This window comes from Manis javanica, chromosome 9 (assembly GCF_040802235.1).
Source record: "Manis javanica isolate MJ-LG chromosome 9, MJ_LKY, whole genome shotgun sequence".
Taxonomy (NCBI): Eukaryota; Metazoa; Chordata; class Mammalia; order Pholidota; family Manidae; genus Manis; species Manis javanica.
The window spans coordinates 7,770,001-7,983,700 of NC_133164.1; the positions used below are offsets into that span (position 1 = coordinate 7,770,001).

The 213,700-nt window shown below is 41.4% G+C and overlaps 6 protein-coding genes and 1 long non-coding RNA gene across 15 annotated transcripts; 4 read left to right on the forward strand and 3 right to left on the reverse strand.

The window, feature by feature from the left end:
* Nucleotides 1-47,560: 47,560 nt before the first annotated feature.
* LOC108404024 (putative methyltransferase-like protein 21E) lies at nt 47,561-80,464 on the reverse strand. Of its 2 annotated transcripts, XM_073212378.1 has the most exons (6): nt 77,881-80,464; nt 76,843-76,922; nt 61,419-61,585; nt 60,618-60,735; nt 58,119-58,395; nt 47,561-51,225 (listed from the first exon to the last, which is right to left on the reverse strand). In XM_073212378.1, the coding sequence occupies exons 2-6, from the start codon at nt 76,862-76,864 to the stop codon at nt 51,015-51,017; spliced, it is 795 nt and encodes a 264-aa protein (XP_073068479.1). In that variant the 5' UTR covers nt 76,865-76,922; nt 77,881-80,464; the 3' UTR covers nt 47,561-51,014. The 2 variants fall into 2 exon arrangements, with proteins under 2 accessions (XP_073068479.1, XP_073068480.1); XM_073212379.1 differs by lacking the exon at nt 47,561-51,225 and having other exon boundaries at nt 52,400-58,395.
* A 122-nt stretch (nt 80,465-80,586) lies between these two features.
* BIVM (basic, immunoglobulin-like variable motif containing) lies at nt 80,587-150,415 on the reverse strand. Of its 4 annotated transcripts, XM_017667661.3 has the most exons (24): nt 150,277-150,415; nt 144,567-145,163; nt 139,601-139,727; nt 135,175-135,270; nt 134,782-134,886; nt 134,507-134,601; nt 126,616-126,748; nt 125,196-125,282; nt 122,873-122,969; nt 121,840-122,071; nt 111,525-111,700; nt 109,810-109,925; nt 109,257-109,343; nt 107,893-107,953; nt 105,160-105,303; nt 103,072-103,279; nt 101,654-102,772; nt 97,912-98,159; nt 95,987-96,106; nt 95,606-95,819; nt 93,777-93,921; nt 84,099-84,301; nt 82,900-82,982; nt 80,587-81,255 (listed from the first exon to the last, which is right to left on the reverse strand). In XM_017667661.3, the coding sequence occupies exons 2-24, from the start codon at nt 145,042-145,044 to the stop codon at nt 80,683-80,685; spliced, it is 4,947 nt and encodes a 1,648-aa protein (XP_017523150.3). In that variant the 5' UTR covers nt 145,045-145,163; nt 150,277-150,415; the 3' UTR covers nt 80,587-80,682. The 4 variants fall into 4 exon arrangements, with proteins under 4 accessions (XP_017523150.3, XP_073068478.1, XP_036880820.2 ...); XM_073212377.1 differs by lacking the exons at nt 121,840-122,071; nt 122,873-122,969; nt 125,196-125,282; ... (5 more) ...; nt 144,567-145,163; nt 150,277-150,415 and adding an exon at nt 117,093-121,779; XM_037024925.2 differs by lacking the exons at nt 80,587-81,255; nt 82,900-82,982; nt 84,099-84,301; ... (10 more) ...; nt 111,525-111,700; nt 150,277-150,415 and adding an exon at nt 149,481-149,602 and having other exon boundaries at nt 112,877-122,071.
* A 442-nt stretch (nt 150,416-150,857) lies between these two features.
* On the forward strand, nt 150,858-162,436 carry POGLUT2 (protein O-glucosyltransferase 2). Of its 2 annotated transcripts, XM_017667664.3 has the most exons (10): nt 150,858-151,305; nt 152,544-152,749; nt 154,076-154,278; nt 154,459-154,536; nt 156,620-156,792; nt 156,914-157,151; nt 158,442-158,651; nt 159,256-159,345; nt 160,464-160,571; nt 162,212-162,436. In XM_017667664.3, the coding sequence occupies exons 1-10, from the start codon at nt 151,124-151,126 to the stop codon at nt 162,227-162,229; spliced, it is 1,506 nt and encodes a 501-aa protein (XP_017523153.3). In that variant the 5' UTR covers nt 150,858-151,123; the 3' UTR covers nt 162,230-162,436. The 2 variants fall into 2 exon arrangements, with proteins under 2 accessions (XP_017523153.3, XP_017523154.3); XM_017667665.3 differs by lacking the exon at nt 152,544-152,749 and having other exon boundaries at nt 151,166-151,305.
* A 3,459-nt stretch (nt 162,437-165,895) lies between these two features.
* Nucleotides 165,896-168,147, reverse strand: LOC140843343 (uncharacterized). Its single transcript, XR_012120984.1, has 2 exons — nt 168,013-168,147; nt 165,896-167,820 (listed from the first exon to the last, which is right to left on the reverse strand). It is a non-coding gene; the product is annotated as an uncharacterized lncRNA (long non-coding RNA).
* Nucleotides 168,043-174,784, forward strand: TEX30 (testis expressed 30). 4 transcript variants are annotated; one of them, XM_017667667.3, is made up of 6 exons: nt 168,043-168,294; nt 171,902-172,132; nt 172,874-172,925; nt 173,447-173,652; nt 173,791-173,854; nt 174,307-174,784. In XM_017667667.3, exons 1-6 carry the CDS (start codon nt 168,043-168,045, stop codon nt 174,345-174,347), a joined length of 846 nt encoding a protein of 281 aa, XP_017523156.2. In that variant the 3' UTR covers nt 174,348-174,784. The 4 variants fall into 4 exon arrangements, with proteins under 4 accessions (XP_017523156.2, XP_017523155.2, XP_017523157.1 ...); XM_017667668.3 differs by lacking the exon at nt 173,791-173,854 and adding an exon at nt 171,357-171,431 and having other exon boundaries at nt 168,164-168,294; nt 174,307-174,780; XM_037024928.2 differs by lacking the exons at nt 168,043-168,294; nt 173,791-173,854 and adding exons at nt 168,974-169,110; nt 171,357-171,431 and having other exon boundaries at nt 174,307-174,780.
* A 6,618-nt stretch (nt 174,785-181,402) lies between these two features.
* On the forward strand, nt 181,403-187,960 carry LOC140843566 (leucine-rich repeat transmembrane protein CCDC168-like). Its single transcript, XM_073213317.1, has 3 exons — nt 181,403-181,479; nt 182,960-187,667; nt 187,922-187,960. Exons 1-3 carry the CDS (start codon nt 181,403-181,405, stop codon nt 187,958-187,960), a joined length of 4,824 nt encoding a protein of 1,607 aa, XP_073069418.1.
* Nucleotides 187,961-188,438: 478 nt separating this feature from the next.
* On the forward strand, nt 188,439-200,209 carry CCDC168 (coiled-coil domain containing 168). Its single transcript, XM_073213318.1, has 4 exons — nt 188,439-189,222; nt 190,240-192,171; nt 192,283-197,736; nt 199,863-200,209. Exons 1-4 carry the CDS (start codon nt 188,439-188,441, stop codon nt 200,207-200,209), a joined length of 8,517 nt encoding a protein of 2,838 aa, XP_073069419.1.
* Nucleotides 200,210-213,700: the final 13,491 nt, after the last annotated feature.

Consider the following 213,700-nt stretch of genomic DNA (forward strand, 5'->3'; position numbering starts at 1 on the left):
TGATGGTCAGAAAGGAAAGGCTATAGCATCACAGAGGAGAAGAATATGTAATCATCCAAAGCAGCAGCTCGCCATGCAGCATAAAGGAGAAAGAATTGGCAAACATTTTCAGCTCAGAGATGAGATGGACACATGAAAGAAAATACACTTGAAATTTTTAAAATTAATGAGCATTAGAGCACTCCAACAATCTAGCAAATTAGAATTTGTTCATTACATTAAGAAAATATAGAATATAAATGTGGTTTAGCTGTTGTCCCACTGCAAAGACTGCATGATGTAAAGAACTGACTTACACCCTTGCTATGATTAAAAAGTCACATTTAAAACCAAATGTTCTGTATCCAGATTTGAATAGTGCTAAATTTTTCCTAAAAACAAGGGAAGCGTACTCATTGTTCTCTTTCTGAAGAGTAGCAATTAAGCCAAGCAGGGCAGTTCTTATAAATTAAACCTTCATCTCCTTCCTCTGATTCTGTTTTTACCTCCCAGCTCATATTTACACTACAACAATCAAGGTCAAGTTCCAAGCCCAAAGCCTCAAAAAGCTGACATCAGAATCAACAATACTGTTTGCATTTAGTGTGTCCATGAAAAGAAATGGAAGGAAGGAAAGAAGGTAACATTTGAGGACCTACTATAATAAGCACTGTTAAATATTCTACCAGAAATTCTGATCAAAGTTCTCACATCATCCCTTTGTTTAATTAACCTCATTTTACAAGTGAGAAAACTAAATATTAGGGATACAGGAAGACTGGTCAATGCTGCAACAGAAAACAAATGGCAGAACCCCGTTTCTGCTGGGTTCCATGCATGCTCCAAAATATGATCTTTCTGCAGTGTCCACCAGAACGCTCTGCAGAGCTGGTTAAAACAGACGGTGGAGCTCTGTGCTCAGACTTCCTGATTCAGCCAATACGTTTGCTTCCTACTGGAGCTATAACAAACTACCAGAAACTTTGTGGCTTTGAAACACAATCTTATTAGTTCACAGTTCTGTGGATCAGAAGTCTGGACACAGCACAGTTCAAGTGGATCCTCTGCTTAGAGTCTTAAGGGGCTGAAATCAGGGACCTGGCAGGGCAGGTTCAAAGGTCATTCAGGCGGTTAGCCAAATTCAGTTCCTTGTGGTTATAGGACTGAGGCTCCCATTTCCTTGCTGGCTGTCAGTCAAGGGCCCAGCGTTGCCCCAGAGGGTGCCTGCATCCCTTCCATCCTCTCTTCAAGGCGCCTCCAGCAGGGCCAGTCCCTCTCACACTTAGAATCTCTCTGACTTTCTCTTCTACTGCAACTCACTCGTGCCAACCAGAGAAAGTTCTCTGCTTTTAAGGATTCACTGTGATTAGATTGGGCCTGCTGGATAACCCAGCATGACCTCCCTATTTTAAAGTCCAGAAACCTCAGTTACATCTGCAAAATCCCTCTTGTGTGTAAGATATTCACAGGATTCATGGATTAGGAGGTGGACATTCTTGGGGGCCATTCCACTGACTGTAGTCAGTCTGGGCCAGGGCCCGAGAAGTTCCACTTCTAACAGGTGTCCAGGTAATGCTGTGACTGCGGGCCCAGGGACCACACTCTGAGAACCTATGTGTGGCCCATGGCATCAGCATCAACTAAGGCTCATTAGAAACTCAGAATCTCAGGCTTCATCCCAGACTTTGTGGGTAAGAGTTGCTGTTTAACAAGGTCCCCAGGTCATTTGCATGCACATTTAAGTTTGAGAAGCACTGCTCTAGGGCAGTGAAAAGCAGAAAAGCAAGGTAGTAAAGCATGTGTTTTATTTATCCTTAAAACCTTTTGAAAGATACATCCCTTCCTCTGCCCAGTTATTGCCCTTATCTTTTCCTTGGCAGGAACAGATCTTACTTATGAAGTTGTACATGTTAAGAGTCCTATACTTTCTTTCTGAGTGGCTTTCATTTGCCTACCCTACTCCCAATTTTAATTTTTCAAAAGGGGATAACGTCTCCCTGGGAACTCCACCCTGGAAAGTCTTGGCAGGTTGGAACAAGGTTGGATTCGATTAGTCACTGGGCATCCCGACGGGATATCCCTCCTTTGATCACCTGCAGGGGGTTCTGGGAATAGGTTTCAAATGACACTTGGGTGGCTTCTAGGAGGAACTGTGGTGCTGGCCCTCCCCATGACTACAGATACGGCGAACACCAACAAGTGTAGCCCACTCTACTTTTACTCAGCCATTAATAGGATTTCCTCATTCCTGGAAAGAGATTCAACAGAACCTAAAGCCCCCAGAGGAGAAGGAAATATCATCAACCCTTTTATTGAGGATGTTGTTGGTTTTCTGAGTTACCATTAGGGGAAGTGACCGCAGTAAGAATGTATCAAAGAAGACTACAGAGTGATGCAGCCAGCCTGTAACGAAGTGCACAGCCCACTTCCATCTCTGGCTCAAAAATGCCTCAACGTAATTACCAAAATCTAATCAAGAGATATCCAGAGAATGGTGGAATATGTTTCTAGATATAGACATTAATTGAAAATTAATTGTTTCAAACTCTCCTGCTTTTTCTTAATTTAAGGTGAGATAAAAGGAACAAAACAGAAATGGAAGGATGTTTGGCAGTGAAAATAAGAACATATGAATAAAATGAGTGCTATTATGTGTACTCCATTGTAAAAGACAAACTGAAAAACTATTTCTCTCTCTCTCTCTCACACACACACATACACACACACTCAAACTCACTATGTTGTTTCTCTTTTCGTGCACTAAGCTATAGGCCCATGTTGTCTGCTTAAATCAGCCGATTGTTCCAGAATGTGCACAAAGAATCGTATAAACCATCTCTCTTTCCCAGCACACTCTCTCCATCCTCCCTCACATTATGCTTTGATTGGATAAGGAGATTTCAGGAGCATTTCTAATACTAAATCCAATCCTCTAAAACATTACCGAGTTCTCTGAGGGTGCTCAATAATAAAAGTGCTGTGTATTGACAAAGGATGTCAGCAGCACAGAAATGTTTAATGAGGCACCTGAAAATGTACACGAATTATACCAGCAAAGCATCAATAAGTCATCAGCCGTTCAGGCAAGATATGGGACAAAAGCCAGGGAGCTGATCACCACCACAGAAAGTCTCGAAAAGAAAAGCAGTCCCTACCTCCATGATCAACGCCAGCCCCCACATCCATTTCTGGAAACTATTTACCTCAAGGAGCATTTACCAAAAAAAGAAAAAGTCAGTTTCCTAAAATCCGAAGAGTATTTACCTTTGAAAACCATCTGGCAAATAACTTAGCTTTCCACCCATTGCGGAGGTGCCAGTGTTCTCTCGGACCTGTGTTTATTGGGGGTAGGGAGAGAAATGGGAGAGAGTCCAGATCAAAGACAGGCTCTCTCAGCAGTCACAGGGGGACACAGGATAACCCTCCACTGCATCCTTGACCCAACGAGCAGGACTCAGGGGCTGGAGTGCAGCCAGTAAACCTCCGATCATTTCTGCCCTGTGTTTGAGGTTTGAGCCCTAGGCTGTATTCTATCCCTTTAATGATGGTTGGTCTGTGCTGTACGCTGTATCTCCTTTAGAGCCTAGAATGTAGCACCGGCATTCGTCTGGGATGTGGCTATTCAAAACACTGCTGCTCATCAGTGATTCTCCTCTGGATCTTCCTAGGTGGGCTTCGCTGCAGCCGGGCTCAGCACTGCTCCACCCATTGAGCGCCAACCCTGTTATGACCGTTCTTTTTTTCAGCTTCCCATCAATGTAGATGCTCTTCTCCTTCCCCTTCTCCTCCCATCCATTTCCGCCCTAAAGTCATTAGCTGGGGCAGAGCAAGGTGAGGATCTGTGATGATGGGGGCGGAAGGGAGCCTAAAGTAGCCCAAAGTGGGCTGCCAGGACCCCAGCAGGGTCGGCACAGATATTGCAGTGGAGAGCGGGGAAGAGGACCTGCACCCCAGGGAGAAAACTGCAGTGGTGATAAGAGAGTGTTACATATGGAGGGATCGATTAAATATGCTAATGTACTGAGGGTAAGGGGAGCCTGTTTTCTCACTGTTTGAGAAGGGAATTATAAATACACAAAGCAAGAAAGCTAAAATGAACCCCACAGCGATGGCTTGGAGTGGAAGCATTGGGAAGTATTGGAGCGGAAGTATTGTTTTCCTTATATAAAGATGTATTTTAAAAATAGATGCAAATGCATGGATCCTGGGGCGTGTGCATGTGTGTGTGCACAGTCCCCAGCTTATCCACTGATAGAGCAATAAGGAGTGACACTCCAGCGACAGCAGCGTGCTCAGCACCCAGACTGTGGCTCCTAAGTACCACTCTCCACCAGAGGGAATAGCAGATTCTAGGCCAGCAGCCAGGAAAGTACAACAAAAGCCAGCAACACTCATTGAACTAGAGAGCAATAAAGTGCTCAGAGACTGCTGAGGCCATAGCGAAAGAACACAAGCCAGCTTGAATGAGTTGTTACCAGCCAAATCGAGACAAAGCTGAGCATGAAAATAAATAACAACAACATATTATAACCCATGGAATAACAAGAGGAAAACCATGAGTTCATACTGATATAAAATAATAAATAATCAACTGCTCAGTGAGGAATGGGTTATTTGCGTGATTTCAAAGTATCTGCCCAGAAAATATCACTCTTTACAAAGGGCAAAATAATACCATTACAGTGGGGAAGGCTGGCAAACACAACATGAATCAACTGATCAATGTGAACGTTATCAGTAATGGAACAAAAATGAATCATTGACAACCTGATAAGATACAATGAGAAGAAGACAGCATCGCTTCCATGCTATTCTTTCCAACAGTGTATAGCCTGGATCTCATTATAAGAAAGCATGAGACATGCCCACGAAAAGGACAAAATAATTGGCCTCTAATCTTCAAAAGAGTCAAGTTTATCAAGACATTGTGTAAATGGGATAGTTGCAGATTTCACAGACCTTGAGTTATCAAGGTCAAAGGAAAGATGAAAAACAGTTCCAGAATATGGAAAACAGGCAAGACAACTATGATTCTAAACTGGGTAGTTTTTTCTAACAGGCATTATGGGGACAACTGGAAAACCTGAATGAGTTCTAAAGATTTGGTGGTAGTAATGTACACACATTAATTTCCTGACTTTGATGGTTAAATTTAGGAAAGATGGGCATCAAATGATTCAAGGGAAGAAAGAGGAAGAAGTTCTTTGTACTGTCTTTGCAACTTTTCTGTGCATTTGAGGTTGTTGATGAGTAAATAATATCCTATGAATGAAACTTAATAAAATAAATTATTGAATCTTAATACTTCTCTCCTCTGTTGATTTCCTTCACTCGCGAGTCTGCAAAGTCTTCAACTGTCCCATTTACACAATGACTTTCTGTGTCAGTGATCTGGTGCTGCATGACAAGTCACCCCAAAACATGGTGGCTTAGAACAACCACCATCATCTTAGTGCAGGATTCTCTGGGCTAAATTTCAGGTGGGGTCAGCTGGGCGATTCTTCTGGGAGACTGGGCTAGACTTACTCATGTGTTTGCAGTCAGCTTCCAGTCCTCTGAGTGTTTCTGCTTCTTGGAGTTAAGCAGGTGTCAGCTGAAACCACAAAGACAAGCAGACCCGTGGCTGCAGGGTCCTGAGAGAAACAAGACAACTAGGCTGCGTCCACCTATTTGAAAAAATAAATACATAAATAGTTGAGAGCAATAACCATATTGTTTTTGTTGTGAAGCCTTCATAAGAGTGTATATCAATAATGCCTTAACAAAATAATAAAAATAATAAAAATAAATAAATATCTGGTAGGATTTTTTATGAGGATTAAACAAGATAATGTACTGTTAAATCTTAACCCACAGTAGGCATTCAATAAATTTTATACCTCTATCCTTTCATTAAGCAAAACATACTCCCCTTACAGAATCTCTCTCTTTACATGCTCCCAGTAGTCCAGGTTTGTGCAAAGATTTTGGTCATTTTGAAACTTTCCTTCTTGGCCCACTCATATCCAACCCACCTGCCTAATGGGTTCTGGTAAAGAATCACACTGAAGCACTTAGCAGAGTGCTTATTTATATCACAGTTCTCTATAATTGTTCTAATTTGTAAAAGGTTTTTTAATACCAAATTCAGTTAATTCCATTTTGGCAGTTTTGTTCAACACCCCGTGGATGAACACCTCACCTTCCTGGCGTCTTGCCAGAGCTGTGCATCTTCCTCTATCCCCAGCATTGGGCCTGTCAGTACCAGCACCCAGGTGGGTCTGAGATCTAACCCCAAACTCTTCTTAGCAGTCGCCTTGCCCTCTTTGCTCAGATACACACCAGCAAGTCTCACTGATTTGGCTGGTGGCATAACACAGTGCTCAAGAGCCGGGCTTCAGGTTCAAGTTTCATCTCTACCACTCACTAGCTGCATGACCATAGACAGGTTCCTTCATCTGTCTCGGTTTTCTCGTCCATCAAAAAAGAGTGACGATTCGGCTGCCCGAGGAGCTGCCGGAGGACAGCACTCGTCTGTGCCCACACCTAACAAGGGCTTTGATAAGAGCCCCCAGCAGCTGTCCTCTTCCCACCGCTCCTGCTGCTCCCTCAGTTCGGGCTCTCACTACCCCCACCCCGGGCCTGAACGCCATCAGCGTCTAACGTCCGGCAGCCTCTGGCATCACCTCCGCGAATCCACCCTCCCCCTCGTGCCAGAGCAATCAGCACAAGTGGAAAAGGCCCAGATACCATTTACCTACTTGAAGCATCCTCTCTAGCTCTCTTCCCAAGATATTTGGGCTTAAGATCCAGTGGGTTTCTCACCCAAATATCACTAAAAGAACAAACTTTTGCAAAGCACAATAAAAACTAATACTTGGAAAATTTTTAATGTAAGAAACAAACATGAAATGCAAGCCCAAAATGTCTATGGTTAAATTTAACAGGCAAAAATACTCTGTCAAATTGCTTCGGCAGTTCCTAAACACTTACTCCCAGTTACACTTGTCTCTTTATGGTCCCTGGACAAACAGCTGCTGACCCGAGAACTATCCTGGAGAGGTGCTGAGAGGTCCCAGGGCTCTCATCTGGCTGCCGGCACCCCAGTTGCTGGGGTCCCTCTGGGTCTCAATAGCCACTGATTGCTGAGCCCTGCCGCCCCGCCTACTGCTGCTGCTCCAGGGCTTATGCATTAAGGGAAAACTCCCTGAATGACTAAAGCCATTTGATGCTTTTAGTGAAAGCCCACTTATTCCCTCTGTCTCTCCCTTCTCCTAGAGTAGTTGAGGCAATAACTTTGAAGACTGATCCAGAAACTCTTGGAGCTCAAAAAATTTGACAGAAGCCTATTCTATACACAGCACCCCCCGGATTCGGTAAGCATGGAAGACACAGCACCTCTAGAAAAGCAATGCTTAGAGCAGTTCAAGAAGTGCTGTCATCACGGAAGGCGCATGTGGCCACAGTAATTCAAGGGGCAGCATACAACTTGCGGCATAGGTCTGGGTGCAGGAGAGAGTTCTTGTCTTGTCTTGTTTTGGGGGTTTCAGCCCCAGGCAAGTTCACTGTGAATTCAGTGTGACCAAAGAAATGATAGTAAATCATTTTTGGGGTGAAAGGGTTATACCCAATTTTATTTCCACGGTGGCAGGTCAATCACTAAAATCCCATCCACTCAAAGCGAGTCTGCATGCAGCAAGCTGGTCTTTGCCTCTGGGCCCCTCTGCCCACACAGCTGTCACACACAGCTGTCCTCTGAGCCTCTGTCCTCAGCGCTGCCACCACTCCAGCCTCTGCTCTGCTCTCCTGAAGCCTTGCAGCCATGCCACCGCGTCGTCCAGACTCACCAGGTGGAGCCCTTTATATAGAGTCAATAGCAACATATTGCCCACACGTGTGTAGTGAGCTAGCCAACCAGGGCCAGGTGAGAATCCTGGCCACAGGAACTTTCATTTTGTCCACAGTTCTGCACAGGTCTTTTTCATTTCTGCACATCTTCTGCACAGAGGCACTGACAAGCTCTGCTCTCTTTTAAGTATGTTTGTACAAAGAACAGCTTTGAAGGATAAAAATATCCAAAGAGGATATTTAGAAGCAGAAGGAAGAAACGTTTGTAGTGCAGTATAACAAAAACACTATCTCCTTTCTAGGCACAAAAAAAAAAAAATGGGCAGGATTCCTTGCACCTGATTTATTATAAAAGATTGGGGTTCTTCAGCTGTGCAGCAAGCCCCACACAAGTGAGCATCTGGGCCCCTGTGTGTTGCCCCAGTGGTACTCACTCAGAGGACAAAAATAACTGACATGAGCCTACAGCACATGCTGCTTGCTGTACAAGGTGTAAAGGGGTCCTTTGTTGTTTACCAGGAGTCATTGTCTTCCAGCAACATCAGTGAAAGAGTGACAGGCTCAAGTAGTGGCTTGAAAATAGAGTAAAATCTAAGGACCTTCACAGTTCTGGACATTTGGGGTCATTCGATGTGGGGTCAGCAAAGTATTTCATGGTTTCTGACACTCAAGTGTCATGCAAGTCACAAGATAAAGCAAAGAACACATGGGAGGACGAGGAGGTACACTCACAACACTCAGGAAAATTCAAGCAGAACAAACTGGCTGGATGACCATCAAGAGTTTTGCACACAGTCATGAAACTAGATCAACGTAACCAGTTTGGCCTTAAGATCCAGTTTGAGATAAAACTTTTTACAACATTAACTATAGTCTGAATAAACTAGTGCAGAACTAGTGCAGAACTGATGCTAAAAAAACAACACTGTTGCGTATAGTGTTATCTGTTGTGCCAAGAAAAATAGGCTTTCTTTGCATAATCAAGTTAGTTTGTTAACTGCAAGCAAAGTTCAATCAGTTTTGTTCTGATTTTTTTTTTCACTGAGGACTTTCTCAATACTTTAACATGGCAATAAATATTTTGAGACATCAAAGGGGAAATTTAACATACAGCCTAGCGCAAGATAATCTAATCAGATACCCTTTGTTTAGAGAACCCTGATTAACATTTCCCAGAATCATTATTCTGCTCCTCCAGATATGAGTAGTGTTTGATGAATCCATTTAAAAATCACTATAGCATTATAAGTGAATAAATGAGATTATAATTGAATAAAATTAGTCTTTGCCTAGGTTTGCTTTTAAAATGTATTCATGGGATTAGGATTCTGTGGTCCTAAACCTTCATTACCCAAAAAAAAGTGAAATTCCATATGGCTTATGTGCATCTGTCCTGTACTTCAATGTCCTACACATTAATAAATCATTCTATTGATTGCACACGAAAAGCTAAGCATTTAAGTTAAATTCTCATCTCTAGTTGGCTAAACTGTTCCAACATCAATTCACATTACATATATAGTATCACATTATTTATATATCTCAAAATAGAGCACAGGAGGTTTGATATTTACCTTATACAATTCAAACATTATTTACTTTGTCAAAGAATTCACTTAGAGTTTTATTACATTCTAGGACATTGAAAATATTCCTACAATATAGGCAGAGCATGCTTATACTATTTAATGTAGAAATATATATCATATATATTGTATACATATACACACACACACACACACACACACACATATTTTGGAAATACCTATGTGAGCTCTTTCAACCCTTAAACTAAAAGAGTTAGGATGCCAGGTAAAATTAAGACGATAGCCTTTGATTGTTGGCCACCTTGTAGCTAAAATGATGGTTTAATCAGTTACAAGCACATGCTACAATATAGACGTAAATATCATTTACTTCACGTTGTAGGAAAAATTAGTATTTCCCACACTGAAACCTCTCATGGGCAAAAGTATTTGAAAGATTTTGCCATTATCTGCTTTAACCAATTGAAGAGCAAAGATTCAATGTGGTGGCTCTCAATGGTCTGTAAGTTCACCACTGATTCCCACCCCTAGCATAGTGTTATCACATGGAAGACATTAACCAATATTCATTGAATCAATTAATAACTTTTCATCTTGTAAGTGACATAACCATATCATATAATTTTTTTTGTTATCATTAATCTACAATTACATGAAGAACATTATGTTTACTAGGGTCCCCCCTTCACCAAGTGCCCCCCACAAACCCCACTGTAGTCATTGTCCATCAGCGTAGTAAGATGTAGAATCACTACTTGTCTTCTCTGTGTTGCACAGCCCTCCCCATACCCCCCCCACACTATACATGCTGATTGTAATGCCCTCTTTCTTTTTCCCCGCCCTTATCCCTCCCTTCCCACCCATCCTCCCCAGTCCCTTTCCCTTTGGTAACTGTTAGTCCATTCTTGGGTTCTGTGATTCTGCTGCTGTTTTGTTCTTCAGTTTTTCTTTGTTCTTATACTCCACATATGAGTGAAATCATTTGGTCTTTCTCCACCTGGCTTATTTCACTGAGCATAATACCCTCTAGCTCCATCCATGTTGTTGCAAATGGTAGGATTTGTTTTCTTCTTATGGCTGAATAATATTCCATTGTGTATATGTACCACATCTTCTTTATCCATTCACCTACTGATGGACACTTAGGTTGCTTTCATTTCTTGGCTATTATAAATAGTGCTGCGAAAAATATAGGGGTGCATCTGTCTTTTTCAAACTGGGCTGCTGCATTCTTAGGGTAAATTCCTAAAAGTGGAATTCCTGGGTCAAATGGTATTTCTATTTTGAGCTTTTGAAGAACCTCCATACTGCTTTCCACAATGGTTGAACTAATTTACATTCCCACCAGCAGTGTAGGAGGGTTCCCCTTTCTCCACAACCTCGCCAACATTTGTTTTTTGTTTGTCTTTGGGATGATTGCCATCCTTACCATATCAGATAATTTTCAGTACATTTGCTGATTTCTATGGAATTCTCTACCACCACTCCCTTTTATTCAGATAAAAATGTTCATTAGAAAAACAGAGAAATACAAAAGAAATGTTTAAATGGTTTACCAGCGACAATTACTAAATTACTGAAATCCTGAGGATTATATAAAAAAATTAATTAAACCAAACACAATAGTAAACATAGACAATATTCTGTTTATTTAGATTTTGTATTTAAATTGAAAAGCAAACATTTTTGTCATAGTCTTCCTTAGTAAAAATCATGAATGGAGTTTTACAATATTCAATTCTTGGAGCTTCTTGTAGTAAGTAGTGTTTAGTTCATATAATCTCTGGACTTTAAAAAGTAATAGTTTGTTATTTAAAATGTCATGCCAAGAAGTTTGAAATTTATGCTCAAGTCAATAAAATATTTTAAACCTCATAGGCAACTTTGCTGTCCCCACCTTTGAAAGATTCCTATGTCTCCCCGGATTGTGGGTTTTGTTCCTTCATTTGTGCACATGCCAGTCTTGGTGCAGCCAGGAGAGTCCTCAGCTTCAAGCTCCTTGTCACCAATCTGCATGTAGAAGGACACACTGGCATGCACAGCCCTGCACTATTTGTGCTTCTTAGGCTCGCATTACGACCTTTCCTACAGAAAGACGCAAACAAACAATTCTCAGCCTCAATGAATTTATGACCAATGTGAGAAGACAATCATATATAAAATTAGCTGTTCTACAGAGTGTAATTCACTCACTCATCTGTTCACCAAGTCATTGCTGATTCATTCAGCGATATTTATTTAATACAGATTATACTACTAGCTCTGCGGAAGACACCACTGATACAAAGACTAATAAAAGATCGTAATCCACTGAAATGCTGCTTCCCTGATATTACCTCAACTCCAGCCCTAGTCCAGGCTCTACAGCTGCTCAGAACCAAAAGACGATTGTCTAGTTTTCCCCAGGATCACCAGCCTACAGGGAGTTGTTCAATCCTAATACACAAATGTGTTTAGATAACTCCCCTCTTCAAAAGCTTTTAGTTGCACCCCATAACCTGTGAAGTAAATTATAAATTCCTTAATTTATATAGATACTGCTAACTTGGCCGCAATATATCTTTCTAGACTGAAAAACTAACATGTTGAGGAGTGATTTGTATTAGCCCAGCCCTATCACATCTGTTATTCATTTTCCTCCCAGGCACACCAAAGATTTAACTTCTACAACCCCTGACATCTAGATAGAGCCATGCAACTCAACTAGTTCCTGCCAATGAAATGTAAACACATGTAGTTTATTTCCAGGCCTGGTCCCTACAGGATCTCCCACACCTTTTCTTTCTCTTCCTTTCTGTGGTGAAATGAACTTGGGGCACATGTGTTAAAGATAATGGCCTCCCAAGATGGGGTATCTCAAAACTATCCTGCAGCAGAGCCCTCACTCGCTTCACTGCCACCCCACAGAACCAACCTGGACTGGATGTTAGGAAATGGTAATTCTTATTTTTTTAATCACTTTTATTATTTATTGTTGCAGCATAAACTATTCTGTGTAAATTATTTTGACAATGCAGCCAGAAATTAATTTGATATCCTTTTAGAAATGAGAAAGCTAAGATTCTGAATGGTAAATGACATCCATATGAATTTGGATGTTAATAAATAGGACTATAAACTCAGGTCTTCACTTTCTTTGATGGTTAATTTTATGTGTCAACTTCCCTAGGCTAAGAGATGCCCGGATAGCTGAGGAAACAGCATTTATGGGTGTATCTGTGAGGGTATTTCTGGAAGAGATTAGAATCCGTAGACTGAGTCACCTTCGGTAATGCAGGTGGGAAGCCTTGTGCAATCCATGGAGGGCCTGACTGGAAGGAAAAAGCAGAAGGGTGAACTTGGCTTCTGTTTGAGCTAAAGCGTCTACTCTCTCTCGCCATCAGACATCAGTGTTCCTGTTTCCAAGGCCTTTGGAATCTGACAGGAACCACGCTTTGCTGGTTCTCCAACTTGCAGATGGCAAAACATGGGATTTCTCAGCCTCCAAAATCATGTGAGCCAACTGCCATGGTGACCCACTTGAAGACCATCACATCCTGCCGTTTCATCTTTCCACCTTCCCCCCCATGCACTCTGATGCCCCTCGCGCATCAGTTAGCCCCAGCTGGCCGACCTGGTTGCTGCCCCCATCCTCACTCCAGGTTCGCCCACAGTGCTGCCCATGGAGGATGCTCTTCCTCCGTCCACACGCTTCAAACCTGCCCATCAAGGCCTCACTCAGCTGCCTCCATGTGAACTACTTCCTGAGGTCCCTGAACAGAGGAACTTCTCGCATCTCTGTCTTCATGGAGCAGCTTGTCTCTCATTTTCTTACAGCTCTTAGAGCATCATCGCTCTGCATATATTATCCCTCCTATTGGACCAAGGGCTTTTCAAGGACACAATAGTGTCTTACTCTTCGTGGAAGAACTCCCTCTGTGGGGCCCTGTACCTTATGTATAAGGTACTCATAAAAGTTTGAATTTAGTTAAATTCACATTATAAAACCTTTATGCATTTAATACATTTTCTATTTTTAATATTACATTTTTATAATATATAAATATATTTATAATATATAATTATATTGTAGTCCATCCCCAAGACAACAGATAAGGTATCACGATTCTTGCTTGAAATTACTGCCTTAGTAGTTGCATTTTAAAGACAAATGTATTGATAAAAGACACTATATGAAGTATTGGGTTGATGTTACCTTTCACATAAGTCATCAAATAATCATATTGAATGAATTAATTCATTCAACATGAATGAATGTGGTGGTTTAACTGTTTAATCTATCACTAGTAGATACATGAATGTCAATGAAAGTCACTTCTGATACAGAAGGATAATACATACAAAGGATCTTCTGGACGTGATGTCCACTTTGATCTCCTTTTCAAATACAGGACATTAGTTCTGATTTTTAAAGCGTACTTTATCTTCTCTAAAAGAAGTGTCCTGATCTTTTCTAATGAGCCACTTGATCACATAAGGCTTTGCCTCATGTTTCAGAAATGAACTGGCCGAGTCCGTGTCAGCCAGGGCTGGGCTGGGGAAATCTGCACAGCAGAGCAGGCTGGTAACAAGCAGCTCCTCTTGGTGTACTCTCGCTACCACAGACCGATTTACTTCAGCAATTTTTACCTACTAAAAAGAAATTACACAAATTAGAGCATGTCTTTAAAAATGAATTGCTTCTAAGTAAACCTTAGATACAATTAGAATTATGATACTTATAATGGAGAGCTGTGTCTCCTTCCATTTGGAGCTAATGACCAAAGTTAAAAACGCCTTCCTGTAAAATGCTTCATAATTAAACAAAGCAACTTTGTAATCACCCACTACTCATTGGATACATTCCAAGTTTCGTAATTATTTTAACCTACAGATGATCTACTTGTACCAAAGAATAAGTCCAAAGGATAAAAGAAAGGAATTTCTCTTCTGCATGAGTAAGTCTTATGCCATTTCTCTCGATTTGGTAAGCTACTCTTTTTTCAAATAATAAAAGTGACAAAGAGCAGTTTTCTGCTCCTTGTGTCTCCCTCTTCAAGTAACTACGCATAGACATGGGTATACCTGGCAGGCGTTCTGCTTGGGAATGGCTTAAACCTGGCCCTGAAAATGAGACGTGGAGTGATACCCGGCATATCGAAAACTCAACTCTCCCCACCCCCATCACAGGTGCAAGATTCATGCCTAAGGAGAAGCAGAAGGAATCCATTCTAATGCTCTGATAGAGACAACACTTGGTAAAAGGCAAATCCCCATTTCCCAATAGAATCAAATTATACCAGTAAGTAGGCAAATTTCCACCATGCCAGTGTCCTGTGTTGAGCTTTAAAAGTTTCCATCTAAACTGTGCACCATCTCCTCATCTTGGGGCAGGTTCTCGCCCCAAGCTGCAGGTAAATGCCTGGTCACCTCAGCGTCCACCCCTCCCTCCCCTGTCACCCTAAGATGAAGGACATCTCCTGTGGGCGATTGTACAGAAGGAATCCATTCTGCACAATCCAGCACACTCTGAGATGACAAAGGGAAAAAAGCTCTTTTCTAAAACCTTCCTTCAGAATTTCCAGGTCACTGGATGACTTTAAAATCACAGGGCTGACCGACCACTTTCATCAAATATCCATGATACACCTTAGGCATCGCTCAGAGTGCTAATCCCAATGCCTTAGACAAATTTCACCTCAGAGTAGGTACCCTTGTTAATTATTTAGTCATTTTACTTTGAAAGTAGTATTCTTGCTTCAGGTGCAGACCAGTTCCCCACATTTGAGTAAATGTCCAGGAGGTTGGGTGGAATTTCTATAAATGAGAAAACTAAGAAATGGTGGCATCTATTGAAGTTGCATTCACATCTCACTATTAGAGCTTGAGAATAACTTTTCCAGAAGGTCGCTTGTACCTTCTAGAAAAGCACAAAACAGAACAGGTTAACCAATGAGTCATGGAGTCCAAGTTAAACGTCCTTTGGGGACTCACCCCCCGTCTGAGCCCTCAGACCAACGGAGAACAAGGGTCACTGCGTGACTACAGTGCCTCAGGCGAAACAGCTTGGATTTGCCCCCCAGCCTCCCCTCTTTCTGAGATTTGACATAAAAAAGGACTAGATTATTTGATCTCCACACATATTGAACACCCAGTCTAAGTTTCAACTAGAAAACAACTTGGAGCAATATAAGGACAGCATGCATTTATTCATCACTTATTATGCCAGAAGACTTCCTATGTTTTATCAAGTTTATCACTTTAAATCTATATGAAAAGACTTCCTTTCCCTTTTTTTTTCCTGTATGAGAAGTCTGAAGTTCTAAACATTTAATGACTTTGTCAAGGTCATGTAATAAGGCAATAATATAACTGAGCATCTGTCCCCACAGCACATTGTCTTTCTACTATGGCATGTTACCTCCCTGGATTTTTAAGTTCCAAATGCTGAGTTTATGTTTCTTAACCTCTAAGCCTTACTTTCTTTGTCTGTAAAATTATCACATTCCCAAGGCCACGTAATAATTGGCAATGACAGGGTCTGAATGCTGGTTTCATGTCTCTTTCTGATGCACCACATTCAAAAGAAACTGAACACTCGGTCTTCCTCGGCCAATTCTCCTCTTGCTTGTCTTCCTCTCAAAGCTTGAGGATCGTCTTTAAGGCGCCCTTGCTCTGTGACACCCGTCCTCTGCATCAAAGAGGCCCATAAGTCCGCCTTCAAAACAGGATGCAAAGCCACCTCCACCTCCAGCACTGGCTGCCGTGACGTCCAGCTGGGGCTCAGTGGTCTCCGTCATCAACCCAGTCCTTCCGGAAGAGTCACAGGACCTTCTGGAAACAGAAATCAGGCCATATGACCTCAGCACTGAAAGCCCTTCAAAAACGTCCTATTTTCCTTAGGTTACCCCCTATCTTTCCTCCCCTACCTCCTCCCACACTCCTTACTTTCTGTCCTTCAAATCTATTTAGCCCTTCTCTCTGTTTTCACCACTAAAATGTTTTATTTCACTAATCAAACATGATTTGCTAGCTATCTACCATTTGCAAGGTAACACTGTATATCCTATGACCTTAGTGGGTAGACATCCCCCTGGGAAGTCTTCTGTAAAGCATGTTGCTTCCTTTAGGATGTTTTTGTTTTTATTTTTATTTTTCTGAGGCTTTATTAACATATAACATTATATTCGTTTCAGGTGCGCAACATGATGTTTCAGTATTTATATACACCAGGAAATGATCACTACAACAAGTCTAGTTACCATCTACTACATACACAGTTAGAAATTTCTTCTTGTGATAAGAACCTTCTAGATTTACTCTCTTGGCAACTTTCAAATATGCACTAAAATATTATTGACTACAGTCAGCGCGCTGTACATTACATCCCCATGACTTACATATCTTAATTTTATTTATTTATTATGTATGTATGTATTTATTTATTTAATAGCTGGAAGTTTGTACCACTTGACCCCATCGCTCATTCTGCCCAATCCCCAAGCCACCTTCCCTTCGGCAGCCACCATTCTGTTCTCTATATCTATGAGTTTGATTTTCAAATTTATCAAGGCCTTTTTCTCAGGAGGGGCTTCATATATGCTGCTTTTTCTACCCAGAATGCTCACTCTTTGATCATTCCAGCTGGTGGATGCCTCCTCATTAGAGATTTGCTTCCCCCTCCATTCCATTTAAACTGGGCTCCCTCTTAGCCTGTTTCTTAGTTTCTTGGTTCAGCTGGGGCACGCGCTGAGCTGCAATAATAAAGAGATCCAAAGAAACACAAACTGAACTAAAGGGTCATTAACCTCTAAACCACTTTCTTTGTGAAACTGTAACATTCCCAAGGCCACATAATAATTGGCAATGGCAGGATCTGATTACTGTTGCATTTGTGTGTTCCATTACAATCTGCAAGTCCAAGGTTATAAGGGAGACTCAGCCGTCTTTAAAATGCAGCTTCCATCTTGGGATCCGAGGCTCTCATTTCAGTCCCCATCATCTTCCAGCCAGCGGGAAGGGGAAAGGACCAAGGGAATATGTAAGATGCCTCTTTTAGGATATACCCCAAAAGTGGTAAAAATTGATCATGTCCCATTGGCCCAGTTGTAAGAGATGATAGGTGTTTGGTGCGCCCATTTCTGTCTTAGACACCTGATCTGGTATTCACCAAGACTCCACTGCAACTTTTTTATGACCTAGCATTGCATTTGTCACAACTAACCGATTCTCTCTTGTTCTTATAACCCTTTGTGCCTGGGTTTCCCAGGTTAACCAAAGTCTGACCTCCTACCCAAATAGGCTGGTTACCCTTCTTTCATTCCTCCACCACAATGAGGCTTTACAACTCATTGATAGCAATTCCTTCCTTCATTCAGCAACACTTTGAATCACTACTCTGCTGACTATGTTAGTCACCAAGAATATAAAAGTATATGATATACTCTCATTTCCCCAAGGAATCTCATAGTCTATTTGGGAGAAAGATTAGAAAATATACAATTCAAGTGCAATGTAACAGTGCTATAAAAGAGAGGTGATTAAAAAGCTGTGAGAACACATTTATTGAGTACCCGCTACTACCCAGTGCATCTGTTATTATTGTCATCAAATCATCTGAACTTTAAAGATAAGGAAGCTCCGGCTTGGAGAGTTAAAGTAATTTGCTCAGTAAGACATCTAGGAAGTGAGAAGGTAGAGTTGCCTATTCAGGACTGCCTGTCTTGTCCTCTCCCCCCCACCCCCTTGGCAACCTCTCATGCAATCCTACCCTCCTCCACTCTAAGGAAAGTTCTTAAGATGACCCCCAGTTCTGTCTCTTCTTCTTGTCCACAACCACCCAGATCCAGACAGGCCCTCACAGTGTTCTCAGTACATTAATGTGATGGTCTGTCATGTTCTTTGCCTCAGTCTAGGCTCTGTCAGAGCCACAGGCCTACTGAAGACCAGGCAGTACAGAGAAAGGACATCTGTTTGGTGGTGTGCCAGCATGTCTTGCTGTCTGCTACCCCATAACTCTGTGGCTTAACACAACAATGCATTGTTATCTTTCATGGTTCTGAAGGTAGTTTCGGCTCAACTGGGTGGTTCTTTCTCAGGATCTCTCATGCAATTGCAGTCAGATGCTGGCTGGACTGGAATCATCAGAAGGCCTCCTCACTCACATTTCAGGTCCCTGGACTAAGACTGTTGGAACAGCTGGGAACTGGGCAGAGCTCTCCACATGATTAGCTTGGGCTCCCCCACAGCATGGCAGTCTCAGAGCATATGGCTCCCCCCAACACATGCATCCTAAGAGGCCTGAGAGGAAACTTTAGTCTTCCTTTGATCTAGCCTTTGTAAGTTCCAGAACATCTCTTCTACTGAATTCAGGTAAGTCTAATTAAGTCAACAAAATCAGTCCAGATCCCAGGGAGGCAAATTAGACTCTACTTCTCAATGAAAGTAGCAGCAAAAAAAAAATTCTTACCCAACCTCATGTGGAATAAGATAAGTCTAGGTTCCAACCCCAGCTTTGCCCGTTTCTAGCAGCATAGCCTTCCGACAGTTACTGATCCTCTCCAAAACTCAGTGTCCTTCTCTGTAAAATGTTGAAAGCAATATTTATCTCATTGGGTTGCTGTGATCATTAAATGAAAGCAATGTGTAACACACCACACACCACAGGTGCTCAGTAAAAGTTAGTTTTCTTTGCCATCATGTTCCACCCTCACTCCCAAGCAGATGGCGGACTAGGGTTTCCATAAGGGTTTGTTGAATGAATGAATGAGTAAAACTATGCAATTCGTTGAGTTTCCAAAGTGATCTTCCAACACACTGTTCATCATGTCTCTCCTATGCTAAAGATTGCAGAGGACCTTTCAATTACTACACAGAGTGACCCAAAATTCCCTGCTGAGCATTCAGATCTCTGGGGCCTCCTAACTTCTGCCTCCCTGCAAGAGACCTCAGGGCTTGTTATGGCGGCCTCCCAGCCCTCCTGCCAGCACTGAGCACAGCACCAACATGCAAGACGTGCTTACAAGTTCTCCTTTACTAGAAGAGGACCAACTCCAAGAGCTCCCCATGGCAGAGCTAAAGCAATCTGAACAAGAAAATGAATTAAGTAGAATTGGAGTATAGCCCACATTATAAAATAAAAATTCCTGAGTCCATACAGATAGAAATACATTACTGAATAAATTAACAAGTGGGAGAGAATAGACAGTTATCCTATGAAGAAGTCCAAACACCTCATGTAAATACTCCCCCCTCAAGAGACGGGGCCTGCCTCCCCACTCCCCCACTGTGAGCTGCACACCGGCCTTCACCAGGAGCATGGAGAGGGGGAAGCCTGACGGACACCGCCTTAGCCGGGTGACCAGAGTGGGCGCCAGGAGTTGTGCCCCCTGTGGATAGCGTGCACCCTTGATATGATGTCATGAGAAGAGCACTTCCCTCTGCAGTCCTTCTGCCCCAAATCCACAATCCTAACCGCACACGCCACACAGGTCCTGAGGGCTGAGTCCTCGGGCAGTCCTCCTCGGGACCGACCAGGTCACCAAAAACCAGGAAAATCTGAGAAAGTGTCACAACCGCGAAGAGCCTGGAGAGACATGATGACCGACTATGATGTGGTGTTCTGGGTGAGGTCCGGGCACAGAATGAGCACTTTAGGTTGAAACTGAGCAAGTCTGAATAAACTATGGAACCTGGTGATAATGAATCACTGTTGGTTCATTAATTGTAATAAATGTATCCTAGCAATTTAAGCTGCTAAAAGAGGAGAAATGTGGTAGGGCACATACGGAAAATTAAGGTATTGTCTTCCCAAATTTCTGTGAAACTATAATTGCTCTAAACCCTAAGTTTCTGTTGGAAAAACATAGCCCTTGCTGAACACCGTCCTTCTCTCCACTATACAGAAAAGACCGACGCCTCCTAGGCTCTGTCGGGCGTGGAGCTCACGCTCAGGGAGGCTCAGATCCGGGAAGCTGCTGTGTTTCTGTCGTCTGGGTTGAGTCCAGGCTCCCAATTTGGAATCATATCTCGTCACTAAGCCAACCCACTTCCTCCCTGCCTTCCCTTTGTTCACAGCACAGCCGTCTCCAGGCTCTCTAAATTCAAAACTTCAGTCAGCCTCTCACTTCCCTGCCCCATTTCCTAAGCCCACTCGCTTCTAATTCATAATTTCATCTCAAACCCAGTACCTTGACTTGACACCCCCGTTTTAGTTCCAGTCATCAACATTGATCATCCATGCCCCTGTATGATTCTCCCCGTCGATCATCCATGCACCTGTGCGATTCTCCCCGTTGATCATCCACGCACCTGTGTGATTCTCCCCTTGGATCATCCACGCACCTGTGATTCTCCCCGTTGATCATCCACGCACCTGTGATTCTCCCCGTTGATCATCCACGCACCTGTGATTCTCCCCGTTGATCATCCACGCACCTGTGTGATTCTCCCCATTGATCATCCACGCACCTGTGTGATTCTCCCCATTGATCATCCACACACCTGTGTGATTCCCCCCTTGGATCATCCACGCACCTGTGTGATTCTCCCCGTTGATCATCCACGCACCTGTGTGATTCTCCCCTTGGATCATCCACGCACCTGTGATTCTCCCCGTTGATCATCCACGCACCTGTGTGATTCTCCCCGTTGATCATCCACGCACCTGTGTGATTCTCCCCTTGGATCATCCACGCACCTGTGATTCTCCCCTTGGATCATCCACGCACCTGTGATTCTCCCCGTTGATCATCCACGCACCTGTGTGATTCTCCCCGTTGATCATCCACGCACCTGTGTGATTCTCCCCGTTGATCATCCACGCACCTGTGTGATTCTCCCCGTTGATCATCCACGCACCTGTGTGATTCTCCCCGTTGATAATCCATGCACCTGTGTGATTCTCCCTGCCCCCAGCCACTCTCCAGTTTCAATCCATTCTCCAATATCACCAGAGGCAGCTTCTCCAAAGGGGTACTGACCACACCAGCCTCTCCTTTTAGACAGAGTGCACACCTTCCAGCGGCCACAGAGGGCTTTTGGCGTCTGGCCCCTCCCTCTGAGACTCCCCGTGCTGCAGCTGTACCAGGCCGCCTCTGCACAACCACAGCCACATCCTGGCTTCCCAGGACTTCGTGCCTCTGCAGGTCCTTGGAGCTCCGTCAGGAATGCCCCTGCCACCCCCTCCCTGTGTTTCCTCACTTGGAGCCGTCATTCCGCAGACCTCATCTCAGAGATGGCCTCTCCTCACAGCTCTCTCTGACGTCCCCAGGCAGAGGCCCCGCTGCAGGGCCACCCATGTGCGACCACTCTGATCTCCACAAGAACAGGCCGTCATGGGAGGGCTGCCTGACACCCACCCGCGTCCCCGGCACCCACACCAATGCCTTCCACACTATGGGCGCCCAGTGAATGTTTACTGGGCGCTTCTATTCCACAGCTCAGCATACCAGCACCTCCCACCCCCTTAGAACCCTCTTTCTCAGAGGACCGCCTCCCCGTTTGCTTGGCTGGGCTCAGCCAGGACTCTGCAGCAGGAGTTGGCAGGATTGGAAAAGAATGGCACCCTGAGCTCAGCCACAGGCAGAGGCGTAGGACGCAGCTCAACTAGCTGTCTGTCTCCTCACGTAAAATAAATTCCTTGTGTGTTCTTAGACCCTGCTGACTGGGGATGAACCAGCCGCCAAGGGGCGAGGGAAACTGCTTTTCCCAGCAGCTCCAGGGACCCTCTGCTCCTTCCTGACCAATCAGAGTTAGAGATTCCAATGGAGGGCATGAGCGTGCCCCCTGCCCAGGGTCAATCTGGTGGGCCGGTGCCCCGCTGGCCTGGCTGACAGGTTAACATCTCCCTGCAGCCCTCAGGGTCTACATAACACTGCCCCAAGGTCGACAGAGACCATCAGCACACAGGTCCAAAAAATGAATAATTAATCACTTAGAAACCATATTAATAAGAGAGAGGAAATTATAAATCAAATTTCCTCAAATACGTCGTACAGAAACTCAAACATGTTTAAAATTTGATACAAAAGAGTAAGCTTAAAATCACACCCCTGAACAAGGAACACCAAATGAACAGAGAGGGCTGTGCTCTGAAGTGCTTTTTAAAGAACTTTATTTTTTCACAATTGAGTCATTTCTTTATTTTTGTACAATTTGTCTAATTTGAATTTGAAAGCATAGGAGTTTTGTCCTCTTGTTTTTGTTTGTTTTTTATATGTATTACCTCATCTCCTAAATGGAAATTCTTCAAAATACAAAAGGCCGATGGTGAGGGATGAGGGGTGGTGGGGATTAGCACCGAGTTATGAGAGACCTGCGCTCACAGCTGGGGCCCAACTATGCTGAGCAGAGCAGTAAAATTCCTCCCAGTTAGACACTGAATCTTTCTCACTGGGACCTGAACCTGTTCTCTGTGAGCCTAACACCTAGTGTGGTTCTATACCCAAAGTAGAAATTCGGTGAAAGTGAAAGGTTTGCTTTATCATATGCTACAGTTTTCTTAACAAATCCTTACCTGATTTTGTAAATAAGTATGCCCATGTCAAGAGTAACTAACATATTAATAAGAATCAAAATTGGAAACACCACAATTTTTTATTGGAATAAGTTCTACATTTGATCATTAGGTAGCAGTGATGTAAAAAGCATTTGGGGTGGGGGGGGTTGTTCCCCAAACTGATATTTGCATCGGAGTTAGCAGCTGATAACAGACAGATTATGAAAATTCTGGCTAAAATTAAAAATGCCAAAACTGGATCTTCTGGATAATGAGAAACTGATTGCCTCTATTACCGAAGAGGAAATGAAAACAGCAATAGAGAAATTTGCAAGTAGCAAGCCTCCTGCGGTGATGAGTACCAATTGGAATGGGATAAAGCTTTTGAGGCAGAATCAAAGGGTCTGTTATGCAGGATTTACGAGAACTGTCTACTTTGGAGACCCACGAAAGCCCCAGTGCAAGAGCCTTTATTCTTGTCATCTGTCAGAAGCACCAACGTTGGTGCTGTTTGCTTAATTAATTGCACTAGAAGAAGAAAAAAAGCCTTCTAGGTAGGAACTGGATGAAATAATTCAGGTTGAGATCAGGGTGGTTCCTTGCTTGGCTGCATTTATTATATGTGCAAAACTTCTAATTTACAAGTGCCAGCAAATAGATTTAGGCCACCCTTCTAGAGCAAGCTATGAGGTTGCACAGAAAGCCTTTATCATGTAGAAGAAGAGTATTCACAAAGGCTTTTCAACAAATTTGACTTTCAAGAACTTTAGTAAACGACATGTAAGGCATGAACCCCTTTGTGACCATGTCAGTTACCAGTAAGAGTGCCTCTTTCTCCCTAGGAAGAAACATACGTTATATAGGTACCTTTTCGATTCACTTCATCTGTTGGCAAAAGAAATTTATGTTCAATTCAATAGGGAAGCTATTCAAGGTAAACGTTATAAGTCAACCATCCTTGGTAACTGTGTACTTCATTTTACAGTAATGTGTTTATTCCACTTTTCAAATTACTTTAAAAACCTCACCTCATCAAACCACCAACATCTACAAGTAAACACTTAACAACAAGACAAAGACAAAGACATAAGGTAACTTTTCTCAACAACACTTAGCAAATGGTAAAGAATAAAATCCAAATCTCTTCAACTAATGCTAAATTTTTTGAGAGACAATATCCAAACAGTCCTTTAAAACTTTGTAGTTGATCATCTATTTATTCTCTTTGTTTTTCCTCAACCTATGGCCCCACAGCATCTGCAGGGGAAAGAAAAGAGAGAGCTTTGTGTTTTTTCAGTTGCTTCTGAAAGCATCCTACGCGACGCCACGTACACTTCACAGCACATAATAGAAGGACTTGGTCACGGCGACCGCCTCGCCCCCCCCAGTTCTCCGGGCCTTTTGTCTCTGCTGGACCTGCCAGGTGCTCGATGTGGATGAACCAGTCACACTGAATGTTCCACGTGAGGCAAGCTTTTCTGGGCTGGTGGCTTATTTGACCCCATATATTTATCTCCTTTCCTTTTCTTTACAATGATTAAGAAATTTTACTTCCCAAGTAAGTGAAAAGTAACTATAACACATTAAAGAGTCAGGAATTAGTTAGCACCTCCATGTCCACTGCAGCATTATTTATAATTGCCAAGACACAGAAGCAATACTAAGTAGTTATCAATAGTTGAACGGGTAAAGAAAATGTGGTATGTAGTGTGTATACATATATATACACACATACATATCACAAGGGAATATTATTCACCCACAAAAAAGAAAACTTGCAAGAACATGGATGAACCCTGAGGACATCATGCTAAGTGAAATAAGTCAAACAGAGAAAGACAAATGTGGTATGACCTCACTTACATGTGGAATCTTAACCAACAAACAAACAAAATATGAACTCATGGACAGAGAACAGATTGGTAGTTGCCAGAGGTGAGAGGGAGGGAGTGGACAAAGGTGAAGGTGGTCTAAAAGTACAAACTTTCAATCATAAAAAAATAACTCCTAGGGGTGTTGTGTACAGCAGGGTGAATATAGTCAATCATACTGTACTGTGTATTTGCAACTTGCTAAGAGAGTTAGGCCTTAAAAGTTCTCATAAGAAGAAAAAGAAATGTATAACTGTGTGTGGTGATGACGGTGACTAAACTTACTGTGGTGATCATTGTGTGAATTATACAAATCGGCATGTTGCACACCTGAAACTAATATAATATGTCAATTATACCTCAATTTTTAAAAATTAGAAGAACATTAGTAACACTAGGCACACTTAAGGGCACCTACTGAAAGAACGTTGTAGAACATTAAAAACTTCGTTATAATACATATTTGACTTACAAACTTTTTTTTTGGCATTTTCTCAGCCTCTGTTTGAATGTGAAATTAATCTCTCTACTTCTCAAATATTAAAACCAGGCTAACCAAAGAGCTATTGTAGATTTTTATGATTATAGGAATAGATTGTTATTTCACTTTGCCAAAACCGTTACAGGTTACCAGAGAGGTCGTAACAAGAAACAAATTGCTAAGGAAGCTATTAACTATTTAGTATTTCTAGTCCATATGGAATACTAGCATTACATATTCATGAAGATATGCTAGGTATATTTAGTATGAAATTAAATTCTCTTGGAGGAATGTTTTGGGTGTTTTTGTTTTTGCTTTTCTTTTTAGCATTTTGGTCAGATTCCCATAAATAAAAATGTCTTTCAAAGTTAGCATAGTTAGGTCTTTCTCATAATATATCTGTAGTTGGAAGGTTGCATTTCCGAACAATTTATTATAGTTATGAGAGCTATTTCAGCAGATGAGCCGGTCCATCTAAGAAGGAGCAGGCCAGTCATAGAATAGTAACAAGCCAGTGCTCAAGGGGTGGCCAGTCTTTTAGAAATCCTCTAGGGTTTCATTCAGAAAGGGGGTGGGACCTGGGCCTCACACCTACTACCCAGAATTATCAAGCTCCAGGGCCTACTGAGCAGGACCCCAAACCTAGATTCAGCCTAAAAGGACTTAAAGCAGGCTGCACGCTGACACAAGAGGGCCTTTAAATGGGAAGTGTTGGTGTGCGCAGACTCAGCGTCTGTGCCTAAGTCTGCCAGAGGAGGAGAGGGTCAGAAGGGGTAGCAAGTCAGCTACACCTGGAAAAGTGGCTTGGCAGACGTCTCATGAACAAGGGGGAAAAGCGCCCCACAGAGGGGAGCGGGAAGTGTAAAGGCACAGAGGTCTGAGAAAGCCCGCTGAGTTACAGGACAGCAAGATGTCCACTGTGGCTGGATGCAAAGGTGCAAGAGGGGAAGGTGGTGGTGATAAAAGCTGGTAGCATTTCTCGTGGGAGCGCACAGCGATTCTGGAGAAGCACCCTCCAGGACTGGCTTAGAGATACTAGCTGGGGCGCCCAACCACTTAGGGTCCCGAAGGGTGATTCTGATGGACAGAGAGCATCACGCCAGCAGACAGTGGCTCAGCTGCCGGCACAGACTGCCAAAGTTCCAGCCTGGGGCCGTACCTCTCCCGCTTTGTGACCTGAGGAGTGTTACTTACTCACCTGTAAAACGGGAATAGTCACAGTGGCTGGCTTGGGTCACTGCGAAGATTAAATGAGTTAATTACGTGGAAGGTGTTTTGCACACATCTGGCAGAGAGTAAGCATCCCTCAAATGCTTGGCAAATGAATAGAGGTTGCAGCCATTATAGCTTCAGCTCTCTATCAAGGAAATCTGCTCTGGATTCCAGGCTTAAAGGGAACCATTTATTATAAAAGCACAGTTGAAGGATCACTAATGTCTCTGCCTCTAGAATCTTAGCCCAAGAACTTCCTCCAAGGAAGAATTTCAGTCTTGACCAGAGTATTGTTGAACTGAGCCTTATGTAAGAAGTTACAGGATTCATCTTAAAGGTGGCAAGTGTGGGGCTCCCCATCAGAAATCGAGTATGAGCTCCAGTTTGCTGTGGCAGATAGGTGAGGAGAGATGAGGCAGATGCATGGGCCCCAAGGAAAGCCAAAAGAAGAGACTTTCCCCCCAGGGCTCTCTGATTACCCTTTGCCTCTCTGAAAAGCGATCATTCCTTTTTATAGTTCTTCAGAAAGAAATACAAGGTTATTAAGGACATGTTTTAATTCGCATAGCCCAGATATTTTTGGGTAACTGTGTCATAATTACTGAGTTATGTGTCCAGATTGTATATAAAATAAATTGCTGTGTATATATGAGCAAATGAAAAATGAACTACAATATTCCTTATAATTGCAGCTACAATCACCTAAATGGATCATTAAAAATTTTACGGGAACACTCTGGGTTGCATTTTGTCTCCAGCTTAAGCCTGTGTGGCATTAGGGTTCAGCAAACCTTATTCGTGCAAATAGAAACACAGGATCATGTGGGAAATTTTGCCTGCTATGTCCTTTTAGATTTATATTGCATACTCCTGACCTCGACTTAAAATGATAAAAAGGAGAATATGCTTATTTTAGCACAATAAAATAAATGTATATATACACGTATGTAACACAAAATGCTGACTTTTAGATTCATACTATTTAATGATACATCAGGACCAGAACTTATTAAAAATTAATTCTTATAGAATAAAAATCTCTTTCAAATGTATAGAACTTAGATACTTAGAACATTTCTTTAACATACAAAATAATTTGAATGTCTCAGCATATGTCTCTCCTACCACACCATTACCTCTGCCTAAATGTAACTTTATCTAAAAAAAAACAGTGAGTAAGAATATAACTTGTATGTCACTTGGGCTGGATAGAAACCAGGAAAGTCTATTAACTCTATATGGGATTTCTGGAAAAAAAATTAATGTATCCATTAAAAAATGGGCAGTGGATATGAAGAGACACTTCTCCAAAGAAGAAGTTCAGATGGCCAACAGGCACATGAAAAGATGCTCCACATCACTAATTATCAGGGAAATGCAAATTAAAGCCACCATGACATATCACCTCACACCCATTAGGATGGCCAACATCGAAAAGACTAGGAACAACAAATGCTAGAAAGGATGCAGAGAAAGGGGAACCCTCCTACACTGCTGGTGGGGATGTAAACTAGTTCAGCCACTGTGGAAAGCAGTATGGAGGTTCCTCAAAAAACTAAAAATAGAAACAGCATTTGACCCAAGAATTCCACTCTTAGGAATTTACCCATAGAAAACAAGTTCTCAGATTCAAAAAGACATATGCACCCCTATGTTTATCGCAGCACTATTTACAATAGCCAAGATATGGAAGCAACCTAAGTGTCCATCAGTAGATGAATGGAGAAAGAAGAGGTGCTACATATACACAATGGAATATTATTCAGCCATAAGAAAGAAACAAATTCTACCATTTATAACAACATGGATGGAGCTAGAGGGTATCATGCTTAGTGAAATAAGTCAGGCAGAGAAAGACAAGTACCAAATGATTTCCCTCATTTGTGGAGTATAACAATGAAGCAAAACTGAAGGAACAAATAGCAGCAGACTCACAGACTCCAAGAGGGGAGTAGCAGTTACCAAAGGGGAGGGGTGGGGGAGGACAGATGGGGAGGGAGGGGTAGTATGATTAGTACACATGCTGTGGGGGGTCACGGGGAAGACAGTGTAGCTCAGAGAAGACAAGTAGTGACTCTGTGGCATCTGACTACACTGATGGGCAGTGCCTGCAATGGGGTATGGGGGGACTCGATAATATGGGTGAATGTAGTAACCACATTGTTTTTCTTGTAAAACCTTCATAAGAGTGTATATCCATGATACCTGAATTAAAAAAATTAATGCATCCAAAAATGTTTCATTTAATTAAATAATAAATTTTCTGTTGAACAAAAGAAAATGAAGTCAGGAAAATAAAAAGAATACTTTCTTAAAGGGACTAACAGAAGGCTCTTCACATCACAAATCATATCACCTTCCAATACATCTGCGCTCCCTAGTGAGACCTCCTAAAAGGTTTAGTTTAAATTTTTCAGAAGTTTGTTTCATGTAAGCATCACTGCATATGCCAAATGGTCCATTAAGGACACTCCATTACAGCTTAAAGAGTCTGGAATTAAACATACAGAGTATCATGGTCTAAAATGCTTGAAAAATACACAGCTCAATTTCCATGGGATGTGACTCTGCAGGCAGATATCATCCGCAGAACACTTGCTGCATTAAGGAAAGCATTAATACCATGCCTTCAAAACTATTTGGATGCTTCTGACCCCACCAGACTAAAGTCCATCTGTCTTAAGATTTTGGAAAGTTAGTCAATTCCCATTATTCATACATGGGATCTGCATATAGAGAGTGTGTATTGTGACCATGCCAAGAGATCTAAATTATACCTGTGTTTTCATGAGGACTTTCTACCACCAAGCCAGTCCACTTTCGTGGCCCACACCCCGAGACCCTCTGTCTTGGACCTTTTTCAAGCTAGCAGTTTCAGATTGTAAAGTACAGACTGCTGGAACTTTTCTCTAGGTATCCTGCTCTCCTATGAACCATCCCACTAAGAGCTGAGTGTCCTGCAAATACCTTTGAGACCAGAATTATATAAATAGCGTCTGCATCCTTGGAAAGAAACCTGATAGCAACAAGTCACTGGGAATGTCCCGGACTCCAATGCTGAGTATGTCCTGAAAATACTCAACCACGTGAGCTCCTGAAGTCTATCCAAAGTCAGCGGTGCAAAAACAGCCCCAGTGGGTCTTGAGCGAGTGCTACGCTGAGAGGAGACATTTCATACTCAAGAGGGCAAAGCCAAAGATGCAGATCTTAAAGGTACTGATTTCTCAGAGGAAGATGAGACAGCTTACTCGGGAATGGACTGCTCTTCCACACTGTTGTGTTTTGCTTTCTTTCCACTCATGCAGTCTCACCAGAAACCACCAACCCTATTAGGCATTATGGAAAAAAGCCAAGAACCAACTGGTTTGAAAGAGAACAGGAGCAGCCAGAGAAGGCTGTACGGAGCAGGTAGGGTGTGAGCAGTTGTCTTCAGGATTTTGCAAAATCCTGATCTGCGTGGGGATGAGGTGGGGAGGGGAGGCAGGAAGTGAAGGTTCTCAAGGATCAGCCTAAGGGGTTGGGACTTAGCACACAGAAATAAGAAGTCTGTTCAGGAAGGCTTATCTGATGATGAGGTGCAGAACAGGTACGGAAGAACAGAGGACTTGTGGGAAACTGGGGAGTCAGAACATGCCAAGGCCACGCCCCTCCCATTAGCTGCGTAGGGTGACCTGGTCTTACAGGGAGAAAGCCAAGCAGGGAAAATGAACAACTTCACCCAGGCTCACCCTGTTCGCACTCCCCAGGGCTAATCCACATGCCCTCAAGCGCCCCAGGAGAAGCCCAAGTCCAGCTCTGTGCTCTCATTCACATAATGAAGACAGCTGGCTAGATAAGGAGAAGCTCTTCCTTTTAAAGAAATTGAATTCTCCTTAGCTGATAAGGATGCTTTAAGATCAATAAGTCTCCACCTGGGATGGGACCAACTAATATATCTGAACTGCCCAGGATAAAAGGCTTCATTTACAAAGGCTCCTTATCAGTTACTCATCTTTCTGAGTATTCTTCATGCTTTTACCCAGCCCTTCTCAAGTTTTCTCCCACCTGCCTGTCAAGTTTTAGGTCCAGAATCTGCCTCATGCCAGGCCAGACCTGCCAGTCCCATTCCCAGCGCGGCTCACCTCACCCTCTTTTCCAGCGAGACCAGTGCTGACCTCAGCTTGCTTGACCTGAGCTCGTCTCCAGCACTGCTGGCTCCCAGGGGCCCCGATGGCCCTGACCCACTTCCCACGGGAACGCTGTCACCTAAGGAGGTTGGAGAGGGACTGCAGCCATACAAGGTGCAGAGGGTCTCAAGAGCAGTGGAAGGAAAAAGGAGGTACCAAATAAAGCAAATTTCCTCTACCAAGAAGAAAGCACATGCAAACATCACATCCATGGCTCCTTGTGATGGTCAGAAACATCTCAATGGAATTAAATCTCAAAAGTTCTTTATGACACTGGTATGAGGGTCTAAGGCCAAGAAACTCTTCGGAATTATGTGCATAGACAAACTGAAAAAGAGACAGAATGAAAAAGAGACTTCTTTCCCTCTCTTCCTTTAAAGTGATTTAAATTGGGTCACTGAAGCAAAACTCAGAATGCTGGCTCTCAAGAATGCCTCATGATTAAATCCAGGTCAATTTCATTTCTTTCCCATAATACAAATTTGGAAATTTTTTTTATCATCATCTGTTTCATAAAATATTTACATTCTAAATGAAAATGAGAAAAGACAAACAACAGAAAAATGGAATTGTAAATGGACTGAAATAAAAGATAACATAGATACTAAGGAACTTTGTTCTCTTCAGCCACCTATATAAAATACTACCACATAAAAATCAGATTTCTACAAATAAATTCTAAAAATATAGAGTGTCTGACAGTGGTACACAGGGATATGCAATGAAAGGTCTGAGTCTGTCCTTTTATTAAACAGTTACTAAGCATGTTTTATATACCAGAGACTTACTAACGCTTAAAAATATTGAGAGAGCTATTTAGAATTTTTTTCAACAATAGTAACAAAACAATTTCTTGTGGTAAGTGAAATAAATGCAAAGTGCTATAGAAACACTCAAAAGTAGCACTTAATTCAGAAAACAGGGTCAGGGCAGACTTCCTGGAGAAGGTGACTTCAAGGTCATGATGCTGAGGAAGTGACAGGGTGTGTCAGTGGACACCTCAAGGGACAGCAGCGGCAGGCATGAAGCCACAGGGCCACAGAGGACCAGGAAATCACTCCGTGCGACCAGAGGGTGGAGGTCAGGCAGAAAGTGGTATGAGGGGAGGGAGCACAAGGTAGGCAAGGGCCAGACCATAGGAGGCCACACACCATGGTAAGGATGTTGGATTTTATCAGGAAGACAACAGGAAGTCACTAAGGGATTCTAGGGAGTAGACACTGGATTTGTGTTGCATGCCCTCAGGCTGGCTTCAGAACTGAGGAGACATGGGGGTGGCACTGGAATGGAGACAGAGAAATTAGGCAGGAGAGGATGGGATACTCAAAAGCCTTCTACTAAGGTGGTAAGAGCTGGAATTCAAAAAATGGACCGAGAAGGGATGGAAAACAGTAGTGTCAGCAGAGCTGGGCGTCTGCCCAGGTACAGGGTCCGCCAAAGTGTCCTGGCTGTGACACCTGACAACAGGGGAAGGAGAAGCAGCTCTCCGAGATAAGGAGCATGTCAGGCAGGAAACATGAGCTCGAGACTTTGAAGTTTCTGATTATCCAAGTAGAAACTTCTTGGTCTTTCCTAATGTTCAACCTCAAAGGCTTACATCCAAACATCTTTCTCTGTGTCAAACTATGAAGTTATTGACCACAAAAACCATTTATCTCTAATTTAAGATATCCTAGTATTTTCCATCGATAACAACTTGTGGGTCAATGAGTTCCTTAGGCATAGGACTTATCCGAAAAGTACTTCTCATTTTTCTGCAAAGTATCTCTTGCTGGAATTTACTAAGACTATTCCTGTTTAGTTTTCACAACCCAGAACAAAATTCATTTGTCCTACTCTTTTTCTATTTTTTGAAGTGTCCTGCCCAAGATACTTACATGTTTAATAGCCTGGAAAGGTCCAGAACTTTTCCAAAGTCCAACTATTGTCCCCAAACTCCCTCAAAATCCTTTAATAAATCACTTTTATTAGATAGGATGCTTCCTGATCAAATCCAGGAAGGAATCCCTCCACAGAGCTTATGAAATACAGCCAAAATGACTTCAAATCTCTAGTATGTGTGGTGAGTCAGTAGTAGTTCTGTTATAGGAAGAAAGCTCATATAATACAAAGCAATACAAATGGAGCTTACACATAGTCACTATCCAAAAACCTTTCATGTTACTACCCACATTAACACTCTTAGAGAAGCTCTCTCTGAACATTCCTGAGTCTTGAGTTTGAGGTCACATCTGACCAGGTTCAGCAGAACACCGTGCACACCACGTCTCTGCGCCAAGTGGCATCACGTCTGCCAAACCTCTCCGTCTGCACTTCTCAACCCTCATGGCTTACGGTGGCATCTTCTCCCCTCATCCACCCGCCAGCCCCCCTCCACGCTCAACGCAGCAGCCAGAGGAGCCTTCGCACTCACTGAGCCGCGTTACACGCCTCCTCCGCTCAAAACCCCCCGTGGCTCCTATTCAGGCAGAGAAAAAGCCGAAGCCTTCACAACAGGCCAGGGGCCCAGCAGGTCCTCTCCCTGCCTCCGCCTCCGCCTCCACCCTCAGGGCTCTCCCTAGATGCCCTCTCAGCTCCTCCCGCTGGCTTCTGGGCCCTCAATGCCCCCAGAGCAGGCATTCTCCAGGGCCTTTGCCCTGGCTGCCCCCTCTGCCAGGAATGCTCTTCCCCCAGGGACCCTCGCGGCTCACTCACCCACCTTCCCTCGAATGCCCCCTTCTCAGAAGGGTTCCCCTGACCTCTCCATTTAAAAATGAGGTACAAACTCTGCCCAGGATTCCCGAGGATGCTAATGCTGCTTTCTGTTTTTTTATAACAGAAAGGAAAACAATCCTTTTTTGGGAACACCGTGAAGTGATTACATCTGACGAGGAGGGGTTAAGGGACATCTCAGAGAAGGGACATTGAAGGTCAGTCTTGAGAATTCATCACTTTGAACAGATATCATCTCCTTATTTATTGTATTCACTGTTAATTATTGGTCTCCTCCTACTAGAATATAAAGTCAGTGAGAAGAGGGGCTTTTCTTCCCCGTTCTGTACTTTAGTTCTGGGGCCTTGAACCATGCCTGGCACCTAACGGGCACTCCGGACATATGTGCGGCATGAATGTGAGTGAACAGTGAGTGAATTCTTTATTGCCAGCAAGAGTCTTCTGTGACTGGTCGTATCCAGGAAAAAAAACTGAAGGCCAGAGGCAGAACTGCTAGGCAGCCCGCTGGGACTGTTTTCCAAAACTGAATCAAGAAAGCATGTTGAGACGCCCCATTCAGCCACGACACAACCAGATATCCAGGATACTGAATCTTTCTAATTCTTCCTTTCAACCATTCATTCTTTCCATGTATGCATTTTCAGAAATCTTTACCTGAAAATATCTTTAAGTATTAAACACTTCACTGTTGATATTTACTCACATACAACTTGAAAAAATAAAATACATTGTTAATTTCCCTTTGTGCTAGATGCGATGCTAGGCGTTACCGAAGATTTTTTTAAGATGAAAAGGCATGGTTCTTGGGTCAAGGAAAACAGTCCAGGTGGGAAGATAAGGAAGTGACTGCATCTGACTGGGGGGGTTAAGGGACATCTCGGAGAAGGGACACTGAAGCTCAGTCTTGAGAATGAGAATGAGTTTGACAAGAGGGATACAGAGGGGAAAATTTCAAATAGAGGGAAGAGAAAGAACAAGGCCCAGAGACATAAAAGGGCAGGAAGCCACTTCAAGGTCTTCTTTGCCACCTGTCTCTGTGTTAATTCCAATGGAGATAAATGACTTTTGAAAAATATAAAGAAATAAACAAATGTAAGGAATAGCATACTTTTATCCTTTGGAAGCTAAATGTGTACAGTCTGAACTCCATTCCAAAGTTATCAGAAATAACACTGGTATTAGGCGCATGTTCCCTTTGGTCAACCACAGGGAAGCTTCATGCCTACGTATCGCCTGTTTCTGAAGGAACAGCCTGGCGCATTGGAAATGTCTCCTCCCTGCTTCTGCTATTTTTCCACGTCATATATAAAAACCCCTTAACTGACCACATGGTCTCTACAAGGAAAAATGAGCAAAGGAAGAAAGGAAATGCAGAAGAGAGATCTAACAATTGTTTGGAATACTTCTACTATTCCCTTCTGTCCCTACAGGGGTTCTTCATTTGGGTAAATTTTAGACTTTCTAGAGAATCAACAAAAGCTGTGGACCCTCTCTCCAGAAAATTGCATACATACACTGGTGGTCACAGTTCAATCCAAAGAACAGAATCTACTCCGGAATTATAGTTTTCATCTTTCCACCCATGACAGAAGAGGAAGGCACACTGGAAGGAGGGTAGGAGGTTAAAAAAAGCATAGAAAAGGGTGGACAGAAAGCAAGTGCAAACCTGTCTGCATGTAGGTAAACCTCTCTGTGGCTCCAAGCTCAAAATTTCCCCATAAAAATAGGGACCTTAAAACCCCAGGCCCAGGATGGGAGTTAAGGTGGGGTACATTGCGCTCTGCACTGAGCACCAAAGGAAACCAGATGTGGCTATTTATTCATGTCAGCCTTTCCAGTTTACACACCACCCTGCAAAGGCTGAATTAAAACCGACAGAAGACTCCAAGGTCAGAGGCCACAGTCATGTGAGTTGATCTCAACTTCCTCATTTGCAAAATGGGTATAATAATAAAATCCCATCCTATCTTCCTCCTGGCATTGCTGCAAAAGTCACAATAGATAGCATATGTGGAAAACTGCTTAGCTCCCAAGTGCCTACAAATCATGGCCATTATTATTATTATGTCTGATTCAAGACATAAATCACCTTTAGAGAATCAACTGATACTTCTACAACCCACTTACTTACTGAAGAAGTACTCTAATAAATTACTAGTGAACAGTGCCTAATAAAAATCAGCTTCTTAAGCATGAGTTCCCTAAATATTAGCTCATTGATCAAATAGCATTTCCACTAACAAATATGTATTAAACACAAGTGAATCAGCAATGTTGTTATTGAACAAGTATATGGGGATGTCAGATGTGCCAGCATATTACTCACAGGAAACAAGCCCAGCAGCTGAAGTTCAGCTTTCTATTGGAAATGAACTTTAAACTCAAGAGACCCCCCCCCCAAGGGACTCACCATCCTCCCCTCTGCCCAAACTCCCTGCTCACCGTTTTTTCTTCCCACCATCATAACATCACCCCGGCTGGCTCTCATCACTTCAATTCCACTCACTCCAATCCTCCTCTAGCTTCCCATACACAGTAAGTAGAAAATCCTATTGCTTTACCCATTTCTGTTCTTTCCATCTATCAATACTGTTTTTGTCCACATCAATACCATCTTTATCTTTTGAAGAAATGATGGCAGAATCTTCCTAAATGGAAATTCTTTATATTGGGAGCAAGGTAGATTAGATCAAGCTCTTTACCTGCATTGCTCAAGTCCACTATAACCTTATCAATTTTATTTTGCATGATCTACCAATTATATTTAATGTGCTTATTTCTACCATCTTACCATATGTTTTCATCTTTTGTGTTTTTTTCCCCTCCTTTCTATTGGTTTCATCAAGTTTTACTTCTTTTCTCTATTTATTTGGAAATCATAAATTCAATTTCTATTCTTTCAGTGTTCAGTGTTCTAGTATTTTGATGAGCTATGTCCATTTCTGGGTATACAAAAATAGGGCAGTTAAGAGGGGATGATGCCCCTGATTCAAAAAGACATATGCACCCCTATGTTTATCGCAGCATTATTTACAATAGCCAAGATATGGAAGCAACCTAAGTGTCCATCAGTAGATGAATGGATAAAGAAGATGTGGTACATATACACTGTGGAATACTATTCAGCCATAAGAAGAAAACAAATCCTACCATTTGCAACAACATGGATGGAGCTAGAGGGTATTATGTTCAGTGAAATAAGCCAGGTGGAGAAAGACAAGTGCCAAATGATTTCCCTCATTTGTGGAGTATACCAATGAAGCAAAACTGAAGGAACAAAACAGCAGCAGACTCACAGATTCCAAGAAGGAACTAGACTAGTGGTTACCAAAGGGGAGGGGTGGGGGAGGGCAGTGGGGGAGGGAGGGAGAAGGGAATTAAGAGACATAATTTGCAATCACAATATAGGTAGTTCACAAGAGCAGTACAGCACGGAGAAGACAAGTAGTGACTCTATAGCGTCTCACTACTTTGACGGACAGTGACTGCAATGGGCTGGGGCCAGGGACTTGATAATAGGGGTGAATGTTGAAACCACAGTGTTGCTCATATGAAACCTTCATAAGATTGCATATCAATGATGCCTTAATTTAAAAAAAAGAGAGGAGATTATAGGAATGGTATCTAGGCGAAGGATGAGGGCAGAAGTGACATTTTCCACTTCCAAGCCTGGCCACATGGGGTGAATATGCTCCACACCCTTCCCTTCTCTGGGGTGTTTACAAGCCATGTGGTGTTCCAAAAATGGGAGAAGCCCAGATTTCTGAGTCATCAGTTCCAAAACAGTCACCCTGAAATTTCAGGCTTATTTGTTACCTCAGTATAGTCAAAAACATATTAAGGTCCAAAAATAACCAATAACTCTAAGCTTAAATGACCTTAGAATGACTCAAATCCAGATACCCTCTTCCTGTCTTACATATTAGGATTGGGCAGTAATTTCATTCCATCCTGATTTTACCATCTTCAGATTCATTGCCACCATTGTGATTTTAGTCAGCTAATGCTTATTCATATTTACCCACATGCTTACCATTCTTTCTTACATCTCACTCCTTCCTTCTAGGTTCAATTTCCTTCTTCCTGAAGTAAATTATTACTGTTTTGAATCAAGAGTGTTTTTGGTTGGTAAGTTACTCAGTCTTTCTCTATCTATAAATGTCTTCATTTTGTCTTGCCTCTTGAGATAAAGTTTAACTGAGTATGGAGTTTTTGTTAACCATTGTTTTCCCTCAACACTTTAAAAATATCATTTTATTACATTCTAGCATTTACTTGTGCTAATAAGTCTTCTGCAGGTTTAAAGCTATTCTTCCACTGCTGAGCTATACTTTTCTCTGATTGATTTTAAGATCTTTTTGCCTTTTTTTTGAAGTTTCATCAGGATGGGTTTAGGGGTGGATTTATTTTATTTATTCAGTTCAGGACACACTGAATTTTCTAGTTGGAAGATATATATCTTCAACTTACTCAGTTTCAGTCATTAAGTCTTCAGACGTTTTCCTCCCCCTTCTTTCTCTCCTTTCACTCTAAAGCTTCTACTAGACATGTTTTGGACTGTCCTCTACATCTCTAAACTTCTCTTTAATATATTTCCATTTCTTAATCTTTCTGTGTTGTTTTCTTGATAATTTTCTTAGATTGATCTTATAGCTCACTAATTCTCTCTTCATCTAATCATTAATGCTCTTCAGCTCTATCCAGACTTTAACTTACTTGATGGAATTTTTATTTCAATGACTATACATTTTTTTTCTAGAAATTCCATTCGGTCCTTTGTCAAATGGAACCAGACCATTTTGATAGTTTTGTTCCCATTTTAATAACTTATTTTTGCCTTTAATCTTGTAGTCATTGTATTACCTGATGTGCTGAGTCTAAGCCCACTGCTGGTATTCTTTGCTTATTCCTTCAGGATGTACTGTTTTCTAACAGGCTTAAATCTCAGTTCCATAATTGAATAGGCATGTTATCTTGGGGGAATTACTTAACTCAGTTCAGTTTCCCAGTCTGTAAAATGGAATTATGGATTAAAGTACCTGTCGCAGAGTATTGCTGCAAGTATTAAATGAGATAATATGTGTAAAGCTTTTAGCATAGAGATTCAGCTCCAAAAACATGTCTTTTGTTACTAGTGTTCACCTCTGGATTCTCTGTAGCATCTGTTGCAATGCCTGTCACTTAGTTACTGCTCAGTAAATGCTGATGAAAAATAAATATATAAATGAAAAAACTTAAAAACACTAAAAAAATGTAGATTAAAAACACAAAGCAAAATCAGTTATGGCAAATTTTACTGTAAGGAATTATCCAAATACTAGTACTCCTTGGGCTATAAATGCCTACCTTATAAATATCTCAAACATTCAGTCATCCACTCATTCTCTATACAAGAACAGTTACTGTTCTAATCATGAGATAAATGGCAAGGAATGATACAAAGTCCCTGCTCTCAAGGGGTTTGCATTCCAATGGGGAGGAAATGACAACAGATCGTCTACTAGATAGATGACAGATAGATAGATGATAGATAGATAGATAGATAGATAGATAGATAGATAGATAGATAGATAGATAGATATAGATAGATAGATAGATAGATAGATAGATAGATAGATAGATAGATAGATAGATAGATAGATATAGGAGAGAAGAAGGGAGGCAGGAAACAGACTGATTAAGGCTTAGAGAAAAAAACCAAAGTGATGCATTGGAAAATATTTGGATTGAATATTATATACTCTAGATTGAATGGACTTACTCTAGAGTGACACTGAACTAACATCTGAAGGATAAGAGGGAATCAACCATTCAAAGACATGAATAAGAGAACCCAGGTAAATGGAATAATGAATGCAAAGGCTCTCAGGAAGAGGGTTTGCTCTTCCGAAAAGCACAGAGGCCAGTGTTTCTAGAATGGTCAGATTAGGGGACAGTGGTGTGAAATAAGGTCAGGGAAGTAGACGCAGGCCATACCACTAGAGTTTTGTAAAGCGAGTGGTGAGGGGTATGGAGGGTATTCTACAGGTATTGGGAAGCCATTGGAGCTTTTTAAGAAGATGTTATAACCTGCGTTCCATTTCTAAAACATCGCCCCGGCTGATCGGTCTTTAAGACTGAGAACTGTTTGAGCAGGTGAAGCAGAAACAAAAGCACGGCTCCTGTGTACTTCCGCCTGACCCCCAGTCTGTCCTGGAACTGCTGACCCACTTCCCCCACCACTACCAGCCACGTGTCTGCACAAAGCTCTGGTCTCTGTGGCCATCTGGTGGCCAGCACAGCAACTGCCTCTTGAAAGTCCCCAGGTCTCAGAAAATCCCCCCGTCTTCTAACTTCTCAATCGCTAATCAAATTCTTCTCATTCCCACTTTTAAAAACATCTGTTATTCAATTTGGTTATTTTCTTTTTGTCTTTACAAATAAAAGAGTAATAGGATCTGCTACTATTTTGCATTGGCTGGGCTAGACTCCAATGGACTAGATGAAAATCTTCTTAGTAAATTTACTATTAATCGTAATAGGTTTTGTGGAAAATGAGTACCAAGTTATCCCTCCCTTTACAAACCACTTGCAAACACTCCTAGAATATAACTACAGGGTAAATGAGATAATTTAAGATGTTACTTTATTAAAGAGGTTGGAAGTCAATCTCCTGTATATATTTTTAGTTCTGAATATGGTCCTAGATATATAATCATAACATTGGAACAGCTGGTATGTGCTGAAAGAAGTTCACAATTATTTTTCTTTGTCAAAAAAGTAGCAATTTAAAGGATGGGGCTTTGTTTCCAATGGGAAAGCTATTTATAACTGGCAGTTGGCAATTGTTGAAACTAGCTCAGGATAATATATATATAAAATGAAACAAACTGCGTTTTTCAGCAGTAAGATGGTCAAATCAGAAAACCCTCAACTTTCTCTTGCCTAATACAAAGCAGCTCTTTTCCTATTAATTTAAAAATATGACACCAGGGCCACCAATCCCCTTTGAGAGGATTTCCCACTTGCAGCAATGTGGCCGACTGCAGCGACATAAGGAGACCCACATCGCTACTCTGATATTTTCTTGTCCGTCAGATTGACAAATCTTAAAAGTAATGCTCACTCACTCAAACTTAATTCAGAAAACTTTGATGCACTTTAGCATGTCTGTTAAAAATTTATCTCCCTGGGAGCAAAGACCTCCTGCTGCTTTGCCAGACGGAGTATAAGCAGTGAATTTTTACCCCAGACATAATTAGATTGACTCTTACTTTGGGGATACGTTAGGGTCCTTCTGCATCAAAGTAAGATCTGTGTGAGAAGTAGCAAAATTCCCCTTTCTGGAAAAATTAATTAAAGCGTGATTTGCAGTAGCTGTTAGGGACTGTAATGAGACAGGTCTGTTGAAAACCACTGCGCTCTTGGTAATGATCTTCTTTTTCCCAGCCCAGCCTTATTGCTGTATTATCCCAAAGCACCTCCTCTCATGGGCACACTCCACACGAAATAAGTTAGGGGTCTTAGCCCTCTTCTTAGCAGAGACTTCTCACGGAAACTTCCACCACCATCGGCAGCAATTAGCACTAATTGGTACCCTGGGCAGCAGTCGAACCGAAAGGTCAGTGATGGAGTGAGCAGGCAGAACAAATTACCCTTTCGCCTCTGGAAGTGAACTTATTGGTTCTGCGTGGAGCTGCTCTCTTCCTGCGGCCTCTGCTGAGCCTAGGAGGTGGATTAAGGAGGAATTTATCCTCTGTGGCTGTCAAACAGGAGTCGTGAGGAAGGCCAGTTCACTGAGTGGGCAAAACAAAGCTGCTGAGTTATGGCCACCCAACAGCCATAAAAGGTCTCTCCTCCTTCACCCCATATTACCTCACCCCTTCCTATCTCCCCCTCTGGCCTTCAGTTTCTTCCTATAATATTATAAGTCCAATCAAAGCAAATGCTTCGCCAGCATTTCTCCCTTGCCACAGAGCCCACACTGTTTGGACTCTTTAGTGCCCACCCGGCTCACTCGGTGGCTGGAAGGGATGTCGTCATCCCTCGTAGCTCCCCTCCTCTGTGTATTCACCCCACCTGCTTCACCAGAGATGTGGGGATGAGGTCGAAAAAAGTCAAACAAGACCTGGGCAGAACATTGTCTTTGCAGAGTATTAATTCTACTGAGTGCCCTTGTGTTTGTCATTCTAGTATCTTTACCACAGCTCCTTTTCAGTCAGCAGTTTGAGAAATCCTTGAGAGGACTGTCAGGGAACAATTGACAATCCTTTCCTCTGCTGCAAGTAGCCACCAGATGACTTGGCATCACTCACAAGGCAGCAGAAGGCAAAGGAATGTTGGCTTCCTGCCACCTTATAAAACTTGCTCCTCCCTTTCACTTAACTCAGATGCCAGCACTTTTCTGAAGGCTGAGCTGAGAGGAATAGAAAAGGGGTGGGCATTGGATTAAGCAAAATCACAAGAAATAAACTAAAGTATCAGCACATAAGTCAATGCCCTTCTGCCTTCCTGAGAAGAACAGTAAGTTAGAAACTCTACAACAACTATTCAACTTTCTACCTTGCATTGCTTAGAAAATACTTCTTGTATCTTGGTTTTCAAGCACTCACTTGGAGAAGAGAACTGACAAATGGTTGACCCAGAAATAACTCAGCCTTGCAGACGTGCCTGAGCTCAGATGTTAGCTGAAGCCAAGAGGGACCTATCAAAACCATTTGGAACTAGATCAATAGGTCAACTGGCCCTGCCCTCAACTCACTCAAGTTTTTGTTGGAACTGAAGGATTCAAGAACAGAAACAAGCACAGAAACAAAACTGCCAGAAGAAGCATTTAAGGAGAGATTTCTTCTGCTTAGTCTTCATTTCCCTTCCTAAAAGGAATCCAAGATGAAGTTAAAAGGGTATCTGGCCTGGCCATCTTTTTATTCTCAAGGACTGGCAAAACACCTGCCAACAGGAAATGTTCAGTACTGTGATACGAAGGAATGGATAAATAACTGGAGGGTCACATGAAGGTGTAAACTTTATAACAACTAATTCAGTTCATTCCATTCAAACTGATGCTCTTGGCTGAAGTCCAGAATTAAAGTGCCCAGAGCAAAATGAAAAATATGTAATGCTAGCTAGAGAGGTGACATTCTTTCATTTACGCAATCAACAAACATGTATTAATACTTCTGACATGTCAGACCCTGTGCCAGGCACTTGGGCACAAAGGTAAAAAGCATAGATTCTGCCTACATTTAGTTTAGTGGAGAAGGTAGAGATGGAAACAAATCATGACAAAGCGGTGTGAAAGAGCCAGCCGAGGCTACCTCGGGAGAGGATACGAGGGGAGCGACTGGCTCGGGGGACTCTACAAGGGAGGGACATGGGAGCTGGCTCTTTCTGGAGTGAGCAGGAAGCCAAGAAGGGAAAGGAAACCATGTTCCAGGCTGAGTGAGCAGAAGAAGAGCATAGACTGGACTGTGGGAGATTGCGGTGACCCCGGGGAAGAGTCCCAAGTGTCAGGTCCGTAAGGGACACAGACCAGGTAGGGACAAAGAAGGCAGAACAGGTGGAAAGAGAGGGAGTGGATGCCAGAGACTGAGAAGGCTTGCATAAGAAGTTCCACAAGGGCCTGTGTGCTGCCTAGAAACATCTGGACTTGAGCCTGTAGGGAACAAGGTACCACGGAAGAGTTAAGTACAGGGGGTCCTGCTCAGATCAGCTGGACAGCTATTCACCCAATCTGGTCAGCAAAGTAAGGTTCCTTCTGCTCCCTGGTCACTCCCTGAATGCCCTGGATGCGGTGAACGAATGAATATTTGCAGAAAGATTCTATTTTTTTAAAAAAAAAACAACAGTGTGGGAAATAGATTGAAATAGAAGAAAAACAACGTCAGGGAGACTATTTGATGACTATTTTAAAGACAATATTTAGGATGTAAAACTGACAAGCCTTGATTATTAAACGACCTCCAAGTCGAGAGACACACTTGAAGGTAACAGGCTGCTAGCATGACAATGGAAGGGTTGACATGCTTACCAGAAGACTAGAACCTCTCTCTGTTTTAACTCCAAAAAAGAGGCACTCGGCCCTCACATTGTTTCAAAATTTCCATCGCTATGTTCAACTGTTGTATGTTTGAAGGCATGAGCAAATGGCATGTTTCCTATCTGTGCCAGAAAGCAGCAAAAAAAACCTTTAATCCAGATGAGCCTCACAGAGTTCAAAGAAAGTATTTTCTTAAAATATTATAGCTTAGCAAAGCTATAGTTTGTGTCTTCTGTGCCTATGGTGTGTGAGAAATCAAATGCAACATTTGGAGTTAGGATGAAAGTGCATTCCAACGATAAAGCTCCTTGTTCATTCACCCCTAACTTTGTGATTTTAAATGCAACCTCAATTTTATCTCACCTGTGAAGAGTGTGTGCATTAGTTTTTTTCTTTAAATTAGAGCTCAAAACCTGTGCCATCCCTCAAGGTCCAGAAACAATGAACAATGATAAGGTGAACCACATTTCAGATGAACAGGAGACAGACAAGGGTGGCAGCCTGTCTGGACCAGCGCCTCTCCTGCCGCCTTGCAAGCATGGCCTCCTCTGCCCCTGGCCTTGGGGGATCCAGCCTATGCATTATTCATTTTGCCTTTGGCACCCCGAGCACACAGTTTCAAATATGTGGACAGATGGATGGACATAGCTATGCAAATAGTCTCTTCCCCATGCAAAATGTACCTGAAAAACACATTTTCCCAAACTACCCCTCAGGCATTTTAAATACTCAAAACTAGGTAAATTTTTCAGCTTACACTGAAGTTAGGAAGTACTCCACTATGCAGGAGTTTTACTCAATTCCAAAAGGAAAAGGTATTTTTAAAAGTTTACAAGCTCCTTAAGTGTGGTTTTGCACAATAAGCTATTTCATTCAGTTTTTAACCTGTATCAAAACCTCACAGTAAAATTATTACTACTTCCTCGCTGGCTCTAGCAAAAGGTTTATTTTATGTTCTTAATCTTCCTTGTCTTTCGCAGTCCCAGGAAATTAAGGACAAAATGAGTTTTAACAATGTTTCTATTACAAATGTAACCACAGGGAAGTCAGAACACATTTTAATAAGGCACTCAAAGTCATTGCAATTCAACCTTGCTGTTCTCATGCAAAATCATATATTCTTGTCCTGTTTTCCAAATACATATTTACTGAGGAATGTATACGTGAGGGTAAATCTCATGGCAAAGAGGATCTTCATTTTTACTTTTGTTGACTTAAATTTGTAACCCAAGTAAATAATTACTAAACTTTTACTTATATTCACAGTGAAGAGCTTAATTTTTCTTATTGTATTTCTTGGTAACATCTATGGGACAGCTAATCAAATCACCTATTCATAATCCTCTCTGCCTCTGCAAAGCCATACTCTTTCTCTTTAATGCGCTATCTAAAACACAGCAGATTGAAGTCCCAGGAGAATTGTGCCTGGCATTTATATTTTGCTTTTACATTACAAAGGAGCTTTTTCCAAAGCACTTTCTTATACAGACTGAAGAAAACAGAAATAAGATGTGCCAAAGTGAGCGGCCTGCAGAGCAACCCTCTAAGCAGAAGAACAAGACGCCATCTTCCTGCTCGCTTCTGCCCGGACAGGACTTGTTAGTGGCACACAGTTTCCTCTCCCTGGGCTCTGCACGGAACACTTTAAGGATCTAACACCAGTGCAACAGAAATCTTATTTATGTTTGCAGAAATCTCATTATGAGGCTGATTTCTGTTGCCTGGTTGTATTGCTGATACCCTATTAAACTTCCAAATCAGCCTCATAATGTATTTCTTCAGCGAATAAAAACAAAGATTCTAACAGAACTCTTTATAAGTCAGTAACAAAGCTAGAAACCACCAAAATGATTCTTCATGAAAATCTGAAGAATTTATCTTTAAATTGCTACCAAAGGGAAGGAAAACAAAAAATGTGGAGGTCATTTGATGTAACAATAATCTCTATCCTAATAAAAAAAAAATGCCATGCATGCAGATACTGACCAAGACAAAGGAGAGAAGTTATGTCTATTAAAGTGTTTTCATCTAAGTGGTCATTTTCATTTGGTGATTCTTAGTGTTGTGAGAAAACTAAGTAAATTTAAGATTACATGTATGGACTTAATTCCACAGAAGACTTGAAATAGTTTAAAACAAGGTAGCATGGTGAGATGAACTATCGAGAGAAATATCTATAGAAGGAATAAAAGTTAAAAAATAAAAATGTATCCCCAATAACATTGTAAGAGCTTATGTGCTGCTTCACAGCTACATTACCAATAGAAGTATGGTTGCCAGAAGGATCTGCAAAGAATGAGACCTCGAGCAACTGCCCAGGGCTTCTATTACTCTGCGGGAGAGGCAGTCACTTCTGCAGCCCAGCAGGAGAATCAGAGCCCTACACATGGGGACGGAGCACTGCCTGATTCATAGCAACAGTATCAAGGGCCCTGGACTAACCCTCTCCAGTTTTTCAAGATCACCCAAGCCTCTAGAATTCTTGAACAATCTAAAAAGTAGAGCCATAATAAGACTCATATTCTTCTGCCAACCTCAGAGACTAGAGAATATCAATTTGTTCTTAATTTTTCTTTCTAAGTGAGAAGTATATTTTTTACACCAATATTGTGCTTCATGTCCATTTCAATAGTACAATACAGACCTAGGGAACTCAATTCAAATAAGAAGCGGACATAAATCTGCTAACCCTAGTGGTCAATTTGGCTGTCTTTGGCTCTGTGCTAGTTTGAAATGTTGAATAAGTATGATTCCTTTTAAAATTTCTTTTAAAAAGGACAGTTCCAAAGCAGGTTTATTATTACTATGACTTAACTTAAGCTTTCTGAAAAAATAAATAAAATTTGAATGTGGCTTTCAAATTTCCTAAATCAATCTACACATATAGGATGTCAGAAATAAAGCTCATCTTCCTGCTTGACCTTCAGCTAGGAGCCAAGTCCAGGTGGGCACTTACAACTTCCCAGCCCCTCCCTCTTACCTATCACTCAACCCTTGAATGGGTTTGAGTAATTTCATCAGTTACCAAAAGGGAAACATTGGACTCTGATCTTGCAAAGCAAATCATTCTCTGAATTTATAGAGGGTAGGAATTTCCACAGGAAATCCCAAGTATCATACTCTCCCTGGGTGGACCCAGACGTTACACCAAAGCATTCCAGCACCGCATTGCCTATGATCCAACTTAAGTCAGAAGCCTAGAAGTTCCTGGTTCCTACCATAGCGCTGAAGTGCAGCCGCTGCCTGTATTCCATTGCTAAAGCATGAAGTATACTTTATAAAGTATATAAAGGTCAATCTTAGACCACCTCTCCAGCATTGCCTCAAGTTCTGGACACCAAAATTGAAGAGGGGGTATGAGTGACTGGAGTTTGTCCGAGGAATATAATCAGGATTCTCAAAGTAGTGGAAAAGAACTGGAGATATTTAGCCTGAAAAGGACAGGCTATCTTGTACTCCTCTCACGGCAATTTTGTAGAAAAATTTGTTTTGTGTAGGAAGGGCTTATTTTTTTGCTGGGTATAAGAGGCAAGCAGATTTCAGCTCCATATAAGGAAGTACTTTCTCATTAATTAGAATATACAACCCTGTCAGAGATTGGAATCCCCACCCTGAAAATTCCCATTCATCATCTGCTAGCAATACTTTGAAGATGATTTTCCACTAAATAAGAGGTTAGACTCCTAACCTCCAGCTTGAAATTTCAGGTTCCTAACAGTCTATATATTTGGTTAGTTCGTAACTTATTTTACTTTAAAAAAATTTCTGCATGAGAATTCTGAATCATTTCTGAGGCTGATAGTTTCTTCTAAAGCAGCTCCACAAGCCAAAAACACTTGATTTGATGGCAGTGCCCATTGCCTTACAGAGGGGGTGGTAGATAAAACCGTGACAGCATGGACTTCAGTGTGTGACTTAAGGTCAAATCCCTATTCCATTTACTGCCTATTGTGACCTGGTCAAATATCTTAACCTTACTAAGCTTTAATTTCCTCATCTGTAAAATGGGACAATACTATTTAGTTACAAGGTTGTCATAAGGATTAAATGGGATAATCAATATAAAGAGCTTAGCAAAGTCCTGGGCTCAAAGAAATCCCTCTGGTATTATCAGACAACTCATATGCCCTTCAGTGACCCTGTAACCTGGGCACTGCACCTCTGGAGGCTCCCCACATGCATCCCAGATGTCCACATATAGTGGAGGGGCATGCGGAAGGCAAAGGACAACAAGGTTTTATGTGCATCGCCCCCATATAAATAAATACATCTGAACACACACACACTCTTAACTTTTTATTTTAAGATAATTGTGGATTTACATGCAGTTGTAAGAAATAATACACAGACATGCCGTATACTCTTTACACATTACATATCTTTTCACGGAATGTTGTTTTCCTATAATGCTAGGCTTTGCTGTTAGGTTTTTGTTCCGCCATCCAACTTACTGACACTAAGAGTGGAAATGTAAGCGCTGCTGCCGGCGTCGAGGACCGGGGAGAGCGCCTGCCCTGGGAGCCTGTGCAGTTACCCTGGGCTTTTCCCCTTAGCCTCACCCATCTCCCTGCTGCCTCTTACTTCCTGGATAGCTACTGCCCTCTGCTTGGGGAAAAGCAGAGCCACTGTTCGGGAGGCCAAAGTTCTTGGGTTCTTGGAAAATGGTGGTGCGGTGACTCACTGAGCAAAGGATGTAGTTTGTGTTTAACACGGCAATACTCCAATTCCTATTGATTAGATCAATTAATATTCCAGTGCTGAGATGAGGTAGGATGTTTTCTTTCCTCCAAAAACAATTAATTAATCTGTATGGTCTGAACTCCAGAGAAATTTATCCTAGAATATGTTGGAGGGTGTTTTCAATACAATTGGAAGCTTTCATGTGGAAAATTCTCTATTTAGCAATTACATGCAATGAGAAAACCTGGAATTCACGGTGATTCAGTAACTCACAAGCCATGAGGAGTGCAGTAAAAGCCAAAGTGGGACAACCTGGCCATGACTGGTCATATAACCAGACCAATACTTCCCTCAACACAGCTAATCAACACAATCTTGTGGGGAGCTTTAAAAAATACAGATCTGCACCAAAATGCACTCACCCAAACCCCTGAGGGCTCTAATCCAGTGGGTTGAGGCAAGGCCAGGGAAACAGCATTTGTGTAAAGCTTTACAGGGGTCCTGATTGATGGCCAAGGTCCGGAGCCAGCATTTTTCGACATGATGAGTTTGTGCTCATGTTCAGGAAGAGAAAACGAACACTTCCCTCCACCCCCACTCCCAGAATCTTCTAGTTGCTTTTACTTTTAAATTATCTTTTACAATGATGATGATGAATTTTAGTTTTTCAAATGACTTCATGGAGATCATCTAGACAGAGGTATTAGTGTGCCAATTTCATGGAAAAGTATGACTCAAATTCATCACAAATTTGAAAAGACAAAAATATTATACCCCACCATCAGAATAATTCACATGTGGTGAAAAAAAAAATCTCACCAATTTTCTAGTTTACCTGGCAGGTAGTGAAGGTAGGTGACAGACAGGGTGCTTGCCCAGACACACTTCCACAGGGAAGAAATTAAAAACTCTCCTGAGCTGACCTTCCCCACCCCCAGCCCAAGCTGACAAACTCCTTTGCACCACCACAAACCCTACCCAAAATGCTATCACAATTTGCATATATCAGAACTTTCCCTCCAAAGACAATATAAGGGTTGGGAGTCAAGTCTTTCATACTACGAGCATCAACACATTTTAATTAAGAGCCTGTCTGAAAATGGAGCTATTACATGCCATAGCAATAAAATTCAACATTGTCACTGTCTGTTCTTTAATAGCTTAGAAGCATTTTATATTCAGAGTCCCCAAGCTAGAATATCAAGACACATCCCTTTAGTCTTTGACATGAAATAATCTCCGTATGGTTTTTCTCACCCCCTCTTCACCTCATAGCCTATTTACAACCATCCTTAAACTGTTATACTCAAAATGAACACAAATGGAGCATAAACATAAAAGTATATTAAGTGCAAGCAAAAAGGTTAGTCTGTATCATGCAAAGTTGAACAAAGCTGTCTTCCCAACAACTGAAAAGGATGGAGCCTATAATAATTCACCTGGGCAGTTCACAGGCCTCCTGGGGAGAGGGTTTGCTCCAGGAAGAGACTGGTTTTTAAGATGTGAATCATCAGTTACAGAAGACAATGAATAGAGGATACAGTAGTGGAATCAGATTGAACCATCTCCCTTATATGCCAGAAGACCCTACTCTCAAATGATTAACCCTGAAGGTTGGAGTGTAATGTATGACAGCAGTGGTTCTCAAAGTGGGGTTCCCAGAGCTGAGTACATGCTAGAAATACAAGTTTTTCAGGCCTCATTTCAGATCTACTCAATCAGAAACTCCAGGTTTGGGGCACAGCTCATGTTGAACAATCTTCAGGCGATTCTGATGCATGCCCATGTTTGAGAACCACTGTATTATTATAAGAAATCAAAATCTGCTAAGTCTGGCCACATTTTCTCTCCTCAGGCCATATCTACTATTATCGTCTTAACTAGCTCTCTCTCCACTCCTTTACACGCCTCTCCTCACCCCTCCCCTGCCACACACACACACGCAGTCCAATGAACACCTGTATAGCAGTCAAGGAAATGGAAACCAGTCCTCACTTTTCCTTTTCTCAGAGAGTTTATTTCATAATATGTGCACAGGGTTGAAGCAAGGGGTGGAATTTAAACAATCCCTAATTAAGGAGAATGGCACCTCCTATTTATCACATTATACTGTTGTGTATTTACCCCTTACCGCTTTTGATGCATTTGCATATAATCTTTCATAATTCACTTGTTTAAACCATTTCTTTTATTTTTGCTTATTTATTCAGAAGAGAAAGTTCATTTAGTAGATCACTGGGGCCTCCCAGTGGCAATATTAGGCAATTTCAGACTCAGATTTTATTCCAGGAGCTTTGGAGAAATGGTGACCAATCCTTAGCTTTTACTTTGTTGGTAGAAGCATAAGATGAAATCAGAGCAAGCTTTTCATCTGAGGCAGATTATATGTATTGGCATCCGAGCTGAAATTTCCTCAGATGTTAGCTTCAACTTCTTGCATTTGCCAGACTCCATATTCAGTCACTTGCTCAGCAGAAATGTCAGTCAGCAGGCTACGGCTTCTGCTGGTCAATGGAACCATCAACCAGGAATATATACGGTAAAGAGACTATCAGAGAGACACTTATCCTCCCTTTAAAGTTGTGACTGCCTGCCCAGGGCAGCCATGTCACCAGAAGTTTTAGATACATGGTTTTCCTTCCTCTTGATTCTGGAACATTCCATGACTACTCGCTTACATAGCTCTCCAGTGGCAACGGGCAGGGAGCCCTGAGCTTCTCCCCCAGATGACAGCCTCTGACAGCCTGCCCTCCTCTGACATTATGGAAGCACACACTGAGCTGCATCGGCTTTCCCTCAAACATCCTGCCACCTGCCGAGGTCTTCCGCCAGACTTTGGGGCTTTTCTGTGATACCGACCTCCCAGAATCGAGGGGACTGTCATCCGATGAACCTCAGGCTAATGGACGCCAAGGGCCGTTTCCACTTAGGACAGATACTGGTGCAGATACTGGTGAATGTCCAGTCTGCCCCTCAGACTTTCGCCCTCTTCTCTGGCTTCAGAGGCTACGCTGCTGGGTCAGTATCCCCCTCACCTTGACAGACTACAGGAAGGTGGTTTCTGGGAAGTGGTGTGCACCAGTCACCCAGCGGCTTAACTCCGTGCTGATGCCTCCTGGTAACGGGCCTGTAAACACTAGCCTCATCAACAGATCAGATGATGTTTTAAAGTTCAACCCCAACCCCTTGCCTTTCTGCTGAAGAGTCATCTGAGGGCACGCTCCACCTCCGTCACTTCTTTCTGCCAAAGCCACCCTTCAAAAGAGAAACAGCTTTTGCTTCCACTTCAGGACCCCCTTTTTATATAAAAAGGTCCTTTTTTTACCCCCAAGCTCGCTGTTTTAAGGTCACTATATATCTTTAAAGTTACTGATCTTTGTCCAATATTCCACGCAAAGAAAGTTTTATTTAAGTATTTGCTGGGTATCTACATACATTTTAAAAAATCATACTCGTCCTCATATATTATGAAAAGTTCATCTCTTTCAGGCACATCTCAGTGGTATCCCACTAGAGCCAATTTGTGCTCTGGAGGCAGTTAAGTCACTAAATGTGATCGCTCCAGATTAGCTAGAATAAAATTCAAATTCAGGATTTTCTTGCAGGGCTCAGCATGCAAAATGGACATGAGGCAGTAATCCCAGAAATGAACACCAGCTTCGGACACCACAGGGATGGCGGCCCCCATCCCAACCACAGACATGTGTGACCTAGGAGAAGCTGCTTTCCCTCACCGAGCCTCAGTTTCTTCATATGTAAATTGGGCTAATACCACTAGGGTATTAGTGGCATTTGGTGAGAAAGACACGTGAAACATCTAAAGCAGAGTCAACAGTAGTGCGTACCCCATAAACGGAGTTATTCCTGCAGGGGTTGATAGGAGCAACAATTTTTCCTGCGAGTCGTTCAGTCGGGTCACTCTCGGACATGCTGTTCCTTCTGTCCAGAGTGGAACCCCAACTCTGCATCTCCTGTGCCCAGCCACAGGTTACTCCTCCAGGAAGCCCTCAGTGACTCCCTGGTTGTGGAACAGGCTCTGTCCTGTCAGGACACCTAACTGCTTTGGAAATGTGTCTCTTCCCCTGCTGCGCATTGACTTGCCTATTCTCCCCATTCACACTGAACTTTAAGTCCCCAGTACTGGCCCGTCTACCTTGGTCACTGTGTGTCCACAGGCCCTGCTTGGCATATGGTGGGTTTTCAATAAATAAATACTGAATGAATGAATGAATGGATGGATGGATGGATGGATGAATGAATGCCTCTAGATGGCTTCCTACTGAAGAAAAAATAAAATCTAAGGAAACTAAAATGTAGTTGTGTTAGTTATTTTAGTTAGTTAGGTTAGTGAATTTACCTCAAGTAAACATGAAATCTGTTGCTAAGAACTCTAGCACTTTGCTCCCTCCACCCCAAGAATGCTGCACAGTCTTATTAGACATTTATTATAATTGTATCATTAATAACTAATTATAATTATATAATTATTCAATTCCTCTTTTTAATACACAATTATTTAACTGTGTTTATTACCATGTTTGACACCCTTCTCATTCTTAAAATGACTACCTGCTAATCACATAGATCCCAGGGAAGAAGGAAATCCTTGGCTAGAAAAGTGTTAATAATTTACTAGTTGCAAACTGTACTTTTACCTCTGAACACCAGGTGGGCAGAAAACATTACTCATGTTTTTTAATCTCAGGATTTCTTACATTTTTATGGCCTGTTCTTTAGGCTTATTTATGATGGTTTGTGACAAAGAGACAACCTTTGCCATCGTGATTTATACTCTTCCAACAAAGGAAACACAGGAAGAGATAAGAAACCCAAATTAAATCATGACACTAAAAAAAATCAAGGGAAGGTAAGGGGCTGACTCATAATTTAAAATTAAAACAAAGAGTATAGATATACAGATTGTGGACACTGAAAACATGAAAATTTTCAAAACCTAACTGCAAAATCTAGCATTTACCAAACGAGTAATTTTCAGAAACCTTGCATCCTGCCATTTGTAACATTATGAAATAATGCCTGACTACTGAAATATTTTTAATGGCTTATTTTAATCTTATTCAGCATGGGCTTTACAATATTTTTTGTTATGGTAAAATGTTAGCAGTTGGCAGGAGATATCCAATACTTCTCAAGTATTTTTTTTTCTATTAAGGCCATTTATCACAAAATTGACCTAGACATCTGTTCTCGTTTTTAACGCTTTTAAATTCCTCAATGTGTGAGTGCCAGTTCTAAAATTTGAGTGCATTTCAAGGAAAGACAATTGCCTTAGAAACAAAGGAATTGAAGAAATGGAGAGGAAAAAACTCTTGCCTGTGAGCTTCCCCAATAAAAGAACTGTTCCTAATAGAGGCCAAAGGTGAGTTCAATAGAATGGTGTGTGCCCAGCAATCTCAACACCGCACAGCTATGCACAGCCTGGGAAAACATGAATGTCCTGCGCAGGAGCTCTTAGTACAAGGAGTTAATATGACCACAGAGCTGACGGATGCTGCCTTAGGCCACCTAAGACAGCTGTACAGCACACAGTTATACAGAACACTGTCTTTGATTTTGTATGGAACTTGGAAGCAGAGCAAATACTGAAATCAGGCTTGCGGGTAAATATTGTAGACTTAATTTTACATCACAAACTAAAAAATACCAAAACCTGGATGTGGAAATTACTTGTGAACCATTTCCAGGCTTCACAAAGAAGACATAAAGAATTAGGTCCATACGGAAATAAACTCACAAATGTCTTTGGTTTTTAGATTTTGTTTTTCCCGTATCTCCCTATAGTTTTTGAAAGTATTTACTTGCTCTGTTCCTGGTATTTCTTACTGTTTCCTTATAATTTAGTGGAAAGCTATGCACATATATGACAATTTTTTACTTCCTCCACATGCAGATATCCATGAAAACTAAGTTAAACAGAGTCAAAAGAAGAGGCATCGTATATTATTTTCTTCTGTTCTTATCAAAAAGCTTACTTCTCTGATCCACTTAAGGTTGACTTTATTTTATTTCTAGAATCTAAGGTCCCCAGCTTGGTTTCAGAATTAGTACATGGAAATCTTTTCTTGTATCAAAATCCTACCCCATGGACATGTTTTACTTCCAAAGGATATTCAGAAATTATTTATCTGCTCACATGCCAATGGTACTGCTTAAAACAAGTTGGGCCGCAGTCTCTGTCCATAAGGGTTGGGCGTTCAGACAGAACACCAAACTCCTGGAATCCAAAGATTTAGAGGGTGAAAAAAAAGGAACACTTCATTCTGTTATGTTTCCTTATCTTTTTTTCTTCCACAATAAGGAGTTCACATTATTGGCTCCAAATCTGCTAATAAGTTATCAATGCCATGATTCTTTATCCAAAAAAGAGAGCAAAATATAAATATGGAACAAAAATCAATTTTTAAAAATACCCTTAGGTAAAACTGGTACAAATGAAATAGAATATATCAGTAAATGCTAGGACAGATTTTAGTTTAGGACTTAGTTTCCTAAAGTAAGTTGATACAATCTGGGGCACAAAAACCTTCATGGTTGCATGTATATAACATGTAAGCTCTCATGATTATATTAACATAACATATAAACTCTTGTGGTTACATGTACGTAACATGCAAGTTTTAAGCTACAAGTATTACCAGCAAAGTGGTATGTCTACTGTGAAGCAATAACTATTCTGTGCTAAACTCTATTATAAAGCTTTAACAGTCAGAGTGTTTATTCGATTAGAAACCTGGAAAGTTACTGCAAGAATTGGAGTGAGGTTTACAGTAGCATAGTTTAACTTGCCCAAAAAGGAAAAAAGGGGAGTACGGGCAAAATTCACCATAAACTCAGTTGGATTAAAGTTAACAAATCAATTTCTAACCATAAAAAAAATTGTAAGATAGAAAAAGCCTATTCAAATTACATCTTTTGAAATTAAATTATTGTAAAGTTAAATCTAGACAAGTGTGGAGGAACTACAATGAAAAGATAAAAGCAGACAACTCGCCAAATGGAGTGGGAGGGAGAGCCCAGAGCTTGGGGGTGGGGGTGCTGCACACAGGGTCAGACAACGGGCACCAAACAGGGCATCCGACAGACTGACACTCAGAGAGAGAGGCTCTGTTAGGAGCCGCATGGGTGGCTTGGTCCTCACACAGTCTTTGAAAGGACACTTTACCTATTCTACCTAAAAATAGCTTGAGTGACATTCAAACATTTGTTAGCAAAGGAGCCATTTTTTTCCTCGTTACCCCAAGATTCCTGCTGCCACACCGAAGACATTCCTAGAAGCCTGAGGCAGCTTTGAGGAGACTCAGAACTCTGCTGACCAGTTCAAAAATCACTGGGGTAGCAAATTCATATCTTTAGGAGTCAACAGATCCTAATATAACTCCTGGCAGGGGACAGAACCTCTAAAAATGTCTCAGATGCACGAGCCTCTGGGCTCCGTCCCTTTCATTCCGTCTGTTCCTCCGCTCCCCGAATGAGCTTCACCAGCCACTCCTACGCCGATGACTCTAACTTTACGTCCAGTAGCTCCAATCAAACGCTAGTCAGCCTAGTCCCCTGTCCTTCCTCACTCCTTTCAACATGGCAGGGAATCGGCTGGCTCTCACTTCTGAGCACATCTAGAAACGACCCCTTCTCACCACCTCCAGGCACGTTCCCTGCCACCCACTCTTGCCTGGGTGGCTGCCCCAACTGTCTCTTTGCCTCTTCACAGCATTCTCAGGACAGCAGCCACAGTGGTCCTTACATGAGTGGTACTCCGTCTCTCCTCTACTCTGATCCATCTGGCGGTGCTCCAAGGCACCAGGGGAGAAGCCCAAGTTCTCTCGACGGCCTTGCGTCGACGTGCTGCCCACATCCCCTGCACAATGACGACCGCCCTGCTGGGGAACTGCTCCTGGCAGACGGCCTCGGCAGTCAACACCTTCAGAGATTGTCTCAGCCAAAGAGGGTCACCTCACCAAGGTCACAGAGCTTTCCTGGGTCGCCCACGTCTAGTGACTGAGTGACATGGGGCTATCAAGGCCCAGACATCTCACCCCACCCAGGATGACTCTGAAAGGCCACTCTAGCTCCAGTGCCCCACGTGGGGTCAGCTGAGGCTCTGGCTGGGCCTGCCTTGCAGCTTGACCTCTGCTTCTGGCCTATTCCTTCCCCTCCTTTCTGCAGGTCTTGACCCACACACTGAATTCCACCACAGAAGCTGCTTCCGGAGAACCCCAGTACGGCCAACGTCTGACCTGGTCTCCTGCTACGGCCTCCCTAACTCCGTGTCCTGCAGGCCCCCCGCTCACCCTGCTCCAAGAGCCTCTGACGCTCCTCCCTGAGGACCGGCGGGCTCCTGCCTGCAGGCCCTGGCCGGCTGTCCCTCCTGCCTGCACCGCACTTCCGCAGATACCTGCCTCTTCCCTCCAGCTTGGCTTAAATGCCACCTTCTCAACAAGCCTGCCCTAACCACCCAATTTAGAAAAAGATTTAAAGAGAAGCAGTTCTCATCTTTTCATAATGCATTTGCTTACCCTTCTGGGTCCTGAACTCATTTTGAAGAAAGGACTTCTCTCATTTACGAAAGCATTTGAGAACTACTGCTGTACATACATAAAGGCAGCGCGATGGTAAAGTACACGGGCTCTGGACTCAAACAGCCTGGATCGGAGTGCCCCGCGCTGCCCCCCTGCACCTAGGACCCCTCACTCTCAGCCTCAGTCCTTGTCTGGAAGTGGGGACAATGTGTTATCTAGACGTCTCCGAATGGCTGTGACGATTGAATGAGTGTCTGGAATAACAGGTAAGAACTGGGAAGAGCTGTGCCCACACTGGGAATTCCTGAGAGCCAGTCCTCTACGAACACACACACCAAAAAATCCGCCAGGTGTACGTATGTGTCCTGTCTTACAGGTCAGGGCCCTGGGAAATAACCTTTTCAGCTCTTCTCACCCTGAGTGTACCAGAACTTCCAGCAAAGCAGAAAGGGCTAGGCTTCGAGAGCAAGTGCCACCAGAGGGCGCAGTGACAGCCTGAGGAGCATTAGTGAGGACATAAAGAGTTACCAACTGATAAGGTCTCCCTGCCTGTGGCAAAATCCTAATTTTTTGCTCTCCTTGCACTGATTTTAATTATTTCAGACTTCATTCTAATCTCTAAGGTCCATGTGAAAAAAATCAAGTAGGATTTCAAATATCTAGCTCTATATGTGTTCATCAGAAGTGCTTTAAACTTTAAAACCAACTATATGTCTGGTTTGAGATTAGGGGCCTAAACCTCTCTGCATGTTTTCTCAACACAAAGATTTTATATTTATTTCTGTTTCTGTGATATAAAATAAATGTACTGGCTTAAAAATAAAACAATAACTCTTCTAAAATCTCAACTGTCTTTATGCTTGCTTCCATTCATTTTTCATTTCCTAGAGTAAAATGTCCTTGCTCATAACCTCAAATCCACAAGCTTGGTGGATGCCAGAGGCTGTGCCAGGGGGCCACCCTGCCAAGGAGAGACGACAGACCACCTCGCATTAATAAAAACCACAATAAGCTAGCATTACCATTAATTATGCATCTAGCCTTTCAGATTTCTTTGGAGATCCCACTATAGTCCATTTATTTCCAAAGAGAATAATTTAAGATTATGTTTAAAACAAGAATAATGTTCATGTTAGGGGTATCATTACTAAAAACCATAATTCTACAATAATACATTAAAATAACAATAAATGTACTACTTATTAAAATGACAGTAATAGGTGGGATAAGGAAAGCAGACATTGTCCTAACCAATGACCACACAGTATGGCTTTGCCACACCCCAGACCCATTTGCTGTATATAGGAAAATCCTGTCTAGGGTGAGGCGTGTGTGTGTGTGTGTGTGTGTGTGTGTATGTGTGTGTGTGTGTGTGTGTGTGTGTGTGTGTGTGTGTGTGTGTGTGTGTGTGTGTGTGTGTGTGTGTGTGGATTTACTAATCTAATAGAAATTGTCTTCACTTCCCAGGTTCTCCCTTGAAGGTATCATATACTCCTCTGATTTTTCTTCATAGCTTTATACAACTTAATACTCAGGCTAGGGAAACTAAAAATCTCCTCCAGGTCAAATAACTCCTTAAATCTATCTACAAATTTATTTTCTTTCTCCAACCTGAATTTCATGACCCAGAGGATGATGGTGGTTTCTTTGCACAGATGGTCAAAGGTAATGAGGAGTTCTTCTAGAAAAGGATGAGCATAGACCACATCGGCTGCCAGGATATAGTCAAAATTGGTGGAAGACCTGGGGAAGTTCTTGTCTAAAGCTATGCCCCAGGAGAGTTCTTTAACCTCAGGTAAATGTTTACATTTCATTTTGGTATTTCGTGAAATATTATATTGCAGGTTTCCAAGTAATTCAGGTAAGTCTGTGGCAGTGACATGAGCACCTATGAAACAAAGGACAGAGGAAAAGTAAACCCCATGGGATAAGATAAAGCCATCAGGTTTCAAGCCAACAAGCATTTGCAGTTTTGCACAATTGCTCACACCAGGAACAAGGCTGATTAGTACTCACAGAGGAAAATCCCTTTCAAAATGCATGCTATGACAACTGTATGCCTCCCCTTAGAAAAAAAAATTAATTACCATGGTACTTTTGCACTCTGTTGCATTTTTCTCTTTTCCTGGCTTTTAGTTGTTTTATTATTGTTGCTGTTGTTATTTTCTATTTATCTCCTACATGCTAGGGGATAAGCAAGAAAAGGGAAATTCAAAATATTTGGAACCCTAACTGGTACAACCAGAAGTCATTGTTAAAAGATGAAACAAGTTCTTTAAAAGAATTCTGACCCCCAGTCATGTGAGACAGAATGAGTATGTAACACTGGGCATCCTACCGCTGAACACATGCTCAGGTGTGAGAAGTGGAGGGGGGGAGATGACTTCTCAATGGTATTCCATTGGAAGTACCATGACATCCATGCTTATGCCCAAGTTTTCAGCTTGACCCCATTATAAGGGTGAATCTTTCCATCAAAAGTTGTTTAAAATCAACCTTAGTGCTCAAATAGCCAAAGACCACAGAGGCAGGATAGAATGCTTGGATGAATAAGATATAAACAATTTCTGAATTAAAAGTGAACAGTGGTAGACATTTTCAGGAAGAAATTGGAAGAGGCAAAATTGTAGAAACCAATAACTAATAAAACTGGCCCTTACAGTGAACTTTGAGAAGTAGCAGAGCCTGAAAATAATGTGGAAATAAATCTACTGTTGGCCAGTTCCACATCATCAGACAAGAACCAGATACGGGGAAGGAATGGGAAAGCAGAACTGGAAATCTAGTTCGGCCCAGACCAGTTTAGAACCCATTCTTCAGCCATGATGGCAAGCTTCTCTGGCCATTGACTGTATTTCAAGGAGAATATTAAAATGGGAGGGAAAAATGCCTATCATTGGTAGAATCACAGAAATATGAATCTTCACTTTGTAGTGTGGATGGGTCTATCATTTTCAACAAATTTTTTAAAATCCAACGAGAAGGACCAGCCTTCTACCCATAATAAATATATGAATAATGAATAGCAAATATAAACTGACTATTCAGATCTTTGTGTCTAGAAAGTCAAACACCACCATTTTAAAATACTGACTAAAAAAGCTTCCATCTTTTGACATTTGTGTGAAATTATACAAGCAAACTGAAAGGATCAATTCTTTTTAACTAAATTAGTGACTTCCCAAAACACAAATTCTGCTCCTAGATTAGGAAACCTTCAGATGTGAACCCAACTGTCCCTCTGGCTCTGCCCACATTAAATGGAATGGTGACTTTGGAAAGTTGTATCAGGATAGAGCAATTTAAAAATAAATATTTGGGGAAAGTCTTCAAGGCTCTACATTTCCCCCACATCTAGAAAGTTGTAAATCACTACATCTTGAATTCCTCTCAAGATTTCAGAGTGGCAGGTGTGCACTTCTGAAGATCAAGGAAATCAAGACAATTTGGGTAGTACACATCAGAGAAGGCTGCTAAATTAAGGCAATGAAATCAATAACAACAAAAAGACGGAACTGAAGCAGGCTCCGGCATACAGAGACCTTCACACATTTAGTTGGAAGAGAAGATGCTGGTGAGAGAACAAGGGATTGCAAATGAAGAACAGAAATGAACTGAGAACATAAATGCAGGGGCAAGCGCCTAAAACGAGAAGCAGACATGATTTCTAACATGCTTTTTCTATTCCAACGCGTGCTTTTTCACAAAAGCATAGGACTTCAAAAACCCAAAAGCAATATATAGCTACACGGGAAAGTTGGAATATGGATAAATTTAAATAAAGAACTTCAGAGTCAGCAGCAGTAGATTCCGCCTATGCCTAATTTTTCACACATCTCCTTGAGCAGCCAGGAGGCTCACATGCAGCCCCAGATTAGAATACACTTGTGACTTAGCCCTCCAGAAGAAGAATTAATACAACTTTGCAGACAATTCTGAAAGAAACCAGCAAGGTGATTTCAAAATTGGTAGAGTTTCTTAATGAAGCCTGTTCAAACTACAAAAGAGCTAAAAATAGGCCTAGGTCCCAGTAAATTGCATAGTAAAAGCAACCAATGATATCTGATCATTAAATACTTTGATCCCAGTTAACGAAAAGTACCTACTTACCAAGTAAACTTGCCACGATGGAAACTAGCCCTGTTCCAGCTCCAATTTCAATCACATTTTTGTCAACCATATTATACTGCTTTACACTTGTTTCCAGAAAGTAGCATAGAACAAGGGCCTATGAAAGTTTAAAAAAAGAAGAAAGCTGTGTTTGGCAAGTAATAACAGAAAGTAAACTTAAACTCTATTAGGTAACTGTCCCACTGATGCTACGATATGTATGTAAATGAGTTTTAAATTAACAACAGAGGGGCATCCTCTAACAGGTTTAACATATAGGCTAGAAGAAGTCCTTAGGGACTGTTGGGGAGAAAATAGAACTAAAAATATGGAATTCACTCGCTTATGTTTGATTATGTTTAAAGAAATCGACTTCTAATAATACTAATCATTTCAGAGAAATATGTGGACTGGGGGTGTGTGGGGCTGGGGGTCTGTACCTTTCATGGGATGATTGGTAAAGGACTGGTGGCCTATCAGAATAGTCTGTGTGTTGAGACTGATACAGATTTCATTATAATTCCTTAATTCAAATGGCCCCGGTTAAATGGGAAATGAAAATATTTACTACTCTAAACTCCTATGATCACAAAAAAACCAAAGGTGTAAATAACACTCCTTATTGACCCTACAAGTCAGAAATCGAACTAATGGGCGGAACCATTTCCCCAAATTGGTGAGTTCTAAATTTAATGTTGTCTGAGGTCACAAAATAGAACTATGAAACCATTTTCTTCTTACAAAGTAAGGAACAAAAAATGAAAATAACGGGGATGTAGCAAGTATTGTATGAAGTGGTACCGACGGCCACACCACAGCACCATAGCAGTCCACGGCTTCCGAGATCCGGATCTCGTGACCCACGAAACGAAATTCCTCCCAGGAGGTGGTCGTCACTGAAGCTGGGACGAAACGCCTCGCCGTGATCTCTGCAACCACTTTCTGGTCATCACTGTCCTGGGTGTTCTCTGAGAGGATAAGAAAAAGGCAGTGGTCATGGTTTATTAGTAAAACCATGAAAAAAGAGAAGAACCTGATGAAAACGCAGCACTTCTTCTTATGCTAAGTTACTTTAGAATATCTATTGCCTTTAGGTACAATGCAATAAATAAGGAAAAGTATTTGAAAATAACTCGCAACATAAGTTAACATTTAACACATCAGGATGGCATCATCCTTCTGACCTTCACTAAAGTTGAAATTACCACTACTCATTTTTACAATGCCATGTGAAACAATTAATAATTGACATATTTTTTTAAAAGCAGTGTGTTTTAAGGGCTACTGATCTATTCATCTACAATGAAAGATTGGTGATAGATTATAGATCTCAACTAACTAACTACACAGTGCAATTCCAAGTATTTCAATAATGTATAGGCATATATTTTTTATGACCTTTATGCCTTTATCCAGACAAAACATATTTAATAATATCCAACAATATAACCTTTTATTATTTTATTATTACTTATTTTTATTATTATTTTGGAGCAACTCATAGCATCCCAACCATCTACAACACTACATAAGGTTTACAAGCTACATCAACTACCAATTACTGGGCACATACTTAACATGCCAGACCACATCAAACACATTATATATGATACTTCATGCAATTGTTGCAATAACTTTATGAAGTAGCCATTATTATTTGTACTTTTACAGATAACTTAGACTCATAGAGCTTTATTCACCTGACCAAGCTAACACAACTTGTAAAAGAGGCAATCAAAATTCGAGCTCCTTTTTTGCTGGTCCAAACTCCCCCCAACTATTAAAAATCTATGATGTGATTTTTTTTTAAATGAATTGTCTCTAAGAATTTACAAACTAGTTACAGAGCAAGATATACATCTCTCTCTAAGCCTCCATATCCTTATTTTTTAAATGTGAAACATAGAAGAAACAACATGAAACAGTTTGGGGAAATTAAAATGAGATGATGTATATGAAGGGTTTAGCACCTTGTCAGTTACATAGAGCTCAGAAAATTATTAGTAGTAGTAGTGTAACTGTTATTATATTTTAGTCATGAAACTAAATAATAAAACAAGGTCACCATATAACAGAAAATATTGGATTGTGTGGTACTAGATTGAAAATTCTACAGTTACTCATAGAAGCAGAGAGTAGAATGGTGGTTACCAGGGGCTGGAGGTGGGGAAACTGGGGAGATGCTGGTCAAAGTTTCCGTTCTATAACAAATAAGTTCTGGAGATCTACTGTACAGCATTGTGACTATAGTTAATAATAATGTATTGTATACTTGAAATTTGCTAAAAAATAATATTTTAAATGTTTTCATCACACATACACACAAAGATGAAGAAACTATTTTAGGTGACAAATATGTTAATTAGCTTTAATGTGGTAATCATTTCTCAATATATAGATAGATCAATCAAAATATCAATTGTTCATCTTCACATGTACATGCCTACTTGTCATTACTACCTCAATAAAGTTGGAGAATAAAAGAAAAATCTAGAGTTAAAGAAATGGGAAGTCACTGTGGTGGAAGTTACTCAGGGATGGCTTCATAAAGGAAATGTGTCTTAGGTTTAACCTTTGATCTGATTTGCATTAATAGAGAAGCTGCTTATTTCTTACACAAATCCTTAGAATCCATTGATCCTTCAGGCCTTTCTGTTCTCTCAGTCTAGCTAGTGTCCTGCTGGCACACCCCTACCACAGCACTAATGAATCCTGGCTTAGTTCTCTTCAAAAGAGAAGAGAGAAAATAAAGACTTGACCAAGAAAAATAGTTAGTAATTCCCTAAAAGTGGAAGAGATGAGGCAGCAAAGATTCATTTTAAAAACTTAAGCCATCTCAATAAAATTGGAGTTTGGAGGAGAAAAATACATGAGCCCATAAGCCAGAAGAACCTTTGTTCCTCAGTTATTCTATTTATTCATTCAACAAAGCTGTTCAGAAGGCCTGCTATGGGCCAGGCACAGAGCTACAGGACAGGCAGACAGCAGTCAGCCAGACAGACATGGTCCCTGCCCTCAGGAAAACTGGAAATGCATAGACACAATCTAGCTGAAATCCAGTTATACATGTGGCATCCTGTGACACCCCCATGAATTCTGGATTGCATGCAAGCTGGATTTTCCATGGTGCCCCCAAAGCACCGGGCTTCACTGCCCACCAGCAGAGACCTTTCTAGTAAGTGATGGGCTCTCAGCTTTGCCCTGACCAACGTGTTTGTTACTGGTTTGACTGCTGATACTGTGATACGATATGAATCTAATACAAAAGTATAAGAGAGAGAGCATGATACAAAATATCTTGATGGGCTACAGGAGTGGATTGGATTTAATAATATGAAGTTTAATAAAGGCCACAATTTTTTTTGTAAAGGCCACATTTAGGCTGCACTATTTGTGGAGGGAAAGATACATAGATTTCATTGGCCACAAGTTCAATTTGAATCAAAAGCATAATACAACTATCAAAAAAGCTAGTACATCCTGGCCATATTAACAGTGTAATTTCTACAATGGGGAAGGTACAGGCTGTGTTCTATTTGTTACCTATCAGATCATATTGCAGCCTCACACTCAGTTCAGGAAGCCCCACTTTAGAAAGAAACTAGAGCAACTGGGAGGTGACAAGTCTCGACACTCAGCCATTTGCGTTTGGGGAGGTCACCGCTTTCATCACAAAGAAGGAAAGACCTGAGGGAGCACAAGGGTTTTCACAAATTTAAAGGACTAGCACATAGAAGAGAGAGGAGTGTGTGTGTCTGTCTGTCCAGAGCAGAATCTGAACCCCTGGGAAAAAGTTATGTAAGGACAATTTTTAACTTCTTTTCTAAAAATCTCCCCCTTTCCAAAGTGGCATGGCTTGTGCCTCTGAATGCTTTAAGCAATTAGTCCCCAGAAACCATCCAACAGAAATCACAAGACCACTCAGGATATTAGGGATACGTCACACTGACTGGCCTAGGACTGCTGTACAGCTGAATTTCTATGATCCAATGAAATAACTACATCCCATGGTGCGGAGAAGAGCTGTCACAGACAGGCTGCACGCTAAGGAAATGTAGGAGCAGGAATACGGGAAAGCAGACGGAAGGGAGCCAGTAGTGGAGGGAGACCAGACCTCAGAATGAGTAGGAGGACTTACCAGCAGGCAGAGATGTGCTGAGACGACAAGCAAATGAATTCATTCGTTCACTCACTCAACAGATATCCCCTGCGTACTTACTGAAATCCACATACCAGCTAGCGACTGGGAATAAAAAACTGGAGATGCAGTCCTTGTGCTGGAGAAGCTTACGGATGTGTGGGGGCAGGCAAACGAACGCTTACAGGGCTAGCTGACTATTGCTAAAACGGGTGTGCAGGGAGAGCACCGTGAAGCTCAGGAAAAGGCGCCCCAGGTCAGATGGTTTCCCAGGGGCTCACAGAGGGGGCATCTGCAATTCGAGATCTGAAAGATTACCAGGGTGCAATAGAGGAAAACAGAATCCAGAGAGAGGGGAGGCACTTACATAGGTGTGGGTCCGCAAAGGAAGGCGACGTGAGAGAATACGGGGCATATTCTGCATTATATATTCCGTCATATGTACTTTTGTTACATATAATAGTATATGACTTGTAATAGCATTAAATACAACCCAATATACCTAATACTAAGTAGTTTAAGTGCTGGAAGTGACAGCTGAGATAAACGGGCAACTCTGAAATGGGCATCACGTACATGTGATCCTGAGGATTCGGGTTCGTGGAGGTGCCAGTGAAGAATGTAAGCGGGAAAGTGACGCGGTGGCTTTGGCAGTGATGTGGAAAGCCGGCAGGAGGAAAACCAGGAGCTAAGGAAGTGGGTAAGTCGCTCACTCACTCAGCAAACACTGGCCAAGAGCCCTCTCTGCCGCCACTGGTCTGGATGCCCGGGGGACAGCAGGGGAGCACACAGACAGTCCCTCCACGGTTATGTGACTTACAGTCCAGCAAACAAAAATGATTCAGACAGTGAGCAAGGCCAGGAAGGAAGGCAACAGCGATGCCACGGAGAGGGGCGGGGAGGGCCTGGTTAGGTGAAGCGCCTCTGGGAAGGCGGCACTGACCTGCGGTCTGTGGGGTGAGGGAGACAATCATGAGAAGAGCTTCCAGGAGGAGGAGGGGCTGCAGAGGCTCGCCCTCTAAGAGATCTGGGCTCGAGTCCCGATTCCGCCCCCGGGATGAGCAAGGTGTTTAACCACTCTGAGCTTCAGTCTCCTTACCTTTACCTCAATGACAGTAACATTACTCAGGCCTCCTAGTTATGAGAAGGATTAAGCGACATTGTCATAAAAAAGCAATGATGTGATTTGTACTGTGAAACAAGGACTCAACAGCATTTAGGACAGACTGTCCTCATCATTACTGCTGTTGTCGCCATCATCATCATCATCCTTCAGATCAGATGCTAGAATTCCAGTTATAGGATTTACCGGCTACAATCCAGGGTAAAAACAAGGGTCCCTGAATTAGTGCAGCAGGGGTCGGGGAGAGAAGACAAAAAGAAAAGATATAAGCAAGTTAAACTAACAGGACTTGATGACTAGTAGAAAAAGGGGACTATTTGGATGATTGTGGAGCCCACGGACCTGCACACTGAGGCGACAAGGGGGATAAATCACAGATATTTACTGCAGAAAGGTGACATCACTGTGAACTAAGAAAGTAAGACAGTCACTCCAAAGAAGGAACTGGGAGCTTCAGGTCAAAGAAGGCATCTTTGCACAGCCCCAGTTAGGGCTGATCCAGGAAATAGATGAAATGATTTATTAGACCCTCTGGCCCCTTTTCCTGTGTGCTCCTCCTTTTCTAGTCCCCTTATTAGTTTCTCCTTGCAGGAGAGGAGAAGCTGCTCGTCTGATCGGAAGCCTGGCACACTGACTGAGCCATGGCTTTTCCTTGTGGGGGAGTAGCTGTGCCTTAGAAGGTCCACCCTCAGGCCCGTCTCTCCTTTCCACCCACCTCCATGCGTTAGGCTGAGCTGGGTAAAGTGCTCTCAGAGAGAACTTGACCAACAAGAGTGGCTAGGGACCCAGTCTGATTTCTCAGAATAGAAGGTAAGGAAGTAGAACTGACAGGACTTGATCACATATCATTGCTTACATCCAGATCACATGATATTCAACACCTGCCGTTCTGAACATGTCTTTCGAAATTCTTCCACACTCCCCAAGGCTGAAACCACATCCAGCCATCCCAAGTTCACACTCACTGGTTTGAAAGTACAAGATTTAAAAGATGATACAGAGAAATGGAGAGAGATCCTACGCACGTATTTGAGGTGACTTAATACTATGAAATTATCACATATATATTTAATACAGTATGATTCACAATTCCACTTAGGTTTTTGAGGAACCTGATGTACTCAATCCAAAACTTTAATGAAAGAGTAAACATCTGAAAAAACAGCTTTACAAAAGAAGAACAAGGGGTAGGTGGGGGCATTTGCTCTGTTTGATATTTAGAAATGCCACAAAACCATAGGAACAACAAGAGTGCGTGTTGTGCAAGAGACAAATGGACCAATGAGCAGAACGGGAATCTCAGAGACAGAGCCGCGTACACAGAGGGGACAGGTAAGCTGACACACTGTATGGAGAAAAATAAAACTGGATCTCTATGTAACACCTTTTAAAAAGGTGGATTCCAGATGGACTGAAGGCCAAAATGTGAAAGGCAATAAAATTAAATTTAACAGTGAATAGTATAGGAGAATATCTTTGTGAAATTGAGGAGACAAGCTTCTTCAAACCTGCAACACACAGAAGTGATGCATATCCTCAGATCAAAACCGACTGTTCTTCAGCGGAGGCCACCGTGGGCAAGGTCAGAGGGCAACAGTTGAGATACTCTACAATCTCTAAGATTAAAAATGAACTGATCTCTAGAATACACAAGGACCCTGGGTGATCTCCAAACTACGAGGTCAGGGAAGATAGCAACTGCACGGGGAAAATGAGTGAAGGCTGTGAACTGGCGGATTACAGGAGAGGAGACCCAAACGACAGAAGGCAATGTGGAGATGCTCAGAGTGGGACGCACACAAACTAAAACAAAAAGGTAGCCCAGCACAACCACTGAAGAGGCAAAAATCAGGAAGCTGGATGGTGCTCGGCGATGGGCTTGTGGAGACAACAGAACCTCAGGTGCCCTCGGGGGGAATATAATACAGAATGTGGCAGTCATTCTGGGGAGCAGTTTTACATTATTTTTGTTAAATTAAACATGCATATATCCCATGACCCAGAAATCCTGCTCCTGGGCACATATCCTTGAAGAAAATTTCTACGTGAGTCCTTAAGTGGATATGTGTGAAAATATTTATCACTACATTAGTGGTTGGGCCTGGGGAAAAGCGACATGATGTCCATCACGAGGGCAACGTGATAGGTACATATGTGCCGCAAGTGGAAGCTCAGACTAGATCTACGCATAGCAGCCTGGATAAGACTTAAGAACATACTACAGGATTAAAAAATGCTTTGTAATGATACCTGTAATGCAATATCAATTATTTAAATGAAAACAGTACACACAAAGCCATATGTGCTTTATGAAAGCACATCAAACACGCTAGAATGGTTGCCAGGGAGAAGTGGGAAAAGGACAAGTAGAAAATGGATAAAGAGGAATGAATGAAGGAATGAATGAAACAGACAGCCTCACATACAACAGCAGGGCCTGTGTGATGACAACATACCAGGACTTGATGGGGATGATTAGCACACACCTGTGTCCTGAGATTCCCAAAGTAAGTTGGTAAATAAACAAATGCAAGTATGTCAAAGAAATTTGGGGGAAGTACAAAAACTTCTCATTCTGTTCTTCTTAGAAGTTTCTCCTAGGAAATTTATTTCCCAAATCTTAAAAGTTAAAAATTTTAAGATTTTCCAACCTAGCAATTACTCAAACTTTTAAGACAGATGTAATGCTCAAAAAATAAAATGTCACAGAATCCTAGAAGGTCAAGAAGGAAAACACCTTAGATGCCTAACCCTGTGTTCATGTTGGGCACAAACTGCACACCTAGCTTGTCCCACCTCTTTGGTGTTCCCAGTGAGGCGAATGTGCCACTTCCTAGGATGCCCATTCTGCAATTAGCAACTTTGGTTACTGAAAATCCTTCCCAACGCTGCACCAAAATCTGGACACTAGCAATTTTTTAAATCTATTCTTCCTAAAAGTCTCAAAGATGAGTGATCTCTTATTCTTAAAACATGTTCTACAATTTTAGGGAAGGAAAAATTAAGCAAACCAAAAAAACACTATGGGTCCCATGTCAGTCTTAGAGATTCTGGGCTCAGGAGTAAGTGAACAAGTCAAGAGACTTTCAAACTTCTCTATGGCCCTGAGGCAAGCCTAGAGAGAGGGTGTCTTGGGTCCATAAGTTCTAGGAGAAGGCGCGGTTGCTGCACGCTGTCGCTCCAGCTCCAGTAACATCATTCCATCGTAGTCAGGCAGCTGGATGGCAAGATGCAGGCAGATAAGTTTGCCAGTTGTTGAAAACTTCCCTCGGAGGCCACAGTTAACAAGGCCTTTCTGCCAACGAAATTTCCTGTCCTAAATTCTGTGATCCCTCAGTAGCATCCTGCTTAGGATCCAGATGGAACCAGGTATTCCCCAGAAGAACTCCAACTTAACTGAGGACCACAGCGAGGGCCCCATCTACCACCCACTGACCCTGATGCCGAGAAAAAAAAAAAGAAATGAAAACTGGTACTCTTCAGCAAGAGCCACCTGTTCTAACACATGTCACTCCACTTCTCCTTAAACAATGGCATGCGTTCACATGCAGGAAGGGCTCTAAGAGCCAGTACTGATGGTATGTTTTATTTGAACTTTAACTTTCATTTCACCATATTCACTTGCCTTGCTAAGATGGAGGGGGAGGGTGGGACAAAGCTTGCTGTGGAGGTTCTTTAGGGAAAAACAGAGAACATTAATTGCTTCCTTGACCTTTAGCTGAATGCATCCTCTGGGCTTCCCTGCATACTCCCTGACAAGTCACCTAAGGTATCAGGGATTAATAGATGTTGGAGCACACGAAACCCCAGGAGGATCTCCTAAAGTTCCAATTTTGATAGAAAAACTTGACCAGTGAATATTTTCTGCTACAATCTGACATCTCTGACTTTGCACTTTCTTTTAAAGGTTAGTTGACCAGATCGGTGCGGCTGTCCTAACAATGACAGCGTGAGAACAAGGCAGTCCTGGTTCTTTCACAGTCTTGCTAAATAAATGAAGTTAGTCGTTTTTTGTACAAATAACCATATCTTTTCCTTTTATGAGGAAATATTTTAAAATATATATGTGAATATAGTATTATACTTGAAAATGACTTGCACCTCCCAAAATAATGGATCTTTGAAGAGATTTCACAAAACAACATTAACCACTACTAACTGCATATACACTCCAAGCAAGTACAACTCTATCATATATGATCATTTGAAATTACTTATACATCTAGGATGCCTATGTATTATATAGAAAGCATTATCAGGCTGTGTAAAATTAAAATTTAATTGATGTTTTATATTAATATTCTCTTCTGCATTCAAATACTATATGAACACCATAGGCATTTCATAAGAAGTAAATGTCATAAAATTAGCACAATTTATAACAGGAAACCAAAATATACAGAACTTGGCCACTTGAAATAATTTGTCTAGATGTATCATATGGGATTTTAAAAGCAAACACACACACAATTATTTCCATCTTAAAGCTTTGGCTGCTGTTTTTCAGCATTAACTTCTATTTAAAGATTTTTGGGGTAACAATTTTAATAGTAGCTATTTATTTAAATCTAAAGACATGTTTAATATTAAGTTTTAGCAATATTAACACCCATTTCAAGGTTGATAACAAGAACCTTCTCGATTTAATGGAAATAGCTGCACTATTATAAAGACATGCCTGCCCTAAGGTAGCCTTGTTATACTAAAAGGGAGAAATCTATGCTCCAAACATAACACATAAGAACATGTTCCTCAAAGTATATGCTTAGTTATCTGTTGAATATGGTATTGAATCTTAAGAAGATTCATGAATGAGTAGATATTCTTTGGTTTTTAGTTAAGCTTTGAAGAGCAAATTCCTCCAAAAATTACTAACATTATCATACAATGGAATTCTAATTTACATTTCTGAAGAATAATTTTTCACACATATTCCCCCCTTGCCATCTGGCACTTAGGCCCCAGGACAAACAACTAAAACAGGGGAATGTTACACAAAATGTTGACTCTTTGCTCCCTATACATAAAGCAGAAAACTTCTCATATCTATACCTTTAGATAAACGCTCCCTACTAGAATCTGAGAATATTATTTTATTAATGATTTTAGTATTGAAACAAATATTAAATCACATTGTAAATAAAACATAATCAAGACAGTATTACAATTATGTTGCTATCTTGGGCTTGTCTATTTTAATGCTTTTTGATCCAAAAATCTTCATACCATTTTCCTGCTATTAAATCTTTGCTGATAGTGAATAAAATCCACCAGTGCTCTTGTTCTGAGAATTAAAGGGGTTTCAAGTACGAGGTGAAAATTAGCAAGATTCTGCCACATTACAATGATGCCACATTACAATGATGCTTTTCTTAAGAGGAAAAAGTTTAGCAGTGAACTGGCTTCTAAGTCTGGATTGCAGCAAGCCTCCAAAAATAGAGGCTGTCTATATTCTTCTCTTTTATATTTTTAGGGTCAGCAACAACAATAATAAATGGAAGGGCCAAATCACAGAAATAACCCACCCCCCAAAAAATTCTTTAATAGCTATGACAACTGAATTTAAACTGCCATGGCTGTCGTGAAAACCTGTCAGCAAAATTTAAAGTAAAAACCTCTATGTGAAAGAGACTGTCATTCAACTGAATCTTCTGTTCAAAGATGAATGTCATGTGCTTCTTAGAAATATCTAGAGTTTTTTTTAAAGATGCTAAAGATATTTTCAGATTAGTAAATGGTCAGAGGCTAACCTGAAAGACAGAATTCTGAATGCCTCAGCGATGTCAAGGTCTCAGAGCCTTTCTGTTGAAAGGCCTAATTCCTAAGATTTCACAAATACTTTTTGTCTGGAGTTTTGTTTAGTTCTAAGAACATACAGAGGCTGTAACTTTAATCAAGTGGATCAAATGATACTACATTTACAGAAGAAAGAAAGACATGTTTGAACTGAAATAAAAAACTTAAAAAACTGCTCAGGATGGAAGTGGGAAAAAAAAATTAGTTGTACTCAAAGTGTGCTGCTGCGATCACAGTGAGGACAGACAACTGAACAAACACCAGTGGGGTGTGAGAAGCACAATAACAGAAATTGTGCTTTGGGAAGCCCCACTGGTGGGTTGAATCAGGAGAAACGTTCGCAAGGAGGGAGGAGACGTTTGCACTGAGCTGGAGGGACAAGGAGGCTGCTGGGCAGAAAAGGGAGGAAGCAAGGTCAAGGGAGATTGTTAGGGTCCGGGCTTCCGAGGCTTCTCCAGAGAACAAACTACACAGGCATAGAGATGTAAATTCAAGCAAAGTCTTTATTCAGCCAGCTAGCTGGGGTCCAAGTGTCAGCCCGACGCAGCGGGTCTCAACAAGGACCCCGAGCACTCAGAGCCAAGGGTTTATATAGCATTTTCAAAGCACTTAACTCATAGTAATTTTCCACAACCATACATTATTCTTGCAAGACATACATCCTGGGGTTAAGCAAGGGCAGGGTAAGACTACTCCTCAATGGTTAGGGAGGTTCTGCACGAGAAGCTTGGTATGTAAGATTAACTGACCAAGGTTAGCTGACCAAGGGTCACAGCTGCCCACCACCAGGTGCTCATGATTAACTTGTTTTTCAAGGCCTTACCCAGGCCCAGGTTTTTTTTTTTTTTTCTTCCTGAGTCACACCCTCAGAAAATGGTTTCTAGGTTTCTAAGATGGCTATGCTTATGCTAATTTACTAATCTTACTAATGCTTAGATTCTACATTTCCCCACTTTCCTTTGACCATTCCAATCATGGAGTGTTTGTTTCTTCCTGCTGTGTGAGTGAATGATGCTGCGTCTCAGCATTAGCACCTGAACAGCACTCACTCTTTCCCTAACAAAGGCTATTAGCCGGTTTAAGATACAGGGACCTAAAGTGAGAAGCAGTATGAAAATAAGCAAGGGCCCTGCCAGGGTGGATATCAGGGTTGTAAACCATGGGGATTTAGTAAACCAGGATTCAAATAGCCCTTGGCTGGCCTCTTGCTCTCTCTTCCTTTGATCTAGCCTTTCTCTAAGTTTAGACATTGAATCTCTTACTATTCCAGAATGGTCTGCTGTTAGGGTTTAGCTAAGTTTTATTAGTTCTTTTTCCTGACTCTTGATGCTCTCTGCACTCGTTTACAAGATGAAGCATCCACCACGCCACGGAGGCGGCTTGGGGAGCTGGCGTAAGAGCCGCAGTGCTGACGTGAAAGGTGCACGCTCAGGCGGGGTAGGAAACAGGCCCGCAGAAGCAGCTTGGCATCGGACTGGCGGGAACAAATAGAACACACGTTGAACAATTTTCTCATAGAGGAAATTTGTTCTGTAAGGTGAGGAGAGCCAGTAAAGATCATTAGGACAGGAATGGACGTGATCAAATTTGATATTTAAGAACTTCCCTCTGGAGGCAGCAGTTGAAGTCTAGGTTAGAAGCTAATTAGAAGACTTGCAATAATCTAGGTAAAAGCAGTACTGGGTCAAGGAGTCAACTATGGGTTTGTGAGCTTTTGAAGCAGTGGTAGACCTACCCTCAAGGGTAATAATTGACATTCAAACTTGACATTCAAACCTGACTTTTGAAGATATTGGAGCAGATTGTTATATTTAAGAGTGATTTTTGTTTAATATATGGAAAATGTATGAGATACTCAGATTACTTTTTAAACATGTAGAATGTGCTGATGAATGATTCTCACATTAGTAACTGTATGTGCTCTGCTACTCCAAACGCATTGCTTTGGACTGGAGTTTGGTGTTTCTTAGACAACAATGAATCACCCGAACTTTCTTCTTCATATATTAAGGCAATATGGCTTATAAAAGCCATATTGCCCATTAACCCAACTCTCTAAAGACCTATGAAGGTCCTCGTGAAAGATTTTCACGAGCTATCCTTAACTAAGACATTCAACTTGATCCTGAAAAGAATCAAGTGACTGGTGACCAGAAATACAAGGTCATCACTAATGAGCAAATTTTAAGTCCAGCCCGTAGGCCTCAGATGCAGCTGACGCATTCATTCACTCATCCGTTGAGTACTTAGGCACTATGCACACAAAGACGGGCAACATATGAGCGCTGTAATAGAGACTTAACTAGTTCACTCAAAATCAGAAACAGGAAGATCCACATCTCGGAGGTCAAGTAACAGAGGGCACGACGCCTTACCTACCAAATGACATGCGCAAAAGCCCACTGGCAAAAAGGCTTCTGACCAACTTTTCAACTGGGGAAACCTGAACGCTAGAATAGAAGTGAGGCCTGTAGGGCTGTAGCATGAGCTACAACACTGTAGGTCACACTAAGAAGTCCACATTTTACCCTTTGGGAAATAATGAAGCACAGAAGAATTTTAAGCAGAAGGCAAATGTGACAAAATTTGAATTCTTAAGAAGATCGTGCAGCTATGAAAAAAGAACTAGAGAGGATAAAGAAATGAGCCAGCCCAGAGCAGGGACAGTCAGTTAGAAGGCAGCTGCAGCAGTCAGGAGAGGAAATAATAAAGACCCGAATCAAGGTAACTGAAGCTGCAAACAGGGAGTGAGAGGTAGGGGGTCTACCAGAAGGTGAATCAGTGGGATGTAACAGTGAAGGGTGAGAACAGGGGCAAGAGGAGGATGCCTCCAGGTTTCTGGGTAGCCTGGAAAATGATGCCATACATGCAGAGGGGCAAATCTGCAAAAGAAAATTATTTTTATATTAATCTGTGCTGTGCCATGTTGGCCATGGAGGTTGTGCTGCTCAGATGAAGAGAACCTGCTGCAGGAAGCAGAGCTGCCCGACAGTGCCAGCAGCTGTCCCTCCGGCTCCTCGGAGGCCAAGGTTGCCCCTGCAGCTGTCCACTAAAGCCAGCCCCTTCCTGTTCCACAGAGGACAGGACACTCCTCTAGCGGGCAACTGCTGCTCCGTGACTGCCCATCGGCCTGGCAAGACTTCCTTGGAACTGTGCTGCAGCCGGAGGCTCTTCCTGCCCAAACAGCTCCCTCTCCTCGCTGGCGTCAGCCCTGCATCCGGATCTGAGGGCTCCCCCCGCCTGCTTCTGTTCCCTTCTCTTAATGCCCCACAAACATTTCCCCCAATAAATCAGTCTTGCATGGTCAATCCCATTTTGGCATCTACTTCTTGAAGGAGCTGAACGAACACACGGCAGCATGGAGGACATCACGTAAGCAGTTGGAGGGGCAGATTTGGGTGTCATTGTGCACAGGAATCACTGCCCCTGGCTTAGAATGAACCTGCTCCTTGCCTTCATACCCTGAGGGGCACACCGATGTTTCATAACACATTGCTACGTGCGCTAACGGCTGGAGGGTGGCTATTGGCCAGAGGTAGGCAACATAAGATATTTGGAATAGTTATGTGGATGAGGTTTTAGACCACTTCGATTAAATTTAGCATTAGAAACCACAGGCAGAGGGATTTTTAGTATCTACCATAGTCCTAACATTAATCTGTGGATAAACTAAGTGACATCCTATAATTCTTGGATCTTCAGGCCGCATTAAAATAAGAACTGGACTATGGGTTTGTTCCATCCTTTCCAAGCACAAGATACTAAGTACAAAAGCATTAGAACAGGAAAAGTCAATATCCTTCAGTACTTCAGAACTCAGCATTCCTCTGTTTAGTGGAAGTCTTCCCAGCAAAATGCCATCTGACTCTGCCCAGCAGCACATACTTAGTTGACTCACCACTGTGCCTGTGAACTTACTTTTAAAGCCTTAATTGGCTATATAAATATGATTATGGGGTGTGTTTGTTCACGTTATAAAATATTTTAATGAGTTCCATCTCAACCTTACCTTGAACTTCTTTCATTCCCTCTGTAATTTGCCAAATCATATGCACAGTTAAAACTAAGCATTGCAACAAGTAGAAATGATGATGAAATTTTATTGATAAACCACACAGGAATTGCGTCTTCATGCAAATCATCTAAATGGCTAGATTCTCTAAGTGATTACAATTTTTAATGTTTAAGTGTGCAAAAATCACTACAGTAAAGCCATTTGTGTTTAAGCCACACAGGTTGCCAACAGTGGGCATACACCCAGCTTTCTTGCCCTAATGATATACTCATCTAGGTAGAGGACACCTGGTTAAGCTAAAAAAAGGAAGTAAAACAGGACTATAGTCCTTAGAAAACATCCACAGTGTGTAGATAAAGGAAAAAGACAAAGAAAGAAGGCAAGATAATTAAATTTGTACTACAACTGTCCAGCAAAAACATGGTAATAATTCTTCTGGTCTATGTCAAGAGTGTTATGTCTGCACTTTTTAGCTCGAGACTATGCAGATAGTTATATGATACAGTCTATGCAAAGTCACACTTGATATTTAAGATGGATGTAAAAACAGTAGGTCAATCTCAAATAACTACAATAATAGTAGAATTCAAACTTAAGTTCTCCTTTCACCAAGAGGTCAAATTACATTATGTATCTGCCTCAATTTATATGTCAGAGGGACAATAAACTCAGGCTAGAAATGTTTTTGTAGTCTAAAAATCATCTTTCATGCAATCATTCATTAACACTTGTAGCTTTACACTAAATTATTTTTATCTCTCTTGCAGTCTTCCTATCTGAAAAGAAGTAACACAAAAATCACAATCATGTATTTAGTGAAGAGCATTTGGGGAAAACAATTATTCCATTTTTACAGATTAAATAAAAAAATTCTAAATACTTAGCAAGCCTATAATTTAATTTATTGTCTATCAAAATTATCTAACATATCTGAATTATAAACATAGTTATAGCAGTAGACATTAAACATTATTAGAAATATTCACAGGTAAGCAAACACAAGCCAAGATACAATATGCAATTAATGTTGCATAAAGGTCCTAGCTCTCTTTAAGACATTAGTGAACACTGCAGAGGTAAGCATTTATATTCTAATAGTTGTTTGTTTTCTTAAAATTGGTCAAATTACATAAGGAACCACAAAATAATTTACCTTTTTGAGCTTCTGGATCCATTAAGGGATGAACTAATGGATGGCTATGTATTGATGCTTTCTTGATCGTTTCTTGAAAACTAGGCAAATAATACACCAAAATATCAAATGGCAATAATTAAAATGTGCATTAAGAGCTTTTACATTTACCTAATAAAGTTTAACATAAAATAGAGCAGAGAAAATTATGTTAAAATACTTATTTTAGAAAGACCATCAAAACACAATCTATCCAGTACAAATCAAAATTCAGACAAAGGTTTTAGAGTCAGAAATTTTAGAAGCTGCTGGCAAACAAAATACATTCTTCACCAGACATGACTTCAATGATCACAAAGAACAGCATCATCTTTATATTTCTAGTCAGATAGCAATCCTAATACTTAAGAAGTGATTTAAACATTGGGAGACAACGTAGTTTATTCAGTGTAGTGAAAAATATAGTATTAATCTAAAATAAAGCTTCCTACATAGCAACAGATGCAAAGATCCCTTGTTCCTGTCAATGTGTCATTAGCATGGCTCCAGTGTCAAACAGCCCAGTCACCAAAAGGTCATTTAAGTACCTTCTCCTTTAAAGATTCCATACCATCTCAGCAAACATATTTAACATTGAAGAAATTACATTATGTCTCTCAAATAAAGCACATCATAAGCTTAAACTAGCTGTGGTTCCAACTTCAGAGAACAACGATTTGATGTTTTACATCTCTGTTTTGGCTCACAAAATAATTACTGTACAACCATGAATTTACATAGTAGTCCTTTCTTCCAAGGATCCCAAAACACTTTTCACAGCCACCACATTTTCTTTACAGTATGCCTCCGTAAGTTAGAAAACTAATTATTTTTCCTACCGTTTACAAACAAGGAAAACAAAAGGTTAAGTCATGTTCCTGAGGTCACATGGTTCAACAGTAGTCAAAGTGGCCACAGGTTTTGTTCCCAATTTAGTTTTATCTTCCATTAAAGAAAGCAGCCTTATTATACAAAGTCAGCCTGAAGGTCAAATTTATTAAATGTTAAGTCTGGACCTACCTACAAGAGTTCGCTGCGTTTCTAGGAGGTTAAGAAGTACCATCCACAGCTTTTGTTTTGCTGATGAAGCTCTCTGATAGTGCCCGGAAGAGACGAGCACCAAAGCACGCAGTTTACTACCGTGCGTGCCGGCAGCGAGTCCTCCCGGACGGGATCAGCATCCTGACAGCTGCAGCTTCAGAGCCGCTGCTCACACAGCAGGGAGGCTGGAACACCCATAAATAAGGGGGCTGAAGAGCAGTAGGAATACTCCATGTGAATGTCTCATGAACAGAGCTGGAGCCAACAGACGAAACCACTCCCACAAGAGTGAAGGCTGGGCGAGGAGATCCATTTTTTGACTTCAGTGCCAATAGTTACTTAAGGCTCCACAGCTTTTGACGTCCTATGCAGCCAAGTCACGTATTTTTCACATCACCTGTCTGGGTGCGAACATCGTTTCTGGAATGAGACAACCACACCAGAATGTTTGAGAATGTGTGCAGCAGCCCTCTGGGTGCAGGAATCAAATTATGATTTCCCACTTAGACTGAGCAGGACGCCTGAGGGTGTGTGTCCCCCACACCTGCATGTGTGCACGCAGGACTGTTACGGCTCTCTGAAAATATCCTTCCTAAAAAGTTTTTACAGGTTACAGAATCAAGCAACATTGTAAAGTCAAACAAAATTAGAAGCATGGGTATGGCTTCTAAGAAATACTTTATATACCATGATATATATATATATGTATGTATTTGTGTACGTATATGAAGCTGAGATCATGTTAACAATATTGGACAGGACTAGCAGTCTGGGAGCCTAACTTTAGTTATTCTTGTCAATAATTAGCTTGTGATTTTAGGCACTTGATGTGTTTCTTGGCTTTTTCATCTAAAAAACAGGTGTATGAACAGCACACGATATATATTTGTGGGATGAATGTTGCAGATAAAAACATTCTGAAAATGCCAAGGGCTTAAACAATAAAACAATTATTCATAGGTAATTAATTCCAAACGGAGGGCTCTCTTAAAAACAAAAATAATCACTTGGTGAATAAAAATCACCTTTTCCAAGGAGTTATTTAATAGATCATGAAATCTCAGTGGTGGATTTCTTAAGAGGAAAAAATCCCTAAATCAAGCATCTAAACAGATATGATGACAATGATTATACTGAACTGTTTAAGTTCATAGAGACTTCTGCCTCATGCTCTAAGTAGCTTATAGAAGTCTGCTTCTGAGAACTAGAAAAGCAAACACACACGCACACACACCTGTTAGAAGGCATCAGAAAGCTGCCGAGGCAGCAAAGAACTCCAAGCTCTTGCTGATTATTGGTGTAAAGAGGCTGAGAAGCCAGAGAGGATGAGGAAGGAAGCAAGCAGAGCTTTAGGCAATCTCACAGAACTGGGGAGACAAAAGAATAGGCCAGGAACTGGGAGCCCAAGATCCCAGAAAGAAGGGACAGAGAGGTAAGCCTGACACTCCGCACTAACTTCCCCATCAGGCTGTTTGCTCAGCTTAGGGCAAGAGGTTGATTTTCCAAGCATAACGTGGTTAAAGGCACAGCAGGACTCAAAAGAAGAGAAACACCCCAGCAGTCAGTTGCTACCCTGGGAAGCTACTTTTTAGGAATGGAGAGAAATCAGAAGGAGTCATACAAAGGCTGCAAACCAGCCTTGAATCTACTCTTCCAGATTCCAGTGAGGTGACCTTTCCCTCTGCTGCCCACCACCCGGGACATCTGATTAGATTTACGTTCAAGTCACATTTTCTTGGTAGGTGAAGGTGGTAAACATCTCTAAACTTGTTTCTTCCCTTGTAAAATAGTTTGTCTTGGTTGAAATGTCATGAGAAAAAAGTGTATCATGTCAAACTGCTCCATAAATACTGTACTTATGGCTAAATTACAAATGGTCCTGAATATCTGGTTTTTCCCCCTCTTCCTGGGTACATAGCCCAGATAGAGATTATATTTCTGAATATTTCCAGTATGCTTTGAAAATATGCTCAGTTCAGCTCAACAAAACGAGAGCAGCAGTGTTTTATGTGTTCACAAGACATTCTGTGCCCAGGACATCGGCTCATTCCTCTGCACAGGTTGAAGTGCAGATGTCACAGCGACCCGATGCAGACCCTTCAAGCAAGACCGCAGCCTTGGGGGCGGCTGAATCAGGGCCCCTGAATGACTGCACCACGCACAGCTGCCTTAACCACTCAGATGGGATAGAAAATTGAGTAAGAGATAAATAATGTCCCAGCTTATTTAGGCGATCAGAAAGGAAAACCTCCTTCCACCCACCGCAGTTCAGTCATCACACCAGCTACTGCAATGCAAAACAAATATCAATTGTCTATTAAAGGCAACAAAATTAAATTTTAACTACTGTTAAAAAGTCCAGGGAAGACTTTATGTAGTTGTGTGGAATGGCTGCTGTTCTGGAATGAGAAATAAGGATATCTTTCTTCTCGTCTGGGTTGCAAAGTCAGACGGGATGCATATTGACAGTGAGTACTGATCAATAGGAATCCTTCCCTCATTTTTTTTTTTATTGTTGTCAGAAAGCATCAGGCGATGTACAATAGAAGAAATGAGCAGACAAAGCCTGTGAGCACAAGGAAATACTCAATGAGATGGAAAACATCACAAAAAAAGTAACATAATGGAATATAAATAATTGTCAAGTTTGGAAGCCATACTTTAAAAACCACACAAAAAACAAACTCTGTGCAAATGCCTTTAATTTTATTATTTCCTCACATCAAATTCATTAAGAAATGTGGAGTCACATGCAGTTACAGAGACACATACTTGTCTGAACTAGGTTTTCCGCTTCCTTCTTCTTGTACTTCTCAGTTTCCCCCTTTTCCTTCCAAACACAGACCTGGCCGTCACCAGGACGGGTGCCGTCTGCTCCCTATCGTCGTCGCTAGAACTGCTCGTAGTCACCCCTTGACCCCCAACAGGAGCAGGCTTCCCGGGGGTCTGCACATCTGAAGAGCTGACTCTTGACTCTGCAGCAGCGGCCGTTCCCCTTGGCATGTTCATTAAAGATAAGCACTCGGCATTCTCACCAGGAGATGCGTCCGATGACTGTGGGAGGTGGGCCTCCCCCACAAACCCGCCCGGTGCAGGCGCTCCTTGAGAATCTGAGAGCCTTTTTCTCTTCAAGCCTGACGCCTCCTCCCGTTTATTCGCTATGCTTCCCTTCCGGGTTTCCCCTTTGACCTTATCAAGGAGCCCAACTTCCTTCTCCAGGGCGACCGACGCTGCTTCTCGTTCTTTCCTCAGCATACATGTCACAGCTCTGTTGAGTCTCTGGCTCTTAATACTCTTGGCATCTTGTTTTTCCTGTTGAGCTAATCTAAAGAAAGAATCAATTCGAAGTTGTGTCTAAAAAAATGAAATAAAATAATAATGAATCAAACAAGTAAGTAAAGTCCCTGAAAGCAAACCAGAGCTGCACATGGGTCACCGGCACTCAGTGACTCTTTCAGAGAACGCGAATTCGTTCTCTCAGAAGCTGGGCCGATGGAAACTTTTACTTTCTAGGTCAGACTTAAAGCAGTATGTGCACCACTTCTGTCCACATCTCACATGAGAAATCCCTTTCTAGGCACTCAAAGAGAGTTACATATTTTCTTAGTAGCCAAATATATTATTTTGGGGCAACCAGTTTTATGGGGTCTGTTTCTAAATTCCACTCCTTCCTTCCTTTGAAAACATCATGATCATATGATACCTTTAGGAGGCAACTTGATAGTATTATATGTGAAAGGCATAAAAAATATTCATGCCTTTTGTTTGACAAGTCCACTTTTAGAAAGACATTCTTAAAAAATAGTTACATTTGGGAAAAGTTACATGCCTAATGTTCATTGCAGCACTATTAATGAAACCTGAAAATCAAAGGTCCGCTAAGTGAACTGAACCAACAAAGTTAAATCTCTTCAGTGAAATCCAATCTGGTCATTTGAAATTACAAGAACTACACAATATATAGAAAAAAACCTTACATTCATAAACTGGGGAGGGGAAGTAGGAGTTAGATATATCAAACTGTAGGTATGTTTGACAACAAAAAATATGTGGAGAGGAGGAAGATTAACAGAAAATAAACCTAAATGTTAACATTGGTGTTAGAAGTAAATAATAAGTAATTTTAATTCATTTTTTTCACTCTCTAATTTTAGAGAAATAAACTTATATTAACATCTATAAGGGAAAGGAAGAAAAATATTATGAGAAGTTTATCTGAAATAAAGATGTGATTGGTGGTCAGGCCACCCAACTGTCCTTGTCAGCGCTGTACACTGTTTCCAGAACACAGAGTCATCAAACTAAGGAAAGGAGATTTTTTGGACAGGTTGTCTGCCTCGGTTTTATGTTTTTTCAAAGTAACCCACCCAAATAGAGACGGATTTCAATATATTTATCTTACAGGATATGGTCTCCTTCCTGCCAGGTGGTCTACCCGTTTATGTTTCGGGTTGTTTCTGTGTGGCTAGGAATTACCCACGCGCAGAGCAAGGGGCTGTGACCTGCACAAAGGAGCTGAGGGCCACGCGAAGGCCCCTCTTCCCCTCAGAAACCTCTCCTGCCAGTATTCTATAGTGACTCAACTTCTACCTTTGATGCCATTTATAGAATTAAAAAGCTTTACTACTTGAAGACACTTTAATGGTCAGGACTACTTTGGGCTCAACACTTCCTAAACTTTTTAAAAATGAGAATACCTCTGAAAGCCTAAACTTTTTAACAATAAACACGTCTGTGTGCAATCCATCTTAGAATGGGCTTTTCAATGAGTGAGTGAATATGAAAGGACACCGAAGTCCAGTCCAAGAATGAACTGGGAAGTGAAGACAAAGTCCAGTTTTCCTTTTCCTGTTGCCTCTGTTCTCTTTTCTTAAGTATAACAACTTTAACATGTTACATGCCCTAAAATAAAAGAGTAACTGGTCTTTTGTAGCTGCCACTCACAGCCTTCCTAGTTCACTATTTACCCTGAACTTAGGAAGAGAGTTCCATGATTACCTGGTGGGTGTCCAGTTGCTTTAATACTGGAAGCAGAGTCTCATCTGTCTTCGCCCTGTTCCAGCCAAAATACCGCTGACAAAATATGCCGGCAGTTAAGGCTTATGCAAGATTTTAAAGATAATTAAACAAGTGATAAATAAAAAGGCCCAAAGAACCCACCCTTGATTCCCTGTATTTCCAAAGGTTTTCATGTTTTACAGATGAAAGGGGTAAAATAAAAAGGATAACAAAACAAACTAACATAATCATTGGGTACATTTCAATATCCTCTAAGATAAATGAAAAACATCCAACTCTCATTTTAGGACCTCGAAGACTTGTGACTATGAAAAAAGGTTTATCTAGAAGAAATACAGATTTCAGTTCAAATACATATTCCTTTGAGAGAAAAAAACTGTAGTTAGATTAATACTATTGTAAACTTGAACATCAATCCACATGATTATTTAAATACACAGAAGGACATCAGTAATAAAAAGAATAAAACTAATAATATTTTCTATCTTTCAGAATGACTAATACTTAAGTATGTGGTTGTATCTACAAATGTTCATCACTACTTATGTAAAATAAAGACCCTCTTTAATACTAAAAAGATCATTCACAATAGCTAAAACATGGAAGCAACCCAACCATCTGACAGATAAATGGGTAAACAAAATGTGGTATATCTATACAATGGAATATGGATCAGCCGTAAAAAGGAAGGAAATTCTGACACATGCTATAATATGGATGAAACTTGAAGACATTATACTGAGTGAAATAATCTACACACAAAGATACAAAAAGACAAGCACTAGATTCCACTTACATGAAGTACTTTAGTCAAAAGTCACAGAGACAGAATGTAGCACGCTGGGGGCCAGGGGCTGCAGGGGGCTATTTAATGGGTCTAGAGTTTCAGTTTCACAAAATGTTTTAAAAGAATATAGAGATGAATGGTGGTGACGATTGCAGAGCAATGTGAACGTATTTAATACCACAGAACTGCATGCTTTTAAGATGGCAAATGTTATGTGTATTCTACCACCAAAAAAAAAAAAACCCTAAGGAGAGAGAAAAAAGGAACTAAAGAAGCATCTTAGATAAATGGAGTGTCATGAAAAAACTGATCCAAGGTCATGTTCCCTAAGTATTAAAAGAAAACACATTTGGCTCAATGTTCCTTTTTGCTTTAAGAAAAGTGAAAGGATATTCCCTGATTTTGTCGAGATCGGGTCTGCCCCACAGAAACGACCCCCTGGAGTCGTCCACTGCGGGTCTGAGGTAAGCGTCCGCCACGGCGGGATTCGGAAAGCCAGGCGTGAGCTGCAACTTGCGTAATTTTTTTTTCACCTTGGTGTCATAAGGATTAGGCCTTATCTTCTTATCTTTCTGAGCGTCGTGCCACCACTCTCTGTAAGGCAAAGGAGACAAGCCCTCACGAAGTGGTAAGACACTGCAGCAGAGGCACTGAAGACGAAGGCTACCTCAAAGTCAGGGCACGGGAGCGCAGGCCCGCCCTCCAAAACAAATCCTGCCACTTACAGAGTAACGCTTCTCTTTGTTTAGTGTCATTAACCACAGGACCTAATGACAGCAAACTCTGCCGGACCATTTATGTGCACCTGCCCTGGGCACACGCATCTGCACACCGATCAGCACATAAGCCTGGGCCTATCGCCTCCTGCCTCACAGACGGGGAAACTGAGCACAGGGCACCTGCCCGGGATTTAACAGCTGGGCCTGCTACAGTCAGACTCTCACAGTCTCCCTCCTGCACCCAGAAAAAAGTCACGTCTCTGCTTCTCCATCTCAGTGGTAAAATGAAGCAATATGCCTATTATTTACCTCAAATCAACTATAAGAATAAACCCAAAATTACTTAATAAAATGTAAAAATGCAAAGAACATATTCAATTTTAAAACTGTAGAACAATCCTCTTTAGAAAGTATAGTCCCAGTTTTGGAGAAAATGCATATGTGTGGAGAAAGGGAAGAAGTAAACAGGGATATATAAAATAACAATTAAAAAAACAACTTATTTTACTGTACGGTAGGCAATGCTCTAAGTGAGGATACAACTGTTCATTTTCTTCTTTATATTCTATTCAAATTTCAACTTCTCCATTATGAGCATAAATTCTACAGCAGATTAAAGAGCCACACTTTCCTTGACCCTCCTCCCATCAAGAAGTGGGGCCCATGTGCCCTCCCCTTGAGTGAGGGCAGGCCCGAGACTGAGGAAGTGGCACTGCCAGGCCTTCAGGGACTGTGGCCTCCATACCCTGCCTCTTACACTGTTTGCCTGGAAGCAGCAGGCCTGCTATAAAGAAGCCCCTGCTCGTGACGAGGTCCAGACGGGGGATGTCCAGCCACAGGCATGAGCGCCTGAAGCCCAGCCGAGCTGCCCGTCACTCGTGGAACAGGGCAGGACGTACACCTGCAGCCTGGCCAAACTGCAGATTCACGTGCAAAATCAAAGTCTGATGCTGTGCAAAGTCACGGAGCTTAAAGTAGCTGGTGATGAGGCAATGATGACCAGAAAAATTTCACAATTAGGAAAAATGAACGGCACAAAAGTTAAAAACATAAATATAACCTTCACCAGTCTATGCAGTCAATGAGACCTTGAAGAAAAAACCCTACATCTCGGGGAACGCTGCCCCACAGACTTCCTATGGAACTGACACACAGATTTGGGCTCAGCTAGTGTTTTCCTTCACCAATGCAGGAGTGCCATCTAGCGTTAGAAAAACTAACTGCAGTCTTCATTGTAGGACAAAAATGTAAAAAAGATCCTCATTTTTACAAAATTGCTTACAAGCGTGTATTGGGAGAATACCTACCATTCTCTCCTGCTCACTTTGAATTTTCATCTCTCAAATAGTGATCATGATTGCCAGCTAGGAACATCAACACAAAACACTGTACTCTAATCAAACCAAAGGCTTACCCCCCATTCTTAAAGCAAGAGGGCCCAGCACGTAACACAAAGACGAATGCTGGCATCGGCCAACCCGCTGAGCCACGAAGGGCACAGGAGGCAGTGGAAGTAACTGTGATAAAACTAAAGGTTTGTGCCTTCACCGAGTTAGTGCAGTGGAATTGCTGTTCTCTTTCCCAGCTGTTTTGGAGCTATTTGGGAATTTGAGCCCAGTACTTTCAGGTTTCATTTTCCCCCAAAAGAATTCAAAATTTTCTGTGAAATCTCCCCTAGTTTAAACATTAGTAGCCAATTCCAAATTAAAGCTCCATAGAAGAGCACACTGTGTAGGCCAAGCCAAACATAGCCAGGCCAAATTCAGCCTGCAGGCACAGGGTAGCTTCAGGTTCAAGGGGCAGTGATGAGCCAGGGCCTGGTTACAAGGAGGCGGAAGCAGAAATGAGAGCAAGGGAACATTCTAAATTCTCTCAAGTCCGCACCCATCCTAACCCTTCTGAGCCAGGGGTAGCTGAGGCTGCTCCCATCTGGTACCAGCCAGCTAGAAGCCCAGAGAAGAAATGGCTAAAACAGACTCTAAAAATGTGAACTATTCAACTGGCAACAAATGAACAAAAGCTATTGAAAGAAAAGAAAAATAGCATGAACAGCATTCACCAAATCAGAAATGCAAAATGTCAGTGAACATGAAAAAAATTTACTCTCACTAATAATTAGGACACCAAATTGAAAAGACAGATACCAGGTTCACTTATTGTAAAATAACAACCAGGTAAGAATTAGAGATATGTATGTAAAAATGCCCAAATCAATGTTTGTTTAGACTTTAAAAAATAGAAATAACAATAGGCATTTGCTTAAATTCATTAATCATGATACATCAAAAGACTACTATGAAGTCATTAAAGCCGATAATAATCTAGACATTGTTGATAATACACCTTGTTCTACAAATGAGTTACAGGTAACCTAAAAAGTATATAGTATCATCCCATTTTTATAAAAAAATAAATAAACACATTTATGAGTATAAATGTATACATGAGTGTGTATGTGTATACATATATAAAATGTATGAGTATGCTATGCACTGAAAAGTCTAAAATTATATAAACCAAAATGTTAACTGTAATCTTTTTAATTCATATTTTATAATTTTATATTTTATTTTATGTATAATAAAGTTATTTGTAGTTTTTCAAGTTATTTTCATACCATGAACTATGAGCTACCTAACAGCTCATCTCCTGTATGTCCATTTCCTAAATATTAAGAAAATTATGAAAATAAAGATAAGACATAACATAAATATGCTGTTATGTGTGCTAAGACTGCAGGACACCAAGCATTAAAACATTTTTCATATTTAAATTGTAATTCTAATCACTGATTCTTCAGACCAGAATAACTGAGAATTTTTCAAACACAGGAGCTACAACCAGACAGAAAACTAAAGAATCATTAAAATAACTATGGCCAGAGTCCAGAGTGTCTCGTGACAAATCAATGGTTAAAAGATGCCATTACAGCCTTGTAAAGAGATGAAAAACCATTGAACTACACATTTTAAAGAGTGAAATTTATGGTATATGAATTATATTTCAATTTTTTTTAAAGACGCCATCAAGGGCCAACTTAAGAACTTCTTTCAGACTTACTCATAACTACCACCATCCCAGAATCTCCACAGCTGAGAAGTCAGTGCACCCCAAGTAAAGCACAACTCTGGGTGCCGGGTGGAACGTGAGCCCACCACTGACAGTGCCCCAGTACGTGCACAGGGAGCAACGGGCCAGCAGTGCCCGACACAGGGCCCCAGTGCTATGTCTCCTTGCGCCTCTCCAGCCCACCTCCTCCAGGACACTCAACACACAGGACACAAACATGTTTGCTTCTCTGCCACTCCCAAAAATGTGGGTGCTCCTCGGGGGTATGGCCTATGGCTCCATCATCTTTCCTACCCCAGCCTAGCACTGTGTCTGACACATAGTAGCAATTCAACAAATATCTGAATGAATCCAATGGCAACTTCTACACTCCTGTGAAATCCCTCAAGACTGGTATGTACCCTTCAACTAGGATAAGCCTGGCACCTTAAAAAAACAGTCTCTGCGGGTAAGATTCCTCAAGGGAGGAACAACCTAAGACAGGCACAGTCGCAGGGGGGCCATCAGGTGAGAATTTGGGGATCAACAGAGGTAAGGCTCAGAACCTCACCCCCCCCGCTTTGAGAGAAATCTTCTGCATCCGTGGATGTCTTGCTGCCCTTGTCCAGCCTGGATTAATACTTAGTCCATAGGCGCACAACTGATCATCTGATCATCTACATTTGCCCTCTTACAGCACTAAACTATGTTTTCTACCTTTATCTTGCATCTACCTACCACTTCAGCATTTTATTAAAAATAAAAATAATAATAATAATAGGAGAAATGTGGGATCAACATATAAATCAAGTACAAAAATCAAACGAATATTCATATTTGACCTGATTGTTTATAGGTCATATTGCATGATCAAAACCGAAAGTTTCTGTGATGAATGCCCTTGTACTGTTCACCATGTAAGAATTTATTCACTATGTAAGAATTCGTTCACCATGTAAGAACTTGTTTGTTATGCTTCAGAAGATTGGAGACTGACGAGAATTAGGCTTGAGATGGATTAATGATTGTACATTGAGCGTTGACCCCCCTATACTGAATTTTATTGTTGTTAACAACCATTTGATCAATAAATATGAGAGATGCCCTCTCAAAAAAAAAAAAATATATATATATATATATATAAAAAAAACAGTCTCTGATTTCATCGAGGTCTGACAAAAAAAAAGCTAACTCTGGTAACCCCCTGCCAATTCCTCCTCCTATTTCCTCAATGAACAGTGATGTGTAATGTAAATAATAGCTCTTCATGTCAATAATAGATCTGTTTGTTACATTGGGTATTTATATAAACATCTGAATTAAAGAAATTATGGGGGAGGGATTAAAGATGGCAGCGTGAGAGGAGAGACAGAGGCTTCCTCCTAAAACTGGATACAATTAGAAAATCTAATTGGCGCAACTAATCCTGAGAGAGCAACAGGAAAGAGGACAGTCAGACTGCACACACCTGGAGAAAAGAGCAGACCTCAGCGAACGGGGTAAGGTACCGGAGCTGTGGCTCTGCTGGACCCGAGCCCCTCCCCGACCCCAGCTCACTGGCGGGAGGAAGAGAAATGGAGCAGGGAGAGAGTGGAAGGCTTGGGACTGCTGAATACCTAGCTCCGGAGATCTGCACTGGGAGCACAAACCTACATTTCATGGTGCTTTCATGAGACTCGCATGACTACTGGGTTGGAAAGTTAATACAGGCAGAGTTCCTGGGGAGACTGGGATTCTGGCTGCTTGTGGAAGGCAGGGATCCATATCTGGCAGCGCTGGGACAAAAACTTGTACCTGCGTGCCAGGCCCACTGGCTCAAGCAGTGGAGACAGGCACAGGAGCAGGGAGGCGGGGAACAGCTCTTTCCTACCCCCAGTGCCGCTCCCCTGCGACCCTTGACCTTGCTTCAGGGGCTCAGCAGCTCCAGAGATTACAGCTTCTGGACACTAGAGGGCGCCATATACAAACATGAAAAGCCAAAGGAACCTTGTCCAGAGTAAAACTGTTAATACAATTCCCGATATGGACCTCGTGACTCTTCCTGAAAGGGAGTTCAAAATAAAAATCATCAACATCCTAATGGAGGTACAGAAAGACATCCAAGAACTCAGGAATGAATTCAGGTCAGAGATCCATCATTGAAGAACACGATGGAGGGTATTAAAAGCAGGTTGGATACGGTGGAGGAGACAATAAATGAAATGGGAACTAGAGAAGAGGAATACAAAGAAGCTGAGGCACAGAGAAAAAAAAGGATCTCTAAAAATGAAAGAATATTGAGAGAACTGTGTGACCAATCCAAGCAGAACAATATTCGCATTATAGGGATACCAGAAGAAGAGAGAGAGAGAAAGGGATAGAAAGTGTCTTTGAGGAGGTAGTTGCTGAAAACTTCCCCAATCTGGGGAAGGAGATAGTCTCTCAGGCCATGGAGATCCACAGATCTCCCCTACACAAGGGACCCAAGGAAGACAAGAGCAAGACATATAGTAATTAAAATGGGAAAGATCAAGGATAAGGACAAACTGTTAAAAGCAGCCAGAGGCAGATATAAGATCACATAAGGAAAGCCCATCAGGCTAACATCAGACTTCTCAGCAGAAACCTTACAGGCCAGAAGGGAGTGGCATGATGTATTAAATGCCATGAAGTAGAAGGGCCTGGAACCAAGATTACTTTATCTGGCGAGATCATCATTTAAATTTGAAGGAGGGATTAAAAAATTTCCAGATAAGCAAAAGCTGAGAGAGTTTACCTCCCATAAACCATCTCTGCAGTCTGTTCTGCTATAGATGGAAGTGTTCCTAGGGTTGGATAGCTGTCACCAGAGATAGTAAAACCAAGGTAGGGAGGGTGGAGCAGCTGATTGTGAGGCAAATGCAAAATTAAATTGACTATCAACAAAGTCAATCAAGGGATAGACAAAAAGTACAGAATTTGATACCTAATATATAAGGAATGAAGGAGGAAGAAAAAGGAGGAGAAATAGAAAAGAACCTTTAGATCGTGTTTGTAACAGCACACTAAGTGAATTAAGTTAGATTCTTAGATAGTAAGGAAAGTAACCTGGAACCTTTGGTAACCACGAATCTAAAGCCTGAAATGGCAATAAGTACATACCTATTTATAATCACCCTAAATGTAAATGGACTGAATGCACCAATCAAAAGACACAGAGTCACTGAATGGATAAAAAAACAAGACCCATCTATATGCTGCTTACAAGAGACTCACCTCAAACTCAAAGACATGCACAGACTAAAAGTCAAGGGATGGAAAAAGATATTTCATGCCAACAATAGGGAGAAAAAAGCAGGTGGTGCAGTACTAGTATCAGACAAAATAGACTTCAAAACAAAGAAAGTAACAAGAGACAAAGAAGGACATTACATAATGATAAAGGGCTCAGTCCAACAAGAGGACATAACCATTATAAATATACATGCACCCAACACAGGAGCACCAGCATATGTGAAACAAATACTAACAGAACTAAAGGAGGAAATAGAATGCAATGCATTCATTCTAGGAGACTTCAACACACCACTCACTCCAAAGGACGGATCCGCCAGACAGAAAATAAGAAAGGACACAGAGGCACTGAACAACACACTAGAACAGATGGACCTAATAGACATCTATAGAACTCTATACCCAAAAGCAACAGGATACACATTCTTCTCAAGTGCACATGGAACATTCTCCAGAATAGACCACATACTAGGCCACAAAAAGAGCCTCAGTAAATTCAAAAAGATTCAAATTCTACCAATCAACTTTTCAGACCACAAAGGTATATAACTAGAAATAAATTGTATAAAGAAAGCAAAAAGGCTCACAAACACAATGAGGCTTAACAACACACTTCTAAATAGTCAATGGATCAATGACCAAATCAAAATGGAGATTCAGCAATATATGGAAATAAATGACAACAACAACACAAAGCCCCAACTCCTGTGGGACGCAGCAAAAGCAGTCTTAAGAGGAAAGTATATAGCAATCCAGGCATATTTAGAGAAGAAAGAACAAACCCAAATGAATAGTCTAATGTCACAATTATCAAAATTGAAAAAAGAAGAACAAATGAGGCTTAAGTCAGCAGAAGGAGGGACATAATAAAGATCAGAGAAGAAATAAACAAAATTGAGAAGAATAAAACAATAGAAAAAATCAATGAAACCAAGGGCTGGTTCTTTGAGAAAATAAACAAAATAGATAAGCCTCTAGCCAGACTTATTAAGAGAAAAAGAGAATCAACATAAATCAACAGAATCAGAAACAAGAAAGGAAACATCACGATGGACCAAATAGAGATACAAAGAATTATTAGAGACTACTATGAAAACCTATATGCTAAGAAGCTGGAAAACCTAGAAGAAATGGACAACTTCCTAGAAAAATACAACCTTCCAAGACTAACCAAGGAAGAAACACAAAATCTAAACAAACCAATTACCAACAAAGAAATTGAAGCGGTAATCAAAAGACTACCCAAGAAAAAAACCTCTGGGCCAAATGGATTTACCTCAGAATTTTATCAGACATACAGAGAAGATATAATATCCATTCTCCTTAAAGTTTTCCAAAAAACAGAAGAGGAGGGAATACTCCCAAACTCATTCTATGAAGCCAACATCACCCTAATTCCAAAACCAGACAAAGACCCCACCAAAAAAGAAAATTACAGACCAATATCCCTGATGAATGTAGATGCAAAAATACTCAATAAAATATTAGCAAACCGAATTCAAAAATATATCAAAAGAACAGAACAAATATATCCACAGAACAGTGGAACAGATTAGAGACTCCAGACATTAACCCAAACATATATGGTCAATTAATATTGGATAAAGGAGCCATGGACATACAATGGGGAAATAACAGTCTCTTCAACAGATGGTGCTGGCAAAACTGGACAGCTACATGTAAAAGAATGAAACTGGATCACTGTCTAACCCCATACACAAAAGTAAATTCAAAATGGATCAAAGACCTGAATGTAAGTCATGAAACCATAAAACTCTTAGAAAAAAACATAGGTAAAAATCTCCTGGACATAAACATTAGTGACTTCTTCATGAACATATCTCCCCGGGCAAGGAAAACAAAAGCAAAAATGAACAAGTGGGACTATATCAAGCTGAAAAGCTTCTGTACAGCAAAGGACAACATCAATAGAACAAAAAGGCATCCTACAGTATGGGAGAATATATTCATAAATGACAGATCCGATAAAGGCTTGACATCCAAAATATATGAAGAGCTCATGCACCTCAACAAACAAAAAGCAAATAATCCAATTAAAAAATGGGCAGAGGAGCTGAATAGACAGTTCTCCAAAGAAGAAATTCACATGGCCAACAGACACATGAAAAGATGCTCCACATTGCTAGTTATCAGAGAAATGCAAATTAAAACCACAATGAGATATCACCTCACACCAGTAAGGATGGCTACCATCCAAAAGACAAACAACAACAAATATTGGCGAGGTTGTGGGAGAAAGGGGAGCCCTCATACACTGCTGGTGGGAATGTAAATTAGTTCAACCATTGTGGAAAGCAATATGGAGGTTCCTCAAAATGCTCAAAATAGACTTACCATTTGACCCAGGAATTCCACTTCTAGGAATTTACCCTAAGGATGCAGCACTCCAGTTTTTAAAAGACAGATGCACCCCTATGTTTATCGCAGCACTATTTACAATAGCCAAGAATTGAAAGCAACCTAAGGGTCCATCAGTAGATGAATGGATAAAGAAGATGTGGTACATATACACAATGGAATATTATTCAGCCATAGAAGAAAACAAATCCAACCATTTGCAGCAACATGGATGGAGCTGGAGGGTATTATGCTCAGTGAAATAAGCCAAGCGGAGAAAGACAAATACCAAATGATTTCACTCATCTGTGGAGTATAAGAACAAAAGAAAAACTGAAGGAACAAAACAGCAGCAGAATCAGAGAACCCAAGAATGGACTAACAGTTACCAAAGGGAAAGAGACTGGAGAGGATGGGTGGGAAGGGAGGGATAAGGGGGGCGAAGAAGAAAGGGGGTGTTATGATTAGCATGTATAATGTCGTGGGGGCACGGGGAGGGCCGTGCAACACAGAGAAGACAAGTAGTGATTCTACAACATCTTACTATGCTGATGGACAGTGACTGTAATGGGGTTTGTGGGGGGGGACTTGGGGTAGGGGAGAGCCTAGTAAACATAATGTTCTTCATGTAATTGTAGATTAATCATGACAAAATAAAAAAAAAGGAAATAAAAAATTATGAAAGAGCTTACGAGAATTTCAGGAGAGGTTCCAGGCCATGTCCCGGGAATTCATTGAGAATTTCCATGGCTGTAACACAACCGACAGTGGGAATTCCTTCGGTATAATCACTTCCAAGCAAATAGGCCAAATTTATTAATTTGTTCCGGTCCAATCCTATATGAGTAAAAATTATTATGTGTACCTTTAAATTTATGTTTTGTTTTATAAACATTAAATAAGATTTACAGACATTTTATTATATATATTATATGTATAGATATCAACATCTGCAATCTAAAGACATTTTATTTACTATTTAAAAATAGATTTATTTTTAATAGCACATTCTGTAAGATTTTTAAAGTTTCACTCATCCTCACAGCTTTAAATACCATCTACACTCTGTCCCCAGATGTAGCTATCTGTCCTCTGAACCAAAGTCACACATATTCAACCATCCCCTTAGCACCTCCACCAGGACCTCCAATGGGCGCCTCAGAAATAACACCCCCAGACCTGGTCCTCTCTCTGCCCCGCTCCGCCTGCTCCTCGCCCCCTCCTACCTTCGCCCTCCCTCCCCTGCACCCCCATCTCATCAACAGGAGATTCTGCCAGCTGTTCAGGACAGGGAGTCATCCTTGATGCTCTCCTTCTCTCACTTGCTCACCCACCTGCCCCAACTCCTTCCCAAGGCACCCGAGACCCTACTGATGGTGGACTCCTTCCTCTGACAGCAACTCTGGCTCTTCTCTCCTCATTCACTCACAGAGCCTCTGTATTCGATTCCTTGGGCTGCATAACAAAGCACCCACACTGGACAGCTTAAACAATAGGAATTTAGTGCCTCGCGGTTCTAGCAGGTAGAAGTCTGAGATCAAGATGCAGACCAGTATCCCAAGGCCTCTCTCCTTGGACTGCAGGCAGCTCTTCTCCACGTGTCTTCACATGGTCTTCCCTCTCCCACCCGTCTTGCTCTCCTCTTTTAAGGACACCAATCCTGTTCGTCTATATAAGCAGACTGGACTAGGGCCTACCCTAATGGCCTCACTGAACCTTAGTTACCTCCTTAAAGCCCCTATCTCCAAACACAGTCACATTCTGAGGTCCTATGTTGGGGAGACACAGTTTAGCCCACAGCAACCTCTTTGCTTCCCCAGGACACCAGGCAGGCTTCTGCCTCAGGGCCTTTGCACTCACCAGTCCCTGTCTGACATGCTCATCTACAACACTAGCTTCCTCCTCTAGGCCCCAGCCTAAAAGTTATCTCTAAGCATTTCCTGACCTCAGCTCAACAAAAAACATGTCCACTTCCTGCGACTGTGGGTCACTCTCTCCTCTTTTACAGCTTTGTTTTCCTATATGTCAAATTATGATTTATGTGTTTTCATCATCTGTTTCTCCTATTAGACTGTTTTATTCTCTGCTGCTTCCTCATTGCCAGGAACAACAAGTGGCATACAGGAACCACTCACTATATATTTGCTGGATGAATAGGAGAATAAAGGCTCACTGCCAGAAACGCCACCATGGGGCCAGGAGGCGCAGGGTCCAGCAGGGGTGACTCCCACCTGCCTCCCCTGGCTACCACTGTTGGTTTACTCTGGAGATCTCAGGTACCAAAAGTCCAACCAGGTCAGATGATTAAACTGCAGAAAAACCCTAAGCATTACTACAGTTGTAATTTCTTAATTCTAATTTTAAAATCCTATTCTTCTATATAAGCAAAAGTTCACTTACATGAAAATTTGTGTAGACCTACCATCTCCATTAATGCAACGGATTAGTTCCTTAGAAAGAAAAAAATTAATACAAATTTGGAAGACAAATTGCAGAAAGTGATCATCTTCTGAAGTCTCACCTAATTGGTTGTGAAAGTCCACATATTGGTAGTACTCTACAAACTTGTTTTTATTAAAAAAGTTTTTATAGACGTGCCGGGCTCCAAACAGCCAGATGTCACTATCATCAGTGATTGTTCCAGAAGTTTGATCAGTCAGATCCAGGACGGCGCACTGAGCCTCTGCTTCCATGGGAGCCTCGATGTAGGGAATGCCGAACAGGCGAAGCAGTTCCTGGGGAGTCAGACACACAACGACCCCCGCTGACATGCGGGACACGGCCTCAACCACGAGGGGGAGCAGGGCTGGAGCCTCTCACTGAATGCAGCCCCTCAGGGAGTCTGGTTAAGCAGGAACAGTGCAGGCGTTGCTGAGGGAGGGCCGCGCACACACGCACCTACCTGGCTTTCCAGGAACATCTGTCCCGTCACCGTGGCAGCAATCCGCTCTTGCTGCTGTTTCTGAGCTTTCAACGAGTCCTGCTGGGCTGAGAGGCTGTTCTCCAGAGTTTCCAGCTCCTCCTATAAAATAATTTCATCTGGAGATAATTATATCAATAATCAAATTAAATGCATTTGTTACAAAAAGCATGCATTTAGTCTGACTGAAATTACCAATAAACTTTTTGTCTTTACGAAGCTTTCCACTTGGATTTCTGAGCGAGTCTGTAGTATCTTCAAAGTTCCCTCTAAATCACATCACAAGCGGAGGCGGCCCAGACAGCAGCCCACATACACAAGGAGCCAGCAGCACGAGCAAGAACACCGTGCTATGTGTGCGTACAACAGAACATTATTCGGCTATAAAAAAGAAGGAAATCTCGCCATTTGCCACAACACAGATGAACCTCGAAGGCATTCTGCTAAGTGAAATTAGATGAAGACAAAAATGATATGATCTCTTATATATGGAACCTAAAAAAATTTGTTTTTAATTAAGAAGCTCACAGATTCAGAGAACAGATGAGTGATGGCCAGGGACAGACAACAGTGGGTGGGAGAAATGGGTGAACTGTTTTTGGTTATTTTTAGTTTAAATAAATTGAATTTTTAAAAAACACACAGTGAGATACCACTTCACACCCACTAGGATGACCAGAATCAAAAGAACAGCTATTAGTAAGTACTGATGGGGATGTGGAAAATTTAGACCCCGTGAACTACACATGGGAATGTAAAATGGTGTAGCTGCTTTGGGAAACAGTCTGGCTGGTCCCTAAAAAGTTAACCATAGGTAGCTATGACCCAGCAATTCCATTCCTAGGTATATACACAAGAAAAATGAAGACACATGTCCACACGAAAACTTATACATGGATATTTATGGCAGCATTATTCATAACAGCAAAAAGATCAACCCAAGTGCGCATCAACTGATGAATGGATAAAACGTGGTGTAGCCATACAATGGAAAATCACTCAGCAATAAAAAGAAATGAAGTTCTGACACATGCTACAACACGGATGGACTTAGAACACATTATGCCAAGTGAAAGGAGCCAGATACAAAAGGTCACAAGTCTTGGGGTGTGAATCTTGAAATCAGGTGTTGTTAAGTCCTCCAAATTTTTCCTTTTTCAAAATTGTCTAGAATACTCTAGTTTCCTTGCTTTATCGTGTAAATTTTAGAATGAGTCTGTTAATATCCACCAAAATTCTATTTGGATTTTTATTAGAATTCCATTAAATCTATGGATCAGTTTGGAAAAAACTGACATCTTAATGATACTGAGCTTTCCCATCCAAAACCACCTTTACTTAGGTCTTCCATGCTTTGTTTCATTAGCGTTCTGCACTTTTGGAATTCCTATCTTGTACATATTCTGTAAGCTTTACACGTAAGTATTTGATGCTTTCTGGTGCTATTGTATGTGGGTAGCTATGGACTGAATTGTGTCTCCCCCAAAATTTACATGTCGAAGTCCTAACCCTAAATGGGACTGCATCTGGAAAGAGTGTTTTTGAAAGGTAAAGTCAAATGAGGTCCTAAAGAGTGGAGCCTTAATCTGATAATGACTGTGGCCTTAGGAAAAGGAGAATTCTCCCTCCCTGTCCCTCCCTCTGCCATGTGAGGACACAGCAAGAAGATGGCTGTCAGCGAGCCAGAAAGAAATTCCCACCAGGAACCAAATCAGCTTGCACCTTGATTGGACTTCCCAACCTCCATAACTATGAAAAAATTAATTTATGTCATGTAAGACAAAAAAAATAGGAGGGAGAAGATACATGCAAATAACTAATAAATAATCATCTAGTAACTTCTTAAAACTCAAAAGCTCCTTAACCTGACTTCCTTAGCAATAAGTTAAAACATGTCACATTATTACCAAATTAGTATCTTGCCATTCACTGGGTGAATCATCTGCATCTTTTTCAGCTTCTTCATGTGGCTCAGTCCCCAAGGCCTCCGTCTCAGAGTTGTCTCTTAGGAGCCCATCAGAGTCACTGGAGGCTTCTTGCTTCTTAGTTCCTATTAGTTCCTCTTCATCTTGTCCAGGAGGAGGTTGGGAAGCTTCATGCAACTCAGCTTTAAGTTCACCATCACTGATTACACTCTGCACTTCAATGAAACTTCCTGTACCAAAAATAATAAGGTTATTTCATCCACAACTGAAACATTAAAATTATCTTGAAATGATCAGGAGCTTTCCAAGGTACTCTGAAAAATGTTTTACCCTAAAAAGAAATGATTTTAATGTAACAGAAAACATGTAACATTAACATATTACTGTTATATGATATCAAAAATAAGTGCCTGTACCCCGGAAGATGACTGGTTAGCCAGAGACGGGTAAGATTCCTCAAGGGAGGAACAACCTAAGACAGGCACAGTCGCAGGGGGGCCATCAGGTGAGAAATTGGGGATCAACAGTGGTGAGGCTTAGAACCTCACCCCCCCTGTTTTGAGAGAAATCTTCTGCATCCGTGGATGTTTTATTGCCCGTGTCTAGCTTGGATTAACACTTAGTCTACAGGCACACACCTGATCATCTACATTTGCTCTCCTACAACACTAAACTATATTTTCTACTTTTATCTTGCATCTACCTACCACTTCAGCGTTTTATTAAAAATAATAATGAGAGAAATGTGGTATCCACATATAAATCAAGTATAAAAATCAAACGAATATTCATATTTGAACTGATTGTTTATAGTTCATAATGCATGATCAAAACCGAAAGTTTCTGTGATGACTGCCCTTGTACTGTTCACCATGTAACATATTCACTATGTAAGAATTTGTTCTCCATGTAAGAACTTGTTCGTTATGCTTCAGAAGATTGGAGACTGATGAGAATTAGGCTTGGGGTGGATTAATGATTGTGCATTGAGCATTGACTCCCCTATACAGAATTTTATTGTTAACAACCATTTGATCAATAAATAAGAGAGATGCCCTCTCAAAAAAAAAAAAAAAAAAGTACAGACTTCCAATTGTAAAATAAATAAGTAACCAGGATGTAATGTATAGCATAAGGAATATAGTCAAAATATTGTAACAACTTTGTATGGTGATAGCTGGTAGCTAGAATTATCATGTATATAAATGTTGAATCACTGTGTTGTACACCTGAAACTAATGTAATACTGTGTGTCAACTACCCTTCAATAAAATAAAATGAAATAAAATAAGTGCCTGTAACTTCAAAATAAGCCTTTTCAATTAGACCAACAGACACTCTCTTTGAAATTAGGAACCAGCCTTTCAAAGATTTGCATATTAGCTTTATACAAATCTGTTTCCAAGTTAGATAATACTGTTTTAAAATTTGAAAAGAATTGCCAGAGGATGCAAATAATCATATACATTGTTAAATATGTTTCAACACAGTTAAATAAATGTGAACATAGCAAAGAGTAAAGCTATGACTTACCGGAAAGTAACCTGGGATTAAGTACTCAGGACAAACAGCTCTTCTTCAACCATTTTCCTTCCCTCCTCTCCTATGTCTTTTCTTTAATAACTACGGATTCCTGTCCTTCCCTTCACATGGAGGGGGCTGGGTCTGAGGACACAATCACGACAGAGGGGACTGGGGTTCCAAGAACTAGGGGCCAGGGCTGAGGAGACAGCCAGGACCAAGGAGGAGGCCAGTACAATCAGCACATTCAAAAAAAAAAAAAAACAAGTAGAGCAAGAATTAAGCAAATAAGTCAATATACTGAAGATAATGGGAGCAAGCTTCTCACTGTTAGAAGGGGAAATTATAAAGGAGGTGGAGGCTAGAATGAAATTTGTGATGTTGCGTTGGAACTGCAGGTATCAGTATGAACTCATAGATTTTGATACATATGCAAGTATATACATATTTTGTGTATATACATAAATATACACATATATACACATATGGAGAAATAACACATAGATGTGATGTGTGTAGGTACGTGTTTGTATATACGTGAACATATTCCCTAGCTCTGTCTCATAGAGGTCCTGAAGCAATCACATCACAATGACAATGAGCACACTCAGTACCCAGATCCTGGTTTCTAAATACCAGGCTCTACTACAAGCAACTCCTTGGTAAAACAGATTCAGAAACAGGACAGAGCAGGGAAAGGATACACTAAACTTGCAAATTCTTGGCCAGAAAGTAAAGAAATGCTCAAAATATAATGGGAAACTGTCAAAAGCCATGGGAACCAGCTTGAATGGTTCCCCACTGGCCAAAAAATGGCCCTAACATCTTGACCAGAAAGTAAAGAAATGCTCAGAATATAATAGGGAATCATCAAAAGTCATGGGCGCCAGCGTGAAGGGGCCCCCACTGGCCAAAGCTGGGACAATTTGAACAAAAACGTAAAGTATGATGGCATCATAACTCACTAAATAATGCAGGAATCCCTAAGTCTACACTGATATAAAAAAATAACAGATGAGGAGAAGGGAAAGATCTTTATAGTAGGATGCCTAATAAATATATGAGGAATGATGGAGTTAGAAAAATACCACTTGGCAACCATCATGTAATAATTTATTGAGGCAGAAATCATCAATGGATGATAAAACAAGGGGGTGAAAGTTTGTTCAGGAACAGCGTATTTATATAGTCTCAAAAGTTCCTTTCCATAAAATGCTTATTAATTACAAAGGGGAAACAGTAACTTTCAAGCAGAGAAACTTGGAAGACACCAGGAAAACAAATTAGTGTCTGTGTATGTGTACAGTTGACTCTTGTTATTCACGGCAGCTATGTTCCATAAAGTCACTCAGAACACTAAATCACTGATACTCAATGATCCCTGAAGAAATATACAATCTTCCAGCCTAAAAACAACCCATCTTGGTAAAGTCTATTTTATTTGCTTTACAAAAGAGGAAGCGAGGTTCAGAAGTGCAAAGAGATTTGCCTGAGGCTGCCCCACTAATGGTGCCAGAGTTGAGATTCAAACCCTATCCAACTAGACCCAGAGCCAGCACTTCTCGATCTACACTGCACTGCTCTCTCCCATAACCACCCTCTGGTCATCTCTGGTTCAACCTCAGCTGAACAAGGTGACAAAGGTGTATGGTGACTCATATTTAGTTTTTAGCTGCTTCATACAGGTTTGTGAATGACCACAAAGATACCACCATGAGTACTGATTCTGAGGTTACAAATAAATCTTACTAAGTAGGCAGTTTTGCAAATACAGAATCTGTGAATGATGAAGACTGACCACGTATAAGTGTGTATAGACACAGATATATGATATACACGTGTACATATGCAAACACAGAAAGAGGCAGATACCCTAAAGCAAATGTGGTAAAATGCTAGCCACTAAGGTACTGGATAAAGGAACCAGAATGTTTTGTACCATTCTTTCAACTTTTTAAAACTTAAAAAAACTAGAGGAAACCCCCACTTACATCCTCTAACTAGTAATAACAACAAAAAAGAACAGAACAGGAAGGTCAAGAATCCATCTCTAGCTGCGAGCCAGTGGGAAAGCAACTTCACCTTTCTGGGTCTCTGGTCCATCATCTGAACAAAGCAGGAACCAGACCCCCCTGAAGGACCCCTCAACTGCTACAGGTGGCAAGTCCTACCATTCAGTGTCACCAAAGGCACAAACACCTACCATCAGATTCACTTTCTTCAGAGTGAATTTCCACTGGCTCCATGGACTCGGGAGTTGAAATTAAATCCTGGCCTGCAGATCCCAACATCTCATGTTCTTGGATGGTTTTTAGGCAATTCTCATGCTCTATAGCATGAAATGATACTGCATTTTCTAAGTTACTTATTGTCTCTGAAGGGACACTTGGCCTATTACTAGTTTCTTGCAAACTAACAGTGCTGACGACTTCAGAAGCAGAATTTGTTTCACGTTCTGTTTCACCATCACTTGCAATAACAGAGGAATCATATTTACTCTCGTAGGGACAAGGATCTTGTAGCTCAAGTGCTTTGGTATATGTGTCATCCCTTGACAGACAGCGTGGACTTGGAGGAGGTGCTGCAGTCAGTCCCCTCCCACTCTGGAGCCCAGGTGCCCTGCTGGGCATCACCACTGGGCCTCCCGAAGGAACCGGCTCTTTTCTGTCCTTAACCGTAGACTCCTCACTTGCCTGAGAGGCTTCACAGGCCATGTGAACAGGTGACACTTGTTCTTCTGGAACACTAGATTCACTGCCTTGACAAAAGACAGTACCTGACAAACGAGCTGAGCGTGCCAGCTCTGCGTCATTGTTAGCGCTGGTCACACGCTCCTCGACAAAGCTCCCGCTGCCCGAGTGGGGCCCCGTCATCGACTGCATTCCTTTTCCATCTGTCACTGCAAGTCTTTCATCAGTTTCCCCATCAGAACTGCTCACATGGGGCGTCTGGGCTCCTGACCCTCCCCTCTGCAGGCCCTTCCCAGCATGCACTGTCACATCGTCATCATCATCATCGAGAGCTTTCTGAATTGCTAAGAGAGTGAGTGGGGAGACCGCGCCCTCATCTTTGGTAGCAGATCTGTTCCTCACATCAGACCGCTGCGGATTCTCAGCGTCCAGCTCCACCTCCGAGCTGCTTCCCAGCAGGGCAGCTTGCACAGCCAGCAGTGTTCTTGGGGAAGGAGGCGCAGCACCAGGCTCTGCCTCCGGCTTCAGTTTTTCACATGGATAGGACTTCGTGTCCAAAGACTTGTGATGTGTTTCACTGGAAGAAGGAAGAGACTCTGCATCCACTTCTGAAACGTTCTTAGCTTGAATACCTGAAGAAAAATTAAAACATTCCTCACTACACAGTTTAACGGTGTGACAATATACTTCTAGCGAGATGAGTAATACCAGTTCTCAAAATGAAGTTATAAATTTTCATGGAATCAGCCCTAAGAGTTAATTGTTAGTTAATTTTAAAGTGGGCTGGTACAATAGTAGGTAATCCATTAACAGGATATATACCTTCATTATTCGGACTTCATTAACACTATCTTGGGGTGGTAGTTTACAGAATTCAAAGACACACATATTTGTGGTTTTCGGCTGTCAAGTAAGTGATGGTGCCTGATACCTTTTATCAAGATGTAATGTGAAGTGTCTTCAGAGACCACTCTCCTCGACTCTACCTCCTTCAGAAAGCCCCCTTCATCTTCATATTGCCTTTGGATTTGTCCTGAATGTTGCTGATTCATTTCCTTTTGGATGTTCTCTATGTGTTGGTTTAGATAGTTTTTTTTAAGCAAGCCTTTGAGCTGGTACTGAGAAAAGTCATTGGACTCCTAAAGCAAAAATAAATAGAATGATTTTCTTCTAAATACAGATAATACTCCCATATTTCCAGCCCTTTCCCCAAAAAGAGATTAAAAAGCCACTGATATTTTTCATTGGTCGTATCTTCATATTATTAAAGCAAAATTTGAATACTAGGAAAAAACTGAAAGTACCCTGTTAAAGAATAATCTTTAAAACAAAAAGAACTGGGCAAAAGAAAAGAAATTATGGATACCATTAAGGATTTAAACATTTACTCAAAAAACATTTATTGAGCATGCCATGCATGGCAGGCACTGTGACATTCTGATTATGGCTTTACAGACAGACAATCTTCTAGAATGCAAGTAAGCACGCAGGTACAGGACCTAGCACGGCCCCTGGCCCATAGAAGACACAATAAATCACAGCAATCACAGCATTAAAAGTAACAGTTAACATTTATAAAGTGGCTCCTGTACAAGGCATCTTTCTAAGGGCTTTTATATATACTATCCCAAGTTATTCACAACCACCCTAGGAGGCAGATTCCACAAATGAAGAACTGGGACAAACAGGCTAAGTAACCTCCTGAGAGTCACAGGGCTAATCACTGGTAGATCTGGGATCAAAGCAAGTCGCTAAGCCTTAAACTATTTTGCTCCTATTGCTATTATGATTGCTACTTACCACCATTACTATTAGCAATACAGCATTTGCCCAGTGTACATATGATACAAAGGTCCAACCTGGGTGACTCAGAACTCCCCTCACTATCAGAATGACAGAGCCAGTGAGCCACTGCACACTACCCCACCGTCTACTGGTCCCAAGGCTCCACGGTGGCAGAATGAGAAGGAAGCACGTCACTAGGGACCCTCCCATGCCTTCCCACTGTTGTTTACCTAACCCAAATTATGTTTTCTCAAAAACCAGCCAGAGAGTCTTCTACACTCAGAGATAAAATGCTTGATAAAGAGACTATCCCCTGAAATGAAAATAAATTTACTGCTGTCCTTTACATATCATTTCTGAGCACTTTATTATCTACCTATGTTCATATTCTTAAAAAACAGAAAGTGGTGATGGGAAAAGAAACAGCTCCTGTCTGCCTTTTTCATATTTTTTGTATCAAATTAAAAAATATTCAAAAGTCTATAGAAAAAAAAACACTACATCCATTCATTAGGGAAAATAATGCTTCAAACTTTGTATTCTGTCCTTCAGGGAGTTAAAGAAGAGAAAAGTTAGAAATCGTAGGTGGCAGCAGGGAAAAAAGCTCATCACCAGCTAAAGACAGTCACAGCAGTGGGCCTGAGTGAGAACCCCAGGCTCAACCCCAACTCCCACGCCGAGCCACTCCACAGTCCTGTGGCCGGGGGCCACCATCAGATGCTCCAAGTCGAGAAATTTTAGCACTAATTCCCCATCACTACTGTCCAGAGAGGAGGGAAGATGGAGTTCCAATTGCATTGCTAGACCTGCAGTAGAGAAGATATACCTGGAATTTCAAGTTAGAACATACTTTTCCACTGTGATTATGTTCTATATTACAACCAGTATCCTACAGACAAAGTATATTATGGGTTAAAATAATTTTTATGATCTAACCTAAGAACTGCATGGCATATTTTTGGTATTTTCAATTGGTCAAGTAAGTGATGTATGCACTGGGCACTTACTATGTGAAAACCCTGAGCTAGGCGCTAAAGATAGAGATGAGCAAGGCAGGCACCTTTAGGTGGTGCTAAGAACAAGAAAGAAACATGACAGAGTGCCGTGAGGACACAGATACTACGTACTGGCTATGGATATTGTGTAAGTAATGCTTGTCAATTTTCTCTTTTCTAAGGACAAATTTTGCTGAAGTTCTTAATTCTAAGCATTAATGTGCTGCTCTATTTTTCACCTCTGGCATTGCTTCAAATAATGTTCTTCTTCGCTTGGTAAATTCTTTCATATCCGTCAAAATTTCATGCTTTATTTCGAGGGGCAGGCTGCCAAAGTCTTCAGACTCAATATCTATCGCATGAGGATTATGAAAGAACTCTTCCTGTGAAGAGTAAAACATAACACCATGAAATCTACATTTCGCACACTTAGGTATACTCATCATGATAAATATTTATTGTGTTTTTATCATAAACATAGTTCCACATAATCTACAATAGGCTAAACATAGTTGTATGTAACCTGTATAGGCATCAAAGTTAGTAGGCAGATTAGGGAATGTATCCATTCACTCATCTTTCATTTAAAGGAAAGAAAGAATGCTTACCAGGCACCATCCATCAATGTGCCAGGCACTGCTCCAGGTGCCAGGGTACTGTGGCAATCATGCCCGATAATATCCCTACTCTTACGAGTAGAATAAGACACGTGACAAACAAATAATTAAATGAATGAACAAGATAATGATAAGAAAAATATAGCAGGTTAATCTGATAAAAGAGTGGATTAGGAAAGAAAAAACATTTATTTGATAGCTAGAGAAGACCTCATTTAAAAAATGACCTGTGAGCAGGAACTTGAAAGACACCAAAAAGACTGGTCAGTAAAGAGCAGTTGCAGAACAGCAAATGCAAAGGCCCTGAGGCAAGGATGAACCTTATGGATTTGAACAATATTTTAATTCCTTTAATTAGATTAGTTTCCTTTAGCTCTTAGCCTAAAATCAAAAATGAAATGAAAAGTGAGAAGTTTCAGACATGGAAAAGTGTAAAACTTCCCTAACTAATTCCCAGAAGTACTTTAAAACTCTTCATTTGTAAAGAAGATAAAATAATACTTTGCTTCCCCGGGATGTGTGTGCAAGTGCAAACCAGCAAGCACTTAGAACAGGCCAGTCATGCTCAGAGCATCCTGTGCTTTCTATTCAGTATTGCTCTCATTATGCCATGAGGAAGGCATCAGTATTATTTTTGTCTTACCAAAGAGAAAAAAAAAAGGGAAATAAAGCCTTGGAGAAATTAATTTGTCTAAGATCACAGAGCTAATGAACAGTAGAGCCTGGACTTAAATGCACATGTTCCTGACCACAAGGTCTGTGGCCTTTATCAAGCTTGCAATCACTTGCTGATTTAATAATTCAGAACATCCACAAGTTGAGGGATCCTGTGGTTTGGGCTCCAAAGTCGTCTTCCAGATGTACCAAATTATAGAACATAAAAGAAATGGGTAACTTGGGAATTAAAGAATGTTACCCACTATGCAAGAAACCTGAAAAAAAAATGTTTAACTTGTGTATCTATAGTACAAGTTCAATTTGTAAAAATGTTACTTATTAAAATATGTGTGGCATGGGTTTTAAAACATGCCTACAGGTTCTCTGACCCTCTTCCCATCTTACTCCCGCCCCTTAAACTGGGGCTGGTCTTAGGAACTAACTTCTACCCAACAGACTGTGGCAAAAAGAAGCTGCCCAACTTCCAAAGCTGCTAGAAAAGGCCCCACAAGTCCTTCCAGGCACATTCTCTAGGCCCTTGGGAGCCAGGGCCAGGCTGGGAACAAGCCCAAGCCACAGGGAGAGGCTACAGTCAGATGTGCCGGCTGAAGGCCAGACACGCGAGCGGGAAGCCCAGCTACAGTCTGCATCTACATGGGAGATGCCGAGGCACAACTGCCTTGCTGAGCTCATCAATGCCCAGAACAGTGAGAGATGATGTTGATAATGCCCATTTCCACATCACTAAGTTACACAGTAACAGATGACTAGAACATATGCACAGACATCCATCTATACAGATCTATGTACACGTGTACATTTGATACACACACACACACACACACACACACACACACACACACACACACAGAGGTATTCAACTATGAGGCACAGAGGGAAGAATGGACTAATATATACCAAAGTGTTACTAGAAATAATTTTTTGGTGGTATGTTTTCCATATTTTTACACAAACTTACATTACTATTTATATTTATTCATTGGTTGATTGGTTAGCTGTAAAAGAAGGGTATCTAGGTATGTACAATGGCAAATTCCATACATAGGCACAGCTTCAAGACGTGGTAGGTTTGATTCTAGATCATAGCAGTAAAGCGAATATGGCTACAAAGTGAGTAAAATGAATTCCTGGGTTTCCCAGTACATATAAAAGCTATGCTTTCACTATATGGTGGTCTCATAAGTGTGCATTAGCAGTAGGTCTAAAAAAACAATGTATGTACCTTAATTTAAAAAGTTTACTGCTAAACAATGCTAACCATCATCTGAGCTTTCAAAGTCATCGTCACTGATCACAGATCACCACAACAAATATAATAATAATTCAAAAATCTGAAATACTGTGAGAAATGTGACATAGAGACACAAAATAGGCAAAGCTGTTGGGAAAATGGCACCAACAGACTTGCTCATGCAAGGTTGCCACCAACCTTCAATTTGTTAAAAAACTCAACACCTGTGGAGTGCAATAAAGCAAAACTCAATAAAACAAGGTAGTCTGTAAATGTGTATAAACACATGCACCCCCACACACACACACACATACAAGTAAAGAAGACATCTGCATTTTTTATCAGGAACTTTCATAAATTTATACTACCACACTAAAATTATTCATTTTGATGTCATTCATTTCGATTAATAGCATATATTCTAAATTCAAAAGTCATTTAAATACCTGTAGTGCTTGCTTTTGATTCATTCTTTCTTGCCATTCTTTTTCATCTTCCTCTTCTGAACTGAAAGTCAAGCATAAATTTACAAATCTATGCTTTAATGACTACTTACAAAAATATTTCTTGAGGGCAAAGGCTGCTAGTTATAGGGGCTGCCATGGTGAGTAAGATGGCAAGGTGCATGCCATCACTGTCCCCGTTCAGTCGGAATACATGGAAGCGAGCAGTTACACTGTGATCTAAGAAGTTCCATCGTAAGCAAGCAGCAGCTAGGCCCAGCTTCAGGGGGTCCTGAAACCTTGCTGGAATTCCCAGCAACTACACTGCTTGGACTTAGCCACAAATAAGTGAGAGGTCTAGTTGTGGGCACGGGGAACCTTCCTGGAGACAGATGTTCCAGGGGGAAACACCAACTTCTATGAACATCTGAAAACAAGGAAGAGAAGCCTGCGTGTGGATGGAGTGAAGAGGGCCTGGGGTAAGGTTGGAGAAGCATGTGATCAAAGATTGAAGCTCTATCTTAAAGAAATGAGAAGCTAGGAAGTGTTTTAAGCAAGGAAAAGAATATGAGATTTAGGTTTTAATGATTCTGCACTACAAATCCAAAAGTGGGTTAGGCAGGGAGGGGTTCTGGCAAAAGGGAAAAATCAAAGACAAAGGGGAAGCATGGGAGGCCATCGCATGATCTCAAGACTAGATGATGGTGGCAGAGATGAGGATACAGAGAGCTGCCTGACTCAGAATCCAGCTGGCCTCTTTGAAGGCCCTGAGAAAGGAACTTGGGGGTGGGGGTGAGGGAGGGAGACAGAGACAAACTGCCTGGCTCCCCACATGCGCTGCAGGCACAGCCAGCCACTGGCAGCATCCGCAGAGGAGCCTGAGGCAGGGCGGCCGGACAGGCTCCAGGACAGCAGGTCGGCGGGGGCCCCATGGTAAATGGGGCCCGGGAGTCCAGTAAGCCACAAACTGCAGGCATCTACAGGATTTAGCTGGAGGACAACATGTGTGGTCTTGCAGTGTGTTGGTGTGGGTCAGAAAATGCCAGGCTAAGGAACACGGAGAAACAGCATGTGCAAGCAAAATGTAGGAAAAACTACAATTCACGTCTTCGTGAACTATATTATCAACAGTGTAGGCATGGGCTCCATGGAACAAGGAAGAAACAGATCTTCACGTACTGCCAGAACACCAGGACAAGTTAATAAATAAAAACTACAGTCTTTGAAAAATATTCTAAAAGATGTCAAAAATGAGCATTTCAGGTGCATTAATTCCCACATGCCTTGCCATGTAGATGAGACAGATAAAGGTTTAAACCTGTTGGAATACAATGATAATTAATATTTTTAAACAGTCAAACACTTACCTGTTCTTTTCTTCCTTTTGTAAAGGAGGCAAAACATAGATATCATTTTCTCTTCGAACTTGAGTAAGACTGGGTAGTGCCTCATCCCTGAAAAGCAACACTGACTTGAATCAAGATGACAGGACACCCTATATTCAGTCAACGATTCTCCCCCACTGATTACACTGTCCCATCTGAGGAGAGAAGGGGAAACACGGGGCTATAGGCTGCCCCCTGCTGGCGTGGCTGCCCGGGCCCCTGCCTGGGGAATAAGCGCAGCCTGGAGAGAAGGCGGCACCTGCGGCCGTGCCCAGCCCTCTGGCCGCAGTGCCACCAGCAGCACGCAGCTGCGCATCTTAAAAATACAAAGTGAGCAAAACGCACCCCCTATGGCTTTTCTTTCTCAGTGTCACGGATGCTTAAATTACTAGGTCAAACAGACAGCCCACTTCTCCCTCTCATTTCACCATTTTCTGCTAAGAAGTAAAATTAGAGAAAAGGAACCACAGGAATCTGATGAGAAAATAAATCATCTTTAAATTAATCTTTAAAATTAAGGTAATTTCCCTCTTGCCTTTTGCTTTTTAAGGCAGTTTTGATAGCTTGTCTTTTCAAAAATGTTTTCAAAAGCTTCTCTGTAGTTCTGTTGGAGTCACTGGTTGCCAAATCCTTTCTCTGCCTTCTCTTAGCCTGTGAAAGGAAAGATGTGGGACTTTACTTCGGGGTATTAGTATATTAAAGGCATTTCTTTGATCCTTTTCTGTGGAATTCCATGTGTCTGAGTCTCCAGACCGTGGCTGCTGCAGTGTTCCCTCCTCGTTGCTGCGTGAGTCTCTTCAGGTGTCTGCACCAGGAAGGACACCCAGAGCTTCCATCTAGTTTTTTCTTCTATGGCTCTGTAAGGCTATTACACCATACATTTGAGAAACTATTAATATACCATCAGTTTCTTTTAAGTGTCCTGTAACATCCCTAAGTCTAAAACTTCATTATATATAATTAAGTAAATTCTCCCCAAAAGGGATTATTATATTAACTAATGTGTTCTTTAAAATGTCACTGTTAGGCCAAAAACGATTTCTGATATTGGTTTTTTACAGAAATAACGTTATTTACATGCCACTCCGTCCCTCAGCATTCAAGATTATATCATAAGAAATCCTAAAACATACAGAATTATCTTTTAAGAAACGTTCAAGTAGGGAAAAATGGACTAGTATCTGTGCTTATGGTTGTATATAAGGCACAAGTAACAAAAATTCTTTTTTTTTAAAATCAAGATATAACTGACATGTAACTTTGTGTAAGTTTAAGATGTACATATGTGTTGGTCTGCTGTATTCATATATCACAAGACGATTACTACCATTACTGTTAGCTACCACCTTTATCAGGAGCTGGGGAAATTGGGAAGATATTAAGGGTACAAACTTAAAACTAGTAGGAAAAAAGTTGTGGAGCTCTCTTTTCCTTTCTAATCATTCCAGAAGAGCACCTGATACGGTAAGCCTTGGATAAGAAAATACTGCAACATTCAAGTCTGGACCTTTTACTGAGATGACAAATGTCCCATGCCTTTACAAATCCTTACTTTTATGCCACGTCTGCACTTATTTAGACAGTATCTGTCTGTTGTGATTATAAAGTGATGAGTTAGCATTTTCAACATGTAAAAGTCATATATCCAAGTGGGTGGTGTCATGTGAGGCTACACAAGTACTCCAAAGTTTCCAACATTGTTTTCAACTACTTTCATGAGAGAGAGAGAGGCTTGCTCTCATTCTTTTATATTGTGCCCATTTCCTTCCTTGATAATACACATCAGTCACACTTGGCATAATTTAACATGGTTTACCCCTAAAATCCTATTTGCCTTTAAAGGAAGGAGGCAAATCACCATGACTGAGGCTACCACCGAGGCCCCACGATTTCAGGTCAGGGAGGCATTTCCCCACCAGGTGTTCAGTGCTGCCCCTCAGCCTAGCTGGAGTACTTGTAGGTAACCTAAGAAGACACTCTAAGGGGACAACTCCCAATTTTAAGAACTTTAGTAGTTTTATTAGAGGTTAAATGTTACCATTGCACCTGTTATGTACTCTCAAAAATAAACCTTTTATAAAAGAAAAAGTGATTATGTGTTCATGTTAATTCTTTTTCTAGTTGAAATTAATTAGATATATGTCAAAAGAAGTCCTGGTTTCAAAAATTCTAAAGAGAAAATTAAGATCTCATGTGAACTTTTCTTTCTTTCTAAGAATGCAGAAAAAAAACAAAATAGAAGACTCTTACCAAAGTCTGTTTCTTCAGTAGTGGGGAATCCCCATCAAACACAAATATAGGACGAATTCGAAAAAATAAGAGTTTGCAGAGCCGATGAAACAAGGTGAGAAGATGAGCATTTTCTATTGAGTTCCCATGGCGATCCCGGACTCCTTTAAGGGCTTGGTTTAACCAAATGCTAATATCTGGGAGAATTGTTAACGGAAATCATCTTGGAATTTCTGCCCTCATGCTCACAATTTTAATTTCCTAATAACTGATACCATCCAAACACTGAAACTAAGCACTCGTATCAATTCATTTAAAATTGAAGAAGCTTTTGCCCTGATGGAATCTACCTAAAATCAATTAACTCTATTTCAGCCCTTGTTACCAATGTTCACATATTGAATTTTAAAATCTTACAGACAGCTGTGTCCTTTAAAAAGTCTACTTGCAAAGAATTGCTTCTTTAAAAGAAAAGCTAATGATCTCTACAGAATTTTAGTATATCAGTGCAACTCTTCTTTAAAAGCTTTTCAAACTTGCCTTCAATTTTACTTAAGAAAGCCACTTTCAGATATTTATCCTCAGGAAATCATCACTGATTTACAGAAAAAGTTACTTAAAGGAATGTTTATAAATGAAAATATGAAAAACCATTTAAAAGTTTCCCAATGGGTCTTTTTTTTCAACTAAATGATATATTAGAATATGATTTGCTGGAATACCAAGGAGCCCTTAAAAATGGAAGCCACAGAAGCATATACAGTAGCAAGGCAAATAGTCACAAAATAAAACTATGGAATGTACAACTCCATTTTATAATACATGTGATTTGTTACACATAAAAACAGCGCTCAGATGGCACAATACTAAGAATAGCTTTCTCTGCTGTGATAGTAATTTATGTTTTCTTCTTGGAGTTTTATTTTTAAATGTCTCTTCTAAAAAGGGCTTATTTCTATAATAGGCTGATCCAGTCATTTCCTATTTGTCCATAAGACAGTGGGACAGGGCAATGCTGGCTTTCCGGCCCCGCTAACTCACCATCACAGTGCCGACGTCAGCAGCGGTGGCGCTCAGGCCCTCTCCTCTGCTCTCGCCTGCGCTAGCTACCCACGCTAGCTACCCACGCTACCTGGGCATCCCCTACCCCACCGCGTGCCCCGCCCCAGGGCTCCCTCCTGACCCCGACTGGGTGGCTTCGTGGACCTCTCTACCTCATACCTTACAGACATCTCAAATGGAACATTATCAAAACTGAATTCCGTGTCTTTCCCAGAGTTGTTTCCGAGCAGGTCACTCTCACTCACCCAGAACTCAGCGACACCCCATGTACTCTCCTCACCCAACCATTACCAGATTTGATCAATTCTACCTTTTCATCTACCTTGAAAGTGTGTATTAGGTTTCACCAACATATTTTTAGTGAAAAGCCTCTGAAGGCTTCCCACCGCCTTCCAGAGCTTCCTCCCATGGCCTGTGATGCCCAGAATGATCTGGCCTCTGTTCATTTGTCCTCTCGATTCAAGCTACTGGTCATCTCTCAAACCCTGCCTGCCCCAGGGTCTCACATGCTCCTTCAGCCGCCTGAGTGTCTCCCTCTCCTAGCCTGGTTATCTCCTCCTCTGAGGTCTCAGTCTGTAGGTCACTTGCTCAGTCCAGAAAAAGTCCTCCAGTTATTATTCACTCCTATTCAAAAACGTATTGCTTATTATGTGGTAGAAATCCCATGGCGAATATATAGCACTGAACAAAACAAAGGGTTTGTCCTTACGGGGTTTCCAGTCTTGCAGACGGAAAAACCAGACTGAGAGCCCCGTGACTCGTCTAGAGCACATTTTTGTGCACTGCTCTCCTTTTCCCAGGGCACATAGGAGGAACAAATATCTGCAATTATATGAGCTGAAATTAAATCCTTAAATGAATTACATTACCTAACTTAGTACTATAAAAAATTAGGCCCATCAACAATTAATAAACACCATGTAAGAAAATAACTAGTGAAAAGCAAGCTGTTATTATATTCCTTCCTATATTTGAGCGCTACTCTGTGTCAGGCATATCGGAGATACCAAGATCTTGACACAGAAGAGCAAACAACAGACATGGTCCCCATCCCCAAAAAAGGCTGCATTCTAATGAAGAGGATGGCAATTTTTTTAAAAATCAGGTAATAGACATATAATCCATTAGGTTGTTGGAAAGTGCTAAGAAAAAAGTAAATAGAGCAAAGTAAAAGGACAACAGAGTGATTTCGGGTCAAGGGTTCTTTAGTTACAGAAGGCCCATCTGAAGAAGTAATGGAGAGCTGAATGAACAGCAGCAGCAAGGTGTTAACAGTGAGGCAAGGGGCACAGCAAACTCAAATGCCCCAGGACAGAAGCAGCTTCCGCCTAAGGCCACTGTGGCGGGGCACAGCAGGGGAGCAACAGTCGTGGTGTGGGTACAGTGTCTAGGACATCACTTAGGGACCACCTAAGTGGACGTGTGAGCAACACACTATACAGAAACCAGTTCTAAACCTAGTTGCAAAAGCCCGAGTGAAAGCAGGTGGTGAGGGAGACCAGAAGTGGTCGGAGAGAGGATCCATGTTGGAAGTAGGATTTGGTGTGGACTCAACTCCATATTGTATCAGGCAAATATTTGTGCTTGGCTTTCTTCTGATTGCTACATTGTTATATAGGATTCAACTTAGCTTTACTTTACATTTTAAAAGCAATCAGAAAGCTGACTTCAAATCAGTGGCTCTCAACTCTTCTATCCTTGGCAACTGATAAGCTTTTGAAATAGATTACTAAACATAGTATGCCTAATCATTCTGAATCATAGACTGAGATGGGTCTTTTCTGAAAATTAATCACAGGCAGTGCCAGTTATCAGCTAGGGCTGAGAGTCCAGCTAGAAATTCTTAAAGAATAAATATATAAAATTAGGCAATCTGAAATATTTGTATAATTTGACTTGTCCAATTTCAGTAAGTGCATAAAAGGCAGTATTAAATGTATCCCAGGGCTGTAAAAGTTAAATCTGCAGCAAAGTCAAACATCATTGTACAGCTAAGATCCAAAGGACCAATAACATTTTGAAACCAAAATAAATTACTTTAGTCCTATTGTTAGGTAACTTAAAATATAATTAATCCCAATTAACAGGCACAGCCTCAAGAGAGTATAACATTTTGCTAACACACTTAATTGCATTTTATAAATGTTAAAGTCCATAAGAGATAAAAGTTAAACTATTCTTTATTATTTGGCACACGCATTTACATTACACAAATAAATATGACACTCAGCTCCATGGTAAAAAGGCCAAAAAATTTATTTTAGGGATCCAAGAGTAAATTATGAACCTTGTATATCATGGGTGATTTCTCCACTAACAAAACAAAATATCTGAATATATTTTGGTTAGTTGAATTTGAATTCCCATCCTTTTACATATATGTATATACATATATTATGAGGTTATCATTTAAACTGCAACATCTTTGGCTGTCCTCCTTAAATTATTCCTTCTTTAAAAAATACCTAATAAATCCACTGAACTAAATTCGTATCCCAAAAGAGCTTCTGAGTCATCTAAAAACAGAGAATATAAATGAAATGCTTTACATTCCTTACTCTGGACAACTTCCTAAAAAACTAGAATGCTGAACTTCACATGACATTTCCATGACTTTGAAAATTATTAATTCTTCATAGGGGTTGCAACATAAAAATGACATCTTTGCTGAAGTTTTAAGGGTTTCTGTCACTAAAATTGGGCTTTCATTCATAGTTCTGTGGCGGTCTTTGGAAAGCAGTGATTTGAGGAACCCCTAGAGGGCAGCAATAGCACACATGTTTTAAAAAAAAAAAAAACCTTTCCCTTTCCTTCCAGAAGGTAAACCTGCGTAAAAACTTTACACTGAGCCTAAATTCATTAGATGTACTTCAAGATTATTCACATTGAAAATAATAATAATCTTTATCATCTTTATTTATAAAAATTATCAATGTTCCATTATGCATAAGCTTTCTCTATACTAAAGAATATTGGCTCCTCGGTCAGGGGCTACTTTCACTAAATTACCACATACTCTTAACACTGCATTTACCACCTGACAGCAATTATTTACAAGGCTCTTCTCCACCTAGCCCATGAGCTCGTAAGCTCATACGTTCCCATTTAGGGAACTGGTGAAAGGTAGCACCAGCTTCTGGAACAGAACAGACACTCAAAAAATAATAAGACTGTTTAATAGATTAAAAGATCAAGATTTCAGAAACAGTATTCACATGTCTTTACAATGAAGAAAAACATTTAATTACGAAGACACAAACAAAACCAGCCAAACATGCAAACACTCCTTTAAAAGTCCTTCATAACCTAGGAATTTACCCTAAGAAGGCAAGAGCCCAGTTTGTAAAAGACATACATACACACCTCTATGTTTATCACAGCACTATTTACAATAGCCAAGAAATGGAAGCAACCTAAGTGTCCATCAGTAGACGAATGGATAAAGATGTGGTACATATATGCAATGGAATATTATTCAGCCATAAGAGAAAACAAATCCTACCATTTGCAACAACATGGATGGAGCTAGAGGGTATTATGCTCAGTGAAATAAGGTGTCAAAAGATAAGTATTAAATGATTTCACTCATCTGTGGAGTATAAGAACAAAGCAAAAACTGAAGGAAGGGTCAAAATAGCAGCAGATTCACAGAACCCAATAATGGACTAACAGTTACCAAAGAGAAAGGGACTGGGGAGGATGGGTGGGAAGGGATGGATAAGGGGGAAAAGCGGCGGTGGGGGGCACGGGGCAGGCAGTATAAACAACAGAGTGATTCTATAGCATCTTCCTACGCTGATGGACAGTGACTGTAATGGGGTGTGTGGTGGGGACTTGATAATGGGGGGAGTCTAGTAACCATAATGGTACTCAAGTAATTGTTCATTAATGATACTAAAATTTAAAAAAACCTCCATCATAAGGGCTGGAAGGAAAACAATTTACTGCATACCTTTTGAAATCTTTTCAGCGGTGTACCATATAAATTTCCTACTCCAAATATCGTAAGAAAAATTAATAAAAGTCACTTTTTTTTTTAAGGTCAAACACCTGTCCACAATATCCTTCCTCTCTATCATAAATGGGGCAAGCCTCGGGACAGCAGGCAAAACTGCCGGTAGGAAACCCACTTCATTTTCTCTTCCGAGCCGGGATTCTTTCAAGCTTTAAAATAGAAACGGTGCCAGTCACTATTCTAACATTTTTTCATGGAAATAATCCCTTTATTTCATACCCCCCCTGTGGGTGGATACTATTATCACCTCCATTCTCCAAATGAGAGAATTAAAGCACAAAGACGTCAAAGCACTGCCCGTAAGTGACGAAACTGGGACTCTGACCCCGAGTGCTATGACCGCAAAGGGGGGGGAAGGACACGCTTGGCAGACGCCGCGAGGGGGGCCTCCACGGCGCCTCTGGGCGAGAGCGTCATTCTACCAACACCCTCTCCGCCCCGAGCGCGGCCGACAGTGGGTGCAATGCTGGCGCATCGCCGCCCGCCCAGCCCCGACGGCGCGGTAAGGATACCCACGGCGAGGACCTTCCCCTCCAGCGCCTCCGGGCTGACCGGCCGCCCGGAGCACTCCAGCAGCTTCCAGAGCCCCTGCACACCCATGAGGCGGGTACCCGGAGCGCGGGAAGAGCGTCCCCTGCTCCCGCACAGGAAAGACGGAAAATAACGAAGAGCTCGCGGTCGTCCAGGGAAAGCAGCAGCCAGCGAGACGGGCACTTCCAGCGGCTGCCTGCCTCCCGGAAGAAAGGACAGCGAATGGCCGGCAGCGGGGAGGACTTGCCCCTCGTCTCGCCCAGCGCTTTGGCCCGAACGTTTGCCCTCTTAACGCCAAGACCGGGATGAGGGGACAGCGCAGGGGCGACAAACAGCAAGGAGACACCCGCCCACCCAGCCAATCGGCCCGAGTAGGCGCCCAAGAGAAAAGAGGCCTCCCGGCTTCTGTCTAATACGACGCGCAAGGCGGAAGTCTCGCCTCCCCGCGTGACGTCTATTGGCTGCGCCGATGCATCGCGGAAGTGGGGGGGGCGGTTCAGCGTCGTGCTTGTGTGATAGTCTCGTGCTTCATCCACGCTGGCATTTTTGTCGCGTTAACGTTAAAGCGATACGCGGCGTGGACTTGCGGAAGAGACAATATTCCACGCGTTGATTGAATATCGTTTTCATCCCGCTGGCCGCCAGTTGTGAAAACCGTCAATATTGTTTTACACGTAAAACAACCAAAAGGCAGGCGTTGTGTTGGTGTTTTTAAATTAGTAAGTACGCTATTTGACAGCTTGTAGTAACTACAAAGGAGCAAAAGTTAAAGCCTTGAAACAGAGGTTCGCTTTTCTTAGGCATCTCAAGTTTAGGATTCCACCGCTTGTAGGTCTGAAATGACAAGAAACCAGACAGGCCAAGACCTCAGCTCCAGTCCGCGTTCCAGTGTTTAGCATTGCTCACGTAACATTTTTGCACAGAACTTAACGTTTCTTCATCTGTAAACTGGGCCTAAAACCAATCGTCAGATTATTTTAGCTAGGATCAGAGGATTTGTGCAAAGTATTAACCACTAGTAAATTTATAAATGAGTGTAACTGTACATACTGATAAAAATTTGAACTATTGAAACCAAAGTCAAACTCACTGAAAAGGTTAAGTGAGAGAGTAGCTGTGTTAAAGAAGCCCTTTATTCACATATAGCTTTATGACAAAGCTATATCAAAAACTGGTCTTTAGCAAAACCATTTCTGTGCCCAAACAGATGGTTCACAATAGCCATGTTTAGTTAGTTGACCCAGTCGCTATCCAATAGTCTTATCAGGCAGGGATAAATCTGACAAAGTGCTTTTTTGTATTTCCTCCAGACATTCTTAGTTGTATTTTATGGAGATGAGTACGATGTTCGATTTTTGTCTCCCTCATCCCCATCCCCTGTGGTAGACTGTAAACTTACTGGAGCCCAGAACTGTTTTGTTGACTATTATATCCCCCACTCCTGGCACTGGGCAAGGATTCCATAAATACTGCTTAAATGACCTCTTTGAGTCTCCAGTCTAAAGCTCTCCTGCCCCTTGCTTAACAAGGGTTTCCTGGAGAGGCAGCCAGCCAAGATCCCATCGAAGCCATACAATAAACCTGTGTTAATAGGTTGAATTGTGTGCCCCTCCAAAATTAATGTTTAATCCCCAATACCTTAGAATGTGACTGTATTTGGAGATAAAGCCTTTTAAAAGGTGATTAAGTGAAAGCCTTGAGGGTGAATCGAGACTTGTCCTAGTAAGAGGAAATTTGGACTGACACCAGGGATGCATACACAGACGACAGACCATGTGAGGAGGACACAGTGAAAAGGCAGCTGTATGTGAGAAAAGGAGAAACCAAACCTGTCACACCTTGATCTTGGACGTCTAGCTTGCAGAACTGTGAGAAAATCAACTTCCATTGTTGAAGCCCCCAGTCTGTGGTATTTTGTCACAGTAGCCCTAGCAAACTAAGATACCCTATGATTCTAAGCAAGTTCGTTCACCAGTGAGAGTCCATGAATGAAGTGGAGATGCCATCACCTCTGGGTTACTCTGAGAAGCGTGATTTGACATGAAACACCTAAATCAGGATGGTGCTCAAATTACTTTGTGACTGAGGGAGAAAACACTATGGGTAAAATTAAGGTTCAGAATGTGATGGATCCTAGAACACCGTGTCTGAGCTCCTCCAGGGTCTAGAAGGCATGTTGGGAAGTGTTAATAGCTGTTGGACCAGCCTGGCTAATGATGGAACACAGTAATGGGCAAAAGGTCAGTTTCAGGACCTGTCTTAAATGAACATTTTTTATAACCTTAGAACTGGATAAAACAAAGAGTCAGTGTGGACATTTGAGTACTATAAGTGCATTTTAAAACCAGTGCAACGTTTCTTGAATACAAAACACTGCTTTGAAGGAACAGCAACTAAGGAGTTTATCTGTGATTTACAAGGAATTGGTTCCTTTGGATGCTGTTTAAAAGGCTCTATCAAGATTCTGAACAGTAAAATACATATCTTTGGGAGTAATAAGCATTTAAGTAGTAGCTCCTATCTACAAAGCACTGTTCTAAACGCTTGACATGCATTAACTTACTCTTCAAAACAAATTATAAAATAGATACTATTATCCCCATTTGACCAATGAGGAAATTAGTGCAGAAAAATTAATGTTCACTTGCACAAAGTGATACAGCTAGTAAGTTCAGAACCAGTATTTGAACCTTCAGTGCTTCTATAGAGACTCCTAAGAAGAGCTAAGAAATTAAACATGACAGGAATGTTACTAATCTTGAAAGATAAGTGTGCAGTAATTTGTTAGTTTCTGGGAAATTAGTCTCTGTAAACTTCAGTGTGCTCTTAATAACTGCCAAACTTTAAGCCAAGTTATTAAATGGCCATCTATATCAAGGCTTATAAAAATTGTTTATGGCCAATAACTAGTCTGCATAAACTTTCTCTCCTTTCCTAGGTCTCATGTATTCTTTATTTTTAATCCTGTATTTACCTCCTTTCCTCTTGTCTCTTCCTACCTTCTTCACTGAACTATGTGGTTGAACTCAACGAAATTGCTGATACTCAAACCATGTTTGACCTACAAGGACAACTTCATTTGGTTCAAGCTAACATAAGAATTCATTTCTGCTTCTTATTATAGTCTTACAGAAATCTAAAATTATAGTCATCATAATGCATATAGTTTCACTGATTATAAAAGTCAGATGTGAGATGGTTTCTTATAACACACTACTTAGGCAGGATTGTTATGTACTTCAAACAGAATTCATGAGTACTCTCTACCTAAAACAAAGGTGCAAAACATACACATTATTAAAAGTAGAAAACAAAATTTTATTTGATGAAGACTTCTTAAAAGTTCCCGTGTGAAGTAACAAAATCAACAACCTACAAATCTCTTTCAGTCTTTTGCATTTCAAGCAAAATATCTCTACAGAAAAATGGCCATTTCATAATATATATCCCCTTCTGTAGGCCAGGCATGTCTGAGTGGAAAAATGGATATAAAATTCAAGAGAAGAAACTGAAAATATTTTAAAAATAAAAATCTGAACCCTCTCCTTGAGGTGTATTGCAATATGGTTACCAACATATTCAGCACCTTGTAATAATCAAGTTACTGATTTGAGTCCTGGAACAGTCCCTGAAATGAAAGAACAGAGATGCCAGTTGTTTGTGAGTCACAGGTTGGCAGCAGAAGAAAAACTGAAAGCAATTACAGAGGAGCTCAACAAATGAAGTCCACACTTTCTGAACTATTTAACACTCAACACAAACAGCCAATTTTCTATATGGTTTTAAAAAGGAAACAGCTCAGAGTTTGGAATATGGATAGCTGCCCTCTGAGGGACGTGGCATTCCTAACGCATCTTAACAACATATGACTCCATCCTGAGGGACCAGTCAAATATCAGATCTCATTTCACAGGTTAGTTTGGATACAGAAACTTTGGGTACCACTTGTTCTTTTACTCTGTCCCTAAGACATGACTTATTGCAGACTTACAGAAATCTTTCAAGACCTAACGGTCTTGTCAATATTGGAGAGTAGAATACCAAGCCAAGAAAGTTAGCAATATCCCGAATCAAAGCACTAAGTCAAACATTTGCACCAATAGATCAGATTCTTTAGTCTTTTCCCTTTTGCCTCCTATACTGAGAATCCTGAGACTGTCCGTCAAGCAGGCCAAGATACCGCTTACAAGAATTCCTAGACTCACTAAATAAATGAGCTTTAGCCATGAGAGAAAGAATAAATGAACATCCCCAATTATTTTTAAAGGCAAATGATGCCTTACATCTTGAGCTTAGGAATAAAACTATCTGTAAGGAACGTCTGAGGATCAAGTCATAAGGAATCATTTCATGCTTAAGTGTTTCACATTGTGATGCTATTGTTTGTATTGGTTTATATGTAACTTTATTGGATTTTGTGAAATTGTCCAAAATGTTTATATACCTTTAACTTTAAAAAGGTCAGTAATCTGTGCTTATCTTTTTCTATATCTGAAACCACCCATCATAATCATATACAAGATTATTTACTGGAGAATTGCAAGGTTGTTTTTTACCACAAGCTCTGTTCCTATTTAATGCAGACTTAATAAAATCTTCTACGTCTTAATGCAGGGCTGTGTAGGCCAGTGGTGTGTATAACACAGATTGTTCGTTACCAGCACAGTCAATCATTCCCATCATAATCACTGTAACCCTGGTAGCCACTGTTCCTTCTCTCATGGATACTGGACATCTTTTTCCATGATGAGTCTTGATGGAAACTAGCACTGAAAGACCGGCCCAGACGCCCTCGATGCTTCTGGGAGATATTGTCTTCACTCTCGGACTTGGCAATGCCCTGCACATGTGCTGGAGGTTGTGATTCTTGCCTAATGTTTCCAAATGGAAAGTTCCAAAGGCCAAATCTTTGCCAGTTAAGTCTCTGGAATGCTATGATGCAATGCAAATTTCCCCCAACCTGAGAAGAAAAAAGGGGGGTTAAGAAAATGATAAGAAATTAATTTTACTGTAATATGGATTCTATGAATTCCCTTATTTTTCTCCCTTCACCTGCCTCAAAACAGTACTTAATCCTATCAGACATCATCGGATCACATTATCCTGCATCTTTTCTGACCAGCTGTCTTTACAAAAATGTAACAATGCACCCAGAAGCCAAAACTCCTCCCCCACCACCACCACTCACACCCACTATGACCTTCCGTCTGCAAACGCCAAGATCAGCCCTCCACCTCTCTCCTATACATTGTTCACATGTTAGTAGGATTCTCTCAGGTCTACCTTTCCCTGAGAACTGCCCCCAGCAGCCTTTTGTACACACAGCTCTGCCCCATGGCCACAGTCAATTCGGCTCAGGAGTGAACACCAAGCTGGCCAAGACTATGGAACTAGACCTAAGGCAGCCAGTTTCAGTCTAGACTGTTCATCTGAAAGGAGACAAAAACTGGAAGGATGATGATCCTCAGGAAGTAAAATATTACACAAAAAGAGAGATAAGAACAACATAATTCCCAAAAGAATGAAACAGACTAGCTACATGGCCCCTGCTAACATTTTTTTAACCTGGCACTAGCCTCTTATGAGTCCAGGCTATTCCCGTTGCCCTTTCATGTTACAGATACCTGTGTCCTTAAAGTAATTTACGCTTTTCTAAGATGGTCTTAATTGGGTTTCTGTTTTTTACAACCTAAATAGTGCTGAGTAAAATACTGCATTTTGGCCAGTTGGGAAATACCTTCAAATGCAATGCTGTTCTTACCTTCTTTGTTTTTCGATACTGCAGCCCCCTCTCTAAGTGCCGGATATCTAGATACTCTGGATTTTGTGTGTTTAGATCAGTAACAATATCTGCCCATCTATAGTTAAGAAGGAAAGATAAAGAACAATCTTCTTTAAATAGAAAATATTTAGAACTCTTTTCATGAGCAATTTGCTACACTATTACCATGGCAATAATTCTCTTAGGATTGTTCCACCTACTAAACTTTAATAAATTCTTGTTTTATGAAAATTCTATTTATCCAGCTATTGCTATGTCAGTGTAAAAAATGGTTACTTTTACTATAAAATATGTATGTATCAACCTGTTAGATGACATCCTGCAGGCTAGAGAGGAAACATTCCATATTCCCTTTTTAATTAGAATCAAGGTTTCAAAAGATTTAAAGGTTGACATGTCTTTATTCACAGACATGATTCTGCAGAATATCCAAAGCAATTATAAATTGCTTTGTATTGAAAAACTATTAGTAGGATTAATAAGTAAATTTGATAAAGATGCAATATTCAAAAGCCTATATAAAAATAAACTTTTTGTTTGTGCACTGCCAGAAAATAATTGGGATATGAGATTTTTTTTAAAGGAAGTTGGTTAAAAGGTACAAACTTCTGGTTATAACATAAATAAGCAGGAGGGATGTAACTACAACATGACAACTACATCTAACACTGCTGTATGATACACAAGCAAGTTGTTGAGAGGGTAGACCCTAGAGTTCTCGTCACAAAAAGGATAATTTTTTTTCTTTTTATTGTATCTATATGACATGATGGATGTTAACCTATCACGGAAATCATTTCACAATATATGCAAATCAACTTATGCAATGATATATATACATTATTTCTCAGTAAAACTAGAAAATAAATTAAGTTTAAAAATGAAAAAAATTTAAAAATCAATTTACAATAACATCAAAAAACACACCACTCTCAGGGATTTGTACAGCTTGGTGCCCATAGTAATATAGTACTGTATACTTGAAATTTGCTAAGACAGTGTATCTTAAGTGTTCTCACCACACAAACACACACACACACATAAACATAACTATTGGAGCTGATGGGTATGTTAACACTTAATTGTGGTAATCATTTCACAATGTATATATCAAATCAGCATGTTGCACACTTTAAATATATACAATTTTATTTGTTAATTATACCTAAAGTTGGGAAAATTTTTTTAATTTAAATTTAAGATTTAATTTTAAATTTATTTTTAAAAAAGGAGTAACAATATCAAATACTGGTGAAGACGTAAAGAACAACTAGACTTTCCTACACTGCTGGTGGGAATGTAAAAAACAACCACACTGAAGAACTTTCTCCTAGTATCTTAAACACACACCTACCCTATAAATCAACAGTTCCACTCCTAGTATCTATCCAACAGAAAGAAAACATAAAATGTGTCCTCAAAAGACTTGCACAGCACAAGCTGGCATATCCACACAACAGAAAACTGTTTGGCCATATAAGGGAATGAAGTTCTGGTCCATGCACAACATGGATGAATGTTGAAAACATTATTCTAATTGAAAAAAGCCAGATACAAAAGGCCACATGGTGTCTGATTCCATTTATATGAAATGTCCCTTTTGGGCAAACCAATACAGGTAGCAATTACGCGGTTGCCAGGGGCGGGGCAAAGTGGGAAGGGGGAGTGACTGCTAATGGGTACAGGGTTTCTTCAGGAATGATGAAAACATTCTGGAATTAGTACTGATTGATCAATTCCATGAATACACTAAAATCCACTGAATAACACATTTTTAAAGGGTGAACACTATGGTATGTGAATTATAACTCAATAAAGCCGTATTTTAAAAAGTTTAAAGACATGTACATCAATGTTCTTAATGGTTTTAGTCACAACAGACCAAACTCAAAACAATCCAAACGTTCATCAATAGGACAATGGATAACAAACTGTGGAGAACTGATACAACTTAATACTACTCAGCAATAAAAAAAGACATAACTACTGATACACATGACAAAGTGGATGAATCTCACAAATGTTACTTAAACCACAGAAGCCAGGTGTGAAAGAACACTGTATAATTCCGTTTACATGTATCTCAAGAACAAGCAGAGACAGTTTATAGTGACAGAAATGAGATTTGAGGTTGTCTCCAGGGATTGACAGGCACAAGAAGGTGCTTTCCGTGATGAGAGTGCCCCATGTCTGGGTGGGGGCAGTGACTACACAGGGCATATTCATTAGACAACTGAGATCTGAGCACTTCACATTATGTAGCTCTTACTAAATTAAAGGAAAAAAAATGGGAAAAACATACTTTTTACAGTGAATAGCAGGATGTTTTCTACTTGACTCTCCAATTAGGATCCAATATTCTACTTCTTGTGGCAAGAACGGACCCCTGCTAAATATAAATTGCATTCATAGTAAGCTTAATGAAGGCCATTTGCTCCCTTGAAAACTCTGCTTCAACTATATGTTAATAAAAGATATATTAAAGTTTACTCAAAGACTGCATTCATTAATGCTAGAGTAGATACTGGAGTTTAGGCTTTAGCAAATTTCTTAAGACCACTGAAGAAACAGTATAAATTAAGCTTAGGTCTTGACCCCCATTACAATAGCTAGGGCTAAAAAAGTTGAAACATACCACCTCTGAGCATCTAGAAAGAAGTCCTGGCATGCTACCAGTACTCTTCAGCTACTCCTCTCCTTTCACCACATATTCAAAAAGTTTCAAAAGAAATCCTAAAAACCCTAAAGCAGCAAAGAAACTTTTAAACAAACGGACACCCAGAGCCCGCCCCTGGAAATCCGAACTGGAGTTGGTCCAGAGCGGGATTTGCAGGTGCACAAGAGTGTCAGGTGAGGCTCAGGCAGGCAGAAAGGCGCCCCGAAGGGTATGGCGTGGGAGCACTGCTCCGAGTCTGACATCTCATCGATGTCGGTGGTTGCTGAGGTTGTAGGGTAAAATCAGACAAGAGACACAGTAGGTCTCACCGCCGGAGAGATGAGCAAAGTGCTGCAGGATCTGGAGACACCAGGCAGTTTCCTCTTGCTCCTCACTCACAGAAATATGGTGCCCAGCTTCCTGGTCCTCTCGGTCTCAGGGTCCCATCTCAGGATCTCCTCAGCCTCCTCCCCCTTGCCTTGAGTGGGACTCAGGCCACACGGCCTCCAGCCTCAAGGAACCCATCGCATCCCCCGATGGCCAAGCCCCGCTCCCTGCCCGACTTTCGGCCCTCACTGAAGGAGCGGCACAGCCCCTTGCTCCTCAGTCACCGACATGGCCAGCCTGGGACAGAGAGAGTGGGGACACTGACAATCCCATGTTCTGCACCATGACAAAAGAAGATGCTTCTTAATGTACTCAGTTGGGACAATTTTTGACATAAGAGTCCATAATTCATTTTCCAGGTGGGACACTGGATGAGGACTGGGAGACATAACAGGTAAAATCCTTGACAACTGTTTTATAATAAACCTAAGAGTGATTTTTCAAAAATCTTCTGCTTCTCATGATGCTGAACAGCAATATCTAAGTGCATAATGTGAAAGCACAATGAATCAAACTTCTGCAAAATATAAGCTACGATGTTTAAAGAACAGTCTAGAACTTGATGTGAAGAAGGAAAATAGCCAAGTCTTCCAATTTCTAAGTGACTGAATAGTTCTTAAACACCTTCTACAACACATTTTCCTGGAGAAGGATCCACATAAAATATGGAAATGCTTACCTGAATGCTTTATTAGCTTTAACAGGGGTTGCTTCAAAGCCAATTGGGCAAAAATAATGATTTTGGCAATGATAGATATAAGCCAGTGATTCATCTTTCAATCCATGAGTTAACTTCGCCAAGGCGCCAGAAGCTACAAAAAATAAAAAACACACACACTGAGGGACCAGAATGCTTTACACAAACGACTAAGGACCACAGACAGAAAAGACATTACTTAGAGCACATTGATATTATGGGAAAAATGAAAAGCTACTGGTATAAAAAAATATTAATGGACTTATTTTCAGTTTTACCCTTTAGAATGAAATTCAGATAAACTGAATAGCAAACTAAAGAACTGAAATATGTCCTTCCTCACCAAAACCGAATAATACACATACTGATCTACAAAACTTAATTACCATATAAATCCTAATACCTAGTGTATACAACAATGGTCTCAACTTCTCTGGCTATGCACATCTATGGCTAGAAATTTCTGAATAAGCATATCCATTATAAGCATTCCTGTTGATAGACTATGTACATAGTATGACTGTGCTAATGTGCCTTTATAGAAGATAAACAAAAGTGGGAATTTTGAAATTAGATTAAAATGCTGACATGCTAACATGTTCTTCTCATACCTCGGAGATCATCTTGCACAGCTCCTTGTAGGAAAATGTAAACATTTCCCCAACACACACTTTAAGCTTTCTGGCAAAGTTACCCAGACTAGAGGGACAGTTTTCACAAGCCAAGTGATGCAGTCAGAACCTCTCTACAGACAGGCTGGTAGTACCACGTATAACCACTTAGAACAGCTGCTACTATTTCCCACAGCTATATTAGTTGTCAACTGATTTCAAAAGTATTACCAGCACTCAGTTCTTAAGGCCATTACCTCAGATTTCACTAACTTGCATCTCCAGGAAGAAACTAAATCACTCATGAACAAACAGCCCATTAAAACTGAGATCCTAAAAATAGTTGAAGCAGATGAAAGCTTGTAGTTCACGGTTTGTCTGATTGATTTTCTGGCCACTGAAAAAGGTGAAGACCACTAAGAAGACCGGGTCAGTGGCTGGAGCAGAGACAGGAGGCAGCCCCCACCCAGCGTCCACAGACACATGCAGTTTATGAGCTCCAGAGACACAGTAACATTTCTGGCTTAAATTCTTTCTCCAAGGTTTTGCCCAGAACTTCCCCAGACATTTTTACTTCATGGCTTACTACCAGCGCACATCTACACTACTACAATGTGATCTTTTCTGCTAAAATCTCTATTTATAATGACAAATGATAAATAAATCTTTCTGCAGTATTTGATTGAGTTCCCTAACAATTTCAAAACTGACACCCAAGGGCAGCTCTGAATGAAGAATTATAAGAATGAAATTCAGAAGCGGGCAATATGTCATTTCAGAGCTGAACCTGATTGTAGATAGATTCCAGGACAGTATGGATTTATACTACTAATAAATGCAATGATTATAAGAGATGTTTACACTTAATAGATTTAGGAAAAACTCTTGGAATCTTTTCAAAATTGTGAAAATGCCAAAGAAAAGGTTTACCCAAATAACTAAAAATTTTGGTGAGAATTTTTAAATAACTTTTTAACAGAAATCTTAAGGATGTCACACTTTCCTCCTTTAAGTCAAAGGTTTTTTGTTATAAAATAGCTGCCTTCTTTAATGTGACTTTGAATAGTAATTAATGTCCTGAAATATATTCAGGATTTCAGGGGCAAACGAGATAGGTAAGAAAGATTGCTCTCGTTGATATTCACATAATTCAGTCTGTGGCAAAAGTCCGTGTCCTAGTTTTCTAGAAGACATGAGGTGGTTTTGCTTGTACGGGGTAATGTTTGTGGGCTTAGGGCTACTCTGGTAATGTTTTTTCTCCTTACCTTGAGGCACATAACGTTCCGATTGATTTAGGTTAGGGCTTAGCAAACTTTTCCTTAAATGGCCAGACAGAAAATATTTGAGGCTTGAGGGCCATGGGTGCTACTCGTGCTCCTCAGGTCTAGCACTGGAGCGGAAAAGCAGCCACAGGCGACGTGTAAGCCAGGGACATGGCCGTGTTCAGTCAAACGTCATTTACAAAATAGGCTGACCACCTCTAATTTAGATCTGTAACCATCAAGCCTTTTGAGGACATGGAACCCTCCTGCAAGGGAAGTTTACATGGCAGCCTAGTAGGAAAGGATAAAAGCAGAGATGCTGGGGCCAAAGGAGGTAGGGAATTCGATGCCCACTTGTCACCCCCGCCATCCCTGAGGCACTGCCATAGAATTCCCAGGGCTCAGCTGGGCGCTATTTGAAAATCACCGACTTTTCCATCAATGAAAAACCAATGTCTTGACAAAGGCACCTCTTTGGAGAGACCACGGCAGTGGTTCTCACACTTGAACACGCAGGGTTTGTGAAACAAGAGATTGCTGGTAGCCTCCGCAGCACCTGACCCAGGAGCTGGCCTGGGGACCAGGCATCTGCACGTCTTAACAAGTTACCAGGTGATGCTCATGTTGGCCCAGCGTCCCCATTTTGAGAGTTGGTCTAGAGTTAAGAGGATAATTTCATTTTGCTCAGTTCAGTAAGCAGCTTATGAGCAACTACTAACTACATCAGGAACCAGAGGGAAATACAACACAAGGGATTCACAGAACCTTGAGCTGCCCTCGTAGAGAAGATCGAACAAGTAATTATAACAGAGAGTGGAATAAGATGGGGCCACCAAAAAGGGATATTATTCAAATGAGGAAGAGCACGTCAGGTCTGAGCAATCAAGAAAGAAGGGTGGCATTCAAGACAGAACTTAACGGAGTGGCAGGATTTCAACAATCCAGACGGAGGAAAGTGCATGAGGAGAAAACAGAATCACTGGAGGGGAGGGACGTAACCAGGGAGCGGCAGGTGGTCTGGATTAGAATATAGGGTACGACAGTTAGTATACAGAGGCCTACCGTAGGACACCCCCAGAATTTCAGGACAAGGTCAGAAAGAGATCACCCTCTGAAATGAAAGTAAATACAGCATTTAATACATTAAGGTCATCACCCAAGAAAGTAGTTCTAGCTAGGAGAAAAAAATAAATGGGTTACTGATGGAGGCTAACTTCAGAACGATGTCCAGTCTACACCAGAGTAGATCTAAAAAAGTCTGATACTTAAGTGACAAAGCAACCACTCCCAAATGCAGGGCCATGATCTGTAGGGTGCAGAGAAAGGAGAGGAAACAACTAGCGTGAGCTCGTTAGTCACCCAGACCTACTGTGAGGAGGAGTTACTGCTACGCTGCCGTGAGCAGCTGGCAGGAGAATGCTGGTGGCTTTGGTTATACTTCTCACTGCAAAGTAACAAATCAACATTTCAATATTCTTTGACTTTTTTAGTTTGAGTTTGTTCTGTAGAGCCTGATCATCTATAGAGGACTATGAGAATTCTAGACCTTACTAGAATTTGTTTACACCTTCAAAAAAACAAGAACCACATTCTGTAATCCAGAAAAACTGCAAAACTCTTATCCCTTGACATCTTTCAAACCCAACTAGTACACGTAGGACAGCATTGGCTTTGAGGTTTCCATTTTAAGCAAGCACTAGAGAGCTTCTCAAGTAGAAAGGATCTATTAGCACTGCACATTAAAAAGATTTATCTGGTCTTGTGTCTGTCATGAACTGGAGAAACCGGTGGAGGAGGAAAACAGAGTAGTAACACACAGTGCACCTGAGAGGTGCTGAGGCACCGGGGGATGCTGGTACAAGTGGCCACAGTAGCATGTATGTGAGTTATGCTGGTAAAGGGCAGAGGTAGCTATTCTCTGTTTAGCAAAAATAATGAGCTACAATATACCTACTAGAAGAATCAAAATGAACTATATGAACATTAGCATAGTTTTCCATCTATCTGATTAAAGAAAGGTGAATCTAGACTTCCTTGTCATAAATGTTGGTAGCTAAGTAAACCAACTTTGAAGTTACCTGAATAATCTGGTAATAATAATAATAGCAATGGCATTAATAAAAAATAAATAGTAAGTGAACCAACATATTGAATTAGTGTTGACAACTTGCATAAACTTCTGTGGTAATGACATCTCTGGAAAAAACACTCATAGTAACAGTTAAATCTGTGAATTTCATCAAATCCCTGTATTGATTTGTATTCCTCGAGTGAGCTCAGCTTACATTTACCGGGGCCACTGGAAATGAGATGTCAGCAAGCACGGGGGAGCTGAGGGCCAAGAAGCCCAGGCCCCCAGGGAAGCTTAAAGCATTGTGGAAAACAGGCCTAACCATCCTTAAAAACAAATTTAAACACAAAGAGACATTTCAGAGTATTTTCCAAAAGCACAGCAATAGGTGATGATGGTTTTCATGACCACACATCCCAGAGACTAGTAAGAAAGGCCAGTCTCTCAACTCCTTCAACGTGAGAGGGGACAGAAGAGCCTTTTGCTTGACTCACATCCTGCTCACCCCTCTGATTAGAATCAGAAGTTCTAGGGAGACGTGTGTAAGGTCACGAGCACCATTTACAGAATCAAAGAGCTACTGAGGGCAGACCCTACAGTCAGGGAGCTGGACAGACACATTAAAAAGATGAAACATAATAAAAGGCAGCGCGTGCCAAATGCCAAACGACAGGTGCCAACCATCAGGACTCTGGGGGTACAAGGATTAGAGCCTAGAGTAGCAAGGAAAGCCTTGGCAGCCCAGCAGGGTTTGCACAGGCCCCCGACCACTGAAGGAGGACGAGAAAATTCCAAGAGGGGAGGCAGACTGGTTACCCTTCAAGAAATACACATCAAAAAAGAAATAGGAGTCAAGAACTCTAATAGGGAAAATGAAACTGGGAATAAAACTAGGAAAATATATTATTAAAACTCATTTGAAGGAATTACAGTAACTGCCACTCCCCTCCTTCCAAAAAGGGGCTGAGGGAACGCAGGGAATAGACAGCTTATTCCATTCCTCAAATGAGAAAGACCTGATGTATGTGGAGGAAGCTTAAATGTATAGGTAAAAAAATCTGTAGGGCCATAAAATGAATGAAGCACAGATCCTCAAAGATCTGCAAATGAGAATGTCTAATAAAATTACGGCATAAAATCTTAAATTTGGATAGGACATTCGGACAAAATCTTTTAAAATTCTAGAATAGTGATTCCTAAATCAACTCTCTCCAGGGTTTATTTAGTGTTTGTTATTACATTCATTATAAGATATTTATTTAGATATTTATTTAGTTAGTTAGTTCTATCATGATGCTACTGATACTAATACAACAAAAAACCATGGACTTCTCTGATGAAATCCTCTCATGATCGGTAAGCACATGAGAGAAATGATGAATCTTGGGCTGGTGCCTCTCAGGGCCCCACCTGTAAAGCCGTCTCGGGACACAAGCCTAAGAAATGTGTCACTGTAGCTCTCCACTGTACACAATACATACGTGTGACAGACTCTCTGTGATTATTTCCCTATTTATAGAAAAGGTTTGCTGACCACTGCTCAAGATTAATGATTTTTAGTGTAGACACATCCAAGTGGTTACCTAGGACACTCGTTTGGGAATAGATACAAAATATTAGAACATTTATTACTTATGCTTATTGTCACATTCATAAAAGAAAGTAAGCTTTACTGATATTTATTCCATGATTGAGCATGGATGCCACAGAAGGTCGCACGTCACACGTGTGCTGTCCCGGAGGAGGGTGGCCGGCCCGGGACGGTGGTGCTGACTCACACCACCCACCGCAGTGCCGTGACGTGCCTCCTCATGTGCTTGCCTCCAGCAAACAGCTGTGTGTTCAGTCTACACGGCACAAAGGCCATCGGTATACATTTTATAAGACCTTTAATGAATAGAGTCATTATTATACTTTGTAATAACTGGAGAATGACCGTGAAAATCTTTTGGACCAGAAAAAGGTCGACCTTATCTTGTGAAAATACACATAAAGATCATGGAATAAAATAAAGGTCTTATAAAGGCAGCCAAATTATGTATTTTCTTTCACAAAAAGTCAAGTGCCCCCAACTCACTGACGTGATGATAATGACATTCCAAAAACACTGATGCCAAGTACAGTCATCCTGGCAGATACTTTTTTAAAAAGAAGCAATGTAACAACCTAAAAAACAAACAAACAAAAACCTTGAGCTAAGAAGAGAGAAAGCAATTTGGAAAAAAAATGTTAACTAATGTTTCTATAGATACATAATTTTTTTGAAAATGATATATGCTAATTCTTAAAGGTAATAGATATATAATAATATTATGTATATGTATATATACATACATATATATATGTAAATATAATAGCTCTAAAGTGCACTAGGACTCTTTAAAGAAGCCAACACCAGGACGGACAGAACAGCAAATGTAAGGTGTGAGATCTGAAATCATACAGACTCGGTTTGACACCTGCATCCACCAGCTGCCGGCCGTACCCCTCACACAACGGAGCAGACCGGGAGAGAGGAGGGAGCGAGCTGTCTCGTGTCTCTTCCTGTAGGGGTGGCTAAGCCCATTCATGAGGCTCCACCTTCAGGACCTAATCTCTCCCCAAAGGCCCCACCACCTCGTACCATCACATGGGCAGCTGGGATTTCAGCACGTGAATTGGAGGAGACACAGGGGCTAAGTGTATTAAAACGTATCTTCTTTTAACTTCACAGTGACCCAATGGGGTAGGTACACATATGGAAAGACAAAGGTCTACCCTGGTCCCAGTAAGTGACATGTCTGCTCATGGTCACAAAGCCGGTATGTGCAGAAACCAACATGCAAACTCCAAGCCTGCCTGGCCGGAAACCGACTTAATAGAGCTGACAGGTGTCCTACTCAAAGTTCAATCCACCATCTCATTAACCCACATGCCTTCTCTGTGGATAAAGACTCTCTCACTGACCAAAGTTTAGCTGGGCTCCTCTGAGCCTCTAGGCCTCTATCTTGGGCTGTTGTATCCACTGTTGCTGAGTCCAGCTTCGGAAAGGATCCTGCTAACTCAGTTTAGAAAAAATCCCCATCCCTTGATAACTGAGCAGGTTCCTCATCCCTCACCCTTGATGTCTAAGCCCTTGGCCTGTCTGTCAGACCAATTTAGCAAGAATTCCTTACCGTTGAGTTCTCCTGTTTACAATTTTCTATCCACTGACCCCCATTGCTTTGCTACTTAGCTATAAATGCCCAGCTGTCTCTGTTGTATTTGGGGTTGATCCAACCTCTCTTCCCTACTACAATAACCCATGACAGTAGCCTTAAATGAGGTCTTCCTCACTGTTTTAACGAGTGTCAGAATGGTTTTTTCTATAACACTGCCTTACAAGTTTCTGATTTATAAAGTCAATGATTGCAAAAATATCAAATAATGCAAATTATTTAACTAGCACATAAATAAAACAATCAAGATCAATCCCATTACTATTATAACCAAAACTGTTCTATAAGAGAACTCTGTCACTTTCAGGCCACTGTCCTACTGTCATCTATTATTATGCAGGTCTACTATCAAATAGTCTAAATTGTTGAATTGCCTTTTAGGGAGAGCAACTGCAACCTCCATGCTGCTTCCTGAAAGAGTTTTACTAGCACAATCACACACACACACAGACACACCATGGACCCAAACAACACAAACAATGTGTTAAAACCATGTTTATGACAAGCCTATAAGTGCTAAAAGTTCTAAATGCAAAGATGACAAGAGCTAAAAATATTAAACTGTATGCTGAAAAGTACCCTATAGATTACTACTAGGATTTCTCCCTTGGACAAGGAGATATAAAATTAGCAAACTGTGTTTAGGGCTTACATAATATCCCAAATTATCCAGCCTTTGAGAGGAATCCTAAAGCATGTGTGCGTGTAAAAATTTTCTATATGTTTACCTACCAGTTTCTCCAGCTGTTTTATTCTTCCCATGAGGCTTATATAGAACATATGAGCATCCTTTCACATGAAAATGGTCATTAATTTGTCTAAACCACCTGAAAAACAAGAAGATTTACTCACAGAGACAGTTTCATAACAAAGATGGCAGAGAAACTCAGGCAGTGCCCAAGTGTGGCATGTCTACTACGGGTTGGTTTACTACCAACACACATCTATGGCATCATTATTTTGCAGAACTAGATATAAGGTATTGCCCCTAAGCAAGGGCTCCGTACCTCATAAGTGTTGTATTTCCAGTGAAAGGGCCAAACCTAATATCTTCAAATGGGGGTTGAAAACCCAAAATATGTAGAGCTTCTTCTTGGGTAACAGGTGGGAGACTACGGAAGAAACACAGCCTTTCATTTTATAATTCAAACTTTATACAAATATAACCTGTTTCAACGTTAACATGTTTGATATGCAAAAAATTTTAGTCATGTTTTTAAATTTTATTTCATCAAAAATAATGCATGCATGTTTTTAGCTAAAAGGCTGATGACAAAATTCAGCAGTTTTCTCTCAATTTACAAAAAATCTATTCCTGTAAGTCTTCCATTATAAAAAGAGCAACACCAAATAACTTTTGAATGTAAAGTTTGGGGATACCAATAAATTGACATACTTACTTTCCAGCTCCCATTGTGCTATACAAGAAATTCCAACAAGAAATTAATGAGGAGATGCCACAAGAAGTCTTATATTGTGGCCGGCTTATGCAGTACCTGAGGAAAGAAAAAACCCTTTTCTTCACTTGAGTAAGTACAAAATATACATAATAGAAATGTAATCTCATGCAACTAAAAGTGTTCACATGAAAACTGATCGTTTCAACTAAGACAAGATCTTTATTCACTTAAAAATATTTTTCTGTCTATTAAACATGCCATAACAAGAAGTCATCCAAATTAATAAAGATGGCTAAGTAGGACTAATATTTAGGGTGGCTGTTATCTAAACCCAATGCAAAAAAACTAATGATATATAAATTTAGACACCAACTACTGAAATGTCAGTGTTAACTCCTAAGTAAGTTCCTTGAATACATGATTATTTACAAACTCAAAACTACTGGAGAAATAAAGCATTGTCCCTACGTATCAACTTCTCAGAGAGATTCCTAAAACTAAAAATTGCCACTATTGAATAATGGTTCTACTGCTGCAGAGAACTTTTAAGTGTGACATAAAATCCTCCGATGGCACAATTTAGTTGCAATTAGCCCAATTTTCCAAATAGTCATGTGTCGAGAGAAGTGACTGAGGCCAACATGCACAGACAAGAAGCAGGCTCTTCTTTAGTCACAAGGAAGAAAATACTTTGGCTTTCAAATTACCTTTCCCCTGCCGCTTTCTAATGAAGGTACTGATGAGCAGCTAACATGAAAGAAGAAACAAGACCTATTATCACTGAGCAGTTTTATGTCTTACCTTGAAGTTAATCACAAAAAGAAAATTGCAGGGATATGGATATGTATTTGTGTAGGTACATATAATATGCATAATGGTGCACTTAACAAATCAACAGTGATCCTTGTGTCTATAGTCTGAACCAGGATCATTAAGCTGAGATGCAAATGCTAATGGTCACTTAACCACATGGCTGTTGGAGAGCCATATAATATACTAACTGTAATGGCTTGAACTGAGCCCCCCTAAAAAGATATGTTGAAGCCCTAACCGTGGTCCCTGTGAATGTGACCTTATTTGGAAATAGAGTCATGGCAGATGTAGTCAGGCTAAGATGAGGTCGTCCTGGAGAAGGGTGGGCCCTTAGTCCATGACCACTGTCCTTATAAAAAGAGAAGAGAGACAACAGAGGACACCCTGTGCAGATGCACACATGAGACGAGAGAGCCATGTGACAGCAGACCAGCGCCGCAGCTGCAAGCCCAGGGATGCAGAGGACGGCCCCAAGAACTACGGGACCGAGGAAGGCAGGGAGGCTTCTACCCCACAGGTTTCGAAGGGAGGGTGGCCCTCCAGAACGGTGAGACCATTTCTGTTGTAATCCACCCAGTTGTTGGGACTTAGTTATGGCAGCCCTAGGGAGCTAATACACTAATTATCATCTAGGAAAGACTACAAACTGGTTTATATCTACTAATGAAAAAAACAATCAACACAGAGATGATTTTGCTTATATCTATTTGCAAGGCTGTTTAAATAAAAATGGCCACAAAAACAATCTTAGCCTGAGACAGTGTTGACGTTACAGGGCTCTCCTATTTTACACTAAGAAGCTAACTTCCACCAGTGCTCATGTATCATAGCTCTACGAACATTCACTCTGTTCTGTGACCAAACTTCCTACAATTGGACTTAGCAGTCACCATCAATTATTTCCCACAGCTTTCTCACTTTTTTCCCCAGTATCTTGTTTGTTTACATTCCTTGTCAAGTGGCTAAGAGCTCACGGGTGTTGTAATCACTGAATTCTTGCATGACTGGGAGTCTGTCGCCTCCACACTTGAATGACAATGTGAATATAAAATGCTAGGGTGACTGTTTGTCTCCTGAGAAAGAGAACTCCACTGGTGTCTGATGGAAACTGAGACCAGTGGGATATTTCCCTGAGTACATCTTGGTTTTGCTCCTGGACACCCAGGACCCTTTGTGCTTCAAGTTCAGCAACTCCACCAGAACACGCTTTGGTGTTGATCACACGTACTGATTTTCCTTTCCTGAGATACAATTTACCCTCTCAAATCTGCAGACTAGCATTTCTTATCTCAGTTGTGTCTTAAAATATATTTTTCTATTCTGATCGTTTCCTTGGAAGACTGGTTGGAGATATTTGGATCCTGTTATCCATATTTCTCTATTCTTTAATCATTTTTTATCTTGGTCCTTTTCCATTTAGGGTCTGTGTGATTTCCTCACACTGGCCCACCACAGACGTCATTATGGTTTTCCCGAGCTTGGGCTTTTTTCCTTGCTTTTAGTGTGGTTTTCACCTCCACAAAGACTTTCTTTTTGTCCTCCATTTCTTTCCAAGGTCCTGACAATTATTCCTCCTTCTGTTCTCGTATAATTTCTTCTTTTAGCTCATTTTGAGAAGTCGTGTAAATTATGACTTTTCTTATAGAACGGGCTTTGTCTGAATTTTAACTATTTCCTTGAGTAACTCCTCCAAAGATGTGTGCCTTCTGCAGATGTTCCTTTTTTGTTTTATTTGCAGTTTTCATACACATATTATCAAGTTGCCTCCTTTCTGATTTTTACTCACCTTTGAATAGAGACAATTATCACCGAAGACCTGTCCACTATCTTTAACACCTTGCTGTCAGATCTGTGGAGTCTCCCACCTATTTATTTATTTATTCATTCATTTATTCATTCGTTTGTTTGTTTGTTTGTTTGGTAAAAACAAATCACATGGAATTTACCATCTAACCATCTCTAAAGGTACAGTTCAGTAATGTTAACAATATTTGCATTATTGTGATAGAAATCTCTAGAGCTTTTTCATCTTGCAAGACTGGAACTCAATACCTACTGAGCAGCAATTCCCCCTTGCCCTCCCCCAGCTGCTGGTAACCCCCATTCTATTTTCTATTTCTATGAGCTTGACTTCTTTAAATATTTCATTTAAGTGGAACTGTGCAGTATTTATCTTTTTGTATCAGGCTAAATTCACTGAGAATAATATTCTCAAGGTTCATCCATGGTGAAGCACATGTCAAAATGTCCTTCTTCTTTAAGGCTCAGTAATAGTCCATTGTGTGGATATACCACCTTTCCTTTACTCCTTTACCTACTGACAGATACTTCACCTACCCCTTGGCTCTTGTGAATAATACTGCAATGAACACGGGTGCAAATCTCTCTCTGAGATCCCACATTCTTTTGGAAATATACCCAGAAATGGGATTGCTGCATCAACTGGTATCTCAGTTAGCTCAGGATGCTATAACAAATATGACAGTCTGGGTGGCTCAAACAACAAATATTTATTTCTTATAGTTCCAGAGTCTGAGAAATCCAAGATCAAGGCACTGGAAGATCCAGTGTCTGGTAAGGACCTGCGTTCTGTTCGGCATCTGGCTACCCCCTCACTGCGTCCTCACATGGCAGAGCAGAGAGAGAAGAGGAAGCGAGCCTTCTCCTGTCTTCTCTCTAAGGGCACTGATCCCATTCATGAGGACTCCACCCTCACGACCTAATCACCTCCCAGTGGCCCTACCTCCTGGGGGGCAGGATTTTCCATAGTGGCTGCACTACTTTATAATTCCATATTCCAACTAACAGTGCACAAGGGTTACAATTTCTCTACCTCTTTGCCAGGATTTGTTATTTTCTGTTTTTTGACAGTGGCCATGTTAATGGACATAATGGGTGTGAGGTAGTGTCTCATTTCACAGCAACATTCAGGAAAGGGCTGTGAATGGGTTCGGATAAAACCACTAGGTGAAAAGTTGATGGGAACAGGGTATTAGCCTTATGCCACTGTCACCCACTGATTATTTGATGGCTGAAGAGGGGGAAAAAATAACTTGACAATGTGAATTAAGGCTGTTACCACCTTAATCTGGTAATCACTCTTAGAATCTCTAACACTGGATAACCAGGTGTGTGTAGTTTGACATGAAGGACACTGGATCATTTAGGCAGTATTCTTGCCTAAAATGTTCAATCAAGTCTTTACATCTAACTTGCAGTTTTCAGGAAACACTGAAATTACAGTAACAGTTTGGACAACTAACAGGAAAAAAAAAAAAATCAGACAAACCCAAAAGGTAGGACTTTCTATAAGATATCTGGCCAAATCTCTTCAATAAACTAATCTCCTAGAATTAAAAAAAGGGGGAAGGAGAGTGAGGTGGGGATTATTCTCGGTTAAGAGATGTATGTATAAGCCACAAAAAGAAAACACAAGGCATAGTTCAGGGTTAGGTCCCCATATGAACAATCAGGCATGTAGATATTTTCACAACAATCTAGGAAATCTACATTTAGCCTGGGAATTAGCTATTAAGGAAATATTATTAAGTTTACTAGGTATGACAATGGTATTGTGGTTAAGGAAAAAAATAAGTCAGTTTTTAGTGATTACCATCGTCTGAGGTCTAATATTTTCCGCTGTTTAATATCTTCAAGAGGAGAATACTGAGGCCACTCCCTTTGATGTCTTCCTTTTTTATCTGAAGTTTTTTTCTTGGAACTTTGTTTCTTTACATTGCCTAGAATACAAGAGTATAAAATAAGCAAAATGCTTAAGATGAAGTAAACTGCCAGGCAATACTATTAATTACACAACAAAATTAAAAAGTAACTTCCACTAGTTCTAAAAATGGTATTTGCAAACATATTGAAGAAATGCGTGTATCTTCAAGAAAACTCCCCTACATTAAAGTGAGATAGAGAGAGAATACAAAGAAATTTAAACAACCCTGAATAGTATTTCCTGTCAGGTTCTTATAGCTAGTCACTTAGTTAGTAAAAGAAGCAATCAAAACCTTTAATTTAGAAAACTGAATTACCAGCAGTAAAATAGTCATCTAGATCACCTTCCAGAAAATGAATTCTTTCTATAAAACAACAAAACCATATTAAGGTCACTCTGCTAAGGAAGTAAAAGCTCTAGACCCAATAGTGCAACGATTTTAGGTTTAAAAATATCTCCAGGCCTACAGAGACCAAAAAACAGATTAAGAACGATGCACACGTGTACGGTATGAAGATGCGACTTCAGCATCAGGAATTAGAATGGAAAACAAGCTCTCCTTTCTGTGTGCTTGTATCTACGTACACACACACACACACACACACACACACATTCTCTCACTCTGAAAGACACGTGGGAAAACACAGCGGTCACCTCTGCAGAGTGGGGACCTGGAAGCTAGATGAACGGAAGACTAAAGTGAGGGTTAGACTTTGCACTGTTGAATTTTCACACATTTAACTTCCGAGCCATTCTGATGGTTACTCAGTCCAAAAACCATATAAATTAAAATATTAATAGAGAACAAGTTTCATTCCACTAAAATACAATGAATATTTTGGATAGCTATGCTAAAAAACTTCAGTGACTTTCACATATATTTTATTTTAAGTGAAAAAATTAGATCTGTTGTAAAAATTAAATAAAAGCAAGCATTTTGTTTTTATAAATAATTCATAAATTATAAAACATAGGTTATACAGATACATGCCTAGAAAACAAACATGGAAAGGGGCCCGTTTCGTTCATTCAAGATGCTCTACAATAAAGCCATTTGGCCCCCAGAACCAGCTGGAACTCAGAAACAACTATTATACAGAAAATGTCTCTAATTTTTTAAAAATATCATAACAACAAATACTATAATGTCCAGAAACAAGATTTTGCCCAACTTCTTGTAGTTATTCTAAGTCTGCCCAGAGAACACAAAATTTCTCACAGAGCTGAGCCACCCCTGCCAAACCTGAGCTAAGCCTCATTCCGACAAACTTTTTTCACTAATAAAGTAAATCTCAGAGGGAGAAGATGGAAAATCTACTTGCCAACATTCTTGAGCTGCCTTCCCTGCCCGCCAACGAGGACCTCCCTCGGCAGCTCCCCGTGCCTCCCATGCTGGAGGCCCCTCCCTTCCACCTCCCACCCGGAGCCCCCAGGCTGGACAGGCTTCTGTCCCAAAGGGGCATCCTCCGCAGAATCCCCACTGCCACACACAGGGCTGGCCCTCCGGGCAGAATCCATCCAATCACGGAAGGAAGGCCAGGTAAAGTAGGAGCCACGTCTGAGAAAGGAACCAAGAAGAGCAACGCCTGAACCTTCTGAAGCCCCATCTCATCAACTCCAGTTACCTTTGCCCTGCTCCTTATCACTGCCATGTTCCTTCTTCCATTCTGCCACATCCCCAGAGGGCCCCAACACCAAAAATACATAAATATACATTAAAATGCATAAAATGCATATATGTATGTACACACACACACACCTCTAGTCACCACACTGGCTTTTAGAGACAGGTATGAGGATAGCAAATAAAAGTACAATACTCACCATCTTTTTGAATTGAAGAAGAACAAGACAGAGTTCTGGGCAATCACTGTCACTGGAGAGTGAGGTTGGGGGACCCCAGAAATAAGAGAGCCAGAGAAAGGGAGACCCAAATTCTGTGTAAGTGTGAGTCACATCTTAGGCTGACCCCTGAACCATGCATGCACAGAACAGACCCCAAACAGCACAGCTGAGGCTAAAAGAACTGAACTATATATCAGATGTTCCAAAGGGACAGAATTTGTTTTAGTTTAGTTTAGTTTTAGTCCAACCAAATTAACTGCTGCTAAAATTAGAAACCAAGAAATAAAACACTCTTTGAAAGAATATGCAAAAATCGAAAATCACCCCAACATTTCCAATGTTTAGGATACAATCCAAAATTACTGAATATGTGAGGAAACTGAAAAAATGTGACACGTTCTCAAGTAAAAGGGTGAGAACTCTGAAATAACCCAGATTCGAAAACTGACAGATTAAAGGATTTTTAAAAGGGTATTATAACTATGTTGTATGTGATAAATGAAATGTTCTAGTAAGGAATGAAAACATTAGCAAGTCCAAGAAAAAGAAACTATTTTAAAAATGTAAATTCCAGAACTAAAATAAAAAATATCTGAAATAAACAATTCATTGAATATAGTTAACAGCTATCTCAAAGAGACACACTTTAAATATAAAAAGACATAGGTTAAAAATAAATGGATGTTAAAAGATATACCTAGCAAACATTAGTCAAAAGAAAGCTGGTGCAGTTAATTAATATCAAACAATGTTGTTTTCAGAACAAGAAAGAATGCCAGGAATAATGAGGAACATTCATAATGGTAAAAAGGTTAACTCCACAAGAAGAAATAACAATCCTACATGTGTATTCACCTAATAACTGAGCTTCAAACTGCATAAAAACAAAAGTAACAGACTTAAATGAAGAATCATAGTTGGAGATTTTTTTAACACCCTATTTTCAACAATTGATGAAACAAGACAAAAATTAAGTAGTGACACAGAAGATGTGAAAAACACTTTCACTTTGTCCCAAAAATATTTCTAAAAACACTTTGACCAACAAGTACAGAATGCACATTCTCTGCCTCACCCTAATTCCAACACCTGAACAAGTGCACTTGGTCCATTCATCAACACAGACCATATGCTGGGTCATAAATCAAGTCTCAGTAAATTCTAAAAGACTGAGATCATATATCCTCTGTCCACAGTGGAATTAAGTTAGAAGTAAATATTTAAGAAACCCCAAATATCTGGATATTAAGCGGCATACGTTTAAATGATACATGAATCGAAGAAGAAATCACAAAGGAAATTAGAAAATATTTCAAATTAAATGGTAAGAAAAATGAAGCATCAAGATTCGTGGGCTGCTGCTAAAGCAGTAGTAAAAGCAATTTAGAGCATTAAGTACTTATAGTAGAAAAATTTTGAATCAAGAAGTTAGAAAATGAAGAACAAAGTACACCCAAAGTAAAGGGAGATAATAGAAAACAAATCAGTAAAAGAGAAAAACAACTGAGAAAATTAACAAAGCTAAAAGCTGACTATTTGGAAAGATGAACAAAACTGATAAACCCCTAGCTAGGAAAAAACAAAAACAAAAACAAACAAATATTACTAGCATCAGAAATGATAAGGATTTATCATTAAAGATCCCATAACTGTTAGAGGGAAAAGGGCCATGTTTATATATAACTTTATGATGACAAACTTGACAACTTAGATGAAATGGACAAACTAAAATTTGACAGCAGGAATGGGTATTAAGCAACTCCCTAATTAGAGATTTTTAATCCCCTCTGAAAACCTTTCAAAATTTAGGAGAGAACAATTCCCAGCCTGACTTGGAAGAGCTGCCTCACCCTAATTCCAACACCTGAACAAGATACTAGCAAAAAAAAAAAAAATTATAGACCAATCACCCACAAAGACAGACACAAGATGAAATCCCCCTGACACGGTGAGAATTACAAATTTATATGACATCCTGTGAAATAAGTTCATTTTGCAAATGAACAAGATATATACGGTGGTTTTACTAAATGATCAGAAGAAGCCTAGAGGTAAAATACAAATCCTAACTCTTACTTTTTACTAGCTGTGCAACTTTGCACAAGCAACTTATCCCTCTATGCCTCAACTTCTTTACTTATAAAGCAGGGATAAATGTACTTACTGCATAAAATTACCATATTACTGTGAGTTCAAAAGAAGCAAAAAAACAGTAGTATCTGCCACAGGACCATCACACTGCAATTGTGAAATTGTGCACTGCACCCCAGGTCATACCGCCTTGTTAAATTGTGCGGTACACAACCTACCCAGTGGGACCTGGAGACTTTGCTGGCTGCTCCAAAAATTTTAAAAACAAAAAAGCCACAATATTATATAGTAGAAAAGCAAGCTAGATGTTTAACTGGGATATATTAATTCATGTTCCTGCAAAACTATGAAATAGCATTATGTTATTCTACTCACCTCACTAACCATTTCTAAGCCACAGTGTACTTATCTGTAATATCTGTACTTTATAGCATTCTTAGATCTTTCAAAGCTCTCAAGATGCACAAATTATGTTTGAAGTTTCCAGTGGCAACCCACTTATGACCTAATCCTATGTCCAAGGTTATTTTTGTAATTAAAAAGACAACATGATAGCAACGTTCCTCTTCAGTATTATAAAAGGAAAACATGTTTAATGGCAAGTTCACTTTTTTTTCAAGTACAGTTTAAATATTATATTAGTTTCAGGCATACAACACAAGTGACTGGACAGTTATATACATTATGAAATGCTCACTACACTAAGTGTACCTACCATCTGTCACCATACAAAGCTATTACAATACTACTGGCTATATTTCCTATGCTGTACTTTTCAGCCCCAAGACTTAATTATTTTACAACTGTAAATTTATACCTCTTAATCCCCTTCACCTGTTTCACCTAGGCGAGTTTCAACAAGATACATTGTTTGTTTTCCTATTATTTTCACATGCAAATTTCATGCCTCCTTCCTTACCTGAGATGTGTTTCAAATTTGTGGTCACCCCATCAAATTCAGATTTATCAATTTCCCATGCAAGAGGTAGCTTGCCCAGGCTGCTGGATAAGTTTTCCAAGCTTTTTTCTTCACTGTAGATGATTTCTGAAGTACTAGTCGGGATGCCCCTGTATCTTGAGGAATTACTCCCAGCGGATAAAGAGGTACTCTCGGGGAGGCGAGAAGAGCAGGCTGGATTTGGAGTTTTATAGATGGAGGTTGCCTGGTTGAGGAAGGCATAGTCCGAACAGATGGCATAAATTTTCTCCCGAGTATGGGTCACGGGACAGCCCCATGGATAATGACCATCTCCTCTGGGACCCAGTGGGGCTCCCGAGGCACGTGTGCAGAAGGCCTGGACAGCACCTTGTAGACTCTCTTCAGGAGACTTTCCTTCAGAATTGTGCTCACCATTTCCAGAATCATTGGCCCTTTCTGCTTCTGCAATGTTAGGCATTGAATGCAACTATATGGGTTCTGTTAGGAGGAAGAAGTTGCAACTTTCTGTACTTGAAAAACAGCTCTGAGGATTGTTTACAGCATTCTACAAAAACTTGAGAGCTGCAAAATCGGCTCCTAAGAAAAGAGGGAAGAGAAAGAAAGATCAACAATCCACCAGACATTGTAAAAACACTAAAAACATATCAAGTGTTCCACAGGCCTTCATTCAATAAACATTTATTTTACAACAACAGTATGCCCAGAATCGTGATCACTGACCATGTCTTACTAAAAAATTATTTTAAGATAATACTTCAAAAAAAAAGACAACTCAAGTAAAAAAAGGGCCATCTACCTGAATAGTCACTTCTCCAAAGATGGTGTTGAACTGGGCAATGAGCACATGAAAAGATGCTCAGCATCATAAACCATCATGGAAATGCAAACCAAAACTGCAGCAAGATACCACCTCACACCCACCAGAAAGGCTCAAAGGGCCAGACAATAATGATGGTCAAGGATGCGGAAAAGTTGGAACCCTCACACACTACTGGTGGAAATGCCAAATGGCCCAGTCACTTTGGAAAACATTTCCTCAAACATTTACATAGAGTTACCATGTGATCCAGCAATTCCATTCCTAAGCATATATCCAAGAGAAATGAAGACATATATCCCCACAAATGTTCATAGCAGCATTACTCATAATAGCCAAAAAGTGGAAAAAATACAAATGTCCATCAACTGATGGATAAGCAAGAAATAATACATCCATACAATGAAATATTATTGGGCAATAAAAATAAACGCAGTACTGACCCATGCCACAGCATGAATAAGCCTGGAAAGCACCATGCTCAGTGAATGAAGCCAGTCACAAAGGACCAGATAATGCATGATGCCATTTACATGAAACGTTCAGAATAGGCAAAGCCATAGGGACGGAAATTATATTAGTGGTTACTGAGGGCTAGGAGATAGGAGCAGGTCAGGGGTGATGAGGTTTCTTTTTGAAATAATGGAAGTATTTGATAACCAATTGTGGTGATGGATGTATGACTTTGTGAATGTACTAAAAGCCACTGAGTAGTACACTTTAAATAGGTGCATTGTATGGTGTGTGACTCGTATCTTATTTATAAAGCTGGGCATCCATCACCACAGTCAATTACAGTGAGTCCCCATCTTCTGATAATTCTCAAGAAAAACTGAATTTCAAGTATACACCAGTTCCTTTAAGGAAGAAAACAGAGAAGTTTAAATAGCCAAGGAGGGCATTCAAGGAAGCTGAAGATTTATCCAAAAGGAAGACACTGATGAGTCAAACCATCACTGGGAGAACAGGAGGTGACCCAACGCAAGTGGCAGGCAGAGCGTGCCCACTTCACGGGCCCCCAGGGATGGACAGCACTCCAGAGAGGTCCCCCAGCCTGGGTGGGCACTTTGACTTTAAATCTCTCTGCCCATTTTCTTACTTAAAAAATCAGAAATGAGAATAACTTCACAGGTTTCAGGAAACTGATTATATAAAACCCATCAGACAATACTGAACGACGAAGAGCCATGGCGAAGGCGGTAAGGAGTGCAGACACCCTGGTCAGCCAGGGCCTGCGATGAGACACTAGGGAAGGGACTGCGTGTCCTTCATGGGATTCAAGGACACAGAGCTACACACAAGGAGCATGCCACATCTAGAAGATTCCATTTTCTTTATTTTTAAGGAATGCTTTCCCTCCATTCAAACCTTCAAGTGGTGATTTTTCAGTAATTTGTGCAGAGTTTATAGCTATTTGCAAGGGGCAGGTTTGGCAGGAGCTTCACCACCAAAAGCAGACCCTCCAGTGGTTTCTTTATCTTTTAGCCAAGAAATCCTAGGAGCAGGTGTGGTGGCTCTCAGGACAGGAAGTTTCTATGCTTTCTCCTTCTTCTTCACCTCCTGGTGTGAAGGCGACCGTGGGAAGATGCAAAGAGAAACCTGCGACCCGAGGTTACATAGACCAAAGTCTGGGCTTTTCTGGAGAGCCGGTCTCTCCAATTCTTAGCACAGGCCCTAGCAGAGCATTTCCTACTTATCTTTAATCTCAAGCCTTTCCCTAAAAGCCAGTGTGTGGGCAGAGGCAGAGAGTATGTGTGGCACTGGTGTTGTGGGCGTGGGTGGTGGGAGGCTGAGCCACGAGAGAGAACACAGGGCCTGGTGGGCAAGAGGCAATGAGCAGAGGGTGCAGGGCAGGTCTGCTGGGGAGATGGCCGTGTTCAGGCGCTGCCCACCTCTCCATCTCTAGCTTCCCTTTTTGCCAGAAGCATCCTTCCTCAGACTGGTGGGACCAGACGCCCACCCACACAGCAGTGTGGAATGTTGTGAAGGATGCTCACTTGGGACACACGCAGGAGATGATTCTTATCAAACACATAGGCAAAGGGAAACTACTTCATTCAAGCACAAAAGGGGCTGAGAGACCCAAAAGCTAAAGACAAGAAAGCACACAGCGCTTGAGTAATAAAAAATATCAAGTCTGGTTTTGTTTGTTTGTTGTTTGGGGTTTGTTTTTAAACAATGTTCACTAAACAAGAGTGACCTCTTTGGTTGCACTTGAACCAAAAGAAGCGAGATCACCAACCCAAGGATGTATTTTACATTGATTATCAATAAAAACCAAGAGTATAAACTTAGAGTGGGACGAACACTTTCTCATTTGAACCACTGTTTATGGAATTGTGTTGTAGTCTATAGATTTTTATCACATAAGTGAAACAAGTTACAGAAAAATATTATAAAATACCAAAAGATATTACACAGAAAATGAAAATATCCAAATGCCACTGCTACGGTTATTTCCTTCCCTTATTATCTACTCCATGTTGCTCGTCTCCACATCAGTGGTAGTTCCAGGAGGCCGGGGCACTAGTACTATCTGTTCTCAGGCTTTCTTACAAGTGGACTGAGCACAGGTTTTTACTGATAACACAATCATATGGATGTCTACGATTGTATCTTTTTATACTCACAGCCTAGGAAATACTGAGCTACAGAGGGCAGTTTGTCCCTCCATCAAATAGTCTGCAGCTCATACAGTTCTATCACAACTAGTATCTCCGTTTGCCCTTAATTTTATGAACTAGTCCCAATTCCATTCCTGCTCCAAGCTGAGCCTCCCCAGCACCCAGGAGCTGACCTTTCTAATCTGACCTGTGCATAGAAAATAAAGCTTGTAACCAGACATGATCATACAACTCTCCTGCCTAAAACCGTCTGCTATTAGAACCAAAAGCCAGCTCCTTCCCTGGCCGCATGATGGATCTCTAGAGCTCAGCTTGACCACCCCCATCCTCTCTGGAATCTCTGACCACTGACCACCTTTCCATTCTCTGAGAGACCTCTCCTCCCATTCACCCTCCTTTATTTAGTTAATTCCCATTTATCCTTCAGATATTCTTCAAATGTCACTTTCTGGGGATGCTTTCTTTGCTCCTCAAACTAGGCCTGCACACACACTCAGATACATTTCTTTCAGACGTCTTATTAGCGTGCAATTTTACCTTTAGACTAGTGTGTTTATTTGATAAATGCCTGCCTCCTGCAAGTCTGCTTTTCCTAACGATTGTATCCCCTGGGCCCAGGATCTGTAGAAGTTTCATCAACAAAAACCTATTTTTAAATGCCTACATCATGCTAGGTATTATTGTAAGCCCCGGATTAGAATCCTAGATTCCAGGAGGGCTTACTAGGAGTGGCGGTAGGAATCAAGGGCTGGAGTTTCAGACAAGGGGCCTGCCTCTCTTTATTCCTCCCTGGTTCTCGCATGTAAGAACTGAAGTCCCCTAATAGAGGGAAGGGAAGTGAAGCTCTATTAAAATTTACTACCAAGAATGACTGCAGGACCTAAAGCTCGATTTAATGATTTATTCATAAAATCATGGCACAAAGCAACATTAAGTATTGTTTAATGGCGTGCAAACAAAATGTGTTAAAATGGCCAGTTTTAAAGGCCCCAGTAAGAGAAGCGATTTTTAAGTCACTGGAAGGAATTGTTCCGTAAATAAACGTTCCATTTGTAAGGCCAATATTCATCGCCTAGCTTACATTCTTCTCCGGTTACATTTTAAATCCGTACATCAAGTAGCAAGTTTGCTTAGATAACGAAACATCTTTAGAAGTCCACTGAGGCGCAGGCGCAGGTAAGTGACCGACTAAGCGCGGGATATGCTCCACGGGCCCACCTGACGCGTGAAGCCCCAAGATCTTATCTCGGCCCCCCGACCGCCCCAGGCCGCTCCCCGGCCCCCGGGCCCCTTCCCCGGTCAAACCTCGCTGGCACAGGCCGAGGGCCTACGGAAGATCCCGGGCTCCCGGGCGCACCGCGTCCCGCCCCGCTGCGGGGCAGACGAGCAGAGTCCCCGCCGCCCTCCTCTGCGAAGCTCGCGCGCTCGCAGGCCGCCGGGCCCCTGCTGTACCGGCGTGTGCAAGGCCACGCGGGCGGGGAGCAGGACACCGGCGGCGCCCCCTGCGCGCGCCCCGCCGGACACCCGGGCGCCAGGCCTGCGGACCCCCCTCCGCCGGAAGCCGGCGCTGAACGCTGGGGGGAGTGAGCGGATGCGGCGCAGACAGCGCCTCCTCCCCGCGGGGTCCCAGGCGCTCCCGCTGCGCGAGGCGCCCGGGCGGGGGGGCAGCGCCGGCCACTGTCCCCGTTGAAGAGGCAGCCGCCGACGAGCTCCAGAGTGCACGAGTCGATAGCGTTAATAAGGACAATTGCAAAAAAGAGAATCCCCACCTTGGCCCCAACCGGGCCTGCTTTGGCTGGCGGGACTCCTCGCCCGTCTGGTTGTTCGGGGCTGCGGGCAAGGTCGGGAAAGGGAAGGAGGAGCGGAGGGCGCTCCGGGTCCGAGGCCGCAGCTGCCCGTGAGGCCTCCGAGTGACCGCGCTGGCGAGGGGACCACCGGCGCGCGCTCCCGGCCCGGGCCCTGCCGAGCGGGTCTTGGGGAGGGCGCTGGGCAAGGGCCACCGCCAGCCGCGCGGGCGCCTCCACCTCAGGCTTTGTTCCCAAGGGGACTCTCCCCCCGCCTCCTGAGCGCTTCCCCCGTCCTGCTGCTCAGCTCTTTGCCCGACTTTCCCCTGGAGCACAGGCACGGACCCGGGCGGCATTGGTGACTCCTAGAGAAGGCGGGCGGCCGGCCCGCGGCCCGGGTGCCCCGCGCGCAGAGCGCAGAGCAGCGGGCCGCCCCCTCGGCCCCTGCCCGAAGTCCCGGGTACCTGTGTCCCGCGGGGTCGACTCGCGGCAGCCGCGGCGGAGCCCGGCACCGGGGCCGGATCACAGCATCCAGCGTACGGCCCGCGACGCGCCTCGGGTGACCCTGGGGCGATCGTCTGTCGTCCCATCGGAGCGCGCGGGGACAGCGCTGCGACGGCTGCTCCCGGCGACCGGTCGTCAGATATCACTGACACACCTTCCTTTCATCGTGTTTTTACCTGCCCTCTGCAAGAGCGGAGGATATGGTGAGATTTTTTTGTTAATCTTATCTGTGCCTCCAGATAGGCATGCCCTTCTTTTGGGCATCTAGTATTTATCTGTTCCCTGAACGCGGCGACCTCGAAGTAAATACAGGAGGGAAGGATGAGAAAACCCAGCAGGATTTCCGCTAGTCCTGTCGCGAACTACAAGTCCCAGGAAACCCTGGCGCCCGGGCGCGTGTCCACCGCGCCATCCACTTGCAGACGGCCTTACTCAGCCCGGCCCGACGCGCGGGCCAATCCCCTCGCCCTGCACCTCGGGCTGGAACCCGAGACGGCTTCGCCCCTAAAGATGCTCCAGTTGCAGAAGCAACGCCAGTTTATCACTATCCCGTGAAAGAGGAGCAGCGTGGTTCTTTCCCGGTTCGGCAGAACGACTGGCATCCTGCATCCAGACACGCCAGCGCTCGGGTTGTGATCTTCTTGGGCGAAGTGCAGCCCCGCGCCTGCCCTGCTCTGCAAGAGACACCTTTTGGATCCGCGTTTGCTGCAGCGATCGCCCAGCGTGCCCCAGTCCAAGCCGCCGCTGGTTCCGTCTGCCCCTTACACTTCATTTATCCGTGGATCATTTCAAGAGTCCGTCTTGTAAATGTTTAGCATTTTGCTGCTTTACTGCTTCTTTCTGGGGACAGTTCCAGCAATTGCCGAGACCGGCCAAGAGAGGCGACTGAGTCCGGAGAAGAGCAAAATATGGGGACCTGGGCTAAAAGCAGCCGTCGTCCTTCCCGCGCGCTATTTCTACATTCAGGCGGTGGATACATCATGGAATAAGTAAGTTGGCAAATGGCTCACAAATTATTATGGAACGCAGTTAACATTTAACGTAGCTATCTTAAAATTGTATCCGCCCAAGAGCTCGTTTCTCCCCAGCAGTTTAAATTCCAGAATATTTGGGTGCTGTCCACATCTGATTTTAAGCCTCCACCCGTCCCAATCCGTTTTTCTCTATAGCTTTAGAAATAATCCGAATCAACTCTTCTCCCAGCTATTTTGATAAGGATTCCCACATAACTGGGGAGACAAAGGCTTCTCTTCGCTGGAAGTAACGATTTCTAACTACTTTTAGCATATGCTGCTATAAGGAATTAAAACCCCGTTGTTAGAACCCTCGTTGGTTTCGTCCTTCTTGGCACTGCCCTCTGTTTTCAGGTAGACATGGGCAGGTAAGCATGTTTCGAAACTCAAATAGGAAAAATGAAACACTATTTGAAACTTTAGAGTTGAGAGTTAAAGTATCAAAGTGTGAATGTATGTTTTATTGCATTCCATTGAATTCAACAATTAAAATAACGCTTTAAACTTATTTTTAGAAATCACATACTTCTGAAATGGTTGTTGTTTTTTTTAATTGGTAGATGCTGTCTATATGTTTTGCCGGGAAAAAAAAAATCCTGGGAATAAGTCTTCCAAAGCAAAGAAATAAAAGGTTATAAATTTTGCCACTTGGCTATAAATTGTACAATTAGGGAAACTAAATACCATCTTAACCATCTTAACAGCAAGAGCACTCACCTAAAAAAAAAAAGAACTTGCACAATGTCATTTAAGTGATAAACTACCTGGTGGCTTTTGCCCATGGCTGAGCATGACTTATAATACTGACTATTTAAAGAATTACTGAGATTTTTGAAAAGATCATTGTTTTTAGAAGCACCATATGATCACAAATTTCCAGATGTGATGGGCATGTAATAACCAGTAAGTTGCTAAGAATATTTTTATAAGTGGAATGTGTATATTCTGTGTTTATATAGAAGATCAGTAGTCTTAACATATCCCCTGGCAATTTTATAACCAAACTTTTATGTGATCTTGGCCATTGTCATTCTCTTCTTTTTTGAAATCTCTGATCCATATTCATTATGGTACTAAAAGCATATGAAAGAAGAAGCAAGTATGTATGTTATGGAGAGAACATGAAGGAAAATAGCATGGTTCACAGACTAGAGTGCATAATCTTGTGTGTTTGTTCCTTCAAATAATCTGTATATCATTGTTCTTCCCACCAGTTTCACATCTTCTCCAGGTGAGAAGGTGTTCCAGATTAAAATCTCGGCACCAGATGAGCAGTTCACTAGAGTTGGAGTCCAGGTTTTAGACCGAAAGGATGGGTCCTTCATAGTAAGATACAGAATGTATGCAAGCTACAAAAATCTGAAGGTAGAAGTTAAATTCCAAGGTCAACATGTTGCCAAATCTCCATATATTTTGAAAGGTAATTTGGAACATAATTTTAAGGCAACAGTATTTGAATTCAAAATGTGTTATTCAATCAATAAAAACAAGTTACTGTGGTATATTTTGGACTAAAGAAAAAAAAGACATTTCCTACTTGAAAGCTAAGTTAAGAGTCCTGGTATAAGAGAGAGATGCAAGATTTGAATGGAAATTATAATTGACTGAAGAGGAAAGAACATATTAATGGAGAATTTGTTCCCAGAAGACAAAACTTAGCAAGAATAATCAAGCTATATATTTGGTCATAGATGACACTTTCGTAATTGGAGATATATGACTTAAGTAACTGATACACGTTATTGAAATTTAGTTAACCACTTCAAGAAGGGAAGTTAACTGTGGTTTGTTGTCTTTATTCCAACATAGTTTTTCCAGAGAAATTCTCTGATGTTTTCTTATACAGGATGACAGTACGGCTTTGTGACCTAGAGTCACATCCTTCCTTCTCAGCAGAGACAGTACCTTAAAACACTGGCAAAGCAGTGTGCATACAGAGACACCAGTCTTCCTTGTCGCCCCCTCCAAGAAAGGCAAACATTTTTTTAAAGTGCCTAGGTTTCTTTTTCCCTTATTCCACCAGGACCACATGGTACCATATAATGTGCTAAACCTTAAAAAGATATTCCATTGTCGACCACTGCCTGGGTCAGGTGGGTAACTGAGAATTACAGAAAGAAATGACAATAAAATCTCAATTAAGATTCTCTTATATTATTTCTATAAATATTTAAGTAATTCATTATAATGTTAATGAAATGGACTGCTTTGAGGAGTGCCTTTCCTTCTTTAAAAGAAGCAAAACAAATAGTAGGGGTTCTTTGTTTACTTGTTATTGATGTTGATTTACCCATTGAGAAAAGGACCATAGACACTTTAAGAACCCATTTGTGTAAAGACCATTGGAATATTAATCTTATATCACATTGGTCTTTCATTAAAACACCTATGCTCTGATATCCTTTTGCCAATGTTTGGTGATGTTTAAATACAAAGCATAAAGAATAATGGACTGTAGTAGCCACTGAAAGCAAAAAATGGTACCTGTTAGCTTTCTTTGAACTTGTGCAAAGTGGGCCTCACTACGAAACCGTCAGACTTCACAGGGAAGAGCTGTCAGAACAGACTTACTAGCGATGCACCAGGGTAATAAAAATGTTTTTCTTTCAAAATATTTTTTTCCATCAAAATGTCCATACTCTTTAACTAGGCAAAATTTGTGAAGCTATGTTCAGGATATTTGCTACATGTTTGGAATGCTGAGTGAACTTACTACCATGCTATCTCATTACTTGTATGTGACTAGGGCCAGTTTACCACGAGAACTGTGACTGTGCTTTGGAGGATACTGCCTGGCTCCAGGAGATGAACTGCCCAGAAACCATCGCTCAGATCCAGAAGGATCTGGCTCATTTCCCTACTGTTGATCCAGAAAAGATTGCAGCAGAAATCCCAAAAAGATTTGGACAAAGACAGAGCTTGTGTCATTATACCTTGAAGGATAACAAGGTATAATTCATGACTGAGGTTGGCTTGTTTGTCTGAGTGATTTTTTGTTTTGACTATTTGGGTAAAGTAGCTACAGTTTTATTAAAAATCATTCTGAAGGTAATTATGATATAAGCTTTACCCCAGTGAAGGCTGCCAGTACTTTTAGATTAATACAACAAACGTTCAATTCTCTTTCAGGTTTATATCAAGACTCACGGTGAACATGTAGGTTTTAGAATTTTCATGGATGCCATACTACTTTCTTTGACTAGAAAAGTAAGTATTTCTTTTCTCTTAGGTATTATAGCTTAAGCCCAGACTGCACAATATACTTCAAAATAAAAATAATAACCATATTAGGGTGTTCTATTCCAGAACCCTACTGTAATACTATTCTGATATTTTATGCCATGCGGGATACCTGTATTCATTTCTGAGGACTGCTGGGCAGCTTGAAACAGCAGGAAGTTCTGGAAGCTAGAAGTCCAAAATCAGGGTGTCAGCAGGGCCCTGCACCCCCTGAAACCTATGGGGCAGAATCCTTCCCTGGCTCTTCCTCCTTGGGGGTAGCTGGCCATCCTTGACGTTCCTCGGCACGCAGCTGCATGCCTCCAGTCCTTGTCCGGTGCAGTCACACGGCTTCTCCCTGTGTGTCTCCATGGCTGCCCCTGCTCGCAGGGACACCAGTCATATTGGATGGAGGGCCCACCCTCTTGCAGTGTGACCTCATCTTAACTAATTACATCTGTAATGACCCTGTTTCCAAATAAGGTCATTCTGAGACCCTGGGTTTTGGATGTCAGTATCTTCTGTGCAGACAGAATTCACCCCATAATAATGCCTTACTGGAGAAAATGCATTATACTAAAATTCTCTTGGTACAAAACCTCCTTTGAACCCAAGGACTTGCCGATGCTCAATCCTTTCCTTGGTGTACTGTGTTTTAGCAGGGTTCTAGTGGAGTACTTGACAGTGATGATAGAATGGCTGATACAACAGACTAGAGCAACATTTTTACCAATCACTTAACAGGTATTTATTGAATACTCTGTGTACATATCTTGACTGAATTACTCAAGGAAAATCATAATACCTTTCTTCTCAAGATTGCAAAGTGTTTACAGTAAGTGCATTCTAAATGTAGCATCAATATTCTGCCTCCTTTAAGCTAAGACATCAGAGTGCTAGCAAGTTTTTCTTGTTCATCTGTATCAATCCATAGAAAAATAATGTTCTTCTGTACTCAGATTTCTCAAGATGCTTCTCAGACTGACCAACACAGTTTTCACCTAAAAAGATATCTCTGATTTTTACAAATACCCCATTTTCCCATGGTTAGATTAAAAAACAGGTTCTTTCAACACATTTGTGCCACTTATCAGTAGAGGCAGTCTAGCTTGGAAGTCACTACTGCTGGCTTTGATGCTGGGCTTCCTGAGTTCAAAGCCTGGTCCCACCAACTACGTGCAGTGTATTTTTAAGATGGAAGCATCTGGCTCATTAACCAGGAACGAGTTCCAAGTACTATGTATTGTAATTACTTTCCAGTAATCCTCTTTCTCCTTTGGATCAGCTTAGAGTCTCATGGCAATATCAGAAGCGAGATTACTTTTATTTCTTCCCTTTTGTGGCAAATTTGTTGGCCAATTTGGGCATCATAGAAAGCAAATTTAGTATGTTCACATATACGACAATTTCCTGAGAAGTTACCCACCATTTAAATTGAGGTAATTACCATTACCTGAAGCTTGGAGAACGGGCTTTTCATTTGATGCAATTTTTAATTTTTAGTGATTTTCACTGCTCATTGGGTGGTCTGGCTGTGCTGCAGGACAGAACATAACATGAATGCAGCCAAGGTTAAAAGGCAGGGAAGTGCCACCCAGGGAAGAGACCAGGGCAGGATTCGAGGCTGCCGAGAACAAGCAGTGCACACAAGCGGGCGGCATTTACTTAACAGCAGAAGAGGGAGCCTGCACAGATCCAGCCCTTTGCTGTGTGCCAGTCCGCCTGGGCCAGGAACTCTACCCCCAGACCCTGCCCCAGCTGTGTGGCTGCAGGCACCCCACCTCCTGCCGCAGTGGAACTCCCCAGCCTATCCCTGAGATGCAGCAAGCTGAGGGCTTGCCTGAGGGCCATGCCTGCAAGTACATTCCCTCAGGAAGGAAGAGAAGCCCAGCGCAGCCCCGAGGGCTCTCTCTCTCAGTAAGGAAGCGTTCCAGGCGCCAGGCCCACTCTTATGCACCGTGCAGGGGTGGAAAGACAGCAGGCTTGACACTTCCTTTCCCAACACAGTGACCGATGGAAGGTGTTTTCAGTGCAGGAAATGTGAATGAGCCCTTGGTGTTGTTGTTTCTAGGTGAAGATGCCAGATGTGGAGTTTTTTGTTAACTTGGGAGACTGGCCTCTGGAAAAAAAGAAATCCAGTTCGCACATCCATCCAATCTTTTCCTGGTGTGGCTCCACAGATTCTAAGGATATTGTGATGCCTACCTACGACTTGACTGACTCTGTTCTAGAAACCATGGGCCGGTGAGAGATGGGTGACAGACAGCCCAGAGCCTCGGTTTTCTTTCCTTGGCGAGTTCTTTCCCAACAACCTTTGGGATGTGATGGTTTGGGAGGAAAACCTGTTGCGCTTTCTGTCTTCCAGAGTAAGTCTGGATATGATGTCTGTGCAAGCCAACACGGGCCCTCCCTGGGAAAGCAAAAACTCTACGGCTGTCTGGAGAGGGCGAGACAGCCGCAAAGAGAGACTTGAGCTGGTTAAACTCAGCAGGAAATACCCAGAACTCATAGACGCTGCCTTCACCAATTTTTTCTTCTTTAAACACGACGAGAGCCTGTATGGTCCCATTGTGAAACATATTTCGTTTTTTGATTTCTTCAAGGTATGACATCATTGGTGGCTCATCCTTTTTAGTTTTCAGAATATCTTCATTTGGAGGAGGGGAAATTGAGCCCTATAAATTACAGAGGGTGGGAGAGGGGAGCCCAAAATTTACTGAACCTCAAGGCAAAGGGCCCCGGGGACAGGTTTGACAACCTGGGTTGTACTCAGTACTCAGACCTGACATTAACTATCCATCAAAGGAGCTTGGGACCCGGGCAGAGCTATAATTTTTTTCCTACCTGCTCCTCAAGATAAGCACATTTCAGTTCCAAATCCTTTTTTGTTAATAAATACATATAACTAATCTTACAAATACCTCTCCCGAGAGCCACAGCATTACAGCAGGCTGCCTCTCAGAAGATATAAACCAGGTGCCTCTTATCAGGCCTTCTGATGGGGGAAATATCTTGAAACCCATCCAAATGCTGTGCTTGGGAATTCTGAGGATTAGGGAGTGCTTTCTGTGCCCAGAATGTGGGTTGCTCGTAGTTCCTGGGGAGGGATCCTGTTACTAGCTCCCTTCTCCAGGCAGTGGCACACTGCCCTGGTCTCGACACCACCGAACGGTTTTTGGAGCCCCTTCAAAAAAAGGGTGAGGAGAAAGGTGGACAGAATGCTCTCTGTAGGTGAGAAGGCAGGTGATGAGCAAGTTCCGTCCCTGGGGTGGACAGCCAGGTCTTCTTCTGCCAGGCAGCATCGCAGCAGGGAGACTAACGAATGCCAGGAGTTGAACTGTCAAGTGTGCATATTGCCAGTATTTTTAAAACAGAGCTCAGACCAGCCATCCCTCCTCAGAGAGTGTTCTGTCATGGCTTTGCTTTATTCCTACCTGTAGAATTTGCTACAGCTAAAGACTATTGATTACTACAGTGCTGTGAATATTTTTGTTCACAGATGATCTTGCCTTTAGACTTGTGTGTGACTATCTGATGCTTAAAAGGTATGGTTAACATGGCAGAGAATGTGCCATTATCCAGTGCTCAGGTCAGAGCAATAAAGTAGGAATGACAAAATCATGAAAAATCTCTTTCCTTAGGTTGTAGCCCTCGGACAACAGTTTTATTCCTTTATTAGTTGCTTTAATGTTAGACTTGTGGCTCCTTTGTAGAATTTGGGAGTGTGAGAATAAGCCTGTAGCTCTGGGTCAGCATGTGATAAGACACTTATTAAGTGGCAAGGCAGAAGACCCGTTTGTATCTGAGGATGGTGAAGCTTTACGTGTGGAAAGAGGGAGAATAGACAGTGAAGAAAGGAAATATAACAGAGGATCTTTACTGCCGATTTGCAGCATAAGTACCAAATAAACATCGACGGCACTGTCGCAGCATATCGCCTGCCATATCTCCTAGTTGGTGACAGTGTTGTGCTGAAGCAGGACTCCATCTACTATGAACACTTTTACAATGAGCTGCAGCCCTGGAAACACTACATTCCAGTTAAAAGCAACCTGAGTGATCTCCTAGAAAAACTTAAATGGGCAAAAGATCATGATGAAGAGGTAAGATCGGTGTCCTTGAACCCCAGTATCATGGGTTCATCTTGAATGTCTTGTGCCTGAAAACCATTCAGGATGCTCAGATCTAGACCCTGTCCTACACATGCGAAGCCACCTCCCCACAGCTGTCACACAGGTTCCGCAGGGTGAATGAGGGTGTTGCATCGTGGATTAACTGTCCACTCAACACATGAAACATGTATGAGCAACTGAAAATTCACATGGCCAGCTCTGCAGGAGGAAAAACTGCTGTGGATTAAAATGAGGGATTGCATGCAGTAAACCTCAGATTAATCGTCTGCTGAGAATTGTTAAGGTGCCACATTAAGCTTCATCTTGCATTTACTTTACAAAATCATTGTTATGTCATTTCATGTACACCTTCTCTCCAAGACAGGCTTGATTCCAGCTCTGAAGTCTTAAAAACCTCCCTTTTACTTAAACAAACATACTCTGTTAAATATTCTCTTTAGTACATAAAACTACCTCCAAAGATATTTTTCCCACTATTGTCCCACTATTCATGTATTCTGAAGACAGGTTTGCATATATCTGCATGGGAAAAAATATGTTTTATGAAAGAATTTTTTTGGTATTGTTCCCATAGGCAAAGAAGATAGCAAAAGCAGGACAAGAATTTGCCAGGAATAATCTCATGGGTGATGACATATTCTGCTATTATTTCAAACTTTTCCAGGTCAGTATTTTCTAATTGGACATGTTAGGAGCAAATATTTCACTTAACAATTTCTAAAAGTACATTAATAGAAGGAGATATATGTATACCCTGTGGTCAGAAACCAGAGACCATTAAATGATGATGAAAATAATACAAAACCAAAGATTGGCTAATGTAGAATGCTACAGCATTAAGGGGAAAGTATTAATGTTAAAACTGTGCTATGTGGTTAGGAAACTGGCTGTTGATCCTGCAGAGTTACTGTGCATGGAATCATGTTTTCTCTTTGTACAATCTTGCTCCTGCCTTATCATTTCTTTGTCTAAACAATGCAAGGTATGTTTAGACTTCTTGTGCTGATCCCACGAGCCATTACTCCTCTTGCAAAGTATTTTTGTGGACCTAAGCATTTAGGGATTGTAATCAAAATATACCTGATGATTTAAAAGGTTCCTTTTTAACAATGCAATCATAAACAACTAATTTGCTAATGATAAAGAATTTTAAAATCTCAGATTTGCAGATATTAAGCCCCGTATCTTAGGCTCCAGTCCAGAACGAAGTGATCTGCACGGCCCCTCCCCCTTTTTAGCTTCCTCGGGATGGTGAAAGGATAGAGAAAGTGTCACGTGTGAGTGGGGCAGGGACTTACTATCTGAATTCCTTAAGCGCCACAGGGCAGTGTTCCTTCATGCAGCTCACATATGCTACAGCATAAGCACTTGACCCAGAGCAAGCACATAATAACTGATGATGGCGACTGATGGCATGCAAGCTGTGGTGGGTGACACAGAAATTCCTCAAATTCCCAGTCTAGGAAAGGTTATGTTCACTCTTATTTTCACTACAAGGTAGAAAGTGGTTTTAAAAACACACACACACACACAAAACCACACAAGTCAGATAAATGAAGGGTGGACTAAGGAGAGGTCCATTAGCAAAAGGCAGCCAGTGTCCAAAAGACCGCTGCCTCTCAGAAGTCCTCTCTGGGTGTTTCAGGGGGTGTGGAAGACTTCGCATATTACAGCTTGACACATGTGAGGTAAAGTGACCATATTCTAGCAAATTCCAGCATATCTACTTTGGTAAATGTTCTCTGTTACATAAGGAATGGTTTTGAATTGTTGCCTCTATAGGAATATGCCAATTTACAAGTGAGTGAGCCCAAAATCCGAGAGGGCATGAAGAGGGTAGAAGCACAGACGGAGGATGACCTCTTTCCGTGCACGTGCCACAGGAGAAAGGTAATGCTGGAGGCAGAGCTAACAGGAATCCACGTCCTCATTCATTCCTTCAGTCATTCACTCAGGCAACTGCTATTCAAGCTCAGCCAGCTGAGTTGACCAGGGAGGCAGGTACGAACAGTCAGGGAAAAGAAAGGGCGCTAGCGTGCAGTTAAGTGAGAAGACCTAGGAGCTCTCGGCAAAGTGAAGGACAGCCTCTTTTAATGTAAGAATTCAGGTCACACGACATCTGAAACATGTTCAAAGTTTGAAAAGTATTTTCACACATATCATCTAACAGCTTCATGTCCTTGAGAGATGACTTTGGCAAAGTTCATCATCCCAACTGAGAGAGGAAAAAATATATAACCATCATATATTATTCATGGTATTAGATTCTTCATTTAAAAGCAATCTCTGTTGATATCACTACATACAGATTTCATCTATAAAAAGCAGGTTCACATATGGATGTGTAAGGCTTGAAAAGGATTTTGAGGGTCATCCGGTAAATGCCTTCATTCTATGATTAACAAAGCCGTGCCCCAAAGAATTTCGCTCAAAATCATCTAGATGGATTATAGCCAAGACCGAAACCAATTTCTCATCATCAGATCATATGCGTGGTTGTATGTGAAGACATGATGTGGCAGGGGACGGCTGTTTGATTATAGTTGTTTTTGATTTGAAGGGACATATACTGTGTAAAATTATGAGATATATATGTATATGTCACATACATACATTATATATATGTATAATGTACATGTATTATACTGACTTGACATGAGTTTAAGCAACATCCTGTCTCTGCATGGACAAACTCACAATTGTGGTATTGTACCCACAGATGAGAAGGCTGATGTGGCAATTATTGTATCTGCCTCTCAAGGAGATCTAAAAGGGATAAAGTGACAGTTGGTCCCAGGGCATGTTGGAGTCCATTCACCATTGATACAAGCTCACTGAGTATTAAATATTCAAGAATTTTGCACACTAGTTAAATTTTTGGTAACTTAGAATCCTCCTGGTGGAAGACCCACATTGTGACAACAGGATGTGCTGTTAAGTCAAAGTTTTGATGGTTTCGGGGTATTTTTTGGAGTATTGATGTACCACTAACTAATCGTCAGAAGTGGCATTTCATTAGTGTAACCCCTGTCGGTGCGGGAAGGCCATAAAATTAGTTAAGCCAATGGCAAAACAGAATTGCCATTCATGAAAATTGTGATTTGGTATCAGAATACTTCTGTTAGCCCTATATGAAACCACACAGCTTCTCTACACCCTTTTAATTTTTTTATCTTTGTCTAAGTGGCTTCGAAGGGGGCCCAGTCAGTGTCTTGCACCAACTAGAGGAATTAGGGGCCAGAATGACAGCTTTGTTTATTTCTTCCTCATTGTCTGCTCCAGCCTCACTGATACCATTGCTAGTACAACACCCTTTACAATGATACTGACCCTTAGATGTCTAGGTTCCCCTTCGTAGCCTGATAAAACACAAGGTGACTTTACCCATGGGCAAATAATAGTTCTGCTCCCTATAAGCCTTTTTCCCCTTCTTTTGTCTTTAAGGGGAAATAATTAATAGACTAACAAAAGTCTCCTTGGCTGATATGAGTTTTCTTGATAGCTCTAAATATTTTGCTTCTTAATTGCAGACCAAAGATGAACTCTGATATGCAGAATACCTTACCTTCAAATAATGGTGCTCTGAAGACTCTTCTTAACTGAAAAGAAGAATGTTTTTTGAATATTTCCATGGACAATATAAAATCTGCTATGTGATTGGATATGAAGATATGTTTCTCATTATGCAGTATTCCTATGACTATTCTTTAAAGCACATTTTTAGACTTTTATAATAAAACTGCTTTTATTTTAAAGGCCTGTGTTGTGCTAATTATTAGCTGTATGTGGACTATTAGAGAGGGAGTCTGGATCCTGGACAGTATAGATTATCACAGCAGCCACCACCTACCTTAGATGTTTCCAAACATGTGGTTCACATGACAAAGCAATAAACTACTGCCTTTAAACCACTATTACTCTGGATAGTCGGGAACTCACATCCAAACCTAATTTGAATACATCTTACAAGGCTTTTCATAGTCTGGCCTCTGCCTGCATCTTTAATCACATCTTTCACCACCACCTAATATGTACCCACGAGGCCCTTCCTGGTCCCCAGGTCATAAGCCAATTTCCTATGTTACCTTCGGTATGAGCGTCCTAGGGCTGCCTCAGCAAATCATCACAAACTTGATGACTTAAAACAGCAGAAATGTATCATTCTCACACAGCTGGAGGCCAGAAGTCTGGACACCCCCCACCCAGGCCCCCTCTCCATGCCTCTCTTCCAGCTTCTGGTGGCTGCTGGCCATTTTGGCACTCCTTGGCTTGGAGACCATCACTCCAATCTCTGCCTCTGTCTACACATGGTCTTCCCTTTCGTGTGTCTCCTTATTTTCTTTTCTGTCTTACAAATGAAGACACTCATCACTGGATTTAGGGACCACCCTGAATACTGGATAAGCTCATCTTAAGGGTTTCAATTATCTGAGAAAGACCCTATTTCTAATAAGGTCACATTCACAGGTAGGCAGGTTAGGACTTGGACCTATCTTTTGGATCAAAACTCTACCCATTATATCCTCAAAAGCATTCCTTTTGAAATTAGGAACAAATAAGGATTCCTACTACTACTGCTACACATACTTCTGCTAAATATAATGCTGGAGGTGTGAGCTAGCACAATCTACAAGCATAAAGTAGAAGTACTGAAAAATAAATACAATTGTCATTAAAAGCAAGATTCGCTTCAGTACACAGAAAATCCAGAATAATCTACAAATTGTTGAAATTAACAAGAAACTTTGGCATTTGCCAAATACTGGTGTACAAAATACAGCTGCATTTCAATATACCAACTACTAACAAATTGAAATTAAATTAAGCACATAAAATAACCTTGAAAATTCTGAACTACTTGAGAAATTAAAATGGGCAAGACCTTTACCCAGAAAATTATGAAAACTTGAAAAAAACTAATTAAATGGGAGATATTATATGTTCACGGATTGGCAAAATCAACATTAAAGATGTCAATTCCCCCAACAAGGTATATAGAGTCACTGTAATCCCAGCCAAAATACGCCTGGCCCCATATCTGTGGAGCTTTACAAACTTCTTAAAAAATATGTGGAGCTAAATAAAAAATCCAAAAAAATTAAAAACTAAACACACTTGAGGGAGGATGAATTGTGAAAACTTCCCCCACTATTTAGCCAAAGTTTTTATAACACTGCAGTATTTAGGACCATGTAATATTGGTGCAGGGATAGAAGATACAGAATAATGACAGAACATTGATGCCTAAATAGACCCATATGTGTGGAAACTGAATCTGCAATCAAGAACTGCTGAGTTGTAGAAAGGTTGCATATTTCAGTGAATGGAGCTGGGACAAGAGGTAGTCATAATCCTGATTCCAATTCCAAAGTGTGAGAGTTCTCCCAAGCAATTGTCTGACCCCAGCTGGGTGTCCTACAACCCAACTCAATTCTGACATCAACCACCTGGAGATAGCATCAGATTCCACAGGTGAAGGGCCCCGTCTCACAAGACTGCTCGCTACTCAAGATGCCGATCCCAGGTTCAGCTGTTACCTGGGCTTCTGACTGGCTGGCTATATAAATCAGGAGTTCCCTCCACCCTTTCCTTAGGTTCAGTTAATTGTGCTGGAGCAGGTCACAGGGATCAGGAGGGCAGATAACTCACCAGATTAACGAAGGGATACCTACCCATCAACAGCCAGAGGAAGGGTGAAGTCCCAAACAAAGGGGCTTCTGTTCTTGGGCTTGGTGGCATGTGGAAACAGCCTGGTTCACCTACTGGAAGCTCTCCGCGCCCTGTACGCTTGAGGGCTTCATTAGACAGGTATGACTGGTTAAATCACTGGCCATGAGTGACTGACTCAACCTCAAGCCCCTCAGCTCCCTGGAGGTTGGGGGTGGATCCAAAAGTCCCGACCCTCTGATCACATGGTTGGTTCCCTTGGCAACCAGGGCCCACCCCCTGATGGTTTCCAAGAGTTGGTCTTTCAGGAAATTCCAAGGGTTTTTGGAGCTCCGTGCCAGAAAAGGGGATGTAGATCAAACACGTATTTCTTTTTACAAATAACAGTATCACAGGAGTCCATATAAGGAAGAAAAGCAATTGGATCCCTAGCACACACTATAACCAAACATCAATTCCAGGATGATTAGTGACAAAACACAAAACACAATGTTTGCAATCAGCAAAGGAGGCTGTCTCTGCATTATCCTAGCCGTACAAACTTCAGCAGCTGAAGTGACAAAGGCACTTTGTGGCTCTGATAAAGCCTTAGGAGTTCTTACGAAAGAATACAAACACTAGAGGTTTCTGAGACACATGTTTCTCATTAATCCATCACAGTGACACTGCCACAAATGGCCCATGTGTTCCCTAGACCTCAAATGACATATTAGCATAGCAGGAATTCCTCTAACAAACACTGCCTGTAGTTGTGAAAGTAAGTGAAAAAGCAGGTGCTAACAGGATGGAATTCATAAGGTGCCCTTGCTTGTCTTCAAATCTTTTAAATGTAAATGAGGAGAGATGAGATTCCAATAAGGAATTCAAGAGGCCTGACTTTGGTAATGTGTGACCTGTTGACGGATAATAAACCCGACAAGTCTCATCTGTCAGTGTCTTTCAAAGTCTGGTTTAGAGAATCAGACTTTGAACATTTGAATTAGGGTATGAGAAATTGAATCAAAAGCTTCATATGCTCATACAAAGGTATATAAACTTCTCCATCTCCACAACCTTTCTTCAATGACTCACTTTTTCACTCAGTAATACATCATGAACACAGGAGGATGCCTATAGTCGTAAGGCATCCTGCAGTGAGGAGGGAGAAGCTTGGCATGTCCCCAGATTTTCCCTACCCATCAAGGGTCCATACTAAAACAGGCCTGACAGTGACATCTCAAAACAAAAACACAATACGGCATGGATCTATTTCCGTTCCCCCTTGGACAGGTGAAGTCAGTCTTTCGTTCTGCTTTACTTAAAGTCCCCTGACTTATATGTCAATCTTATCCAGCAATACCCTCACAGAAACATCATGAGCAATGTTTGATCACAAAACTGGGCACTTGGGCCCAGCCAAGTCGATATAAAATTAACCATCACCAATGAGAACTTAACAAGTATTAATTGAGCATCTAATAAGTACTAGACATTGTAGTAGGCTCTAGAGATATAGCAGTGAATAGTCACTATCCCTCTGGAAGAAGAGTAAAAGTAAACAAGTAAAATAAATAAACAAAATAACTATGCATTTAATAAATGAAAACAGTATTACAGAAAGTGTGGTGGGTGGTGGTGCTACTTCAGATTGGGTGACCGGAGATGCTACTGATTTTTCAGTTAAGCAGAGTGTTTGCTATAGTGTATGATCAACAACTACTACCAAAACATTGAATTTTCAAATACTAACTTAAAGGAAGGGCATTAAATTTTATGAAATCCTTTTTAGGCTTCTATTTAAACATGTATGTTTTATTTTGCTTTCTTTGCATTAATCCATAATGAATTGCATGAATAGTATTGCAATTTTGAAACACTATAAAAACTATGGTCATTATGTGTCATGTTAATTCATGGGCAAATTCTTTATGCTACTTAATTTAGGATATTCAAACTACAGACACAAGCCAAATCTGGCCCATCACCTGTCTTTGTATATAGCCTGTAAGCTATAAATGATTTTAACATATTTAAATGGTTGAAAAAAAAATCAAAAGAATACTATCTCATGACAAGTGAAACATATGGAATTCAAATTTCAATGTCCATAAATAAAGTTTTGTATTAGTTTCCTATTACTGCTGTGACAAAGTATCCCAAATTTAGTGGTTTAAAAGAACACAAATTTATTCTCTTACAGTTCTGGAGGTTGGAGTCCGAAATCAGTATTACTGGGATAACATCAAGGTGTTGGTAGGACCAGCTCGGGGTTTACTTGCCTTTTCTGCTTCTAGGGGTGCATTTCTTACCTTTAGCATCTTGCGGCCCCTTCCTCCATTTTCCCAGCCCACTGCTTAGCATCTTCAAATCTGTTTCTGTTGTCACATTGCCTGTTTCTCTGAACGTTAGAGCAGTATTATTCGTAATAGTCGAAAGTGGAAAGAATTCAAATTTCCATCAACTTGGTGAAAAGATAAATCAAATGTGGCCTATCCATAAAATCGAGTACTATTCAGCAATGAAAAGATGCAAGTTACAAGAAGGAGCAAAGTACTATTACTTACAACATGGTTGAATCTATAAAACATTATTCTAAGAGAAGGAAACAAGACACAAGTTCGACTTTCTTTGTATGAAATGCCCAAAAAAGGCAAATCTCTAGAGATAGAAAGTAGGTTAGTTGTTACTTAGGTAGGGTAGGAACAGGGAGTAACTGCAAATGGGCACAAGTTTCTTTTTGGGGTGATGGAAATCATCTTAAATTAGGTTATGGTTTGGGTTGCAAATGGTTGTAGGTTTACCGAAAATCATTGCACTCTTCAACTAAATGAATTATGTGGTATGTAAATAAAGTTGTTTTTAAAAGCGTAGCTAGAAAATTAGCAGACCAGTTAGGAAATGTTAATGAAAACTTTGTAACTCAGGGAAACGTTTCAGGTAAATGCCAGTAAGTGGTTTTCCGGACTTTCTTACATGTGCCGTGACAGAAAAAAGGGCAGTTACCAAGTGCACTGGGCCTGGGGAAGATTCATTCATTCAAGAAATATTGATTTGCCAGGAATTATTCCACACACAGGAGATTGCAGGTAAAGTAACAGAACACTGTGCCGTCCTGGAGAGTTTACAAGCCAGTGCGGGCCAGACACAGTCATCGGTGCCCAGGGTTCCAGGAGGTGCCGAGGGAAGGCCTGAGAAGAGGCCGAGGGGGTGCAAACTCCGAGGACGAGGCGATGCGGGGCGGGGCTCGCCGCTGCGATCTCGGAGATGCAAAAGCACGAAGGCTGGTGGGTTTGGGTGTGAGGGCAGCAGATCGAAGGAGCCAAGGAAAAGAGCACAGGAGGTCATGGAAAGGTGAGCGGTGCGGGGGGCAATTGTGCGACACCGTGGGGGTCACTGTCGAGCCTTCTGCGCGGTTAGAGGCGTGACGGGAGGGCTCTGGAAGGCTCTGAGCCGGATGGCTTCCCGCAGGCTGCCGCTGGCGGCTCTGTGGACCCTGCAGGAAAGAGGGAGGGCCGGTGGGGACCAGCGAACGTCCGGCAGGCAGTTTCAATGACAGGGTGGGGACGACGGCGTGGGGGAAACACAGGGGGTGGGCGGCGGCTGTTTCTCTCCGCAAGGAAGCCGACCCGGACGACGGCGCGGTGCGGGAAAGGGAGCAAGCGGCGTGGACCCGAAGTCCTCCGACCTGAGCAACTGTTGGGATGGAGTGCGCGGGATGCGGAAGGGTCCGGAGTGGAGTCGGTCGGCGCTCAGCACCGAGTACGGGACGCCGAGCGGACGCCGCCGGTCGCTGCGGGAAAACTCCCGCTCCCGGGGTGCCCCGCGCGTCAGGGGGCGGGGCCTGCGCGCGCGTGCGCCGTGGAGGAACGCGCCGGCGGTGGGGCAAGGCGGTCTCTTCGAGCGCGGTAGTCCGATCGCTGAAGGGAGGGCGCGCGGGGAGGTGCTCCGGGCTGCTTTTTCTCCTCCGGTAAGTGGGGCGGCCCCGGCGGTCGGCGCGGCAGGATCGGGGCGGCCCCCCGAGGGAGCGCTAGGCGTCTGGCGGCGGCGGCCGTCGCCCCTCAGGGCTGTTGGTCGGCTCCGGGAGGCTTTCGGCAGAAGTTCGCTGTCCGCGGGCGGCAGCCCCGGGGAGGCCGGAGTGCAGGGCGGTGCGGACCCCCGAGCCCGTCACCGCGCCCGGCGCGAGCAGTCCCCGGGCCCCGGAGTCCCGGGCTGGGGGCGGCCGCCGCTCCGCCGGGTGCACGCGCGCCGGTTCGGTAAGACGATCCGCAGGTGCCGCCGAATCCCGGCCCTGGGAGACCTCGCCTCGAATCCCGGCCCTGGGACCGTTGGTGTCTCCTGTGGCCCCGGCCAGGTCGCCGGCCCCGGAGGCGGACCCCTGGCGTCCCTGTTCGCTCCCGACTGCCCGCGTCCTGCGGTAGCCGCGATCGGGAACGCGCAGGCGTTTTTCAGTTGGAAGTTAACAGGGCTGGTGGCCTTTCGATCCTCCAGCGTAAGACGTGGTCGCACACTGTAGTCTGAGTGCCAGTGGTGGCCATAAAATTACTCTTGGGTGCTCACGACCTGGGGACACTGCTGGATACAGCCACGGGTTGATTCATCACCGCAGCTTCCCTGTAAGGTTGCTGCTGTTCCTCCGTTTGCAGTTGAGGACGCCGAGGCCGAGCCAGGCTTCCCTCCCGGTCCTGCCTGAATCCGAAGCCAGAGCTCATGGCCTGGGCCGCCCAGGTTACGCAGCGGTGGGCCAGTGTCCTGGAACAATTTCGGTGTTTCCGAATTAGTCCAGGTGTGCGCCAGTTAAGAACGGACTGTTCATCATGCAGTCTGGAAGGAAGTAGAGTTTTCCTGAAAAACAAACAAACAAAACCCCCTGAATTGTTGAGGAATAATAGGAGCATTCGAGGTTAAGATAGTGGCTTGAGTACATGTATCTAATTTTACTGCTTCCTGAAATCTCACTGAAATTACAATAAAGGGCTTGTTTTAAAGACATAAACCCACAAGGTTGGAGAGAATGGGAAAGGAAACAACAACAATGAAATACTGTGCTCTAGAAAAAGCAAATGTCTTAGCAAACTTCAGCTTAATCCTAACCAGTAACAGGGATTACTGCAGAACAGCTCTGTATAAACCACAGGACCTTCCAGATGCACAGAAAACTGGCAGCACCAGTTTCTTTCTGATCTTTCCCCATTTCACTCTGTTGGCTGACTGCCTTCCTCCCATTAGAAGACTGGAGGCTACTCTCTTGAGAAGGTAAAACCGGATCTTTGAACTAGGGGACCCCAGGCACACTTAATTATGGGACTAAATTGATGAAAACAAGGACACTGAAGGCTGAAGTCCTTCGTCTTCCTCCCACTCAAATCCCAGAACTTTTGCAGCCAGACTAATACCCTTCACACTCAAATAATACAATTGTTCTACGCAGACATACTTACGTATGGAAACACACACAGTAAGTTGGTCACAGTGGTTGCTTCTGGGAAGGGAAAGGAACTTGGGAGCTGAGGGAAAAGAATGAGGAGACTTAACTATTTACGTTTTCTTTTAAACTTCTATACCATGTGCATGTATTGCCTATTTAAAAATGAAATGTATTCCTTAAAAAATTAATTGGCAAATGATTGTACCCTTTGACACATCAATTCCTCTCCCAGGAATTTATCTTGTAAATATGTCTACCCACATGTGAAAATAATGTAAGGACAATGCCACCCATTGCAGTATGTTTCAGCAAAAGATTGGAAACAATCTCAGTGTTCATTAATAGGTGGTGGTTGGTGAAGTAAATCATGTGCCACCCTTCCTTGGAATATTCTGCAGGCATTAAAAAAAAATGGAAGCACTCACTGTATAAAGAAACGAGTAATCACCAAGATGTATGTTAAGTGGAAGGGAAAGGTTCAGAAAAATAGAGCACCAGTTGATAAAAAAGAAAAAGGAGAGCTGTGTATGTATGTGTGTGTGTAAAATATTGGGGAAGATAATGCAAAAATTGGGTAATGGTGGTTGCCTTTGGAAAGGGCATCTAGGTGAAGGCAGAAGTAGAATGAGGATGAGTTTTCAGTATATTTTTGGTACCTTTTGAATTTTGAGCCATGTTTTGTGTGCCTATGCAATGAATGAATGATTTTAATGGGAAGAACAGATGAATAATGGAGATCCTGGTGTTGATAATATCCTGAACAATAAAAGATCTCCTATAGTGGGAGGGAATGCTGCACAACAACCCCAATCTCAGTGGTCTGCAACTTCTCATGCTCTGGGTTCTTCAGGTCAACATTTCACGGTTCTTCAATGGTTTAGGTCCTGCCTGGAGCCCGTACTTTACTTTTGGGTTCAGATCTGCTCCATGTGTCTTCATTCAGGGACCAGGCTGAAAATGCAAAAATACCTGGAGCACACTTTTCTCATGGCTGAGGGGGAGGGTTCAAGAGGGTTTCTGGAAATTTGCCATGCCTCAACTTAGAAGTGGCGTACTGAAACTTTTACATGTATTCCATTAATCAAAGCAAGTCACATAGTCAAGCCCAATGTCAGAAGAGTGGAAATATTCACTCTGCCTCCCACAGGCTCTGCAAAGTCTCATGCTGAAGGGTGTGTAAGTATACTTTTATTGCAGGGTGGGAGGAATAGTTGGGAAGGATAATGACCAGGGAAATGGATTAATAGAAAGATTCTGTGAAATTAAGTTGAAGGTAGTCGAGAATAAAAATGCTTAGAAGAAAAATATATATGCCAAGATACAGCATCCTGCTTTGATAGGCATTTTCTTAAGCCTTCCATGTCATTGGTATCATTTCAGTATCAATTGGATTTACTTTATGTAACATCTACTTGACACTATAACCAATTCTGAGGGCCTATAGGAACCCTGAAACTAATTAAATAATGCACACATAAAGATACCAGTTCTTAGAGATGTAGTTCTAAGTGTGTTTATTTCAGCTACAGAATGTATTCCTTCATAGTTCTTGTGTCATATCCATGTCTGCCAACCCACCTTTCACAACAGAATCTTCTTTTCAGGGCGATGTCCTTTGCTCCTCAGATGTAATGCACTTTTAAGTTTGTTATTCAACAGTGAAAATGAGTCATACCGAGGTAATACTTTTCATATGTTCTGCACTGTCAGGGTTCCTTTTTTTTTTAATACTCATTGATGCCAGTGCAAGTTCCTTATTTTCATCATGTATTTGAGGGCAGCATAGCATTTGTGGTTAAGATTAAGGACTTTGGAGCAGACTGCCTGAGTTTGAATCCCAGCTGTACAGTCTTGAGCACATTACTTAACCTTTTGTGCCTCCATTTTCTCATTTATAAAAATGGAGATAATAATAGTGATTGCCTCATAGAATTACTAGTAAGGCTAAGTGAGTTGATACATGTAAAGCACTTATAATAGTACCTCACACACAATAAGTACTTATTAAATATTAACTATTATTAATATCATTGCATTTTATTTGGAGGCCATGACTTGAATCATGGATCTCACAGAACAAATGTAGTTATTCAGTTGTCTGAATAGGCAAGGAAGTAATTTTTTATTCCTTTTTTCTCTTGAATTCCAGGTTAAATTAAAAATACCTTTTGGAAATAAATTACTAGATGCTGTTTGTATGGTTCCTAACAAGAGCTTAACATACGGAGTAATTCTTACACATGGAGCATCAGGAGATATCAATCTTCCTCATTTGACGTCACTGGCATCCCATCTTGCATCTCATGGGTTTTTTTGCCTGAGATTTACCTGTAAAGGCCTTAATATTGTACATAGAATTAAGGCATATAAATCAGTTTTGGTAAGAACATTTCTTTATATTTCCTTAGAATTCAGTTTTAAATTCTTAATAAATTTAAGACAAACTTTATTAGCAGTCAGTTGGTTTAATTTAAAAATCTCCTAATGAGTATTCTTAGAAACTCAACAGTACATGTAGGCCATGGTCCCATTTTTCTTTTGCCATCAGTTTCCATGGAGATGAATGCTTACATCATAATTGTTTTTTCATGATACTGCCACGGAAGTCACTTTGTAATTTTCTTATTGGAATTATATAACTTTAGAAAATATTTCTGGACATTTTGCCTATTATACTCTGAATGTACAAATATAGCATGATTTTCTGTATACAAATCTGAAATTTGTTTTAGTCCAAATTATTTCAAGCTTGCTAAGGTTTTGAGAGCTTTAAATTAGATGTTAGTATTATTATCAAACTTTGTATTGGAAGCTTTTACTGGCTTTTTTTTAAAAAAACAATTTCTTCTTTAAAAACATTATAGTATTTGAATTTTTTAAACAGGTAAAGTGACATTTTGCTTGTATATACTCCTTATTTCTAAACATATGATTTGATAGTGAAGCTCTGACTATAAGAGCAAAGAGGTGGTTACCTCTTTCAAGAAAAATCCCTTAAGATTTTGTGGTTTTCATTGCAAAGATTTTCATACATTTCAGTAATGATGAGGAAATACATGTCATTTTCCAGTGGAATATTTTATAGGAGAAGAATTGGTCATTTTTTGGTTGATTTTCCTAGAATTACCTAAAGACCTCAGGAGAGTACAAACTTGCAGGTGTTTTCCTTGGAGGTAAGTTGCAATACTTGTTAATACTTGATTTTAAATCTTCTCATATTCGTAAAGGAATGAGTAATTGAGAATTAAAATTAGTTGATCACAGGAAGGAATTTGTTTTGTTTTGTTTTGTTTTGGTCAGTCACTTCCTTGTAAAACATCAAGATACTTTATATACTAAAGCAAATTTAAATCTCATATATGTGTATTGTAACCCAAAGATTCATCCTTTTATTTATATCCCTGAATCACCCTCTCTCAAATGATTCCTCCTCTTTTGAGGAGGAATTACTCTCCAGAAAAACAATTCCTTTTTTAAAAAATCTGCTTAGTATCTATTTCTAGCTCTTCACGGGGCTATAGGTATCCATTATGGGTATTGCAACTTGTTAATTGCCACCTTTTGGAGTTAAGTAATTCGTTGATTTACAAATGTGATGAATGAATGGTAAATGAAATCTAATTTGCCACATTATCACCTCTACTTTATGTGAATGTTTATGTTTCGCGCTGAACTCAATTTTAATTGATTTTAGGTCGTTCAATGGGCTCAAGAGCAGCTGCTTCTGTACTGCGTCATAGTGAGCTGGATGACGCTGATGGCTTTGTTCGAGGTCTCATTTGCATCTCCTACCCACTGCACCATCCAAAGCAGCAGCATAAACTCAGAGATGAAGATCTCTTCCGGATAAAAGGCCCTGTACTGTTTGTGTCAGGCTCAGCAGATGAAATGTGTGAAAAGGTGAATTACAATTTGATGTCTGTGTGAATGAGAGAAAGAATGAAGGACAGAAATATCTTTGGAACGAGATAATTACCTGGAATATTCAGTCTCTTTAAAAAGATGCTGATGTTGACTAATGCTGGTTTTGTGTCTTAGCTGCCCTGTTGCTTTGGACAACCTAAAAATACAAGCATACTGACATCTCCTGGAAAGAGAGTTGGTAAATGATTAACTCTTATTTGGGAAGTGAAGGATTGATATCTGAGGCTTGTGATATTGGGATAACTAGACTGTACATGTGGTTTCAACATTGAAGCAGATTGACTCTTGAGCAAAAGCTAGTAATTTGTACATATTACCAGATATTAGTGTATTTCCCACAGCATATCATTTCCTTGGGGAAAAAGTATCAGAATTTTTTTTTGCTCCAGTTAACTTTTTATTGTCAATAATGAATGCTTGATCTGACCTATGGCATCGCTGTTATCAGAGATGTGGGCCGCTACTTCTGTGGACATTTCTTTGCACATTCTGTTGCCTCTAAAGTTGTCTGTAGGGTAAACATTTAATGAATATTTAGTGAACGGATGCCAGCATAGGTGGGGCAGGAGAGAGGACATTTATTGAACACCAATAGAATATTCTCCTACTATCCTCTTTTTTTCCCTTTAGAACTTATTGGAGAAAGTGACACAGAAAATGCAAGCTCCTAATAAAATCCACTGGATTGAGAAGGCAAATCATTCCATGGCAGTGAAAGGACGGTCAACAAATGATGTTTTCAAAGAAATAAATACACAGATTTTGTTCTGGATCCAGGAAATAACTGAAATGAACAAGAAATAATTGTCTTTTGCTAAAAGCCATGTTACTTTGAATATAAATACGGTTAATTTAATAAAAACAGAATACCTCTCAGCATTAAGATATATTTCAGACCAATTTAATGTTCTTTAATGTTCCCCCATTTTTAAAACACATTTTAATTGTGAAATTAATGTCCTTTACAAGTTGCCTTTTGAAAGCACTGTTGCAGTTGTATAAAGATAATGTACAAATATTAAAGGTGGTTTAAATATAATTTATTTTCATTAATATAGCTGTTCTGAAAAAAATAAACATTTGAATTTTGTTACAACAACTTTTGTCTTATTGCTGTGCGACTGAGAATACTGTAATTTTGCAGAGCAGCGTCATCTTAAAGGAAAACTGCTTATTTTACTCTAGTACATTTAGTCAGTTTTATGGAATGTATACATCTATTCACCTAATCTTTTAATAAATCTCAAGGGATAGGAATGAAGATACATTTTCAAATATGGGGCCTTGAATATTGTTTTAAAATGAAGTAACAGCTGTCAGTTTTTAAAAAATTGTATATAATTAACACAGAACATTTGAGATTTTAAAACAAGACTGATACCAAAAGTTATAAATAGATAAAAAAATACCCAGAACTGACATATAATCATGGTCTATTAGCAAGTATAAATCAATTGGGAAGTATTAATACTGTAAACCAGAAGTAAAACTAAAGGGAAAAAGGAAAATACAAAGGAAAATTTATTATAAAGCAGACCATAATATAAAAGTACAATGAAAAAATAGATTTAAAAGGTTACTACTCAGGCTGTGTAATTATAATATTCAAATTTGCAAAGTATAGGCATAATATGATGGCCAAAGATACTTGTTCAAATATAAGGATAATGTAGGCCATTTAAAGTTGATTTTTCCCTGAGTTATCTATAAGAAACTATCTGATTAATGAAATGGCTTGTCATGTAAGAACTATGTACCTAGTCATGGGTGGGGAACATCTAACTCCTAGAGAAAGATGTGAGTGATTATCTGAGGCTGAAATGCACATTTGTGAAAAGGTCCCATCTGCAATTCTGCACAGGTTTGCTCTTGTCTTGCCAGGAAATGTGTGGCCCCTTCAGGTTTAAGGTTACGAAGAGCTCTCCTGGCACCCACCTCTGGTTGCCCAATTAATGTCACAGCCACTCACCTAGACCATTGGTTCTCAATTGGGGCTGAATTTGTCATTAGGGAACGTTTGACAATGTCTGGAAACATTGTGGGTATCAGGACTCAGGTGAGATGCTATTGTCATATAGGTAGAGGAAAGGGGTGACTGAGCACACCCCGCAGGGCACAGGGCAGCTGGCCGTAGCAGGGAAGTATCCCGTCCAAAATGCAGTGTCCAGGTTGAGAAACCTTGGTCTAGACAAACCAGCTTTGGGATTACCTTTAAATCCTTTCTCCCTCACCACCTTCCAAACCCCTTCGGTTCCTTTTAGTTGCCAAGTCCTGGGTTTTCAGTCTCAAAGTCTGATTCACCCTTCTTCCTGTTTATACAGATGTCACTAATTCAGGCCCCCATCAGTTCTCATCTGTATACTTTCTTCAACCCACCTTGAATAAGTGAAGATAAAGGAAGTATTAATTAATTAATTATGCCTTCAAAGGGAAAATACTCTAAATCCAAGGTAGTGTTAACACTTTTCGCTAACAGTCCAGAATGTCCTGTATTTGCTCAATAGGCTTACAGGCCTACACTCTGGGCTTGGGAGAAAGTGAATGGTATTTACATCTGGTTCTGCCCCAGCCTAAATTTTAACATCCGGAAGCATCACAAGTAGCTGCTCCTTGGAATCACTAGAGACAGGGTGGAAGGGAGTTCACCAGGAGACCACTCCAAATCTAACTTGGGTTTTCAGCCTAACCAGTGGATTGTTGAAGAGGAACATTGCCAACAAATCCCTCTGGCAAAAAGAAATATAAAATGAAGTATTCTATTTTAAGGAAAAAAAATCAGGCAAGCTATTGCATGTCCTACATAGTAACAGTGACACCTACTAGGTTTCTTTTCTCATTTGTCACCCCTACGTGTATATATTTCCGATCACAAAGAAGCATAAAAGCATATGTTCCTGGTGGTAACATAAAATGGTTGTGTCCAGTTTAAATTTGTTCGTTTTTTGAAGTATAGGCGATGGTTACACAACTTGGCTAAAATATTGTTATAGAACTGTACTTTTTGTAAAATTAATAGAGGAATATTTTCAAAACTTTAATCAAACTACTTAAAACACCATACATGTCTCACCAATGAATTTTCATTATGGCTACAGTAAGTTAGTGTGAGCTCAGTTAAACACCCACTATGACACGTACCCCACTTGACTTAGACCAAGAGCAGTCCCTGCTGCCCTGGATAAGACACTGAGCAGCCGTGGGGATTGTTTTCCAGCAAAGCGCTGCCATTTGGAGATGAGCGTAGCAACTTTGTGTTTTGGAGCATCAGAAATCAAGGACTTCATAATGAGACATCAATCTCTTCCACATACTACGTAAAATGTCAAAGCAACTTAATTTCTTTAAGAAGGTGGTGCAGGATGGCTTGGAAAATAATAGATTTTTTGACATTATGGGAACTTCTGGAGTCCTGGACTTCTCAAAATGATTGGATGGCAATATTCTTTATAATTTTGCTAGGAATTATCTTTGAGATCATACTCCTAAAGATTTGTACATACCTGCAGAAGAACCCTGCCCTTCCAGAGAAGAGTGGTTCAAATGCAAAGGTAAGAACAAATGGCTGATTTCCTTCTCCCATAGTTTCAAACCCATACAAAAGAATAGCTTTACAAATGTGGAACTTTGGTATTTTGATTAATCCTCTAATATTTTATTGTCTCCCATGAAATAGAAGGAAGACAGTTGCCTGAGAAGCATGACATTTGGTAAATACTATATAATTCTTACTTTAATATAAAACTTGTTCAGCCTGAACTGCTCTCATGGGTGCTTTGACTTTTTTAATTCTCATTTATCTCTAGGTAATAGGTCAACTTACTCATCTTCAGAAGAAAGGTAGGGGATATATTTTGAAATTAAATGAAACAGGTTGGTTTTGTTCTATTCAAAATTGCTTTTACATATGAATTACAGGGAAACATTTTCCCATATGTATAGAGGACTCATCAGTTCAACACCATAATGTTAAACAACAACAAAAAGCAATCTAAAGTAGCTTTTAAATGACTGCTCTGTTCCAAGCTGTGTTAAAGGCTTTTCACATATTATTGAAATTATTATCCAGCCAGGTAGTAGTATTACTGTTTTTAAATGAGGAAAACAAAGCTTAGAGAGGTATAGTGACTTGCATCTCTGCTCCGACCTCTCCAGCACACAGAGAAGGAGTAATCAACAGTTTTAACCATTCAATTGACAAAATACACATTTAGCACCTATGTGAACCAAGCCGACCCCAAGCTAGGTGCTGCAAAAGTGGCCTGGAAGGAGTTTCTACAACCAGAACTCAGCAGCATCCCGAAGAATACATCACTGCTAGGAATTAAATACTGACATCACTATTCTTGTAGCTCTCAATATTTTAATTGCTTTCATCCAAATCCATTCAACAATCATTAGATGATGTGCCATACAATGGCATAATATTGTATATTATTATCAAATACAAATACAGTATTATATGTTATTATCAAATACAAATGTATTTGATACTGGGATACAAACAGTAAGATAGTCTCTGTTCTCAGGAAGCTTATGTTCCCGTGGGGGAGACACACATAAAGGATGATTGCCTTATAGTACGGTAACACAGCGATAGAAATGTGAGAACATTTAGGTGATGACCGAAGCCATCAGAGGGGTGGTGGGGATGGCTTCACGAAGAGGGCTGTGGTGGAGCTCGATTTTAAAGAACAAGTGAAAAATGAGCCAGAAAAAGAGCGGGTCGGGGGGATAGGAAGGCGTTCCAGGACAGAAGCAGGCACGAGGAATAAGAGGCGGTGGCACATGTGCATCGAAGTGCGGTATTTCAGAGCGGCTAGAATGTAAGGTTGAGTGAAGGAGCAGCAGTAGGGCGTGAATGTGAGGAAGAAGGCAGGATCAGAACACAGGGCTTTCTACACCCTGTTAGAAGGCTTGGGTTTTATTCCGGTGGTAGTAATCACTAGAGCTGCTTAAGCATAGGAGTGACACGGTTTTGTTATTTCAGCTAGATCACTAGTGGCTGTGTGGAGAATGAATCTATTACTTTAACTTCTGTCACTTGTCAGGTGTAAAAGGGCTTTATTCACTTAATCTGGTTGCTTGCTCTATTTTCATATTGGGTATTTGAAACTCTCGTTGTAAGGTGGGGTGTCCTGGGGAGCAGTACCAGTATCTGGAGGTACAGGTCTGTAGACTCCTGGTCAGGGCTGCTTGGAAACAGGAAAGCCGGTGTAACCCAGAGCACCCCAGTAGTGCGATCAGAAAAAGTGATTATCCTTAAGTCAATGGAACAGACCAGGAGTCAGCGTTTGAGACAGAGGGGTGAGGGGTGTGCTGTGATCAAAGGCTCACATATGATTACAAACCAGAGGATTGACAGGCGATAGAGGAAGCCACAGAAGAAAATGGGGAGAAAGGATTCTTAGCTTCAGGAACAAGGTGACCTCCGTTTCTCCCATTCCTGCCAAGGTGGATGTTACCTCCGAGGTGGCACCTTTCTAGGAGTCATTAGAAGAAACCTACTGAGAAGATGAGATTGGAGGGTGAGGGCGGTTTCTGCAGGAAAAGGATTAGGGAAGAGATATGGCTCCTACGGTGGCAGCATATTACAGGGTAAACAAAGCACACATTTTGGATTTAAGGTCTACAGTTATAGCTCTGCCTCTTAATAACGGCATGGCCTTGGGCAAGTGACTTAAACTCGCCGATACCTCCACTTGCTTCCTTTCAAAGAGCTGCTTGAAGACCTACCTCTTAGGAATATCGTGAAGATTAGTTAAAATAATAATGTGTAACAAAGCGAAAATATTTCACCCTGGCACCAGAATTCTTTTTGGGGACAGAACTCTATTTGGGGACAGCATCTTGAATTATTTTGCAATAAAAGGAATATTCATTATTAATAATAATTATTGGCAGGAACCCAATATTGGTTTAATATTGGTGGGAGCCCAAGCATGAAAATGGTTACAGTACATCACATCAGAAACTGAGTGGATTTTGTCTTGTTTATGGGAGGGGAAAGAAGAGAAAGGGGAAGAGGTGGGCAGAGAGGAGGGAGGAGCAGGGGAAACTGGGAGGCTTGGGACTGGATGGCACGAGGGTGCTGGAGGATGAGACCGCCATTAGGTATCTGAAATCGGGGAGAACCATGCTGGCCGGACATGGTCTCAGGAAGCGAAGCCAACTGCTGATCACGCATCGGTCAGACGTTAGGGAACAGTCTGCTTTAGGGTTGACCTCAGCCTTAGAAGTGTGCCCTTGGGAGACTCTGCCACCCATTATCTGACTTTCAAAGCTTGAAGCTCACACTCACTGTTTGGTTTTAGTAGAGTATTTCCTAAGGTAGGTTATCATAGATAAAATTGTTTAAAAGCAGTTACTAGGACTATAGGCATATACTATGACTGATTTAATTGATTTTGAAGCCACTTCTGGTACTTGTTACCAGGGCTATAGAACCATCTGTGTTTTTCTAGGAGTGTGGGGAGTTCTTTTTAAATTTTCAAAGTCCAGTTGAGATTCCCCAGTGGGGAGAGGCCAAAGGACATTTAAAAAATGGAGAGACATGCCTAATGTTTAAGTGGGAGTTGTCTGTATTGCTGTAATCAACTACTTTCTATTTCTGCCTCCAACCTTTCATTAAAGTCAGCCATATCTATGGGTGGTTTGTGCATGGATTCCTTCTCCCTCACTGAACTTGAAAAAAGGGTTAGGCTGTTTGTCTGAGCCAGCTTCTGTGGATGAGGGTTAGCAATCAGAAACCTAGAGGTGAAGAGGCCCATTCCGCAGCTATTTACTGAGGCCTCCTCTGTGCCAGGCATTGCAGTAAACCCTTGAAATGCATCAGTAACAGATAATGATTCCTGCCTTACATTTTAGTTGGAGGGGAGTCTGACAACCAACAGTAACATGGCGAATAAATAAGCTATGTGTCAGAAGGTGATAAGTTCTACCGTAAAAACAAAAGATAGGGTAAGAGGAAACAGGTTCCAGAGGCAGGGGAGAGGTAGGTCGCAATATATAAAGCGGGATTTGGCGAAAGCCGTGAAGGGGTTGGGGAGTTAGCCGAACAGATGTGGTAGAAGCGTATTCCGGGCAGGGAACAGCTAGAGCAAAGGCGCTCAGGGGGAGTGCGCCTGGTGCTTGAGGAATAGCAACAGGGCCAGTGGGGCTGACATGCAGGGCACCGAGAATCATTGCAGAGTTTTGTGCAGGAGAATGATATATTCTGTCTTCTATTTTTTAGAGGATTATTCTGCCCTCTGTGTTGAAAACAGACTATATTCAGTCAGAGGTCTCACAGATGGCAGGCCAACGCGTGCGCGCCAAGTGAGAGCTAACGGCGACTTACACCAGGGTGGCAGCAGGGAGGTGGTGAGAGGTGGCTAGCTTCAGGATATACTCAGCAGGATATACTCGTAGAGGCAACAGGGTAGAGATGTGAGAAAGAGGAAGCAAAGAGGACTCCAAGATGTTTGGCCTAAGCAGTGGGAAGATGCTTGTCATCAGCTGAGATGGAGAAAGCTGCGTGTGGAGCAGGTGTGGATGGGGAGGTTAGGAATAGTACTTCGCATTTGTTGAATCTGAAATGTTGACTAGACTCTCATGAGCGAAAGGGAGTTTGGGGAAGATGTCTGGTAGAGGTACTATGTTTAGGGGTTGTTGACATATAGACAGTATGAAAAGTCACCACTGGGAGTGAACTTAGCAAAGGGACCGTGAGAGGAGAAAAGGAGCACGGATGCAGCCCTGGAGCACTTTCGGGATCAGTAGGAAGGGGGGACCATCACAGGAGACTGGGAAGGAGCCGCCAGTGAGGTAGGAGCACAGCTGGGAGAATACGGTGGCCTGGCAGCTCACCAGATGGAGAGGAGAGGACGCGGAGCAGGAAAGACCCATAGGTACACATGTATGCAGGGTAGCTGTGGGACCAGTATCCCTTATGCATATGGATGGAAGACCCTCAACAAAATACTAGCAAACCAAATCCAGCAGCAGCATGTTGAAAGGATTATACACTATGACCAAATAGGACTTTTCCCCCAGAATGCAAGGTTGATTCAACATATGAAAATAATCTACTGTTTCACTATGTTTAAAATCACAATATTACATTGTTGAAATATGTGTCTTGTATTTCAGCTTTCCTCTATGTTTTTCCTGAAATGGGCAAAATTAATTCTTTTTATGTCTTATATTTTCACTATTTGTTCCACTTTCCTAAGTGCGTCATCCTACTCTTTCCTGATGAAATTTCATCCTAATTATATCTGGATACTGCTAAACCTTGTTGAAGTCACTTGATTCCACAGAATGGTTTATACAGCCTACCTGTACAGGTAGGATATTTTAGTTATCAAGTAACAGAAAACCATGATTCAAACTGTCATGCCAAGAGAATTCATGATATCATGTAATAGGAAATCCTGAGGTAGAATCGGCTGCAGAACTGGTTGATACAGGGGTCGAGTAACTTCATTAAGGCCCTGTGTCTCTCCCTCTGCCTTTTTGGTATTTATTTCATCTTGAGATGGATAGAAAGATGGCCACAGGAACCTCCAGATCAGAGCAGCAATGTCCAGAAGATGTAAGAGGCCTTTTCTTCCTGTGTCTTTCTTAGGAACAAAGCAATTTTTTCCAGAAGTCCTTGAAATCTTTATCTTATGCTAGGATTAGTTCATGCCCATTCTTAAATCTCTTGGAAATGAGATTATGGTATTAGATTTAGCCTAATCATTTGAGGTAGAAAGAATGTTGGAGAATCCACTTCCATGATAGTAACTCCAAGCTAAAATTGTGCCAAGAAGCATTGCCCTAAAACATATGTTTTGCTCATGATCACAAACAAAGAGCTTTATAAAATAATCTGAACTTGTTTATAGATAGCTATAGTTTATGGTTTTTGGACATTCTTCTGTTATACTTACTTAATTTCCATAAGAGTATTTTTATTCCTGTCAAAATTTTCAGACAGAGAACAGAAACAAACATATTCCTTATAAAAAGATATAACTTTAGCCTGCAGCTCTGACTCATTGCTGAGAGGTAAAAATTCCTTTTTCTCTGAGATATGAAAATAATTTACTTCATTTTGTTGGTGGATTGATTTATTAAGTGACTGGAACCAGGTAATCAATTATTTTGTAATGTGGATAATGACTTTCCAATTTATCTCTTTTTTAAAATTTGAGCTATGTTTTCATATACTCATTGGGTTTACCTTAAATGTAGAATAGAGTTCTTATATGAAATATGCCCTAAGTGGCAATTCATTTATATACTGTTTTCTAATATTCAGCATTGGTGAGTTTTCAGAAGGAGTAGTTACTTCATCATTTACATCTGATGAAAATGAAGGTCACTTTGAAGATAGAGCTTCATCAGCAAATGAAATAATATGGGCAGGTACCAGTGAAAGTAACTATCAAGTAAGTTACTTTATTGAAAGTCAGATGTCATCTTCAGATGGGACTAGGTCGTCTTTGTCACTGTTTCATTCAGAAGTAAAGAAAATTTTTCTAAGCCATAGAGGGTATCCAGAAAATGAACATGAAACAATGCAATTTTCATCAAAGAAATTATTTTCAGTAATGAAAAACAAAAATAAAAATGTAATGTTTTCTTCTGAGTTTAACTCTTCGAGAACTTCTGGAGTCACTACAGAAAGTGAAGATCTAGATGTGACACCATGCCCTCCTGCCCACTTATTTCTTTCTAGAGACCAAGTCAGACTTCTGGAAGAAAATGTGAGAAGTCAAATTCTTTTAAAATCCAAAGCTACATTAGAGAGTAAAACTACCCGTCTGTACTCAAGCCCTCAAGAGTTCTTGATTGAGGATCAACATTCTATTAAAATGGGTATTTCTGCCCAAGCACAAGATTGTTTTCCAAGACAAAATGCTATTCAGAATCAAGGTTTTTACAAAGCCCAATTTACTAGTCAAGCCCAACAATTTGTTAACAACCAAGACTCAATCAACAGCCAGCCTGATATCAAGGCCAGACACTTTGCTCTGCCTCAAGAGCTGATGAGGACACCATTTTCCAGCAATACACAGGATGCCTTCCAGACCCAAGAGACGGACAGGCACCGACATTTGGCCAAAGTCCCACATTCTGTTCAGACTCAAGATTCAGTCAAGGGCCTAGAGTCAAATAAAAAACAGTTCAATGAGGCCCAATATTCTGTTCGGTTTGAAGATTCAAACAGGATTAAATATGCAATCCAGAGGCGAAATACTATTTTTAAGAATGCCAGATGCCTAGTTTTAACTCTCAGTCCACATTCAATGGCTAAATTGATGCCACAGCGAAAAAGGGTCAAGCCAAAGGGCCAGAAGCAAGTCGCTTGGAAATGTAAGCAGCACACTGTAGGCGGCTCAGTGCCTCTTTCGCCTACAATTAAAAGGCAGAAAAAAAGAAGAAAAGCATTACACAGTGAAAGGAAATCAAGCCCCAAAATTACATCTGAAAAGTCAGAGAAAACACCAACTTCACAGGTATTTCAAATCAAAGAATGTTACACTTCAAGGCATAGCAAGTCCAAATGCAAGTACAACACCAAGAAGAGAGAATTGCATCAAAGGAGAGGTTTGTCAGATACAGCTTTGCACCTTACGGATGCTCCCAAGCATGTTCCTCCTTATATTAAGAAGTATTCCAGAAAAAAACGAGTGACAATCATGACAGGTTTAACAGGTTGTAGACCTTTTCTACTGATGCAAAGTAAATCACCAGATGCAGAGAAAGTCAATTACACAGGGTCTACTAAGAAAAGAGGACCCTCAGGCAGGACTAAAAATTTAAAGCTGTGTGAAAGAGACAATGAAGGACTAAAAAACGTTTCACAAACAACTCTACCTCAGCCAGGACAGTGTTTCACTATCAATACTTGTCAACTAAAAACACCTTGTTCTTCATTAATAGAAACGAACTGGAAGAATCAAGAGTCTCTTAAGGACTCAATTGCACGAGCCAGAGAAACTGATATTGCAGAGTTTCATGGCCCGAATAGTAAAAAAAGGCTTGATCTGTATATTCGAAAACATGAGACACCTTTGCAAGAAGCCATTTCAGAACCTTTGCAGCAATCTGTTTCCTCTCCCCAAATGGAATGGAAAGGAAGAATGAGAACGTGGGAGGCCCTGAAATGTACAGAGCATTGGCATCTTCCACGTTCAAATGGAGAGAATTTACCAATGACTACAGCAGAAATGCCAAGGTGCTTTCCAAAGGTCTGTAGACAAAAGCAGAAAGATTTTCCGGAAGTTGTTCTGAAGTCTTCAGAAGGCAATTTGCACATTTCACAAGGAACCCAAAAGCATGAAAGCACTGAACAATTCGCAGGTGTTGAAAATCAAGAGAGAATAGAAGATGTAATTGTGAAGGGAAAGAAACCATTAACACTTACCATTACAGAATGTGGTGCCCTCAGTGCGAGTGAGGAACTGGAATGTAACACTAGCAGCAACACGAAAAATGTTCAAGATAAAAGAACGTCCGATGCATTTCCCGACACCGCTACCACTCCCCTTTCTGCACCTCCTGATAGGGAAGTGCGGAGCGGATTGAAAGTTAGAGCAGATACATCGAGAATAGGGCTTTATCATCCACTGGGAAAGCAAGAGAAATCACCAGAAGAAAAGAAAATATGGAACGCAGAACACCTTGAAAAGAGGTGTATATTTAAAAAGCCACAAGATCGTGACAGAGAGGAAGAGGAAGAAACTTCACAAGAAGCATTTCCACAGCTGACACAGGATTTCAGGTTCAGCCTACAACTAAAGCAAACGTTCAAATATGACAAATTTGAAATCGAAAAGAGCAGTTTAGGAAGTAGAAAAACTCAAAATGAAGAGCAAGAGGCACAATCACACATTCTTTCTACAGAAACAAATTTAGGGACTAGTCCATGCCCCACGGTGGGTCCATTTCAAGTTGAGAAGATGAAGCAAAGCACAGATGGACCTACGGACAGAGAAACTGAAGATCCCCAGAATCCTCTTCGAGTATCGGAGAACTTACCAGGTTCTATAGTCGCCCAGGGGTCTTTCACTGTCCACATACTTCCTGTGTCATATTTTAAAAGGCAGGAAGTCAGAAATCAATTACCACGAACAAAAAGGGCACTCAGTTCCAGACGTGTTAACATGAAAGTAAGAAAACCAGTAACTTTACTCATGCCTTATAATTATGGACGTGGAAATCCAAGTCATAGAAAAATATTGAGAGGCTGTTTTAAAATCATAATTAAACAGATGATGCAAGGTAATACTGTGGCGGATGTGCTCCTGAATGCTTTTTACCCTCACGTGACTGTTCTGCCTTGTATTAGAGTGCCCAGCATATTAAATGCAGAGAATCACAGACATATTAAGCCAAAACAAGAAAAATCACAAGTTGCAAGGGAAGAAAAGTGTTCAGATTCCATTACTAATGGCAGTAACTATGGAAACACAATGGAAGCTCAATTGCAAGATGAAGTGGGAGGGGACAAAGCAGCTCAAGCACAAGGTGTCCTTCCCGAGAGCTGGGACCCCAGACAGGGTGCACATCCAGAGAAAGGGCTGAAAACAGAAGAAGAAATGCATCAGCCAGTCATACCTGCAGAAATCATTATGGAGCCTATTCATTCCCCCGTCATGGCTTCGTCTCATGCTGAGAATATGAAGGAGAAGCTACCACCGCGAACAGTTTTAAAATGCACTGCAGATTCTGAGTCGCCGCCTCTGACACCAGAAAAACCACTGACTGGAGACCCTTCAAGCCAAACAAGAGAACGTGATGCAAGCGAGAGGCGTCACTGTCTTGTAGAAACAAAAAATTTACCAGCCACTTTCTCAGAGACTTTCAATTGCCACACACCCGTTGTAACTCCTCTGAAAGAGAGGAGAAACAGAGTAAGATGCTCACGAGGAGACTGTACAGTGCAGCCCAGGTCTGGACATATGAAGGCAATAAAACCGTCAACTTCACAAATATTTAAAATGGCAGGTCATAGAAATAAACTGGACTCCAACTTTAAGACCAAGTTGGAAAAGATCAGCCAAGCTAGTGGACTGGTATATGAGTTCCTAAATGCCCTTTACTCTGCCACGCACAGCGGATCACAAGGAGAGATGACCGGCTTCTGTCAGGCTCAGGTAGAACAGGGGGAACGAGCAGGTGAAGGGAGGCGGCCCTGTGTGGATTTCTTTGGCAGGAGGGGTGCATTCTGCGACAAAGGGCAAGATGCAGAGGCAGTGGAGCAGAAGACTTTGCTAGAAGCAGCTCCGCAGTGTACCCAGCACCTTTGGCCTGATGCGTGTCAAGCAAAGGAGACCCAGCTTGGTACACCAGACCCAGCCCTGGACCGTGATGTCCCATCAGATGCAGACCCTCAGAAGGAACAGGCTGGTGGTGGTGCTCAGCAGGAGGAGCCAGGGGCTTCTGGTTTCTGTGTGCCTGCTTTATGTACATTAAAAAAGAAGAGACACATCAAACAATATTCACACATAAAATATAGAATCTTAAAAGCAAAGAAACCATCAATTTCATACATGCTGAATATCAAGGGTGGTGCCAACCCAAACCGTAGAAAAGAATTGGGATGCAACCCCACAACCAAAATGAGAGGGGTGGGTCAAGGTGAAAAAGTGGCAGATAAAATGCACTCCTTCAAGACAATCATGCCTGACATTAATATGTACAGCAAGACAGAAAGAGAAAAAGACACATTAGGAGAAAAAAGACTAAGCTCCAAACCAGTAAAGCAAGTGATACCATCCCATGAGGGGAGTATTAGTTCAGGTCACACCAAGGAGAGCAGCCTTCAAGGTAAAGAGGAAGAAGAAAGTGAATGGGAGACAGTAAAAGTAATTCCTCCGCACAGCCAACGTTTCCTACCCTGTTCAGGCCGGAGGGAGGAGCTTGACCTTCACAAATCAGAAAGCCCAGGAAGTGGGGAAATTCTGTTTCTAACAGAGCAAGACTTCCCCCCACAAATGCGGCCTGCAGATCCAGTGCAGGTGGAGAGGCCGAAGAAAAGCCACCAGACACAAATATACACAGCAAGTTCAAAGCTCCCTCTTCTCAAGTCAAAGGAATCACTGATGGGTCAAGTTTTGACTGACACAGTGAAACATGTCCCATGTGATGGGAGTCAGATGTGGGAACTGGACAGTCACGGTGAAGAGGGAAGGGCAGGGTTTAAAAAGGACCTACAAGCAACTGTCCTGGGGTCTTTGGATGTCTCCACACCTGGGCCACCTGAATCTAAAAGGCAGAGAAAGACATTTACCTGCAGAGCCTTAAAAAGTAAAATGAGTGGCAAATGTGTAGTCATGAAGGCGAGGAAGGCACCAACTTCACAGACCTTTAATACCCCGGGGAATGGTTATCTAAAAAATCTATCTCCGATGACCCTGAAATCACAGATTATTGACTTTTTAGTGTATATAATATGCTCTGGGAAACTGGGAGATCTTACTATAAAGAAAAAGGAAGAATTGGCCCAAGAATTACCAGCAATGAATCTGGATTTATCTAGACCTGCTTTACCTGTAACAAAAAGAAACAAGCTAGAACTTAGAGACAAGAAAAATAAAATGAGTGCCAAATGTGTAACTCTGAAGGCAAAGAAGGCACTGGTTTCTCAGATATTTAGTATCACAAAATGTACACACCTCAGCAGGAAATTGAAATGCAACTTGAAAACCATGATAAAACCAGGTCCCCCTGGGGCAGATATAATCCTAAATGCCGTTTCCTCTGCCACGCCTGTTTCTTTTGCTATGAACATGTATAACGGAAAGAAAGTAGAGACAGACATGCCATGGAAAACAGGATTTAGTCACAAACAGCAAAAGCAGTCACTAGGTGGGGAGAGCACCTGGTGGGCTGATTACAGGGATAGGTGGGCCAGGGCCTCGGGGGGCGTGCGGGATGTCAAAGGCAAAGGTGGAGAAGCAGCCTTACCGCGTTTTCAACACTTGAGTTTCAATGCTCATAATGTGACAGAGGCTGCCTTTGTGAAGTCGGGTCTAGAACAGAAGAATCCCGCAAGGAAAACAGGTCCAGAATCAGTCACTACAGCTCAGGAGCTGCCGCAACAAGCACCTCCCACACAATGTGGGTCCCAGTCTGTGAACTGCTCTATTTTGAATTCACTTCCATCTGAGAAGCTACCAAAAAGAACAAAAACACAAAAAGGCTTAAAAGATCCAAAGATTTTATCTCCAGAGCCAGGGAAATCAGTTAGTGAATCTGTAATTGTTACAGCACAGAGTGACATCCTGTCTGAAAGAGGCCCTCGGAAGAAACCGGCTGCTTCTATCCTAGAGGAAAAGAGAAGGTTACAGAAGGATTTGCAGGCCAGCACCCTAGAGTCCTTTGACTTCTCCATGCCAGCTTCATCTGAGTTTATCATGTGGAGAAATGCAGCGCAAATCCCTGAGCCTAGAACTGGGAAAGCACAGAGGGCATCGGTTTCAGAAATGATGAACACTGCTGGGTCTGGTGCCCTCAGCCATGGAAGGGAACAGGACTGCCTCTTGGAAAACATGGCCAGAGGAATACCTCAAGGTGCGCCAGATACACCTACGAACACCTTCCTTTCACCTACACCTGCTTTACCTGCCATCAGAATTCATAAGGAAGTAAAAGCAAAGAAAAGCACATTTAGAAAAAAGGGCAGTATTAAGCAGCTAAATCAAGACAAAGGGAAAAGACTGTATACATATTCCCCTAACCAATGGGCTACCTCAAGCCGCTCATGGGCACCAAGAAGGCAAAATGAAAAAGAAGGCAATGAAGTTTTATTCAAAGCAGGTCTAAAAATCCTGATAGTAAATGGGAAGGACCAACATGTGCTTATTACAGAGCAAGAAATGAAGCAAGAAACACAGTTTCCAGAAAATGCACTGGATTCTATTTGTTCTCTTCTGGTGATTCCATTTCAAACAGAAAGGCTGAAGGAGAGCATCCCATTACAAAAAGACATGCTCCATAAAACAGGTGAAAAGATCCCAGGTCCAAAATCAGAGAAAATGATGTTTGACAATCTTTTACTTGATGAAACAGAGTATAGAACTACATCTGATGGGAGCCCTGCAAGGAAGCTGGATGTTCCCAGTGCAGTTTCCCTACAACTTGACAAGAAAGACAAAAAGACTCAAAAAGTAATAAAATACACAGTGGATCCAAGTATCCCACCTACCAAAGCAGGGAATGCAGTGTTTGGAAACCCATGTGATGAACACTCTAGAAGGAAAGTGGGTGGTCATACTGCCATGACACAAGGAGAGCTACAAAGAGATTTACTAACAATGCCCGTGACGTATGTCTTACCTAAATACAAGAGGCAGAAAAGGTTGTTACAATTTCCGGAAGGGAAAGATCTTACACGTCCCAAATATGTAACCTTGAAGGCAAAAAAGCCTGTTTGTTTACAGATGTTTAATATCCCTGAGCATGGTAATCTACATGGTAGAAAGGAACAGGAATGTAATTTTAAACCTTTGATAAAAGACATGCAACAAAATAAAAGTATAGCTAATGGATTCTCATCTCCCACACCTGTTTCAACTCATAACAAAATAGGTATCAAAGTACACAGCACACCAAAACCAAGAGTGAAAATACACAACCATACCTATTTCAGGGATAGGGAAGCATGGAAGGCCAGTGTGACCGATACACAAAACAGATACAGCAATACCATGAGAATGTATGTGCAACATGAAAAGGAAGAGGAAAATATCCAAAAAACGTTGCCAGAGTCAGTCCCTCATTATAGCCAGAACTTCAGTTTCAGTGCCCATCGTATGAAAAACCTTGGCCATTGCAAATCAGAATCTAAACTGAAGAGCTCAGCAGTGAGAAGGACTTGCAATGCGCCTTGTACAGTGGAAAAGACGAGGCAAGAAAAGCACATTAGAGAAACTATTTGGGAGACTGTTTCTAGACAGGTAATGAATTTACTTCAAGTCGAAACAGTGAAAAATAATACTCATACTCAAAAAGGAATAAAATGGATGGTAGGTCTAAAGACTCCATCTCCAAAAGCAGGGAAATCAGAGACTGGTTCAATGCAATGTGATACTCTCTGGGATAGAAATCCTGGGAGAAAATCAGAGAGTCCTATTTCTGAGCAAAAAGCATGGAATGAAAGTGACTTAGCAAGAACAGTCTTAAAACCTTTAGCTTTTTCCAGCCTTGATTCATTTGTGCCCCAAAGCCAGAGCTACACAGAGTTTGTCGGCAAGGAAAGTATGCGCCCCAAGCATGCAACTTTGAAGGAAAAGAAACTACTAATTTCCCAGTTGCTTAATGGCAAAAGAAGTCTTACAGGAAGCCCTGAAAAGAAATGTAAGCGGTGCAAATTCAAGCAGAGGACAAAAGAGAGGCGATGGGAAGAGAGTGTGGCAGAGGCATTCATCTGTGCCGCCAAGGGAGTTGGGATTCCACTACCCATATTGATGAGTGAAACACACCCATTCAGTACAGTAGCAAGGGGCGTTCTATGTAACAGAACACATCACAAAGATCTGAATGGTCTTATTACAGAGGAAAAGGCAGGGCTAGAGGAAATCTTGGCCGCCACTTACGTAGGGTCTCTAGATTTCTTCATGCCTGTTGTATCTGACTCCGAAAGCCAGATAAACACAGTGCACTTATCAGAAAAGAAAATCATACTGAATCCCCAACATTTAACTCTGAAGAAAAAGGAGCCACCGGTTTCACAGATACCCAAACTCAATCGGCAGCTTACCATAAGACAAAGGGGAGAGCTTGGATCCCATTTCAAAACCAAAATGAAAGGGTTAAAGCAAGGAAAACATGTAGCCGATACATTTCCAAAGACCATTTCCTCCCCATGGGATGCCGCTGACATTGAAAGCAGATTCAAAACAGAGACAGACAGAGTATCAAGGTCTCGTCACGTACAACCCCCACAGATGGGGTTGCCAGCTGAGGGGCCGGTGAGTGGACAGTCCCTTAGTGCCCCAGGTCATGCTGCTTTCAGCATGAATGAGGAACAGGAAGAGAAGACAGACGGAGAGAGAGAGAAAACTGTACTAAATGCAGACCTACAGTCTATACACACCTCCATGCTTGTTCCACCACACACAAGGATGGATCGGTCACCTGGTACCTGGGGTAACCACGAAGAATCTTCTGAAAAGAGAAACATCCTAAATAAAGTAAAAGTCATGGAGAAACAAAAATATGAACAGCATGGTTTGTTTAGAACAGCTCCACGGTATACCCAGGCATCTGAGTTTGGAGCATGTCGAATGAGGGAGTCAGGTCCTGCAGAATCACAAGAACCCTTAATCAATACAGTGTGCCCCACGGGCACCACTCCTCAGAAAACGGACATCGATTTAATAGATCAAGAAACAAACATAAAAGTTGTAGAACATCTTAGTCCGGAGTGTGTTTCTTTCTCTAAGATACATCTACTTGAGATTGAAAAGCAGCAGGAAGAATTTAAAACTGCAAACTGGGAAACAGTAGCAAATCCCAAGATTCATACTGCAAAGGCAGAGAAATCACTAACTGATGTGTCTTCTATTAATACAATAGAGTGTGAGGATTCATCACAGCAAAGAGAAAGAATGGAGCTCACAGGGCTAGAACACCTGGCGCTGCACGACAAACATCCAGAACCATGTGTCTCAGGAACTCTCTGGAGTGCGCCTTATGCCCACACGCCTGTGTATCCTAAAACCATCAAACATAAAGCTAAGGCAGAAACAGCTGATGTGAAAAACACTATGCATACCAAACAGGTAAAATTGGAGGCCCAGGAACTACCTGCATCCCACCTGTTTAAAACTACAGGGTATGGAACCAGAAGGAATACAAAGAAACTGAGAAGTAACATCAAGAGCCGGAAGGAGGAGTTCAAGGAAGGAAAAACTGCAGCAGATTTAGCTCTGAACACTGTTTGTGAGTCTAGATGTACTCAGTCTCCAGTTAAAGAGTTTATGGAAATAAAAAGGGAGAAAGACAAGCCAAGAGAGCGCATCTGCATTCCTGCACAGGTAAAGCTGGAGAAATCATTAAACAGAAGAAATAGGCCACCTTTACAGTTCAGTAATAAGAGTGCTACATCAAGAAATCCTAAAAAGCTGAAACAGTGTGTTAGAGAGCAAAAAGAAAAACGCCAGATTGTCTTACAAGATATTGTCCTACAATGTAGAGATCAGGTAGTGATTAGCCAACCAGTGAAGGAGGAAGACAACCACATCAAATTAGTAGTAAATTTGGAAAGAGAAGCATATCCTGATCTATTTCCATGGAAGAGGAGAACCAGTTACAGCAGGTTGGACAACCCAAGAATCAGAATACTTACAGACTGTAAATTCCTTATTGCACAAAGAGTACAGGAAGGAGATGCAGACATTGTTCCACAGGGAAGAGAAGAATCAGAGAAAACTGCTATTTCATTACATGCAAAAGAACAGAATATGTTTCTTGCAGAGTTGGATGCTTCTCAACAGAAAACTTGTGAAGAGCAAGAATTGCTGAAACGAGAAAGTATTTCAATGACAAATCAGGGGTCGATTTCCTATCTCAAGACGATACCACCTCATCTTGAAAACGTTGTAAAGGTAGCTGAGGAAGATATGTACATTAATAGAGAAAACATTCCACAGCTACTGAGAAGGGAAAAATTAAAAACTGATATTTTACAAGGTTCCAAAGGACAGAAATATCTTTATACAAATCTAGAGATCCAGCAAAATATGTCAGCAGTGCGTAAAGGAGAGGTGAAACCAAATCACATTCCTGAGCGCATTCTGGATTCTACATCTTGTCTCAGGAGGGGACCTCTTCATGCACAAGAGGCAGTAAATACAAGAAAGAAAGAAAACATTAGCATCCCTGTAAGTTTAAATGTAAATTGTTGGGGGAAAAAGGAATCAAAATTAACTGATAATCAGTTAAAAGCAAATGGACAGAAAGTGAACCTTTCAAAAAAACTGAGGGTAAAACAGGTACATAGTTCTAACCAGAATGAAGAAACTATTCTGGGAGTCATTTCCTCTTGCATATTACATCATCTCAACATTGAACAGCTAAAGAAGGAAGGCTCAGCACAAGGAATGAGTTCTAAATTTTTGAGTCAAATGGTGGAGAAAGCATCAAACAAAGCAGATTTTCCAGGAGACCCACCTCCATGCTCCATGAGAGTTAATTTGCATACTAGTGGAAGAAAAAAGTACCAGAAAGAAAGTACAGGCAAGGGTCTTCCAACATCTGTTTCTCGTTCTCCAATGGCTGTACTGAAGATTACATTGCCGTGCGTAGGGAAATCACAAAAGGCAGCAGAGAGGCCAAAGTACCACACTGCAAATACGGAAGGAAGTGGCTTGCCTATTGAAGGAAAAACAGAGCGACTGGAATGTATACCCCAGATTCTTCCAAACCCTAATTCTAACCCTTTGAGGGATAGATTTCAAAATAAGATGCCAAGTAGAAAGAAGTCATCAGAGGAAGCAGTGAGCACTGCGGAGTGCACTCCACACGCAGAAGGAATTGGCTCGCTTTTGACAGGAAAGGAAGAACAGCAAGAAAAATGTGCATATGAGGCTCTTCCAAAACCTGCATCTCACTCCAAAACAGGTCTACGTGAAATGAATACCCCAGGGCAACAAGTGAAATTAGACACAAATGTGATGCACTGTGAATACTCAACTCCACAGGCTGCAGAACCATTAAAAGGAATGGATGTCATAGCTGAATATACTCAAAAAAGTAAAACAAGACAAAACTTACTCAGTATGGAACAAAACAAGCAACACCTATTGAATCCTCACAAGAATTTTCTGGAGCATATGTTTTACTCCCCAAATGACCCCCAGCTCCTACAACATGTCACACCTCAGACGAAGAAAGCATTGCCAGAAGTAGGGAGTATCTCAAGCAGGACAAAAGGCCTAGACTTGTTTCCTAAAGATCAACCAAATACTGTAAGTGAGGATGGACCAGAGTGGACTGTGCCCTCAATTCCTCTGAGGCAAAAGAAAAACCAAAATACAATGTTGCCTTTAGGATCTTACAGTAAAACTATAAAACATCTGACTGCTTCATTTCCAGAAGGAAGTACATCATCAAACGAGGCACGGGTAATTCGTTTGCTGTCAAACAGTGGCTCCCACAAGCTCAGAGTCAGAAGGAAGGTGGGAGGTACGGCATATCAAAGGGTACAGGCCATGTGTCTGCCTGGAATATTTTTACATTCTGTTTCTACCTACATGCCTATTTTGCCTGGAACTAAAAGACAGGAGGATAGCATAAAACAAGGAGTTACGAAAGGCATCACGTACCCCCTAAGAACTCTGAAGTTGAAGGAATCAGTATTTTCAAATGCACTCAATAGCATGGACTATGTCATCCCAAGCAGCAGACCAGTACCACAGTGGGACATAAATGAGAAGATGGTAAATGTGAAACATAGGAAGGGTCAACCAGATACGGTCGTGACAAATCCATTTGAGTTCATCTCTCCTTTACCTCACCTCAAACTGAGTAAAGAGACAACTGATGGGATTATCTCAAACAATGTAAAAACAATAAAACAATGTATGTCACAGAGAAAGGAGGATAGAATAAAAGAAGGCAGTAGGAGAGAAATAATGAATCCCAATGTTATTTTGAAGGCAAAGAAGCCATCAGTGTCTCGTGTACTCAATGGAATGGAATTGCCCGTGCTGCTGAACACTTTAAAACAAGAGTGTAAGGCACAGACAGGTAAAGGTGAATCAGGTGGGGAACTGACAAAGTTCTGCACTTTCTTACCACCTCTATCACATCCTAACTTGGATTTAAGAATAAAAGTAGGAAAAGGTAAGTCTGGAATACCAAGGAGCTGCCTTCTACCCCCAAAGCTCCAAGCATCCACAAACATCAGGAAAACATCATCTGCAGAGTCAATGAATAGAGACAGCTTAAGCAGTGTAATAGGATCAAAACAATATTTGCCGCAGAAAAAAAGGGAAGTTAGAGGACATACAGTAAATGTGAAGGACAAAATGGATCTCCAACATATCAGTCCTAAAGGAAAGAAAACATCTATTAAACCCACACTGCTTGGAAAAGAATCACAGTGGAACAATAAAGAACGAGAGAAAAGGATGCAGAAAGAGAAAAGTGATGTAGGAATAGTGCAGAGGAAGTCCCATGCTGCCATTCCTCCTTCACCTCACGTGGAAGGGGGTCCTGGGGTAGAAGAGGAGATACACATACAAGGAATAACGGGATTCTGTCTTCCGTCATTAACACTCCGGGAATTAGCAGATGAAATGGGAACAGGGAAGGAGCCAACTGATGATATTTTAAGCAGTATTAGAAAGGCAAAACATCTGCCACAGCAAGATGGAGACAGAGTGCCAATGGCCTTGGAAGAAATGAGGCGTCCCCAAAGAAGAGCTGCTTCGAAGGCTGGGCGGCCTGTAACTGCACAGGGATTACAGCTGAACGTCAGAGACAGAAACAACCAGGCGCAGGAAGATGAGCGAGTCGTGATTCAGAGCAAATCTTGTGCTTCCATCTCTTTGCCCCCTTACTCTGAAGTGGAGACAAGAAGAAAAGGAGAAGCCATGCTCATAAAAACCAGGTCCTCTTTCCTACAACTGGAACTCCACGAGTCATCAGATACAGGAAAAAAAGCGTCTAAGAAGCCTATTTACTATGATATGTCAAATAGTGTGAAAAAAGCCAAAGAACATATAATGCAGGACAAAGAGGAGAGAGTAAAAATGGCAAAAGTCACACCTTTGAAGAAAAAAGAATCACCAATTTTATGGGAAATCCAGTTGGACAGCAAAGAGCAAGAGAAAAAGATCCAAAAATTTAAAGGTGAACCGAGTATGGTTCCAACCAATACCAACACTTGCATGCCAGCTCCTTCTCATTTAAAATGGGAAAGAGGAATAAAGAAAACAGACCATGTAACTAAAATAACAAGAGACTCTCTTCCAGAGCTATCACCCCAGCGATCAGACTCAGTGAAAAAAACAAACAAAAAGTGCACTGAGGGGGGCGGCACAGGTGACACACAGGAAGCAGGGGAGGACGTGCCACAGGGAGAGGAGGCTGATGGCAAGACAGCCGCCGGGAGAGCAGCGCTGCACCCAAGAGATAAAGATGTGAAAGGAAAGAACATGCTCCCACAGGCCACCCCGCTGAATCCAAAAGAGGGGGGGACAGGAGGCCCAGAAGGTGACCGTCAGGGGGAAATGGACCCAAAGGGTAAGGGACAGGGGACAGAGGATGGAGAAGGCAGAGGTGAGTGGGAAGCAGTTCTGCCCACAGAGCGGCCTTCTGAATTTTCTCTAGCTTATCATGAATCAGAAACAGAAGGGAAAGAAGATACGCTAAAAGGAACAGGACCTGCTACTTCACAGCCATGGCTCCAGACATCAGTGGATGCAGGGCAACTAGCAGAGCCCCAGGCAGTTAGGGATGACATGAAAGCCATACAGAAGGACAAACCACAGGAAGAAGAAGAGAGAGGAAACACGGCACATATGAAATGGGTCCCACACCCCAGAGGCACAGCTTCCAAGGCAGAGACATCACCACCTCCTCCTGTGTCCAGTGTTGCCGAGCCCAGGGCTCTGAGCAAGAAAAAGGAAGCACAATGGAGCTCTAAGGAGAAAGAACAGAAACAGGGAAGAACAGGAGAGCCGGACGTGGGTCTGACAAAAACTCCTTCCGCACCTTCTCCGTCTCACGACAGAGTGGATACAGGGACCCAAGGAGACACAGACTTGCTTGCAGTCTTTTCTCCTTCACAGTTACAGCCCCCTAAGTCTGCAGGTGCAGGGAAGCTCAGATATGCAGAATCCAATGGAAATACTAGCCCGTGTAATAGAATCCTAAAAGCTAATCCGTGTGCTATTTCAGAAGATAACAGGCGGAGGCTCCATACAAGACATCAAAAGATGTCTCTAGAAGGCACTGACACTATAAAACTTAATTCAAAACACAAATCCCCAGAAGATTCGTCTCCTACCCGCCGTATGGAGACACTGACTGTTAATGTTTTGAGTGGCAAAAAGAAGCCCATTACGAAGTTACAGGGTATGAATGAGCTAGAATGTGGAACATCTTCAGTGACTTCTGCTGAGATGCCATGGCCTCCTATTCTCCAAAAATACTCAGTAGAAGGAAAAGACAGACTTCTCAGACACTTCACTGTGAAAACACTAGAGACTCAAATGAAAGCCCTTCCCAGACCTGTAATAGAGTCTTATGTAAAGGCCAACATTCAGGGCAGAACGAAACCTTTATCTAAATGTATTCATTCTGGTGTCAAAGTACGAAAACAACAGAGTTGTGTTACTCTTTGAGAAAAAAGCTCTTCATCAAATAGATCTTGATTTACAATACAAATATCTTCATTTTCCCCTAGGCCTTCCAACTGAAAGTACATTCCCTAAACCAAATATACTTCCCAAACATATTCTTAAATTAAACACAGTGGAGGTATGTAAAAAAGTAGATGATAACAGAGAAAGCAGCTGTCCCTGCACTGATAAAGAACTGTTAGAACAACGTATCTCTTCCAAAAAGCTAAGTCCCCATGGAAACTCATCACCGATCAGAAAACTCCTGGATCCAGATGATGTGTATACTTCAGACCCTATTCAACAAGGTCCAGTCCAGAAAGATACTACAATTCTCTCAGAGTTAAAACCTCATGTGACTCCAGAAAAAGACAAAAAAAATATCACGTATGGTTTCAAGAAACAAATACACAGGAGCCTTTACATTTAAAAATTCAAGAAAATGCCCCTAGTTTAGTTGACCCCCATTTAGCTCAGAATTCTGAAAATTTTACTGATACTCAGACAAAGATTGAGCACTTGGCTAACTTGGAGGAATACTCAGCTCTTGAAGTACTGGATAGTGAAGCAGGGGTGTTTTTAGAGTCCAACCCTTCTTTAAATCAGGAATCACAAAACATTCTATTGGAATTACAGAAAGGCATTCCTTTAGAAAATCTCCACAAGATGAAACAAATCACAACTGACTTGAAATGTAGCCATGACGATTCAGGTTCCCATCTCAGAAGCTGTGGAAAACATTTCTCTGCTGTGATACCCCCTTCCTGTGAAACGCACAAAAGCAAGAAACAGAGTTCATCCTCCCAAAGGCGATCTCCTGACCAGTTGTATCCTAGTTCATTAAGGGCTGCAGAAGTTCCATCTGTATCATCTGCCAGTCCATCCAGGGGAGGGGAGCATTCATGGACTCCAAGGAGCAGAACAAGTTGCTCTTCAGCTCCCTTGACGGAATCAAATATTAAATTACATCTTGCAAAAAGCCAACACAAACCTCACTGGCACCCAGAAAGCAAAGGAAGAAAGAAGGCCAGATTTGATTCATCTGGAAAGAAAAACATTCAGTGGAATACGGATTACAGTTGTGCACAGAGCAAAGCGAAATACGAAAGAAAGAAGAAAACATATGATTATGAGGCAGAAAGTTTGGACTACTTCATAAGGAAGCATAAGTTTAGCATCAAAACCCCAAGAGAATACCAACTCTCTGTCTGAAAGAAAACAAGGCCGGCCTTTTCTTTATGCCTGTACATCAGCAGACTCCCTCGAGATTAAACCCAAAACCATTCGCTGGACTATTCCCCCCAAACTCGAAGGAAGAGAAACTTCAGAGTGCCTCTGGTAGCAAAGATTTCAAGTTCTTGAAATATATGGAGTTCGTCCAAAAAGTTGTTGCGGTCATTCTTAGACTATTTCGGTCCCGTTTATCAAGGCTGGTATGAAAATACCTAGATTTCCACTTCATCTGAAGGGCTACTTCAATTGTGCTACTCTGTGCAAAATAAAACCATATGAAGTCAGACGGTTTCCTCCTGAAGTGTTTTCTGAGCTGACCTATTTGATTTCTGTGGTAGGTGTATGCACTTGTTCTGGGAGGGTGGGATGGGGGAGCAGGCGGCGCTGGGTCTGGTCCTACCGTGCCCAAGATCTTTTCGTTTATGTCGCCTCTTCATAATCCCAAGAGAAGAGGATCACAAGTATGGAAGCCCTCTCTCCATTACACACCAATGAGTGAAGGGCGGGTCGGAGGAAATGGAGTGTATAAAGGAGATTGAGAGCAAATGACCAGCAAGTTAGGAGCGCATAGAAATTACAAGGAGAGAATTGCACACAGCAGTGATCAGCAGTGTCAAATGTCACCAGATACAGGGGTAAGTACTGGTTTTGAGAAGGCAGAGCCCTCCGATGGCCTTGTCCTCACCCCCGACTTCCAGCAGAACCCACAGCAGCTCCATGACCCGTCCCTGAGCACCATCTGCCATTGCGGGAGCATCGGGGTGCTTCAGAACCTCACCCCAGAGCACCTGCCAGCTTGCATCCTCTCGAGGGACAGGAGGTCATCTACTATGTTCGCAGGGGAAGGGAGACTGCCTCCCAGTGCACCTGCCCTGCCTGCCCTCCAGCTATACCTGCATGGGCACTTCTGCTCGGGGCTTCTAGGTGCCCCACTCAGGGGTAGACAAGGCTCACCTGTTGGCAGAGGTGATTGAGAACCCGGAGTGTGGCACAGAGCACTGCCACCCACACAGCCTCAGCTTTGCCCTCAGGGCTGCCGGCCCCCTGTGCCGGCTCTTGCAAGGAGCCCCAGAGAAGCTGAGCCCACCCAGGAGCTGTTGTGAGAACAACACCGATGTGTGGGATTTGGGGTGGGGGAAGCAGAGAGATATTTAGCACCAAGTGAGTTGTTTCTTTTTAATGCATTTTGTACTGGCTTCTTCCTACTATGTGACTAAAGTATTGGTCTCATTCAGAAAAAGAAAATTATGGGCTCATGAAAATTCCACAATGTTAATTGTTTTGTTATTATAACAACAAGACAGATGATAGTTTTTCATATCACCATTACATTCGTGGTAAGGATAACAATGCTTCCTTTATTATAAACGCTACTTGATCTTTTCAAAAAATGTATGTACTCTGCTTGGAATATTTGGGCATACTTAACAAAAAACCATAAAACATTCCAATTTTTTTATGAAACAAAGTAAGTTTATACAATTTACACACAATTTTTAATTTTAGTAATAGAAACAGGGAAATTATTTCACTTACTGATATTTAACAGTAATACTTTAACTCCCCAAGACATGCACTACAACCATCCAAAAGATTCTCATCAATCAGTGATGGTCTTGGCATCCTATGTGAGTTCTGTCCATTGGATTTGACAATCAGATTGAATATTTTAACATATTTCATTACAGAGAATTTTGAACATAAAAAAAAAAGAATAGTATGATGGACCTCTAGATACCCCTTATCCTCAAACTTTAACGTAGGCCAAACCTGCCTTATCTACTTCTCATCCACATTTTGATGCAAATTACAGACATATAATTTTATCTATTTATATTTTACCTGTTACTATGACACAACTTTTCAAATATAACCATCTCACATCTAAAAAGTAATATTAATTTCTTCATATCGAATAGTCAGATGATTTCCAATGACTCACGAATGTCATTTTCTAATAGTTTGTTTGAATTGGAACATAAAGCCACACATTGTGCTTGGTCTTTTTTTTTAATTTTCAAATTTTTAAAAATTTTGGTATCATTAGTATAAAATCACATGGGCAACATTTTGGTTACTAGATTTCCCCAATTATCAAGTCCCCCCCCACATACCCCAGTACAGCCACTGTCCATCAGCGTAGTAAGATGCTGTAGAATCACAAATTGTCTTCTCTGTGCTACACTGCCTTCCCCGTGACCCCTGTCCATTATATGTGCTAATCATAATGCCCCTTATTCCACCTTCTCCCTCCCTTCCCACCCACCCTCCCCAGTCCCTTTCCCTTTGGTAACTGTTAGTCCATTCTTGGGTTCTATGAATCTGCTGCTGTTTTGTTCCTTCAGTTTTTGCTTTGTTTTTATGCTCCACAGATGAGTGAAATCATTTTGTACTTGTCTTTTTCCACCTGGCTTATTTCACTGAGCATAATGCCCTCTAGCTCCATCCATGTTGTTGCAAACGGTAGGATTTGTTTTCTTCTTATGGCTGAATAATATTCCATTGTGTATATGTACCACATCTTCTTTATCCATTCATCTACTGATGGACACTTAGGTTGCTTCCATATCTTGGCTATTGTAAATAGTGCTGCAATAAACATAGGGGTGCATCTGTCTTTTTGAAATGGGGATCCTACATTCTTAGGGTAAATTCCTAGAAGTGGAATTCCTGGGTCAAATGGTATTTCTATTTTGAGTTTTTTGAGGAACCTCCATACTGCTTTCCACAATGGTTGAACTAGTTTATATTCCCTCCAACAGTGTAGGAGGGTTCCCCTTTCTCCGCATCCTCACCAGCATTTGTGTTCCTAGTCTTTTCTATGTTGGCCATCCTAACTGGTGTGGGGTGGTATCTCATTGTGGTTTTAATTTACATTTCCCTGATAATTAGCAATGTGGAGCATCTTTTCATGTGCCTGTTGGCCATCTGAATTTCTTCTTTGGAAAAGTGTTCATATCCTCTGCCCATTTTTTAATTGTGTTATTTATTTTTTGGGTGCTGAGGCATGTGAGTTCTTTATGTATTTTGGATGTTAACCTGTTGTCAGATATGTCATTTACAAATATATTCTCCCACACTGTAGGTCGCCTTTTTGTTCTGCTGATGGTGTCCTTTGCTGTACAGAAGCTTTTTAGCTTGATGTAGTCCCATTTGTTCATTTTTTATTTTGTTTCCCTTGCCCTAGGAGATGCATTCAGGAAAAAGTTGCTCATGTTTATATTCAAGAGATTTTTGCCTATGTTTTCTTCTAAGATTTTTATGGTTTCATGACTTACATTCAGGCCTTTGATCCATTTTGTGCTTGGTCTTTTAAATTTCTTTTAATCCACAGATTTCCCAGTCCATTGTTTTTTTTTCCTTGCAATTTTGCAAATAGAAGAAACCAGATTGCTGATTAAGACTGTAGCATTTCCCACAGTCTACATGTTGCTGATAGTGTCCACTTGGGCAGGTTGAAATTATTTAACTTTGGAATCCTAATTGTTCCTTAAAAAGGTCTTCAAATAGAAGACACAATGTGCAGCACTTAAAATGAAATGAACTGTTTCAGAAGATCCCCTGTGACATCGGGTTATGCAGATTAAAGTTGTCACAGCTCCAGAGCTCTTAGATAGTCCCATGTTATTTAGAAACATTTGGGGCTGAAACAGTGAATTTCCCACCAAAGCGATAAGGAGGGACTGAGTGACTAGTTCTCGTATGGTGAAGAACAGGCACTAAGACATCAAATGTCTATTTGCCAAAAGAAAAATATTCTAAAATTTTGAGTGCAAAATTAGATATGAAAGGGCATATTTGTTTAGAGGGAGAAAAGAAATCGATACAAATTTCAAATTTTATAAAACTGATCAAACCAAAATCATCATAAATCCAGAAAAATAGCATTTGTATCTACTACCTAATACTCTTTTTTCCTACATTTGTTGGCTGCACACCCTTTGATCACCTCTTCACAAAATATTTTACAATATAGTTTTTCATATAGAGATTAAAAGTAAACCAGTCTTCCAGTGGTTGCTCAAAACTTGTTATTTATTATTGACAATTTAGAAAATTCAGGCACTTTTGCTGACTCAATGGCCATTTTGCATACCAGTTCATCTGGAGCCTCCAGACTTCATCAGAATAGGAAACTGAATACAGTACTATGCAAGCTGACCAGCTGATAGGCATAAAATTTGTAATACTTTATACACGGACGACTTTGCTGTGTGTAGTACTGGCATATAAGAAAATTGTGATAAACTCTAAGTCATGCAATTCCCATCAAAAAAAAAGTATAGTAAATGTGTCTTGTGTGCTCTGTTCTCCTGATTTTTCTGACCTGTCAGAAAAGAAGGTCCTTTTTGACTAGGTGTTGTAGGGCATGATTTAGCACCTGATGAATGAAGCCTTTCCCATAGACCAGTGTCCTGCACCTTCCCTTCCAAGTCTTTTTCCCCTGTTGCACACATTCCTCCTGCTCTGAGCACCGTGAGACGCTTTCTCATGATCTAGCCCCTGACCTTCCCCTGACTTTAGGCCCCAACCTGAGATGTGTCCTTCACAGTGGGCAAAGGGATGCCTGAGGCCTCTTTCTACACCAGGATGGCTGGCCTAACTATAGACAACAGTGAACGTCAATCACACGAACAGTCCCTGAAACCCAAACCAAATGCACCCTAACTCAGCTTCCCTGAGGCTGGTCCCCAAGATGTTTGCTGCCGCTCCTATCTCCCCAAACATGCAGTCAGTGGAAGGTAATATGATGGAGAGTTAAGTCAAAGTGGAAAGTGATAATACTTTTAACAAGCTGCAGTTAAAATGTCTCACTTTTACAAGTCTCTAGAGCCCTGAAGCTAAGGCTTCTTTAGCTTTTTGGTACACCCATTTCTGCAAAGCAGATAACATTACTCACTAATGTCCGTATTCTAGCTACAAACATTTATTCAGTGTGCCAGGCATCGTCCTGGGTTCCAGACCTAATAAAAATTAACCAAGCACAGTGTTGACTTGGGAAGATCCTAGTTCCATGTCAGAAGAGACCATCTTTGCAAACGTCTGTGACAGGCACACACACACACACACACACACACACACACACACACACACACACAAACACACACATGCTTAAACCCAGCCTGCAGCATCTCATTCCCCAGTACATATGCAATGTTGCTGGAGAAAACAAAGGTAATTCTGAGGCCATAGTTATTTGGCCCAAGTCATCCATCGAGAATTTCCTATTAGGCGTGGATGTTGGCAAAACGATGATCCTCCCAGCCAAGTCTGCTGACCCACATGGCCTGGCTTCTTTTAGAGAAACAAGATTCGAGATGCTGAGAGGTGTGTTTCCTTTGGCCTTAATTACCGAAGTTATAACGGGTGCTGATGGTGTAGCCATGTGCCATTAAACTGGAGAGAGAGATTTAGGCTCTAGTTTTAAAATAATGAGGGAACTTGGAAGGGCATGGAGAAAGTTTTGCTTGTTATAAGCAATAGGTTTAGATTTAGACTTAATCTGAGAATTTCCTAGTCCAACTACACACAACTACGGCCCTCAAGGGCCTTGACCCATTATTTCGAAGAAATAAAGAAAACAACAAGAAATCTTCCTTAAGTCAGAGGTTCCCAAACTTTCTCAGTGCCTTTCATGTCTTAATTTTTTTCATTGCACCCCTTGGTCAAAATAAATAGCTGACAATTTTGCGTATTAAGTAGCTTAGGTCCAAACAATTACTATTTATATCTTAACAATTTAAGAGTTGCTTGAAAAAACAACGTTTTTTTCAAAATATTTGAAACAACCTTTTTTCAAAAATATTGAAAGGAAAAATATTTTTATGTCATTTTAAAATAGCCGCAATTACTCACTAGGGGAATGTGTGTACGTACTGGGCCCTGCACAACTTTCTGAACTTCAGAATCACTGATTTTTGTGCAATACTCGCTTTTATTTCAGCAGCAGCTACAGAACGCAGCTTCACCAATAGATGACATAATGGAAAGGACTGTAGAACCCAATGACACTGTACCTCGAACTAGTAGTTCACACAGTGTCCAACAGATGTCGCTGTTTCCCTCAATTTAAAAATCGTCCCTGTGGCCTCAGCCCTGGCGTTTGGAACTGCTCCGCTTGAGTTTGCCACACTGTTCTGTTTTTTGTAGTTTGCTCAAGAGCAGTTCTTCAAGAACAATGGGACAGCGAGGGGCGGCCTGGGTGGGGCAAAGGAACAAGGGAGTAGTGAGAGACTAAAGCTGAATTCCTGTCCTTCCCGCCGGATGGGCCTGTGTACACGCGGTCACTCTAACGTGAGTTGTTCTACCTCTGTGACGACACAGGTCCGCTGGGCCTTGGGGCTTCCGCAGCCCTTTCACTCCAGCTCTCCCGGCTGCTATTTCATACCTGCACTTCTCAAACCTCAAATACCTCTCCCCCCGCCTCCCAGGCGGATGACCTTGCTCTGCACTTCAACAAGAAATGAGGAAACTTCTCAGTCTCTCCCACCTGCACCTGCCTGTCCCCATGGATGGGCAACCCCTACGCTACCTCAGGCCAGTGCCTCCATCTGCGTGAGAGTCCATTCCTTCTCATCCACATGAGAGTCCCTCAAACATCCCTCCCGCCTCTACTACCTCAGTTTTCGCCAGTGGATCATTCCCAACAGCATATACGCTATTTTTTCCTTCATCTAAAAAAACCACGTCCCCCCAATACACACACAAATCAACCCCTCCAAACCATCTCTTATTTCTTCCTCCACCATTTACTTCCCCATTTCTTTTCTCTTTGCAAGTTAAGTCTCAAAAGAATTTTCCTCACCATCTCATTCCTCTCCAGTTGTCTCATAATTCCACGCCGATCATGCTTTCTCCCGCCACCCCACTTAAACTTTTCTTATCAAAGTCATCAGTACCTGACACTGTAAAACTCAATGCTAAATCCAATTCACAAAACCCAGCTTCCATCAGTGGTATCTGACACAGGTGATCTCTCCCTTTTTCTTCAGTTTTCTTCAGTTGGTTTCCATGACAACACAGACGTTTGGTTTTCCTCCGGCCTCCCTGGCTCCTGTTTCTCAGTTGCATTTTCCTGTTTCCTTGTTTCCCTGGCATCTGCATGTATTTGGCGTCCTTCATTGGTTTCATTCAGTGCCATGACTTGAAAGAGCACCTATATATTTGATTACACCAAATTCGCATCACCGACTCAAAGATCTCTCCTGAATTCTAGGCTTGGTTGTCTAATTGCCCTCTCAATATGTCCACTTGTTTGAGTAGTAATCTCAAGCTCCACATAACCCCAACTGAAGCACTGATCTTCATGCACAAACCTGTCCTAGCCACAGGCTTCCCAATCTCAGTGGAAGAAAATTCTGTTCTTCCAGTTGTTCAGGTAAAAAAACCTGGGGTTCATTTCCAGATAAGATGCAATAACACATTCTGTCCCATTTCTTCCTTTAACTATAGCTTACAACCCTGGGTACAACACATTAACAAACATTGGAAGATTCTAAGAGGTGGAAAAAAATAAGACAAATTAGTGGGGGACTTTCGGACTCAAAAAAGGATATGGAGGTGTATTTTTTTATTATTTTTCCACTCACATACTCTGGCTTGGGACTTAGAGAGTGCTGGAGCCCAGAAATGCTAACAAAAGGAGCAGATAAAATAAAAGCCTCAAGAGAAGACTTCTCTCTGTAACCAAAGGACCAGGAAAGGAGAAGCTGAGCAGGACAGACGCTTCTGACAACACCTGCCCTGCTCCACAGGCTTAAGTTCCACAAATGAACCACACACCCTTTCCTCTCGGCTTAGCACTGGTACTGGGGGCAGAGCCCTAAGTTCACCCTGTCCTCTAGTGATGAGTGCCAAGCGCTGCCCTCCCTACCAGCCCCTAAGATGTCACAGAGACTGCGGGTAGCACCCAGACTTTCACTGCCACCTTGCAGTAACGAGGTCTCGCTTCTCTCAAGTAAGTGGGGATGGGGAGAGGATTACTTAAAGAAAGGAGCGAGAGAAAATAATTCTTTCCATATGTATATGAAGCACTGGGAAGTGTCCCACGTGACCTTTGCATGAAATGAACCAGAATCAAACAACAAAAAGGTTTTAGAAGTAAACTCCAGTGTGAAATGCTGACTAGAATTGAGATTGGCCTCTAATAGCACACAAGTCGGGAGGCCAGAACAGCACTGCGAAAGCTTTGAAAACTAAGTCGACATTCCAACAACAGGAAAAGCAATCATATTTCTATATATGAGCAATAAATATTCAGAAACTGAAATTAAAAATGTAATATCATTTATAATCACTAAGGAAAAAGAAGAAATAGGTATTCACACAGTAAGTGCATGTAAAAAGTGTTGAAATCTGAGTAAGATCTGTAGTCTAGTTAATTGCACTGGACCAATGTACATTTCCTGGTTTTGATAATATACTATAATTATTTAAGACCCTATCACTGGGGGGAGCTAGATGAAGTGTACATAGGAATTTTCTATGTTATTTTTGCAACATCTTGTGAGTCTAAAATCATTTCAAAATAAAAAGTGAAACCAAAGAACGAGTTCATATGTAACTCCTTTCTTTTTCTCATATCACACATCGAATGGGGCACAAAATCCTGTTTGCTCTTGTAATCTGCAATCTGACCACTTAAAACCTTCGCTGCTACCACCCCGATCCGAGCTGTGCTCGCCTCCTGTGTGGACAGTTCCTCATTGTTCTCCTCCCACCTTAGTCACCGTTTGCACAGAAGCCATAGTGATATTTAAAACTAGAGCAGATCTCTCTGCCATTCAGTATACTCCAGTGGCTCCCCATCTCACTTGAGGAAAACAAAGTTTATACAACAGCCTCCAAGCCCCACATGATCTGGCTCTCTACTATCTTCAAAGTTCATCTTATATTTCTCTTCCCTTGACTCCATTCCAGCCACACGGCCTTCCTTTCTGTTCCTTAAATATACCATATATGCCTCCACATAGGGCCTTGGCTCTAGCTATTCCCCTTTCCAGAATGCACTTTCTCCAAATATTTGTTGAACTAATTGAATGATAAAAATGGGAAAATTAGAATATCAACATGGTGCACATTCTAAACGGCTTCCACTTTTACTGAAATAATCTGTGCTAGCTCCCCCAGGGGCTACTCCAGTAACACCCAGGAATTATCTTGAACAATATGCACCTCCAGTGTCCAAATGATGGTCATTTGCATTATCACTTAAAATTAGCAACCACTAAGATTTTGTTTTTTGGAAATAGTCATTGCCAAGTCTAGGGCCAAAGAGAGTAAGAGGGTCCTCAAATGGACTCAGCAAAGTTGCATGTCCCAAAGTCAATATACAAAAATCAGTTGCATCTTTATACACTAATAATGAACTGTCAGAAAGAGAAATTAAGAAAATAATCACATTTACAACTGCATTGAAAAGAATTAAATACCTAGGAATAAATTTAACCATGGAGGTGAAAGATCTGTGCACTAAAAACTGTAAGATGATGAAAAAAACTGAAGAAGACACAAATAAATGGAAAGATATTCTATGTTCATGGATTGAAAGGATTAATATTGTCAAAATGTCCATTTGGCCCAGCCTACAGATACAGTACAATCTCTATCAAAATTCCAATGGCATTTTTCACAGAAATAGAACAAACAATCCTAACATTTTTTATGGAACCACAGGAGACCCTGAATAGCCAAAGCAATCTTGAGAAAGTACCTGAAGGAATCACACTCCCTAATCTCAAACTATATTACAAAGCTATAGCAATCAAAAAAATGTGGTATTGGCATAAAAACAGACACTTAGATCAAGGGATTAGAATAGAGAGCCCAGAAATAAACCCACACACATGTAGTCAATTAATTTACAATGATGGTGACAAGAATGTACAATGAAGAAAGGACACTCTCTCCAATAAATAGTGTTGAGAAAACAGGTTAGCCACATGCAAAAGAATGAAACTTGGCAACTATCATGGAATATATAAAAATTAACCCAAAATGGATTATATATTTGAATGTAAGAACTGAAACTACAAAACTTCCAGGAGAAAACATAGGTGGTAAGCTCTTTGACATTGGTCTTGGAGATGATCTTCAGGATTTGACATCAAAAGCAAAGATAACAAAAACCAAAATGAGCAAATAAGACTTTGTTAAACTAAAATCTTCTGCACAGCAAAGGAAACCATCAACAAAATAAAAAGGCAACCTACTGAATGGAAGAAAATATTTGCGAATCATACATCTGATAAGGAACTAAAATCCAAAATACATAAAGAACTCATACAACTCAAAAGCAAAAGAGATACAGTCCGACTTAAAAATGGGCAAAGGATCTGAATAGACATGTTTCCAAAGAGGACATACAGATGGCCAACAGGCCCATGAAAAGATGCTCAGCATCACTAACCATCAGGGAAATGAAAATCAAAACCACAGTGAGATACCAGTTCACACTGGTTAGAATGGCTATTATCAAAAAGACAAGAAATGACAAATGTTGACAAGAATGTGGAGAAAAGGCAACCCTGTACACTGTTGGTGTGAATGTAAATTGGTGCAGCCACAATGGAAAACAGTATCGAGGTTCCTCAAAAAATCACAAACAGAATTACCATATGATCCAGCAAGTCCACCTCTGGGTATTTATCCAAAGAAAACAAAAGCAGTAATTTGGAAAGATATATGCACCCCCATGTTCTTTGCAGTATTATTTACAATAGCCAAGACATGGAAACAACCTAAATGTCCAATGATGGATGGATAAAGAAAAAATATACACATATGTGTGCACACACAAATGCAATGGAATATTACTCAGCCATAAAACAGAATGAAATCTTGCCATTTGCAACATGTGGATGGACCTTAAGGGTATTATGCTAAGTGAAATAAGTCAGACAGAAAAAGATAAATACCATATGATCTCCCCTGTATGTGAAATTAGAAAGCAAACAAACAATAATGAGCTTATGGATATAGAGAACAGACAGGTAGTTGTCTGAAGTCAGGTGAGAAGTGGATGAAATGCATAAAAAGGTTAAAAAAAAACAAAGGGGGAGGGATATGGGGGAAGTAATTCTGTTACTTGCAGCGACCAGCGCTCTACTCAGTTCAACACTCCATTGCTTCTAGAATTCATGGTCTCCCACAGGGAGAACAGACTTACCCCCAAAGCCATAGTCCTGTATTTTTCGTAATTTCATTTTAGGCTCATATAACTTTCATACTAGATATTTGCTAGTTTTCATACAACACTTCCAACTATCTACTCTTGAGCCCTTGTGCACAACATATAAGCCATTCCATGGCTTTTCTAGCCACTTAGATATTCCCCCTAAATCCAGAAAAGCCTAATACCACATTTTAGCCAACTCAGTAGATTTAGAACATGCATATCATCATAGGATGACAAGAATTATTACAAAATAAGCAGATCACCTCTCCTCACTGACAAAAATAGACGGGGACTCTGGAAAGGGAAGCTTCGCCTTCATCCAAGAACCCCAGCTGACTGGAAGCTGCTTGCTGCCGGTAGGCTCACCGGGCCTCAGCATTGGTCTGTGTTCATTCTAAGTTAACATGCCATCGGTGCTCCAGAACTCAGCTGTTGCCGGCCTCTCATTTTCCAAAGGGAGTAAATAAGTTGCCACATAACATTCTAAACACTAAATAATACCTTCCTGGTGCACAAAGCAAAGCCACGTGGCCATACCAAGAGTAGCCATTTCATTAGGGAAGTCCTGTTCCCACACATGCCAGGGAGAGCTCCCAGCCCACATTCATCAAGCACAAGGCAATTTTGATATGCACTGTATCACTTACTCCTCCCACAAACCCTGTATTATTACTCCCATTTTATAGATATGGAAACTGAGGTCCAAAGGTTCAGTAACTTGTCCAAAGTCATCACTTAAGGGAACAGCACCTGAGTTCCACCCTCAGTCTAATTCTGAAGGTCCATTAGGGAACAGAAGATACAACTCACATTACCTTTAAAGACCAGGCATGAGATTTCAAAGGCGGCTACTCCAAGCTGCGTTTCCAGACGGAGAGGGGAGGCATTTCTCCACCTCTGGTTAGAAAACTCTCAGGAACTCTGCTCCTCTCTCTGCCCCTCCTGGAACTCTCCGCCCCACGCTGCGGTTTTTCCAAACTTGCTGCCCTCCCATGCCAGCTGAAGCAAATGGGGAAGTGGAGAAGCACAGAGTTGACAGCCAGGAGTCCTTGGGTCGGGCCCAGTTCTGTTCCTATCTGCAGAATCTCCCCGGGTTTTCTTTTGTAAAACAAGAACATTGTGTCACATTAATGATTTCTCCTCTCTATATCCCAGAACCTGAATAAAAGATACTTGCCTTTTTTGTTAGTGTAATCTCAGCTGTCTCCTTTTAGCATAAAATACCATGATTTGCAATGAGGTCCCATGAAGGCTTTTTTGACAGCTCACACAAGCCCATAGTAATCTTTCTTCTCTGAATTCATTTGCCATACAAAATGCTCATGATCTGCCATGTAAAATGCTGCCCTGACATGGATAGAACCTAGGGTAAGAATACAAAGGCAGACCCACACACCATTCCTCTAAATATGTAAGTTATAAATCAAACTAACAAGCCATTATATAAAATACGGTCTATCCTTCTACTGTGACAGATAAATCATAATGCACTGGAAGCCCAGGCTCAAATTTAGAATCCTCGGACTTCTTGGAGATCTGCTCTGGACGGTGACAGTGCAGGGAGGGCCACCGCTGGGCCAGAGCCCTCCCCACGTCCTTCCCAGCCTGGCTCCACCCCCCCAGGGAAGAATGTCATGCTTACAGGTGTGGGCACACCAGCACACGTCAGCTCCATCCACCTTCCCCAGCGGGCGCTCACACACACACACACACACACACAGCTGTCCATGCCCACTGCTGTGTCCTGCTCTGTGTGTGTGTGTGTTCACCCCCTGGGGACTGGCTCAGGACTGTTTGGGTAGACTACCCTGGAGCCCCAGGAACCAAAGCGCCGTCCAGAAGGTGGGGGGGGGCAGGGTGTGACCCTCACTCCCACCTCCCCTCACCCCTGGCACACACATGGTGCTCTCCTTGCCTGGAAGGTGGGCTCTGGGTGGAAGCAAGCCAGGCCCTCTGGAACCTGGGCGCAGAGCAGGGACCCTTGTTGGGTCTGAAGGTGGCACTAACTCTGTGGCCGTCCTTTCATCCTTCCTTCCTTCCCCTTACCTGTCCTTATTTTCCCCTTGCCAGCTCTTCCGACAGTTTTACTCCCTGTGGGTGCCAGCCCCGCCCTCACTGCCAGGTTTAAGGAGAATAATTGGGCAGGTACTTGCAGCCTGTTGACAGGGCTTCCTTTGCAGAATGCCTTTTCGGTTACAAGACTCCTTTTCAAGCATTTATACAGAATTCTAAACAATCTATCATCAACCATTTGGATTTAACCATATATCACTAGAGTCATTGCTCGAAAATATCTCCTCTCCCCTTCATATTTCTCTAAGTTGGTTTTCACATGATGGGAGCTAGATTTCTCTAGCATATCCATTACCTGGAATATGAGCATCGCTGTCTCTGGAACCAGGTGTATCTGCATATGTGTTTCTTTTGCTGCCTGAATGAGTGATACCTCGGCTCAATATGGATTCATGGGTCGCAACACCTTTCTAGCAGCGGTTCCTAACCCTACCTGACTGTCTCCTGGCCTTGAGTGACGACAACAGACATTCAACACTACGCCCAATCTTGTTCTTCGGTAAGTTTTACTATTCAGTTTGGGAGCTTTTCGGTGTCGTCTTTATCCTGGGAGTTCAGGGATTGCTCCTGCACATGCCTACATGCTGGTCTTCACAGTCTTCTCTGGAGGGGCATGTGCCCTCTCAACTTACAGATTTGGGTCTTTCTCCCACCTCAGCGTCCTTAGTCTTTTATTTATTACTGCCCCTCTGTGTGTTGACTTTGCTCCTTCTGGAACACCTATTATTTGCACCTAAGTTTTCTAAGATGTGTCTTCCACGTTTCTCATCTTTCCCCTCATGATTTACATCCATTTTGAGATGATCTTCCACTTGATCTCCTGGCCATAAATTTGTGTCTCAGCAGTAAATAACTCCTTCAATGCACCTACTGACTTTTTAAAAAGGAATGGTTATATTTAGTAATGGATTTTATAGTATTTTCATGGAAGGATAACACAAACATAAAAATGCACGGATCATAAATGTCCAACCCAAACATCTTTGCAAGAACACACCTGTTTATCCAGCACCCAAACCAAGATGCAGAAAGTTGCTGGCCCTCCAGAACCCCCCTTCCTGGCCCCTCCCAGGAATGAACCCCCAAACAGTCACTACTCTGATTTCATCATCACATGCTTGTCTTGCCTGTTTTTGAATTTCATACACATGGAATTGTAGAACATGTACTTTCTGTGGGTGGTTTCTGTGCTACAACATTTTGTTTGTGACATTCA

What these genes read in the sequence shown, in the direction of transcription:
- CCDC168 (XM_073213318.1), top strand. Translation starts at nt 188,439, where the DNA reads ATGTATAACGGAAAGAAAGTAGAGACAGACATGCCATGGAAAACAGGA. An exon ending in AACAGTAGCAAATCCCAAGA is followed by an intron (nt 192,172 to 192,282) that starts TTCATACTGCAA and finishes CAGGGCTAGAAC; the next exon opens with ACCTGGCGCTGCACGACAAA. An exon ending in GCCCATTACGAAGTTACAGG is followed by an intron (nt 197,737 to 199,862) that starts GTATGAATGAGC and finishes AAATGTCACCAG; the next exon opens with ATACAGGGGTAAGTACTGGT.
- TEX30 (XM_017667666.3), top strand. Translation starts at nt 168,043, where the DNA reads ATGCGGAAGGGTCCGGAGTGGAGTCGGTCGGCGCTCAGCACCGAGTAC. An exon ending in TGCAGGTGTTTTCCTTGGAG is followed by an intron (nt 172,926 to 173,446) that starts GTAAGTTGCAAT and finishes AATTGATTTTAG; the next exon opens with GTCGTTCAATGGGCTCAAGA. An exon ending in CAGATGAAATGTGTGAAAAG is followed by an intron (nt 173,653 to 174,306) that starts GTGAATTACAAT and finishes TTTTCCCTTTAG; the next exon opens with AACTTATTGGAGAAAGTGAC.
- BIVM (XM_017667661.3), bottom strand. Translation starts at nt 145,044, where the DNA reads ATGCCTAACATTGCAGAAGCAGAAAGGGCCAATGATTCTGGAAATGGT. An exon ending in ACTGCCTTAAAAAGCAAAAG is followed by an intron (nt 109,344 to 109,809) that starts GCAAGAGGGAAA and finishes GTTGCTTTTCAG; the next exon opens with GGATGAGGCACTACCCAGTC. An exon ending in AGATGTTCCTGGAAAGCCAG is followed by an intron (nt 95,820 to 95,986) that starts GTAGGTGCGTGT and finishes CTGACTCCCCAG; the next exon opens with GAACTGCTTCGCCTGTTCGG.
- POGLUT2 (XM_017667664.3), top strand. Translation starts at nt 151,124, where the DNA reads ATGTTTAGCATTTTGCTGCTTTACTGCTTCTTTCTGGGGACAGTTCCA. An exon ending in TACTTTCTTTGACTAGAAAA is followed by an intron (nt 154,537 to 156,619) that starts GTAAGTATTTCT and finishes TGTTGTTTCTAG; the next exon opens with GTGAAGATGCCAGATGTGGA. An exon ending in CGTTTTTTGATTTCTTCAAG is followed by an intron (nt 157,152 to 158,441) that starts GTATGACATCAT and finishes GCCGATTTGCAG; the next exon opens with CATAAGTACCAAATAAACAT.
- LOC108404024 (XM_073212378.1), bottom strand. Translation starts at nt 76,864, where the DNA reads ATGGATCCAGAAGCTCAAAAAG. An exon ending in GGATCCAGAAGCTCAAAAAG is followed by an intron (nt 61,586 to 76,842) that starts GTAAATTATTTT and finishes TTATCCTCTCAG; the next exon opens with AGAACACCCAGGACAGTGAT. An exon ending in CTCTGGGTCATGAAATTCAG is followed by an intron (nt 51,226 to 58,118) that starts GTTGGAGAAAGA and finishes TCTCTTTTGAAG; the next exon opens with GGTGGCTTTGGCAGAAAGAA.
- LOC140843566 (XM_073213317.1), top strand. Translation starts at nt 181,403, where the DNA reads ATGCAGCCCTGGAGCACTTTCGGGATCAGTAGGAAGGGGGGACCATCA. An exon ending in GGGAAGGAGCCGCCAGTGAG is followed by an intron (nt 181,480 to 182,959) that starts GTAGGAGCACAG and finishes TCTAATATTCAG; the next exon opens with CATTGGTGAGTTTTCAGAAG. An exon ending in GGCCTGCAGATCCAGTGCAG is followed by an intron (nt 187,668 to 187,921) that starts GTGGAGAGGCCG and finishes TGAATCTAAAAG; the next exon opens with GCAGAGAAAGACATTTACCT.